The 261,829-nt window shown below is 50.5% G+C and overlaps 2 protein-coding genes across 7 annotated transcripts in view; one reads left to right on the forward strand and one right to left on the reverse strand.

Annotated features, from left to right (window-relative positions):
* LCMT2 (leucine carboxyl methyltransferase 2) overlaps positions 1-52,435 on the reverse strand; it is a 90,758-nt gene extending 38,323 nt beyond the window's left edge. Inside the window, exons 1-10 of one of the 4 annotated variants that reach the window (XM_039520346.1) lie at positions 52,261-52,435; positions 46,923-47,047; positions 44,745-44,826; positions 44,243-44,372; positions 43,227-43,383; positions 42,571-42,760; positions 41,893-42,000; positions 41,158-41,248; positions 2,429-2,674; positions 2,000-2,230 (exon numbers count right to left, since the gene is read on the reverse strand). In XM_039520346.1, coding sequence (XP_039376280.1) covers positions 2,000-2,230; positions 2,429-2,674; positions 41,158-41,248; positions 41,893-42,000; positions 42,571-42,760; positions 43,227-43,383; positions 44,243-44,372; positions 44,745-44,826; positions 46,923-47,047; positions 52,261-52,410 — 1,510 coding nt within the window. In that variant the 5' untranslated portion in view covers positions 52,411-52,435. Of the gene's footprint in view, positions 1-1,999; positions 2,231-2,428; positions 2,675-41,157; positions 41,249-41,892; positions 42,001-42,570; positions 42,761-43,226; positions 43,384-44,191; positions 44,373-44,744; positions 44,827-46,922; positions 47,048-52,260 lie in introns of all 4 variants that reach the window. The other 3 variants (XM_039520345.1, XM_039520347.1, XM_039520348.1) reach the window with 3 other exon arrangements.
* A 33,288-nt stretch (positions 52,436-85,723) lies between these two features.
* Positions 85,724-238,969, forward strand: DCHS1 (dachsous cadherin-related 1). 3 transcript variants are annotated; one of them, XM_039497313.1, is made up of 21 exons: positions 85,724-85,932; positions 99,812-101,635; positions 147,081-147,269; positions 147,641-147,872; positions 149,217-149,453; positions 149,825-150,844; positions 152,770-152,957; positions 155,063-155,159; positions 155,337-155,494; positions 184,046-184,880; positions 186,430-186,669; positions 192,518-192,643; positions 193,036-193,245; positions 194,031-194,894; positions 201,347-201,460; positions 208,488-208,699; positions 211,080-211,234; positions 223,422-223,552; positions 224,406-224,692; positions 233,844-233,982; positions 234,348-238,969. In XM_039497313.1, exons 2-21 carry the CDS (start codon positions 99,884-99,886, stop codon positions 236,960-236,962), a joined length of 9,801 nt encoding a protein of 3,266 aa, XP_039353247.1. In that variant the 5' UTR covers positions 85,724-85,932; positions 99,812-99,883; the 3' UTR covers positions 236,963-238,969. The 3 variants fall into 3 exon arrangements, with proteins under 3 accessions (XP_039353247.1, XP_039353238.1, XP_039353255.1); XM_039497304.1 differs by lacking the exon at positions 85,724-85,932 and adding an exon at positions 93,988-94,139; XM_039497321.1 differs by lacking the exon at positions 85,724-85,932 and adding an exon at positions 95,475-95,594.
* Positions 238,970-261,829: the final 22,860 nt, after the last annotated feature.

Consider the following 261,829-nt stretch of genomic DNA (forward strand, 5'->3'; position numbering starts at 1 on the left):
TAATTTGTAGGCCTTAACCCCTTGCCCTACTAGCATATATGAGCAATGGGTTTAATACTTCTGCAAAATGTGTTTGTCTGTATAAAGGGCACCAGGAAGCAAGGCAGAAAAGAGGAACCAAGCGGCCCTGAGATGCCCAGCTGTAATATGCAGAGTCTAGCAAGAACTGTTGCAGAAGTAACCGCAAGCAGGGGTCCAAAGGCAGGCAGACTACCAACGAAAACTGCCAAAGAACAACAACAGGAAAAACCAAATATGGAAAAGTACTGAGCTAGCTTGCTTAATTTGCCATTGTCATAGGTTTATTCCCCACTTTGAACTTTAGCGTTCACAAGATGGGGACCTGCATAGGCTCCTCTAAACTAAAATTCTAGTTTAGATCTGGTACGCTGCCACCAACTAGAAATTCCAGTGTCTAGTACACTCCCTGTTCCCCCAAACTTTCCCTGGGGAACACAGATCCAAACTCCTTGAATCTCAACACAAAGGGAAATAATTTATTCCCCTCACCTCCTTCCCCCCTCCCGTCTCCTTGTCCTTAGGAGAGATACCTTGATTCAAACTCATTGAATCAAACAAAGAGGGATTCACTTTTCCCCCCTCCCCTTCCCCTCAGAATAATCAAAAGTAACAGCAAACAGAAATAAAGATATTTCTTCAGCAAACACACAATTGCAAATGTAGAAAGTAATTTTAAGACTAAACCGCCTTTCTAATACTCACTATACTGAATAGAAGAAAATACTTCAGGAAAACTTGGAGAGCTTGAAGATATGTCTGGCCTCTCTTAGATCCAAAAAGAGAACAGCAATCCAAACAAAGGACACAGACAAAGCCTTCCCTCCACAGAGATTTGAAATTATCTTGTCCCTTGATTGGTCCTTTGGTCAGGTGTTCATCAGGTTACTGAGCTTGTTAACCCTTTACAGGTAAAAGAGACCTTAACCCTTACTATCTGTTTATGACAGCCATTGATAATCCCAAATAAGGGAATTTAAATAAGTGTTAATTTGCGGTTTTAGCCTTTATAAGCTTGGTGAAATCTGTTAAAGAGAGGGCCAGTTATCCCCTTGCATGGGGCCATGCTGTGACCCTCCCTGTGTGCACACTTGTATTCTAATAAAGGAGCCTCAAGGCTGTCTGACCAAAAAATCAACGGCGTGGTGAATTTTTCCACGACACTGGGAAGGCTTGAGAATAATATCCTCACCAATTAACAATGAAAAATCAATTAGGCTCTTAAAAGAAGAATTTTAATTAAAGAAAAGGTAAAGGAATTATCTCTGTAAAATCAGGATGGTAAGTACTTTACAGAATAACAAAAGACTCAAGAACACAGAAGATTTCCCCTCTAGGCAAAACCTTAAAGTTACAAAAACAGGGATAAACCTCCCTCTCAGCACAGGGAAAATTCACAACCTAAAACAAAAGGTAATCTAATGCATTTCTTTTCTGCTATTACTTACTATTTCTGCCAGACTCGATGCTTAGTTTAGATATGCTTAAGGAGATATAATTTTCCTGTCCTGGTTTCTTGGCTGGCTTCGAGAGACACAGACCAAAACCTTCCCCCACAGTTTTGAAAGTATCTTCTCCCCTTATTGGTCTTTTTGGTCAGGTGCCACCTGGATTATCTGAGCTTCTTAACCCTATACAGGTAAAAGAGGAATTAACCCTTAACAGGGTAAAGAGGGTTTTATGCTACCCTTAGCTGTATGTTTATGACATATGCTCTAGTTCAACTGATAGTTATTTTGGGAGATGGAGGAATCTGCATCTTGGTGACATTCACTAGATGAAATTATATTGCCTGCATTATACACATCAGATAAAATTACTATAATTATTCCTTCTGGCCTCAAAATCTATGAATAGGATAAGGCTGTCCCCTGTGTCTGGGGATTTCTATATCCTCAGGTACTTGTACAGCCCACCTCCCTGTCATAACTAAACATTCTTCTCCCAATGACTGAGGAAATTCTCTTTTGGGCCCTTTTACCTTGGCACATCACTTCAGTTGTAGTATGTCTCCAGCGCGATGAGGCTAGGTCCTCAGCAGGCTGTGGGCTCACAAGTTCCACCACAACACAATCTGGATCTGAGGCTGTCATGGATTCAGGAAACCTTAGCCAAAGGATCCCCAAATCTGCATTCATTGGGGACGTTCGCCCTCCCACTGCCAGGGCCTGGCTCCCAGAAACACACGTCACAGTATGGAACAACCGTCCACCTGAAGAGAGAGAACACCAGGATTCAGATTGGTACCTCTACAGGAAGACTGAGGGTTACCAGACCAAAGGCTTCAATCCCCTCTACCCTTCAGTGCCGAGCACTGATAGTACAGTATGAATCTCCCCCTTCCTCTCCAGGGTTACCCCATTAATATTAGAGATCTCTGTGTGTGCTCCACCCTAGGGGGAGAACGTACCCCAAGTGTTACCAGACTTTTCCATTCTCACACTTCTAACACGCCAGTTGTCTTCGTGTCTGATTAGGACATGGAAATCTCTTAGGCGGCAGTGTCGTCCATCCTGCTCTCCGAAGCCTCCAGTAGTGAGGACCACATGTGGTCTGATAAGTACAGAGTGGTGGCCATACCGCCTCAGGCCAGCAATTGTGCACACAGATGCAGAGATGCTACCAGCAACTCTGGGAGGGTCACCAGCTGAGAAAGCTGCAATCCAAAGAGAATCAGACTTAGGCATAGGGGGTTTGTTTGCAGTAGTGCCCCAGACATGACACATACAAGAAGAGAGATTACCCTCTAACCAGAAAAAAGTGAGAGAGCTCAAATTCTTTCACTTATCAAAGAGAATGAGAGGTGGACTTGATTACAGCGTGTAAGTACCTTCACGAGGGGAAAATAGCAGGTACTAAAGGGCTCCTCATTCTAGCAGAGAAAGACAGAACGCGAACCAATTACTGGAAGCTGATACGAGGCAAATTCAAATAGAAATAAGACACAATATTTTTAATGGTGAGGGTCATCAGCCATCGAAACAAACTGCCAAGGGGGCGGTGGATTCTGCATCTCTTTTCAGAGTAGCAGCCATGTTAGTCTGTATCCGCAAAATGAACAGGAGTACCTGTGGCACTTTAGGGTATGTCTACACTACAAAATTAGGTTGAATATATAGAAGTCGTTCTTTTAGAAATCATTTTTATACAGTTGATTGTGTGTGTCCCCACACAAAATGCTCTAAGTGCATTAAGTTGTCGGACTGCATCCACAGTCCCAAGGCTAGCGTCGACTTCCGGAGCGTTGCACTGTGGGTAGCTGTGAGTAGCTATCCCACAGTTCCCGCAGTCTCCGCTACCCTTTGGGATTCTGGGTTGAGATCCCAATGCCTGATGGGGCAAAAACAGTGTTGTGGGTGGTTCTGGGTACATGTCATCAGGCCCCCCCATCCTTCCCTCCCTCCCTCCGTGAAAGCAACAGCAGACAATCGTTTCACGCCTTTTTTCCTGGGTTACCTGAGCAGACACCATACCATGGCAAGCATGGAGCCCACTCAGCTCGCCATCACTGTACGTCTCCTGGGTGCTGACAGACGTGGGACTGCATTGCTACACAGCAGCAGCTCATTGCCTTTTGGCAGCAGACGGTGCATTACGATTGGTAGCCATCGTCGTCATATTCCTGGGTGCTCTTTTAGCTGACCTCGGTGAGATCGGTTGGGGCGCCTGGACAGATATGGGAGTAACTCAGCCAGGTCATTCCCATCTTCTGCCGAGCACCCAGGAGATGACGATGGCTTGCAGTCATACTGCACCATCTGCTGCCAGCCTAAGATGTAAAAGATAGGTCAATTTCTTGTTTTGATCCATCTGATTTGTTTTGTGAAATGAACAGCCTGCTAAACCCAGAGTTTTGAGTTCAATCCTTGAGGGGGCCATTCTGTGTGACAGTTATTTGTGTTTCTCCTTGATGCAAAGCCACCCCTTTTGTTGATTTTAATTCCCTGTAAGCCATGTCGCCAGTCGCCCCTCCCTCCGTCAGAGCAACGGCAGACAACTGTTTCGCGCAAAACCAGGCGAGGAGGCGCCGGCAGCGCGGTGACAATAGGGTCATGGTCATAGACTTCTCACAAAGTACGGGCCGGGCAATGTGCACATCATGCTGATGAGCTCTGAATGAGCTCTGCAAACACGCTGGCCAAACAGGAAATTAAATTCAAAAGTTTGCGGGCCTTTTCCTGTCTACTTGGCCAGTGCATCTGAGTTGAGAGCGCTGTCCAGAGCGGTCACAATGGAGCACTCTGGGATAGCTCCTGGAGGCCAATACCGTCAAATTGCATCCACATTATCCCAAGATCTGTGAGAGTGAGGGATCATCTTTCAGGATAGGCTGTAGATCTTTGATAATGCGCTGGAGAGGTTTTAGTTGGGGGCTGAAGGTGATGGCTAATGGCGTTCTGGTATTTTCTTTGTTGGGCCTGTCCTGTAGTAGGTGACTTCTGGGTACCCTTCTGGCTCTGCCAATCTGTTTTTTCACTTCAGCAGGTGGGTACTGTAGTTTTAAGAATGCTTGATAGAGATCCTGTAGGTGTTTGTCTCTGTCTGAAGGATTGGAGCAAATGCGATTGTAACCCTAACCCTACCCTCACTCTCACAGATCTTGGGAGACAGACCAGTCTTCGCTTACAGACAGCCCCCTAACCTGAAGCAAACACTCACCAGCAACCGCACACCATACAACATAAACACTAACCCAGGAACCTATCCTTGCAACAAAGCCTGATGCCAATTCTGTCCACATATTTATTCAAGTGACACCATCGTAGGACCTAATCACATCAGTCACACCATCAGGGGCTCGTTCAGCTGCACATCTACCAATGTGCCAGCAATGCCCCTCTGCCAATGCATTGGCCAAACTGGACAGTCACAACGCAAAAGAATAAATGGACACAAATCTGACATCAAGAATCATAACATTAAAAAACCAGTGGGAGAACACTTCAACCTCTCTAACCTCAAGTGACAGACTTGAAGGTGGCAATTTTACAACAAAAAAACTTCAAAAACAGACTCCAAAGAGAGACTGCTAAACTTGAATTAATATGCAAATTAGATACAATTAACTTAGGTTTGAACAGAGACTGGGAATGGTTGGGCCATTACACTAATTGAATCTATTTCCCCATGTTAAGTATCCTCACACCTTCTATGGGTCATCTCGATTATCACTTCAAAAGTTTTCTTTCCTCCTGCTGATGATAGCTCATCTCAATTCATTGGCCTCTTACAGTTAGTATGGCTACTTCCACCTTTTCATGTTCTCTGTATATATAAATATCTCCTTGCTGTATGTTCCAGTTTTAGCATCCGATGAAGTGGGCTGTAGCCCACAAAAACTTATGCTCAAATAAATCTGTTAGTCTCTAAGGTGCCACAAGTACTCCTGTTCTTTCTGCATCCCTTGTGATCTTCAAACTCAGATTAGTCCCTTTCTGGATGTTGCTTTAGCCAAACAAAAGATTTTTGTGCTTGATACAGGAGTAACTGGTTGAAATTTTCTGGCCTGTGTTATACAGGAGGTCAGATCAGATGATCTAATGCCCCCTTCTGCCCTCTAAATTTATGAATTAGCAAAAGTTTGGGAACAGAACTGATGCTGTACACACAGCAATGCCATACTGTATGTGTCAGGAGGACACCCCATTGTGACGCTGCAGTCTATATGGTTTTATAAAAATATGCTAACGAGTGAATATAATGTAACTGGAATATGCTTCATGCAGAAAGTCTCTTGTAAGGTATCATTACAAAGCTTATAATCTACTGAGCGTGATCATCCTATTTGTAAAAATGTACAAGATGCACTCTTGTATCTGAAGCTAGAAATATAACTCTGAGGGCCTATTGTAATTATGCAAAGTGTGGGCCATTAATGGTGGTTTGGAATCTTGATGACTCCCATGAACCAGGGCAATTGACTGCAGACGGCTGTTTTACCTGTAAGTCTTCCTGTAGATGTGTGTGCTGGCAAGTGGGCAATGAAGTCTTGCAGTGACATGTGATCATGTCACCTGAACTGGAATCCATCTTTAACCTGGTGTCTTTCCATTGAGAAGGAGGGGGTGGGAACCCAGACAGGGACATGGGTGGAACAGAACAAAAAAAAGAGAGGCGCCATAGCTACCACCTGAGCTGGAACAAGAGCTGTACCAGGGGAAAGAATTGTGCCCAAGCCTGGAAGGGGTCCAGTCTGAGGAAAAAACTTACTGAAGCAGCTCTGAGGGTGAGATTATCTATATTCACTTTAATTAGACATGGATTTGCGCATTTTATATTATTTTGCTTGGTGACTTACTTTGTTCTGTCTGTTACTACTTGGAGCCACTTAAATCCTACTTTGTGTATTTAATAAAATCACTTTTTACTTATTAATTAACTCAGAGTGTATATTAATACCCGGGGGAGCAAACAACTGTGCATATCTGTCTATCAGTGTTATAGAGGGTGAACAATTTATGAGTTTATCCTGTATAACAGGGGGTCTGCAACATCTGGCACGCGGCTCGCCAGGCTGGGCCAGTTTATCTGCCGCGTAAGCAGGTTCATAGACTCATAGACTTTAAGGTCAGAAGGGATCATTACGATCATTTAGTCTGACCTCCTGCACAATGCAGGCCACAGAATCTTACCCATCCACTTCTATAACAAACCTCTAACCTATGTCTGAGGCTTTGGCTACACTTGCATTTCAAAGCGCTGCCACGGTAGCGCTGCCGCGGCAGCGCTTTGAAGCGCTAAGTGTAGTCAAAGCGCCAGCGCTGGGAGAAAACTCTCCCAGCGCTGTCCGTACTCCACTTCCCTGTGGGGAATAACGGACAGCGCTGGGAGTGCGGCTCCCAGCGCTGGGGCTTTGACTACACTGGCGTTTTGTAGCGCCGCAATTTGCAGCGCTGCAGAGGGTGTGTTTTCACACCCTGCTGCAGCGCTGCAAATTTGTAAGTGTAGCCAAGCCCTGAGTTATTGAAGTCCTCAAATTGTGGTTTAAAGACGTCAAGCTGCAGAGAATCCTCCAGCAAGTGACCCGTGCCCCATGCTGCAGAGGAAGGCGAAAAACCTCCAGGGCCTCTGCCAATCTGCCCTGGAGGAAAATTCCTTCCCGACCCCAAATATGGCGATCAGTTAAACCCTGAGCATGTGGGCAAGACTCACCAGCCAGCACCCAGGAAAGAATTCTCTATAGTAACTCAGATCCCACCCCATCTAACATCCCATCACAGACCACTGGGCATACTTTCCTCCTGATAAACAAAGAGCAATTGTTATATTAATTGCCAAAATTAGGCTATCCCATCATACCATCCCCTCCATAAACATATCAAGCTTAGTCTTAAAGCCAGATATGTCTTTTTCCCCCACTACTCCCCTTGGAAGGCTGTTCCAGAACTTCACTCCTCTAATGGTTAGAAACCTTTGTCTAATGTCAAGTCTAAACTTCCTAGTGTCCAGTTTATATCCATTTGTTTTTGTGTCCACATTAGTACTAAGTTTAAATAATTCCTCTCCCTCCCAGATATTAATCCCTCTGATATATTTATAAAGAGCAAGCATATCCCCCCTCAACCTTCTTTTGGTTAGACTAAACAAGTCAAGCTCTTTGAGTCTCCTTTCATAAGACAGGTTTTCCATTCCTCGGATCATCCTAGTAGCCCGTCTCTGAACCTGTTCCAGTTTGAATTCATCCTTCTTAAACATGGGAGACCAGAACTGCACACAGTATTCCAGATGAGGTCTCACCAGTACAACGGCCTTGTACAACGGTAATAACACCTCCTTATCTTTGCTGGAAATACCTCGCCTGATGCATCCTAAAACCGCATTAGCATTTTTAACGGCCATATCACATTGGCGGCTCATAGTCATCCTGTGATCAACCAATACTCCGAGGTCCTTCTCCTCCTCTGTTACTTCCAACTGATATGTCCCCAATTTATAACTAAAATTCTTGTTATTAATCTCTAAATGCATGACCTTGCACTTTTCACTATTAAATTTCATCCTATTACTATTACTCCAGTTTACAAGGTCATCCAGATCTTCCTGTATGATATCGCGGTCCTTCTCTGTGTTAGCAATACCTCCCAGCTTTGTGTCATCCGCAAATTTTATTAGCACATTCCTGCTTTTTGTGCCAAGGTCAGTAATAAAAAGGTTAAATAAGATTGATCCCAAAACTGATCCCTGAGGAACTCCACTAGTAACCTCCTTCCAGCCTGACAGTTCACCTTTCAGTACAACCCACTGTAGTCTCCCCTTTAACCAGTTCCTTATCCACCTTTCAATTTTCATACTGATCCCCATCTTTTTCAATTTAACTAATAATTCCCCATGTGGAACCGTGTCAAATACCTTACTGAAATCTAGGTAAATTAGATCCACCGTGTTTCCTTTGTCTAAAAAATCTATTACCTTCTCAAAGAAGGAGATCAGGTTGGTTTGGCACGATCTACTTTTGTAAAACCATGCTGTATTTTGTCCCAATTACCATTGACCTCAATGTCCTTAACTACTTTTTCCTTCAAAATTTTTTCCAAGACCTTACATACTACAGATGTCAAACTAACAGGCCTATAGTTACTCGGATCACGTTTTTTCCCTTTCTTAAAAATAGGAACTATGTTAGCAATTCTCCAGTCGTACGGTACAACCCCTGAGTTTACTGATTCATTAAAAATTCTTGCTAATGGGCTTGCAATTTCATGTGCCAGTTCCTTTAATATTCTTGGATGAAGATTATCTGGGCCCTCTGATTTTGTCCCATTAAGCTGTTGGAGTTTGGCTTCTACCTCGGATGCGGTAATATCTACCTCCATATCCTCATTCCCATTTGTCATCCTACCATTATCCCTAAGCTCCTCATTAGCCTTATTAAAGACTGAGGCAAAGTATTTATTTAGATATTGGGCCATGCCTAGATTATCCTTAACCTCCATTCCATCCTCAGTGTTTAGCGGTCCCACTTCTTCTTTATTTATATGGCTATAGAACCTTTTACTATTGGTTTTAATTCCCTTTGCAAGGTCCAACTTGTGACAGTGCGGTTCTGGTGGGACCCAACTGAGAGTGCCAATTCAGGACCAATTGCTCAAACAGGGCAGTCACAGCCCAAGGCTGGGGTTTTTCCACCTCTAAGGCAAACCAAACCAGCCAGACAAGAAGGACTTTGGTCTCACCCCACTGGCTAACCACAAGTCACACAAGCAATTCCCTTAGACACTCCAGTCTCCCAGTATCACCACCAGTCCCACTCGTCCTGGGAATGAATGGTTATGAAAACCAACACCCCAATAAAAGAAAACGGTTCTCTCGATCCCAAAGGACCAAGCCCCAGACCCAGGTCAATATACACATCAGATCTTACCCACAAATCACGCTGTTGCCAATCCTTTAGAATCTAAAATCTAAAGGTTTATTTACAAAGGGAAAAAGATAGAGATGAGAGGTAGAATTGGTTAAATTGAATCAATTACATACAGTAATGGCAAAGTTCTTAGTTCAGGCTTGCAGCAATGATGGAGTAAACTGCAGGTTCAAATCAAGTCTCTGGAACATCCCCCGCTGGGATGGGTCATTCAGTCCTTTGTGCAGAGCTTCAGGTTGTAGCAAAGTCTTTCCAGAGGTAAGAAGCAGGATTGAAGACAAGATGGAGATGATGCATCAGCCTTATATAGGCTTTTCCAGGTGTAAGAATCTCTTTGTCCTTACTGTGGAAAATTACAGCAAAATGGAGTCTGGAGTCACATGGGCCAGTCCCTGCATACTTTGCTGAGTCACAAGGCGTGTCTGCCTTCTCTCCATGGATCAATTGTGTAGCTGATGGTCCTTAATGGGCCATCAAGCAGGCTAGGCAGGGCTAACACCAGCTTTTCTGTGGTGTCACCCAGAAGCAGAGCACAATATAAAATACAGACAGTACAGAGCCAATACTTATAATTTCAACTACAAAATGATACACAGACATACAGACAGCATAATCATAACCAGCAACCTATAACCTGGTCTTAGACACCTTATATGACCCCCTTTACCCAAGATTTGGTGCCACTACAGGACCTTGGTTGCAACCCATGTTCTATACGGTCCCAATTTATATCAATAACGTCACACCCCCAACGCAAAATTGATGCAGGAAGGGATGTCACAAACATCGCTGACTGCATCCCAAGAGCCCCCTTTCCTTGGGTCTGTCTCACTACAGCTAGTGTTGGGCTAGAGGCCGTACCAGTGTATAACCGAAATGGTTTATCAAAGTCATATTCAATAACATGAATGAATCTCTTTACAAACTCAAGGTATAACTTGGTTAGCTTTTGCAGCATGGTTCCTGTATGTTTCATGTGATCTTGCCAAGAGCTAAAGAAAACAGCTACTTTATCCATACCAGCTCTGGCCAATGTTTGGAACCCAATTAACATTTGGCATTTAGCCATGAAAGCAATATGGTAGTGTGCCTCAGCACATCAGGTCTGGAATGTATTTTCCCCTGTGAAAAGTTCCAATACTGTTTACAGGCATTAACTGTGAAACATCAGTATAGCAAGGCCCTTTAACATAAAGTACGTCTTCATGCATTACTCTCAACATGTTTAAGGGATTTTCCACAAGATTAGGCACATTGCACATTTTTACATTTCTTGGTAATAGCAACACATTAGTAACAAACATTACCATTAGCAGTAACAACAAATTTATTGCAAGTGTCCATCTACAATCATGTTTGTCACACCACACTATTGGCTCAATACCATTGGGGTTTGGGCATTTTAGGGTTAACCTGTGGCTTTCCTTTGCAAAATTCAGTTTTTTCTTTCCTTCTTGTCCTGCAGGATTAAACCCTGATTTCTCTTGCTTAACAGAATTCACTGGCTGATGGGGTGGGCTCTCTTTGCTAACAGCTATTAGCAAGTCTTTCTTCTCCCTGCCAGCCAAGTAATTCGCATCAACATAGACACTAGCTTTTAGATTTTTAGCTGCTACCCATTTCAATGCTGGACTTTGTTTTACAGAGATACCACACAAATCCAAATAGTCTGAGGGTGAGAGCTGGCTTGCTCTCCCCTGCATCCTTAAGCATTCAGCCATAAAACTGTTCTGCTCTGAAACACCAGTAACCCAATCTGTCCTCAGACCCTGAAGCACAGACTGCTCACTCACAGAATCAGCATGAAGACATTCCTGTTCCAACACCATTGTCTTCCCAACACGCTGGCCACACACAGCCACCTGGTTATATGGCTGCTCAACTCTCTCAACAGCTCCTACTTCATCTGAGACCTTATTAAAGCTGCCCACACTGGATCTCTCAAAAGGAAAGTCAATGGATCCGTTCACAACAGAAAATTTCTGGCTGTTAGGAACTAAAACTTTCTTGATTAAATCACTTTCACACCCTTAGTTGCAGTAAACTGCTTGCACAAATTACCCTGAGGATTCCCTTCCCTAGGAGCTTTTCTAAGCAGCAATTCACCCCTCTCAGAAATTCTGTCCTTCCCTGCTTCACTTAGGGCTTGCTCTAAAGGAACACTTTCCTGAGCAACCACAAACTTTTGCTGGGTCTCACTTACATTTAGAATCACCTCTGGCCCATCAGGCCGATCTCTACACAATCCCCTTTCAGGCAAACTTATAGACTTTCTCGATAACAGGTTAGAAGGATTCTCCTTTCCCTGGCCTGGAACAAGTTCAGGAATCTTTTCCTTCTTGCTACAAGTTGTCAAACTGTCAGTAGGTAACACAATTAAATCACCTTTATGCTCCCTTTGTGCCCTGGCTAGGGTATCACCCTGATCAGGCAGAGTTGCTACACCCTTTTCCAACCACACATTAGCAACTGGCAAACTACAAGCACCAAAATTGTCTGGTCTCTGGGATTTTGCTATGACACTAACTGGATGCAACCTAGTCACAGTGCCATTCTCCCCAGCAGACACAAACTTAGGATCATTCCCTTCCTGGGCTTTAGCTGTATTTACAACCAACTTCGAAACAACTGACTCACCCTCAACCATCACAGGCTGAAAGGCACCTTCTGTCTGCTCCACAGACACAGAAGAGCCAGAGACACATTCTCCTTCACCAGACACACAGCTTGGGATCTCATGTCCCTTGTCCCAGCACACAGGACTGTTCACAGACAACTGCTTGGAGACCAAGGTAGCTCCCTTCATAGGCAAGTCAATACCCCTGACAGACATAGGCACATTCCCTTCACTGTCACATTTCTCCACACAGGAAACAGGTAAGGGACAGGGACACTCATCTTCCACTATCCCTGTCTGCCCAAACTGCTGACTAGACAAAGCCATCAGCTCACAAGGCTGCCTAGGCTCCTCCAAACTTTCCCTACCAGGCACATTGCCACTCCCAACGGATAAGCTGCTGCTTTTTTCACTACACTGAGCTACTTTCAGCAAATCACAGTTACCCATTTCAGGTTCACTTCTACAAGCTGCACTAGCCACCAATCCATCACCTATCACAAATTTACCCTTTCCTTCCTCAGTTAGGGCTTTAACCTGACCATTTACTTTAATCTGCTCTTGATCTAACTCCAGATTTCCTCCTGAGACATCAGACATTCAGAAATTTCATTTACAGACACACTGCTTCCTGGCACAGACAAACCTTTGGAGCAACCCACCTCAGGCAAATCATTGCCCACAATAGACACAGATTTAAGATCATTCCTCTCCTGTGACTGGCTACCTGGACTGAACAAAGCTTTAACATTTTCCCCAATTAAAAGATCTTTAGGCAATAACTTCCTGACGCCAGCTATCACTTCATGCTGAGCCCCATTCCACTCAAGGTGGATTCTGGCTAAAGGCACACGGACCATAAACTCACAGAGGATCACAACATTCACACTCTGATCTGGTAAATAATCTTCCTCTTTGACCAGATCTGCTTTAACAAGAGTGATGTTAGAAGCCATAATTTGCCCTAAACAGCTTTTACCATTGACTTTTACACTCTCTATGAATTTTCCATTACCACTCCCATACATAGCACTGGCACAATTTATGGGGCCACCCTCCACTGAACACACAGTAACAGCATTGACATAAAAGGTGGCATTGTTGGGGTACATTTGGTTACCCCCAGACAACTGCTCAGAGTTATACAACATACCAACATTGTTACAAACTGGACTTTCAAGAGGATACAATTCTTGCTGTTCTTCCCTTGCTTTTTTGACTTGAAGCTGAAGTCTGACAGTTTCTTGTTGCATCTTGTGAGTCTCCCGTTGCATCTGTCGAGTTTTCTCCTCAGCAGCCAGCAGCTCCAGACGCCCCTTACGAGCTTTTTCTTCTCTCTTAGGAGCCTCTTTCTTTCTCTCAGCAGCCTCTTTCTCCAGCTGGGCCAAGGCTTGCTTCTCTTCCATTCGAATTTCTGCCAGTTTTTTCCATATTCAAACTGCAGGCTGTCTCTCAAGGCTTGCAGTTTCCTTGCTTTTCCTGATGCTTTCTGTCTCATGGTCACTGATCTTTAACCAACCAAACTCTCAATCCCAAATTCAAAATTTGGATAGCGTAGGGTTCTGACCCAAAGCTTAATTGACCTGGTTCTGTGGATCCAAGCACGACTACGCCACTGTGACGGAGCAGTTCTGGCGGAACCCAACTGAGAGTGCCAATTCAGGACCAATTGCTCAAACAGGGCAGTCACAGCCCAAGGCTGGGGTTTTTCCACCTCTAAGGTAAACCAAACCAGCCAGACAAGAAGGACTTTGGTCTCACCCCACTGGCTAACCACAAGTCACACAAGCAATTCCCTTAGACACTCCAGTCTCCCAGTATCACCACCAGTCCCACTCGTCCTGGGAATGAATGGTTATGAAAACCAACACCCCAATAAAAGAAAACGGTTCTCTCGATCCCAAAGGACCAAGCCCCAGACCCAGGTCAATATACACATCAGATCTTACCCACAAATCATGCTGCTGCCAATCCTTTAGAATCTAAAATTTAAAGGTTTATTTACAAAGGGAAAAAGATAGAGATGAGAGGTAGAATTGGTTAAATGGAATCAATTACATACAATAATGGCAAAGTTCTTAGTTCAGGCTTGCAGCAATGATGGAGTAAACTGCAGGTTCAAATCAAGTCTCTGGAACATCCCCCGCTGGGATGGGTCATTCAGTCCTTTGTGCAGAGCTTCAGGTTGTAGCAAAGTCCTTCCAGAGGTAAGAAGCAGGACTGAAGACAAGATGGAGATGATGCATCAGCCTTATATAGGCTTTTCCAGGTGTAAGAATCTCTTTGTCCTTACTGTGGAAAATTACAGCAAAATGGAGTCTGGAGTCACATGGGCCAGTCCCTGCATACTTTGCTGAGTCACAAGGCATGTCTGCCTTCTCTCCATGGGTCAATTGTGTAACTGATGGTCCTTAATGGGCCATCAAGCAGGCTAGGCAGGGCTAACACCAGCTTTTCTGTGGTGTCACCCAGAAGCAGAGCACAATATAAAATACAGACAGTACAGAGCCAATACTTATAATTTCAACTACAAAATGATACACAGACATACAGACAGCATAATCATAACCAGCAACCCATAACCTGGTCTTAGACACCTTATATGACCCCCTTTACCCAAGATTTGGTGCAACTACAGGACCTTGGTTGCAACCCATGTTCTATATGGTCCCAATTTATATCAATAACGTCACACAACTCTACATGACTTTTAGCCTCTCTCACTTCATCCCTACATGTTCTGACCTCAATAATGTAGCTTTCCTTGCTAATCCCGCCCATCTTCCATTCCTTGTAGGCTTTCTGCTTTTTCTTAATCACCTCTCTGAGATGCTTGCTCATCCAGCTTGGTCTACAACTCCTGCCAATGATTTTTTCCCCTTTCTTGGGATGCAGGCTTCTGATAGTTTCTGCAACTTTGACCTGAAGTAATTCCGGGATTCTTCTGCCTTTAGATCCACACGTTCTTCAGTCTATTCAATTTCCCTAACTAAATTCCTTAATTCTTTAAAGTTAGCCCTTTTGAAATCAAAAACCCTAGTCCTAAATCTATTTTTGTTTATCCTTCCATCTAGTTTAAACTGAATTAGCTCATGATCACTCGAACCAAGGTTGTCCCCTACAACCATTTCTTCTATGAGGTCCTCACTACTCACCAAAACCAAATCTAAAATGGCATCCCCTCTTGTTGGTTCTTCAACTACTTGGTGAAGATGACACTAAACTGTTTGCAGATGACACTAAACTACTCAAGATAGTTAAGACCAAAGCAGATTGTGAAGAACTTCAAAAAGATCTCACAAAACTAAGTGATTGGGCAATAAAATGGCAAATGAAATTTAATGTGGATAAATGTAAAGTAATGCACATTGGAAAAAATAACCCCAACTATACATACAACATGATGGGGGCTAATTTAGCTACAACGAGTCAGGAAAAAGATCTTGGAGTTATCGTGGATAGTTCTCTGAAGATGTCCACGCAGTGTGCAGAGGCGGTCAAAAAAGCAAACAGGATGTTAGGAATCATTAAAAAGGGGATAGAGAATAAGACTGAGAATATATTATTGCCCTTATATAAATCCATGGTACGCCCACATCTCGAATACTGTGTACAGATGTGGTCTTCTCACCTCAAAAAAGATATTCTAGCACTAGAAAAGGTTCAGAAAAGAGCAACTAAAATGATTAGGGGTTTAGAGAGGGTCCCATATGAGGAAAGATTAAAGAGGCTAGGACTCTTCAGTTTGGAAAAGAGGAGACTAAGGGGGGACATGATAGAGGTATATAAAATCATGAGTGATGTTGAGAAAGTGGATAAGGAAAAGTTATTTACTTATTCCCATAATACAAGAACTAGGGGTCACCAAATGAAATTAATAGGCAGCAGGTTTAAAACAAATAAAAGGAAGTTATTTTCACGCAGCGCACAGTCAACTTGTGGAACTCCTTACCTGAGGAGGTTGTGAAGGCTAGGACTATAACAATGTTTAAAAGGGGACTGGATAAATTCATGGTGGCTAAGTCCATAAATGGCTATTAGCCATGATGGGTAAGAATGGTGTCCCTAGCCTCTGTTCGTCAGAGGATGGAGATGGATGGCAGGAGAGAGATCACTTGATCATTGCCTGTCAGGTTCACTCCCTCAGGGGCACCTGGCATTGGCCACTGTCGGTAGACAGATACTGGGCTGGATGGACCTTTGGTCTGACCCGGTATGGCCTTTCTTATGTTCTTATGTTCTTATGTTCTTAAGAAATCCATCAGTTATCACATCCAGAAAAATCTGAGCCCTATTATTGTTACTAGCATTTGTCCTCCAGTCTATATCTGGGAAGTTAAAGTCTCCCATGATCACACAATTCCCATTAGTGTTTACTTCATTAAAAACATTAAAGAGGTCTCTATCCATATCCAAATCAGATCCCGGCGGTCTGTAGCACACCTCAAGCACTATCTCAGGGGAGGCTCAACAATGCTACTCCACCACCTTTGCCTTTATTTCTGTCTTTCCTAAACAGCACATAGCCTTCAATACCTGTACTCCAGTCATGACTACTATTCCAATATGTTTCTGTTATCCCTATAATATCCGGTTTCACTTCCTGCACCAGTAGCTCTAGTTCCTCCATTTTGTTACCTAGGCTCCTCGCATTAGTGTACAGACATCTTAATTTTTGCCGTTTGGCTTCACTGACATTCTTTACCCGGTTAGGCACAGACATTCTACCACCAGTATCACCTATTAGACTGGTATCTACACTAGCCTTCCTCCTTATATCCATTCTTCATCCCACAGCTGTATCCTCTCTTACTTAGTTTTCTGCCCTCTCAAGGTTAAATTCCGGCATGGAGATTACCCGGACATCTCCCCCATCTCCCCCAAATTCATAGTTTAAAGCTCTCTTAATCAGTTGGGCGAGCCTCCATCCTAGAAGTCTATTTCCCTCCTTACTCAGGTGAAGTCCATCCTGAGAGAACAGTACTCTGTCCATGAATGCTTCCCAGTGGCCATACATCCCAAAGCCCTCCTTATAGCACCACCGCCTGAGCCATCTGTTGATCGCCATAATCTTGTCACACCTTTGTTGCCCTTCTCTAGGAACAGGCAGAATCCCACTGAAAATCACCTGAGCCTCGATTTCCTTAAGCGTCTTCTCCAATCTGGCATTGTCTCCCTTGATACGTTCCGGCGAGAATCTAGCCGTATCATTTGTTCCCACATGACGGACAATCAACGGATTCTTTCCCGCTCCCATTAGGATCCTTTACAGCCTGAGGTCCACATCCCATATCTTAGCACCCGGCAGACAGCACACCCTTCTGTTCTCCGGATCAGCTCTAGTTACAGGCCTGTCTATTCTTCTCAGTAAGGAGTCCCCAATCACGTAGACCTGTCTTTTCCTGGTGACAGTGTGATTCTCTGGTCTATCCCTTGCTCCCACTGGCTGCAAGTCCTCTCGATTCCTATTCACCCTTGCAATCCTCCGCAACCCTTCCCGTATCCTCCTGGGGCTCATATTTGGTGTTGTCTCCATTGACTCTTCCCCTCTTCCTGTAGGACTAGCTGCTCTTCTCTTTTTCCTTGCCCTCTCACCTTCAGCAACCACCTGCTGTGCCCCTTCTTCATTTTCCAACTCTGCAAACCTGTTCCTGAGCTCTATTTCTCCTTCACTGGCCTGTCTTTTCTTCTTCCTGGTTCTCTTAGTCACATGCTTCCACCGTCCACTTTCCTCACCGAGCAGTCTCCCCTCAGAGTTCTTTAGTCCTGCTTCCATCTGCAAGTCTGGGCTTATCCCTTCAGCCTCCTCCTGTCTTTGCTCCATCACCTGCTCGGACCCCCTTCTAAACTCGACCAGAGTTTCCACCTGCATCTCCAGTCCTCGGATCTTTTCTTCCATCAGCTCTATCAGGCGGCACTTCATGCAGACAAAACTCTTTTCAGGTACCCCCTCCAGGATCATGCACATGCAGCAGCTTCCACATCCAGTCATCCTCATTGTGTCTTTCACTGATGCCTCTGTATCGGTCATAGCCTTCCCACCTAAAACCTGTTAGTCCAAGAAACACAAAACAAACCCCCAACAGGCACCAGAACACTGGCAGACCGTCACCTACTCCCTTCACTAGCCTGTCAGTTCCTCTGCTTAGGTCTCTAAGTCTCCCCTGCAACCTCCCCCTGTAAACTCCCACTGAAACTCCCCTGTTTACAGCTCTGTTTGCTGGCTGCTGTGCCGCTGCATCCGTCTATGCTGCTGCCTGACTGGTTGGCTGCCTTTATAGGACCCCTAAGCAGGGAAGCCCCGCCCCCTAATCAGGGCTCAGCTCCTTTCCCAGCACACTGCCCCTACCAGCCTCCGAACATACAAACTGCAAAATACAAGACACAGAATACAAAAGGTTCAGCTGATAGTGGCTCCCACTGGCTGCGGTTCGCCATCCCAGGCCAATAGGGATGGCGGAAAGCCATGGCCATCACATCCCTCACCCACGCTGCTTTCCGCCGCCTCCATTGGCCTGAGACAGCAAACCGTGGCCAGTGAGAGCTGCGATCAGCTGAACCTGCTGACGCAGCAGGTAAACAAACTGGCCCTGATAAAATGGATTTATTTGGGTTTAGACCCCATTGGGGGTTGGGCATCTGAGTGTTAAAGACAAGCACACTTCTGTGAGCTGCTTTCAGGTAAACCTGCAGCTTTGGGGCAAGTAATTCAGACCCTGGGTCTTTGTTGGAGCAGACGGGTGTGTCTGGCTCAGCAGCGAAGAGAAGTAGGAAGGAGTCCTAAGGAAATACCAGGGTCAGGAAGCCAACAGACTATAGTTATTGGATACAAGGTCTCTGGGCTGGAATTCAGAGTAATGGATGGGTCCAGGTTCCCCTCCCAGCCACTGGGAAAAGGCAAAGAACCTGTCATTGGATCAGAAGACTGTCTGGGACAGCATGCGGACAGCTGATCCAGTGGGATCTACAGAGCGGGAAGACTATAAGCGACCTGGCTGGACACTTGAGTCATGAAGAGGGAGCACAATGAGTCCTGAGGAGCAAGGGGGGATGCAGTGCGAGGAGGGCATCTGATCTAAAAGCCGCTAATCCCCAGGGGCAGCCAAAAGGAGATGCCCCAACAGTGAATGACCCATATGACACTGTGCCAGAACTGTGGTCCATCTAGTCCAGTATCCTGACTGACAATAGCCAGAGCTGCAGAGGAAGATGCAAGAAACCTTGCAACAGGTAATGTAGAATAATCTGCCCTCTGTCTTTGGTCTTTTCCTGAACCCTTTAGTTCAAGATGTGCTTAAACATTGCACAGGGCTTAAATTTTGGAAGAGAAATTATATTAGCCTCAACTAATATAACTAGATATTCTTGTTATCCATATAAATGTCCAGTCTCTTTCTGAATGCCGCTAAGTCCTTGGTCTCAATGGGATCCTACGGCCAGAGCCATCCCTAGGGTACAGCGAATTGGGGCGAACTCATCGGGCCCCGCAGGCCAATGTGATTAGCTGGCACGGTCAGTCCCGGAAGTGATGGATTCGTCACTTCCACCCTGGGCCCCGCACCCCTCTAGGGACAGCCCTGCCTATGGCAATGAGCTTGACTGTTCTAGAATCTGTATGGTTAATCAGATTGCCTTGAAATTTGATATACTTCATGAAAGTGGAGGACACAGTCAGTGATCCAAATTTGGGGCCATTTGATCAAGGGGTTTTCGAGATTCAGGCCCTGGAAAAAAAAACTCTGCCTTTCTTAAAGTTTACATGTTCTGGCAATACTTTTTGTTCACAGATCATCACACCAGAGATCTCAAATGCTCAAGGGTTCCCCAACAAAGTGCATAATATCCACCAGCTCCTTGGGGGAATCAAATTAAAATTTATTTGAAAGTTTACTTCTTCCATCACGCAAGATAAGGCTCACGCGCCTAATGGATGACACCGCGCATGCACGGACAGAGGAATTAACCAGATGTTTACCCTTTAAAGTTTCATACCAGATGGATAGCTCACGGGTATAAGCAATAGTCCTTTGAACCTGACCCAGCCAGTGTCACCATAATAGAGGCCCAACTTAAATGTATACCTGAAATTTAAAAAAAAAAATTAAAGAACTAAAAAAGAGCCACCGTGGCTTAACAACCATGTAAAAGAAGCAGTAAGAGATAAAAAGACATATTTTAAGAAGTGGAAGTCAAATCCTAGTGAGGTAAATAGAAAGGAGCATAAATACTGCCTAATTAAGTGTAAAAATGTAATAAGAAAAGCCAAAGAGGAGTTTGAAGAACAGCTAGCCAAAAACTCAAAAAGGTAATAACAAAATGTTTTTTATGTACATCAGAAGCAGGAAGCCTGCTAAACAACCAGTGGGGCCCCTGGATGATCGAGATACAAAAGGAGCACTTAAAGACGATGAAGTAATTGCGGAGAAACTAAATGGATTCTTTGCTTCAGTCCTCACGGCTGAGGATGTTAGGGAGATTCCCAAACCTGAGCTGGCTTTTGTAGGTGGCTAATCGGAGGAATTGTCACAGATTGAAGTGTCACTAGAGGAGGTTTTGGAATTAATGATAAATTTAACAGTAACAAGTCACCGGGACCAGATGGCATTCACCCAAGAGTTCTGAAAGAACTCAAATGTGAAGTTGCAGAACTCTTAACTATGGTTTGTAACCTGTCCTTTAAATTGGCTTCTGTACCCAATGACTAGAAGATAGCTAATGTAATGCCGATATTTAAAAAGGGCTCTAGAAGTGAACCCTAACCCTAAATCTAATGTCAGTACCGGGCAAATTAGTTGAAATAATAGTAAAGAATAAAATTGTCAGACACCTAGAAGACCATAAATTGTTGGGCAAAAGTCAACATGGTTTCTGTAAAGGGAAATCATGTCTTACTAATCTATTAGAGTTCTTTGAAGGGGTCAACAAACATGTGGACAAGGGGGATTCAGTGGACATAGTGTACTTAGATTTCCAGAAAGCCTTTCACAAGGTCCCTCACCAAAGGCTCTTATGTAAATTAAGTTGTCATGGGATAAGAGAGAAGATCCTTTCATGGATTGAGAACTGGTTAAAAGATAGGGAACAAAAGGTAGGAATAAATGGTAAATTCTCAGAATGGAGAGGGGTAACAAGTGTGTCCCCCAAGGGTCAGTCCTAGGACCAATCCTATTCAACTTATTCATAAATGATCTGGAGAAAGGGGTAAACAGTGAGATGGCAAAATTTGCAGACAATACTAAACTGCTCAAGATAGTTAAAACCAAAGCAGACTGTGAAGAACTTCAAAAAGATCTCACAAAACTAAGTGATTGGGCAACAAAATGGCAAATGAAATTTAATGCGGATAAATGTAAAGTAAGGCACATTGGAAGAAATAACTCCAACTATACATACAATATGATGGGGGCTAATTTAGCTACAACGAGTCAGGAAAAAGATCTTGGAGTCATCGTGGACAGTTCTCTGAAGACGTCCACACAGTGTGCAGTGGCAGTCAAAAATGCAAACAGGATGTTAGGAATCATTAAAAAAGGGATGTAGAATAAGACTGAGAATATATTATTGCCCTTGTATAAATCCATGGTACGCCCACATCACGAATACTGCATACACATGTGGTCTTCTCATCTCAAAAAATATATACTGGCATTAGAAAAGCTTCAGTGAAAGGCAACTAAAATGATTAGGGGTTTGGAATGGGTCCCATATGGGGAGAGATTAAAGAGGCTAGGACTTTTCAGTTTAGAAAAGAAGAGATTAAGAGGGGATATGATAGAGGTATATAAAATCACGAGTGATGTAGAGAAAGTAAATAAGGAAAAGTTATTTACTTGTTCCCATATTATAAGAACTAGGGGCCACCAAATGAAATTAATGGTCAGCAGGTTTAAAACAAAGAAAAGGAAGTTCTTCTTCACACAGCACACAGTCAACTTGTGGAACTCCTTACCTGAGGAGGTTGTGAAGGCTAGGACTATAACAGGGCTTAAAAGAGAATTGGATAAATTCATGGAGGTTAAGTCTGTTAATGGATATTAGCCAGGATGGGTAAGAAAGGGTGCCCCTAGCCTCTGTTTGTCAGTGGGTGGAGATGGATGGCAGGAGAGAGATCACTTGATCATTGCCTGTTGGTTCATTCCCTCTGGGGCACCTGGCATTGGCCACTGTCGGCAGACAGCATACTGGGCCAAATTGACCTTTGGTCTGACCCAGTATTGCCATTCTTATCATAGAATCATAGAATATCAGGGTTGGAAGGGACCTCAGGAGGTCATCTAGTCCAACCCCCTGCTCAAAGCAGGACCAATTCCCAACTAAATCATCCCAGCCAGGGCTTTGTCAAGCCTGACCTTAAAAACCTCTAAGGAAGGAGATTCCACCACCTCCCTAGGGAACCCATTCCAGTGCTTCACCACCCTCCTAGTGAAAAAGTTTTTCCTAATATCCAACCTAAACCTCCCCCACTGCAACTTGAGACCATTACTCCTTGTTCTGTCATCAGATACCACTGAGAACAGTCTAGATCCATCCTCTTTGGAACCCCCTTTCAGGTAGTTGAAAGCAGCTATCAAATCCCCCCTCATTCTTCTCTTCTGCAGACTAAACTTCCCTCAGCCTCTCCTGGTAGGTTTTTTTGTTGCCCTCTGCTGGACTCTTTCCAATTTTTTCACATCCTTCTTGTAGTGTGGGGCTCAAAACTGGACACAGTACTCCAGATGAGGCCTCACCAACGTCGAATAGAGGGGAATGATCACATCCCTTGATCTGCTGGGAATACCCCTACTTATACAGCCCAAAATGCCGTTAGCCTTCTTGGCAATAAGGGCACACTGTTGATTCATATCCAGCTTCTCGTCCACTGTAACCCCTAGGTCCTTTTCTGCAGAACTGCTTCCTAGCCATTCGGTCCCTAGTCTGTTATGTTCTGTTCTTATGAGTTCCACCTTGTGCAGAAATTTAGAAAAGGTTGGAAGGTATATTGCTAAAATCTTTTTCTGTCAGGGTTGGGGGGGTATGTTTTTTTTAATTTTGGGGCTAGTAATTAAAGTGTGTCTGAAAAAAATAGATATGCAAATACTTGCTAGCAGGAAAGGGCATTTTAGGGGGTGGAAGAGCAGGGAAAATAGAAGTGACAGGAGTTTGGGAGCAGCATCAAGGGGAAGGGGATAAATGGAGATGGGTGGTAGTGGGACTGGGTGAAAAGGGGGCAGAGAGAGAACTGTCAGCCCTACAGAGAGAGAGAGAGTGAGTGTGTGTCAGTCAAGATCAGGGAATCTGTGCCCTTTTCCCTATCCCTTGCCATTAGCTGAGATCTGGGGGTTCCTGCTCCCTGGGGGTGACTGAGGCCTGCCCCTGTGTATGTGCACACTGTGATCTGAGATATCTGGGGGGATCCTGCCAATCCAGGAGGATCTGACTCCCCTCTATGTCCCCCTCATGAGAGCCAGGTTCTGGGGTTCTGAGCCCCACTCCCTAACCGCACCTCATGGGAACTGGAATGCTTTGTCCTTTGTAGAGGATACAAAATTTTTGCAGATAGTTAAGTTCAAAGCAGACTGAAGAGTTACAAAAGGATCTCACAAAACTGAGTGACTGGGCAAGAAAGTGGCAGATGAAATTCAGTGTTGATATTTGCAAAGTAATGCACATTGGAAAACATAATCCCAACTACACATACAAAAGATGGGTCTAAATGAGCTGTTGCGACTGAAGAAAGATGTTGGCGTCATTGTGGACAGTTATCTGAAAACATCTGCTCAATGTGCAGCAGCAGGCAAAAAAGCTAACTGTGTTAGGAACCATTCAGAGAGAGATAGATAATAAGACAGAAAAATATAATGCCACTGTGATGGGTTGCATCACAGTAACCCCCTTGGGGCTGCCAACTGATGTGCTTTCCCTGCTAGCTTGGGACTACAGCACCCTTTATTGTTGAGCCAGTCTGCTCCAACACAGACCCAGGGTCTGAACCACATCCCCATATAGCTGTAGGCTTAAACTGAAAGCAGTTTAAGAAGTGTTCCTGTCTTTAACACTCAGATGCCCAACTCCCAATGGGGTCCAAACCCCAAATAAATCTGTTTTATCCTGTAGAAAGCTTATACAGGGTAAACTCATAAATTGTTCGCCCTCTATAATGCTGATAGAGAGAGATGCACAGCTGTTTGCCCCCCCCCAGGTATTAATACATACTCTGGGTTAATTAATAAGTAAAAAGTGATTTTATTAAATACAGAAAGTAGGATTTAAGTGGCTCCAAGTAGTAATAGACAGAACAAAGTGAATTACCAGCAAAATAAAATAAAACAAAACATGCCAGTCTATGCCTAACACAGTAAGAAAACTGAATACAGATAAAATTTCACGCTCAGAGATGTTTCAATAAGTTTATTTCACAGACTGGATGCCTTCCTAGTCTGGGCACAATCCCTCCCCCCTTTCCCCCCGGTACATCCCTTGTTCCAGCTCACGTGGTAGCTAGGGAATTTCTCATGATTGCAGCCCCCTTTCTTCTGTTGCACTCTCGGGGGGGGGTAGCTCAGTGGTTTGAGCACTGGCCTGCTAAACCCAGGGTTGTGAGCTCAATCCTTGAGAGGGCCATTTAGAGAACTGGGGTAAAAAACAAAAAAATCCACTGTCTGGGCATTTGCCTTTTATCCTATTTACTTCAGACCATTTCTCCAGTTTGTCCAGATCATTTTGAATTTTAATCCTATCCTCCAAAGCACTTGCAACCCCTCCCAGCTTGGTACATAAGAATGGCCCTACTGGGCCAGACCAAAGGTCCATCTACCCCAGTATCTCGAACCAATGTGAATGAAATTGTTTTTAGTTCTTCACTGTATCATTGTAACTCCTGTTCACCATTTCATTACACTTGCCATTTTGCCTACATTGTAACTTCTGTGCAATATTGTAATTCAAAACCCATTTTAAAATGCTTACTCCATTTTGTAGAAGGCATGTGCTACAGCCTCCATTTTTGCAAGCCATACTGTAATTTTATTAGTCTAGTTGAGATGTGTGAATGAGGTATGTATGGGTGACAGAATCAACCTCCAGGACCAGCCCGTCCTGATGAAATAAAGTTCAAATGCCAACGGCTGAAGAACTAGACAACAGCCCTAACTCAAGCAAGAAGCATCCACCCTAAAAAAAAGAAACAACAGAAGGAAGATCAAAGCCAGGTCCCAGGCTGCCAGTCACACCTGCAATTGACGGGTGATCAAGCACCAAACCCAGAGGCGGCGTGACACAGCGAGACCTAGAGACTTTGAATCCAAACTAAAAGCCTATAAAAAGGAAGGGTGAGATGAGAGACTTTGGGTAACGTTCTGCTATCAACATCAAGGAGCATCGGTGCGCACCCGACAGAGACCCGGCTCCTCCTCGTGCTCAGCTTTCCTGGCCAGTTAGCTGCCACGAGCAACAATCCCAAGCTGCAAACTCAATCAGGACTGGTAACTATCCAGCAGCTGCAGAACATTTGGGGCGGGGGGAGGGGTGTGTGTGTGTGTGGAAGTATTAAGGTATTTGCTAATAGTTACAGATCAATAATAAATGTGGCATCTTTGTCTTGACCCCTAAAACGATCCTGTGTGAGTTTGTTTGAACAACATTATTGGTGGAGAATGCAAAAGGGGGAGCAAGCATAGAAACCACAGTTATTATAAAACTGGTGTGCACACCGCCAGCTTTAGCAAGCCTGGCACTATAGGAAAAAGAGTGTAAACTTTCAGTCAATTAACCAAACTCTGAAGGAAATAGGAGTTTAGGTTTAAACAGGAGGAGGACTTAAAGATCCTCACTCCAAACTGAAAAATCTTAGGTGCATACACCCTCAGCCGAGCAAGACTGAGCTAAAGAGGAGAACTTAGTGTTTCTCACTCTGATCCTGGGAAAGGATTTGTATAATTGGTGTATGAACCCTCGGTGGTAGGAGGCCGAGTAATACAGAGGGAGGCTTAGCGTCTCTCCCTCTGGCCCAGAGAGGGTTAAGTTGTTCCTTCAGGAGTTAAAAGTCACTCCTTTGGGAATTGGAGGTTATAGTGTTCAGATATTTATCAGTTCAGTTTTCTGTGTTGTACTTGGTTATGGCACACTTGTTAGGGAAAATGTTTATGAAGACACAGTCTAAAGACATCTTTAGAGAAAAACAGGGAATGCTGTCTTTTGTCCAAGAACCCACACCCTTTAAACAAGTACTACAGAGGTTTGGACACAGCCCGTGGACTGAAGGGGGGCTGGGAGATGTGTGTACTATTTCAGATTTGGAGGATAGGCTGGCAGATATATAATCCTGTACAAGCCTACTCCAACTAAAAGGGATTCAGCAGCAATCTGGCTTTTGTGGGACGCATGCAGGGATTTATACTCCCGCTTGGCATCCTGCCAGGAGGAGAATGCCTCCTTGCATGAAAAACTCACTCATATGGAAAAAGAGGCAGACAGATGGAAAGTGATAGCGACGGGGGTGCAAAGCCAGTTAGACCCTCTCCGGGAGGCAACCAGGGAGGGCAAACAAAGAGAAAAGAAGTTAGAGGAACAGGTCGGGGAAAAGGAAAACATAGAAAAAGAAAATCAAGTATTGCAGGGCATGGTAAAGAGGTTAACCATAGAACAGAGTAAAGCTCTCCCCGCTAATCACAGCCGATGCGAGTCCTTTATCCAGCACCTTAAACAAAGGCTGGGATTCGCAAACCGCCAGATAGCAGCGGTGACGGTGACGGCAGGAGAGTGGGACTTTGATCCCCAGAGTGACGTCCCTGACTGGGAAGATGCCCCGAGGGAATCTAGCGAGGTGTGGGAAAGAGAGATACGGAGCAGCAATCCTGAGCCCCAGGGGCCGGTTGCAGCCATTAACAGAATTACCGTAACAAGAACAGACACAGATGCAGGGACTAGCACAGCTACTACAACCGTCCCCGTATCAGCAGCTGATCTCCAAGAGATGGCAAAAATGCTTGGATCCCTTAACCGAGAAAATTTCTCAAAATGGACTCTGCGTGTGCTGCAATTGGCAGGCAGAGAAGATTTAACAGCCCCTGAGCTTAAACGCCTCATGACTGCCTGTGCAGCCCCCGAATTACAGGGCGTCATTGATCGGGTGATAAGAGAAAACAGGGAGAACAATACTTTCCTACCCCTGTTTGCAAGCCTAGGGGAACAAATGGGTCGCCGACACCTAATGATACAGGCAGCCAGCATGATGCAGGAACCTAATGAAGACCCTGAAGGGTACCTATCCCGCTGGGGACTTATGCAGGTCATGGCAGGTATCACCCGCCCTCAAGGTGCCCAAGGAGCCCCTGCAAATAACCCTGACACTGTAGCCTACGGCACAGACGCCCTGAGGGACTGTGCTGCAACCCTTCTCCCTTACTATGCCAATAAGCTCAGTGTCTGGGCACCTAACCAGCCCGCGAGCATGACTGAGCTCCGAGATCTGATCAAACAGATCACCACTCATTCTGGCCCCGCACTCCAAGTAAAAAAAGAAAGGGCTCCCTTTGTGGCTGCGCTTAAGCAAATAACTTACTCCAATGAGAGTGGCAATATGGGAATAGGGGGCTCCCGAGGTCGCTACCGCGGACGGGGAAATCATAAGCCACGGGGACAGTATTCATGCTCAAACCTCCGCCCTTCTGTAAAAAACGATAATTCCCAAAGACCTGAAGGTGAGGGGGAGCGCAGCAATGGGGGCTCATCGGTAAAATGTCCTGGGACTCTGGAGGGAGACCGCACATTTATGTCCAGCAGGAGAATCACGCTCCTGCACTAGCTTTGATTGATACTGGGGCTGCTGTCTCTTTAATTAAAACCACTCCACAGGCAGGGGAGAGAGTAAAGCAAGTCACTTTAAAATCTTTTCAGGGAAAGCCAAGTACAGGCTGGGAATGGGCACAGGTTCCATTCTCAATACAAGGGTTTAAAACAAAAGGGAACTTAATTCAGACCCCTGACATGACTGACAAAATTATTTTAGGAGCAGATTGGCTGTATCAAAACAACATAATAATCGATTTACCTGGGGGCACATTATGGAAACTAGAAATCCCCTCCAACTGCTCTGACCAGGAAAAGCAGGATCTCATTGTAACGTTCTGCTATCAACATCAAGGAGCATCGGTGCGCGCCCGACAGAGACCCGGCTCCTCCTCGTGCTCAGCTTTCCTGGCCAGTTAGCTGCCACGAGCAACAATCCCAAGCTGCAAACTCAATCAGGACTGGTAACTATCCAGCAGCTGCAGAACATTTTGGTGTGTGTGTGTGTGAGTTTATGTGTAGAAGTATTAAGGTATTTGCTAATAGTTACAGATCAATAATAAATGTGGCATCTTTGTCTTGACCCCTAAAACGATCCTGTGTGGGTTTGTTTGAACACCACCAGCTTGGTACATAAGAATGGCACTACTGGGCCAGACCAAAGGTCTATCTACCCCAGTATCCTGTCTTCCGACAGTGGCCAGTGCCAGGTGCCCCAGAGGGAACGAACAGAACAGGTAATCGTCAAGTGATCCATCCCTGGTCACTCACTCATTCCCAGCTTTTGACAAACAGAGGCTAGGGACACCATTCCTTACCCATCCTGGCTAATAACCATTGACAGGTCTATCCTCCATGAATTTATCTAGTTCTTTTTTGAACCCTGTTTTGGTCTTCACAACACTCTCCGGCAAGGAGTTCCACAGGTTGACTGTGCACTGTGTTAAGAAATACTTCCTTTTGTTTTTTTTAAACCTGCTGCCTATTAATTTCATTTGGTCATCCCTAGTCCTTCTGTTATGAGAAGTAGTAAACAACACTTCCTTATATACTTTCTCTACACCAGTCATGATTTTATAGACCTCAATCGTATCTCCCCTCAGCCATCTCTTTTCCAAGCTGAAAAGTCCCAGTCTTATTAATTTCTCCTCATATGGAAGCTATTCCATACCTCTAATCATAGAATATCAGGGTTGGAAAGGAGCTCATCTAGTCCAACCCCCTGCTCAAAGCAGAACCAATCCCCAACTAAATCCCCAAATCCCCCCTCAAGGATTGAACTCACAACCCTGGGTTTAGGAGGCCAATGCTCAATCCACTGAGCTATCCCTCTCCCCCAAATAATTTTTGTTGCCCTTTTCTGAACCTTTTCTAAGTCCAATATATCTTTTTGAGATGGAGCAACCACATCTGCACACAGTATTTAAGATGTTGGAGTACCATGGATTTATATACAGGCAACATATTTTCTGTCCTATTATCTATCCCTTTTTAAATTATTCCCAGTATTCTGTTCACTTTTTGGACTGCCGCTACACATTCAGTGGATGTTTTCAGAGAACTATCCAGAATGACTCCAAGATCTCTTTCTTGAGTGGTAACAGTTAATTTAGACCCCATCATTTTATATGTATAGTTGGGACTATGCTTTCCAATGTGTATTACTTTGCATTTATCAACATAAAATTTCATCTGCCATTTTATTGCCCAGTCACCCAGTTTTGAGAGATCCTTTTGTAGTTCTTCTCAGTCTGCCTGGCTCTTACCTATCTTTAGTAATTTTGTACTGCACCTCTATCTTGCTATAACATGATCCGATATAATACAAATTCAGATATAATGCGGTAAAGCAGTGCTGCGGGGGGCGGGGCTGCGCACTCCGGTGGATCAAAGCAAGTTTGATATAACGCGGTTTCACCTATAACACGGTAAGCTTTTTGGCTCCCAAGGACAGCGTTACATCAAGATAGAAGTGTATCTGCAAATTTTGGCACCTCACTGTTTACCCCTTTTTCGAGTTCATTAAGGAATATATTGAATAGGACTGGGCCCTGTACAGACCCCTGGGGGACACTACTATTTACCTCTCTCCACTCTATTTATACCTATCCTTTTAACCAGTTACCAATCAATGAGAGGACCTTCCCTCTTATCCCGTGGCAGCGTACTTTGCTTCAGAGCCTTTGGTGAGGGACGTTGTCAAAGGCTTTCTGAAAATCTAAGTACACTATATCCACTTGATCCCTTTGGTCCACGTATTTGTTGACCACCTCAAAGAATTCTAGTAAATTGGTGAGGCATGATTTCCCTTTACTAAAAGCACGATGACTCTTCCTCAAAAAATTATGTTAATCTGTATGTCTGACAATATTGTTCTTTATTATAGTTTCAAAGAAACAGTTTGCCCGGTACTGAAGTCAGGCTTACAGGCCTATAATTGACGAGATCACCTCTGGAGTCTATTTTAAAAATTGGTATCCCATTAGCTATCATCCAATCATCTGTTACAGAAGCTGATTTAAATGATAGGTTACAGACTACAGTTAGTAGTCCTGCAATTTCACATTTGAGTTCCTTCAGAACTTTTGGGTGAATACCATCTGGTCCTGATGACTTACTGCTGTTTAATTTATCAAATTGTTCCAAAACCTCCTATAATGATACCTCAATCTGGGACAGTTCCTCAGATCTGTCACCTAAAAAGAATGGCTCAGGTTTGGGAATCTCCCTCACATCCTCAGCCGTGAAGACAGATGCAAAAAATTCATTTAGTTTCTCCGCAATGGCCTTATCATCCTTGAGTGCTCCTTTAGCACCTCAATCATCCAGTGGCCCCACTGGTTGTTTAGCAGGGTTCCTGCTTCTGATGTACTTAAAAAAAAAATTTTTACTATTACATTTTGTGTCTTCAGCTAACTGTTCCTCAAATTCTTTTGGGGCCTTTTTTGGCCTTCCTATCATCCGCAAACTTTATAAGTGTACTCTCTATGCCATTATCTAAATCACTGATGAAGAACCAGACCCAGAAGTGATCCCTGTGGGACCCCACTTGTTATGCCCTTTCAGCATGACTGCAAATCAATTGTAACTACAGGAACTCCTCACTTAAAGTCGACCTGGTTAACATCATTTCGATGTTAAGTTGCTGATGAATTAGGGAACATGCTCATTTAAAGTTGTGAAATGCTCCCTTCTAATGTCGTTTGGCAGCCACCTGTTTTGTCCACTGCTTGCAGGAAGAGCAGCCTGTTTCAGCTAGCTGGTGGGTGGTTGGAACCAGGGTGGACCAGCAGCTCCCCACTCCCCTAAGTTCTCTGTGCAGCAGCTGTCTCTCCCATCACTGCCATGTGCTGCTCCTGCCCTCTGCCTTGGAGCTGCTCCCAGAGACTCCTGCTTGCTTTACCGGGGGGGGGGGGGGAGGGGGAAGGGCGAATGTCAGGGTGTCTCCACCTCCCCCTGCACCCGCTTACTCTATCTTCCATAGAGCGGGGACACAACAGAGAGAGGGAGCTTTTAGGCAGTAGCTGCTGTCTCAGCTCTCAGCAAGCTGATTTAACTAACACGGCAGTATACTTAAGCCTGGGGTGAGCTACTTAAAGGGGAAATGTAGAGTGTTGTGAGAGTTAACCCTTCAGGGCTCAGTCAATTGCTAGTTCATTTAGCAGTAAGGCATTCCCTGGGAAACATCCGACCCTTTGACTCCTCCACCTCAACCAAGCTTCACAATCATCATCGCTATGTAGCAGTGTTAAATTGTTTGTTTAAAACTCTCGTCTGTGTCTGTGTCTGTGTCTGTGTCTGTGTCTGTGTCTGTGTCTGTGGAAAAAAAATTTCCTTGGAACCTAACCCACTCATTTACATTAATTCTTATGGGGAAGTTGGATTCGATTAACATTGTTTCGCTTAAAGTGGCATTTTTCAGGAACATAACTAGGTTAAGTGAGGAGTTCCTGTACTGGGAATGGTTTTCCAACAAGTTTTACACTCACCTTATAGTAGTTCCATCTAGGCTGCATTTCCCTAGTTTGTTTATGAGGTCATGTGAGACAGTATCAAAAGTTTTACTGAAGTCAAGATATACCACTTCTACCGCTTCCCCCCATCCACAAAGTTTGTTACCCTGTCAAAGAAAGGTATCATGTTGGTTTGACACATTTTGTTTTTGACAAATCCATGCTGACTGTTACTTATCACCTTATTATCATCTAGATGTTTGCAAACTGACTGCTTAATTATTTGCTCCCATCATCTTTCCAGGTACAGACGTTAAGCTGACTGGTCTGTAATTGCCTGGGTTGTCCTTATTTCCCTTTTTATAGCTGGGCAGTATATTTGCCATTTTCCAGTCTTCTGGAATCTCACACATCTTCCATGACTTCTCAAAGATAATTGCTAATGGCTCAGATATCTCCTCAGTCAGCTCCTTGAGTATTCAAGGATGCATTTCATCAGGCCCTGGTGACTTGAAGGCATCCCATTTGTTCAAGTAACTTTTGACTTGTTCTATCCCTATTTTAGCCTCTTCTGATCCTACCTCATTTTCATTGTCATTCACTACGTTAGACATTCAATCACCACCAACCTTCCTGGTGAAAACCAAAACAAAGAAGTCATTAAGCACCTCTGCCATTTCCACATTTTCTGTTATTATTTCCCCCACCCTCACTGAGTAACGGGTCTACTCTGTCCTTGGTCTTCCTCTTGCTTCTAATGTATTTGTAGAATGTTTTCTTGTTACCCTTTATGTCTCTAGCTAGTTTGATCTTGTTTTGTGCCTTGGTCTTTCTAATTTTGTCCCTACATACTTGTGTTGTTTGTTTATATTCCTCCTTTCTAATTTGACCTAGTTTCTACTTTTTGTAGGACTCTCTTTTGATTTTTAGATCATTGAAGATTTCCTGGCTAAGCCAGGCTGATCTCTTGGCATACTTCCTATCTAACCTACGCAGTGGGATAGTTTCCTCTTGTGCCCTTAATAATGTCTCTTTGAAAAACTGCCAACTGTCTTCTGTTGTTTTTCCCCTTAGACTTGCTTCCCATGGGATCTTATCTGCCAACTCCCTGAGTTTGCTGAAGTCTGCCTTTTTGAAATCCATTGTCTTTAGTTTGCTGTTCACCCTCCTACCATTCCTTAGAATCATGAACTCTATCATTTCATGATCACTTTCACCCAAGCTGCCTTCCACCTTCAGATTCTCAACCAATTCCTCCCTATTTGTCAAAATCAAATCTAGAACAGCCTCTCCCCTAGTAGCTGGCTCCACCTTCTGAAATAAAAATTTGTCTCCAATACATTCCAGGAACTTTATTGGATAATCTGTGCCCTGCTGTGTTATTTTCCCAGCACATGTCTGGGTAGTTGAAGTCCCCCATCACCACCAAGTCCTGTACTTTGGATGATTTTGTTCAGTTTAAAAAAAAAAAAAAAAAAAAGCTTCATCCACCTCTTATTCCTGTAGCAGACCCCTACCATAACATCACCCTTGTTTTTTACCCTTAGCCAGAGACTTTCAACAAGTCTGTCACCTATTTCCATTTCAACCTCAGTCCAAGTGTATACATATTTAATATATAAGGCAACACCTTCTCCCTTTTTTCCCTGCCTGTCCTTCCTGAGCTATATTATATACACACACACACACACACGGGGTTCTCAAACTGGGGGTTGAGACCCATCAGGAGGCTGGGAGGTGATTATGTGATGGGTCGCGAGCTGTCAGCCTTCTCCCCAAACCCCACTTTGCATCCAGCATTTATAATGGGGTTAAATATATAAAAAAGTTATTTTAATTTATAAGGGGGGGGGGTCGCACTCAGAGATTTGCTATATGAAAGCGGTCACCAGTACAAAAATTTGAGAACTAATGTTCTATACCAATATTCCAGTCATGCATATTATCCCACCAGGTCTCTGTGATGCCAACTATGTCATAGTTGTGTTTATTCACTAGCATTTTGAGTTGTTCCTGCTTATTCCCCATACTTCTCGCATTAGTATGCGGACATTTAAGATACTGATTTGATCCCACTCCCACACTAGTCCTGTCTTGTCTCTCCTTTTATCCCTGCTCTAACAGCCCATGCTCCCCGCAAATTCTAAACCTTCTTCCAGGTCTCCATGTTCTTGACTTACCTGTGGGATTTGGTCACCTGACCCTGTTGAACCTAGTTTAAAGCCCTCCTCACTAGGTTAGCCAGTCTGTATCCAAATAAGCTCTTCCCCTTCCTCAATAGGTGGATCCCATCTCTGCTTAGCAGTCCTTTTTCCTGGAACATCATCCCGTAGTCAAAGAAGCCGAAGCCCTCCTGGCGACAACATCCTTGCAGCCAGGCATATACCTCCAGGATTCATCTGTCTCTGCCTGGGCCCCTGCCCTTGATCAGAAGGATCGAAAAGACCACCACCTGTGCTCCGAACTCCTTCATCCTTACTCCCAGAGCCCTGTAGTCATTTCTGATCTGCTGAGGGTCATACTTCGCTGTATCATTAGTGCCCACATGGATGAGCAGCATGGGGTAGTAGTCAGAGGGCTAGATGATCCTCGACAATCCCTCCATAACATCTCTGATACAGGCCCCTGGCAGACAGCATACCTCCTGCGATGCCATGTCAGGGCGACAGATGGGTGCTTCCATCCCCCTCAGAAGAGTCACCAACCACCACTACCCTACGTTTCCTCCTGGGAGTGGTGGCTGTGATCCTCCCAGTCTTGGGCGTACATGGCTTCTCCTCCTCTGGGGGCGATTCCTCATCACTCATTGCCAAGGCAGCATATCCGTTTTCCATCACCATGGTGGGTGGGTTGGGAGTAGGGGTGAAGCACTGCCTGCTGCCAGAAGTAACCAGCAGCCATTGTCCTCCCTGTGACAGAGCCATATCCTCCTCCTCCTCCGGTGGTGCCACAGCAATCCTCAGTAACTGGATAGCTTCCTCAGCCTTGGATGTCTCCATGTGAATACTCTCAAGGAATTCCTCGTGTGCACAGATGCTCCTCAGCTTAGCAACCTCCTCCTGTAAGTCTCCCACCTGCTTCCTGAGAGATTCCACCAGCAGGCACCTTTCGCACTGGATGGTCCCCTCAGCCTGGCTTTCTGAGAGGGGGAATTGCAGGCCACAGTCTCTGCTAATCCACACCAGGATTTGGGTAGAGGCATCCATGGTTATGTTGTCTGTCTGGATATAGGCGCAGGTGGAGGAGACAGGAGCAGCATTGGCACTGGTGATGGGGGCCTTCCTAACCATAGTGGCTATATTACAACTCACTCTTAAACTCCCCTGTTTGCAGTCCCCTATTCAATAGCCCTGGTTAAGGCAGTTTAACACTCCCCTGGAGAAATGGATTTTACCCCTGCCTCTGCCACAGAGTTACTATGTGGTGCTAGGCAATTCTGATTTGCAGAAGTGCTGCATATTCACAGCTGCAAATGAAGTCAGAGGGTGATTTTAACATATGAAGTGTTATATAATGCTAAATACTCAGAAAAACTCAAACCCTAGGTACCTCAAATTGGGCACCCAAAATTAGTGGATACTTCTGATCTTAATCTCTCTGTGGCTCAGTTGCCTGTACAACTGGTAAGCTTATGAAGAAATAAATAATTCTGTATTTAGAGCAGGGTTTGAAAACTGCTATACTTAAGGCATGGGGCCATACACTGAACAATGGGACAAAACAAAATACTGAATAGGTGCTCATTCAACAAGCACTGTTCATCCTATGCACTGAATGAGGCAGGGGTCCTGTAGAAAAAAATTGTATGTTGGGATGGCCAAACTTACTGATCCTCTGAGCCACATATAATTTTCAGAAGTTTGAGAGCCGCAAGACATGCACAATCTTTACACATGCATTTTTTTAAATATTAACATCCTACTTACTGAATCATGGCTAATTACTGCTAGAGCTAGAGGCCTTGTGGGTCTCCATCCTGGTCGTGAGTCTTTGGAAATGTGGTTGATATGTTGTCAAGGTGGTGTGGAGGAGCTCGGTCACATGTTTTGATTTTACGAACTTCAGCACAGAGTACAGAGATTCACAGCAGTATGTTGTGCCAAAAACTGAAATGAGTCACACATTAGTCTTCTTGAGTTAGTATATTTCCTTTTGGGCACTTGCTTCTAGAACTTGATTGCAGACTGCGATTTATACATCACCTTGACAGCCTGTTCCTCCTGGAGTTCCAATAGTTCCATTTCTACAGTAGATCTTTCTGTAACCACGGTTTTGGGAATCAGACAGCCATTGTTGATCACATCAAGCATGAATGGATTTATAAGAAAGGCTAAGCAGGATCTCAATTTCTGCGAGTCTTCAAACTTGCCCTGAAAATCATCAAGCAGGCCTTGTAATTTACCTATGTATTCATCAAGTTTGTGATCATCTACTTCGATTTCAGGGAATGTGTTTACCCTACTCTTGAGATGGGGAAAGTGGTTGAAGTATCTTGACACCATGTCTCTCTGCAGAAGCTTTACCTTGTTCTAGAAGCTGAAGACTGTCTGAGTAAGGTCAGAAATAATCTTATCCTACCCTTGGAATGCCAAATTGAGTTTGCGCAGATACTGCATAGTATCAGTGAAAAAAACATCAGATCCTACATCCATTGCTCATCTTTCAGATGTGGATAGGACTTTTCCTTTTCTTCAAGGAAAGCATTAATGGGCTCCAACAGTTCCACAAGCCTAGTTAAGACATTGCTGGTTGATAACCACCTCACAATACAGTAGAAAGAGACGTTGTTCAAGACCCAGCTCTTCGATTAAATTTTTGAACTGTCAATGAGTCTTCCCATTCGAATGGATGAAATTGACAATTTCTAAGACGATTTTCATACTTGAAGTATCTTCCTGTGAGATGTTCATGATGGATAATGCAACAAATAGGGAGAAACTCCAGAAATTTGGGATTGCTTTTCAAGAATATGATAAGGCCTACTTTTCCGCCTCCCCCCTCCCCCCCACCATTGCAGGTGCTCCATCCATTGCAATACTGACGAGTTTAATCCAGCAGTACATCAGCATGTGAAAATGCATTGTCAAGTGAGTTCTTTATGTCAATACCACAGGTTGTTTCTTTTAGCGCCACTAAGTTCAACATTTCTTCTTTCACAATTACATCCACAGAAACATAGCGAACAAATATCGCTAGTTGTATATCTGTGGATTTACCAACAGCTAGACTGAATGCTAGAGAATTCTTTAGATTGTTTTGCAGCTTGTTTATAACATCAGTACTGATCTCGGAAATATGGCTCTCCATAGCGTGGTGCAAAATTTAAATTTGTGTTATTAGTTGTTGAAGTTGTGTTACTTGCATCTAAAATTGCAACCACTTCTGCAATATTCTTCTTAAATTCTCTATCGCAATACAGATGTTTAGCATGAGCGATATTCCATAACAAGAACAGGAGTACTTGTGGCACCTTAGAGACTAACAAATTTATTTGAGCATAAGCTTTCATGGGCTACAGCCCACTTCTTCGGATGCATAGAATGGAACATATCGTGAGGAGATATATATACACATACAGAGAGCATGAAAAGGTGGGAGTTGTCTTACCAACTCTGAGAGGCCAATTAAGTAAGAAAAAAACTTTTGAAGTGATAATCAAGATAGCCCAGTACAGACAGTTTGATAATAAGTGTGAGAATACTTACATGGGGAGATAGATTCAATGTTTGTAATGGCTCAGCCATTCCCAATCTCTATTCAAGCCTAAATTGATTGTATCTAATTTGCATATCAATTCGAGTTCAGCAGTTTCTCGTTGGGAGTCTGGTTTTGAAGCTTTTCTGTTGCAAAATTGCCACCCTCAGGTCTGTTACTGAGTGACCAGACAGGTTAAAGTGTTCTCCTACTGGTTTTTGAATGTTATGATTCCTGTTGTCAGATTTGTGTCCATTTATCCTTTTGCGTAGAGACTGTCCGGTTTGGCCAACGTACGTGGTAGAGGGGTTGGTAAGACAATTCCCACCTTTTCACGCTCTCTGTATGTGTATATATATCTCCTCACGATATGTTCCATTCTATGCATCCGAAGAAGTGGGCTGTAGCCCACGAAAGCTTATGCTCAAATAAATTTGTTAGTCTCTAAGGTGCCACAAGTACTCCTGTTCTTTTTGCGGATACAGACTAACATGGATGCTACTCTGAAACATTCCATAACAAAGTTACCTTCAGTCGTCCTGTTAGCTTCCTTACTGAATGCCAAAACTAGTGTTTGTTAACTGTTTAGGCATAACTTTAATGTGGTTAGCTTGTTTTTCCTTAATTCTGATTCAGCAAGGTATTTAGATGAAAAGCTATTGTGATTCATTTCATAGTGACATTTCAAGTTGCTTGCTTTGTAGTGAGCGAGCAAGGCATTGCAGATAAGGCACAGGAACTTGGCATCCTTAACAGTGAATGCAAAATCTTCCTCCAATTCTAGCTTAAAACTTCGGTTTTCTTCTTCATACTTGCATTTCTTACAAGTTTGATGATGTCATTGTTGTTAGAATATAGATACTCAGGCCTGCCTGTAAAGGCCTATACTTTAAGAACTTAGGTGTATTTTTTATCACTTAGCTAGTTATAGAGGTATAAAACAAAGAATCAAAAATCACAAGTTCGCCTGTGTAAGGGCCTTCTCGCACCAAGATAGCCTAAGAACAAGGCCTCAAACTAAGGCCTTTGGCAAAGCAACAGAGGCAGCCATAAGCTGGGAAGCATATGCACATCCTCACATTCCAAACCAGTCACATTGAAATAAGGTGGTATTGGGCTGTTAGGAAGATGATCCTGTCCTGATCATAAAATCATAGAATCTCAGGGTTGGAAGGAACCTCAGGAGGTCATCTAGTCCAACCCCCTGCTCAAAGCAGGACCAAACCCAACTAAATCATCCCAGCCAGGGCTTTGTCAAGCCTGACCTTAAAAACCTAAGGAAGGAGATTCCACCACCTCCCTAGGTAACCCATTCCAGTTCTTCACCACCCTACTAGTGAAAAAGTTTTTCCTAATGTCCAACCTAAACCTCCCCCTCTGCAACTTGATAGTGCCCATCACCACCAGGTAAAGAAACAAATCTTAAGATGGTTAAAGAAAACTTAGTTTGATAGCATCATGTCCGGCAAGAAATCACTTATCAATGGTTGTGAAACTCTCATTTCTGTATTGTTTTATCTTTATGGCCCCCACTTTTCTATTGTGAATCTGTCCGGTTCTCTAATTGTTTCTGTCTGCTGATAATTAATTTTGCTAGGTGTAAGCTAATTAGGGTAGTGAGATATAATTGGTTAGAGAATTATGTTACAATATGTTAGGATTGGTTAGTTAAATTTCAGTAAAATGATTGGTTAAGGTATAGCTGAGAATATTACTATATAAACTGGGGTCAAACAGGAAGTGAGTGGGAAATTGGAATCATGCTTGCTGGAAATTAATCCCAATAAACAGTGCATTGTCTTCACTTCGGACTTCTGGTCTTTTGCTGCTTGCTGTCTGCGTGACAAGAACCAGGGAAGTGGGAGGGTGAAGGGAAAGCCCTCTAACAATTGTCATCCACAAAATTAATATATGGTTAACACTTAAATCTAAAACTATTCAAATGCGACCTATGAACAGTAAACACAGTCTGTATTCTGCAGAATGCAGGGAGATCGTGAGCCTACAAGGTCCACACAGCACAAGGTTTGAACACAGAATGATGCAATTTCCTGGTATAATGCACATGTGCAAGCGTCTTTCTATTGGTCTCACTCTTACACTATTGGGTTCACCAGGGTTTAAAGTCTCTTGAACTATTTCCCGGAGGCCACAAAGCCATTTCTCCACCTACCAGATTGGGAAGGTGGGAAAAGCTCAGACCTTGAGCCCTGCGGGAGGCACCCCCAGTCTGGTAGGCAGAAAATGGGCTGGGGGCTCCATGAGCTGCACTTTAACAGTAAAAAAGCCACATGCAGCTCACGAGCCGCGGTTTGGCCAAACCTGCTATATATAATAGAAAGAACAGAATGGCCTACAGGGCTGTCATAAACATACAGCTAAGGGGGAATAGGACTCCAAGTGGTCCTTTCCATGATTCCTTGTCTAAATCACTTGGTGGTGGCAGCATAATGTTCAAGGACAAGGTGGAATTTGTGCCTTGGAAAAGTTTTTAACCTAAGCTGGTAAAATAAGCTATGCGGGTCCCCATATCTGTACCCCAGAGTTCAGAGTGGGGAAGGAACCCTGTCAAGGGCCTTGTGGGGAGGCAGGAGTGAGGAAATCAGAGAGACAGAGTCTAGAGAATGCCACAAATAAGCAGTGGGAGGGAGGAGTTGCAGCCACCATCCAGAATAACCCAGAGCTAGGAGAGTGCAACAACCTGAAGGAATGAAAAGCTCTCACCACTCAGTGCCACTGAGCCAGGACACCAACATCACAGGATGCAATGCTGACCTCAGTGCTACTGTTAGGTTTTCCACCACACTCTGAACTCTGGGGTACAGATGCGGGGACCCGCATGAAAGACCCCGAGCTTATATTCTACCAGCTTAGGTTAAAAACTTCCACAAGGCACAAATTCCTTTCCTTGTCCTTAGACAGTATTGCTGCCACCACCAAAGTGAATTGCACAAAACTTCAGGGACGGGTCACTTGGAATCCCTATCCCCCCAAACCCCTTCACCCCCTTTTCTGGGGAGGCTTGAGAATAATATACCAACTAATTGCCTTAGCAATTTGAGTATAGACCAGACCCTTTATCTTCAGGACACTAAAATCAATCAGGTTCTTAAAAGAAGAACTTTATTATAAAGAAAAAAATAAAAGAATCACACCTGCAAAATCAGAATGGAAGGTAACTTTACAGGGTAATAAAATGATTTAAAATACAGAGGACTCCCCTCTGGACTCAGCTTCACAGTTACAAAAACAAGAATAAAACTACCTTTGTAGCATAGGAAAATTCACAAGCTAAAACAAAAGATAACCTAATGCGTTTCCTTGCCTACTTCAATTTCTGTGATTTTAGATGATCATTCTAGGTATATTTTCAGGAGATGTTGTACCGGCTTGGTCTCTCCCTCCATCCGGAGAGGGAACAAACGAAGAGAGCCACAAACAAATCCTTCTCCCACCCCAGATTTGAAAGTATCTTCTTTCCTCATTGGTCCTTCTGGTCAGGTGCCAACTAGGTTATTGGAGCTTCTTAACCCATTACAGGTAAAGCGATTTAGTACAGCTGCCAAAGAGAGATTTTATGCTACCCTTTTCTCTATATTTATGACAGCTACAGATTGCAAAGTCATTGTTAGCAGGAAGTCTGGAGAGGTCTGCTCAGATGGCAGAATCTCACATGCTCTTTCTGGAGAAAGGCTATACCCCTGGATCTTTTCAGAGGCCTGTGCCAGTGAGAGTCAGTTCATATTTACCTGGCATCTTGGAGAATAGAGGACTCCAGGCAAGCTCTTCCCCCTTTGATGCAGCCAGGATAAAGTAATGTGAACATTTCAGGTGCCATTCCTGCAGCAAGCCAGAAAAGAGAAACTCAGATCTTTGTGCAGTGGTGGTGTGGGGGGTGAGGGATGTAGGGGAAGGGCTGCAGGCCCACAGCAGAAGGAGATAAGGTTAACCTGTTAGATTCCCAGACCCTATTAAAAATGATATCAAAGTAGCCAACAATGCACCAGGAAAGCTCTCCTTTTCCCTGTTTCTGGTACAGGGAGCACACTGCTGTAATCCAGGCACTTTACCTCAGGTCTGGTCTTGAGCCCATTTGGAGACTGAAGCTAGGGCAGAGGCCCACTCAGGAAGTAAGCTACAGCACTGGGGCCTGCACTGACTTCTGGGAAGTTTAGGGAATGGGGTCTGACTCTGCCCATGGGATGAGGCCTGTGCAGCCAGGTGTGGGAGCAGGAGGCAGGCAGTCACTGAAACATATATTAAAAGGCCAGAACATCTGCTGCCTGCCTCAGCTTCATGGGCAGCTTCCCTGTGGGCTCCACATTAACTGGGTCTCAGATTCCCAGGGCCTCTTCTGTCTACCCAGTAACACCTATATCCCCAGCAGCACCTGCGCAACCAGCCCCATGACCATAAGGGAAGCTACAGTGCACAGCCCCTTGGAGCCAGGCCCCTGGAATAAGAAAGAAAGGGGGTAAAGTTACCTCATATTCATCAAAGGGCTCCAGAGCCTGCACTCTCCGTCGCTCATCTTCGGGGATAAAGCCGGCGTAGAATTCATTCATATCAATGACACTGCACTTGGCCCATCCCTAAAACAGAGACCCACATTCCCTCAGGGCCATAATCCACTCCACTCCCTTAGAGCAGGGGCTTCACTTCCCCAGTGACTTCACTCCCCCAGTGACAGACTCACCACCTGCTCCCAACCCTAAAACATAGTCAAACTGGCAGTGCTGGCCAGATTCCCACACAATTGGCTGGCCCGAACATGGACAGCTCAGTCCCCATGGCGGGGGCATACCTCCTGGCTGCAGGATTCACATCCTGAGCATGTTGCTATGACTAGCTCAGAGTCGACACTGCACCCCAGCTAATAAGTCCTGAACTTGTGGGGCCCTCTGAGAGATGCAGCTTCACCACAGTGAGCAGTATACTAGCTCCTGCATGGAGAGAGCTGTCAGACAAGGGAAGGTGCTCTAAGAGACTGGGCATGGGGAGAGGAGGCCATGTGGCTGCTGGAGAGGGTAGTGCCTCTTATGTCTGGCCTGGTTCTGACCAACCCACACCAAAGCCCAGTGGGATCATCCCTGCCTTCTGAAGTTATGCTCTTTCCCAGATGGCTCAGACCCCATACCTGCTCCAGGACCATAACCACCTACCCGCTGGAGAAAGCGTCTCCTCTGCGCCTCACAATCGGGATACTGGGCCAGGGTGTGCAGCACAGAGTTCAGCCGGCTGAAGTGCTGCTGCATGATGCGACCAAAGGGGTCCTCGGGGTGCATCTGCTCATAGACCACAAACTGTGCACAGGGGAAGTGCTGAGCTGCCCACTGGATCAAAGCATCCGACCTGTCAGAGCAACAGGCAGAGGAGAGAAATTAAGAAGGCTGTGGCCCCAGCAGGGATGGGAGCAGGCACCAGGATCCTTCCTGCAGATCCACAGAGGGTGCCACTGGAGGTGGTTGTTCTGTTTGGAGGGAAGTGTGCTGAGCAGAGATGCCTCTGGTGCTGGGAAGCTGCAAGAGCCCTCCCCCAGCTGCCCAGAGAGCTCGAGGAGCTGCCAGGATCCAGAGCCATTCCCATTTGAGATGTAGTTCTGCACATTACCAACTTAATGAAGGGATTTACCCCATGGCAGCTCAATTAAGTAGCTACCAATGGCTTCCACAATTCACCCAGGGAACAACCAAAAGGCTCTAGATACAGGTCTCCAGGATCAGACTTCCCTCTCTCAGACCCTCTCCACATACTAATACTGTCCTCACTGCACCCACTTAGGCACCTAGCTAACAGGGAAAAGAGTGAGCCAGCCAACCTGCTGATCTCCATGTAAGTGAGCACCACTTCTGCTAAAAGCATGGTGGGAACCTCAGGGTCCAGGCCTGCCTCCTTTAGGGCTTGCTCCAGTTTAGACAGGTCAGATAAATCCACTCCCAGCAATTTATAATCCTCCACAGCGAAGCTCATGGCTCCTGGGGGAAAACAATCAAGACACCCTCATTACAACACTAACCTCTTGCTGATATGCTGGCAGCAGCAGGAGTGACAGGAACACCTACACGAGAGACAACCCACTCTCAACAGTGTCCCCACCTCCACTGACAGCACGTGGGGGCATAAGTTAAGTTCCCTCTCAGCTGCACAGCAGCCTATTAAGGGCAGCACAGGCGCTCAGGGATGTGTCGGGGAGAGGGGCCCCTCCCCCAGCCCCAGACCTGCCCTGGACCGGACCTGCTGCGGCCGGGGGAGAGATGCCTCTCCCCCCACAGCCCAGGTGCTGCTGCGGGGAGAGAGCACTGGGGGGAGTCCTCTCTCCCCACTGCAGCCCCAGGGCAGCCTGCACTCCAAACCCCTCATCTCTGGCCCCACCCCAGAGCCCGCACCATCCCACCCCAATCCTCTGCCCCAGCCCTGAGCCCCCTCTCACACTCCAAACCCCTTGGCTCCACCCCTGCCTCATGAATTTTGTTATGTGCACCAGTACGGAGGTGATGTGTCACACATCACCTCCATACTGGTGCACATAACAAAATTAATTCCACACATGCGTGGGAAAAATTAGAGGGAACACTGGGCAGGAGACTGGGAAAACCCGTGCCACAGACTCCCATCACTAATAGGCCACAGAGGGATAATGTCAAGAATGGTCTGCAAAAGGCCCAGGAAACTTACAATCAGTGTATTCTCAGTATCCCTTGTGCACACTCCACCTATATACTCTGCATCTGAGGACAGGTAAGTTGCATTCTGGCTAGCCTGCTGCAGCCAGAAATGTCATACCTGATTCTCTCCTTCCAACTCCTCCCACAACCATGGCCAGGTCCTTTGTACCCTTGATAAGAGCAGCTTTTCGGCTTGTTACAGTTGGGAAATCTACTTCATACACCACAATGCAACTCAGAAGACCCACAGCCTTGAGGCGGAAATACAGGGAGTCAAAGCCAGCACCAAAAGAAAGGATCTGCAGGGGGAAAAGGAAAAAGAGAGAGAAATGTTATTTAACTCCAGCAGCAGCCTGGGTATTTGCAGGGCACAAAGCACCAAAGTATGTAGGTGCCAACATCCATGGGGCATTAGCCTGGCATGGCAAAGCCCCAGTAGTAGGAACGTGTACACAGACAGTGCCCCCCTCCCAATGATTTTGTCTCCTCTGCCCAGGCTCAAAGAACTAAAGTGGGCAACTAATGGTGCCAGTCTCATATACCCATCTGTGCCTTCCCGGGAGGGGATCACAGGGGATATGCCACCCTAATGCAGATCACAGACACCAAGGAGGTCTTCCCAGACCCACAATGGGAGCTCAGCCCCTGCACTCCTCCCCCAGAGAATTCACCTGTCTCCTGGGGTGGCCTTGACTCTGTCGCAGAAACTCTTGCACACAATGATCCACAGCTCGGGCCCGGACATAGTAACCCCTAGGAAATAAAATCCAACTGTTGTATCCAGATTTCCCCTTTCACTCAAAAACACTACACTCCCCAGCTGGTGGGAACCTCACTCCTTACCTTCAGAACCCATTCCTTTCCCAAAAGGTGTCATTCCCGCCTCCTCTACTTCACACCTCTGTGATTCCCCTGTGCTGCAGAAGAGCATGCATAGCCCATTCCTGCTACTCTGGCCTCTGAAGTGGAGTAGGCAGTCTGGAGCTTGCTTCCTTTCCCCTTTGCTGCCTCCAGTTGGTAAATGTGCTTCTCACAGCCTGGCAGCTACCACTGTCCTTCCTTCATAAGGACACTCCAGGCCTGCTGAGGACAAGGGGAGGGCAGAGCTGGTAGCTGAGCAGTGGGGAAGTATGCCCAGTATGTCTTCTGAAGTGAAATAGCCCATTCATTACCACTGGTGTTCTCCTCCCCATCTCCTAGTCTCAGCATTACATGCCTGTGGCCTGCACCAAACATGTGTATTCCCAGCTCCCAGCACAGACCCAGTCAATTGTGCCTAATGCTGGAAAAAAAAAACTTCTCTTCTTCTTCTGACTGATCTCATCTTGACCAGGATTGCCATCCTCTCTCTCCTCTCTTTCATTTCATTTTGACAGGAGACTCCCCACCCACAGCCCTACTCTACACCAGGCAAAAGACAGACTGAGAGCACTAACATTCATATCACACAAATCTCCCTAGAGGAGGATTTGAACTCTTCGTCCTTTGATTTAAGGAGCAGTGTCTATTCCCCTAAGGATTCACATGAGTAAATCACAAAAGAGCTACTAACAAAACTACCTGTAAGCAGTGGCGCTAAAGTTTTATAGAGCAGTAAGTTTTGAAATATTTCTAAACTGGGACAATCCAGTGACATAGATTTTATGAAAGTTAATAGCCTTCTTCCCTAGACCTGTGGAAAAAAAGTTTAACTGTGATGGGGTGTCCACACCACATGAGCCCTGTGCATGGTAGTGTGTGCCAGAAAGGGCCAATTAACCTTATATGCTGCAGGGGAACCAGACACTGATAAGGTTTAATGGCAGATGAAGCCCAGCTGAGGGAAGGAGCAGGGATAGGAGTGTAATGCCAGGAAGTGAGAGAAGGAGGGGGTGGCAGGATGACTTCTGCAGTCACTCACTAGAGTGAAAGAGAGTTGGCCAAGGTCAAGGAGTAAATCCACAGACAGGATAAGCCCTGGATCCCACCCTGGACTAGGGAATTTGACAAGTGGTTAAGAAGGTGAAGTAGCCACAGAGAGGGGCAGAAGCTCCAGAGGTAAACCCATAGATATGCAAAGAGATAAACAGGTGGAGCAGGGAAGAGCCCAGCAAACAGCAACCGGGTCTGAGACTTAGCAGACCCAGGTTGCTAGGTCCCTGGGCTAGAACCACAGGAGCAGATGTGCCCAGGTTCCCCTACCAGCCACTGCAAAAGTGGCAAACAAACTGGAGTTGAAACAGAAGATTGCCTGAAACAGAACAAGGACAGCTTGTCGGGTGGGACTTTGTTACCTCAGAACTGGAGGACTATACAGTGACTTGGCCAAAGGGGATGAGTCATGAAGAAGGAGCACCCTGAGTCCCGGAGAGAGAGGCCACAGCACAAGCAACAGAAAGGGGTGTGAAATGGGCGCAAGGGCTAATTCCCAAAACCAGCCATAAGGAGGTGCACCTGCAGTGAGTGGAACCCTGTTACACCATCTGAAAATTTTAAAACCCATCTTTGGGGGGAGCCTATAAATCAAGAACTCCATTACCAAATGACACTAAACCTGTACCCTAAAATATACTTGTGCCCCTGTTATTGCACAGTAATATTTAGGACAATCTCACTGTGCACGTGGATCTTAGAACACTCAGAAAAATTACCTCAACATTGAGCATAGCTTTCTGCTCAATGACGACAGTGCCTTTCCATTAAGAAAAAGAATGACCAAGACTGAAGGCCAGGATGATTTACTGACCGTACAGAAATAGAAGCTCTACCCACAAAATAAAATCAATCACAGCAATCCCCCCTCCCACTAAGTAACAGTAGCCCCTCCCAAAGGATAGCAAGAACCAAACAAACCAAAGCCCGTTCCTCACCAATGAATCAGCGGTGCTCGTCTGCATCTCTTGGTAACGAAGTACTGTAGGAAGCCATCATGGATGTAGCCAAGAGCAGCGGTGGAGCTTTTACTGACAATACTGCTGTCGTTAGTGCCCTGAATCTGAACAAGGAACAAGGAGAAGGACTGCTTACTCACATTCTGTCTGCTGATGTCTACCTAGGAGTAGCCGTAAGGAAATAGCTGGATCTAAACAGGGCCGCGCAGCCCTTTCCTCCCTTAGAAACCAAGTTAATTCATCCCTTGGAGACTCACAAGCCCAGTGAGTTTCCTCAGTGTTCAAGTGAAACATGCTGCCCGGCAGCAGGACTAGGGCACTGACAGACTACACACTTCTGCTGAACCCATAGATGCACTCTCCCCTCCCACCATACCAGTCATGGGGACTCACCAACAGCTTGTGTGAGGTCAGGAGACTAGAGCATCAGTGGCCCAATATGCAGTCCAAGTCTGATGCATAAACTCTTTGTGCCGCAGTGTAACCCTATGCCACAGGCATCAGAGGCAGAGAGAGTTCCTCTCTTCTTCTGTAAAGACTGCAAAGCTGTACTAGAAAAGGAGTCAGGACCTTGTTCAGGATCCTGAACATACCACTCTTGCCCCACTCCATGATGGCAGAACACTCCCATCATCACTGAAGTTACACTAGGAAATATGTAATATTTATACTGTGATTTAGCAGCTAAGGAGAAGCCAGCCTCCTCTCTGCAGAGGCCTCTACCCCAGGACCCCAGACAGCACAAAGTGCCTCAACAGGCCCCACCTCATCCCCACTGCTTCCTCCTGACTGTTGCCACAGGCCAATGGTTCTCAACCAGGGGTACGCAGAGGTCTTCCATCTAGATAGTTGCCTAATTTTACAACAGGCTACATAAAAAGCCCTAGCAAACTCAGTACAAACTACAATTTCATACAATGACTTGTTTATACTGCTCTATATACCACACACTGAAACGTAACTACAATATTTATATTCCAATTGATTTATTTTATAATTATATGGTAAAAAATGAGAAATTAAGCAATTTTTAGGTAATAATGTGCTGTGACATTTTTGTATTGTTATGCCCGATCTTGTAAGCAAGCAGTTTTTAAGTGAGGTGAAACTTGGGGGGTATGAAAGACAAATCAGACCCCGGGAAGGGGTACAGTAAACTGGAAAAGTTGAGAGCCACTGGTCTAAAAACTGCCTAGGAACTGAATTCACGGAATGTGCGTATAGTTCATGACCACAGAATGTAACCTTGAGCCCACCCAATTACTGTGACAACAGACTTCTTGTAAACCCTCTAGCTTGCATCAGAGCCCCAGTCACTACTCCTCAGGGAATTCTGGGCCAAAAAATTAAAATTTCTGCAAATTTTGTCAAAACAACACAATATAATCATGCCATTTTCAATTATGTTGGTAATTTATTTCAAAATACCTGTCAGCAAGTATGTCTGTAACAATACAGACAACAAAGGATTCAGGAAATGTTTTTTTGACAAATAGATTCCTTACAAGCATATTAGCACATCTATATGGCTCCACAGAATAGATGGCAATACACCTCTACCCCGATAAAATGTGAACTGATATAACATGAATTCGGATACAATGCAGTAAAGCAGCACTCCAGGGGGGCAGGGCTGCGCGCTCTGGCGGATCAAAGCAACTTCACTATAACGCGGTTTCACCTATAAACGGTAAGATTTTTTGGCTCCCGACTGCAGTAAGATGAGGCCCTGAAATAAACTCGTGTCAGAGGCCTAGTCTGAGGCCTAAAGCCTGAACCAAAGTACTTCCAGGCACTGTTAAGCAAAAGCTGGGCTGTGAGCCAGAGGCAGGCCTCACTCACAGAAATTGGTGAGAACAGGGTTGTTAGAAGCAGGTGTGTTCACACATAAGGGCTAATAAGAGGAACTTGTGCCAAGATGGCACCTGGACAGCCTGATACAAGGACACTCCATAGACATAACAAGGAACAGGCAGGTGCATCTTCAAGACAGGACAGCATGATGGATAGATCTGTATGTCTGGAACAACGTGATCAAAGGGGAGACAGCACCCTAATGAGCCAAGAGGCTGTACGTCAATACGTCAGGAGGGATGAGTAATCTGTCCTGTAACTGTATAAAAGTAGGTCCTGAAGTGTGTATCTTTGTCCAGCCTAGGGGGCAGTGGAAAGTCCCACCACTGACTGAGCTGTGTCCATTGCCAGGGGGCACATATTCGTAGTATGTCCTGTAGAGTCTATAGGAAACTATTACTGTGCTTCGTTTGACAATAAACCTGGCTCGGGTTCCTTCGTACCTTACTAGAGTCTGTGGTCTTTGAGGGTTCTCTCGGGGTTTGCTGTGTCAGCTATCTGCGCAGAGCTGGGACAGCACACAGAGGGAACACGCACGCAGTCGACTGTTATCATCGAACAAGAGCAAAGCTACACATCGGTAGCTACTAACACCAAGGACAGCATTATATCAGGGTAGTGTACTAATATTTCCATGTATGTCAGGCACAGAAGACTTTAAAGGTATGGTGACAAAGCAAAGAAAAACTGCAGCTGGCCCATGCCAGCCAACTTGGGCTCACAGGGCTCAGGCTGCAGGGCTGTTTCAGGCTGCTCTGCAGAATTCTGGGCTTGGACTAAAGCTGGAACTCTGGTACCCTCCCACTCTGCAGAGTCCTAGAGCCCGGGCTCCATCAATGAAACAAAGACCTCAGGGCCCTGCCTCTCTGTGCCAGGGGCATCACAAGAGTGAGCAAGAGGGACAGAGTCTCACAAGCACACCCAGCCTGAGGGATAGCTCAGTGGTTTGAGCACTGGCCTGCTAAACCCAGGGTTGTGAGTTCAACCCTTGAGGAGGCCACATAGGGATCTGGGGCAAAATCAGTACTTGGCCCTGCTAGTGAAAGCAGGGGGCTGGACTTGACCTTTCAGAGTCCTGTCCAGCTCTATGAGATAGGTATATCTCCATATATGTATAGCCCTCCAATCCAGGTGTGGGGCAAGCAGGCTCAGCTCAGCAGTATCCAAGTGTGGAGGGGCTTAGTGTGAGGCCCATGTGGGGGAGGATCTGGATACACAGGGGCTTGTTGGGGGGTTATGGGTGCAGGGGGAATGAGACTCTGTGGGGGTATGCATACAGTGGCTGGGGAGCAATGAGGTCAGGAAGAAGGGGGTGTATGGAGCTTCCTGCAACCAGGGGAGACTTCTGCCGGCAGCTCTGACCTGGCCCCAGGAGCAGCCCATGCAAGGGAAGAAGTAGTCCTATCCTCCCACAGCCAGGACTAGCAGTTGGACCTGCCCAGGCATCCCCAGCTCCAACCCTCCTCAGCTCCAAGTGCACTGCAATAGCAAGTGACCCCACACTCAGCCCTGCTGTGATTTACATCTATGTCAGGTGCTTCAGGTACCAAAACCAAGGTGCCTGCACTGCCCAGGAGGAGAAGCAAAGAAATCTGCCAGGGAAATGAATTCTGCACGAGTAATGGTGCAAAGTTTCCCCAGAAGTAATTATAAGGGCAAATTGAGTAGGCCCAAGCTTTGACCAAGATAACTTTAATTAAAATAACGGTGTATAAGGAGCAGGAGAAGAGAAAGAATGAAAAATGCCAGTCTTGTGAAATGAAATGTAATCGCTAGAAGCCTTAACAGCAAAAGTATAACCTGATAATAAACAGGAAAGCTTGTTGCTTTTGTATTCCTAATAAGAAGCTGTTTTTTTGTTTAAAAGGATATTACAAATGAAAAGTGTGTTTGACTAAATGTGAAGTTCCCTTGTTAGACAGACCAGCTAGGCTGGCTGTGTCTCCCTGCATGCTTGTAATAAAGTGGGCCTCAGGCTGTTTTGATCCAAACACAATGTGTGGTTAATTTTTCCACCACATAAGTCATGCTGCACATGCACATTTCACTCTCTTTGGAGCAACAGTTTACTTCCAAGCTGAGACAGAGTTCTTAACCCTCAATATTATTTGAAATACTGCTTTCCCCAATTGGTGCTATACCCTAGCTCACCATTTCTCAAATATCAGAGGGGTAGCCGTGTTAGTCTGGATCTGTAAAAGCAACAAAGAATCCTGTGGCACCTTATAGACTAACAGACGTTTTACAGCATGAGCTTTCGTGGGTGAATACCCACTTCTTCAAATGCGGCCACCAGGAGATTTTCTTGCACCCACAGCCTCCTGGGCAATGACTGGGGAGGCAGGGCAAAGCAGTGGATCCTCTCTCAGGGCCACCTCCCCGCCTGAAGCCACAAATGCCAGAGAAGCAAGCAGCCAGTGAGTTCATTACCTTCCTTGGGCTTTGGGCTTCAGCCCTAGGGTGGCAGGCAGCAGGCTCCAGTTGTGGAGCTTCGGGTTCTGGCCCTGAGCTCACCACACACACTCATCGCCCCTGACCCCCGCTGTTTCTCCCAGCCCTGGGACTCTGGCCACCATCAGCGGGACTCTGGCCACACAGGCGCTGGCTCCAGCCCTGGCCTCACCCTCACACATCACCCCTGGCCTCCAATGCCATGACAGGCTCCCATCCGGCCTCCCATTACCCCTGGCCCCCGCTGTCTCCATGCTCACTTCCCCATCCAGGGTTTAATTTGTCCCCGGGGGTTGCAAGGCTGAGTAAGCCTGCTGTGAAAATTTAGATTTATATATTTTTGTTAATATCACTTTTCACAGCCTCCCAGCTAGTTAGTATGTCTGCTGTGAAACTTACTAGCTAGCCTTTTTAAAAATGCAACCAGAAAGCAAAAGAAACAACAAAAGACAATAATGTGCACAATATCTTATTTGTATATTTATTTTCTTTAGGTCCAGTATAGACACAATTGTACATTATTTTTATCATCGAGTCTGTAAAAAAACCCTTCATAAATAAAGCAGACTATTTGGACACATATATGCATACTTGTTTTTCCTAAAGTTAATTATGAATTTTAGGAAAAATTGTCAGAGCAGCCACCAGCAAGAGCCGGTGGCCTCACTCTGAGGCCTCCAAAAACGTGTTGTGAGAAGTGCTGCACTGACACCCCTGAAGGGTGGGACGGTCCGAGCCCCGAGTGCACAACAGCAGTTACGAGCCAGGCGGATCTGCCGCTGTGCGCCGCCGCCGCCCCCTAGCGAGGCGGAGACGCCCAGGCTCGAGCTCCCCGAGCTCCGGCGGCGAGGGGATGTGCCCGCTGCACGGACCCGCCCTGGGGCCCGGGCTGGCGAACGGGCTCGGCAGCGCCCCCAGCACGACGCGGCCGGGCCGGGCCAAGCCAGCGCTAACCCCGCTGCGCTCCCCGGGCGGGGCTCCCACAGGCCGCGCGATCCCGGCGCTCACTCACCGCCTCGTCCCGCGCCGCGCTCCGCCCCCTCCCGCGCCGGCCCATCCTACCGCTGCCGAGCAACCGGCGCCCTCCCTCGAGCGCCGGCCCGGACACGAGTCTGGGCAGTGAGAAACCTCCCGCTGTACGGAGTGGCCTTCCTGAGACCATAGAGAGCGTCTTCCGGCGGCGCCCAGGAGAGACCCGCCCAGGGTGATAGAGCTCAGCCTCCGGGGCGGATAGAGAGGCCAGGCCGGGGCCGTCCGTCACAAGATGAGGCTATTGGTCAGTCTCTATGGTCACAGATGGAGGAAAGGGCGGGGCTAAAGGCTGATTGATGAAAGGGGCTGAGGGGGCGGGGAAATCGGGGTTCTCCCCCGCCCATCGTGTTAGCTGTGTCCCGCGGTGGTCTGGTCCCGCGCCCAAACCGGGCTCCTGTGCCGCGCTCGCTGCTGCATCAGCGCCCTCGGCCAGCGCTGAGGGGAGAATGGGCAGGGGGGAGGCTCTTAACTTTTACTCCCCAGCGCTAAATGTGTCAAGAAAATAAATGTTCTGTGCACAATAATGTGAAACTTTGCAAAATTCTGCAAGTTTTATTTGTCAAATAAATGTAGAGGCTGCAGCATCGCATTGGGGCGCACAGGCCACTGGCAGCACAGAGCTGGGAGATCACAGTGCAGTTCCCCCCTAGTGTCCTGTCTACCGACAGTGGCCAATGCCAGGTGCCCCAGAGGGAGTGAACCTAACAGGCAATGATCAAGTGATCTCTCTCCTGCCATCCATCTCCATCCTCTGACAAACAGAGTCTGGGGACACCATTCCTTACCCATCCTGGCTAATAGCCATCAATGGACTTAACTGCCATGAATTTATCTAGTTCTCTTTTAAACACTGGTAGTTGGGACAGAGTGCCTGACCTTGTTCCCTTGATTGCCTTTGATTGGCCTCCCCCAGTGTGACTCACGAGGGGGTGGACCTGACCTAGGCAAGCAGGCTTTAAAAGCCAGAGGCAGAGCAATCAGGGGGCTGCAGACAGGGGAGTTTGAGAGGGAATTTGACAGAGGGAGGCCTACGATGGTTAGGAAGACCCGCAACACCTGTGCCAGCACTGCTTCTGTCTCCTCCACCTGTGCCTATAGCCAGACAGAGCACCTGAGCATGGATGCTTCTACCCAGATCCTGGTGTGGTTTTGCAGGGACTGTGACCTGCAATTCCCACTTACTGATACCCAGGCTGGGGGGACCATCCAATGTGAAAGTGCCTGCTGGTGGAATCTCCCAGGCAGCAGGTGGGAGAGCTACAGGAGGAGGTGGCTAGGTTGAGGAGCATCCAGATCCATGAGCAAGTCCCAGACAGTGTCCACTTGGAGACAGCTGAGGTAGCTGCAGGGGCGGCTCTACGAATTCCGCCACCCCAAGCAGGGCGGCGCGCTGCGCCACTTGCGCTGCCGGGCGCCGACCCCGCGACTCCGCCCGCCCGCCCGCCGCGGGGCGCGCCCGCTCCGCTGTCATGCCAGTCCGCGGTCCGGCCCGCGCCAGCGCACCGCGCCGCGCGGCCCGTCATGCCGTCCTCAGTCCGGTTGTCCCACAGCTCCACCCACTCTGGCGCATGGCATGACCATGAGGCTCGCCCCCGCCCGCCTCCCGCCCGCCCGCCCGCCGCCCCATGCGCGCGCGAGCCCAGTCTGAGAGCCCTAGCTGTGTCCCAGCACACAGGGACACACACACACACCTGCAGGAGAGGGAGGAGGAGGAGAGTGGTCACTGGCAGCACTGGCAGCTGGTTACTCTGGGCAGTGCTCACCCCTGCTTCAAACCCTCCATGGTACTGGTAAAACTCTATGCTTCTCTTTGGAGAAGAGGAGAAGGAATCACCTCACAGTGAGAGGAGAGGAGCCCATATCCCCTAAGGCTGGGAGGTCTGCTGCCACCATTGCGAATAGGAAACGTACAGTAGTGGTGGTCGGAGGCTCTTTTCTGAGGGGGATGGAGGCGCCCATCTGTCACCCTGACAATTCATCTCGAAAGGTATGCTGCCTGCCAGGGGCCCATATCCGAGACGTTACAGAGGCATTGTTGAGGATTATCCAGCCTTCTGACTACTACCCAATGCTACTCATCCATGTGGGCACAAATGATACTGCGAGGTGTGACACTGAGCGAATCAAGAGTGACTACAGGGCTCTGGGAGTACAGGTAAAGGAGTTTGGAGCACAGGTGATATTCTCTTCCATCCTTCCTGTCAAAGGTAGGGGCCCGGGCAGAGACAGATGCATCATGGAGGTGAATGCCTGGCTGCAAAGATGATGTCGCCAGGAGGGCTTTGGCTTCCTCGACCACGGGATGCTATTCAAGGAAGGACTGCTAGGCAGAGATGGCATTCACCTTTCGAGGAGGGGAAAGACCCTATTTGGACACAGACTGGCTAACCTAGTGAGGAGGGCTTTAAACTAGGTTCAACGGGGACAGGTGAGCAAAGCCCACAGGTAAGTGGAGAACATGGAGACGGGTCGGAAATAGGAGGGAGCGTGGGCTATAATGGCAGAGAGAAAGGAGGGTCAGGGCAAAAACTGGGAGGCAAGATCAAATCAGGATCTTAGATGCCTATATACAAATGCGAGAAGTATGGGTAATAAGCAGGAAGAACTAGAAGTGCTAATAAATAAATACAACTATGACATTGTTGGCATCACCAAAACTTGGTGGGATAATACACGTGATTGGAATGTTGGTGTGGATGGGTACAGCTTGTTCAGGAAGGATAGGGGAAAAAGGGAAGAGGTGTTGCCTTGTATATTAAAAATGCACACACTTGGACTGAGGTGGAGATGGACATAGGAGATGGAAGTGTTGAGAGTCTCTGGGTTAGGCTAAAAGGGGTAAAAAAACAAGGGTGATGTCATGCTAGGGGTCTACTACAGGCAACCTAACCAGGTGGAAGAGGCTTTTTTTAAACAACTAACAAAATCATCCAAAGCCCAAGATCTGGTGGTGATGGGGGACTTCAACTATCCAGATATATGCTGGGAAAATAACACAGCGGGGCACAGACTGTCCAATAAGTTATTGGACTGCATTGCAGACAACTTTTTATTTCAGAAGGTTGAAAAAGCTACTGGGGGGAAGCTGTTTTAACAAATAGGGAGGAACTTGTTGAGAATTTGAAAATGGAAGGCAGCTTGGGTGAAAGTGATCATGAAATCATAGAGTTTGCAATTCTAAGGAGGGGTAGAAGGGAGTACAGCAAAATAGAGACAATGGATTTCAGGAAGGTGGATTTTGGTAAGCTCAGAGAGCTGATAGGTAAGGTCCCATGGGAATCAAGACTGAGGGGAAAAACGACTGAGGAGAGTTGGCAGTTTTTCAGAAGGACACCATTAAGGGCCCAAAAGCAAGATATTCTGCTGGGTAGGAAAGACAGAAAATGTGGTTAAGCCAAGCTGGTCTTTTGCCACGAGATCTTGCATGATCTAAAAAATATAAAGGAGTCATAAAAAATGGAAACTAGGACAGATTATAAAGGATGAATATAGGCAAACAACACAGGAATGCAGGGGCAAGATTAGAAAGGCAAAGGCACAAAATGAGCTCAAACTAGCTATGGGAATAAAGGGAAACAAGAAGACTTTTTATCAATACATTAGAAGCAATAGGAAGACCAAAGACAGGGTAGGCCCACTGCTCAGTGAGGAGGGAGAAACAGTAACAGGAAACTTGGAAATGGCAGAGATGCTTAATGACTTCTTTGTTTCGGTCTTCACCGAGAAGTCTGTAGGAATGCCTAACATAGTGAATGCTAATGGGAAGGTGTGACGTTATTGATATAAATGGGGACCATATAGAACATGGGTTGCAACCAAGGTCCTGTAGTGGCACCAAATCCTAAGTAAAGGGGGTCATATAAGGTGTCTAAGACCAGGTTCCGGGTTGCTGGTTATAATTATGCTGTCTGTATGTCTGTATCATTTTTAGTTTGTTATTTATGAATGCTCTATGCTGTCAGTATTTCAAGTTTGTGCTGTGCTTCTGGGGAAGCCTCCCAGACAAACTGGTGTTAGCTAGCTCTAGCCTATTTGATTTGATGGCCATTAAGATTAAGGACACAATGGACATGGAGAGGAGAAGAGGCTTGTGACTCAGCACTCAGCATGCAGCAGACTGCCCATGTGACTCCAGACTCCATATTTTGCTGTAAATTTCCACAGTGAAGACAAAGAGATTCTTACACCTGGAAAAGTCTATATAAGCCTGATGCTTCATCTCCATCTGGTCTTCAATCCTGCTTCTGACCTCTGGAGGGACTTTGCCACAAACTGAAGCTTTACACAAGGGACTGAAGGACCCATCCCAGTGGGGGATGCTCTCCAGAGACTTAATCTAAACCTGCAGTTTACTCCAGCACTGCTGCAAGCCTGAACTAAGAACTGATTGCATTTAACCAATTCTACCTCTCATCTCTACCTTTTTTCCTTTGTAAATAAACCTTTAGATTTTAGATTCTAAAGGATTGGCAACAGCGTGATTTGTGGGTAAGATCTGATGTGTATATTGACCTGGGTCTGGGGCTTGGTCCTTTGGGATCGAGGGACCCTTTTTCTTTTATTGGGGTGTTGGTTTTCATAACCATTTATCCCCAGGACGAGTGCACTGGTGGTGATACTGGGAGACTGGAGTGTCTAAGGAAATTGCTTGTGTGACTTGTGGTTAGCCAGTGGGGTGAGACCAAAGTCCTTTTTGTCTGGCTGGTTTGGTTTGCCTTAGAGGTGGAAAAACCCCAGCCTAGGGCTGTAACTGCCCTGTTTAAGCAATTGGTCCTGATTTGGCACTCTCAGTTGGGTCCCAGCCAGACACAGCCCGTCACAGTGCGTAGTCGGCAGGATCCACAGAACCAGGTCAATTACGCTATCCAAATTTTAACTTTGGGATTGAGAGTTTGGTTGGTTAAAGATCAGTGACCATGAGACAAAGAGCATCAGGAAAAGCAAGGAAACTGCAAGCCTTGAGAGACAGCCTGCAGTTTGATTATGAGAACTGGGCAGAAATTGAATGGAGAAAGAGGCTGATGAGAGAAAGAAAGAAGTTGCTGAGAGAGAAAAAAGCTAAGAGGCGGCTGGAGCTGCTGGCTGCTGAGGAGAAAACTCGAGAAGCTCGTAAGAGGCGTGGAGCTGCTGGCTGCTGAGGAGAAAAACTCGACAGATGCAACAGGAGACAGCTAGACTCCAACTCCAAGTCAAAAAGCAATGGAAGAACAGCAGAGACTGTATCCTCTTGAAAGTCCAGTTTGTAACAATGTTGGTATGTTGTATCACTCTGAGCAGTTGTATGTCAATGCTGTTACTGTGGTCTAGTAGGGGTGGCCCCATAAAATGTGCAGTGCTATATATGAGAGTGTAAAGTCAATGGTAAAAGCTGTTTAGGGCAAACTATGGCTTCTAACATCACTCTCTTGTTAGAGCAGATCTGGTCAAAGAGGAAGATTATTTACCAAATCAGAGTGTGAATGTTGTGATCCTCTGTGAGTTTACTGTCCGTGTGTTTTTAGCCAGAATCCACCTTGTGTGAATGGGGCTCAGCATGAGTGATAGCTGGGCGTCAGGAAGTTATTGCCTAAAGATCTTTAATTGGGGAAAATGTTACAGCTTTGTTCAATCCAGGTAGCCAGTTACAGGGCAATGATTTGCCTGAGGAGGTTGCTCCAAAGGTTTGTCTGTGCAAAAAGCAGTATTTCTGGGAATGAAGTTTCTGAATGTCTGTCTGATGTCTCGGAAGAAAATCTGGAGTTAGATCAAGAGCAGAAAGATCTCATTGGGACCTGTTTCCTGTGTGGAGAAATGTGACAGTGAAGGGAATGTGCCTGTGTTCAGGGGTATTGACTTGCCTATATGAAGGAGCTACCTCGGTCTCCAAGCAGTTGTTCAGAACAGCCCTGTGTGCTGGGACAAAGGAAATGAGATCCCAAGCTGCTGTGTGTGAAGAGAGAATGTGTCTCCGGCTCTCTGTGTCAGTGGAGCAGACAGAAGGGGCCTGTCAGCCTGTGATGGTGGAGAGACCAGACAGTTCTGGTGCTGTAGTTTGCCAGTTGCTAATGTGTGGTTGGAAAAGGGTTGATACCTAGCCAGGGCAGACAACTTGTAGCAAGAAGGAAAAATTCCTGAACTTGTTCATGGCCAAGGAAAGGAGACTAAAAGAATCACCTGTGGGGCCTGGCCTGAGTGAGTCTAAGTGTAAGTGAGACCCAGAAAGCGGCTGTTGTTCAGGGAAGTGTTCCTGTAGAAGCCAGGTGGAGAGGGGAAGGGCAGCAGAATTTCTGTGAGGTGAATTGCTGCTAGAGAAGCTCCTAGGAAAGGAATCCTCATGGGAAAAGAAGTAGAGAAGTTAAGGCTGTGGAGGCAGCCTAGCAACCACCTGGCCACCTGGCTGTGTGTGGGACTTGCTGGTGGTGCAATGGGGAAGTGGTGGGTGATGCTGAATCTCTGTGAATCTCTGGATCTGTTCAGGATAGGACAGATCTAAGGACATCTATTCAGTTTCAAGGCAGAACAGTTTTGGCTGAATTATGGAGAGGAGGGAGGCAGGCCAGGAGCTCTCACCTCACCTCACCTCAGGTTATATGTCTGTAAGAGAAAGTCCAGCCGTGGAATCCATAGCAGCTAAGAAGTTAAAGCAAAAAAGCTAGTGTGTGTGTTGATAAATTACTTGGCTGGGGAGGAAAGACTTGCTTAAGAATATTACTTGCTAACAGAGGGTCCCACCCGGGCCATCTCTCAGCCAGTGATCTCTGTTAAGGTAAAGGAGGACAAGAAAGAAAGAAGAAGAAAGAAGAGAGAAGAAGGAATTGGAAAGGGAACCTTTAAAAATACCAAAAAAAAATGGTATTGAGCCAAGGGTAGGGCATGCATGACAAACACAATTGTAAATGGAAAATGAATTTGTTATTTTGTTTGTTGTTATTGCTAATGCTAATTTAATTAATTAATGTGTATGAAGAAGAACACAATGTATGTGTGTAAAATTTTTTTTTTTGGAAAATCCTTTAAACATGTTGAAATATATGAAAAAACACACTTTTTTATGTTAAAGGGCCTTGCTTACTGAGTTTTAGTTAATTGTGCAAAACAGTGAACTTTTTTCACAGGGGAAACATTATTCCAGACCTGATGTGCTGTATGAAAGGGGAAACTGAGGCACGCTACCATATTGCTTCTTTAGCTGCAAGAAGATCATGACATACAGGAACCATGCTGCAAAAAAAGCCACCAAGTTATACCTTGAGTTTGTAAAGAGATCGGCCCCCAACACCAGCTGTAGCTAGACAGAGACAGAAGGAGAGGGGCTCTTGGGATGCAGTCAGCGATGTTTTGTCATCCCTTCCTGCATGATATAAACCATACCATATAGAACATGGTTGCAACCAAGGTCCTGTAGTGGCACAAATCCTAAAAAAGGGGTCATATATAAGGTCTAAGACCAGGTTCCGGGTTGCTGGTTATAATTATGCTGTCTGTATGTCTGTATTTTTTTTATGAGTGATGAATGTAATTATGGCTGTCTTATGCTGTCATTATTGTTTGTGCTGGGAAGGGGGGAAGACAAAGCCACAAGCTGTTGTTAGCTCTGCCTTTGCCTTTTGATGGCCCCACAAGGGGACAAGGGACAACATGGGATGGATGAGGAGAGAGAGGACAGACAGCGCAGCATGCAAAGCACTGACTGCCCATGTGACTCCCACACCCTTTGCTTTTTTTTAAATTACCACACACAAAGAGAAGACAACACCTGAAAAAAAATATATAAGCCTGATGCTTCATCTCCTTCTCTCATCATCTCCTCTTTCTGACCTCTGGAGGACTTTGCCAACAAACTGCTTTTACACAAGGGACAAGGGAGGGACTGAAGGACCCCCAGTCTCTCTGAGACTTAATCCTAAACCTGCAGTTTACTCAGCACTCCTGCAAGCCCTGAACTAGAAGAACTAAATTACTACTGTATGTAATTGATAATATTTAACTAATTCTCTCTCTCATCTTTTTTTTTTTTTTTAAATAAACCTTTAATTTTTTAGATTTTAAGATTCTAACATTGGCATTTGTGGGTAAGATCTGATGTGTATATTGACTGGGGTCTGGGGCTTGGTCCTTTGGTCCTTTGGAACCTTTTCTTTTTTGGGGGGCGTTTTTTTCATAATTTTTTTCCCCCAGAACAGTGCACTGTGGGTGGGTGGGGAGACTGGGAGTGTCTAAGGAAATTGAAATTTGTGACTTGTGGTGTGCCAGTGGAGTGTGAGACCCTTTTTTTTGTGGCTGTGGTGTTTTTTTTTGCCTTGTGGAAAAACCCCAGCCTAGGGCTGTAACTGCCCTGTTTAAGCAATTGGTCCTGATTTGGCACTCTCAGTTGGGTCCCGCCAGAACAGCTCCGTCACAGAAGGGGATAGGTTTAGAAAATAAAATTTAAAAAAAAGAACAAGTTAAAAATCTTAGAAAAGTTAGATGCCTGCAAGTCACCAGGGCCTGATGAAATGCATCCTAGAATACTCAAGGAGCTAATAGAGGAGGAATCTGAGCATCTAGCTATTATCTTTGGAAAATCATGGGAGACGGGAGAGATTCCAGAAGACTGGAAAAGGGCAAACATAGTGCCCATCTACAAAAAGGGAAATAAAAACAACCCAGGAGACTACAGACCAGTTAGTTTAATTTCCGTGCCAGGGAAGATAATGGAGCAAGTAACTAAGGAAATCATCTGCAAACACTTGGAAGGTGGTAAGGTGATAAGGAATAGCCAGCATGGATTTGTAAAGAACAAATCATGTCAAACTAATCTGATAGCTTTCTTTGATAGGATAACGAGTCTTGTGGATAAGGGAGAAGCAGTGGATGTGGAATACCTAGACTTAGTAAGGCATTTGATATGGTCTTGCATGATATTCTTATCGATAAACTAGTCAAATACAACTTATATGGGGCTACTGTAAGGTGGGTGCATAACTGGCTGGATAACCGTACTCAAAGAGTAGTTATTAATGGTTCCCAATCCTGCTGGAAAGGTATAATGAGTGGGGTTCCGGAGGGGTCTGTTTTGGGACCGGCTCTGTTCAATATCTTCATCAATGACTTAGATATTGGCATAGAAAGTACGCTTCTTAAGTTTTGCAGATGATACTAAACTGGAAGGGATTGCAACTGCTTTGGAGGATAGGGTCAAAATTCAAAATGATCTGGACAAATTGGAGAAATGGTCTGAGGTAAACAGGATGAAGTTTAATAAAGACAATGCAAAGTGCTCCACTTAGGAAGGAACAATCAATTTCACACATACAGAATGGGAAGAGACTGTCTAGGAAGGAGTATGGCAGAAAGGGATCTAGGGGTTATAAGTGGACCACGAGCTAAATATGAGTCAACAGTGTGATGCTGTTGCAAAAAAAGCAAACGTGATTCTGGGATGCATTAACAGTTGTGTTGTGAGCAAGACACGAGAAATCATTCTTCCGCTCTACTCTGCGCTGGTCAGGCCTCAGCTGGAGTATTGTGTCCAGTTCTGGGCACCGCATTTCAAGAAAGATGTGGAGAAATTGGAGAGGGTCCAGAGAAGAGAAAAGGGAACTGGATAAATTCATGGTGGCTAAGTCCATAAATGGCTATTAGCCAGGATGGGTAAAGAATGGTGTCCCTGGTCTCTGTTCGTCAGAGGATGGAGATGGATGGCAGGAGAGAGATCACTTGATCATTGCCTGTTAGGTTCACTCCCCTTGGGGCACCTGGCATTGGCCACTGTCGGTAGACAGATACTGGGCTAGATGGACCTTTGGTCTGACCCGGTACGGACGTTCTTATGATCTTATGTAAGAGCAACAAGAATGATTAAAGGTCTAGAGCAGGGGTAGGCAACCTATGGCATGCATGCCGAAGGCGGCACACGAGCTGATTTTCAGTGGCACTCACACTGCCCGGGTCCTGGCCACCGGTCTGGAGGGCTCTGTGTTTTAACTTAATTTTAAATGAAGCTTCTTAAACATTTTAAAACCTTATTTACTTTACATACAACAATAGTTTAGTTTTATTATAGACGTATAGAAAGAGACCTCCTAAAAACGTTAAAATGTATTACTGGCACGCAAAACCTTAAATTAGAGTGAATAAATGAAGACTTGGCACAGCACTGCTGAAAGGTTGCCGACCCCTGGTCTAGAGAACATGACCTGTGAAGGAAGGCTGAAAGAATTGGGTTTGTTTAATCTGGAAAAGAGAAAGCTGAGAGGGGACATGATAGCAGTTTCCAGGTATTTAAAAGGGTGTCTTAAGGAGGTGGGAGAAAACTTGTTCATCTTAGCCTCTAAGGATAGAACAAGAAGCAATGGGCTTAAACTGCAGCTAGGGAGGTTTAGGTTGGACATTAGGAAAAAGTTCCTAACTGTCAGGGTGATTAAACATTGGAATAAACTGCCTAGGGAGGTTGTGGAATTTCCATCTCTGGAGATATTTAAGAGTAGGTTAGATAAATGTCTATCCAGGATGGTCTAGACAGTATTTGGTCCTGCCATGAGGGCAGAGGACTGGACTCGATGACCTCTCGAGGTCCTTCCCAGTCCTAGGGTCTGTGAATCTATGATAGTCCTAGCCTTCACAACCTCCTCAGGCAAGGAGTTCCACAGGTTGACTGTGCATTGTGTGAAGAAGAACTTCCTTTTATTTGTTTTAAACCTGCTGACCATTAATTTCATTTGGTGGCCCTTAGTTCTTATATTATGGGAACAAGTACATAATTTTTCCTTATTTACTTTCTCCACATCACTCATGGTTTTATATACCTCTGTCATATCCCCCCTTAGTCTCCTCTTTTCCAAGCTGAAAATTCCTAGCCTCTTTAATCTCCCCTCATATGGGACCCGTTCCAAACCCCTAATCATTTTAGTTGCCCTTCTCTGAGCCTTTTCTAATGCCAGTATATCTTTTTTGAAATGAGGAGACCACATCTGTACTCAGTATTCAAGCTGTGGGCATACCATGGATTTATATAAGGGCAATAAGATATTCTCCATCTTATTCTCGATCCCTTTTATAATGATTCCTAACATCCTGTTTGCTTTTATGACTGCTGCTGCACACTGCATGGATGTCTTCAGAGAACTATCCACGATGACTTCAAGATCTCTTTCCTGATTAGTTGTAGCTAAATTAGGACCCATCATATTGTATGTATAGTTGGGGTTATTTTTTCCAGTGTGCATTACTTTACATTTATCCATGTTAAATTTCATTGGGCAACAAAATGGCAAATCACTTAGTTTTTTGAGATCTTTTTGAAGTTCTTCACAGTTTGCTTTGGTCTTAACTATCTTGAGCAGTTTAGTATTGTCTGCAAATTTTGCCACCTCACTGTTTACCCCTTTCTCCAGATCATTTATGAATAAGTTGAATAGTATTGGTCCTAGGATTGACCCTTGGGGAACACCACTAGTTACCCCTCTCCATTCTGAGAATTTACCATTTATTTGTACCCTTTGTACCCTGTCTTTTAACCAGTTCTCAGTCCATGAAAGGACCTTCCCTTTTATCCCATGACAACTTAATTTACGTAAGAGCCTTTGGTGAGGGCGTGATGGAGCAGGGAGCAGGGCGGATTTGACCTGGGAATGTTTTTTTTCCTGGTTTTAAAGTTATATTATAAAGTGAACCCAAAAGCTGTTAAGTAGGTAGCAAAAAGACAGACACCACGATCACAGAAAGATTGGAAGTTTCTCTTAAAAAATATAGCTCTGGAGAGAGATTGCTGCATATCACTTCTAAGGGGGAAATGGCGCACAGGAGATGCTGGCTTCTTATTCCCTCTGCCTATGGGGCTGCTCCGATTGCCTCCTTTCTTTTGGTTACAGTGCAATGGCTGCGGGTTTCCGGGGGAGCAATATACACTTATGTTGCTGGGAGGTTACATTGGGGATGAGAGGAAGTCTACCTGAGCTGTAACCTGAGCCAGAAGGGGGGTTGGGAGAATTCACACCTTCCGCCTGGGAGACTGAACAAAGGACAGGAGAGAGAGGGGAGGGGGAAGAGAGCTGCTGCAGGGATTTTTGGTTTCAGTTTGGGCTGGGTGGTGCAACGCAGGGAACCCCAAGCTAGGGTCTAAGCTCCCTGAACCCCCAGAAGGACTTGATTGAGGGGTCCTGGTCGTGCCTACAAGCTCTGCTGTAGACTGCGTTCCTATTGTCCAATAAACCTTCTGTTTTACTGGCTGGCTGAGAGTCACTGTGAATCCCCAGGAAGAGGGGTGCAGGGCCCTGACTCCCCCACACTCCGTGACAGAGGGACCTTGTGAAATCCTTTCTGGAAATCTAAGTACACTATGTCCACTGTTCACATGTTTGTTGACCCCTTCAAAGAACTCTAATAGATTAGTAAGACATGATTTCCCTTTACAGAAACCATGTTAACTTGTTGGGCAAAAGTCATGTTCTTCTATGTTTCTGATAATTTTATTCTCTATTATTGTTTCAACTAATTTGCCCGGTACTGACGTTAGACTTACCGTCTGTAATTGCCAGGATCACCTCTAGAGCCCTTTTTAAATATTGGTGTTACATTAGCTAACTTCCAGTCATTGGGTACAGAAGCTGATTTAAGACAGGTTACAAACCATAGTTAAGAGTTCTGCAATTTCACATTTGAGTTCTTTCAGAACTCTTGGGTGAATGCCATCTGGTCCCAGTGACTTGTTACTGTTAAGTTTATCAGTTAATTCCAAAACCACCTCTAGTGACACTTCAATCTGTGACAGTTCTTCAGATTTATCACCTAAAAAGGACGGCTCAGGTTTGGGAATCTCCCTAACATCCTCAGCTGTGAAGACTGAAGCAAAGAATTCATTTAGTTCCTCTGCAATGACTTTATCGTTTTTAAGTGCTCCTTTTGTATCTCGATCATCCAGGGGCCCCACTGGTTGTTTTTCAGGCTTCCTGCTTCTGATGCACTTAAAACATTTTGTTATTAACTTTTGAGTTTTTGGCTAGCTGTTCTTCAAACTCCTTTTTGGCTTTCTTATTACATTTTTACACTTAATTTGGCAGTGTTTATGCTCCTTTCTATTTACCTCACTAGGATTTGACTTCCACTTTTAAAAAGATTCCTTTTTATCTCTCACTGCTTCTTTTACATGGTTGATGAGCCACAATGGCTCCTTTTTAGTTTTTACTGTATTTTTTAATTTGGGGTATACGTTTAAGTTGGGCCTCTATTAGGGTGTCTTTGAAAAGTGTCCATGCAGCTTGCAGGGATTTCACTCTCTAGTCACTGTACCTTTTAATTTCTGTTTAACTAACCTCCTCATTTTTGCATAGTTCCCATTTCTGAAATTAAATGCCACAGTGTTGGGCTGTTGAGGTGTTCTTCCCACCACAGGAATGTTAAATGTTGTTATATTATGGTCACTATTTCCAAGCTGTCCTGTTATAGTTACCTCTTGGACCAGATCCTGTGCTTCACTCAGTACTAAATCGAGAATTGCCTCTCCCCTTGTGGGTTCCTGTACCAGCTGCTCCAAGAAGCAGTCATTTAAACTATGGAGAAATGTTGTCTCTGCATTTCATCCTGAGGTGACATGTATCCAGTCAAAATGGGGATAATTGAAATCCCCCACTATTATTGAGTTCTTTATTTTGATAGCCTCTCTAATCTCCCTTAGCATTTCATCATCACTATCCCTGTCCTGGTCAGGTGGTCGATAATAGATTCCTACTGTTATATTCTTATTAGAGCCTGGAATTACTATCCATAAAGATTCTATGGAACATGTGGATTCATGTGAGATTTTTACTTCATTTGATTCTACATTTTCTTTCACATATAGTGCCGCTTCCCCTCTTCTCCCCCCCCCCACACCCCCCCAGAATGATTGTGTCCCATTGATTGTCCCCACTTCTGCAGGTTTCTGTGATGCCTGTTATATCAATAGCCTCCTTTAACACGAGGCACTCTAGTTCACCCATCTTATTATTTAGACTTCTAGCATTTGTGTACAAGCAGTTTAAAAACTTGTCACTGTTTATTTGTCTGCCCTTTTCTGATGTGTCAGATTCTTTTTTTATGTGAATGTTTCTCGTCTGATCTGGCCCATACTTTATCCTCTTCCATCCTCTCCTCCTGACTAAAACCTAGAGAATCTCTATCAATAGGCTCTCCTCTAAGAGAAGTCTCTCTCCAATCCACGTGCTTCTCTGCAGCAATTGGCTTTCCCCCGTCTCTTAGTTTAAAAACTGTTTTGCAAATTTTTTTAATGTTAAGTGCCAGCAGTCTGGTTCTACTTTGGTTTAGGTGGAGCCCATCTCTCCTATATAGACTCCCCCTATCCCAAAAGTTTCCCAAGTTTCTAATGAATCTAAACCCCTCCTGTCTACACCATCATCTCATCCATGCATTGAGACTCTGAAGCTCTGCTGCCTGCCTACCTGTCCCTTCGTGTGGAACTGGAAGCATTTCTGGGAATGCCACCATAGAGGTCCTGGATTTCAGTCTCTTTCCTAGCTGCCTAAATTTGGCCTCAAGGACGTCTCTCCTACTGCCTAAATTTGGCCTCCAGGACGTCTCTCCTACTCTTCCCTATGTCACTGGTACCTACATGTACCACGACCACCAGCTCCTTCCCAGTACTACACATAAGTCTATCTAGATGCCTCGAGAGATTCACAACCTTTGCACCAGGCAGGCAAGTCACTATACAGTTCTCCTGGTCATCACAAACCCGGCTATCTATGTTTTTAATGAGCAACTGGAGTTCCCTCCCTTGGAGAGGTAACCTCAGTGCGAGCGGCAACCCCAGCATCATCTGGAAGGAGGGTCCCAACTATGGGAAGGTTTCTCTCTGCTCCCGTTGACTGCTCTACTTCCCTGAGCCTTTCATCCTCCTTAACAGCGCAGGGGCTGTCTGACCGGTGGTGAGACAAATCTACTGTGTCCTGGAAAGCCTCATCAACATACCTCTCTGCCTCCCTTAGCTCCTCCAGTTCCGCCATCCTGGCCTCCAAAGCCCGTACGCGGTCTCTGAGGGCCAGGAGTACCGTATTTTTCCGTGTATAAGACTATACTTTTTCCTAAAATCCTTAGCCTAAAAATTGAGGGTAGTCTTATACACGGAAGTAAGCCTCCTGTTCCCTGCCCTCTGACCCCCCCAACCCCTATCCACCCCCCCCACCCCGGAACTCCCCTGCCCTCTCTCCAACACCCCCTCCCTGCCCCCTTACCGCGCTGCCTGCACGTGGCTGGTGGCGCTACAATCCATCCGCGGCTGGAGCTGGGAGCGCGGGGCCGGGCAGTGTCCGGAGCCGGGCATCCGGGTAGGTGGAGTCGCGGCCGCCGCAGTGCCCGGACCGCACTACCGGAGCCAGGCGGCCGGGGACGCAGGGAGCCGGGCGGCTGGGGAGCCAGGGAGCCGGGCGGCTCCCCAGCCGCCTGCTCCCCGGCTCCCCGCCTCCCTGGCTCCGGTAGTGCGGTCCGGGTACTGCAGCGGCTGGGGGCTGGGGGAGCCGGGCGGCTGGGGACCGGGAGAGCCGGGGAGCCGGGCGGCAGGAGTCGCGCGGCCGGGGAGGGACGCGGCAGGAGCCGGGCAGGGCTGCCGCCGGAGACCAGCCGGGCGCACGGCCCTCCTCCTTCCCTCTACCCCTACCTCCGCGTCCTCTTCCTGGGCCTGAGCAGCAAAGTCGGGGGGGGGACAGCTGCAGTGCGGCTGGAGGGAAAAGAAAACAAAACAAAAAAACCTGGGGCATGGCCGGAGCGGCAAAGCAGGGGAGAAAAAAAAACAAAAACCTGAATTTGGGGTTAGAAAAGTGGGGGCGTCTTATACATGGGGGTGTCTTATACATGGAAAAATACGGTAACTTGCACTGAATGCACACATATGCCACCTGCCCACAGGGCAAGTAATCATACATGCTACACTGAGTGCAATAAACAGGATAGCCCCCACTCTTCTGCTGGGCTTATACCTGGATTCTCTCCTATTGCTACCTAGGTTAATGATAGGGTTTTTGTTTAAATCAAGAAGTTTTGATTATAGTTTAGTTTAAAGGTTTTAAGGAATGGCAAGTGTACCTTGCTCCCTTCCCACTCCCCTACCAAACTCCCTCTCGAAACTCCCTGTTAACGGCCCCAGTTCACAAAGCTCCCTGGTCGCTTGCAGGAGTGTGTTCTGGGCTGAGATGGAGGGATTTGGAGGGTGGGAGGGGGATTAGGGCTGGCGCAGGGAGTTGGGACGCGGGAGGGGGTCAGGAGTTCAGGCTCCGGGTGGCACTTACTTCAGGCAGTTCCCGGAAGCAGCAGCATGTCCCCCCTCCGCCTCCTACACAGAGGCGCAGCTCTGCACGGTGTGTGCACCCCCGTCTGCAGGTGCTGCCCCTGTAGCTCCCCTTGGCCATATATCCTGGCCAATGGGAGCTGCAGAGCTGGTGCTTGGGCCGGGGGCAGCCTGTCGAGCCCCTGGCTGCCCCTACACCTAGAAGCCGGAGGGGGGTCGTGCCGCTGTTTCTGGGAGCTGCGTGGAGCCAGGGCAGGCAGGGAGCCTGCCTTACTGTTGCTGCACCACCGACTGGAATTTTAACAGCCTGGTCAACAGTGCTGACCGGAGCCTCCAGGGTCCCTTTTCGACTGGACATTCCTGTCGAAAACTAGACACCTGACAACCCTAAGGGGGTGGTCACTGGGGTGTGAGTGTGGGCAGGGACCAAGGTGGGGTGAGAAGGGGGTGATACCAGGGTGGTGTGTGTTGCTTTGGGAGGTGGAGAGTAGGTGGTGATCAGGGTGGGGGCTTGTGACTGAATGCACCCCTGTATTCACACCCTACATACTATTGTAATAATCATCATACAAAATATGCCTTGTTGAGGTATTTGAAAATTAATAACCTGATGTTCAATAATATCATGGAGAAATGTGTGTAGCAACTTTATATGTAAAGTTATAAACAAGCTGAAATTAGGTCTGAAACGTGTTTACTAGTTTCTCAAAGACAAGGGACAAGCTGTTGCCTCTAGCCAGGTGTCATCAAAGTTGATGGGCAGTCACCTATCAAGTGGCCATTCTTTGCCAAGGAAGGTTTGGGGGCAGGAACAGACCAATTTGCATCTTAGCAAACAACAGCATGCAACCTCTTTCACCACCAGATGCCTTGTCTCTGTCATCACAGCAGGAATTAACTGTAGCCACACCACCAGAGATGCCTTGTCTGTCTCTGTCAGCAATTAATTGTATGTATCTAGCTCACGAAAGCTCATGCTACAATAAATTTGTTAGTCTTTAAGGTGCCACAAGTACTCCTGTTTTTTTTGTATCTAGGAGTAACCCTCAGGAAAATGCATTTTCAAAGGGTAACTGACTTGTAAAAGTGAGGGTTAAAAATACTCCCCATTATCTCTCATCTCATTCTCTCTTTCACTTAAGAAGACAAAAGATACATACGCTGGACTTTGAGAGCCAGTCCTGGTCTGAGAGTTTGGTCAGCAATATTACTGGGAACACGTGGCAAAGGACTTCACCTTAAACCAAGTCTACTTTAAGTTTTAGTACTAGGAAGTGTTTTATCGTTATTTCTTTTGTAACCATTTCTGACTTTAATGCCTTATAGTTGTACTCACTTAAAATCTATCTGCCTGAAGTTAAATAATCTTGTTTTATTCTTTAATCAAACTAATCCAGTGTTGTGATCTGTGCGGGTAACTCCATTCAGAGTAGTATCTAGGACAGGAAGTGTGTTGGGCTCATCCTGCAAGTGGTAGCCAAGGCTGATATAAGCCAGAGTGTGACTGGAGTGTGCTGACAGGCTGCTGGACCCTGGCTGTGGATATACACAGACACTCAGATTGGGACCTGCATGCTAGCAGGATGACCCGGAGGTGTGGTGGTTTGTGGGAGGTAATTAAGAAAAACAAGTTTTCTCCCTCCTCCTTATAACAACCTTTTTATGTACTTGAAAACTGTTATCATGTCCCCTCTGTCTTCTCTTTTCCAGACTAAACAAACCTAGTTGTTGGTTTTTTGTTTTTTTTTAAATCTTCCCTCATAGGTCATGTTTTCTAGACCTTTCATCATTTTTGTTGCTTTTCTCTGGACTCTCTCCAATTTGTCCACATCTTCCCAGAAATGTGGTGCCCAGAACTGAACACAATACTCCTGTTGAGGCCTAATCAGCACGGAGTAGAGCGGAAGAATTACTTCTCGTGTCTTGCTTACAATACTCCCACTAATACATCCCAGAATTATGTTTGCTTTTTTTGCAACAGTGTTACACTGTTGATTCGTATTTAGCTTGTGATCCACTATGATCCCCAGATCCCTTTCCGCAGTACTCCTTCCTAGGAGTCATTTCCAGATCATTTTGAATTTTAATCCATTCCTTCAAAGCACTTGCAACCCCTCCCAGCTTGGTATCGTCCGCAAACTTTATAAGTGTATTCTCTGTGCCATTATCTAAATCATTGATGAAGATATTGAACAGAATATTGAGCATCATCTTCAAGGTCCCATTAAATCTCTCCACCAGCCCACTCAACTGGGGGCAGAGATAGCTCAGTGGTTTGAGCATTGGCCTGCTAAACCCAGGGTTGTGAGTTCAGCCCTTGAGGGGGCTACTTAGGGATCTGGGGCAAAAATTGGTCCTGCTAGTGAAGGCAGGGGGCTGGACTCAATGACCTTTCAAGGTCCCTTCAAGTTCGAGGAGATTGGTATATCTCCAATTATTACCTTTTTCTGCAGAAAAGGACCTAGGGGTTATGGTGGACAAAAAGCTGAATATGAATCAACAGTGTGCCCTTGTTGCCAAGAAGGCTAATGGCATTTTGGGTTGTATAAGTAGGGGCATTTCCAGCAGATCGAGGGATGTGATCATTCCCCTCTATTCAGCACTGGTGAGGCCTCATTTGGAGTACTGTGTCCAGTTATGGGCCCCACACTACAAGAAGGATGTGGATAAATTGGAGAGAGTCCAGCGGAGGGCAACAAAAATGATTAGGGGGCTGGAGCACATGACTTATGAGGAGAAGCTGAGGGAACTGAGATTGTTTAGCCTGCAGAAGAGAAGAATGAGGCGGGATTTGATAGCTGCTTTCAACTACCTGAAAGGGGGTTCCAAAGAGGATGGATCTAGACTGTTCTCAGTGGTAGAAGATGACAGAACAAGGAGTAATGGTCTCAAGTTGCAGAGGGGGAGGTTTAGGTTGGACATTAGGAAAAACTTTTTCACTAGTAGGGTGGTGAAGAACTGGAATGGGTTACCTAGGGAGGTGGTAGAATCTCCTTCCTTAGAGGTTTTTAAGGTCAGGCTTGACAAAGCCCTGGCTGGGATGATTTAGTTGGGTTTGGTCCTGCTTTGAGCAGGGGGTTGGACTAGATGACCTCCTGAGGTCCCTTCCAACCCTGAGATTCTATGAGGGTGATACATTGAGGCTCAGGGATGCTGGACCCCACACTTCTCCCACAAGCACCAGAGCGAGGCTGATATGAAATTGGACCCCTGGTCTGTAAGGACCTCCTGGGGGAACCCTGTCTGCTGAAGATGGTCAGCAGCACGTCCACCACAGTGTCTGCCTTGATAGAGGATAGGGGCACCGCCTCTGGGTAACAGATCTCAAAATCTACCACCACCAGAATGTATTTCTTCCCATCCCAGGTTGCCTTGCTGAGGGGCCCCACTATGTCTATGACCACCTTCTGAAAAGGCTCCTGTATGACAGGGAGGGGTCGCAAGGCTGCTTTATCCTTGTCCCGTGCCTTCCCTACTCTCTGGCAGGGGTTGTAGGACCTGCATTACTGCTGGATGGTGTCACAGACTCAGGACCAGTAAAAGTTCTGTAGCAGCCTCTGCCTGGTGCACTGGATCCCCTGGTGTCCCGGGAGAGGGACATTGTGGCCCAGGTACAACAGCCAGCGGTGGTACTTCTGGGGGACCACCAGCTGCCTCCTGATCCCCTGTAGTTCCACTCCCCCTGGGGCAGCTCATTCCCAGTACAGGAATCCCTTCTCCCATAGGAATCTTTCCCTGCAGCCTTCACAGCATGGCGAAACCCCTTGGGGGTCAGCAAGTTCCCTCACTTTTTCTAAGGAGGGATCCTTCACAGCTCAGCCTGGAATTCAGCGGCTGGAGAGGGGAGTGAAACCAGTTCCCTCTTGCTGCCTGCAGTCACAGCCCTCCAGACTGGAGCACTGGGTTTTGGGCTATCTTGGTTAAGTGCCCCTGTGATACTACACCCCATTTTTCATAGAGAAATTGTTATGATATTAATATGGCATAACTAAGATATGTTTTATGCAAGATGGGTCTTGTGAGATATCATTGGAAAGGTTTGGTTTCCTGAAGATGATTATGCTGTTTGTATGCATGTATCATTTCTGTGTCTGAAGTTAGGAATATTGACTATGTAACAATTACAAAGTGAGTTTACACCTGGGGAACTCCCACCAGACAGAATGCAGTCTATCTGGATGGGCCATTAGGGAGAAAAATAGGACTCTGAAAATGCTCATTTCCCAACTTCCTGAGAAGCTTCCTGGGACACTACAAACAACCTTTGAATCATGGCTGCTTTGACACTGTAGGGTCATGTGATTAAGTCACCTGGTACTGGATTCCATGATAAAATATCAGTATTTTTCCATTGGGCGAGAAGAGGAACCATACTGGAAAATAAAGGGTTCCCACCATATGTAAAACCTATTTAAGACAGGGGAGTGACTTATTCAGGGTCATTCGTCACTGAATCCCTGCCCAGGATGACTACTGGAAACATCGTAGGCTACGTTTACACTAGAAACTTCAAAGTGCTGCTACGGGAGCGCTCCTGCAGCAGCACTTTGAAGTGTGTGTGTGGTCAGGCACGAGTGCTGGGAAAGAGCTCTCCCAGCACTCCTGGTGATCTACCTCCGCAAAAGAATAAATGGACACATATCAGAGGTCAAGAATTATAACATTCAAAAACCCAGTCGGAGAACACTTCAGTCTCCCTGGACACTCAACAACAGACTTAAAAGTGGCAATTCTTCAATAAAAAAACTTCAAAAACAGACACCAACGTGAAACTGCAGCACTGGAATTAATTTGCAAACTGGACACCATCAAATTAGGCTTGAATAAAGACTGGGAGTGGATGGGTCATTACAAAAACTAATTTCCCCCTGCTGATACTCACACCTTCTTGTCAACTGTTTGAAATGGGCCACCCTGATTACATTGCCCTCATTACCATTACAAAGGTGATTTTTCCTCCCTTGGTATTCCACTGTTAAGAACAGCCCACTTCCATTTTAATTGAATTGTCTCCTTAGCACTGACCCCCCACTTGGTAAGGCAACTCCCATCTTTTCAAGTACTGTGTATATGCTACTGTATTTTCCACTCCATTCATTGATGAAGTGGGTTCTAGCCCATGAAAGCTTATGCCCAATAAATTTGTTAGTCTCTAAGGTGCCACAAGGACTCCTCGTTGTTTTTGCTGATAGAGACTAAGGGTATGTCTACACTACAAGAGTAGTTCGATTTAACTTAGGTCGAATTTGTGGATTCGACCTTATGAATTCGAATTTGTGTATCCACACTAAGGACACTAATTCGACTTTGTGAGTCCACACTAACGGGGCAAGCGTCGACATTGGAAGCGGTGCATTCTGGGCAGCTATCCCACAGTTCCCGCAGTCCCCGCTTCCCATTGGAATGCTGGGTAGAGCCCCCAATGCCTGCTGGGGGAAAAATGTGTCGAGGGTGGTTTTGGGTAACTGTTGTCATTCAACCGTCACTCCCGCCCTCTCTCCCTGAAAGCGCCAGCGGGAAATCTGTTACCGCACTTTTCTGGTCAGTGACAGCGCGGACACCACAGCACTGCGAGCATGGAGCCCGCTGCGATCATCGCTGCACTTATGGCCGTTGTCAACTCCTCGCACCTTATCGTCCACCTCTTCCACAGTCAGCTGCTGAGAAATCAGGCGAGGAGGCTCCGGCAGCGCGGTGAGGACATGAAGTGTCAGAGTGGCACAGACCTCTCACAAAGCACGGGATCCCGCGCCGCAGAGATCATGGTGGCAATGGGTCACGTTCATGCTGTGGGACGGCGATTCTGGGCCCGGGAAACAAGCACGGACTGGTGGGACCGCATAGTGCTGCAGGTCTGGGATGAATCACAGTGGCTGCGAAACTTCAGGATGCATAAGGGCACTTTCCTTGAACTGTGTGACTTGCTGGCCCCTGCCCTGAAGCGCCAGGACACCCGGATGCGAGCAGCCCTGAGTGTGCAGAAGCAAGTGGCCATAGCCCTCTGGAAACTTGCCACGCCAGACAGCTACCGGTCAGTAGCGAACCACTTTGGCGTGGGCAAATCTACCGTGGGGGTTGCTGTGATGCAAGTAGCCCACGCAATCGTTGACCTACTGCTCTCAAAGGTAGTGACCCTGGGAAACGTCCAGGTCATCATAGATGGCTTCGCCGTGATGGGATTCCCAAACTGCGGTGGGGCTATAGATGGCACTCACATCCCTATCCTGGGACCGGCCCACCAGGCCAGCCAGTATATTAACCGAAAGGGCTACTTTTCAATGGTGCTGCAAGCACTGATGGACCATAGGGGACGTTTTACCAACATCTACATCGGGTGGCCGGGCAAGGTTCATGACGCGCATGTTTTCAGGAACTCTGGTCTGTTTAGACGCCTGCAGGAAGGTAGTTTCTTCCCGGACCACAAAATAACTGTTGGGGATGTGGAGATGCCTAGAGTGATCCTCGGGGACCCAGCCTATCCGCTAATGCCCTGGCTCATGAAGCCCTATACAGGCGCCCTGGACAGTGACAAGGAGCTCTTCAACTACCGGCTGAGCAAGTGCAGAATGGTGGTGGAGTGTGCTTTCGGATGTCTCAAGGGGAGATGGAGGAGCTTACTGACTCGCTCGGATCTCAGCAAAACCAATATCCCCATTGTTATTGCAGCTTGCTGTGTGCTCCACAATCTCTGTGAGAGCAAGGGGGAGACCTTTATGGCGGGATGGGAGGTTGAGGCAAATCGCCTGGCTGCTGATTACGCTCAGCCAGACACCCGTGCGATTAGAAGAGCCCAGCGGGAAGCGCTGTGCATCCGGGAGGCTTTGAAAGCTAGGTTCCTCAGAGAGCAGGGTAACCTATGACTGTCCAGTCTCTTTACAGAGAAGCTGAACCTGCCCCTGTTTCAGTTACTATTGACTTTTTTCAGCGGTTATATACCCCATTCACCAGGTTTCCCCCCTTCCAACAGACGTTTAAAATCATAAATTAGGAATCATAAAAAGGGGATAGAGAATAAGACTGAGAATATATTATTGCCCTTATATAAATCCATGGTACGCCCACATCTCGAATACTGTGTACAGATGTGGTCTCCTCACCTCAAAAAAGATATTCTAGCACTAGAAAAGGTTCAGAAAAGAGCAACTAAAATGATTAGGGGTTTAGAGAGGGTCCCATATGAGGAAAGATTAAAGAGGCTAGGACTCTTCAGTTTGGAAAAGAGGAGACTAAGGGGGGACATGATAGAGGTATATAAAATCATGAGTGATGTTGAGAAAGTGGATAAGGAAAAGGCGGTTACTCACCGTAGTAACTGGTGTTCTTCGAGATGTGTTGCTCCTATCCATTCCATGTAGGTGTGCGCGCCGCGCGTGCACGGCTCTTCGGAACATTTTTACCCTAGCAACTCCGGCGGGCCGGCTGGGCGCCCCCTGGAGTGGCGCCGCTATGGCGCTGGATATATACCCCAGCCGGCCCGTCCGCTCCTCAGTTCCTTCTTGCCGGCTATTCCGACAGTGGGGAAGGAGGGCGGGTCTGGAATGGATAGGAGCAACACATCTCGAAGAACACCAGTTACTACGGTGAGTAACTGCCTTTTCTTCTTTGAGTGATTGCTCCTATGCATTCCATGTAGGTGATTCCCAAGCCTTACCTAGGCGGTGGGGTCGGAATGGGACGTGGCGGAGTGTAATACCGCAGAGCCGAAGGCTGCGTCGTCCCGAGACTGCTGCACCAACGCGTAGTGGGAAGCGAAGGTGTGGACTGAAGACCAGGTGGCCGCTCTGCAGATGTCCTGGATGGGAACATGGGCCAGGAAGGCGGCCGACGAGGCGTGCGCCCTCGTCGAGTGTGCAGTGAGGCGGCACGGGGGGACACGAGCAAGCTCGTAGCACGCTCGTATGCAGGACGTCACCCAGGATGAAATCCGTTGTGAGGAAATCAGCTCGCCTTTCATGCGATCGGCAATTGCCACAAAGAGCTGGGAGGAACGCCGGAAGGGCTTCGTCCGGTCGATGTAGAAAGCGAGGGCCCTGTGGACGTCCAGAGTGTGGAGCTGCCGCTCACGAGGTGAGGTGTGCGGCTTCGGAAAGAAGACCGGGAGGAAGATCTCCTGGTTGAGATGGAAGGCCGACACCACCTTGGGGAGGAAGGCCGGATGTGGTCGAAGCTGCACTTTGTCCCCGTGAAAGACGGTATATGGGGGGCCCGCCGTCAGGGCGCGGAGTTCCGAGACTCGTCTGGCGGATGTGATCGCCACGAGGAAGGCCGTCTTCCAGGTGAGATGGAGCAGAGAGCACGTGGCCAGGGGCTCGAAGGGTGGGCCCATCATCTGGGCGAGAACCAGGTTCAGGTCCCAAGTCGGAGCAGGCGGACGCACCTGAGGGTAGAGACGGTCTAACCCTTTAAGGAAGTGGGCTACCATTGGGTTGGAGAAGACAGAGCGACCTCCCATAGCGGGCCGAAAGGCTGACAGAGCCGCCAGGTGCACCTTCAGGGACGAGATCGCGAGACCTTGACCTTTCAGGTACCAGAGGTAATCGAGGACGGTCTGGATGGGGGCCGAGAATGGGTTAAGACTTCGCTGGTCGCACCAGAGTGCAAAGCGTTTCCACTTCGCGAGGTAGGTCGAGCGCGTCGAAGGCTTCCTGCTTTCCAGCAGAACTTGTTGCACCGCCGCCGAACAACCCCTCTCTGCGTCGGTCAACCACTCAGGAACCAAGCTGTAAGATGCAGCGAGTGCAGGTTCGGGTGACAAAGCCTGCTGAGGTCCTGAGTGATGAGGTCCGGCCACAGCGGAAGGGGAATGGGATCCCGAACTGACAGCTCGAGCAGCAGGGTGTACCAGTGCTGTCTCGGCCAGGCCGGAGCGACGAGTATTACGCGGGCCCTGTCCCTCCGAAGCTTGAGTAGCACTCGGTGGACGAGCGGAAACGGGGGGAACGCGTAGAGGAGGGACTCCGTCCATGGCAGGAGAAACGCATCCGAGAGGGAGCCTGGAACTTGACCTTGGAAGGAGCAGAACCTGTGGCACTTCCTGTTGGCCCGAGAGGCGAAGAGGTCTATCTGGGGAAACTCCCACCTCTGGAAGATTGTATAAGCCACATCTGGACGAAGGGACCACTCGTGGGAGGCGAAGGACCTGCTCAGACGGTCGGCCAACGTGTTCTGCACTCCTGGTAGAAAAAACGCTTCGAGGCGAATCGAGTGGGTCACGCAAAGATCCCAGAGGAGCATCGCCTCCTTGCAAAGCGGGGAGGAACGAGCTCCGCCCTGCTTGTTGACATAGAACATGGCTGTGGTGTTGTCCGTGTACACCAACAAAGAATCCTGTGGCACCTTATAGACTAACAGACGTTTTGCAGCATGAGCTTCCGTGTACACCGCTACACAGCGGTCCTGAAGGTGGGTCCGAAAGGCGAGACACGCCAGACGGATCGCTCTCAGCTCCCGGACGTTGATATGGAGGGAGAGCTCCTGGGCTGACCAAAGACCTTGGGTGTGCAGGTCCCCTATGTGAGCCCCCCATCCCAGCGCCGACGCGTCTGTGGTCAGGGTGATCGACGGGCGAGGAGGGCGGAACGGAACCCCTGCGCAGACTGTCTCCGGATCCAGCCACCAGGTGAGCGTCTGGAGAGTGGGTCTCGCAACCGCCACCACCATGTCCATGGGGTCGCGATGGGGGCGGTACACCGATGCCAGCCACATTTGGAACGGGCGAAGTCGCAGCCTTGCGTGCGCGGTCACAAACGTGCACGCTGCCATGTGACCCAGGAGACGTAGGCAGGATCGCACCGTTGTCGTAGGAAAGGCCTGCAGTGTCCGTATAAGGGAGGCCAACGTCTCGTGCCGAGCACGAGGGAGGCAGGCTCTGGCCAGATTGGAGTCGAGGACGGCTCCTATGAATTCCAGTCTTTGTGTCGGAACTAAGTGGGACTTGTCGGCATTGATAAGCAGGCCGAGAGACCGGAACAAATGCAGTATCTCGGACACCTGAGCCGCCACCAGCTCTTGGGTGCGGCCACGAATCAGCCAGTTGTCGAGATATGGATACACATGAATTTGACGACGACGGAGGGCTGCGGCCACGACCGCCATGCATTTGGTGAATACCCTCGGTGCGGTGGAAAGGCCGAAGGGTAACACTGCAAACTGGTAGTGGGCCTCGTTGACCATGAAGCGCAGGTAGCGTCTGTGGGGGTGGTAAATTGCCACATGAAAGTAAGCATCCTTCATGTCGAGGGCGGCAAACCAGTCTCCCAGATCCAAGGAAGGGATAATGGTCCCCAAGGTTACCATCCGAAACTTGAGCTTGCAGAGGTACTTGTTCAGCTCCCGGAGGTCCAAAATGGGACGGAGACCTCCTTTCGCCTTGGGGATGAGGAAATATCTGGAGTAGAATCCCCTGCCCCGCCTGCAGGGAGGCACCTCCTCGATGGCACCCACGCTCAACAGAGACTGGACCTCCTGTAAGAGGACTTGCTCGTGAGAGGGGTCCCTGAAGAGGGACGGGGAAGGTGGGTGGGAGGGAGGGGGCGAAATAAACTGTAGGCGGTAGCCGTGCTGGACGGTGTTGAGCACCCAGCTGTCCGATGTTACAGAACACCACGCCTGGAGGAAGCGGGAAAGGCGACTTGAAAACAAAAGGGATGGATCCTGGGGGGAGAGTGGTGTGCCGTCCTCGGGCGTCCCATCAAAAGGTCGGCTTGGGACCTTGAGGAGCCTTGGACGAGCCTTGGGTCTGGTTACGCCGCCCGCCCGACGGTCTGCGGCGGAAGGGGGCCCTTCGGTTATTGAATGGCCAAGACCTGGCCTGCGGCGCGGGCCGATAGGGCTGTTGTCGGAACGGACGCCTCTGTGTGGCCGGTGTATGCATTCCCAAAGTGCGGATTGCCACTCGTCCGTCCTTCGGGGTCTGAATTCTCGTGTCAGTTTTTTCAGAGAACAGACCCTGCATTTCAAAGGGGAGGTCCTGGAGGGTGTATTGTACCTCCGGCGGCAAAGTGGACGACTGCAGCCACGCAATGCGTCGCATGGTCACTCCGGATGCCACGGTTCTGGCCCCCGAGTCCGCTGAGTCCATCGCCGCTTTAATTAAGGTCCTGGAGGCCAGCTTGCCCTCTTCCAGGAGCGCCGAGAATTCCCGGCGGGAGTCCTGCGGGGTCAGCTCCGCGAATTTTCCCAGGCATCCCAAGATGTTTAAATGTATACCGGGATAGTAGGGCCATTTGGTTTGCAATGCGGAGTTGGAGACTGCCCGCCGAGTAAATCTTGCGCCCCAATAAGTCCATGCGCCTGGACTCCTTTGACTTCGGCGCAGCGGCCGGCTGTCCGTTACGCTCCCGGTCGTTCACGGACTGGACTACCAAAGAGTCCGGAGTCGGGTGCACGTAAAGGTATTCGTACCCTTTAGGCGGGACAGAATATTTCCTCTCCACTCCGCGTGCCGTGGGAGGGACGGAGGAAGGCGACTGCCAGATGGCGGCATTGTTCCGCTGGATTGTGCGGATGAATGGCAGCACTACTCTCACGGGGGCGTCTGCTCCCACGACATCTGTGATGGGGTCATCGACCTCTTGGACATCTTCGATGGGCAGGTTGATGGCTTTCGCTACCCGCCGGAGAAGGTCCTGGTGCGCTTTGAGGTCAATAGGCGGGGGTTCTGATGGTGACGCCCCTGCCTCCGCCTCGTCGGGAGAGGAGGACGAGGAATGACCTGGCAGCACCTCCTCAGGAGCCTGCTCTGCGTCTGGGCAATCAGGTGCCAGTGTCTCATGCCCCAACGGTGTACCGTGAGCGACGGTCTGTGGCGTTGGAGACGGGGGTGGCCTGCTGACAGTGGCCTCTGGCACCGAACGTGCCGAGCCTGGCTGCCTCGGTGGAAGGGGAGGCCCTTGCTCATGTTGGGCCCAGGGTACCCAATATCCCCAGTGCTGGGGTCCATGGTCCTGTGGAAGAGACCCCGCTCGGAAGTCTACCGCACTGCCCTCAGGGGAAGCAACTGAGGGTTCCCTCGAAGGCCAGGGAGGAGCCGCAGCGGTTCCTGGGCGGACGTCCGGTGCCGGAGTAAACTGCCTCTCCGGTGCCGAAGGACGGTGCCGGTCGTCATGCGGTCTGATAGGCGAGCGGGATCTGCGCGAGGTGCAGCGTTGGGAGCTCGACCGGCGGCGCCGGGAGCTCGACCGGCGGTGCCGGGAGTCGGACCTCGAGCGCGAGCGGTGGCGCCTTGAGCGGCTGCATGACTCTTGATATCGCCCGCGATGCCTGGAGCCGGACCTGGTGCAGTGCCGGTGACTCGGCGACCGGGACCTGGAGCGTCGCTGGGAGCGCGACCGGTACCGCGATTGCGAGCGGTACCGGGACTGCGACCGGCGACGAGACGGGGAGCGGCGTCTCAACGTTGACCGTCGTATGGATCAGGCCCGGTGCGTTGGCGACCGTCATCTTGAGCGAGATCGGGAGCGAGACCGGATCATGGTGCCCCGATCACCTCGCCAGGAGAGGGAGGGCGCATCATCAGCGGCTTCCCGATGGACTTGACTGTCCGCACCGGCGGTGCCGGTAGCTGATGGCCCGTATCAGCGGTGAGGTCAATCAGCTCCCTCGCCATCGCGAATGCCTCAGGCGTGGACGGGAGCCTCAGCTCCTCCTTGGTAGGCACCGGGGAGCTGGGCGGTGCCGGACTCGACGGCCCTTGCGGCGCTGGAGTCGACGGCCCGGTGCACTTCTTGTGCACTGCCTCAGCCTGTACCTTTTGAGTCGGAGGCGGCTGGGCTAACGGCTTCTGCTGCTGCTTCGCAGAGGCCGTCTTCGGCACCTTGTGCTTCTTCCCCAGAGAGAGGGAGTGGTGCCGGGTCTTCGGTGCCGGGGCCCGAGGCGCGTCGGCACCGGAGCGGCTCGGTGCTGCCGGTGCGCTGCTCACGGAGGCAGGCTTCGGTGCCAACGGAGCTGGCGCCGGAGGTTGGAGAGCCGACTCCATAAGGAGTTGTTTTAAACGAGAGTCCCGCTCTTTTCTCGTACGAGGCTTGAAAGCCACGCAAATCGGGCACTTATCCGACCTGTGCGACTCTCCGAGGCAGCGGAGGCAGGAGTCGTGCAGGTCACTCACCGGCATGGGCCGCTGGCAAGCCACGCAGAGCTTGAATCCCGCTGCTCCGGGCATAAGCCCGCACCGGGGTGGAAGAAGAGGGCTAACCCCTCTAATTCCCTAACTACTATACTATACAACTAACTATACAACTATAACAAAAAACTTGACAAACTATTAACAACTATATACACTAAAGCTATGGAGAACGCTAGGGCTGTGGACGTAAGGGAGCACTCCACTGTTCCTACTAGCCGTCACGGGCGGAAAGAAGGAACTGAGGAGCGGACGGGCCGGCTGGGGTATATATCCAGCGCCATAGCGGCGCCACTCCAGGGGGCGCCCAGCCGTCCCGCCGGAGTTGCTAGGGTAAAAATGTTCCAAAGAGCCGTGCATGCGCGGCGCGCACACCTACATGGAATGCATAGGAGCAATCACTCGAAGAAGAAAAGTTATTTACTTATTCCCATAATACAAGAACTAGGGGTCACCAAATGAAATTAATAGGCAGCAGGTTTAAAACAAATAAAAGGAAGTTCTTCTTCACGCAGCGCACAGTCAACTTGTGGAACTCCTTACCTGAGGAGGTTGTGAAGGCTAGGACTATAACAATGTTTAAAAGGGGACTGGATAAATTCATGGTGGCTAAGTCCATAAATGGCTATTAGCCAGGATGGGTAAGAATGGTGTCCCTAGCCTCTGTTCATCAGAGGATGGAGATGGATGGCAGGAGAGAGATCACTTGATCATTGCCTGTTAGGTTCACTCCCTCAGGGGCACCTGGCATTGGCCACTGTCGGTAGACAGATAATGGGCTAGATGGACCTTTGGTCTGACCCGGTACGGCCTTTCTTATGTTCTTATGTTCTTTAAAATAAAGTTATTGGAACATTTTTAATTAACAAAGTTTTCTTTACTAACGAATTCGCGTTCAAGGGTTCAAACAGGGACGCAGACTGTGGTGGGTACGGTGTGCAGTGATGTACAGACCGCTTCTACACTCGAGGACTGACAGGCTCCTGCTTCTACAGCGGTCTCTGGGGGGAGGACGGTTACAGGAGGGTGTGCAGGAAGGGGTGGGTTTGCAGGAAGGGGTGAGGGGTGTGTGGGAAGGGTGAGTAGGTGTGGGGGGATGATGGCTCTGGCTGGGGCTCAGGGCATCGGAGAGGTTCATGGCTAGGGTGGAAGAGCATGGTAAGGGCAGCCTGCCTTGCCATTTGTGGATGCCAGGCGCTCAGACCCTGGGGCAACATACACCTCCCAGACTGACCTGGGGCAGCAGACACCTCGCAGAGTGACCCGGGTGCCTAGTGACTGCACTCTGTGTGTGACCTGCTGTTGATCCTGCCCCCATGTCTGTACCCTGTTAATGGTGGCTGTCCTATGCAATTAACAAACCCCTCCCGCCCTTCACACAAAGTCTTCTGCAAAGAAACATGACGGAAACAGTAATGAACAGCAAACTATTTTTAATACTCAACTACACAGTTGGGGGATGAAACTGGGATTTGGGATCGGGTGAGCCAGGAAGGGAAGCAATTCTCATACTTTAGGGAATGAGAGCTGTTTGGTGCATGAGCGCTCTGCTGGGGTGGAGTGACAGTTTTCACGGCCCCTAGCGCCCCTCCTTCTTGTGATTTTGGGTGAGGGGGGGACAGGACTTTGTGGCGGGGGAGGGCGGTTGCAGATACAGTTCAGGGGGGGTCTCTGCTCCTGCCTGCGGTCCTGCAGAACATTCACAAGGCGACGGAACGTGTCTGTTTGCTCCCTCATTAGTCCAAGCAGCGTTTGAGTCGCCTGCTGGTCTTCCTGCCGCCACCTGTCCTCCCGTTCGCTATGTGAGCGCTGCTGTTGAGAGAGGGTCTCCCTCCACTGGCTCTGCTGGGCCACCTCGGCTCTGGAGCAGGCCATCAGTTCAGCGAACATCTCGTCCCGAGTCTTTTTCTTTCGCCGCCTAATCTGCACCAGCCTCTGTGAGGGGGATGCCGGGGCAGTTCGGGAAAGAGCCGCAGCTGTGTGATGGGAAAAAGGAAGTGATTTCCTTGCAAAGATACATGTTTGCGAACACTGAACACAGTCTACTCAGTTTCTGTGAACAAGACCATACAGGGCACCTAATCTCATGTACTCTCAGGACAAGTTCGAATTTTCGGCATTCGCTTTCATTGCCTGGGGTCTTGCACTGGAGATCGGACAAGCGGGGCAGGACAGCAGAATCCGTGTAGCAGCCAGGCCTGGTAAGCCGTAAACTTTAGGCTGCTTAACAGTTAATGGATAGCAGTGCCCTCCTGCTGCAGGCAATCTGGAAAGCATAAAGTCTGACCCTGTTCCAGCCCCTCGCGGCTGTCCCCGGGAAAGATCCCTGTATGCTTTTCCTCTGCAGCCTCCAACACGTGGCTGTTAAACGATGGTCATTGTTATGCAAAGGAAAAGTCAAGCATTCACAATAGTAACATTAAAGTAATTCCCCTAATTAGATGCAGCAGTCGCCGAGCGAGATCACCCTGAGGCGGGTCACCAGGAGAAACAGAGAGCGCATGCTGCGTGAATCCCTGCACAGACCAGGGCCCTATGCTGCCATGCTGGTCGAGGCAATGCTCCCACTATACCTCAGGATGGCCTGGCGCGGAAGAGTGTGCTTCCACGGAGCACCCAATAAGGCACCTCTCCCCAGGAACCTCCTGTGGAGGCTTTTCGAGTACCTCTACGAGAGCTTCGTGGAACTGTCCCAAGAGGATTTCTGTTCGATCCCTATATGCATTGACCTTCTTTTCATATAGTTTTTATTCCTGTTTTGTTTTAAATAAATGTTTACATGTTTATAGCACTTACCGACTGATCCTTCCCCTGATTCAGACTCTGGGTTAACGGCCGGGGGGGGTTGGTAGGGGATCTCTGTGAGGGTGATGAAGAGATCCTGGCTGTCGGGGAAAGCAGTATTGTAAGCGCTGTCACCTGCCTCGTCCTCCACAAACCCTTCCTCATCTTCCCCATCCGCGAACATCGCCGAGGAACTGCCCGTCGACACTATCCCATCCTCAGAGTCCACGGTCACTGGTGGGGCAGTGGTGGCAGACCCACCGAGAATGGCATGCAGTGCCTCGTAGAAGCGGCATGTCTGGGGCTGGGCTCCGGAGCGTCCGTTTGCCGCTTTGATTTTTTGGTAGCCTTGTCTCAGGTCCTTGATTTTCACGCGGCACTGCGTTGCATCCCGGCTGTATCCTCTGAGTGCCATGGCTTTGGAGACCTTCTCGTAGGTCTTTGCATTCCGTTTTTTGGAGCGCAGCTCCGAAAGCACAGACTCATCGCCCCACACAGCGATCAGATCCAAGACTTCCCGGTCAGTCCATGCTGGGGCCCTCTTTCTACTCTGAGATTGCATGGACTCCTCTGCTGGAGAGCTCTGCATCGCTGCCAGTGCTGCTGAGCTCGCCACGATGTCCAACCAGGAATTGAGATTCAAACTGGCCAGACAGGAAAAGGAATTCAAATTTTCCCGGGGCTTTTCCTGTATGGCTGATCAGAACATCTGAGCTCGGACTGCTGTCCAGAGCGTCAACACAGTGGTGCACTGTGGGATAGCTCCCGGAGCTACTAAGTTCAATTTGCATCCACACCTAGCCTAATTCGACATAGCCATGTCAAATTTAGCGCTACTCCCTTCGTCGGGGTGGAGTACCGAATTCGAACTAAAGAGCCCTCTAGGTCGAACTAATTAGCATCCTGGTGTGGACGGTTGCACGGTTAAATCGAATTAACACTGCTAAATTCGAATTAAAGTCCTAGTGTAGACCAGGCCTAACACGACTATCACTCTGAAACCTGTGTAAATAAAACGTATCACTAGATGGAGCTATTTCATACCAGGTTTTTTGTGTGTGTCTCTTGCTGCAGTATAGCTAGAGAGTACTGTTTTTATGGCAGTGTGTATGTGCACTGTTACTATGTTGACTCGTGCCATTTGTGTGGGGGAGGAGGGAGCGCTTGCTGGGGATATTTGGCAGGCTCTAGTACTCAGCATGCATGAAGTGTGGTAGATGGAACCAAGTTGTCTGTGATTTAAAACCAAGGAGAACCTTATGATCCAGGGTTTGGGTTGTTTTATTTTCTTTTTCCTTCTCTCCCAGGAGGACTCACCAGGCCCCACATGTCTCTGTTTCAGAAACCACCTGTCCCTAAGTGCTAGCCCAGAGCTGAGAGAAGGCTACTGCGTGAGGACAAATTCAGGCACTGATGGGTAATGCCTGGAGATTTTCCTGCTCCCTGCAGTCTCCACACCCCGGCTCCCTGCTCCCAAGCTGGAGAGGTCTGTTGGAGTCAACAGCATGTGGGTGAGTCTCAAGTCGGCTGATCTCAGAGTCTTTCCTTCCTGAACAAACATTTTCCATTCTGAAATAATCTCCTCTCTAAATTTAGAAAGCTCTGGATCCTCCAAAGCAACCGGTGTGTTCCTTGGGAAGGGACATTCCCCAAATTGTTTGCTTCCCTTTACAAAACGCCAACAAGCCCCTCACCACCAGGTTTGCATCTGTCCGTGAGCAGTGTTGATCAAAGGCATATGTTTGACTTGCACCAAAATAACTCGAGTCCCCCAGGCAGCCGCTCCTGCTCTCCCCACCCCCAATGGTGTTTGAGACGAAGTCTGTAATCACAATCCACAGCATTTCGGAAACCACCTCCCCATCTTGCTTCCTCCCAGCTGATTTCCAGGGGAACAGAAGGAGACTGTTCACTACGAGGGAGGAAGTCCAGGCCTAAGTGAGCAGCTTTCTAAGAGGCACCTACCAGAACAAGGCATGTACTGCTGGGTAGTCCCTGCCAAGTGAGGTCGCTGTGCTGCAGAGGCATGGATGAAGAGACTCCGAAGGAGGAGGTTAGAAGAGGCAGCCAAGACAAGAGCTAAGAAGAGTTAGGAGTTAAGGGCAGTTCTTACAGTGGGCTGAAAAAAGGGTGTTTCTGTGGGGCAGGGAGTGTCTACTATCACTCACACATCATCCCATCTCCCCTACCCAGCAATTAATTCACCCCACAACCCCCAAATCAGTTCTGCCCCCTGCCTCCATCATTCTGCCCTCACATCAGTTCTTGCCCCTCTCTCCAGCCTCTGTTCCTCCTGCAGCTAAGGAGACCTTCATCCTCCTTTCCCCTTCCCAGGCTTAGTGTTGCAAGGAGGAACGTGGTGGGGGGGGCAATGAGCAGAGGAGCAGCAGGGAAGTGGGGAGAGAGGGGAGCAGCTGGGGCCTTTCTGCTCCTCCCTCAACTCCTTTGAGAATGGTGAGGGCTCCTGAGGAGCGGGAGAAGAGGTCTGCCTGCTGACCTTGGCAGCAGCCCTGATCAGTGATTGGCTGCTCTTCCCCAGGAAGTGAGTAACATGGGGAAAACAGCCAATCAGGTTTTTTTCCCCAGGTGGTACTAAAAACGTGCACCTCCTAACTAATCTTCCTCATTATTTAAAAAAAATATTTCCTAGGTCTGTGACCCAGCGCACTTTGTGTGTGTGTGTGTGTGTGTGTGTGTGCGTGCACACGCGCGCAGACCCATTTGGGACCCATCAGTGACTATTAGCCAAGATGGTCAGGGACACAGCCCTATGTCCTGGGTGTCCCTAGGCCTCTGACTGCCAGATGCTGGGGCTGGATTATGGCATGGATCACTCACTAACTGGCCTGTTCTTTTCATTCCCTCTAAAGCACCTGGCATTGGCCACTGTCGGAAGACAGGACACTGGGCTAGATGGACCATTGGTCTGACCCAGTATGGCCATTCTTATGTTCTTAGGTTATGTTCTTATGGTCTGAAAATTGTGGTAGGAGGGCTATCATAATCTGGGAGCTGCAGCTTTGGTAAGATTAGCGCTTAAAGAGCACCTCTCAGCAACCCGCCTCAACTGAATTTTTTTCCTGCATCTGCCCCCTTGTCATTTTCTCTCTCTCTCTCTCTCTCTCTCTCTAATCGCTGCTAGAAATGTAGGTTTCAATCCTGTCTTGGTTCCCAGATTAGAAGGTGTTTGTTGGTTTCCCCCTTATTCACCTCACAGTTTGACACAGTTCTTCAGTCTAATTGGCAGAATCCCCAAATGACAGCAGGTCCTTCACACTGGGTTCCCAGATAAAGAGATTAGTTGATGTTTAGGCCAGAAGGGCCCATTATGAGCTAGTCTGACCATCTGAATAACAGAGGCCAGAACAGGTCACCCTGTGACTACTGCATCCAGCCCAACAGCTTCTGCCTGAGCTAGTGCAGATCTTTTACAATGAGATGCCTAGTCTCTATTTGTAGCTGCCCAGTGATGGCGAATACACCACATCCCTGGGTGAGTTGTTTTAATGGGTCATTCCCTTCCCTGCTATACAGTTGCCTCTTATTTCCTGTTAGGCAGAAAAATTCCAAGTCTGTGAAAGTAAAGAACTGTCTGCTATCAGAATTCTCCCCATGTAGGTATTTGCAGACCATGATCAATTCACTGCCTAATCTTTTCCTTGTTAAACTAAATAGATTGATCTCCTTTAGCTTCTAACTGTGAGGCAGGTTTGACCCTTTCCAATTTTTCAACATTCTTTGTAAAGCGTGGACACCAAACCTGGACACTGTCCAGTTCTGGTTTCACCAAGAGCAGTATACAGAGGTAATATCACCTCCCCACTTCTGCTCAGTATGCCCTGTGTAATGATTTTATATTTGCTTGCTAATCAGTGAAAGCAACTGAATAACAATTAACCAGTTTTAAATCCATTAAATATGGGCTACAAAATTATATCATATAAAACTAATTTTTAATCAGAATGTTGTGTGGGACTACATCTCATACCTTACAGAAGTCTGTTATGTCAAAACAATTACCTTTACCAAACAAACTGTGATCTCAGAAATTATATCAAGTGGATATATCCAGACAATCCAGGAAGTTTCTGGAAAGTGTAGGGGACAATTTCCTGGTGCAAGTGCTGGAGGAACCAACTAGGGGAAAAGCTCTTCTTGACCTGCTGCTCACAAACAGGGAAGAAATAGTAGAGGAAGCAATAGTGGATGGGAACCTGGGAGGCAGTGACCATGAGATGGTCGAGTTCAGGATCCTGACACAAGGAAGAAAGGAGAGCAGTAGAACAGAGACCCTGGACTTCAGAAAAGCAGTCTTTGACTCCCTCAGGGACCTGATGGGCAAGGTCCCCTGGGAGAATAACATGACGGGGAAAGGAGTCGAGGAAAGCTGGATGTATTTTAAAGAATCCTTATTGAGGTTGCAGGAAGAAACAATCCCGATGTGTAGGAAGAAAAGTAAATATGGCAGGCGACCAGCTTGGCTTAACAGTGAAATCCTTGCTCATCTTAAACACAAAAGAACAGCTTACAAGAAGTGGAAGATTGGACAAATAACCAGGGAGGAGTATAAAAGTATTGTTCAGGCATGCAGGTGTGAAATTAGGAAGGCCAAATCACACTTGGAGTTGCAGCTTGCCGGAGATGTTAGGAGTAACAAGAAGGGTTTCTTTAGGTATGTTAGCAACAGGAAGAAAGTCAAGGAAAGTGTGGGCCCCTTGCTGAATGAGGGAGGGAACCTAGTGACAGAGGATGTGGAGAAAGCTAGTGTACTCAATGCTTTTTTTGCTTCTGTCTTCACAGACAAGGTCAGCTCTCAGACAGCTGCACTCTGTAGCACGGTATGGGGAGGAGGTGACCAGCTCTCTGTGGAGAAAGAAGTAGTTCGGGACTATTTAGAAAAGCTGGACGAGCACAAGTCCATGGGGCCGGATGCACTGCATCCGAGGGTGCTAAAGGAGTTGGCCGATGAGATTGCAGAGCCATTGGCCATTATCTTTGAAAAATCATGGCAATCGGGGGAGGTCCCGGATGACTGGAAAAAAGCTAATGTAGTGCCCATCTTTAAAAAAGGGAAGAAGGAAGATCCAGGGAACTACAGGCCAGTCAGTCTCACCTCAGTCCCTGGAAAAATCATGGAACAGGTCCTCAAGGAATCAATCCTGAAGCACTTAGTGGAGAGGAAAGTGATGAGGAACAGTCAGCATGGATTCAGCAAGGGCAAGTCATGCCTGACTAACCTAATTGCCTTCTATGATGAGATAACCGGCTCTGTGGATGAGGGGAAAGCAGAGGATGTGCTATTTCTGGACTTTAGCAAAGCTTTTGATACAGTCTCCCACAGTATTCTTGCCAGCAAGTTAAAGAAGTATGGGCTGGATGAATGGACAGTAAGGTGGATAGAAAACTGGCTAGATGGTCGGGCTCAACGGGTAGTGGTCAATGGTTCCATGTCTAGTTGGCAGCCGGTATCAAGTGGAGTGCCCCAAGGATCGGTGCTGGGGCCGGTTTTGTTCAATATCTTCATTAACGATCTGGAGGATGGTGTGGACTGCACCCTTAGCAAGTTTGTAGATGACACTAAACTGGGAGGAGTGGTTGATACGCTGGAGGGTAGGGATAGGATACAGATGGACCTAGACAAATTAGAGGATTGGGCCAAAAGAAATATGATGAGGTTCAACAAGGACAAGTGCAGAGTCCTGCACTTAGGACGGAAGAATCCCATGCACTGCTACAGACTAGGGACCGAATGGCTGGGCAGCAGTTCTGCGGAAAAGGACCTAGGGGTTATGGTGGACGAAAAGCTAAATATGAGTCAACAGTGTGCCCTTGTTGCCAAGAAGGCTAATGGCATTTTGGGTTGTATAAGTAGGGGCATTTCCAGCAGATCGCGGGATGTGATCATTCCCCTCTATTCAGCACTGGTGAGGCCTCATTTGGAGTACTGTGTCCAGTTTTGGGCCCCACACTACAAGAAGGATGTGGATAAATTGGAGAGAGTCCAGCGGAGGGCAACAAAAATGATTAGGGGGCTGGAGCACATGACTTATGAGGAGAGGCTGAGGGAACTGGGATTGTTTAGTCTGCAGAAGAGAAGAATGAGGGGGGATTTGATAGCTGCTTTCAACTACCTGAAAGGGGGTTCCAAAGAGGATGGATCTAGACTGTTCTCAGTGGTAGAAGATGACAGAACAAGGAGTAATGGTCTCAAGTTGCAGAGGGGGAGGTTTAGGTTGGACATTAGGAAAAACTTTTTCACTAGGAGGGTGGTGAAGCACTGGAATGGGTTACCTAGGGAGGTGGTGGAATCTCCTTCCTTAGAGGTTTTTAAGGTCAGGCTTGACAAAGCCCTGGCTGGGATGATTTAGTTGGGTTTGGTCCTACTTTGAGCAGGGGGTTGGACTAGATGACCTCCTGAGGTCCCTTCCAACCCTGAGATTCTATGATTCTATGATTGAGGTAATTTGTCAATTTTTCCAACTAGCACCCTTGTGTATCTTCCACGCTACCTCTTATATGTGGAAGTAGTTCCCTGTAATAATTCACAAGACCACTACATTATTCTCCTTTTAAATCTCCCCTTAAAACCCACTTATGCTGTGGTGTTTTGTAAACACTTGGCACTGGTCAGGCAGCTGCTGTGTTGTGAACACATACCACTACTGATCACCACAACTGGCTCACAGTTGCCCGGTGCTTCCCATCTGTTTGTTATATCCACCTGCTGTCTCATGTCTTAACCTTAGATCATAAACTCTGGGGCAGGGCCTGTCTTATTGTTGTGTTTCTAAAGTGCCTGGCATACTTGCACCTTGGCTGGGATAGGTGAGTTAGAATGAACAGGGCCACCATAGACACCTCAGGCTGTGGAGATGCAGAGGCTGGTCAGATTATTTGTTGAGTGAGATATTAGGCAGGGAATTGTCTTCCAGAGGATGGGGTGGAAGCCCCCCTGCTCAGAATGGTTAGGACTGGACAGAGTCCTGGGAAATAGACTGTAGGGATGGATCCTGTTGTGGGCCCCAGGAGAAGGACTTACTGATAGTGGAAGGAAGGGGGTAGGTCTGGGAGGCAGGGGCTAAGGACCCTCTCTGCAGGGGATCTGCAGCATCAGTGAGATGCAGATGCTGTTGCTCAATCCAGCTGTCTCCAAAGGGCCTGTCAGAGCCACACAGAGTTTCCATGATTGTAAACATTCTTGTAAACAAATTAACAGAAACCATATCCTCCTCCATCTCTCCCCCGCCCCTGCAACAGCCAATCACACACAGCCCTAGGATGGGCCTCGCATTCAGGGCTTCAGTATGGGCCTGACCAAAAACTGAAGGATGGGAACAAGCAGGAAGCGCCCATCAGCAGGAACCCTGTGTGGTCATTCAGCAGGCCAACAGAGGAGAGGCAACCAGATGGTTGGTTCCATGCCTGCACTAACCTCTGGAGAGCCTTGTCCAAACCTGTCCTAGCAGCAATGTGCTAATATAGCTTCTCTGGGACGAGGCCACAGGAATGGTTCTACAAAGCCAAAGTATCAGTTCCCATCACCCAGGCACCATTGCAGGGACATGGTTAAATGGTGTGACCCTAGTGCAGAGGCACTCTCACCAGGAGAACAGTGCTGCTACCCAGATAGTTGAGGGTAATGCTGCTCCCTCTCCCTGGAGCTCTGGGACTCTCATAGGCCTAGCAGGTGCCTGATTTCTTCACTTATTTTTAATCTCCATCTGGATGCAGGAAGCTGCTGATGGCTGGGAACATCCGGGAATTAGGGCCCAAGCACATCCTGGCGGGATTTCCTGTTTGTGACTTCACCATCAGAGACTCCAGCATAAGAGATTAGGGTAGGCAGGAGCCTGACACCCAAGGGACCCGGCTGGGCCTCCTGACTGGTTACACCAAACCCCAATTCAAGTGCCAAATTCCATCTACCAGGAAATAGTAACAGGCCAGGCCTTTCCCCCTGGGTCATGAGGGGCAGCGTGGCACCTGGCCACAGTGCCCTGCCAGGGGGCAGAATGTGAGGGGCAGCGCAGCCCCCCCAGTGCCCTGCCAGGGGGCAGGACATGGGGGGCAGGGCTACCCGTCCCCCACCCTCCTTTCTAAAAGTCCAAATACAAAAGGCAGGTCCCTTCTATCCACTGTGGTGTGGAGCGGCTCAGAGATTACTGGAGAATGATGCTCAGGGGGAACCAGCTCAGTCCTGCTCTAGAGCTGGGAAAGTCAGGCAGGGTCCCTGGCTGTGACTCACTTTCTCTCAGGACTGTAGCCACAACCTATGAGAAGGGCACCTGGCCCAGCCAGGCCCACTCCAGGCAGCCGCTATCCCTACTACCCACCTCACCTTGGGGCCATCCTGCGGCCAGGGAGCAGTGGATCCAAGTTACTCCCATACTGGGCCCTATGCAGCAGGCCCCATCCAGGGCCACCAAGAGCGGGTTTGGGCCCTGGTGAAAAAACTTTTTTGGGCCCCCCATCAAGGGGCAGACCGACTAAACAGGGCCAATGAAGCTGGGGAAGCCAGGCCTCGGTAATTTGTACCGGCTTCCCCAACTTCTCGTCAGCCCTCCCCCTCCCCTCACAGTCCCTTCTCTGCTCCTCCCTCCCTGCCCCCTCACCCTCCCCATCCCTTCTCTGCTCCCCCCCAGGGGCGGCTCCAGGCCCCAGCACGCCAAGCGCATGCTTGGGGCGGCAAGCCGCGGGGGGCGCTCTGCTGGCGCCGTGAGGGCGGCAGGCAGGCTGCCTTTGGCGGCTTGCCTGCGGAGGGTCCTCTGGTCCCGTGGCTTCGGCGGACCCTCCGCAGGTAAGCCGCCGAAGGTAGACTGCCTGCCATGCTTGGGGCGGCAAAATGCCTAGAGCTGCCCCTGCTCCCCCCGCCCTGCCCAGCCTCCTCCCTTGACCATCCCATCTCTGCTCCCCCTCCCTCACTATCCTGTCTCTGTTCCCCCTCCCTACCCCCTCCCCTCACTGTCCCTTCTCTGCTCCCCCTCACTGCCCCCTCCCCTCACTGTCCCTTCTCTGCTCCCCAACCCCCTCCCCTCACTATCCTGTCTGCTCTCCCCTCCCTGCCCCCACCCTCACTATCCCTTCTGTTCCTCCCTCCCTACCTCCTCCCCTCACTGTCCCTTCTCTGCTCCCCACCTCCTCCCCTCACTATCCTGTCTGCTCTCCCCTCCCTGCCCTCACTATCCCATCTCTGTTTCCCCTCCCATCACTATCCCTTCTCTGCTCCCCCCTCCCTTCTCCCTCCCCCTACCTGTCCCTTCTCTGCTCCACCCTCCCTGCCCCCAACTCTCCCCTCACCATCCCATCTCTGTTCCCCGGCCCCTCCCTGCCCCCCCCCCGCCCCGCAGGCAGCCCCCAGCCCAGCTGTGCGCGGTTCCCTCTTTCCCCTGGCCTGGCTCCCGGTGGCGCGATGAATCGTGCAGCCTGGGGAGGGGGGATGGAAAGAAGGGAGGGAGCGAGGCGGTGAGGAGGGAGCGGGGGAGGGGAGGGGAGGGGGGCAGCCGGATCGGGTTGCAGCAGGAGCCTGCGCTCCCAGCCCAGTGTGGACCCTGCGGCCCCGGCTCCCGAGCAGCCAGCGGAGCTCGGGGACGGAGGCAGCGATCCCTGCAGCGGGCACCGGCGCTCGGGCAGCCGCGATGGGGAGTCGGTGCCCGGCTCCGCAGGGGCGCTGTGCCGGGCGCGTCGCGGGGCTGTGACTGAGCAGCGGAGCCGGACGGGTGTAAGTGCTGAGCGCTGGGGCCGGACCCCTTGGTTCTCCGACCCCGCACCCCCCCCCTCGCCGGCTCCCGACCCCGCTCTCCGACCCCCCCGCTCTCCGACCCGGCTCCCCGACCCTGCGCCTCCCCGCGGCTTCCCGCACCCCCTCGCCGGCTCCCGACCCCCGCTCTCCGACCCCGCCCCACCGGCTCCCCGACCCTGCGCCTCCCCGCGGCTTCCCGCACCCCCTCCCCGCTCTCCGACCCCGCGTCCCCGCTCCCCGCCCCTGCGCCTCCCCTGGCTCCCGCCCCCGACCCTGCGCCTCCCCGATCCGCACCCCCCGGCTCCCTCCCCGGCTCCCCGCACCCCTGCAGCTCCCAGTCCCGCGCCCCCTGCCTTCCCCCCAACGCGCCCCCCGGCTTGGCCGGCCGCTTTGTGCTCTCCTCCTGGGGGGACTGGAGCAGGCTCCCGCCCTGCTGCCGCGGACCCCAGCCGGAGGGAGTCTCCGCAGCCCCTCCCTCATTCCCGGCCTCCGCTCCGCATCCCTCCCATGGCCCAGGTACCCGCTCCGGAGGGGTAAGAACAAGATCCCCGCCCCCGTCTACACGGTCTCGGCCTCTCCGATAAATTCTTGCTGTGGAAACCGAGCGCTTTGTTCTGCTTGGCAGTGCGAGACAATGGGGTGCGGAGCCTGGAAGGGGGGTGCATGGATGAGGCGGGGGTTGCACAGGGGGTTGCCCTGTGTCTGGAGGGGCAGCGGCTCCAGAGGGTCCCCGTGTCTGGCTTCGGCCACGCTCCGGGAACGTGTCAGACCACTCGGGCGCTTTGGCTGCGCAGGCTGCGTGAGTAGAGAGGGTGTGGGAGAGACTGTGAGTGTGTGTCTGTGCACTAAACAGCTGTGAGGGTATAAACGCTGTGTGTGCGAGACACTGTGTGTGCCAGCTGAGTGCTGTGGGTGTGGGTGCACCAACTGAGTGTATTGTGTGAGAGAGACATTGTGTGTGTGTCTGTGTATTGTGTGTGTGAGAGAAAGACACTGTGTGTGTGAGACAGAGAAAAACACATACTGTATGTGTGCATGAGCCAGCTGGGAGTGTATTGCGTCTGTGAGAGCAACACTGTATGTGTGTGAGACACTGTGTGTGTGAGTGTGAGAGAGAGAGAGAGGATTGTGTGTGCGTGTGCCAGCTGGGAGTGTATTGCGTGTGTGTGTGAGAGAGAGTGAGAGGATTGTGTGTGCATGTGCCAGCTGGGAATGTATTGCGTGTGTGAGAGCAACTCTGTGTGTGTGTGTGTGTGTGTCAGAGAGACAGAGAGAGAGAGAGGATTGTGTGTGCGTGCGCCAGCTGGGAGTGTATTGCATGCATGACAAGGCTGTGGTACACTATCTGAGAGGGTCTGGAGTGCGGGTGGGTGTTTATCTATGGCTGCTCCAGAGCCAGCCTTTGCTCAAGGCATTTGCAGTCCCAGATTGCTGGTAAGGGAATTGGAGGGGGGGCAATATACACAGTAATGGTAGGGAGATGGGGTCATGCTGCAGGCAAGGAGGAGCCGGGGAGAGGCTAGAAGGTCGGGGTGCAGGCCATGGGGGAGCCACGTAGGGACTGGAAGGAAGGGTGTAAGAGAGGGTGTCAGGCCATGAGGGAGCTGGGTAGTAGTTGGAAAGGGGAGCAGTGGATATGGGGTCATGCTGCAGAGCAGGAGGAGATGGACAGGGGTTGGAAGGGGAATTGGAGTATATGGGGCCAGGGTGCCAACCGCGTGCCAGCTGGGTAGGGATTGGGAGGCAGAACCACTGCCAGTCATTGATGGGCTTTGTCTGGCTTTGAAAGCTAGGAGTTTAAAGTTGTGGGTACAGGGGAGCCCTGAAGACTAGGACTCAATAATATTTTTACACATGTAGGGACCTCCTAGACTTTAAGGCCAGGAGGGACCATCATGATCATCTAGTCGGTGGGCAAGACTCACCAGGAGATACCTGGAAAAGAATTCTCTGTAGTCACTCAGAGTCCTCCCTTTGCAGCCATCTTCATTGCATGGTCATACCCTCTGTGCCACTCCCTTCGCTGTCCTTCCAATAGGCGTAAGTGGTGCCCAATTCACCATTCCTGGTAGATGGCACTTTGAGTAAATCTACACTCGAGCTGGACACATAATTTCCAGCTTGGGTGGACACACCCACTCTAGCTCTAATCAAAATTCTAGCGTGCTAAGAATAGAAGTGGTGCAGTGACGGCACAAGCAGCAGGACGGGCTAGTCATCTGAAGCAGGATCCTGTCTGAAATCCTGTGTACATCTTCAGGGGGTTAGCCAGTCTTGCTGCAGCTACACTTCAGTTTTTAGCATGCTAGCTCAATCAGAGCTAGTGTGAATATGACTACCTGGGCTGGAAATTACACTGGAGGTCCAGTGTAGATATACCCCTAGACACACCAGGAGACAGGAAATTCTGTAGCTGGATGGACAGTTAAATGTGCTCTCTGTTTTCCTGCTGTTTCCTTCCCCTGTTCGTTAATAACTCCCTTCTCCTTCCCCTGGGCCTGTATCTCCCAGTACCTCTGATATGCCAGTCCTGTGCCAGGTATTGGAGGCCACAGGACATGAGTGAAGCTGGAGGTGCTGTTGCTTGGGGGAATCCAGTGCATTTTAGTCCAGAACACAAACCTTGCTAAAGACCCATCATCTCCCCTGCCTCTTTCCCTCTGCACCCCTCCCCAGCTCTGTGGTCTGGAATCCTGGTGTGGCGTGGTGGGGGGTGCTGCTGGCTAATGGCTTTCTGCAGGGTGGCTGAGTCTGCCATTGGTTTTATAGGGAGCTCAGTGCCTCGGGAAGGGAGGGGAGTGAGCAAGCGAGCGAGGCAGCCTGGCTCACATTACACAGGCAGGGCTTGGACCAGCCGCGCCAGCCCCTTGCACTGAGCTATCTGCTAATTGGAAGCAGCTGTTGGGATTTGGTGACTCTGCATCCACTGAGGTCACCGCAGCCTTCCCCACTGGCCTGAGCCTGTGAGGCTCCTCAGGATACAGGTCTGCCCGCGCCTTAAACAGCCTGCTCCCATCCTCTACCATGGACAAGCAGGAAGATCCAGCAGCCAGGCCTCCTGGTGGGGGGAGGCAGAGGCCTCCTGGTGGGGGGAGGCAGAAACCCCCAGTCCCCATCCCTACCAGGGCAAACATGAGACAGGAGATACGAGTCTGCACACGCTCCACGCACACCAGCTGCCCTCAATACCCTTCAGCTTCATTCCTTCCCCAGTCACCCTCCAAATTCACCCAGCCTCTTCCTCCTGGTGCTAATGGGATTTGCTCTCCTGTGCAAACCCAGCTGTTTCAGCAGGGTAGTTCATGGCACACATGGATAACGAGTTTATCCATGTCTCCTTTGGGCAATATGAAGTTTAGTTTACCTACTTCTGTTTATATCACAACAGCATTGAGCCTTGGTCCCTCTGTCACTCTCCAGCTCCCACTCTCTCCTTTGACTTCCATGGGACAGACCCCCTGCTCCCCACCTGCCTAGCCTCTGCCAAGGGCCTAAACCCAATATGCTCCACTCCCATTGTCCTTAGCCTGACTAAGCATGGCCCCAGCAAGCCAAGATTGGGTCACTTGAGACTTATTGCAGGCCAAGGGCCTAGCCTGTCTCAACTGCCAGAAACTGTTGCCCCATCCACACACACAGCCCACTGAACCACCCCCACTCTGGGTAAGTATCATTATCACCGCTTTAGCAGGGGGGAAGTGAAGTGATTTTTCAAGGCCATTCAGTGACTCAGTGGCATAAGTCCAACTTGAAGCCAGTGCCAGGATATGAGTAAGTCCCACTGACTTCTTGTATCCTGTTGGGAGACGATCGAGCCCCAGGAACCAGGCCCCTAGAGCAGTGGTTACTAAACCATGGTCCATAGAGAAGCATGGGGTCCTGGGGCACCTGTGTTTAAAGAAACTGCACGTATAGGAAATGTTCACCTAAGATCGCTTTCCATGTTAGCAATTGTTGCAGCTTACAGGGAAGATCTTTGTACTAGGACAGTTCCACTTCAGGAGCTGGGAATAGAACCCAGGAGTCCTGACTCTCTGTGCCCCTGGAAAGGCTTAATACTGCTATGGGGTGCTTCAGCCAGTCCAGTCACATCCATCTCCCCAATCACACACTGTAGTAGGGTGCTTTATCTCCAGCTGGAAGCCAGCAGCCCCCATCTCCATCCCTGAATTCAGGGAAATTCCTGCCGCCCCATGTCTGACATGAGCAGCTCCTGAATGTGGTTATGGGACCAACAGCAAATGCTTTCAAGAGAGTCCAAGTATGAGCTCATGCTGACGCCATTCCTGCAGACCACTAAGCCCTGCTTTACCGGGGGCTAAGAGCAGCATTGGGGCTTGTGCGCCTTGATGAGCTTCCTGACTGCTAAGTCGCTGTGCCTGCTCCTGGGGAGCGTGAGCAATGCCTAGGGGGCCAGGCAGCCTTCAAGCTGTAGGTGTTAGCGGCATCACATCCACTCCTCCCCTGCCCATCCCTCTCTCACTGCTGCAGTGAGCTGAAGCTACAGTAGGGGGAGCGAAGGGGCTAGAGAGCCAAGAAGCAGGGAGAAGGAGACAAAGGAGGAGTGCAAGCGGCAAAGGGTGTGTGGGACAGGGAGAAAATGCACGGAAAGCCAGGGCAGCTGTGGGGCTCACAGTCAGCTGCTACATTCCCACTGTGCTGTAACCATCCTGGCATGGTGTCCACTCAGGGGCATCCCAAATCTGTGTCAGGATAAAATGATGGGCCACTTCTGCTGCAGAGGGACCAGGTTTTAAGCTGGGCAATCTCTAAATGGTAGATGTCTGCTGGGTGGTAGAGCCCTGCTGATTTATTGGCCACTGGAGCATGAGCCTCCGTCCAGCTCTGCTGCACACTGGCACCTTCCAGTTGATACCAGATTTGGCTCCCCCATTTTTCACACTTAACCCCTTTTTTCCCCCAGGGGAGTGCCCTGAGAGGGCCTGTCAACATCTCTCCCAGGCTGCTACCATGTGCTCCCCAGGTCATTGGCATGTGAGAGCCAAGGGACCACACCTGGTAATGATGACATTGCTTAGTGCCCTGGCAAGCTGCAGTCCTGGGCACCAGCCCCTCTGGAACCCTTCCAGAGCCTAGGACAGACCCAGCCTCAGAGAGCTGACCCATCTATATTCATTTACAGAGGGGGAAATTGAGACACAGACAAGGGAAAAGCCTGCTCAAGGTCAGGGTCAGCGCTTGGAATAGAACCCAGCGTCTTTGTGACCCCGCTGCAGAGCCGCTTGCCCGTTGCAGTCAGGAATTGTGATTCCATGAGGGATGGCTCTCAGGAAGAGCACAAACTGCAATGGGAATGCTCACTTATAGTGTATAGTACAAGCCTGAACTTCTTGTTAGCACTATAGCCTGCCTGGAGCTGGACATGCAGTCCCAGAGAGAGCCCCAGGCCTTCTCCTCAGGCACCAGCAAATGCTTCTGCTCCTCTGTGTTGCCCTGGTTTTACTCTTTCTCCTCTGGGTCTAATTTTACCCAACGACCTCTTTGTCTCATAGGCTCCCTGCTAGAGGGAAAGGAATCAGAGCAAGAAGGCTGGGGTTACCTGGCAGGGCTCCCCTCCCCCTTATGCTTTTCCTGTCCTTTGCTTGCTGCTCCCCTCCTGACCAGCTTCCTCTGATCTGCATTCCTTGCAGGATTAAGGAGCACAAACTGAAAAGGAGACCGAGCCAACCTTCCGTCCCCAGGGCCTCGGGGAGTTGTTGACGATGGGGTGCCTGAAAAGGTCAACCCAGCTGCTGCTGCAGCTGCTGCTACTTGGGGGCCTGAAGCCAGGGCAGGGCTCTACTGTGCTGGGCACCCTGGATTTACAGATAGATGAGGAGCAGCCAGCTGGCACCATCATCGGGGACATCAGTGCTGGACTGCCCCCCAGCACCACTGCCTACATGTACTTCATCTCCGCGCAGGAGGGCAGTGGCGTCACCACAGACCTGGAGATAGATGAGAACACAGGCATCATCAAAACAGCCCGTGTGCTGGACCGAGAGAGACGGGACCGCTACAGCTTCATTGCTGTCACCCCTGAGGGCATTACAGTGGAGGTGAATGTCCAAGTGAATGACATCAATGACCATGCACCAGAATTTCCCAAGCACCACCACACCTTTCAAATCCCAGAGCACACCCACATTGGCAGCAGGTTCCCCCTGGACCCAGCCTTCGATGCTGACAGTGGCCTGCTGAACACCCAGGGTTATGTGCTCAAAGGGGAGAATGTGGGCCAAGCCTTCCGCCTGGAGACACGCAGGGGCCCCAATGGGGTCCTGTACTTGGACCTGGTGGTCAGCAACGTCCTGGACCGGGAGAACTGCTCATCATACTCCCTGCTGCTAGAGGCCTATGATGGCGGCTCCCCTCCCCGCAGCACTCAGATGACTTTGGATGTGGCCATACAGGACATCAATGACAATGCACCTGCCTTCAACCAGAGCCGCTACCACACCCTCATCTCCGAGAACCTGAAGCCAGGCAGCAGCATCCTGCAGGTCTTTGCCTCTGACGCAGATGAGGGTGACAACGGGGCTGTGGTGTATGAGATCAACCGTCGGCAGAGTGACCCTGACCAGTACTTCACCATTGACTCCAGGACGGGTGTCATCAAGCTCAACAAGGGGCTGGACTATGAGATGAGGAAGGTGCATGAGCTGGTGGTGCAGGCACGGGACAAGGCCATGCACCCAGAGGTCACCACAGCCTTTGTCACCATCCACGTGCGCGACTACAATGACAACCAGCCCACCATGACCATCATCTTCCTGAGCGAGGATGGCTCACCACAGATCTCCGAGGGTGCCCAGCCCGGCCAGTATGTGGCACGCATCTCTGTCTCGGACCCCGACTATGGTGAGTACTCCAACGTCAATGTCTCCCTGGAGGGGGGAGACGGCAAATTTGCCCTCACCACCAAGGACAATATCATCTACTTGATCTGTGTGGATCAGCTGCTGGATCGGGAGGAGAGAGACTCCTATGACCTGAGGGTGACGGCCACTGACTCAGGGACCCCTCCGCTGCGGGCAGAGTCGGCCTTTGTGCTGCAGGTGATGGATGTCAATGACAACCCACCACTCTTTGACCAGCAGGAATACAAGCAGAGCATCCCCGAGGTGGTGTACCCAGGCAGCTTTGTCCTGCAGGTGACAGCCCGTGACAAAGACCAAGGTCCCAATGGGGAGGTACGGTACAGCATACTACACAGCCAGGACACCCACTCCAACTGGTTCACCATCGACCCAGCCACAGGCATCATCACCACCGCTGCCTCCCTGGATTATGAGAAGGACCCCCAGCCCCAGCTGACAGTGCTGGCTATGGACAGAGGGACACCTGTCCTCTCCTCCACGGCAGTGGTGCATGTGGCCCTGCAGGACATCAATGATAATGAGCCTGTGTTCAGGAGCAACTTCTACAATGTATCCCTGAAGGAGAATACACCCGCTGGGACCTGCTTCCTACAGGTGAGGGGACAGCTGGACAGATGGAGGACACCCTGGGGTGCAGGGTGGGGATGGCCGGGCTGGGGGGTGGCCAGGCAGGGGGAGAGGCTTGGAGTGGAGGGTAGTCAGGCAAGCGGAGGGGTGAGGGTGGCCAGGCATGGGGAGAGGCGTGGCATGGAGGGCGGGAGGTGGCCAGGCAGGGAGAGAGGTCTGGGGTACAAGGCAGGGGGAGTGGCCTGGGGTACAAGGCAGGGGTGGCCAGGCAAAGGGAGGGGCCTGGGGTTCACAGAAGTCGGATGGTCAGGCAGGAAAAGTGATCAAGGCCAGTGGTGGGGGATATTATACGTGGGCAGAGGGAGGGACGTGGAGGGCAGAGAAGATGGGGGGCAATGGGAGAGGAATCAGGGCCTGGGGTGGATGAGTGGGAGAAGCTGACCTGGAAGGGGAAGGGGTCAGGGACTAGTAAGTGTATGGGTCAGAGTGGAGTCCCCCCACACACACCTTGTGTGGGGTTAGGCAGCAGGGCCTGGGATGGGTAATTTTATCAGTATTACAATGGCATTTAGAGCCTGTGACTGAGATCAGGGCCCCCCTGGTGCTGGACTGGGATTTGACTTCCGTGAGTGTGTGATTAGTGTCTTTGAGATACATGGAGCTTCTTCAATCTGTCAAAGTTGGTCTGTTCAGAGCTGGGAAAGGAACCCAGGAATACAGACTCTCAGTCCCCTGCCCTCATCACTGAACAGTGGATCCTCCCTAATAATAATCTAGGAGCCAGCGTCAGTGCTCAGTACTGTCCAAATCCCTCACAAACCCCTGAGACAGCGCATGCTGGGGACGGGATGCTGCTGCTTTGTGTGCCTGCAGCCAGCTGGGAGAGAAATGAGAGGTCTGGGGTGAAGGGTGGATGAAATCTGCAGGTGCAGTCTGGGATGAGAGATGCAGGGGGGCTGCTCCGGGGTCAGGAGCAGAGATGGGCAGAGGGAAGGGATTTTCTCCATAACATGGCAAGTCCATGGAGGGGGAAATACGTGAGAAGCCAGTGCGGGAGGTGTCTGTCTGACGTGAGCAAGGGGTAAGGGGTGGCGCTGCGGGGAAGTTGAGTTATTGGGGGCAGGAGGTGACTGAGACAGTGGGGGAAGCTGAGTGGAGGGTGGGGGTAGTCTGAGGGGAAGGTGAGCAGTAGTGGGTGAGGAGTTGGTCTGAGGCGGTGGGAGGGAAGGTGAGCGGAGGGGGGTGAGGCGGGACTGAGACAGTAGGGGGGAAGGTGAGCGGTGGGTTTTGAGGGGTAGGCCTGAGGCAGTGGGGAAGGTGAGTGGTGGGAAGTGAGGGGTGGCTCTGAGGCAGAGGGGAAGGTAAGCGGTGGGGTTTGAGGGGTGGCTCTGAGGCAGTGGGGGTGAAGGTGAGCGGAGGAAGATGAGCGGTGACTGAGGTGGTGGGGAAAGGTAGGGGTGAGGGGTAGGTCTGAGGCTGTGGGGAAGGTGAGCAGTGGGGGTGATGGTGGCTCTGAGGCAGTGGGGGAAGGTGAGCAGTGGGGGTGATGGTGGCTCTGAGGCAGTGGGAGGAAGGTGAGCGGTGGGGGTGATGGTGGCTCTGAGGCAGTGGGGGAAGGTGAGCAGTGGGGGTGATGGTGGCTCTGAGGCAGTGGGAGGGAAGGTGAGCGGTGGGGGTGATGGTGGCTCTGAGGCAGTGGGGAAGGTGAGTGGTGGGGGCTGAGGGGTGGCTCTGAGGCGATGGTGGGGAAGGTGAGTGGAGGGGGTGAGGGGTGACTAAGGCAGTGGGGAAGGTGAGTGGAGGGTGAGGGGTGACTAAGGCAGTGGGGAAGGTGAGCGGAGGGGGTGAGGGGTGACTAAGGCAGTGGGGGAAGGTGAGCGGAGGGTGAGGGGTGACTAAGGCAGTGGGGAAGGTGAGCGGAGGGGTGAGGGGTGACTAAGGCAGTGGGGAAGGTGAGTGGAGGGCTGAGGGGTGGCTCTGAGGCGATGGTGGGGAAGGTGAGTGGAGGGTGAGGGGTGACTAAGGCAGTGGGGAAGGTGAGTGGAGGGGGTGAGGGGTGACTAAGGCAGTGGGGGGGAAGGTGAGCGGAGGGGGGTGAGGGGTGGCTTTGAGGCGGCGAGGGGAAGGTGAGTGGAGGGGGCTGAGGGGTGGCTCTGAGGCGGTGGGGGGGAAGGTGAGCAGAAGTGGGTGAGGGGTGACTGAGACAGTGGGGGGGAAGGTGAGCGGAGGTGGGTGAGGGGTGACTAAGGCAGTGGGGAAGGTGAGTGGAGGGGGCTGAGGGGTGACTAAGGCAGTGGTGGGGAAGGTGAGCGGAGGTGGTGAGGGGTGACTAAGGCAGTGGGGAAGGTGAGTGGAGGGGCTGAGGGGTGGCTCTGAGGCGGTGGTGGGGAAGGTGAGTGGAGGTGGTGAGGGGTGACTAAGGCAGTGGGGGAAGGTGAGCGGAGGGTGAGGGGTGGCTTTGAGGCGGCGGGGAAGGTGAGTGGAGGGGCTGAGGGGTGGCTCTGAGGCGGTGGTGGGGAAGGTGAGTGGAGGTGGTGAGGGGTGACTAAGGCAGTGGGGAAGGTGAGTGGAGGTGGTGAGGGGTGACTAAGGCAGTGGAGGGGAAGGTGAGCGGAGGTGGGTGAGGGGTGACTAAGGCAGTGGGGGGGAAGGTGAGTGGAGGGGGCTGAGGGGTGGCTCTGAGGCGGTGGTGGGGAAGGTGAGTGGAGGTGGTGAGGGGTGACTAAGGCAGTGGGGGAAGGTGAGCGGAGGGGCTGAGGGGTGGCTCTGAGGCGATGGTGGGGAAGGTGAGTGGAGGGTGAGGGGTGACTAAGGCAGTGGGGAAGGTGAGCGGAGGGTGAGGGGTGGCTTTGAGGCGGCGAGGAAGGTGAGTGGAGGATGAGAGGTGGCTCTGAGGCAGTGGGGAAGGTGAATGGTGCGGGGTGGTTCTGAGGCGGTGGTGGGGAAGGTGAGCAGAGGTGGGTGAGGGGTGACTGAGACAGTGGGGGGGGAAGGTGAGCGGAAGTGGGTGATGGTGTTTCTGAGGCAGTGGGGGGAAGGTGAGCGGTGGGGGCTGAGGGGTGGCTCTGAGGTGGTGGGAAGGTGAGCGTAGGGGTGAGCGGTGACTGAGACAGTGGGGAAAGGTGGGGTGTGAGGGGTGGCTGTGAGGCAGTGCGGGGAAAGGTGAACAGTGGGGTGGCTCTGAGGCGGTGGGGAAGGTGAGTGGAGGGGTGAGGGGTGACTGAAGCAGTGGGAGGGAAGGTGAGCGGAGGGGGTGAGGGGTGGCTCTGAGGCAGTGGGGAAGGTGAGCGGAGGGTGAGGGGTGACTGAGGCAGTGGGAGGAAGGTGAGCGGAGGGGGTGAGGGGTGGGTCTGAGGCAGTGCGGGGAAGGTGAGCGGAGGGGTGAGTGGTGACTGACGCAGTGGGGGAAGGTGAGGGGTGGCTCTGAGGCGGTGGGGGGAAAGTGAGGGGAGGGGTTGAGCTGTGGCTCTGAGCTGGTGGAGGAAGGTGAGTGGAGTTGGGTGAGCGGTGACTGAGGCGGTGGGGAAAGGTGAAGGGGTGGCTCTGAGGCGGTGGGGAAGGTGAGCGGTGGGGTGAGGGGTGACTGAGGCAGTGGGAGGGAAGGTGAGCGGAGGGGGGTGAGGGGTGGGTCTGAGGCAGTGCGGGGGAAGGTGAGCGGAGGGGGTGAGGGGTGACTGAGGCAGTGGGGGGGAAGGTGAGGGGGTGGCTCTGAGGCGGTGGGGGGGAAAGTGAGGGGAGGGGGTTGAGCTGTGGCTCTGAGCTGGTGGAGGGAAGGTGAGTGGAGTTGGGTGAGCGGTGACTGAGGCGGTGGGGGGAAAGGTGAAGGGGTGGCTCTGAGGCGGTGGGGGGGGCGGTGGGGAGGAAGGTGAGCGGTGGCGGGCAGGGGTAGCTCTGATGTGGTGGGGGAAGGTGAACAGAAGTGGGTGGGCGTGTGTGGAGGGTGAGCAGTGGGTCAGACTCTGCGATGCTGAAGTAGGGTGAGCCATGGGGGCTGGTGTGGCCCACAGCAGTCACCGCTCCCCGGCCCATGCCCCTGTAAGGAGGCCTCTCTCAGCACTTTTCTGTTTGGTTCACGAGTTGTGAGGGGAAAGGCAGTCAGGTTCTGGAAATGCAATTGTGGGAGAAGGGACTGGAAGAGTTCTGTGCCTGTCGGGAGCAGCAGGGGGAAAAGGGGGAAGGGAGCAGGAGAGTCCCTGATTCAGAGTGAAGGAGGAGGGGGAGCCTGGGTCGCTGGTGCAGGGCCTGGGAAGGAGGAACGTTGCCTCTGAAGGCCTCTCTTGTCTCTGGCTGAACTTCCACAGACTCCGCACCTGCCCTGGAGGGAGGGCAGCTGTGGCTGTTAGCGGCTGGAGCAGGCCCTGGGCAGCGGGCCTCCACTCCTTGTGTAGTGGGGTTGCAGCTGGAGGCTCTTCTCGCTCTGAATCATGCAAGCGGAGGGAGCTGTCCAAGCAGGCCAAAGTGGCTGAGGGTTTGGCTGGATTTCGGGCCTTTGGCTCAGTCCTCATGTTTCGTTTGGAAACAGCACGTCTGGGCCGAGTGCAGGTAACTCCCACGTGGCCACAGCACAAAGCAAACAGCTCACACATCTGCTGCTGCTTCCTCTGAGCCGGGAAACGTGAGAGGATGGGAAAGGAGCCTGGCAGGCAACTAGGCTCGGCACTGAGCCCTAGCAAGGGGGAGCCAGGCCTGAGGAACCGAGCAGAGCCCAGGGGGCACAAATCCCTAGTTTTTAGTGCCTCATGATCCAGTTGGACCTCCTGCAGAGTCCAGGACAGAGAATCCCACTAAGTAACTCCTCTGTCCAGCCCCGAATGTCTGGCTGAGCTAGAATGGTTCTTTCAGAAGGACACCCTGTCTCCATTTACAGACTCTGAATGACAGAGAATCCGCCGCATCCCTGGGTAAGTTGTTGCAGTGGTTCATTCTCTGCACTCTTAAAAATCTGCATCTTATTTCCAGTCTGAATTTATCTAGCTACAGCTCCCAGCCATTGGATCTCATTGTGCCTTTGTCTGTGAGATAAAGAGCCACGTTCTCTCAGAAATCTCCTTGCCATGTAGATACTTCTAGACCGTGACTGAATCATCTTATTTTTATTTATTATTTGTATTGCTGTAGTGCCAGGGAGCCCCAGTGAAAACACAGAGCCAAAAGATAGCCCCTGCCCCAAAGAGCTCACAATCTAAGTAAAGGACAAAGGACAACTGGTGGATACAAACTGATGGGAGAACAAGGAAACAATTAAACAGTTTTGGCCAACATGACTGGTTTCAGCACACCAGGTTGGCCTTCACCTTCTGTTGGATAATCTAAATAGACTGAGTTTCCTAAGTCTCTTGCTATACGTCAGGGGTTCCAGGCCCCAAACCATTCCAATAACGGTCTCACCAATGCTGTATACAGAGGTAACACCACCTCCCTATTCCTGTTGGGTAGTCCCCTGCTCATATAACCAAGGATCCTGCTGGGAACTCAAGTTCAGCTGGTTTTCAGCATGATCACTGAGTCATTTTTAATATCGCTGCTTTCCAAAAATACAGTCTCCCTCCCTGAAACTGACCTATGTTCCACCTTGCATTTGGCTATGTTAAAACACGTTTTGTTCAAATGAGCTGAATTTGCCAAGTGATAAGCTATCCAGCAGTGATTTCATGTTTTCTACCAAATCATTGATAAAAGAAATTGAATAGCATTGGGCTGAGAACAGATCCGTACCATTATTTTTTGTGGTCTGTTTGCTAGTTTTTAATCTATTTGTCAGTGGACTGAATTAATATTTGGATCAGAAGATCACATGGCACTGAAATGCCTTGCAGAAGTCTAAGTCTGTTGTGTCAATACAGTTACCTTTATCAACCAAACTTGTGATTTCATCAAAAAATGATATTAAATATCTGAGCCCTGGAGAGACGAAACCAGACCAAGGGATTGTGGCAAATAGCTGAACTGCAGCAAGGGCATCTGAGCCCAGCAGAGCCTGGGGGAGTGTATCTGAAACCCATTGAGGAGGAACTGAGTCTGAGAAGCTCAGGGAGTTGTCCAGGCCCCAGAGGGGCACAACACAGACAGTTTGCACTGCCACTCTCAACCACTGCAGTTCGTTCCCTCTTGGCTGAAGTCATGTGAGCAGTGGCGAGTGGAGGCATTACCCACCCGCATTGCTGCACAATGGGATGGTGGTGTCTCGACAGCCATGCCTGCCTTAGCAGCTCACAGTCAGACCCAGAGCTCCTTAGATACTATAGTACAGAGACTGTTCATTGGAGAGTGATGGGGGGTGGTAAATAATGGTGCATGGACTGTTCCATTGAATATCAGAGGGGTAGCCGTGTTAGTCTGGATCTGTAAAAGCAACAAAGAATCCTGTGGCACCTTATAGACTAACAGACGTTTTTGCAGCATGAGCTTTCGTGGGTGAATAACCACTTCTTCGGATGCAAGTGGTGGAAATTTCCAGGGGCAGGTTTATATATGCAAGCAAGAAGCAAGCTAGGGATAACGAGGTTAGTTCAATCAGGGAGGATGAGGCCCTGTTCTAGCAGTTGAGGTGTGAAAACCAAGGGAGGAGAAACTGGTTCTGTAATTGGCAAGCCATTCACAGTCTTTGTTTAAATCCTGAGCTGATGGTGTCAAATTTGCAGATGAACTGGAGCTCAGCAGTTTCTCTTTGAAGTCTGGTCCTGAAGTTTTTTTGCTGCAGGATGGCCACCTTAAGATCTGCTATTGTGTGGCCAGGGAGGTTGAAGTGTTCTCCTACAGGTTTTTGTATATTGCCATTCCTAATATCTGATTTGTGTCCATTTATCCTTTTCCTTAGAGATAGTGATGGGGTGGATTCTATTCCATTCTATTCTATTCTGTGTAGGTTTTGGTACTGCACTCATGACGTAGTATTTGAGTGCCTTCCAGTAGTGCATTAAGCAACATGACTACACATCTGTCATGTGTTGTTTGTTCTCTCATCCTCTCACCAGCTGGAGAAGTGTGTGCAGTGAAGTGTCTTGTTTAGGTATGTTTTTTAAATTATTTTTTAAAATAAATATAGCTGTTGCTATGTGTTTGTATTACAGAAGGTAGGATCAAAGACATGCTCTGCACTTGGAGGGGAAAGTGGTGAGATCTGTGATGGTTCTTAGTTCCTGGGTGAGTTCATTTCTCAGTCTCACGCTGCCCCTGGAGAAGTTTCTGTCTCCTGCACAGGTTAGCTTCACTCTTATTGTTGAGAGTTCCATTGTGCTGGAGGAACAAACAGTCAACTACTGTCTTCATCCGATGAAGTGGGCTGTAGCCCACGAAAGCTTATGCTCAAATAAATTTGTTAGTCTCTAAGGTGCCACAAGTACTCCTGTTCTTTTTGCGGATACAGACTAACACGGCTGCTACTCTGAAACCTGTCTTCATCCCAGAACTTTAGATAGTCCTGGGCCCAGGCCATAGAGCACTTTGAAGATAAGAACCGAGACCTTGAACTTGATTCAAAATGCTTGAGAGAAGCCGATGTAGAAAGTGGGGACAGGTGTGATATTTCTTACCGTAGCCTGTGTTGTTGAAGAGACATTCTGCAGCTTTCAGTACTAGCTGGAGTTTCCTAAGTGCTGAAGGTTTCATGCTGAGGTATATCACATCGTTGTAGTCCAGCTCAGAGGTGATGAAGGCATGAATAACTGAGTCCAGGTCTTTGCCTGTCAGGATCGGATGGAGTCTCCTAGCCAACCAGAGATGGTAGAAAACATTACTCATGACCATTGCGATGTGAGAGCTCAGCGAGGAATCCAAGAGTACTTCTAGACTACAGACTGAATTAGCCAATTGTGGATATGAACTTTCAATCAAAGGAGACTGCATCATGGCTGAAAATGCCTCAAAATACTTTCCTTTTCCCACCAGTATCACCTTTGTCATGCTTGGGTTCAATTTCAGCCAGTTGTCTTTTATTCATGAGTTGATTTCATCAAAGCTCTGGGTCACGTTGGTGGTAGTGGTGTGGTACTATGTGGTGAAGGATAGGTAAAGCTGGGTGTCATCTGCATATTGCTGGTGCTTCAGTCCATGTTGTCTGACCATTTAGTGGTTGCATGTCGATGTTGAAAAGGATAAGAGAGAAAATATCAATTGATCCTTGTGGAGCCCTGCAGGTGAGAGGTCTAGTGGTGGAGGTGCAGTCTCCCATCACAACTCTTTGGGTGCATCCCTCCAGGGAGGACTCAAAGCATTTTAGTGCATTCCCTTGGATGTCTCTCACCTCAGGTGAGACAGCAATATCTCCTGGTTGATAGTGCTGAATTCTGCAGGGGGGCTGTTAGCTGGTGGGTGCAGCCAGGGCAGATCCGGGCATTTTGAGAAGGCTTCCCGAATGTGTGTGATAGTTCTTTGCGGCGCTTGGTGCTCAGCTCTGATGCAGACTCTAGGCACCAAAGATTGATGAAACAGTTTACCACCCTAGATTGCTCCTTGGGGCTGGATTTGGCAGTTTCTATGGAGACTGATAGACAGGTTCTCTTGGCCTGTAATACAGCCTCAGCATAGACTTTGAGGAATTTATGTTTGATCCTTTGTTGGCTGATGACCTTTGTTTTCTGCCTGTTGCTGCACCTCTCTCTTCATCCAGTGCAGGATGTCAGAAAACCAAGAAGATCTGTGCGAGAAATGGGAAGCAAGGTGCTGTTTGGGAACCAGCTTGTCAGCAGTCAAGGCCAATGTAGAATAGTAATGATTCACCATATGCTTGACTCCTTGTGTTGTGAGTGCGTGCTGTTGTCCTTTAGCAAGCTTTGGAAATGGTTGAAATCCATGACTCTTTGTGGTTGAATACGGATCATAGGTCTTTTTTGTTGCTGGAAGGTCTATGGCCACTACCTTAATGAGGTGATTGTCAGTCCAAGACAGCGGCCAGGTTCTAATGTCCTCTGTCTTGATATAGGTCCAAGATCAGGTACAAGCTATGACCAGATGTGTAGAGTGGACCAGATGTGACCTGTGAAAGTCCTAGGGAGGCATGTGAGGAGATGAGTTTTTTGGGTTTTGCATCTAATAATAATAATAATAGTGCACGGGCTATTGCCTGGAGAGTGAGTTTGGGGGGATAATAATGGCACACAAACTGTTCAGTTGGAGAGAGCAATGGGGGCAGGTGGGAGAAAATTATGGTGCACAAAGTTTTCCATGGGAGAAGGGGTTTGGAAGTGATCCTGTTTTCAGAGCTCTGTGCTGCAGATTCCCCCCGAGGGACCTAGTGGGGCAATTCCTGGGAATGGATGGGGAGATGTGGAAGAGGGAGAGAAGAGTGTGGTGATTAGAGGAGAGGCAGGTGGTGGGAGGGGGATGTGCTGGGAAAAAGGGAAGTAGGTGGAGGGATGTATGGGGGCCAGGAGGGTCCATGGGAGGAGGGGAAGGGGCTGTGGTGGTACATGGGGGAGGAGAGTTGTGAGGGAGGTGAGTGTTGCTGTTTCAGCCAGAAGAGCCACGTTTGTTCCAAATTCCTGTGAAAGTTATTTCCTCCCCTTGCCAGCAACCTCCTCCTGGGCTTGGCACGGCAGCCAGCGCCATGATTAATTCAAGTAGCATTTCCCCTGGAGCTGCAGCAGCTTTTCCACTGCAGCGGAGAGGCCCCAGCCCCCTCACACGCTCCTCTTCCCTACCCATACTATGCTCCCTCCCTTCCCACCCCAATCCCCAGCCCCCTCACATGCTCCCCACCCCATCCCTAGCCTCCTCACACACTCCTCTTCCCTCCCCACTCCACCTCCACCCCATCCCTCTCACACCTCCCCTCCTGTCCTGTTCATACATTCCCCTCCTCCTCAGACACTCCCCACCCCTCATATGTTCCCCATCCCAACCCCTTTGACAAGCTTCCCATCCCCTCAGACACTCCCCTCCCCATGTCCCTCACACTCTCCTCCCCTCATAAATTACCCTCCCCCACCTCCTTACATGTTCTCCTCCTGTCTCCCTCATACAGCGCCCCACATACATTGCCCCATCCCAACTCCCATTGCCCTCCCACATTTCCATATGGTTCCTTCCCACGTCCAACCCCCAGCCCTATCACACACTTCCCCCTTCAAATTCTCTCACCCCAGCCCCCTGACACACTCCCCTTCCCCTCAGCTCCCCAATCCCCACTGCCCTCCTGTCCTATCCTCCTCCTCATACACTTCCTTCCCCCAACCTAGCCCAGCCCCCTGCCCCATGTACTCCCACCGCTCCTCTCCCATGCTCCCCCTAACACTCTCCTCACACACTCCCCGCCCTCTCTCACCCCAGTCCTCAGCCCCCTCACATGCTCCTATACTTTCCTCCTCTACCCCCTGATATGCCCTCTCCTATGTTCCTCCTCATATACTCCCCTCTCCCACCCCAACCCCAGCAGCCCACCCAATCCCATTGTACACTCCCCTAACCCCATGGAGTGTGTGGCTGCTTCCCCCTTGCTGGACCCTCCCCCTTCATTTCACCAGAGCGCTCTCGCCAAGACCTCTCATGGCATTTTCCCCTCTAGGTCCTCTCATGCTTCCTGCACCACCCCCTCTTGGCTCCCCTGTTACCTCTCTGTCCCCCTTGTTGGTGGTTCCTCCCCCTCTTTTCTGCTGGGGGGTCCCATGGGACTCAACACTCATCCCCCCACAGTGACTCCCATCTCTGTTCTGATGTGTCAGATCCCGCTTTGTGGCCTGCTGCTAATGTCTCCTGGGCATCTCATCCTCACCTCTGCATGGCAAAAGCCCAGCCCCAATCCCCTGAACAATTCTCAGTCATTCTCAGCAACACCTACCCACTCCCACCCTCTCCATCATTCAGGCTCATAACCTAGACATCCTCTTTGAGTCCTCATCGCCTGGCCTCATGCATTCTTCACCACTTCCAGCCCAATCACTGTGCTCCTCCTCTCCAGCCCCATAACACAGCAGTGCCCCTGCCCCATACAGCATCCCCACTGCTGTCCCCTCCCAACTCCCTCTTCAACTCCCTGCTGCTCTGCCAGTGGTGCCAGCCTGAGCTACGCATGTCAGCTCCGCACTCGGTGGTCTCCACAGCTCCCCCACATTACCCATCTTCATGGGATTTCCATACCCGCCAGGCCCACTTTGCAGACACTCACCAGGCCTCAAACCCTGCCCATAAGAGAGCATAGCTTCTCAGGGCCCATCCTGAGTGGTGCCGCTCACCTCCACATTCGTTCCACATTTGTATCCCTCCTGAAGCCCCACCCTTTCTGCGGCATCCATAAAGAACTTGCTTCCACCCCTCCCCGTTGTCTGTCTGGAGATCCTGGGGCAGGGTCCATCTCCTCTTCTCTTCTGGGAAAGTGCTGAGCTTTCCAGTGCCTCATGGAGCTTGCAGTGCCAGACACTCTGCCCCTTAGCACTGCACATGCGATCAGTTTCTTGGCCCTTCAGGCACTTTGCAACTAACTTGGCACTGGCTCAGCTCAGTTGCCAGGGTACTGCACTCCTGTCTCTGTCCATCGCCTGAGCTGTGTCTTCCTGGATCCAGCCCCTAGATGTCCCAAGCTGCCCACAATTCCTGCTCCTCCCTATGAAAAGGGGTAATGCTCCATGGACCCATCTGCCTGCTGGCTCTGGATTAGCTGTGCCTGGGGGCTAGGATCTGACAGGGTTTCCAGTTGGAAGTCCCTGTGTGTGCCCTGCTGCTTCCTGGGGCTGTGGGGAGCTGTGAGTCTGTATAGTGGCAGTACTAGTAGCTGTGCAGATGGCCATGCTCTGTGCTGCCTTGGGACCTAACCTCTCACCCCAGCCACATGCGCAGGATGCTCCTGGGGCTGATCCCTGACCCTTCTCCCTCCTCCAAGGCTCAAGCACACTACAGCCCACTGTAGTAGCCGGGAGCTAGAAACAATCCGCTCCTGAAATAGAAGCAGTGGCCACTCCCAGGCTGCATTTAGCTGGTCAGCAGCTGTGCCAGGGCTGAGGCGGGCAGAGTGCCTGGCATGCAATCAGGCAGAAGGAGCTGTGCGTGGGATTGCTGACCACACTGGCGCCAGCCTCCCCGCCTCTCCCACCAAGAGCCGTCACTCGGAGGGGCGGGAGCCCAGAGCCAGATGTTTGCCAAGCCACAGCGTAACATGTGCACAGCAGAGACTCAGCTGGGGCAGGGTTCCAGCTGGGCTCCCTGCCTACAGGCTGGGCCTGCTGGTGACAGGGAGGACAGCCTAGAAAGGCGGAGCCCAGCCTGAGAGCGGCACAGGGTGACACGCCTCCTCCCTGACATGTCCAGTCCCTGCCCCAATTCACCCCTTGCACCAGGGGTTGTAGGGAGGAAAGTGCCAGTTCTAGCACTTGGTTTTTGGGGAGCTTGCTGTTGTGCTGATGTTTGGGGGCTCTTGTGCTCTCCAAATGGGTTTCTGGAAACAAGTAGGCTCCCCAACTGCATCTGACACATTGAGAAAGGGACCCCCGCATACAGTATGCATATCTTCCCAGTCCTGGGGGGGAAATGGGCACCATCCCATCCCCATGGATCCCCCTTCCTGTCCCTGCTCATGGCTTTTGGGGGGATAGGGACCCTATGGTGCCCTGCACCTTCTCCCTCCCTGTCTCTGCTCTGCACTGGGTGCTTTCCCTGGATTTAGTACAGGTTTTCTTTGTTTCTAATCCTGACAGGATGTAAAACCTGAGCCACATCTCCCCCTGCCTGGCCCCCGGCTGCACTTCCTGCTGCACAGCCAGAGATGGACAGGACTGCTCCCCCCATCCTGACACAGAGCTAGGGGTCTGCGAGAATCTCACCCTCTTCCTCTCCCCAGAAGGCAGCTCTCTCACCTGCCTTTGGTTTGCTAGTCAGCTCTGTGCCAGTGTCAGCCACAACAATTCATGCTGAAAGACTCTCAAACACCAGCTTCAGCAGGCATAGGCGGCAGGTTATATACATTTGCGGTGCTCGGGCTTCAGGAATATTCAGGGCCGGGTGCCCTGCTCCAGCAATATTTGGAGCTGGGTCTCTCCCCCGGCCCTGCCTGGATCGGGCCCCGGCCCCCGCAGACCTCCCCCCACCGCCGCGTCCCTGCCTGGAGCAGGTCCCAGTCCCCATGCGTGCCCCCCCTCCCCCCGCTGCGCCGCGTCCCTGCCTGACAAAAAGCAGCGCGCGCCTCTCCCCTGCCTGCTTGAGCTGCCAGAGTAGAGCGGCTCCCGGCAGAACGGCTGTCTGCTGCCCCAGGGTCCTAGTGCCTGCCCTCCACTAATGGCAAGGCAGGCTGCCCTTACCCTGCCCTAGCCCTGAGCCTCTCCAACGCCCCAAACCCTCAGCCCCAGTCAGAGCCCTCAGCCCCCTGCACCCTAATCCTCAGCCCCAGCCCTGAGCCCCCCCGCAGCATGAACCCCTCATCCTCAGCCCCAACCCTCATCCCCCTGCACCCTAATCCTCTGCCCCAGCCAGAACCCTCATCCTCCTGCACCCTGATCCTCAGCCCCACAGCCCTCACCCCACACCCCAACCCTCTGCCGTGAGCCCCCTCCTGCATCATGAACCCCTCAGCACCAGCCAGAGCCCTCATCCCCCCGCACCCTAATCCTCAGCCCCAGCCCTGAGCCTCCTCCTGCATCATGAATCCCTCATCCTCAGCCCCACAGCCCTCACCCCTGCACTCCCTCCTATCCCCAAACTCCCTCCCAGAGGGTGCACCCCTCACCCCTTCCTATGTCCCCACCCCCAGCCCAGAGCCTGCACCCAAACTCCATCCCAAAGCCTGCACCCCTCACCCCCTCCTGCACACCCAGCCCCTGCCCCAGCCCTCCTGCACCCAGCACCCAAACTCCATCCCAAAGCCTGCACCCTGCACCCCTCCTGCACCCTAATCCCCAGCCCAGGATCTGCACCCCAGAACTCCCCCTCCAAAGCCCCCTCCCAGAGCCTTAGGCACGTGGGGGCGGAGTTGGGGGGCGGGTTCTGGGCACCACCAAAATTTCTACAAACTTGCCACCCATGTCAGCAGGGTCAGGCTGGATAACAGCTTGGATGGGAAACTTCCAGAAATGACACACAAGCTGCATGGTGGGGGCTCTCTAGGGGGTGCTCTTCCCTGGCAGTCAGTGCTGGACCCAATGCCCCAGCACTGCATTAGGGGGGTTGTACTGCAGTGCGGGGGCTCAGTTGGGGGCACTCTCCCTTCAAAGTCACTGCTGACCCCAGTGCCTCAGAGCATGGTGTTCGAGGGCTGAAACGTCGGCGGTCCCCTGATGCGTGCCTCAGGCACAGATAAACCTATGCTGCCAGATCAGTGTCAGCACTTTGCTCTGAAATCTGAGTCCCAGGTGTGGGATGCTGGGCTCTGCAGAAGGGTCTATTCTGTGCCTCTCTTGGCTGCTCCATTATTCATGTGCTCAGCTCTCCATTGCAGAGGCTTGTCTGGCTGAAAGGGTGTCACAGTGACAGACTTGGCGCTGGCAACTTCAACTCTGCCCCCACCAGGGCAGGGAGCTCAGTCACTTCAGAGGTGGAAATAAGCCAAGGAGTCACTCCCCTGTCCCCCAGTGGGGGCAGTTTGCTCCGACCAGGTCACTTTCAGCTCCAAGGCCTCACCAGCTCTGCATACCTGCACAGAGCCACCCTTTCTAGGAGAGACATGGTTAACTGTACAGCCACACTGCTCTGCAGGTTGGGACTGGAAGGCAGGAATCATTTACATGATGGAACTTGAACTCTCTCTGTTTGGATTTGACCAGGAAACCTGGATTCACATCTTGTCTTGGGATGGTAGGACTGCACTGGGGCATAAGGACCTGCACTTACTGAGAGGGGAGAATGACCCCTGCTCAGCCCATCACCCCCACTCTCTGCAGCGCAGCACACCCTAGATAGGGTTGCTAATTTTGGTTGGATGTATTCCTGGAGATTTCATGATATGACATAATCTTTAATTCCTGGAGGCTCCAGAAGAATCCTGGAGAGTTGGCAACCTTACCTCTAGCTCTGCACACCAGCACTTTCTGCCAAGAGAGCGTGCTCCCCTGCTTAGCCCCCACCCTACTGTCTGGTACACATGTCATGAAGTCACCGGGCGATGCTCTGGAACTGCTCCATATGAAGCCAGCCAGGACTCTGGGGGAGCCTCCTCTCTGTGAGCAGACTGTCTCCAGGGCAAGAAGCTTCCACAGCTTTGACCTCCCTGGGTCTGACCTCGGAGCATTCAGCATCCCCTTCTCACGCCGTGCGCTTCCCACAGCAAGTCTGCACAGGCAGGGTCCTGGGGAAGCCACAGGGTCCTGCACCCCAACTCTGCAGTCAGACGTGATTCTCAGCCAGCCGGGAAAACTGAAGGTTTATTAGATGACATGAACACAGTCCAAAACAGAGCTTGTAGGTACAGAAACCGGACTCCTAAGTCAGGTCCATCTTGGGAGCAGGGAGGCCAGACCCTGGGTCTGGGCCTCCCTCTCTTTCCCCAGCCAGCTCCAAACTGAAACTCTCCAGCCCCACCTCTGGCCTTTGTCTCTTTCCCGGGCCAGGAGGTCACCTGATCCCTTTGTTCTCCCGCACATTCAGCTGGCACCTTGCAGGGGAGGGGCCCAGGCCATCTGTTGCCAGCAGACAGGGTGTCGTCCATTCTCTGTGCAGACACCATCACACTGGTCCCCTAGGGCTCTGCAACGATCACACCCCCTTATCCCACCACCTAGATACTTAAGAAATGCATTGGGGAAACTGAGGCACCCACACACTGTTCAGAGAAAACATTATAAACATTCCCACTTGATCACATCACATTAAATGGATTAAAAGCTGATTAACTGATTGTAAATGGAGAGTCAGCATTGGGCGGTGTGTTTCTAGTAGGGTCCTAAGGGATCGGTTCTTGGCCCTATGCAATTTAACATTTTTGTCAGTGACTCAGATTCATAGATTCCGAGGCCAGAAGAGACCATTGTGATCATCTAGTCTGTATAACACAGGCTGTAGTTGTCACAGAGTCCCCGGGCGATGCTCTAGAACTGCTCCCCACAAAGCCAGTCAGGACTTTGGGGAGCTGCCTCTCCCTTGGAGCAGACTGTCTTCAGGGCAAGAAGCTCACACGGCTTCACTTTTCTGGGTCTGACCTTGGAGCATTCAGCATATGCCCCTCCGTGCGCTTCTGTGACGAAGTGGGACTGGTCTTACTGGGGGCTGGGTACAGATCCTAAGTATCTAGCAGCAAAAGTCCATGCAGCCAAATGCCTGACACTCTGTCTCCTAGCAACTGATGGCCGGGCCCCTCCCTGCAAAGGTGCTGGCTAAAGGTGTTGGAGACAAAGGGGTCAGGTGACCTCCTGGCCCGGGAAAGAAGTGGAGGAGAGAGGAGGGGCCGGAGGGGGTTGGGCAGACTGGAGTTGGCTGGGGAAAAGAGGGGAAGCAGGGAGAGAGGGCTCTGATCCCCGAGGGGGGCTGTGGGGCCCCAAGATGGACCTAACAGGGGGGATCCGGTTATCTGTGCCTGCAAGACCTGTGGTGGACTGTATTCCTGTCGTCTAAATAAACCTTCTGTTTTACTGGCTGGCTGAGAGTCCTGGTGAATCGGCAGGGAGCCCGGGGGTGCAGGGCCTGACTCCCCCACACTCCGTGACAGCTTCCCACAGCAAGTCCGCCCAGGTAGGGTCCTGGGAAAGCTGGAGGGTCCTGCACGCACCTCCACTTCGCAGTCAGACGTGACTCTTAGCCAGTCAGTAAAACAGAGGTTTATTAGATGACAGGAACACCATCTAAAACAGAGCTTGTAGGTACAGAGAATGAGACCCCTCAGCTGGGTCCATTCTGGGGCCCAGCGAGCCAGACAACCCTGTCTGCCCTCACTTCCCGTCCCCAGCCAGCTCCAAACTGAAAACCCCCAGCCCCTCCTTTCTGGCCTTTGTCTCTTTCCCGGGCCAGGAGGTCACCTGATCTCTTTGTTCTCCTTTAGCGATCCCCTTGCAGGGGGAAAGGGCCCCAGCCATTTAATAGAATCATAGAATATCAGGGTTGGAAGGGACCTCAGGAGGTCATCTAGTCCAACCCCCTGCTCAAAGCAGGACCAATTCCCAACTAAATCATCCCAGCCAGGGCTTTGTCAAGCCTGACCTTAAAAACCTCTAAGGAAAGAGATTCCACCACCTCCCTAGGTAACCCATTCCAGTGCTTCACCACCCTCCTAGTGAAAAAGTTTTTCCTAATATCCAACCTAAACCTCCCCCACTGCAACTTGAGACCATTACTCTTTGTTCTGTCATCTGCTACCACTGAGAACAGTCTAGATCCATCCTCTTTGGAACCCCCTTTCAGGTAGTTGAAAGCAGCTATCAAATCCCCCCTCATTCGTCTCTTCTGCAGACTAAACAATCCCAGTTCCCTCAGCCTCTCCTCATAAGTCATGTACTCCAGCCCCCTAATGATTTTTGTTGCCCTCCGCTGGACTCTTTCCAATTTTTCAACATCCTTCTTGTAGTGTGGGGCCCAAAACTGGACACAGTACTCCAGATAAGGCCTCACCAATGTTGAATAGAGGGGAATGATCACGTCCCTCGATCTGCTGGCAATGCCCCTACTTATACAGCCCAAAATGCCGTTAGCCTTGCAGTCCACTTCATCCTCCAGATCATTGATGAAGATATTGAACAAAACCGGCCCCAGGACCGACCCTTGGGGCACTCCGCTTGAAACCGGCTGCCAACTAAACATGGAGCTGTTGATCACTACCCGTTGAGCCTGACAATCTAGCCAGCTTTCTATCCACCTTATAGTCCATTCATCCAGCCCATACTTCTCTAACTTGCTGGCAAGAATACTGTGGGAGACCGTATCAAAAGCTTTGCTAAAGTCAAGGAATAACACATCCACTGTTTTCCCCTCATCCACAGACCCAGTTATCTCCTCATAGAAAGCAATTAGGTTAGTCAGGTATGACTTGCCCTTGGGGAATCCATGCTGACTGTTCCTGATCACTTTCCTCTCCTCTAAGTGCTTCAGAATGGATTCAGAATGCTTGAGGACCTGCCCCATGATTTTTCCAGGGACTGAGGTGAGGCTGACTGGCCTGTAGTTCACTCCTGCATGCCTGAGCAATATTTTTATACTCCTCCCTGGTCATTTGTCCAATCTTCCACTTCTTGTAAGCTTCTTTTTTGTGTTTAAGATCAGCAAGGATTTCACTGTTAAGCCAAGCTGGTCGCCTGCCATATTTACTATTCTTTCTACACATCGGGATGTTTTTTTCCTGCAACCTCAATAAGGATTCTTTAAAATACAGCCAGCTCTCCTGGACTCCTTTCCCCCTCATGTTATTTTCCCAGGGGATCCTGTCCATCAGTTCCCTGAGGAAGTCAAAGTCTGCTTTTCTGAAGTCCAGGGTCCGTATTCTGCTGCTCTCCTTTCTTCCTTGTATCAGGATCCTGAACTCAACCATCTCATGGTCACTGCCTCCCAGGTTCCCATCCACTTTTGCTTCCCCTACTAACTCTTCTCTGTTTGTGAACAGCAGGTCAAGAAGAGCTCTGCCCCTAGTTGGTTCCTCCAGCACTTGGACCAGGAAATTGTCCCCTACACTTTCCAGAAACTTCCTGGATTGTCTGTGCACTGCTGTATTGCTCTCTCAGCAGATATCAGGGTGATTGAAGTCTCCCATGAGAAACAGGGCCTGTGATCTACTAACTTCTGCTGGTTGCCAGAAGAAAGCCTCGTCCACCTCATCTCCCTGGTCTGGTGGTCTATAGAAGACTCCCACCACGACATCACCCTTGTTGCTCACACTTGTAAACTTAATCCAGAGATGCTCAGGTTTGTCTGCAGTTTCATAGTGTAGCTCTGAGCAGTCATACTGCTCTCTTACATACAATGCAACTCCCCCACCTTTTCTGCCCTGCCTGTCCTTCCTGAACAGTTTATATCCATCCATGACAGTACTCCAGTCATGTGAGTTATCCCACCAAGTCTCTGTTATTCCAATCATATCATAATTCCTTGACTGTGCCAGGACTTCCAGTTCTCCCTGCTTGTTTCCCAGGCTTCTTGCATTTGTGTATAGGCACTTAAGATAACTCGCTGATTGTCCCGTTTTCTCAGTCTGAGACAGGAATCCTCCCCTCTTGCCCTCTCCTTCTCGTGCTTCCTCCCAGTATCCCATTTCCCCACTTACCTCAGAGCTTTGGTCTCCTTCCCCCAGTGAACCTAGTTTAAAGCCCTCCTCACTAGGTTAGCCAGCCTGCTTGCGAAGATGCTCTTCCCGCTGTTCGTTAGGTGGAGCCCGTCTCTGCCTAGCACTCCTCCTCCTTGGAACACCATCCCATGGTCGAAGAATCCAAAACCTTCTCTCCGACACCACCTCCGTAGCCATTTGTTGACTTCCACAATTCGGCAATCTCTACCCAGGCCTTTTCCCTGCACAGGGAGGATGGATGAGAACACCACTTGTGCCTCAAACTCCTTTATTCTTCTCCCCAGAGCCACGTAGTCTGCAGTGATCCGCTCAAGGTCATTCTTGGCAGTATCATTGGTGCCCACGTGGAGAAGCAGGAAGGGGTAGCGCTCCGAGGGCTTGATGAGTCTCGGCAGTCTCTGTTGCCAGGAAACAGAGTGTCAGCCATTTATGCACACTGGAGACTTAAGAAATGCATAGGGGAAACTGAGGCACCCACACAGTATTCAGAGGAAACATTCAGAACAGTCCCACTTTGTCACAGTAGGACTTCCCCAAAATAATTCCTAAAGCAGATCTTGGAAAAAAAATCCGATCTTGATTTAAAAATTGTGAGAGATGGAGAATCCGTGACAACCCTTGGCAAATTGTTCCATTGGTTAATTACTCTCACCATTAAAAATGTATGCCTTATTTCCAGTCTGAATTTGTCTAGTTTCAACTAGCCATTGGATCTTGTTAGACCTTTCTCTGCTAGACTGAAGAGCTCATTATTAAATATTTGTTTCTCATGTAGGTACTAATAGACTGTGATCTAATCCTTAAATCATTCTTGTGGCTCTTCTCTGAACCCTCTCCAACCTCCTTCTTGAATTGTGAGCGCCAGAACTGAACACCGTTTTCCAGCAGGGATAGCACCAAATATAGAGGTAAAATAACCTCTCTCCTCCTAGTCAAGATTCTCTGTTTATGTATCACAGGATTGCATTAGCTCTGTTGGCCATAGCATCACGCTGGGAGCTGAGGTTCAGCTGATTATCTCATCATCCCCCCACTTTTTTTCAGAGACACTGCTTCCCAGAATAGAATCCCCCATCTTGTAAGTACGATCTACATTCTTTGTTCCTAAATATTTACATTTACATTTAGCCTTATTAAAATGCATATTGTTTTCTTGCACCCAGATTACCAAGCAATACATCGCTTTCTATCAGTGACCTCTTCATTTTTCCATCTCCCCCAATTTTGGTGTCATCTGCAAACTTTATCAGTGATGACTTTATGATTTCTTCCAGGTCATTGATAAAAATGTTAACTAGTGTAGGGCCAAGAACCAATCCTTGTGGGACTTCACTGGAAATACAGCCGCTCGCTGATAAGTTTTATCATTTGATATGACTATATCATCTGTTTTTTTCCCCAAATAGAGAACAGAATTACTTATTGAACACTTCTGCCTTTTCTGCATTGTTATTGATAATTCTACCATTTTCATCTAATAATGAACCAATACCATTGCTAGGATTCTTTTTGTTCCTAATATATATTTTTTAAAACCTTCTTTTTATTGTCCTTAACTCTGCTGGCCATAGCTTTCTCCTTGTGTCCTTTTGCTACCCTTATCAATTTTCTGCAGTTTCTAGCTTCTGATTTATATTCAGTGTTGGCAACTTCCCCTTTCTCCATTCGTTGTGTGTGTGTGTAATATTTTATAGCAGCCTTCACTTCCTCTCTAAACCGGATTGGTTTTTTAACCAGTATGGCTTCTTCCTTAATTGGGCATATGGACAGCTTGAAATGACAATGACCCAGCAGAGTCCCTGATATGGAAGATTTTGGACAATATGTTGGTCCTGAAACATGTACAGTTGTCATTTAATACCCATTTAATAGTCCACCTTGCTGAGATATCTGTATGTCATGCCCTGATACGGTCATATTCAGTCTGCTCGTACCCTATGGCATCAGAATTCTTCAAGGGCTTCCATTATGCCCTCCAGTCAGAGACCCAACTCCCACTTGGGACCACAATGTTGTCCTTCTAAAACATACAGAACCCACTGTCTGAGCGCTTGGTATACCAACTTATGACATTACATCAGCACAGAGAGGCAGTAAGCTTCAAAGCCTTATTGCTTAGACTGCCTTACACAGCTTTACACAGGGACAGCCTCTGGCTCTGCACTATCCTATGTGAGATGGGGAGCTAGTCCAGATGGGGCTGCACCATTGATTGATACAGGGGGCATTAGAATAATCTCTGTATTATTCTCATCTATGTATGCATTCAGACACCTTGTTTTCTGTTTTGCCTGCAGCTGTACTTTGAGCAGAGATCCCCGTTGCACTGCCTACAGTGGTACCCAACTCCCTTCCCTGAGCTCATAGTTAATTTAGGCCCCTGTATGTATATGAAGGGTTTGATACTGTTCCTCCAGTGTGAATTGCTTTGCAATTCCCAACATTTAATTTCATTTGCCATGTGGGTGCGTGGCTGGCTGGCTGTGGCTTCCCCAAAGGCTAAAAAAGCCAGAAAGCAGATTGTTTTTAAATCACAATTTTTAAAAAAGACAGGCCAATCTCATACTATTTGAATGCTTCAGACTGGCAACACTACCTTCCTCTGAAGCATTTGAGTGTGACTCCATCAGAGACTGGAGACAGACTAGTGTGGCTTCTTCTTCTCATGTCCTTCCACCTCAATCAGTTTTTTTTACAGTGTCAGGCACATGCCATGTCTGGTCTGGAGCTCTGGTGAGATCTTCTGTGGTGCATGGTTCCTCCAGGAGCTGGCAGACCAACAGATGTTCCATGGTTTGTGTTTCACCACGGTCACATATGTCTACATCTTTGGAATAGCCCCTTTTCCGCATATGGACTTTTGGCCTGCCAGCTCTTGTTTGGAGGTGATTTTAAACATCTCCAGGTTGACCAGTCGTTCTCTGTGCCTGTGGGAAGGCATTCGGCAATGTCAGTGTGCCATTTGACATCTTTGTTTTCAGACTGTTTGCGCCACATTTCTAGTCATGTAGCCACTGATGATTCTGTAAGCAGTTCTGTTCCAGTTAGGACGCTTCTCTGTGATTTCAGGCAGCTAACTGCTGCTGTGTGGCCATATAGTGGATGTCTGGTATTGCCAACCTGTTGTAATCATTCTATTTTGCTTGTGACCACTCTCCTAATATCCAGTGGAGCAATTCTGACAGGCTTATCAAAGCTGTTCACAGTTGTTGGTTTTAGAGCTCCCATGATGTAGTGGCAGATGTCATTCAGGACAGGGGCCAGGGCTGCCGGGTGGGTTCTGCCTGACCCAAATGATGCACATTTGTGGCCTGTGTGGTGAATCCAGATGTTACAGAATCTGAACTTTTATTTTAAGAGCCATTCTCTCAATCTCCAGGCTGGAAGGAACAGTTCTTTACCCTGTTCTTCGAGGTGTTGTAGTCAGTGTGGTTCCCAATGTGGGTGCACATGGGCATGGGGCTGGAGTGTTTTTGACTAGCAGGGTCTGTCAAAGCCATATATGCAGCCTGTGCCTCATTCCACTCCTGTAGGAGGACATAAAGAGATTAGTGGCCCTGCCCTGCCCCTACCTCCCAATGATTCTGAGATCAAAAGAAGCTCAAAATAACCCCAAACTCACAGGGTTTGTGATAAAATAGGAGTTGGCTGTACTCTGAAATTGCAAGACACCTCCTACCATGGGCAATCAGGGCCAAATTCACCCTGTGGAAATGCAATGGGGGGGTCAATGCTTTCAGGGGTTACCCCAGGTAGATAACTTGCCCCAACTACTCAGCTAGGAGTGGGCTCTCTCCTGTGGCAGGAGGAGTTAGGGACAAACTCTGAGATGTAGTAGTAGGGAATGGGGTCAGTGGTTAGTGAGTGCCCAGAACTTGATAGGCAGGCACTGCCATCAACTGTAACTGATACTGTAGCTCCATAATGTAATGCCAAGATATGTTAGCCACTGAGATGCCAGGACCTTTCTGGCTCCTGCTCAGCTCCTGGCCCGGGGAACCTGGTGGCAGTGAGTTCCACAAGCCAGTTAAGCACCTTGGTTAGAAACATTTCATAGAATCATAGGAGATTAGGGTTGGAAGGGACCACAGAAGCTCATCTAGTCCAACCCCCTGCTCAAAGCAGGACCAATCCCCAGACAGATTTTTACCCCAATTCCCTAAATGGCCCCCTCGAGGATTGAACTCACAACTCTGGGTTTAGGAGGCCAATGCTCAAACCACCGAGCTATCCTTCTCCCCCCTTTGCCTGAGTATAAATTTGCTCCCTGTCAGTGTCAGTGACACCCCCCCCCCCCGCCATTCCTGGGTGGTGGCTGGGATGACATAGGATGTGCCCCAGTCAGACACTATTCTAGCCAGTATTTTCTCTCCCTCCGTCCCATCCCTTGTGGCACTAACAGGCCTGGCCTGGCCACTCGCTCCCTGGGCAGGAATCTCTCCAACCTCTGATCATTCTCATCTCTGATGTTACCTTTCCTAGATTAGGGGGCGGGGGAGAGGGTGCAATATCAGCACAGTGCCAGAGGAGGGAAGGGGAGAGTAGACCCATGGCAGTGTTAGGGGGAGGGGTAAGCAAACCCAGTGCTGTGCTGGAGGTGAGGAAGGTGGGGCAGAGCCAGCTAGGTGCTGGGGGGGAGAGGGGAGCAGACCCAGTGGGATGCCGGGGTGTGTGCGGGGAGCAGACTCAGCACGGTACCAGGGGAAGAGAGGGGAACAGACCCAGAGAGGTGCAGGGGAGGTTAGAGGGAGCTGACCCAGAGGGGTGCTGGGGGTGCACTGTTGAGCGTGCACTGGGGGCAGAGGAAAACTCTTTACATATTGCACCAGAGGGAATTCCAAGGGGTTTGGTACCTTGGCCTGCTGGGGCTCAGCTATGTCAGGGCACCTGCTGGATTGTAGGGGTGGGAGTGTGGGAGGGGGCTGTGCCATGTGAGCTGTCACCCTGATCCAGGGCCCTGCCTGCTGGAATGCGGGAATCTGAGGCTCGCCCAGCTAATCCCGGGTCACTCTCCCTGTGCAGGATTAATGGGGATTAGGGGGCTCTGCTGCTGGAGCCCCTCCCAAATGCTTCGCATTCCCCGAGCCTGGCCCCATGGCCACCAGGAAGGATCCTGCCTTGCGCTGACTTTTCAGGGAGAGCTGTGCCTGGAGCAGGTTTGGGGGAAGTACCCAAGGAAGAATTGGGCAGGGGCTTGGAGAGTGCAGAGGAGCCACTTGTGAGCACACAGCTAGTGTGAACCCTGTGCAAGGGACCTTTGGCAGGAGAGTGGAGGTGGCTGGATGTGTTTGTCCCGACAGTCCTGCCCTGGCCCCCATGCTTCTTCCCTCCTCCTGCTCCAGTCTGTCTCCTTCCCTCACTCTTGAGCCTGCTGGAGTTGCACCCCTGCCCTCGTCCTGCCATCCCTCCATTTAGGCTCTGCTGCATCAGGGTGGCCCCCCCCTGCACCCTTAGTTAGAGGCCCCAGTATGTGGGGAGGGCTGCATCTGCAGGAGGCTCTCGTCCTGCCTTAAGGGGCAGAGATGGGGCCACTAGCTGGTGGAGACCCCAGGTCCTGCCTTCCAAGATCCAACAGCACCTGTGCAGTGATTTTACTCTGCACCCTGCCACTCCCCTGGTTAATTACCCTCACCGTTAAAAGTTTGTGCCTTATTTCCGATCTGAATTTGTCTAACTTCAACTTCCAGCCATTGAATCGTGTTAGGCCTTAGATTAGATGCTTTTGTGCCTTGTGACACATGAAGCAACCCAGTGTTTCCACCTCTGTCTGGTTAATGCCACATTTCTTTCTCCATTATAGTCAGTTTCCAAGACAACGACATCTTTTTCAATAGTTTTTGTGACATTTTAGGGTCCTTGCAGACCAATAAGGGGTTCTGTCACTGCCTGGCCTGTAACTTAGGGCCTTTGTGCTGTGCTGCTATGTTTCAATTCCTTGACACCTGCAGCATGCCCACAAACACAAGGTCTCACCCTGGCTTTCACGAGCCTAGTTACTCTTTGCAGGGTGACACAAACAACTCTTCCAGTCCCGGGTCTCACCTAGTACATCCTCCCTGAGTTCTTAATTACTAGACATCTGGGCTGAAGGCACACCAGAAACCTGCTTGGGATAAAAATAAACAAAAGTTCATTTAATAGAAAAAACACAGATTGAAAGAAGAAATAGTAAAGGGAAAGCAAACATATATAAGTTACACAGAAAATAAACATAAAGCCACAACCCCAGGCTTTACATTTTCATATTAAATAAAAAAAATGTCTAATAAGAGTTACCTATTGCCTTAAAACAATTTCCCAGTTTACCCCTTAGCTGCAGGAGGGAGCTAGCACATGTCTTAGGTGCCTGGGAGAAACCCATCAGAAAGATCGTTGCAAGATCTGCTGTGAGTTCCGCCCAAGAACACTTAAAGAACCGGAACAGTGGCTGAAGGTGATCCTCATGGAGGCAGCTTTGCGCACCCATTCCGACCTGGGTTTGGGAGACCCAACCCCTGTGGCAGCATCCTCAATGTGGAGCGCCTTGGCGCTGAAGAAGGACTCCTCCAGGGATGCTCGGTACTAGCACAGCTCCTCATGGGGCCAATCTGATAGTAGGCACTGCTCCCACTCGCCGGTGCCTCCAAAAGAAGAAAAAGCCAGACGACCTTTCTCCTCCCGCTAAGCCTCAAGAAGTGTGATCCCAGGTGGGCCACTCTTCAGCGTCTCCTTCTGGGGTCATGTTGACTCCTGTCCAGGTGAGGCAGTTGAATCCGGCCCCACCTCAATCTCCGGCGCCCACACAGCAGCTTCAGCTCCCACCTACGCCGGAAGCATACCAGGCCGCCAGAGATCTCTCCACTTGACAGCACCATTCTCGCCTGCCAGGGAGGAACCCTCAGCGCCGATGGAGCACCATCCTCTGGTGCATTCTAAGGGAAAGCCTGCTATGATGTCAAGGCGCTCTCCTTCGCTTTGTCCATTGGCACCTACACGCTCCGACAGAGAGCCTTCCCACTCCCAGAGCTCTCAACGTTCAAGGCACCGAGGATTGGCTCCTCCGTGGTCTTCAGTGTCTGAGAACTTGGAGTTGGAGCCCAACTCCTATCACTCAAGTCCAGGGCCGGCTCTAGGCCCCAGCACGCCAAGCGCGTGCTTGGGGCGGCATGCCGCGGGGGGGCGCTCTGCCGGTCGCCGGGAGGGCGGCAGGCGGCTCCGGTGGACCTCCCGCAGGCGTGTCTGCGGACGGTCTGGTTGTCTGGCGGCTCGGGTGGACCTCGCGCAGGCATGCCCGCGGATGCTCCACCGGAGCCGCGGGACCAGCGGACCCTCCGCAGACACGTCTGCAGGAGGTCCACCGGAGCCGCGGGACCGGAGACTGCCAGAGCACCCCCCGCGGCGTGCCGCCCTGCTTGGGGCGGCAAAATTGCTAGAGCTGCCCCTGCTCAAGTCGGAACAGAAACTGTAGAGTGAGGTCGGGCAAAGACGGAAGGGAGCATCAGGCGTGGCCTCCGCAGTGGTAGAACCCGCCTCAGTGCCCTTCTGGACTCCCTGGGCTTACCACCACAGCCAGGGAGGAACCCAGGGCCCATGCTCAGCGACGTCTTCAGTTGCTTCCGCCACATTTGTGCCACCTTCCACTGTGCATACGCACCCGGCACCTACGATCCCAACACCTTTCCTTATGGCACCGTCATCGACTCTGGCACTATGCTTGGCTCTGACTTCGGCACGGCCTTCACAATGGTGACACACTCGTCTCCCACACCTACACCGTTGTTGACGTCGACCTCGATGCAGGCACCTACAGCCCAGGTGCCGATGTCAGCACCTGGCCCCCCGACCCCAGCAGGTCCTGTGTACATGTCTTTGTCGCAGTAGCGGACAGGATGAAGGGCCAGCCTGTTTCGACACAGCACATTTCATCATGGATTGTGGCCTGCATTACCAAGTGCTACAATCTAGCAGGGATCCCAACACCCCCGATGATGGTGCACTCTACAAGGGCGCAAGCTTCATCAACAGCTTTCCTGGCTCAAGTCCCCACCCAGGAAATTTGCAGGGCAGTGACATGGTTATCAATACACACTTTCGCCGCACACTATGCAGTTACTAGGCAGGCCAGAGATGATGTGGCCTTTGGTACAGCAGTACTCCAGTCAGTGGACAGCTCCGACCCCACCTCCTAAATTTGTTTTTGAGTCACCTGATTGGAATCGACATGAACAAGCACTCAAAAAATAAAAAACGGTTACTGACCTTCTCGTAACTGTTGTTCTTTGAGATGTGTTGTTCATGTCCATTCCAATATCCTACCCCTCCGTCGGAGTAGCCAGCAAGAAGGAACTGAAGGGGTGGCAGGTCGGCAGGGCTATACATTAGGCGCCATGAGGGCGCGACTCCAGGGAGCGCCCAGGCCGACCCGATGGATGCTGCTAAGGGAAAAATCTTCCAGCCATAGTGCACGTGCGTGCGCACGCACCTGATTGGAATGGACATTAACAACACATATCGAAGAACAACAGTTACAAGAAGGTGAACAACCATTTTTTGCCTACTGCTATGAAGGACTGTGAATGTGTTTAAACCTTTTGTTCTCCCTTTGGGGTGTCTGCACCCTGATTGTCACAGTTTATTATGTTATTTGTTAAGAACATAAGAACGGCCGTACCGGGTCAGACCAAAGGTCCATCTAGCCCAGTATCTGTCTACCGACAGTGGCCAATGCCAGGTGCCCCAGAGGGAGTGAACCTAACAGGCAATGATCAAGTGATCTCTCTCCTGCCATCCATCTCCATCCTCTGACAAACAGAGGCTAGGGACACCATTCTTACCCATCCTAGCTAATAGCCATTTATGGACTTAGCCACCATGAATTTATCCAGTCCCCTTTTAAACATTGTTATAGTCCTAGCCTTCACAACCTCCTCAGGTAAGGAGTTCCACAAGTTGACTGTGCACTGCGTGAAGAAGAACTTCCTTTTATTTGTTTTAAACCTGCTGCCTATTAATTTCATTTGTTGACCCCTAGTTCTTGTATTATGGGAATAAGTAAATAACTTTTCCTTATCCACTTTCTCCACATCACTCATGATTTTATATACCTCTATCATATCCCCCCTTAGTCTTCTCTTTTCCAAGCTGAAGAGTCCTAGCCTCTTTAATCTTTCCTCGTATGGGACCCTCTCCAAACCCTTAATCATTTTAGTTGCCCTTTTCTGAACCTTTTCTAGTGCTAGAATATCTTTTTTGAGGTGAGGAGACCACATCTGTACACAGTATTCGAGATGTGGGCATACCATGGATTTATATAAGGGCAATAATATATTCTCAGTCTTATTTTCTATCCCCTTTTTAATGATTCCTAACATCCTGTTTGCTTTTTTGACCGCCTCTGCACACTGCGTGGACATCTTCAGAGAACTATCCACGATGACTCCAAGATCTTTTTCCTGACTCGTTGTAGCTAAATTAGCCCCCATCATGTTGTATGTATAGTTGGGGTTATTTTTTCCAATGTGCCTTACTTTACATTTATCCACATTAAATTTCATTTGCCATGTTGTCCTCCTCTTTTCCGTTTTCCATCAAGTTGTATCCAGTCTAGAGCTTATCTAGGAATGTCTTTTTTTACACCTGTACAACATGCCCAAACCAGTTCAGCCTTCTCTCTTGAATCATTGCCTCTAAAGTATTTTGACCAGTCCTTAGCAACACTTATTTTTTCCACCAGTGGACATGAAATATTCTCTGCAAGCATCTCTGATGAAATGTGTTAAATTTCCTGTTGCAGGCTTCTAGCATTTGTCAAGTTTCAGAAACATGCTACAATGTGGGTATCACAATAACATTGTAGAACTTCCGTGGTTCATGTGTGAAACTCCTTATTTTTCCAAATATTTGCCAGTCAGGAAATAAATCAATGGGGACACAGCTGTCCGACTGATAGATGATTGATACTAGAGTGTGTTCACTTAACACTTTATTTAGTCTCAAGTACTTACATCTGCAACAGGTTAATTAAACACCCCAAATTACCCTCAGATTAATATTTACCCAGGGTTTTGAGGAGGTCTCGAGTGAATAACTGTAGATGTGCAGAGGCTAGCTTTCCATCTGCAGGGGAACTTGAGAAGTGTCAAAGCCTTCAAGTGTCCACCAATCTCAGATTTCTTCCTCTTTTTATATCCAATTTGTTAGTATTACACAGCTTGTTCATCAAAAAACAACAACTCCTGAGCAGAAGCTAAGTTAAGTGTGGAGTTTCCCAACCTGTAGTTTTCCAACCTGTCAGGCAGGGAATTTTCTGTCAGTTAACCAGCTGTATTTCACATAGCAATATTTAACTATTGCCAGACTTTCCATCTTTCAAAACCGCATGCTTCGGTAAAAGCTCAAGTCAGGAGGGCACAGGGTCATGTTTACTCCTCATGGGCACTCACTTCCTCTCCCCTCCTGGTCTCTTAGTTGTGCTAAGGCTTCAGAAATGGCCTTTCTAGCTCCTTTCAGTGGTGAGCATGTCACAGAGTGCACAGGCTGGGTGCTCTGGAACCGCTCTGAAAGAAGCAGTGAGAGATAAAAAGGCATCTTTTAAAAAGTGGAAGTCAAATCCTAGTGAGGTAAATAGAAAGGAGCATAAACACTGCCAAATTAAGTGTCAAAATGTAATAAGAAAAGCCAAAAAGGAGTTTGAAGAACAGCTAGCCAAAAACACCAAAGGTAATAACAAAATGTTTTTTAAGTACATCAGAAGCAGGAAGCCTGCTAAACAACCAGTTGGGCCCCTAGACGATCGAGATACAAAAGGAGCGCTTAAAGACGATAAAGTAATTGCAGAGAAACTAAATGAATTCTTTGTTTCAGTCTTCACGGCTGAGGATGTTAGGGAGATTCCCAAACCTGAGCTGGCTTTTGTAGGTGATAAATCTGAGGAATTGTCACAAATTGAGGTGTCGCTAGAGGTGGTTTTTTAATTAACTGATAAACTTAACAGTAACAAGTCACTAGGACCAGATGGCATTCACTCAAGTGTTCTGAAAGAACTCAAATGTGAAATTGAGGAACTACTAACTATGGTTTGTAACCTGTCCTTTAAATTAGCTTCTGTACTCAATGACTGGAAGAAAGCTAATGTAACACCAATATTTAAAAAGGGCTCTAGAGGTGATCCCGGCAATTACAGACCGGTAAGTCTAACGTCAGTACTGGGCAAATTAGTTGAAACAATAGTAAAGAATAAAATTGTCAGACACATAGAAGAACATAACTGGTTGGGCAAAAGTCAACATGGTTTCTGTAAAGGGAAATCGTGTCTTGCTAATCTATTAGAGCTCTTTGAAGAGGTTAACAAACATGCGGACAAGGGGATCCAGTAGACATAGTATCAGAGGGCTAGCCGTGTTAGTCTGGATCTGTAAAAGCAGCAAAGAGTCTTGTGGCACCTTATAGACTAACAGACGTTTTGGAGCATGAGCTTTCTTGGGTGAATACCCACTTCGTCGGATGCATGTGACGAAGACCCAGTAGACATAGTGTACTTAGATTTCCAGAAAGCCTTTGACAAGGTCCCTCACTGAAGGCTCTTACGTAAATTAAGTTGTCATGGGATAAGAGGGAAGATCCTTTCATGGATTGAGAACTGGTTAAAAGACAGGGAACAAAGGGTAGGAATAAATGGTAAATTTTCATAATGGAGAGGGGTAACTAGTGGTGTTCCCCAAGGGTCAGTCCTAGGACCAATCCTATTCAACTTATTCATAAATGATTTGGAGAAAGGGGTAAACAGTGAGGTGGCAGACAATACTAAACTGCTCAAGATAGTTAAGACCAAAGCAGACTATGAAGAACTTCAAAAAAGATCTCACAAAACTAAGTGATTGGGCAACAAAATGGCAAATGAAATTTAATGTGGATAAATGTAAAGTAATGCACATTGGAAAAAATAACCCCAACTATACATACAACATGATGGGGGCTAATTTGGCTACAACGAGTCAGGAAAAAGATCTTGGAGTTATCGTGGATAGTTCTCTGAAGATGTCCACGCAGTGTGCAGAGGCGGTCAAAAAAGCAAACAGGATGTTAGGAATCATTAAAAAGGGGATAGAGAATAAGACTGAGAATATATTATTGCCCTTATATAAATCCATGGTACGCCCGCATCTCGAATACTGTGTACAGATGTGGTCTCCTCACCTCAAAAAGATATTCTAGCACTAGAAAAGATTCAGAAAAGAGCAACTAAAATGATTAGGGGTTTAGAGAAGGTCCCATATGAGGAAAGATTAAAGAGGCTAGGACTCTTCAGTTTGGAAAAGAGAAGACTAAGGGGGGACATGATAGAGGTATATAAAATCATGAGTGATGTTGAGAAAGTGGATAAGGAAAAGTTATTTACTTATTCACATAATACAAGAACTAGGGGTCACCAAATGAAATTAATAGGCAGCAGGTTTAAAACAAATAAAAGGAAGTTCTTCTTCACGCAGCGCACAGTCAACTTGTGGAACTCCTTACCTGAGGAGGTTGTGAAGGCTAGGACTATAACAATGTTTAAAAGGGGACTGGATAAATTCATGGTGGCTAAGTCCATAAATGGCTATTAGCCAGGATGGGTAAGAATGGTGTCCCTAGCCTCTGTTCGTCAGAGGATGGAGATGGATGGCAGGAGAGAGATCATTTGATCATTGCCTGTTAGGTTCACTCCCTCAGGGGCACCTGGCATTGGCCACTGTCGGTAGACAGATACTGGGCTAGATGGACCTTTGGTCTGACCCGGTACGGCCTTTCTTATGTTCTTATGTTCTTATGTTCTTAAAGATCTCACAAAACTAAGTGATTGGGCAACAAAATGGCAAATGAAATTTAATGTGGATAAATGTAAAGTAATGCACATTGGGAAAAATAACCCCAACTATACATACAATATGATGGGGACTAATTTAGCTACAACTAATCAGGAAAAAGATCTTGGAGTCATTGTGGATAGTTCCAGGGGCGGCTCTACAAATTTGGCCGTCCCAAGCAGTCATGCCCGGGAGGCGCCCCCGAGCCGCGGGAGCAGCGGACCTCCCGCGGGCATGACTGCTCGTGCGGCTCGGCTGGACCTCCCGCAGCTGCGGGCGGTTCGCTAGTCCGGCGGCTCCGGTTGAGCTGCCGCAGTCACGCCTGCAGGAGGTCCACTGGAGCCGCTGGCCGAGCGTCCCCTCCGCAGTCATGCCTGCGGCAGGTCCGGTCGTCCCGGGGCTCCATTGGACCTCCCGCAGGCATGACTGCGGCAGGTCCGCCAGCCCAGCCTGCCGCCCCCCCGGGAAAGGGCCACCCCAGGCGGGTGCTTGCCCCGCTGGGCTCTGGAGCCGGCCCTGGATAGTTCTCCAAAGACGTCCACGCAGTGTGCAGCGGCAGTCAAAAAAGCAAGCAGGATGTTAGGAATTATTAAAAAGGGGATTGAGAATAAGATGGAGAATATCTTATTGCCCTTATATAAATCCATGGTACGCCCACATCATGAATACTGCATACAGATGTGGTCTCCTCATATCAAAAAAGATATACTGGTATTAGAAAAGGTTCAGAGAAGGGCAACTAAAATGATTAGGGGTTTGGAATGGGTCCCATATGAGGAGAGATTAAAGAGGCTAGGACTTTTCAGCTTGGAAAAGAGGACATTAAGGAGGGGTATGATAGAGGTATATAAAATCATGAGTGATGTGGAGAAAGTGAATAACGAAAAGTTATTTACTTGTTCCCATAATATAAGAACTAGGAGACACCAAATGAAATTAATGGTAAGCAGGTTAAAACAAATAAAAGGAAGTTCTTTTTCACACAGTGCACAGTCAACTTCTGGTGATGGACGGCAGGAGAGAGATCACTTGATCATTAGCTGTTAGGTTCACTCCCTCTGGGGCACCTGTCATTGGCCATTGTCGATAGACAGGATACTGGGCTGGATGGACCTTTGGTCTGACCCAGTATGGCCGTTCTTATGTTCTTATGTTAAGTCAGACAGGACTCTCTGTAGTGTGACTCCCCACCCAGGGCACACTCTCACTAGGGCAAAGCTCCTTGGCTTCAGTGCCTCCTTGGGTCTGACTTTGGACCGTTCAGCACCCCTGTTCCATGCCGTGAGCTCCCCATAGTGAGTCAACTGGAATAGGACATCTGGTGAAGCCTTACACCCCCCAAAAAGGGTCGTGTACCCCCAACTTCATAGCAGGGACACTCAGCCAGCAAGGTAAAACAGAATGGTTGATTAGTTGTCTAGAACACAGCATAGAACAGATCTTGTTAGCACAGAAATCAGGAAGTTACAGCAAAGTCCATCTTGGGGGGGGGGGGATCCAGAGCCCTGGTCTCTCCTCCTAAGTTTCAGCCAGGAAACTGACCAGCTTCTAGCAGCCCAGCTTCAGTCAGGCACAGCTGCTCTCCTCCTTCCTTTGTCTCTTTTCTGAGCAAACAGATTGCCTGACCTCCATCTCTCACTTTGTTCTCCAGCACCGCCAGCTGATTCTTGCAGAGAATGGCCCCCAGCCATCAGTTGCCAGGCTGCCAGGGGAGGCTCCAGGCCCCAGCACGCCAAGCGTGTGCTTGGGGCGGCAAGCCACTGGGGGTGCTCTGCCAGTCGCCGCGAGGGCGGCAGGCAGGTTGCCTTCGGCAGCTTGCCTGCGGAGGGTCCGCCGAAGCCACGGGACCAGCGGACCCTCTGCAGGCAAGCCACGAAAGGCAGCCTGCCTGCTGTGCTTGGGGCGGCAAAATGCCTAGAGCCGCACCTGCAGGCTACAGAGCGTCAGCCATTGTCTGTGATCACATGATGGCAGCCAGATGGCAGTCACACCTGCTCACTAGGGGTCTCTATGACGATCACTTACCCTTGTCCCACCATTTAAATACTTGAATAACACATAGGGGAAACCGAAGCACAAATGCAGTTTTCAGACAAAATGTGGTCTCCTCACCTCAAAAAAGATATTCTAGCACTAGAAAAGGTTCAGAAAAGAGCAACTAAAATGATTAGGGGTTTAGAGAGGGTCTCATATGAGGAAAGATTAAAGAGGCTAGGAGTCTTCAGTTTGGAAAAGAGGAGACTAAGGGGGGACATGATAGAGGTATATAAAATCATGAGTGATGTTGAGAAAGTGGATAAGGAAAAGTTATTTACTTATTCCCATAATACAAGAACTAGGGGTCACCAAATGAAATTAATAGGCAGCAGGTTTAAAACAAATAAAAGGAAGTTCTTCTTCACGCAGCGCACAGTCAACTTGTGGAACTCCTTACCTGAGGAGGTTGTGAAGGCTAGGACTATAACAATGTTTAAAAGGGGACTGGATAAATTCATGGTGGCTAAGTCCATAAATGGCTATTAGCCAGGATGGGTAAGAATGGTGTCCCTAGCCTCTGTTTGTCAGAGGATGGAGATGGATGGCAGGAGAGAGATCACTTGATCATTGCCTGTTAGGTTCACTCCCTCAGGGGCACCTGGCATTGGCCACTGTCGGTAGACAGATACTGGGCTAGATGTCAAGTATCAGAGGGGTAGCCGTGTTAGTCTGGTTCTGTAGAAGCAGCAAAGAATCATGTGGCACCTTATAGACTGACAGAAGTTTTGCAGCATGAGCTTTCGTGGGTGAATACCCACTTCTTCGGATGCAAGCAGTGGAAATTTCCAGGGACAGGTGTGTATATATAAGCAAGCAAGAAGCAAGCTAGAGATAACGAGGTTAGATCAATCAGGGAGGATGGGGCCCTGTTCCAGCAGCTGAGGTGTGAAAGCCAAGGGAGGAGAAACTGGTTCTGTAATTGGCAAGCCATTCACAGTCTTTGTTTAGTCCTAAGCTGATGGTGTTAAATTTGCAGATGAATTGGAGCTCAGCAGTTTCTCTTTGAAGTCTGGTTCTAAAGTTTTTTTGTTGTAAGATGGCCACCTTAACATCTGCTATTGTGTGGCCAGGGAGGTTGAAGTGTTCTCCTACAGGTTTTTGTATATTGCCATTCCTAATGTCTGATTTGTGTCCATTTATCCTTTTCTCTAAGGATCACATGATCACATGATGGCAGCCAGATGGCAGTCACACCTGCTCACTAGGGGTCTCTATGACGATCACTTACCCTTGTCCCACCATTTAAATACTTGAATAACACATAGGGGAAACCGAAGCACAAATGCAGTTTTCAGATGCAAGCATTCCTTATCTCTAAGGAAAAGGATAAATGGACACAAATCAGACATTAGGAATGGCAATATACAAAAACCTGTAGGAGAACACTTCAACCTCCCTGGCCACACAATAGCAGATGTTAAGGTGGCCATCTTACAACAAAAAAACTTTAGAACCAGACTTCAAAGAGAAACTGCTGAGCTCCAATTCATCTGCAAATTTAACACCATCAGCTTAGGACTAAACAAAGACTGTGAATGGCTTGCCAATTACAGAACCAGTTTCTCCTCCCTTGGCTTTCACACCTCAGCTGCTGGAACAGGGCCCCATCCTCCCTGATTGATCTAACCTCGTTATCTCTAGCTTGCTTCTTGCTTGCTTATATATACACACCTGTCCCTGGAAATTTCCACTGCTTGCATCCGAAGAAGTGGGTATTCACCCACGAAAGCTCATGCTGCAAAACTTCTGTTAGTCTATAAGGTGCCACATGATTCTTTTGGGCGGAGATGGACCTTTGGTCTGACCCGGTACGGCCTTTCTTATGTTCTTATGTTCTTATGAAGAACATTCCCACTTTGTCCCAGCATAACAATTGGTATCCCAGCTGTGGGCAGTGGTCCAGGAATGTTACTGGGCTCTGAGCTCCCAAAAATCTCCCCCTCCTACAATATGGCCTGGTTAATGAGTTTGTAGTCTTCACCAAGTCTTTCAATGATCATGACTTTCATTTTCTTTTGGCTGATTTTGAATCCTACTTTGGCATCTTCACATTTGACATTGATAGTAGAGTCTTTTTCATGGCATCACCATCTGCATCCAACAGAACAATGTCATCTGCAAAGTCAGATATTTCTCCTACTCCACATAACTCTTGTATCTGCCTTTGATGTTGCTCTTCACATCATGTGATCTACCACAGTGCAGAAAAGAAGAAGTGATAAGATGCAACCTGGCTTCACTCCAGTGATATCAAACTAATCCATATCTCCACTTACTGTTCTTACACAGCATTTTGAAACTTTCTATAACGTCTTGACCAATGACACTATCTTTCTAGGAAGCCCATATTGTTGCAAGAATGTCCATAGTGACTCTCTGTGAATGCCCTGGAAAGCTTTTGTGAAATCTATGAAGTTCAAAACTAATCTTATCTGGTAGGTGTGCCGTTTCTTAGGCCTGGTCTACACTGGGGAGTGGGGGGGGGGTTTCGAACTAAGGTACGCAAGTTCAGCTACGCGAATAACGTAGGTGAACTCGAACTACCTTAGTTCGAACTACTTACCCGTACTGACGGCGCGGGATCGAAGTCCGCGGCTCCCCCATCGACTCCGCCACCGCCGTTCGCGGTGGTGGAGTTCTGGAGTCAACGGGAGCGCGTTTGGAGTTCGATATATCGCGTCTAGATGAGACACGATATATCGAACTCCGAGAAGTCGATCGCTACCCGCCGACCCGGGGGGGTAGTATGGACGTACCCTTAGTCAATCATCTCCAGGTAAAGATGTGATTTACACACAATCTTTTCAGTCTAAATCCTGCTAGCTTATTATAGTTTTTTACCTATAACTAGTTTGATTTGGTTAAATAGTATACTAGAGAACACTTTCCCAGGTGCTAGAATCTTTTGTTCCCCATGTAGGTAATGTGATATTCCCTTGTTTATACAGCCAAAACTCATCTTAGCCCTTTCGGCCATAGCATTGCACTGGGAACTTGTGGTCACTGATTATCCACCAGCACCCCCAAATGTTTGTCAGAGTCAATGCTACCCAGCATAACATCCCCCACCCTGTAAGTATGGCCTGCATTCCTTGTTGCTGGATGTATGACCTTATATTTGTCTGTATTAAAAAACATTTGCCTGCTCTCAGGTTACCAAGTGATCCAGATTGCTCTTTATCAGTGAACAGTCCTCTTCATTATTTACCACTCCCCCAATCTTTGTGTCATCTGCTGCAAATGTAACAATAATGACTACGCTTTCTTCTATTTTTCTGAGAAAAATGTTAAATAGCATCGGGCCAAGAACCAATCCCTTCGGGACCCCACTAGAAAGCCATACACTCTATGAGGATGGGTATAAACTGGCATGAATACATTTAGGCTGGAAATTAGAAGAAGGTTTCTAACCATCAGAGGACTACGGTTCTGGAACAACCTCCCAATACAGGTAGCAGGGGCAAACAACCCAGCTAATTTTAAAATACAATTTGATAAATTTATGAACAGGATTATATGATGAAGTTACGTGTGATAGCAGGACTCTGGACACAGTGATCCAGTCCTATGTGCTATGATTGCTCATTTAGATAGCATTTAATCCCCTGGATGTATGCCAGGCTGTATTGTGCTGGAAGGGCACAAGGCGGTGGTGGTGGGGAAGGGGGCATGTTTGAGGGGCACCTCTGAGGTGTAGGAATGAGGGGACTTTGTGGGCATACTGCACCACGTCTTGGCTAGCAGCTTTGCCCTCCACCTGGTTATCCCTGGCCCCAGTAGGGCTGGAGTGGCTGCGCAGAGGGAAAGTGGTAACCAAGGGGCTGTATGAAGGGTACATTTATCAGCTGGAGGCCCAAGTGTGAGGGGAGGCACACTGCAGATGCTCTACTCCCCATTGGGGGCTAACAGGGGGAAGGGATTCTGCACAAACCTGAGACCATCCCATGGTAATGACACTGGAGGGCTGAGACGTGTGAACTGACCCATTCTCTTCCTCATCCCCTCACAGTCTACCCCAGTTTCTGTTGTGGAATACCAACAAGCTCTCTATGTATGTGCTCAAATGACTCCAAAATTGCACCACAAGCTCTACTCCAGCCCCTGATATGGCACCACAGTTTTAAGACAATTTACATATATATTTTGAAAATTGTAAGCAGCTCATTTTGAAGGAGGGGCTGTATATCTGAAACTGTTGATGAAATGACCAGTTTGCACCACAAAGTCTGCCTTCATGCTGCAGCGTACCAGTTGTCAAGACAACCTCCCTGTGCATGTGGGTTTTAAAGCATTTTGAATAACAACAATTAAAACCCTAACGTTGCTATCACATAATTTTCTAAGGGCAGCTCTACATGAGGAACCCCTTGGTAAACAGCCCCAAATTCAGCTCAGTGACCCACCCTGGAGCCCCACACTTTTCAAGCAGTCTGAGTCAGCATGTGTATTTTGCAGCACTTAGAAAAATTGGCTGTTAACAGTAAGCAACTCTCAACATTTGCTATTATGGTGCTACTCCCCCACTCTAACAAGCAGGTGAATATTGAGTAGGGGTATGTAGGAGATATGACCTCTGCAGGTGTCATGAGTGAGACAGTTACTGAATACTGTGTCCTGTTCTGGGCTTCAGAAAAGAGGTACAAGAATGAGCAGCTGAAGTCTGGAAAACCTGCCTTATAGTGAAAGACTAAAGGAGCTCAGTCTATTTAGAGGTGACTTGATCACAGTACAAATACATGCATGGGGAAGAGATTTCTGAGAGCAGGCAGCTCTTTAATCTCCCATACAAAAGGCAGAACAGGGTGCAGTGGCTGAGAGCTGAAGCCAGACAAATTCAGACAGGAAATAACATAAGAACATAAGAACGGCCGTACCGGGTCAGACCAAAGGTCCATCTAGCCCAGTATCTGTCTATCACAGTGGCCAATGCCAGGTGCTCCAAAGGGAGTAAACCTAACAGGCAATGATCAAGTGATCTCTCTCCTGCCATCCATCTCCATCCTCTGACAAACAGAGGCTAGGGACACCATTCTTTACGCATCCTGGCTAATAGCCATTTATGGACTTAACCACCATGAATTTATCCAGTTCTCTTTTAAACACTGTTATAGTCCTAGCCTTCACAACCTCCTCAGGTAAGGATTTCCACAAGTTGACTGTGCGCTGCGTGAAAAAGAACTTCCTTTTATTTGTTTTAAACCTGCTGCCTATTAATTTCATTTGGTGACCCCTAGTTCTTGTATTATGGGAATAAGTAAATAACTTTTCCTTATCCACTTTCTCCACATCACTCATGATTTTATATACCTCTATCATATCCCCCGTTAGTCTCCTCTTTTCCAAGCTGAAGAGTCCTAGCCTCTTTCATCTTTCCTCATATGGGACCCTCTCCAACCCCCTAATCATTTTAGTTGCCCTTTTCTGAACCTTTTCTAGTGCTAGAATATCTTTTTTGAGGTGAGGAGACCACATCTGTACACAGTATTCAAGGTGTGGGCATACCATGGATTTATATACGGGCAATAATATATTCTCAGTCTTATTCTCTATCCCCTTTTTAATGATTCCTAACATCCTGTTTGCTTTTTTGACCGCCTCTGCACACTGCGTGGACATCTTCAGAGAACTATCCATGATGACTCCAAGATCTTTTTCCTGACTCGTTGTAGCTAAATTAGCCCCCCTCATATTGTATGTACAGTTGGGGTTATTTTTTCCAATGTGCATTACTTTACATTTATCCACATTAAATATCATTTGCCATTTTGTTGCCCAATCACTTAGTTTTGTGAGATCTTTTTGAAGTTCTTCACAATCTGCTTTGGTCTTAACTATCTTGAGTAGTTTAGTATCATCTGCAAACTTTGCCACCTCACTGTTTACCCCTTTCTCCAGATCATTTACGAATAAATTGAATAGGATTGGTCCTAGGACTGACCCTTGGGGAACACCACTAGTTACCCCTCTCCATTCTGAGAATTTACCATTAATTCCTACCCTTTGTTCCCTGTCTTTTAACCAGTTCTCAATCCATGGAAGGACCTTCCCTTTTATCCCATGACAGCTTAATTTATGTAAGAGCCTTTGGTGAGGGACCTTGTCAAAGGCTTTCTGGAAATCTAAGTACACTATGTCCACTGGATCCCCCTTGTCCACATGTTTGTTGACCCCTTCAAAGAATTCTAATAGATTAGTAAGACACGATTTCCCTTTACAGAAACCATGTTGACTATTGCTCAAGAGTTTATGTTTTTCTATGTGTCTGACAATTTTATTCTTAACTATTGTTTCGACTAATTTGCCCAATACCGACGTTAGACTTACTGGTCTGTAATTGCCGCGATCACCTCTAGAGCTCTTTTTAAATATTGGCGTTACATTAGCTAACTTCCAGTCATTGGGTACCGAAGCCGATTTAAAGGACAGGTTACAAACCTTAGTTAATAGTTCCGCAACCTCACATTTGAGTTCTTTCAGAACTCTTGGGTGAATGCCATCTGGTCCCGCTGACTTGTTAATGTTGAGTTTATCAATTAATTTCAAAACCTCCTCTAGTGACACTTCAATCTGTGACAGTTCCTCAGATATGTCACCTACAAAAGCCAGCTCAGGTTTGGGAATCTCCCTAACATCCTCAGCTGTGAAGACTGAAGCAAAGAATCCATTTAGTTTCTCCGCAATGACTTTATCATCTTTAAGCGCTCCTTTTGTATTTTGATCGTCAAGGGGCCCCACTGGTTGTTTAGCAGGCTTCCTGCTTCTGATGTACTTAAAAAACATTTTGTTATTACCTTTGGAGTTTTTGGCTAGCCGTTCCTCAAACTCCTCTTTGGCTTTTCTTATTACACTCTTGCATTTAAGTTGGCAGTGTTTGTGCTCCTTTCTATTTGCCTCACTAGGATTTGACTTCCACTTTTTAAAGGAAGTCTTTTTATCTCTCACTGCTTCTTTTACATGGTTGTTAAGCCACGGTGGCTCTTTTTTAGTTCTTTTACTGTGTTTCTTAATTTGGGGTATACATTGAAGTTGGGCCTCTATTATGGTGTCTTTAAAAAGCACCTATGCAGCTTGCAGGGATTTCACTTTAGTCACTGTACCTTTTAACTTTTGTTTAACTAACCCCCTCATTTTTGCATAGGTCCCCCTTTTGAAATTAAATGCCACAGTGTTGGGCTGTTGAGATGTTCTTCCCACCACAGGGATGTTAAATGTTATTATATTATGGTCACTATTTTGGTCCTGCTATAGTTACCTCTTGTACCAGCTCCTGCACTCCACTCAGGATTAAATCTAGAGTTGCCTCTCCCCTTGTGGGTTCCCGTACCAGCTGCTCCATGAAGCAGTCATTTAAAGTATCGAGAAATTTTATCTCTGTATTTCGTCCTGAAGTGAAATGTTCCCAGTCAATATGGGGATAATTGAAACCCCCCATTATTATTGGGTTCTTAATTTTGATAGCCTCTCTAATTTCCCTTAGCATTTCATCATCACTATTACTGTCCTGGTCAGGTGGTCGATAATAGATCCCTACTATTATATTCTTATTAGAGCATGACATTTCTATCCATAGAGATTCTATGGAACATGTGGATTCGCTTAAGATTTTTACTTCATCTGAATCTACATTTTCTTTCACATATAGTGCCACTCCTCCCCCTGCACGACCTGTTCTGTCCTTCTGATATATTTTGTACCCCGGAATGATTGTGTCCCATTGATTGCTCTCAGTCCACCAGGTTTCTGTGATGCCTATTATATCAATATCCTCCTTTATCACAAGGCACTCTAGTTCACCCATCTTATTATTTAGACTTCTAGCATTTGTGTACAAGCACTTTAAAAACTTGTCCCTGTTTATTTGTCTGCCCTTTTCTGATGTGTCAGATTCTTTTTTATGTGACTGTTTATCATCTGATCTGGCCCTTACATTATCCTCTTCCGTCCTCTGCTCCTGACTATAACCTGGAGATTCTCTATCATCAGACTCTCCCCTAAGAGAAGTCTGTGTCCGATCCACATGCTCCTCTGCAGCAGTCGGCTTTCCCCCATCTCCTAATTTAAAAACTGCTCTACAACCTTTTTAATGTTTAGTGCCAGCAGTCTGGTTCCACTTTGGTTTAGGTGGAGCCCATCTCTCCTGTATAGGCTCCCCCCATCCCAAAAGTTTCCCGAGTTCCTAATGAATGTGAACCCCTCCTCTCTACACCATCGTCTCATCCACGCATTGAGACTCCGAAGCTCTGTCTGCCTGCCTGGCCCTGCGCATGGAACTGGGAAATTTCTGAGAATGCCACCATAGAGGTCCTAAAAGGTCAGCTAAAATTTTCATCAGAGAGGGTAATTAACCTTAGACAGCATGGTGGATTCTCCATCATTTAAAACCAGTAAATGGCTAGTGGATAGTTTTGCTAAAAGACTTCTTCTGGATCAGCCAGGCATTCTGGGCTGGATGCAGGAGTCACTGGGTGGGATTCTCCAGCTGGGTGATGCAGGCGCTCAGACTGGCTTATACTGTGCCTCACTTTTGCCCCTACTGAAGCAGCTGGACCCCACACCCTCTGCCCCACACATCAGCCTGCTGTGTGATCTCCCCAAATCCAACTGGCCGTGCCACCCCTTCTCACAGCCTGCTGTGCTCTACTTTGCCCACTCGTCTCCTGTGCCGCTCACCCAACCTGCCATTCTCTGTGCACGCCTGTTGCTGGGAGCCACTTTGCTCCAGGAGCAAATTGCTTTAGGTCCAATCCCTCTCTGAGGATGGACAAGACAAAAGAGCAAGGGAGTGGAGAAACAGAAAAAAAGGAGTGGAAAGGGGGAAGAACATGGATGGAGGGAGACAAGCCCATCAGGTGAGGTGTGTGCAGCTGGGTCTGGGTCCCAAGGCTGCTCCAGAGCTCATGATGCCTGCAGCTGCATGGATTCTGTAGCTGGTGGCAGGAGAAGGGGATCCTGTTACATGGGGGTACTTCCAGCAGCTGGAGGGGCAAGGGGAGTGAGATGGGAGGGAATGAGTTCCCTATGAAATGCACACAAGGCTCCAAGGAACAAAGCTCCCACTGTGGGGAAGTGCCTGACTACTCCAGTGCAAGCCTCTCCCAGTAGGGGGACCTGCAGGAGTGCTGGCCATTGGGGGAGCTCCTGAATACTTCAGTCCCCTTCTCTCTCACCAAGAGGTGTTCTAGGGAGCATGGCAGGAGAGGTGGTGGGGGCACTATGGGGAGTAGGGCAGGAACTCAGGTTTTGGAGGGAGGGTGCAGCAGGGGGCACTGTAGGGAGTGGGGTGGGAGCCATGGCTGTTGGGAGGGGGCAGCATGCAGTCCTGTAGGCCATGGGGCAAGAGTGCTGGGTGGGGGCTCCCCATTACTCTAGTCTTAGCCTCACTGCAGGAGAAGGCAGTGGTGAAATTGCTGCTAGGGCCTGGGCTGCCGGAGGGGCTGACGTGTGACCCAGGTTAGGAGGCTCCTAAGAGCTGTTTGCAGCCCCCAGCAGGGCCCTTTCCCTGGCACTCGTGGGGAGCTGAGGCCCCAGCCCCAGTGTGGGGAGGAGCTTCAGCTACAGAGTGTGAACTTCACTGGGCCTGTCCCAGCTGCCTCCCTTTTGCCTCCTTTTCCGGGGTCTGTTCTCCCCTTCGAGCTCTCAGCAGGGGATGAGCTCTGGGCAGCGTCTCCCGGAGGGGATGTTCTTGGGAAAGGAGCCATTAGTGGCTGACCTGGAGCTGCAGGGAACTGGAGGGATCTTGGGACAGCCTCCCCACACAAACGAGAGCCCAGGATATTGGGCCAGGAGCCCTGGGTTCAAGGAGCAGGTTCTGAACCCCCTAGTGTCCCTGATGCTCTGGCAATGCTGGCTTCCCCCGCCCCCACCCCTTCTTTTAGGGCCCAGCAGTTGGCTGGGTTGGGGCTCCTCTCCTGTCACTGCCACAGAGAAGCTCAGAACCAAGGAGTCTTTCTGAAAGTTGTGCTGTAGCCCAGCTGGGAGCAGGTGAGCAGGGTGTGCTGGCCTGCAGCTCAGCCTGTCCCTTAAGCCTGTGACAGCCCGCTCCTCACTGCAGCCCTGGCCAGAGGTCTGGGAGTGCTGGCACTTGGGGCCCTAACAGCAGGATGGGATCCTGAGGTGCAGGAGGGGTGTTTCTAGCCCTTATGTCCCAGAGAGCTTAGTGGGGCGCTAAGAATAAGGGTGACTCTCCTGCCCCCCTTGAAGTTGGGTCACTTGCAAAGACACCAAGAGGAGGACCTCTGGGCCCCACCTGCAGCACCAGGCCCCCCAGCAGTGCTGCAGGGGGGTGACCAGTGGGAGAGGGCAATGGGAGGTGCTGGCTGCTCAGTGGAAGGTGAAGAGCAAGTCCTGGCTAGCTGCTTTCCCTGCAGCTTCTCTGCGCTGGGGGGAGAGCAGCAGGTGAGTGCCAGCCTGTGCTGCACTGTGAGACAGGCTCACGTCCCCCAGGCTGGGCTTCGGCAAGGACACTGGGGTAAATCTGTGGAGTTCAGCCTCTCTGCCCAGTGGCCTTTCCTGGGGCAAGTCCCAAGACCACCAGGGGCCTGGACAGCACAACAATGGGCACCAGAAACAGGGAGGCCACTAAACTAAGAACATGAGTAGTAACGACCTGACCCATGGCACCTCCAGCAGCACAGCAGCCCCTATTGCTGCAGTGGGGCCAGCTCCAAATGAGGGCAGAAATGCGCGTTACTGAGTTTCCACCCCACTTCCTGCAGCACCCCCAAGTGCTGGGGCGAGCACTGACTGCAAGCGGAGAGCACCTCTGTTTGAGCCTCCTGCCTCCAGTTTGGAAGGAAGGAAGTGCTCCCACCATCCCTTGGAGAACGCTGCACTGATCACCCATGGGGGAGGGGCCATCCTGCCTCCTACATGTGGAAAGTCTTGAGCTGCCCTTGGGATGGCCGGGAGAGCTGGGCCTGGCTGCTGGGCTCCAGCCTCATTGCTGCTCCTGTGACGAACTGGGAATGTTCTTAATGTTTTATTTGAATACCGTGTGGGTGCCAGTGACGCAGCAGGAAGAGGGGAGTATTGACCTGGGAAGGTTGCAGGGGAGTTTTGCTGGGACTGTCTGCATTGGGGATGGGAGACTTTCCTTGAGGCCAGATACCTGATCATGTAACATGAAAACCAGGAGGGGGGTTGGAGCCAGGTGACACCTTTGCCTGGGAAACTGGACAAAGGCTGGGGGAGGAGCCAGGGGGAGGCTGGGGGAGACGGCTGGAGGGGGTTTCAGTTTGGAGCTGGCTGGGAAATGGAGGGGAGCCCAGGCTGTGCTGTGGCCTCCCTGGGCCCCCCCAAGATGGACCTAACTGATGGGGTCCTGTTTGTTGTCTGTACCTGCAAGACCTGTCTTGGACTGTTCCTGTTGTCTAAATAAACCTTCTGTTTTACTGGCTGGCTGAGAGTCATGGTGAATGCAGGAAACCAGGGGTGCAGGGCCTTGTCTTCCCCAAACTCTGTGACAGCTCCCACTGACATAGTGCCTTTCCACTAGATCACGGCCACGGATGCAGACAGTGGCCCCTTCGGCTCCCTCTCCTACTCCATCGGCTCCGGCATCGGCAGCGTTGTCCCCACGCAGTTCAGCATCAATGAGCACACTGGGCAGTTGTGCACAGTGCAGGGCCTGGACCGTGACGAGGGGGCCACTGCCTATGACTTCACTGTCACTGCTGTCGATGGGGTGAGTGCTGATGAAAGGAGGATGGGCCCTTGGGGGGAAGGGCTGAGCAATGGGTGAAGGAGGAAGGGCCCATGGGGAAGGAGGCTGAGTAATGAAGGAAGGGGGTCATGGGATGATGGGGAAAGGTGGGATGGCCCTGGGATGGAATTGAGCAATGGGGTAGGGGCAGCTGGGCCCTCGGGGGTGCTGAGTAATGGGGAAAGCGGGGATGGGCCAATGGGGAGTGAGCAATTGGGCAGGGGAGGGAGTTAAGCCCCCAGCTTAGTAATGTTCAGAAGGTTATCCCTGTCATCCCATCCCCACCAGGGCAGTGAGGGCCTCCCAGCAGCCCAGCCTTGGGCAGAGTTATGCCTGGTCCTGTCCTCCTCCAGGGTGGTCTGAACTCCATGGTGTACGTGAAGGTTTTCCTGGAGGATGTAAACGATAACCGTCCGGCGTTCTACCCCCTGGAGTACGCAGCCAGCATCAGCACGCAGAGCATGCCAGGCACAGCCGTGCTGCGCGTCATGGCCCACGACAAGGATGAGGGTCCCCACGGGAAGGTGACATACCACATTGTCTCTGGGAACTCGCCCCCTCTCTTCTCTCTGCACAAGGACACAGGTAAGAGCCCTTGGTGCCCTGGATGGGCTGCAGACAGGGTATGGGGGATGTGACACCTGTCAGTGTTACTGTACAGCACGCTCATCAGCTCCAGAGAAGGGCAGCCCCACCAGCCAGCAGCCCCCTCTGTCCTCAGCATTCCCTGTTTCCACTATCCCTCCCCTCCCTGCTCAGCCAGGAGTGCGGGGCAGGGGTGAGGGCTCCGGCTGGGGGTGTGGGCTCTGAGGTGGGGCCAGGGATGAGGGGTTTGGGGTGCAGGAGGGGGCTCAGGGCTGGAGCAGGGTGTTGGTATGTTGGGAGGGTGCAGGCTCTGGGAGAGAGTTTGGGTGTGGGAGGGAGTTTGGGGTGCAGGGTCCCGGCAATGCTTACCACAGCTCCCAGGAAGCAGCCACCAGGTCCCTGTGGCCCCTAGGCGCATGGACGGCCAGAGGGGCGCCGCATGCTCCCCTCGTGCCCACAGGCACTGCCCCTGCAGCTCCTATTGGTCACAGGTCCTGACCAATGAGAGCTGCAGAGCCGGCACAGGGGCGAGGGTAGCACACAGAGCCTCCTTGGCCGCCCATGCACCATGGGGTCTCAAGGACCTGGCGGCCACTTCTGGGAGCCACACGGAGCTAGAGCAGGCAGGGAGCCTGCCTTAGCCACAGGCCTCTGCTGTACCACCAACAGGACTTTTAACGGCCCAGTCAGCGGTGCTGACCTGAGCCGCCAGGGTCCATTTTCGACCGAGCATTCTGGGTGAAAACTGGATCCCTGGCAACCCTATTCCCTGAATTCCTGACCATGTTCCCTGGACCCAGAGAGGCTCCATACCCATGGCCCATTCCCCAAGGCCCTGCTTTTCCTGACACACTCCCTCCCCAGGGCCAGGGCCAAGTCCCAGGCCCTTTCTAGCCTGAACTCCACCCCTCTCCCCTCCATCCCCCCAGAATCGGCAGACTGATCTCCCCACAGTCAATGCTGAGATAAATGTGGCCAGGTTCACTCTCCCCCTCCAGCCTGTTTTGGCCTTTCTAGGACTGATGGGTCCAGGGCTTAATACAGTTGGGAGGGGAGGGAAGGGGAAGGGTGTAAGGTCTCTTCAGACCCCTATAGAGAAGGGCTGCCCTTCCTTGCCCCCAGATGTAGCCCCCATCTCCCTTTGCAAATGCCAGCCACTTTTGTTCCCTCTCTGACCCCTGGAGTCAATCTCTGGGGTTGGCATCTCTCTCACTTGGTTATTCCCAGGCCGTGGTTTGTTTCTGCATCCCTAGAACAGGGAGGGGAAGTGCATTTCCTGCTGCGGGAGGGGGGGACAGTGTTCAATCCTACAGCACTTCTCCTATGAGTTTCTTTCTCTCCTAGGTGTTGTCTCCCTCTCGTGGTCCCTGAGTGGCAAAGCCAACACGCTGGTGCAGCTGGTGATCTCAGCACGGGATGGAGGGGGCCTGTCAGCCCAACCCAATGCCCAAGTGAACATCAGCATTGTGGCTGGCACGGTCTCACCTCCTGTCTTTGAGCAGGCACAGTACTTCTTCACAGTGCCTGAGGACACACAGCAGGGGGCGAGTGTTGGGGCCGTCCGGGCCCATAACCCCCCAGGTATGGACCCATCGCAGCCCCCAAAACACGTTGGGCCCATGTTTCCATTTCAGATGTCCTGTGCTCCTGCCCCACCCCCCACAGTGACCCTGCTGGGATCTCCCCCTACAGCTAGCAGCCTGCCCTCCCCCACGGCGCTTCCTGCTGGGAGCTCCTCCCAAAGCCAGTGCCCTGCTTTTCCCCATGGCGCCTCCTGCTGGGAGCTCCCTCCACAGCTAGTGGCCTGTCCACCCCCACAGCGCCCCCTGCTGGGAGCTCACCCCCACAGTCAGCTCCCTGCCTTCCCCCACAGCACCCCTTGCTGGGGCAGGCTGGGTGGGTGAGCGTAGCACTGCTCTCACTGTCCTTGCTCTATATTCCCTTGTCTCCAGGTCACTCTGATGACATCTTTTATTCCATCTCCTCGGGAGATCCCCATGGCTATTTCTTCATTGACTCCAGCTTGGGACAGCTCCGCACCAACCTCCCTCTCGACCATGAGGTCCAGGCGGTTCTGGTTCTGGATGTGCAGGCCCGAAGTGGCTCACCGCCTGCCTACAGCAACACACAGGTGAAGATTTCCGTGTCAGACGTGAATGACAATGCACCAGCCTTCCTGGCCCCTTCTGACTCCATCCTGCTGCCAGAGGCCACAGAGGTGGGGGCCACTGTCTACACGCTGCAGGCGGAGGATCGGGACAGTGGTGCCAACGGGCAGGTGCACTTTGAGCTGGTGTCAGGTGGGGACGGCATCTTCAGTGTGGAGCGCTCCTCTGGGACAGTGCGTGTGGTGGGGGCGCTGCAGTACGAGGCCAGTGCTGCCTATGGCCTAACCATAGTGGCACGGGACAGCGGTGTGCCCCAGCTCAGTGCCACCTTCACCCTGCTGGTGCACGTGCAGGCAGAGCACGACCACGGGCCCATCTTTGACACACTCACCTACCGTGTGGAGGTGCGGGAGGGCACTCCTGTCTCCACTCGCTTCCTGCAGGTGCGGGCCCTGGGCCGGGACAGTGGTGCCACACTCCTCACTTACCACCTGCGTGCTGATGGCGACGCCGCTAGCTTTGGCATCATGCCCGAGAGCGGCTGGCTCTATGTCAAGAGTGCGTTGGACCGGGAGACACGGGACCTGTACATGCTGACAGTGCTGGCGTCTGCAGGGGCAGGCGGCACCAGCAGCGAGGCCAGGAAGACTGGCACCAGCACGGTGCGGGTCAGCATCACTGACGAAAATGACAACAGCCCCCGGCTCAGCGAGGAGCGCTACTTCTTCACCATTCCTGAGAACCAGCCACCTGGCAGCAGGGTGGGCAGGGTGACAGCCAGTGACCGTGACACAGGGCAGAACAGCCGCCTCACCTACCGCCTCCTCCAGCATGACCCCAACTTCCTCATCCACATGCAGTCTGGTGAGAGACCCCACAGGCGGTACAGGTGGAAGCGGAGGGAGAGCCCACCGAGATCCGAGTGGGCGTGGAGGGGCCTGTGAAGCTCAGCAGGGGGTGACTGTGAGGGTAGAGCAGTGCTGGCCCCAGTGTGGCATTTGGGGGTGCTGTGCTTCAGGGAGGGAGGTGGGGGTAGCATCATGCTCCCTAGTCAGTGATCCCCGGGTCTGAGAACTACCAGAGCCGTCCCAAGGCAGAGTGCTTTGTTGGGTTGCCCTCCTTCCCACAGGGCTCTCATGGCACGGGTGGTGCCAGCAGCCCTTTAGGCAAAGCCAGGCCCATCACTGAGCTACTGCAGCCACAGATGTCCCTCCTTCCACCCGCCCAGCCCAGAGCCCAGCACTCAGGTCAGCAGGGCCCAGCAGCCTAGAGAAGCCAGAACACAGGTACTGAGACTTAAGGAAGCTTGTCAAGAGGGATATACAATGGACCCAGGGGTCAGGAAAGGGCATATGCACAAGGATGGGTTGGGGGTCACACCCCAGAGGTGGGTCGGTGTCAGCCCGTCTCACAGGAGGCTGGGGTTACACCCTAGGAGGTGGGTCAGTGTCAGCCCATCTCACAGGAGGTTAGGGGTTACACCCCAGGAGGTGGGTCGGTGTCACTCTGTCTCACAGGAGGTTAGAGGTCACACCCCAGAGGTGGGTCAATGCACCCCATTTCACAGGAGGTGGGTCAGTGTCATCCTGTCTCATGGGAGGTAAGGGGTCACACCCCAGAGGTAGATTGGTGTCACCCTGTCTTACAGGGCATTAGGAGCCACACTGCAAAGGTGGGCCAGTGTCAGCCTGTCTCACAGGAGGTGGGTCAGTGTCAGCCTGTCTCACAGGAGGTTAGGGGTCACACACCCCAGAGGAGGGTCAGTGTCACCCCATCTCACGGGAGGTGCATCAGTGTCACCCTGTCTCCCGGGAGGTTAGGGGTCACACCCCAGAGGAGGGTCTGATGCAGCTGGCATGGCTCTCTTGTCATCAGTGTGGCAAAGTACCTTCTCCTCAGCAGGCTCAGTCCTTTTTAGCCTTGGAGACACAGGCTTGGGCAAAGCAAATCCTTCTAGGTAGCACAGGGTCTGGCTAATCCTTCCCTCAGTCAGTCCCTTGTGCTTGTTTTCTTCCCTTCTGGAGACAGAGCACAGCCTTCCTTGCTGGAAGGGTTCAGAGCCTTGCTGCACCTAACTTGCTAGCAGCTTCTCTCACTCTTCCCCCCTTCCACGTGGAGGAGGGTTTAAAAAGGTCTCAAGCAGTTGGAGCCGGCTGAACCTAATTAGTTCCCTGGTAACTCCTTTTCCAGCTGACCTTATTTCCCCATGGTTATCTCTCCTCAGTGGATTGGGAGAGGCCTTTTAACCCCCTGGGACTAATTACTACCTTTGTAGCCATTTGTCCTGGGTTTGCCACATCAGTGTTAGCTCAGCTGTCCTGTCCCCACTCCTCTGCCCTTACTTGGCATCTGCCTTGCACTGGGGTCCTTGGTGGCTGGCACAAGGGGTCATGGCTAAGTGGGATGTGGTAGGGGACTCTTATGCAATTTCAGAGAGCAGCTCTAACAGTGTTCCACCAAACCCAGCTGGCTCCCTTCCCACTGCCCTTTCCCCAGGGCCCTTGTCCTCTGACCATCATCCCAGGGCCACCTCCCTCTCCATGGTCTGCTCCTTTGGACTGGCTCCCCCACCCACAGCCCATTCCCAAGGGTTGTGATTCCATTCCCCCAGTCCAGGACCATCTCTCTGCCCACAGTCCATTCCCCTGGGCTCTGTCCTGCCTTGCAAGCTGGGGCTCCCCTCTTCCCATGGGAGACAGTTCCCCATCTGGAGCTGTCTCCCTGTTGGGAGTCTCCGTTGGGAGCTGGCATTCTGGGAGCTGAGCTGCGTCCTTGCTTCTCCCTTGCAGGAGAGCTCACTGCCAAGCGCAGCCTGGACCGGGAGCAGCAGTCAAGCTATCAGCTGCTGGTGATTGTGCAGGATGGGGGGACGCCACCCCGCAGCGTCACAGGCACCGTCTATGTCACCGTCTTGGATGAGAATGACAATTTGCCGGCTTTCCTTCATGTGCTGGGCGGGCGGGAGCTCCTGGTGCAGGTGAGGGGGGCAAGCAGGCACTTCCACTGCATATTGTGAGGCTGGGAGCTTCAGGTGCAAGTTCTGGGGTCCAGAGCCCTCAGTACAGATTGGGGGGCAGGGCTCCCACTGCAGGTTGTTGGGGGCCAAGAGTGCTTGGTGGGGGAGGAGAGAGCCCCTGTGCAGTTTGGGTGATGGGGGAAGGAGAGGGCCCCTGTGCAGGTTGGGCAGGGGTGAGGGGGGAGCGGGGAGCCCCTGTGCAGGTTCGGCAGGGGGGATGAATTTGATCAGGTCTTCATTACTTGAATAATTCTAACTTATCTACATATACTCTCACCTGTTCTTTCCATATTTTGACTTGCTTTCCTTCCCCCTTGTTAATATTAATTGTTTTGAGTATCTGGTCACAATTAATGTCTTTAGTGAAGACTGATGCGAAACAGGCATTAAACACCTCAGCTTTCTTGATGTCATCAGTTATTAGCTCTCCTTCCCCACTGAACAGAGGATCTACATTTACCTTTGTCTTTCTCTTGCTCCTGATGCATTTAAAGACACTCTTCTTGCTGCCTTTTGATGTCCTTTGTTAGGTGTCACTCGTTTTGTGCCTAAGGGCAGGTCTACACTAAGGGCGGGGGTCGAACTAGGGTACGCAAGTTCAGCTACGTGAATAGCGTAGCTGAATTCGAAGTACCCTAGTTCGAACTACTCACCCGTCCAGACGCTGCGGAATCGAAGTCCGCGGCTCCAAGGTCGACTCCGCCACCGCCGTTTGCAGTGGTGGAGTACCGGAGTCGACCGTGGCGCTTCCGGAGTTCGAACTATCGCGTCCAGATTAGACGCGATAGTTCGAACTCCGAGAAGTCGAACTCACCGCGTCGACCCGGCTGGTAAGTGTAGACTAGCCCTTAGATTTTCTGATTTTGTCCTTACATGCTTATGCTACTCTTTTGTACTCCTCCATAGCAATTAGTCCATGTTTCCACTTTTTGTAGGATTTCCTTTTGATTTTCAGGTAATTAAAGAGTTCCTGATGGAGCCATATTGGCCTCTTACTATTCTTCCTATATTTCTTTTGCATCAGGATAGTTTGCAGTTGTGTCTTTTAATATTGTCTCCTTTAGAAACTGCCAGCTGTCCTCAATTTCTTTATCCCTTAAGTTTTCTTCCCATGGGACCTCACCTACCAGTTATCTGAGTTTGTTAAAATCTGCTTTTTCTGAATTCCATTTTCCTTATCTTGCTGCTCTCACTCCTTCCTTTCTTTAGAGTCATGAAATCTATCATGATGATAAAGCTCATTGCAACAGTTGTTGGCAGACAGTGGCTTCTTCTGCTATCTTTTCCCAGAAGTCTTTTACTTTTAAGACCCCCAAAAAGGAGTGTTGGGTGGAATAGTCCATCCTCTCATCATTTTGTCCACCAATAGGCCTAATTTCTGACACAACAACTTTGATTCATTGATTTCAGATCCTCAACTCCTCTTGTACATCAGTCATAATCTTGACACAATGCTTGAGTGGTATCAGTGACACCCTTTCTGTGTGGACATATTCAGTCTTTCTGTCTCTTTTCCCATCAGCATTTGTTATTATAGGGTATTGTGGCATTTAATAAAGTTTCACTCAGTTTTTACTAAGTTGAACTGACAATTAAGGTACATTTGTAGGCCCAGTTATAACTACTGGCCCTTGCTTAGGAAGACAGTTGGTTCTGAGGTTTGTGCTGTAGGGTGGAGGTTATGGGGGTCTGTGCTGGGAGGAGTGTGGAGTGTTGGGAGGTCTGTGCTAGAGGGATGTGGGCTCTGTGCCGGGAGGATTATGGGATCTGTGTCTTGGGGATCTGTGGGGCTGTGTGGTGGAATGGGGGGAATAGACTCTGTGTCTTGGGGTATCTGTGGGGCTATGTGGTGGAATGGGGGGAATGGGGTCTGAGTCTTGGGGGATCTGTGGGGCTGTGTGGTGGAATGGGGGGAATGTGGTCTGTGTCTTGGGGGATCTCTGGGGCTGTATGGTTGTATGGGGTCTGCTGGGGAGGTGGCTGTGCTGGGAGGATTATGGGTTCTGTGATGCAGGGCCTGGGTGCTGGCTGTTGTGCTGTTTCCAGCTCCCCTCTCTGTGTGATAGGTGCTGGAGGAGAAGCCATCAGGGCTGCTGGTCGCCTCCCTGCAGGCCAAGGACCCAGACGAGGGTGAGAACGGGACCATCGTCTACTCACTAGCAGGTAATGGGGGAAAGGGGCCCAGCGGTATGGCACCAGCACCTCCAGTCCCTTGCCTAGGGCTATGGTCCTGACCTCCCCACAAACACACATGCACACTCCCAGCATTCCCCAAGCTTGCCCCACACCATGTCTAACTTGCTCTGACCCATGCAACAGCATCTCCCCTTCTCTCCACAGGGGCTTGGGCCGAGCGCTTCACACTGCACACAGCCACGGGGGAGCTGCGTACAGCCACTGTGCTGCGCCGAACTGACCGGGCCGAGTACATCTTCACTGTGACGGCCAGTGACCGGGCCATGGAGCCCCGCAGTACAGCAGCCACTGTCCGCATCCAGGTACATGGCCCCCCCAAACCCGCCCCCCCAGGGCTGTCATCCGCATCCAGGTACATGGGCCCCCCAAATCTGCCTCCTTCCCCATGCCCGCCATCTGCATCCAAGTTCATGAGCCCTCCAAGTCCCACCCCGACCCCACAGCCATCATCTGCATATAGGTACAGGGACCTGTCACACTCTGGGGTACAAATCCAGACCAATGAGGGACTGTGTCACCACCTGCCCTGTAACCCTGGGCACCTCACAAAGCTTTGGTATTGTAGCTCCCACACAAGCAGCCTAGCAGCATGCAGGTCACATCCCGATGAGTGTCTGTGTGCTAGATAGCCCTGGTTCAGCAGCTCTGACCCCAGCAGACTGTCTACAGTCCTGCTGCTTCACGCTAACTTCCACCAGCCTTGGTTACAATCAACAAGGTGACCCCAACACACTCCCAGCCCCAAATTTCCCCAAAGGTGTGTGCTCTGCAATGTCCAGCCCTCTCCTGGACAGTTGAGAGACATATGTGTTTATGGAGGGGATGGTATGATGGGATAGCCTAATTTTGGCAATTGATCTTTGATTATCAGCAGGTAAGTATGCCCAGTGGTCTGTGATGGGATGTTAGATGGGGTGGGATCTGAGTTACTACAGATAATTCTTTCCTGGGTGCTGGCTGGTGAGTCTTGCCCACATGCTCAGGGTTTAATTGATCGCTATATTTGGGGTTGGGAAGGAATTTTCCTCCAGGGAAGATTGGCAGAGACCCTGGAGGTTTTTTGCCTTCCTCTGCAGCATGGGGCACGGGTCACTTGCTGGAGGATTCTCTGCAGCTTGAGGCCTTCAGACCACAATTTGAGGACTTCAGTAACTCAGACATAGGTTAGGGGTTTGTTACAGGAGTGGGTGGGTGAGATTCTGTGGCCTGCATTGTGCAGGAGGTCAGACTAGATGGTCATAATGGTCCCTTCTGACCTTAAAGTCTATGAGTCTATATGGTTTGTTTGTTCCTCTACAGACACAGCACACATCACAACTTATTAAATTGACTGAGTGTAAATACACCCAGCCCTTTAAACACGGCTCTGAGTTGGATTATGATAAAAATGAAATAAATGTATTAACAAAATATACATAGGATTAAGTCAGTTCAAGTATAAGGAATGAAGATAGAAAGAGTTACAAATAAAACCAAAACAAAATACACTTCTAAAAATCCTAAATTTAATCTAGAAAGGTACAATCTTTCTCTAAGCAGGTTTGTCCCCTGTATTCATTTCCCAGAGATTTCAGGCCCACCTTGGTTGAAGGACCCATCTTTCTTAGCTCATGAGAGCTCTGCTCCCTTGTGTCTGTCTTGTGATGGGTCCCTAAAATGGCTTTCTGTCCTTGTTTATATCTTCCAAAGTTTAATCACCTTTCTTCAGGAGGCAGGAAGCCCTCCTGTGTGTCCACCAGCAAGATGACCTCATGCTGTCCCTCCCTTCTTGTGGGCTTCCTCTCCCCGTCTGTGAATATGGCTTCCCTTATTTTGATTCTACCATGGTTAGGCCATGTCTACACTACAACCTGCACAGGGGCACTCAAGTTACATTGGCATACCGCTGCGATTAGTACATCGCTTTACGTGTGCACGCTTAGCTTTTTGTGTTGTCAGTGCGCGTATTATTGCAGAGCGTGATGCACCATTGGTAGGTATCCCACTGTGCAACTTGCCACCATCCAATACATTGTCTTTTGGGAAGTTTTGGCAATGCATGGGGCCAAAATGAGTTGTGCTGGGTGACCAGGAACATGACGTCAACTTTCCATTTTGCAACTGACTCCATCCTGTAACATTATTTGTATACCATAATTTTTGCACCTTTTTTCAAAATTCCACAAACTCATGTGGCCCTCCTCACTTACTGTCTGTCATCTCTGACAGAAGCATGGAGCTTGCACAGCTCTGCGCTGTTGTCATGAGCATTGCAAGCACAGCGCGCATGATTCTGGAGTATTTGCAGAGCTGGAAGAAGAACTGAATGAGTGGGGAGGGAACATGATGATGTCTTGGAGGACAGATTACCATGAGACATAGCGAGAACAAATTCCAGGTTGTTGTTGGTGCTCACGGTGCAGCTGCAGATGGTGGAGCACCGCTTCTGGGCCTGAGAAAGAAGCATGATGGATGGGATCGCATCATAATGCAGGTTCTTCAAGTGCTTGCAAATATCAATTCCAATTAGGTGTGCGCGCGCTGCGTGCACGATTATCGGAGAATTTTTATCCTAGCAACACCCGGTGGGTCGGCTGTGGAGCCCCCTGGAGTGGCACCTTAATGGTGCTGGATATATACCCCAGCTGACCCAGCGCCCCCTCAGTTCCTTCTTCATGCCCATGACGGTCGTTGGAACTGTGGAGCACAGCATAGCTGTCCTCCACTCTCCCTAGCTTTTGCTTCCAGGTTTTAGATAGTTGTTATAGTTGTAGAGTTAGTATAGTGCAGCAGTTGTTATAGTTATAGTGTTAAGTTTGTAATTAGATTTAGCGGGTTGGAAGGGGTCCTCCCCCTTCCACCCTGCCTGCCGCCCGGGCTCATGCCCAAGGCTCCAGGTTTTAAACCATGTTCAGCCTGCTCAAAGCCTATGCCAACGGGAGACCCCCACGACTTTTGTTTGAAGTGTCTCGGGGAGTCTCACCAGGCCGACAACTGTAAGGCGTTCAGCCCTCGAACCAAAAAGGAGCGGGACTTCAGGCTCAAGCAGCTCCTTATGGAGGCGGCCCTTAGCCCGGATCTCCCATCGGCACGCCAAGTTCCGGCATCAAGCACATCGGTGCGCAGTGCCCTGGCAGCGGCTTCAGGTACTGCACCGTGGGTGGACTCAGATAGAGGCCTGTAGCACCGGACCTCTCCAGCACCGTGTCCAGTGCAAGTGACTCGGTGCTGTTCCCTGTCTCCAGGCCAGAAGAGACAGTGCAAGTCGGAGGTGACTGTCTCTCAGCAATAGGCGCCGGCACCTCCTTTACCAACCTCGGAGTCACGTCTGGCACTGGAGCGACCGAGGATATAAGTGCCGATATCGGCACCGTTGATTCCGGCACCGAGGGAGGGGCTGTTGAGTCTGGCACACACTGGCTCCCTGACCCGGATCGTGGTTCAGCATCAGTGGAAGCTGGGGCTCGAGACATTTGCAACAGCAAGAGATGTCATCGCCCTCACAGAGCCGGCACCAGCACAGACTACAGCACCGCCTCCGACTCGTGCGTAACAGTCTAGGGGCAAGCCAACCCTAATACGTCCACCATCTCCTAGCGTGGAAATACAGTACCGCTCCCGATCCCAGAGCAGGTCCCGATCCTGACGCCATTCGCAGTTCCCTCTCACGGTGCTGGTCATACTCGTGGCTCCGGTCATACTCGTGGCACCAATCCGCCTCACGGCATGGCTCCGGGCCGCGATACAATCCGGACTCCCGAAGTCACTCCTGGCACCAATATGAGTGCTGATTTCCTTCCCGGAGCTGATCCCAGCACCACTGCCACAGGCGGTCATCATCGCAATCCAGATCTGGATCCCGATACCAGCTCGGTCATCGACGTTGATCTCAATCCTGGTACCGCTCCCCAGCGCCTTGCCGGCACCACTCTCCAGTGATCCGGTACTGGTCCGCAACGTGCCCCGGAGAGTCAACACAGACACACTCTGCACCGCCTTGGCCCTTGCGCTCTGCCTCACGGTCATCGCAGTCCAAGGGGGCCTCGCTCTCAGCCTACCCTGCTCCAAGCCAAAGCGAGGGTAATGTGGGTCAACGGCAAGACAAAGACCAAGACCATAATCAGGAGCCTGCACAATGGTCCTTCTGGACCCCGTGGGCATACCACCGAGCCCAAGAGGTTCCGTCAGGGGCCTCCTGCTCAGCCCATTCAGAACTCCGGGTGCCAGAAGCCACCATATAAGTTGTCCTCCTCCTTTGTCCCCTCCAAGGAGTAGCAGTACCTTTATACTCGCCCTCAGCCGTGTTCACTAGTGGTGTCCTCAGTGAACGACAGGGAACGGCATGGTCAGCAAGTGCCAACACCCAAATCAAAAGATGCCAAGGCCAAGGGTGGGCTTCGGCCCATCCTAGCTCTGCGTGGACTCAACAAATTCATGGTAAAATTGAAGTTCCACATGGTTTCACTAGGGACCATTATTCCTTCCCTGGATCCTGGAGACTGGTACTCCGCCCTCGACATGAAGGATGCGTACTTCCACATAGCGATTTACCCAGCACATAGACGCTTCCTTCGGTTTGTGGTCAATCACAAACACACTACCAATTTGCTGTCCTTCCCTTCGGCCTGTCCACGGCTCCCAGGGTTTTCACCAAATGTATGGCCGTCGTGGCAGCCTACCTTGGTCGACAACGGATCCAAGTGTTTCCGTATCTTGACGACTGGCTCATTTGGGGCCACACCAGGGACCAAGTACAATCCCACGTTGGACGCACCCTAAGCATGTTCTGCCAGCTGGGCCTCCTGCTCAACAATGAAAAGTTGACTCTGGAACCAACCCAGAGAATAGAGTTTATCGGGGCAGTCTTAGACTCCAGACTCGCCTGAGCCCTCCTACCGGATGAACGCTTTCAGTCAATGGCGAACATCATCAACAGCCTTCAGAACTTCCCAACTTCCACAGTAAAGACGTGCCTCAGCCTTCTGGGACACATGGCTTCGTGCACTTACATAACCAGGCACGCCAGACTTTGGCTTCGCCAGCTTCAGGCCTGGTTATCAACAGTATATCGACCAGGTCGAGACAGCCTGAGCATGGTGGTCACTGTCCCAGAATCTGTTCTGACCTCCCTCCATTGGTGGTTGGACCCGACATTGGTGTGCGAAGAGGTACCATTTCACACCCCGCAACCCTCCTTGTACCTAGTCACAGACGCATTGTAGCCTGATTTGGGGTGTGTTAGTAATGTTGATTTAGTTTATCCACTTAATTTATTTTTTAATTAATTTTAATTAATCTTATTAATAATGGTTTTATGGATATTAATTAGTATGGGTTTCGGCTCACCAATTTGTTTGATCAGAAGATAAAGTTCTTTCTGAATCAGGCTTCACAGAGTTTATAAAAGGACCTTCGGGGGTATCACAGGAAGCTTGCACTGAAACAGATATAGTCATATTGACTTTTTATTAAAATCAATGAAATAGTGAGCAAATGGTAAAACAGAATTACAGAGTTACAATTGTATTACTGTTATTTGAGATGCATATGATAATACAATATTATGTGCTACAAACTTTGGTTAATACTCACACTCTGTTTTAATAACCTGATGTTGGGAGATACGGGACCACGCCTGTGGCAGTTCCGTTTTCACACCTCTAGCAGAGGAAGCTAAATGCAGAGCTGTTAAAGCTGTTTACTCTTTAACTTAACTTAATAAGCCTTAAACTGAAATAAGGTGTAGGGAAACCAAGCTTGGCCTAGTCCCTTAAAACTTAAAGTTTGAAAAGAAATAAAGTATGGTCTATTAATAGTTAATAGCCGTCATAAATGGGTAGCATTGATATGTTGTTGAAGGTGGAGGCAAAATGAAGAGCAGACAGGAGTAGCTCGGTGGGTAGATTGCCTCCCTAATGACGAGATGCATTGCCTTTTTATAGGGCATTGGTTGGAAATCCTTCCTCTTATGCCGAAATTTCATCCTTCCCCCACAGGTACACTTACCCCATAGGCTAGTATGTATGTGCGTATGGATGACAGGTATGTACGCACTTGTGGTGTACTTGTTAATTCTGTGGGTACAAGTTTGTAAAAATCCCCTATGCCATTCTCCATTGTCTATTGGTTTAGGCGAAAGGTCTCTAGACATCTGTGTGGGTGTTTTGTCTATTTTTACTTTTTTGGGTAAGGGTCCCAAAATGTGCTAACTTTGCCTTAGCTTAACATACAGGGTTTTGGCCTGTAGGTCTCTTGCATTACAGCCAAACTTATTTTTAATATAAATCTATAAGCCTATTACATCAAATACTCAAATTTATAAGAAAAGATATATCTATGCAAACAAGCAGATTAAACCTTAGGGCTACATATGTCATCTCTGGGATGGGGTGCCCACCTTGGGGAACTCCAAACGCAGGGCCTTTGGACCACTTTGGAACTAACTCTGCACATCAATGTACGAGAGCTGATGGCAGTACGCCTAGTGTGTCAGGCATTTCACGGGCACCTACATGGCTGTTGTGTGGCAGTCCTCACAGACAACACCCCGGCCATGTTCTACATCAACAAGCAAGGGAGAGCCCGGTCATCTCCCATATGCCAGGAGGCCATTCACCCGTGGGAGTTCTGCATAGTCCACTCGATACATCTGGTGGCGTCGTTTCTCCCAGGGGTCCAGAACATGCTGGCAGACAGCCTCAGCAGGTTCTTCCAGCCTCACGAGTGGTCGATTCACCCAGACGTCATCCACTCCATCTTCCTGAGGTGGGGGTTTCCCCAGGTCGACCTATTTGCCCCACGCAACAATCGGAAGTGCCAAGTGTTCTGTTCTCTACAGGGATGTTCTCCAGGATCTCTATCGGACGCTTTCCTACTCCCGTGGAAAGACCAGCTGTTCTACACCTTCCCTCCATTCCCGCTAGTCCACAAGGTCCTGCTCAAGTTACGCAGGTACAAGGCACGTATGATTCTGGTTGCCCCAGCATGGCCTAGGCAGCACTGGTATACCACACTCCTGGAGTTACCGGTAGAGCCTCTGATCACACTCCCACTGTGGCCAAACCTGATCTCGCAAGACCACGGGAGCCTCTGTCATCCCGACCTGCAATCGCTCAACCTTACAGTGTGGATGCTGCATGGCTAACTCGTTTGGAGTTACTCTGCTTACAATCGGTGCAGCAAGTTCTGTTAGACAGCAGGAAACCCTCCACTCAGGCCACATACCTAGCTAAATGGAGGCGATTCTCCTGTTGGTGCAAGCAGTGCGCTACGCCCCCTTTGCAGGCATCGATACCTCTCATCCTAGACTATCTCCTATCCCTAAAGCAGCAGGGCCTGGCGATATCATCTGTCAGGGTGCATCTGGCAGCCATCTCAGCTTTCCATCGAGGAGAACGTACTTCCTCTGTCTTCTCCAACCCGATGGTTGTTAGATTTCTGAAGGGTTTAGATCACCTCTACCCATAAGTGCGACAACTGGTTCCGGTGTGGGGCCTTAACCTGGTCCTTTCCAGGCTCACGGGGCCCTGTTCGAGCCGATGGCCACCTGCTCACTTCTCTACCTATCTTGGAAGACAGCCTTCCTTGTAGCCATCACTTCAGCGAGACGCGTATATGAGATCAGAGCCCTGACGTCGGAGCCACCATATACAGTTTTCCACAAAGACAAGGTGCAGCTTTGCCCTCATCCTGCCTTTCTCCCCAAGGTGGTATCAGCTTTTCATGTGAACCAGGACATTTTCCTCCCAGTCTTTTATCCGAAGCTGCACGCTACACGGCAGGATCAACGTATGCACTCCCTTGACGTTCGTAGGGCTCTCGCCCTCTATATCAAGTGTACAAAGCCGTTCAGGAAAATGACCCAACTTTTCATTGCAGTGGCCGACCGGATGAAAGGCCTACCGGTCTCCTCACAGCGCATCTCCTCGTGGATCACGGCCTATATCTGTGCTTGCTACAACTTGGCTGGTGTCCCAACCCAGCACCTCACCGCTCACTCCAGGAGGGCTCAAGCCTCATCGGCCCCTTTCCTGGCCCAGGTTCCAATACAGGAGATCTGTAGAGCTGCCACTTGGTCATCAGTACATACCTTTGCTGCTCACTATGCATTAGTTCAGCAATCTAGAGAGAATGCCACATTTGGTTCAGTGGTTCTGCACTCAGCGATGTCTCACTCTGACCCCACCGCCTAGGTAAGGCTTGGGAGTCACCTAATTGGAATTGATATAAGCAAGCACTTGAAGAAGAAAAGACAATTACTCACCTATGTAACTTGTTCTTCAAGATGTGTTGCTCATATCCATTCCAAACCCGCCCTCCTTCCCCTCTGTCAGAGTAGCCAGCAAGAAGGAACTGAGGGGGCGCTGGGTCAGCTGGGGTATATATCCAGTGCCATTAAGGCGCCACTCCAGGGGGCTCCACAGCTGACCCACTGGGTGTTGCTAGGGTAAAAATTCTCCGATCATGCACAGAGCGCGCGCACACCTAATTGGAATGGATATGAGCAACACATCTCAAAGAAGAACAGCAGTTACAAAGGTGAGTAACCGTCTTTTTGGGACGATAAGCAGTGGCTGCAGAACTTCTGGATGCTCAAGGCCACATTCCTGGATTTGTGTGCTGAGCTTGCCCCAGCCCTCCAATCCTCGACCTCCACCTCAACTTCTTCATTCGCAAACTCAAATTTTGCAATGTCATGTTGGCAGCAATGATTCCATCTTTAGAAAAGGGCATGAGATGTTAAGAGTAACAAGAAAGGTTTCTTCAGGTATGTTAGCAACAAGAAGAAAGTCAAGGAGAGTGTGGGCCCCTCACTGAATGAGGGAGGCAACCTAGTGACAGAGGATGTGGAAAAAGCTAATGTACTCAATGCTTTTTTTGCCTCTGTCTTCACAAACAAGGTCAGCTCCCAGACTGCTGCACTGGGCAGCACAGTATGGGGAGAAGGTGACCAGCGCTCTGTGGAGAAAGAAGTGGTTCAGGACTATTTAGAAAAACTGGACGAGCACAAGTCCATGGGGCCAGATGCACTGCATCCAAGGGTGCTAAAGGAGTTGGTGGAGGTAATTGCAGAGCCATTGGCCATTATCTTTGAAAACTCCTAGCAATCGGGGGAGGTCCCGGATGACTGGAGAAAGGCTACTGTAGTGCCCATCTTTTAAAAAAGGGAAGAAGGAGGATCCAGGGAACTACAGGCCAGTCAGCCTCACCTCAGTCCCTGGAAAAATCATGAAGCAGGTCCTCAAGGAATCAATTCTGAAGCATTTAGAGGAGAGGAAAGTGATCAGGAACAGTCAGCATGGATTCACCAAGGGCAAGTCATGCCTGACAAACCTAATTGCCTTCTATGAGGAGATAACTGGGTCTGTGGATGAGGGGAAAGCAGTGGATGTGTTATTCCTTGACTTTAGCAAAGCTTTTGATACGGTCTCCCACAGTATTCTTGCCAACAAGTTAAAGAAGTCTGGGCTGGATGATTGGACTATAAGGTGGATAGAAAGCTGGCTAGATCATCGGGCTCAACGGGTAGTGATCAATGGCTCCATGTCTAGTTGGCAGCCAGTTTCAAGTGGAGTCCCCCAAGGGTTGGTCCTGGGGCCGGTTTTGTTCAATGTCTTCATTAACGATCTGGAGGATGGCGTGGACTGCACTCTCAGCAAGTTTGCAGATGACACTAAACTGGGAGGAGTGGTAGATACGCTGGCAGGTAGGGATAGGATACAGAGGGACCTAGACAAATTAGAGGACTGGGCTAAAAGAAACCTGATGAGGTTCAACAAGGACAAGTGCAGAGTCCTGCACTTAGGGTGGAAGAATCCCATTCACTGTTACAGACTAGGGACCGAATGGCTAGGCAGCAGTTCTGCAGAAAAGGACATAGGGGTTACAGTGGATGAGAAGCTGGATATGAGTTAACAGTGTGCCCTTGTTGCCAAGAAGGCTAATGGCATTTTGGGCTGTATAAGTAGGGGCATTGCAAGCAGATCGAGGGATGTGATCATTCCCCTCTATTCGACATTGGTAAGGCCTCATCTGGAATACTGTGTCCAGTTTTGGGCCCCACACTACAAGAAGGATGTGGAAAAATTGGAACGAGTACAGCAGAGGGCAACAAAAATCATTAGGGGGCTGGATCACATGACGTTTGAGGAGAGGCTGAGGGAACTGGGATTGTTTCTTCTGCAGAAGAGAAGAATGAGGGGGGATTTGATATCTGCTTTCAACTGCCTGAAAGGGAGTTCCAAAGAGGATGGATCTAGACTGTTCTCAGTGGTTGCAGATGACAGAACAAGGAGTAATGGTCTCAGGTTGCAGTGTGGAAGGTTTAGGTTGGATATTAGGAAAAACTTTTTCACTCAGAGAGTGGTGAAGTATGGTGGGGTCTGACTGTTTTCAATACAGAGTGCTACCCTTCAGGATAACACTGCCCCCAGAGTCTTTACCAAGGTATTTTTAGTGGTAGTAACACATGTCAGACATCATGGCTTCCTTGTCTTTCCATACCTCAATGACTGTCTTCTTGCCACCAAATCCCACCAGGAGCCTACGCGTCAACTTCTATGGTGCTTCACCTCCTCTCTCAACTGGGAGTCAACATCAACATTGAAAAATCTGTTCTTACTCCCATGCAATCTTTGGACTTCATCAGAGCAACCTTGAATTCTATCTCCACTAGAGTGTACCTGCCCATAGACAGGTTCCACAGCATGAACGAAATCAAAGCTCACTTCGGGTAATGGTCAAAACATGTCTGTCCTTGGTCAGCCACACAGCCTTGCACACTTACATCACTGCATTTGCAAGATTCTACCTTTCTTGCCTTCAAGCATGGCTACAGTCAGTATACGCCTCAAGCCATCACTCCATGAACTTTACACTGACAATTCCAACCAAGATACTGCCCTCCCTCCTTTGGTGGACCAATTATCATCACATATCTGTGGGGTCCCTTTGTCCCTTCTTCTCCAGACAAAACCATAATTACGGATGCATCCCTACTAGGTTGGGGATCCCACATGGACAACCACACAGCACAGGGAGTATGGACTCCTCTAGAGTCCAGAATGTACATCAGTAACCTGGAAGTACAGGCAGTAAGGCAGTAAGGCAAATTATTTCTTCCACTCAGTTGCTCTCACCATGTCCTGATACCGTCAGACAACACTAGGACTATTTTCTACATCAACAAGTAGGGGGGAGCAAGATCCATCTGCCTGTATGCAGAAACAGTCAGTCTCTGGAACTGGGCTATCAGCAGTCAGATCACCCTATCCACAGCCTCAGCAGACACTTCACAATTGATCACGAGTGGGAAATTTTTCACTCTATGGGGAACCCCAACCAGAGATCTATTTGTCTCCCACCACATATTGCTCCAGAGGAACCCTAGACTACTGCTCCCAGAGCAATGCATTCCACCTTACTTAGTCAGACCAGTTCAACTATGTCTTGGCTCCACTACCACTCCTACCACGAGTGCTACGTAAACTCTGACAGGACAGGATGAAGGTCATCCTGATTGCCCTTTTCTGGCCCAGACAGTTCTGGTTTCCCAACCTCCTATGCATGTCATCTTGCCCACCGATTTCCCTCCTGACATTCCCTGATCTCCTGGCACAGTGCAACGGCAAGATCAAACCCCCCAATCCGTGACTGCTCCACCTCAGGGCGTGGTATTTGGATGGGCATGATCCCTAGAATGTGCCTGCTCCTCAGCACTCCGAGACATCTCTCCAATAGCAGAAAGGATTCTATTAGAAACTGTTACCTAGCTAAATGGAAACGCTTCTCATCCTGGACACAGCAAAGAGATGTTCTACCACAAGCTGCGGCTCTTCCCCTCATCTTGGACTATGTCCTATCTTTGAAGACATCGGGTCTATCCCTCAGTTCCCTACAACTGGTGCATACCATCTACCTACTCAAGGCTACTCCATTTTCACACACCTGCTAACCATAGATTCTTGAAAGACTTGATAAGAACTTTCCTGCCACCTCAGAGGATTGTGCCCCAATGGGACCTGAATCTCATTCTTTCGGTATGAATGAGAGCCCCCCTTTGAGCCATTAGCTACTAGCTCCACGTCCCTCTGTCCAGTGAAGATCGCCTTTCTCCTAGCTATCATGTCAGCGAGAACGGTTGTTAAACTAGAAGCAGACCCACCATACACTGTATTCTATAAAGATTCATAGACTCTAGGACTGGAAGGGACCTCGAGAGGTCATCGAGTCCAGTCCCCTGCCCTCATGGCAGGACCAAATACTGTCTAGACCATTCCTGAGAGACATTTATCTAACCTACTCTTAAATATCTCCAGACATGGAGATTCCACAACCTCCCTAGGCAATTTATTCCAGTGTTTAACCACCCTGATAGTTAGGAACTTTTTCCTAATGTCCAACTGTAATAGTCCGAGGTAGGGGCCATGCCGTCTCAGGGGCCGTCGGGAGCCAGGCCGCCTCACTACACGGCCCTATCAGTCTCCGGGTTCTGAAGGGTTTTGGGGTTCTGCCCCTCAAGCAGGGGCAGAACAGAAGGCACACAGTTCCTGCTATGAGCCCCAGCCCTCAGTCAGGGCGGGACAGCAGACACTAGGTCTAGGCTCCGGTCCTGGCAGCCGGAGCTGAGCAGTTACCCAGTCAGTAAGCCCCAAGCCCTAGGTCGGGGCGGGGCAGCACACCAGAATCCAGGGAGCTCAGATCCCACTACAGGGCTGAGCAGCAGTCTACGTCTGTAAAGCCCAAGCCCTAGCTCAGGGCGGGGCAACAACACAGCAGTTCTAGCTCAGACCCTCAGGCAGGGGCTGAGCACACAAAGTCACTAGTTTAAGCCCAAGCCCTCAGTCAGGGCGGGGCAGCAACACAGCAGTTCTAGCTCAGCTCCTCACAGCAGGGCTGAGCAACAATGGTCAGTAAGCCCCAGCCCTAGGTCAGGGTGGAGCACCAACCAATAGTCCCAGGGGCTCAGGTCCTTGTCTCAGGAGCTGAGCAACAATAATAGTCTTAGGAAGCCCAGGCCCTTAATCAGGGCGGGGCAATACAAAATAGTTCAAGGCTCAGGTCCTGGTAGCAGGAGCTGAGTATCAATAACAGTTCAGGGCTCAGGTCCTTGCATCAGGAGCTGAGTAATAACAATAGTTCAGTAGTCCCCAGCCCTAGGTCAGGGTGGGGCAACAAACAATAGTCCCAGGGGCTCAGGTCCTTGTCTCAGGGGCTGAGCCACAAGAGTCAGTAAGCCCCAGGGTGGGGCAACACACAATAGTCCAAGGCTCAGGTCCTTGTAGCAGGAGCAGAGCAGCAAGAGTCAGTAAGCCCCAGGGTGGGGCAATAAACTATAGTTCAAGGCTCAGGTCCTTGTAGCAGGAGCTAAGCAGCGGCATCAGTCTCAGGAGGCCCAGGCCCTCAGTCAGGGCAGGGCAACAAACAATAGCTCAAGGCTCAGGGCCTTGTAACAGGAACTGAGCTGTGGCAGCAGTTCAAGAAGCCCAGGTAAGTGCAGGCTTCTCTGCCTGCACGCTGGTAGGAGGGGGAGGCTGCCACCCGTGAGTGGGGTGGCAGGGGGGACACAGGCCCACCCACTCCTCTGTGTCCCAGCCCAGGGCCCTAACAGCGGCGTGGATCCGCTGCAGTCAGTGGGGATCCTGGCCGCAACACACTGACATGGGCACGTCAGTGCCCTCAGCCGGACAGGGTTCGGCTACCCCCGGGCTGCATTCCATCTCCCCCTCCTCGGGTACCTGCTCGTTGCTGGGCTCGCAGCGGGTCCCATACCATGGGCTCCTCGGTGCGCTGAAAGCGGTCTACGTCGGGCTGCTCCTCTGGACTTGGGTCACAGGAACGCTCGGGCAGCTCCTCGGGGTATCGGGCTCGGGGCAGGCTCGGCCAGTCCACCTCGGGGTACCTGGCTCGAGGGAGGCTCGGTCTGTCCGCGTCCGGGTACCTTGCTTGAGGGAGGCTTGGTCCGTCCGCGTCCGGGTACCTTGCCCTGGGCAGGCTCGGCCAGTCAGGAGCCTGAACAGGAGCGTCCGTCCTCTCCGGCCGCTGGGCTCTAACTGAGGGTTGAGGCCGGGCTTTTATACTTCCTGTCCCGCCCCTTGACTTCCGGGGGGCGGGAACAGGCGGCGGTGGCTCCGCCCACTGAGGTGGCTCCGCCCACTGAGGTGGCTGTTCTGGTTCCTCTCTCTCAGGGGCCGTCGGGAGCCAGGCCGCCTCACTACACCAACCTAAACCTCCCTTGCTGCAGTTTAAGCCCATTGCTTCTTGCTCTATCCTTAGAGGCTAAGGTGAACAAGTTTTCTCCCACCTCCTTATGACAGCCTTTTAGATACCTGAAAACTGCTATCATGTCCCCTCTCAGTCTTCTCTTTTCCAAACTAAACAAACCCAGTTCTTTCAGCCTTCTTTCATAGGTCATGTTCTCTAGGCCTTTAATCATTCTTGTTGCTCTTCTCTGGATCCTCTCCAATTTCTTCACATCTTTCTTGAAATGCGGTGCGCAGAACTGGACACAATACTCCAGATGAGGCCTGACCAGCGCAGAGTAGAGCGGAAGAATGACTTCTCGTGTCTTGCTCACAACACACTTGTTAATGCATCCCAGAATCACGTTTGCTTTTTTTGCAACAGCATCACACTGTTGACTCTTATTTAGCTTGTGGTCCACTATAACCCCTAGATCCCTTTTTGCCATACTCCTTCCTAGACAGTCTCTTCCTATTCTGTATGTGTGAAACTGATTGTTGCACCTACGCCCCAAAGTTAAGATGAAATTCCAAAACTACTTTAGGGATAATCAGTCCATTCACTTACCTGTGTTCTTCTCAAAACTGCACATGTCTGCAGAGAACATAGACTCTGCTCCCCCGGTTTTCGATGAGCCTTGGCCTTTTACCTGCAGAGAACAAAAACAATCAGGAAGTCCCCAAGACTGTTTGTTACTATAGCAGAAACAGTCAGAGGACGTGCCATCTCCACCCAGAGAATTTCCAAATGGATATCAGGCTGCATTCTCCTCTACTATCAGCTCTCAAACCTCCCACCTCACACAAGGTAAGAGCTCATTCCACCAGTGCTCAAGCAGCGACCATAGCATCTCCTCAGGACATATCCCTCCTGGTCATCTGTAAAGCAGCCATATGGAGTTCCACTGACACGTTTCCAAGGCATTATGCTCTGGTGCAAGACTCTACTGTTGATGCATCCTTTGGTATAGTGGTTCTCCGCTCAACCCTATCATCTTCATCCTCGCACCCTCCCCCTACTTAGGTACTGCTTGTGAGTCACCCACAGTGGAGTACACTAGGGAAAGAGTACAAAGAAGAAAAGGAGTCCCTTCGAGATGTGTGGTCCCTAGCTGTATTCCAATCCTGCCCTCCTTCCCCTCTGCTTTGGATCTTCTTGATGCACGGTGGAGAAGGAAATGAAAAGGCAGTTGGTCCACCCCTCGCTTTATCCCCTTGGTCAGAGGCAAGAGGAGAGCTAAGGCACATGTGTAGACGAACGGACACTACTTTCAAATTCTCCAACTCTGGGCTCATCGTGTGCATGCGTAACCCACAGTGGAATACAGCTAGGGACCATACATTGCGACGAACCTCCAGTTACAGGTAAGAAACCTGCTCTTAGTATGGAGAAATGAAGGTTAAAACACAATCTAAGGACTTGTCTATGCTGCAGTAGCACAGTTAACAGGTTCCCAACCCACAGCTATGTGGGCTGGTGTGTCTATATATATATAGAGAGAGAGAGAGAGAGAGAGAGAGTGTTACCGCAATGTCACTTTCAAAACACAGTACACTTTTCAATGAAATATAGTGTAAGAAGACTTCAAAAGTGCAGTTCTCGGTGGAGTTTGTAGCCCACTCAGAACAAGGAATTTAGGGGGGAATATTGCACAGCCCCCCCCCAACTCTGCCACCCACAGCCACCATCCAAGTTCTGGTGCGCGCGCGCGCACACACACACACACACACACACACACACACACATACCCGCTGCCATCATCTTTGTTCCAGTACACAGCCCCCAGTCCCGTGGCCATCATCTGTGTTCTGGTTCACAGTCCCCCAACCCCCTTTGCCCTGTAACCATCGTCCACGTTCCAGTTTACAGCCCCATAATCCCCCCACCCACCTCCATGCCACATATCCATCATCCATTTTCCGGTTCACAGTCCCCCAGCTCCCTGCCACATGGCTATCATCCATGTTCTGGTTCACAAGGCCTCTTGCTCCATCCCCCATGGCCATCATCTGCATTCCAGTTCAGAGCCACCCAACCCCCGACCTCTCTGCCATGGGGCCATCATCCATAGTCTGTTTTGAAGCCCCTCTATCACATTCCAGGGTACAGTCCAGACCAGTGAGGGGTTTTGTCACTACCAGCCCTGCTACCTTGGGTGCCTCGCAATGCTTTGCTGTGGGAGCTCCCAAGCCAGGCCCCTCACAAAGAGCCAAACAGCCTGCATGACCCCCTAAGCATTTGTGTGTAGTTGCAGCCTGTTAGCACACTCCAGTCACACTCTGGCTTCCACCAGTCTTGGTTACCATTTGCAGGGTGACCCCAACACACTCCCAGTCATGGATTTTTCCCAAAAACATGTGTTCTGCCCTGTCCAGCCCTCTCCTGGTTCATTGACCTTGTAAGAGGTCAATATGCAACAGTTTATTTTTTAACTGGAATTCCCAAATGGTTTGATTTAAAGAATAAAACAAGCATTTTTAACTACAAAGAGAGAGATTTTAAATGAGTACTAGTATAAGGCATCAGAGGGGTAGCCGTGTTAGTCTGGATCTGTAAAAGCCTGTGGCACCTTATAGACTAACAGAGGTATTGGAGCATGAGCTTTTGTGGGAGAATATCCATTTCGTCGGATGCGTATCAGGCATTAAAGTCAGAAATGGTTGCAAGAGAATTAAAGATAAAATGCTTTCTAGTAACTAAAACGTAACAAACTAGACTTGGTTCAAGGTAAAATCCTTACCACATGTTCCTAGCAACAGGGCCAATCACATTCTGAGGTCAGAACCCCTCGCAAAGTCCAAAGGCTGGTTCCTTTGTCTTCATGGGTGAGAGAGAGGGGGGGTGAGAAAGAAAGAATGAACCTCAGGGTGGTTTCCCCGTCATTTTTATAGTCCTGTACCCTTTGAAATGCATTTTCCTGAGGGTTACCCTTAGATAAAGTTCCTTCCAGCTGTGAGGATGGAGACATGACTCCATGGTGAAAGAGGTTACATGTTGTTTTTGCTAAGATGCAGATTGGTCTGTTCATGCCCTGTTTCACTACCAAAGAACACCTACTTGCCAACTTCAATGACACCTGGCTAGAGACATTGGCTTGTCCTTTGTCTTTGAGGAACAGGCTTACCTCCTCCCCAGACTTGTCTAATAAACATAACTCAGTTATATAAAGTTATGAACATAAGCTTAAATTATATGATGTTGCTACACACATTTCACCATGATATTATTGACCAGCAAGTTATTAGTTTTCAAATGATACCTCACCAGGCATATTTTTACAAAGATTATTGTACACTATGGTGTATAGGGTGTGAACTATGGGGTGCATTCAGTTTATAGCCCCCCACCCCAGGCCATCATCCCATTCTGGACTGTAGTCTCCCTGCCCTACAGTCATCATCTGTGGTCCAGTTTGCAGTCCCTCAACTTCCCATCCCCTTGCCCCATCGCCACCATCTGTGTTCTGGTGTGCAGCACCCCAACTCCCTGCTCCACTGCCGTGTGTCCATCATCTGCATTCACAGTCCCTCTGCTCCCCTGCCACGTAGCTGTCATCCACATTCTGGTTTGCAGCTCTATCCCACTCTGCCCCATGGCCATCATCCACATTGCAGTTTGCAGCCCCCAAACCCTCTGTGCCCCTGCTCTGTGGCCATCATCCGTGTTCCAGTTCACCTCCCCCCACCCCAGTTCCCTGGCTTGCTGTCCTGTGGCCATCGTCCACATTCTAGTATACAGCCTGTCACATGTGGCTTCCTGCAGTGAATCCAGCCAAGCCAGGCCCCTGTGGGAGGCTGGTACTGCACCCTCTCAGGGTGCAATGCTTTCAGTGAGTATTTACAGCGACACAGACTCTGCAAACATGGCCTCTGTAAACAAGAAAACAAGTTATAAGTCACCTGGCCTATAGAATGCGCACATCCTTGGATTAGCACAGAGAGGCAAAAGTTAAGTCATAGTCTATCTTGGCCAAGCCAGAGCCATGAATCAGCCAAGCTGTAATGGATTCCATCCCAGCACAGTGCCAACTTTCAGCTTTCCCTGGGGGTGCTCCACCCCAAGGCCCTGCCCCTACTCCACCTCTTCTACCCCTACTTTGCCCCCTCCCCTGAGGCTCCACCCCCACCCCATCTCCAGCCCCAGAGCATCCACACGGAGTTAGCGCCTATACATCCCATGCTCTCCTTTCTGTCCACCCAGGGGAGAGCGTCTTAGTGCCGCCAAAGAGTAGCTCTTATCCCAGCCCCCTTTTCCTCTTTGTTCTCCTGTTTAGCTTACATGTCCTTCGCCTGCCAGGCTTCAGTCAGTGGGACGTCCTGTTGTCTCTCTGGAGCTGCTGCTATTCTGGGTCGGTTTCTACCAGTTAATTAATGACTCTGTTTATTCCAACCAGACCACAAGGTGTCACCCAGACTTGTCTCCTACACTGTCCCAGGAGCAGTGTTAACACTTCCGCACCCCACCCCAAGTGGTAACACAAAGTCCAGAGAGAAACTGAGGCATACATAGGTATCATAAAAATATTACAAAAAAATCCCATTTTATCACATCTCTTTCCCCTTAAAAACCAAACTGAGCAGGGTCACTTTAACCAGCCACCTGGGGAAGTTATTCACAGATGTTATGGCCTATTTCCTATCTCCTTGGTAGCTGTCCTACCAGGCACTTTAAGATTCTGATATCAGTTTCCAATCAATCAAACTTACAGTTTTCATAGCACAATACAGAGCAGTTTCACATCCTCCATTGGGTCTGGTCTGTTTGATGACACTAGCAGGGAACACATGAGAAATTTTCATGCCACTCTGTGCTCTCCTGCCACCCAAAATCTTTAGGTTTGAAACTGGGATGGAATCATAAGTGATAGGTTATGTACGACAGTTAGTAATTCTTCAATTTAATATTTGAGTTTCTTCAGAACTCTTGGGTGAATACCATCTTGTCTTGATGATTTATTTCTGTTTAGTATCAGAGGGGTAGCCGTGTTAGTCTGGATCTGTAAAAGCAGCAAAGAATCCTGTGGCACCTTATAGACTAACAGACGTTTTGCAGCATGAGCTTTCGTGGGTGAATACCCACTTCTTCGGATGCAAGAAGCTCATGCTGCAAAATGTCTGTTAGTCTATAAGGTGCCACAGGATTCTTTGCTGCTATTTCTGTTTAATGTATCAGTTTGTTCTAAAACCTCTCCTAAAAACAAACAAAGGAAGCATTTCTTCACACACCGCAAAGTCAACCTGTGGAACTCTTTGCCAGAGGATGTTCTTCTTTGAGTGATTGCTCATATTGATTCCAATTAGGTATGCGTGCATCGCGTGCACAGTCATCAGAAAGTTTTTCCCCTAGCAGCATCTGAATGCCAAAGTCGGTAAAGACAACACAAACAATGACAGAGCAATGAGAAGACATGGGTGTGCACCATGAACGAAAACGGAGAAAGGCTTGTTGATTTTTGCAATATGAATGACTTAGTCATCAGCAGAACTCTATTCCAACATCATGAAATTCACAAGCTGACATGATGTTCTCCAAATGGCAGAGATAAGAACCAGATTGGCCATATGATGATCAATGGCAAATGGCAATGCTCACTGACTGATGTGAAAATGAGAAGGGGTGCAGATGTTGGCAGCGACCACCCCCTTGTGACAGCCTCCATCAAGCTAAAACTGAGAAGTGTGGGCCCACCAAACAAGAAACATAGACCAGTAGTTCTCAAACTTTTGGACTGGTGACCCCTTTCACATAGCAAGCCTCGGAGTGTGACCCCCTTATATATTAAAAACACTTTTTTACATATTTAACACCATTATAAATGCTGGATGCAAAGCGGGGTTTGGGGTGGAGGCTGACAGCTCATGTTCCCCCATGTAATAACCGTGCAACCCCTTGAGGGGTCCCGACCCCTAGTTTGAGAACCCCTGACACAGATGTTATGACGTTGACAAGCTAAAGTCCCCGGAAATACCGAAAGCCTTCATTCTGCAGTTAAAGAACAGGTTTCAGGCACTTGCAGACCTTGATGAAGAGAGGAGAACGCAGATGAGGAGATCAACAAGAAGTGAGACAAGGTAATAACAATCTATAAACAGAGCAGTGAAACCTGTCTAGGCTACAGGCAGAAGAATAGAAAGGAGTGGATTACACCCAGCACATGGAATGCCATAGAAACCAGACAATGCTTACTGGGTAATATGGTGTACAACAAAAGACTCGCAAAGAGGCATTAGATCGACAAGGGTACAGCTTGCTCGGGAAGGACAGGCAGGGAAAAAAGGGAGGAGGTGTTGCCTTATACATTAAAAACGTATACACTTGGCCTGAGGTTGAGATAGAAATAAGAGACAGGCTTGTGCTTGTGACGGAGTGGGGAGTATTGACCTGGGAATGTTGCGTGGGAGTTTTACTGATACTGTCTGCATTGGTGCTGGATGGTGGTAGAATATCAGGGAGTGACTTCACTTGAGGGATGACACGTGAGCACGTAACCTGAGTCCAGGAGGGGGTTGGGGCCAGGTGACACCTTCTGCCTGGGAATCTGGACAAAGACTGGAGGAGTCAACAGGGTTTGGCAGGGTGAGACGGCTGGAGGGGGTTTCAGTTTGGAGCTGCCTGGGGAAATGGAGGGAGACCCAGCTGGGAGGGGTTGCAAGTGCTTTGGAGGATAGGATTAAAATTTAAACTGAAATTTGGACAAACTGGAGAAATGATCTGAAGTAAGTAGGATGAAATTCAATAAGGACAAATGCAAAGGACTTCACTTAGGAAGGAACAATCAGTTGCACACATCCAAATGGGAAATGACTGCCTAGGAAGGAGTACTGCAGAAAGGGATCTGGGGATCATAGTGGATCACAAGCTAAACAGTGTAACACTGTTGCAAAAAAAGTGAACATCATTCTGGGATGTATTAGCAGGAGTATTGTAAGCAAGAGACGAGAAGTAATTCTTCCGTTCTACTCCGCACTGATTAGGCCTCAACTGGAGTGTTGTGTTCAGTTCTAGGCGCCACGTTTCAGGAAAGATGTGGACAAATTGGAGAAAGTCCAGAGAAGAGCAACAAAAATTATTAAAGGTCTAGAAAACATTACCTATGAGGGAAGACTGAAAACATTTGGTTTGTTTAGTCTGGAGAAGAGAAGACTGAGAAGGGACATAACAGTTTTCAAGTACATAAAAGGTTGTTACAAGAGGGAGGGGGAAAAAATGTTCTTGTTAACCTCTGAGGGTAGGACAAGAAGCAATGGGCTTAAATTGCAGCAAGGGCGGTTTAGGTTGGACACTAGGAAAAACTTCCTAACTGTCAGGGTGGTTAAGCGCTGGAATAATTTGCCTAGGGAAGTTGTGGAATCTCTATCATTGGGGATTTTTAAGAGCAGGTTGGACAAACACCTGCCAGGGATGGTCTAGTCCTGCCTTGAGTGCAGGGGACTGGATTAGATGACCTCTCAAGGTCCCTTCCAGTTCTGTGATTCTATGACACCCTTCTTATCTGTGGAAGACCTGGACTTTGCAGATGATGTCACTCTCCTATCACATACCCAACACCATATACAAGAAAAAACAACTTGACTTAAGCTATTCAGCCAGCAAATTGGACTGAAAATCAATTGCAATAAGACAGATATTATGACCTTTAATATTGCCTCACCATCACCAGTACGGATAGAGGACCATGTTTCACCAATGTAGAAACATTCATATGCTCAGGGCCGGCTCCAGGCACCAGCGCAGCAAGCAGGTGCTTGGGGCGGCCAAAAAGGGGCGGCACATCTGGCTCTTTGGGGGCAATTCAGCGGCGGGTCCTTCAGTCCCTCTCAGAGGGAAGGACCTGCTGCCTAATTGCTGTTGAGAAGCGGCGGTGGTAGAGCTGCTGCCAAAGTGCCACCAGTTGCAGCTTCCTCCCCGCCACCACCCCGCCACCGCTTGAGGCGGCAAAAACGCTGGAGCCGGCCCTGCATATACTTGGGCAGCACCATCAGCCAGGATGGTAGAACAAGCCAGGACATCCAGAACAGAATCAGTAAAGCCAGGAACACCCTCAGGAGCTTAAATACGGTCTGGAAATCATCAAAATACAACACCAAAACCAAACTCAGGATTTATCAGAGCTGCATACTTTCAATACTACTTTATAGTGCAGAATGCTGGGGAATGACAAAGTATGACATGTCCAAACTGTCTTCATTCCATACAACCTTCCTCAGAAAAATCCTCCATATCTTTTGGCCCATAACAATCTCAAACCAAGACCTATTCACACAGTGCAGCCAATAAGATATGAGCATCATCATTACCAGGAGGTGTTGAAGATGGATTGGCCAAGTGCTTCAGATGGAAACTGATTCTCTCACCAGAATAGCAATAAGACGGATACCTGAAAGCAAGCAAAAACAAGACTGCCCAAAAATAGCATGGCAAAGAGTTCTGAAAGCTGGGCACAGCTGGGGAACCATTGAAAGACTTGCCAGAAACAGACAAGAGTGGAGGAGCCTCATCGCTGCCTTAAATGCCAGAGGTGTAATAGGTACTGTGACATTCTATATCTTGGGGGAGTGTCCTGTAACCCCCATATTCCTCATTTATATATAATTATGATCTTGCTTATAAAGCAGGCCGTGTGAGGTATCAGCGGAAATGTTATGATCTGCTAAAAGTCACACCATCCTAGCCACTATGGATGTAGAAGCCCTGTACACCAACATTCCACACAAAGATGGACTACAAGCCGTCAGGAATAGTATCCCCGATAATGTCACGGCAAACCTGGTGGCTGAACTTTGTGACTTTGTTCTCACCCACAACTATTTCAGATTTGGGGACAATTTATACCTTCAAGTCAGCAGGACTGCTATGGGTACCCGCATGGCCCCACAGTATGCCAACATTTTTATGGCTGACTTAGAACAATGCTGCCTCAGCTCTCGTCCCCAACACCCCTACTCTACTTGTGCTACATTGATGACATCTTCATCATCTGGACTCATGGGAAGGAGGCCATTGAGGAATTCTACCAGGATTTCAACAATTTCCATCCCACCATCAATCTTAGCCTGGACCAGTCCACACAAGAGATCTACTTTCTGGACACTACAATGCAAATAAGCAATGGTCACATAAACATCACCCTATACTGGAAACCTACTGACCACTATACTTACCTACATGCCTCCAGCTTCCATCCAGGCCACCATCACATTGTCTACAGCCAAGCTCTAAGATACAGACGCATTTGCTCCAGTCCCTCAGATAAATACAAACACCTACAGGATCTCTATCAATCATTCTTAAAACTACAGTACGCACCTGGTGAAGTGAAGAAACAGATTGACAGAGCCAGAAGGGCACCCAGAAGTCATCTACTACACGACAGGCCTAACAAAGAAAGTAACAGAATGCCACTAGCCATCACCTACAACCCCCAACTAAAACCTAAGAACATAAGAAAGGCCGTACCGGGTCAGACCAAAGGTCCATCTAGCCCAGTATCTGTCTTCCAACAGTGGCCAATGCCAGGTGCCCCAGAGGGAGTGAACCTAACAGGCAATGATCAAGTGATCTCTCTCCTGCCATCCATCTCCATCCTCTGACGAACAGAGGCTAGGGACACCATTCTTACCCATCCTGGCTAATAGCCGTTTATGGACTTAGCCACCATGAATTTATCCAGTCCCCTTTTAAACATTGTTATAGTCCTAGCCTTCACAACCTCCTCAGGTAAGGTGTTCCACAAGTTGACTGTGCACTGCGTGAAGAAGAACTTCCTTTTATTTGTTTTAAACCTGCTGCCTATTAATTTCATTTGTTGACCCCTAGTTCTTGTATTATGGGAATAAGTAAATAACTTTTCCTTATCCACTTTCTCAACATCACTCATGATTTTATATACCTCTATCATGTCCCCCCTTAGTCTTCTCTTTTCCAAGCTGAAGAGTCCTAGCCTCTTTAATCTTTCCTCGTATGGGACCCTCTCTAAACCCCTAATCATTGTAGTTGCCCTTTTCTGAACCTTTTCTAGTGCTAGAATATCTTTTTTGAGGTGAGGAGACCACATCTGTACACAGTATTCAAGATGTGGGCGTACCATGGATTTATATAAGGGCAATAATATATTCTCAGTCTTATTCTCTATCCCCTTTTTAATGATTCCTAACATCCTGTTTGCTTTTTTGACCGCCTCTGCACACTGCGTGGACATCTTCAGAGAACTATCCACGATGACGCCAAGATCTTTTTCCTGACTCGTTGTAGCTAAATTAGCCCCCATCATGTTGTATGTATAGTTGGGGTTATTTTCTCCAATGTGCATTATTTTACATTTATCCACATTAAATTTCATTTGCCATTTTGTTGCCCAATCACTTAGTTTTGTGAGATCTTTTTGAAGTTCTTCACAATCTGCTTTGGTCTTAACTATCTTGAGTAGTTTAGTATCATCTGCAAACTTTGCCACCTCACTGTTTACCCCTTTCTCCAGATCATTTATGAATAAATTGAATAGGATTGGTCCGAGGACTGACCCTTGGGGAACACCACTAGTTACCCCTCTCCATTCTGAGAATTTACCATTAATTCCTACCCTTTGTTCCCTGTCCTTTAACCAGTTCTCAATCCATGAAAGGACCTTCCCTTTTATCCCATGACAGCTTAATTTACGTAAGAGCCTTTGGTGAGGGACCTTGTCAAAGGCTTTCTGGAAATCTAAGTACACTATGTCCACTGGATCCCCCTTGTCCACATGTTTGTTGACCCCTTCAAAGAACTCTAATAGATTAGTAAGACACGATTTCCCTTTACAGAAACCATGTTGACTATTGCTCAAGAGTTTATGTTTTTCTATGTGTCTGACAATTTTATTCTTTACTATTGTTTCAACTAATTTGCCCGATAGCGACGTTAGACTTACTGGTCTGTAATTGCCGGGATCACCCCTAGAGCCCTTTTTAAATATTGGCGTTACATTAGCTAACTTCCAGTCATTGGGTACCGAAGCCGATTTAAAGGACAGGTTACAAACCTTAGTTAATAGTTCATAACTTCACATTTGAGTTCTTTCAGAACTCTTGGGTGAATGCCATCTGGTCCCGCTGACTTGTTAATGTTGAGTTTATCAATTAATTCCAAAACCTCCTCTAGTGACACTTCAATCTGTGACAGTTCCTCAGATTTGTCACCTACAAAAGCCAGCTCAGGTTTGGGAATCTCCCTAACATCCTCAGCTGTGAAGACTGAAGCAAAGAATCCATTTAGTTTCTCCGCAATGACTTTATCGTCTTTAAGCGCTCCTTTTGTATTTTGATCATCAAGGGGCCCCACTGGTTGTTTAGCAGGCTTCCTGCTTCTGATGTACTTAAAAAACATTTTGTTATTACCTTTGGAGTTTTTGGCTAGCCGTTCCTCAAACTCCTCTTTGGCTTTTCTTATTACACTCTTGCATTTAAGTTGGCAGTGTTTGTGCTCCTTTCTATTTGCCTCACTAGGATTTGACTTCCACTTTTTAAAGGAAGTCTTTTTTATCTCTCACTGCTTCTTTTACATGGTTGTTAAGCCACGGTGGCTCTTTTTTAGTTCTTTTACTGTGTTTCTTAATTTGGGGTATACATTGAAGTTGGGCCTCTATTATGGTGTCTTTAAAAAGGGCCCATGCAACTTGCAGGATTTCACTTTAGTCACTGTACCTTTTAACTTTTGTCTAACTAACCCCCTCATTTTTGTATGGTTCCCCCTTTTGAAATTAAATTCCACAGTGTTGGGCAGTTGAGGTGTTCTTCCCACCACAGGGATGTTGAATGCTATTGTATTATGGTCACTATTTCCAAGTGGTCCTGCTATAGTTACCTCTTGGACCAGCTCCTGCGCTCCACTCAGGATTAAATCTAGAGTTGCCTCTCCCCTTGTGTGTTCCGGACCAGCTGCTCCATGAAGCAGTCATTTAAAGTATCGAGAAATTTTATCTCTGCATTTCATCCTGAAGTGAAATGTTCCCAGTCAATATGGGGATAATTGAAATCCCCCACTATTATTGGGTTCTTAATTTTGATAGCCTCTCTAATTTCCCTTTGCATTTCATCATCACTATTACTGTCCTGGTCAGGTGGTCGATAATAGATCCCTAATGTTATATTTTTACTAGAGCATGAAATTTCTATCCATAGAGACTCTATGGAACATGTGGATTCGCTTAAGATTTTTACTTCATTTGAATCTACACTTTCTTTCACATATAGTGCCACTCCTCCCCCTGCATGACCTGTTCTGTCCTTCCGATATATTTTGTACCCTGGAATGATTGTGTCCCATTGATTGCTCTCAGACCACCAGGTTTCTGTGATGCCTATTATATCTATATCCTCCTTTATCACAAGGCACTCTAGTTCACCCATCTTATTATTTAGACTTCTGGCATTTGTGTACAAGCACTTTAAAAACTTGTCCCTGTTTATTAGCCTGCCTTTTTCTGATGTGCCAGATTCTTTTTTATGTGACTGTTTATCATCTGATCCGGCCCTTACATTATCCTCTTCCGTCCTCTGCTCCTGACTATAACCTGGAGATTCTCTATGATCAGACTCTCCCCTAAGAGAAGTCTGTGTCCGATCCACATGCTCCTCTGCAGCAGTCGGCTTTCCCCCATCTCCTAATTTAAAAACTGCTCTACAACCTTTTTAATGTTTAGTGCCAGCAGTCTGGTTCCACTTTGGTTTAGGTGGAGCCCATCTCTCCTGTATAGGCTCCTCCCATCCCAGAAGTTTCCCCAGTTCCTAATGAACATGAACCCCTCCTCTCTACACCATCGTCTCATCCACGCATTGAGACTCTGAAGCTCTGCCTGCCTACCTGGCCCTGCGCGTGGAACTGGGAGCATTTCTGAAAATGCCACCATAGAGGTCCTGGATTTCTGTCTCTTCCCTAGCAGCCTAAATTTGGCTTCCAGGACATCTCTCCTACCCTTCCCTATGTCATTGGTACCTACATGTACCACGACCACCGGCTCCTCCCCAGCACTACACATAAGTCTATCTAGATGCCTCGAGAGATCCGCAACCTTCGCACCAGGCAGGCAAGTCACCATACGGTTCTCCCGGTCATCACAGACCCAGCTATCTACATTTCTAATAATCGAATCTCCCATTACTAACACCTGCCTTTTCCTAGAAACTGGAGTTCCCTCCCCCGGAGAGGCAACCTCAGTGCAAGAGGCAACCCCAGCACCATCTGGAAGGAGGGTCCCAACTACGGGAAGGTTTCCCTCTGCTCCCATTGACTGCTCTACTTCCCTGGGCCGTTCTTCCTCCTCAACAGCACAGGAGCTCTCTGAGCAGAGGTGGGACAATTCTACAGTGTCCCGGAAAGCCTCATCAACATACCTCTCTGCCTCTCTTAGCTCCTCCAGTTCTGCCACCCTGGCCTCCAAAGTCCGTACATGGTCTCTGAGGGCCAGGAGTTCCTTGCACCGATTGCACACATACACCACCCACCCACAGGGCAGGTAATCATACATGCTACACTCAGTGCAATAAACTGGATAGCCCCCACTCTGCTGCTGGGCTTCTGCCTGCATTATCTCCTAGTTAGTGGAAGGGTGGTTTACAGAAAGGAGTTTTGGAATGTGATTCGGTTAACCTCTCCAATGCATCATCAAGGATCTACAACCTATCCTGAAGGACGATCCCTCACTCTCACAGACCTTGGGAGAAAGGCCAGTCCTCGCTTACAGACAGCCGCCAACCTGAAGCAAATACTCACCAACAACTACACACCACACAACAAAAACACTAACCCAGGAACCAAACCCTGGTGCCAACTCTGTCCGCATATCTATTCAAGGGAAGTGACCCCAGCTCCTTTACCCCACCTGTGCCAGCCTTTTGTTCTATTGCACATGCCAAAACCTTTTCCTATATGCCTTAGGCCTTAGGCCACGGTAGGCAATAGGCAGACCGTGGGCCAAATCCGGCCTGCCAGGCACTTTTGAACAGACCGTGAAATCTTTGACCTGGACAAAAATAATTGATTACTTCTGCCTTCAGGGTTAGCTCAAACCTAAGCAATAAGATTCTTTTGAACTGTTCATAGTTCCCAGTCTCAGTTCTGTTCAGTTGAATATAGGTGTCAATGGCTCTGGGACCCAGTAAAGGAGTGAGGCAACGCATCCCCACTACTGCCCCACAGCTCCCCCCTCCCGCCTCACATCCCCACTACTGCCCCCACAGCTCCCCCTTCTGCCTCACATCCCCACAGCTACTCCTCCTGCCTCACATCCCCACTACTGCCCCCACAGCTCCCCCTTCCACCTCACATCCCCACAGCTACTCCTCCTGCCTCACATCCCCACTACTGCCTCACAGGTCCCCACTCCCATCTCACATCCCCGCTACTGCCCCCACAGGTCCCCACTACTGCCCCACAACGCCCCCCTTCCACCTCACATCTCCACTACTGCCCCACAGCTCCCCCTCCTGCCTCACAGGTCCCCCCTCCCGCCTCACATCCCCATTACTTCCTCACAACCTCCCCTCCCGCCTCACATCCTCACTGCTGCCCCACAGCTCCCCCCCTCCCACCTCACCTCTTCCAATCCCGCAGGTCCCACTTCAGACTCTCACTCTCCTTTCCCTTCTCTCCACCTGCAGGTGCTGCCATCCTCCCGGGTGCTGCCACAGCCAGACGCCACAGTGGTTACACTGCACCTGGTAGAAGGAGTCAGACCCGGCTCAGTGATTGGCTCGGTGGCACCGCCTGAGGCCTCTGCACAGGGGCATCTGACTTACACCCTCCTGGGAGGGGGTGGGGATGGCACTTTTGTGGTGGACAGCGTGACGGGGGAGATATACGTAGCGCGGGAGCTGGACTATGAGGTTGGGGCACAGCACACACTGCATGTCAGTGCCGAGGACACGCAGCACGGCTACCTTGCCAGCCGGCTGGTGCTGGTGCAGATCCAAGTGCAGGACTGTAACGACCAGGCACCTGCCTTTCCCGAGGACCCCATCACTATTGTGGTGCCCGAGAACACCCAGGCCGGCACATCCATCTTCACCTTCCAGGCCGTAGATGGAGACGGTGCTGGCCCCAACAGCCAGGTGTGCTACAGGCTGCTGCGCCAGGAGCCTCCTGGCTCCCACTTCCAGCTGGATGCCCACTCTGGGCTGCTGAGCCTCCAGCAGGGGCTGGACCGCGAGGCTGCCCCCTCCTTTTTGCTGGTGGTGGAGGCCACAGACCAGGCCCGCAACGTCAGCCAGCGCCGCTCCGCTGCCGTCACTGCCCGTGTCTTTGTGACAGATGAGAACGACAACGCACCCATCTTCCTCTCGCCAGCCACCGTTAGCATCATGGAGGACCAGCCCACTGGCTTTATGGTGCTGCATATAGTGGCACGGGATGGGGATCTGGGCGAGAATGGGCGGGTGAGCTACACGCTGCAGGCAGGCAACGCTGAGGGGCGGTTCCACCTGAACCCCAGCACAGGTAAGAGGGGCCTATGGAGATGCTGGGGCTGTGGGGGAGGGGAGGGGAAGGGACACGGGAGACACAAGAGGGGAAGAGGTGATGGAGGGGGGGGGTGGGTGGGGACACAGGAGACAGAAGGGGAAGGGGAAGATGTGACCGATGTGGGGAGGAAGGGACACAGGAGACACAAGGGGGAAGGGAAGAGGTGACGGATGTGGGGAGGAAGGGACACAGGAGACAGAAGGGGGAAGGGAAGAGGTGAGGGATGTGGGGGAGGGGAAGGGACACGGGAGACACAAGGGGCAAAGGGGAAGAGGTGATGGATGTGGGGAGGAAGGGACACAGGAGACACAAGGGGCGGAGGGGAAGAGGTGATGGATGTGGGGGTGGGAGGGGACACAGGAGACAGAAGGGGAAGGGGAAGAGGTGATGGATGTGGGGAGGAGGGACACGGGAGACACAAGGGGCAAAGGGGAAGAGGTGACGGATGTGGGGAGGAAGGGACACAGGAGACACAAGGGCGAAGGGAAGAGGTGACAGATGTGGGGAGGAAGGGACACAGGAGACACAAGGGGGAAGGGGAAGCGGTGACGGATGTGGGGGAGGGGAAGGGACACAGGAGACACAAGGGGCGAAGGGGAAGAGGTGACGGATGTGGGGGAGGGGAAGGGACACAGGAGACACAAGGGGAAGGGAAGAGGTGACAGATGGGGGTGGGAGGGGACACAGGAGACAGAAGGGGGAAGGGGAAGAGGTGACGGATGTGGGGGAGGGGAAGGGACACGGGAGACACAAGGGGGGAAGGGGAAGAGGTGACGGATGTGGGGGGTGGGAGGGGACACAGGAGACACAAGGGGGGAAGGGGAAGAGGTGACGGATGTGGGGAGGAAGGGACACAGGAGACACAAGGGGGGAAGGGGAAGAGGTGACGGATGTGGGGGGTGGGAGGGGACACGGGAGACACAAGGGGCGAAGGGGAAGAGGTGATGGATGTGGGGGGTGGGAGGGGACACGGGAGACACAAGGGAAGGGAAGAGGTGACGGATGTGGGGGTGGGAGGACACGGGAGACACACGGGGCGAAGGGGAAGAGGTGATGGATGTGGGGGGTGGGAGGGGACACAGGAGACACAAGGGGGGAAGGGGAAGAGGTGACGGATGTGGGGGAGGGGAAGGGACACGGGAGACACAAGGGGGGAAGGGAAAGAGGTGAGGGAGGTGGGGGAGGGGAAGACAGGTAGACACAAGGGATAAGGAGAATCTGGGAGGCCTGGGTACTGAGTGGGAGGATGGTGGCAGTGGTGACAGTAGATTCTTGACCCAGCCTGCAGTGAGTAAGAGATTTCCCATGGGGCCCAAGAGGGAGGAGGTGCCCGACCACAGCATGAGGGACAGAAACAGGTAGATGCCAGCATGTGCAGGGAATGCTGGGTGTGGCTCCGCAGCCCAAGGTGTGGCGTTTGTAGTGCCGTGGGCCACCAAGCGTGGAGCCTGACCTCAGTGACCCTGACTCAGCCCAGCCGCCTGTGACTCTATCCCAGGCTTAGCCTGTTCTGGTGTCTCCCCAGGTGCCCTCTCCATTGTGCGTGCTCTGAACCGTGAGGAGGTGTCTCAGCACAACCTGACAGTGGTGGCCATGGACCACGGCTTCCCGCGCCGCTCGTCCATGCAGCTGCTGACAGTGCTGGTGCTGGACGTTAATGATGAGGCACCTGCCTTCGAGAGGGCTGAGTATGAGGCCAGTGTCATGGAGAATCTGCCAGCGGGCAGCCCTGTGCTGCAGCTGCTGGCCACAGACTGCGACCTGGGTGAGAGCCTTGGGGCTGGAACAGGTGGCCCTGGGGGGAAAGGGGGTTGGCTGGGTCAATGCTGCGCCAAAGGAATTGGCCTAGGGGCTGAAGAGAACGTGATCACCACAGGCCTTCCAGTATCCAGGGAGTCCCAGGGTCAGGCGCCTTTCCTGGGGGAGATGAGGGAGCCAATCCCTAAGCATTGAGGGGCATCTGAGAATGGAGCCCTGTCACACTAGACCCACACCAATCCATGTCACAATCACCTTTGCCCCCACAGTGTGGCCTTGGCCTGAGGGATGATTGGAATGTTGGTGTGGATGGGTACAGCTTGCTCAGGAAGGATAGACAGGGGAAAAAGGGAGTAGGTGCTGCCTTATATATTGTACACACTTGGACTGAGGTGGAGTTGGACATAGGAGACAGAAGTGTGGAGAGTCTCTGGGTTAGGCTAAAAGGGGTAAAAAACAAGGGTGCTGTCATGCTAGGAGTCTAACATAGTGAATGCTAATGGGAAGGGGATAGGTTTGGAAGATAAAATAATTGGGTTTGTTTAGTTTGGAAAAGAGAAGGCTGAATGGGGACATGATAGCAGTTTTCAGGTATTTAAAAGGGTGTCATAAGGAGGAGGGAGAAAACTTGTTCATCTTAGCCTCTAAGGATAGAACAAGAAGCAATGGGCTTAAACTGCAGCAAGGGAGGTTTAGGTTGGACATTAGGAAAAAGTTCCTAACTGTCAGGGTGATTAAACACTGGAATAAACTGCCTAGGGAGGTTGGGTTAGGGTTAGGATAAATCTCTATCAGGGATGTTCCAGATAGTATTTGGTCCTGCCATGAGGGCAGCGGACTGGACTCGACCTCTCGAGGTCCCTTCCTGCCCTACAATCTATGAATGACTATCACCAGGCAGCAATCCCTCCCCACTCTCTCCTCACCCCAAGCCTGGCCAGGTCCCCCTTAGCCTGGCCACAGCTGTCTCCTTTCCTCAGCCTTCCTGACATAGAATCATAGAATATCAGGGTTGGAAGGGACCTCAGGAGGTCATCTAGTTCAACCCCCTGCTCAAAGCAGGACCAATCCCCAACTAAATCATCCCAGCCAGGGTTTTGTCAAGCCTGACCTTAAAAACCTCTAAGGAAGGAGATTCCACCACCTCCCTAGGGAACCCATTCCAGTGCTTCACCACCCTCCTAGTGAAAAAGTTTTTCCTAATATCCAACCTAAACCTCCCTCCCCACTGCAACTTGAGACCATTACTCCTTGTTCTGTCATCAGGTACCACTGAGAACAGTCTAGATCCATCCTCATTGGAACCCCCTTTCAGGTAGTTGAAAGCAGCTATCAAATCCCACCTCATTCTTCACTTCTGCAGACTAAACAATCCCAATTCCCTCAGCCTCCCCTCATAAGTCATGTGCTCCAGCCTCCTAATCATTTTTGTTGCCCTCTGCTGGACTCTTTCCAATTTTTCCACATCCTTCTTGTAGTGTGGGTCCCAAAACTGGACACAGTACTCCAGATAAGGCCTCACCAATGTTGAATAGAGGGGAATTATCTTTTGGCCCAATCCTCTAATTTGTCTGGGTCCCTCTGTATCCTATCCCTACCCACCAGCGTATCTATCCCTCCTCCCAGTTTAGTGTCATGTGGAAACTTGCTGAGGGAGCAGTCCACGCCATCCTCCAGATCATTAATGAAGATATGGAACAAAAACGGCCCCAGGACCAACCCTTGGGGCACTCCACTTGATACCGGCTGCCAACTAGACATGGAGCCATTGATCACTACCCGCTGAGCCCAACAATCTAGCCAGCTTTCTATCCACCTTATAGTCCATTCATCCAGCCCATACTTCTCTAACTTGCTGGCAAGAATACTGTGGGAGACCGTATCAAAAGCTTTGCTAAAGTCAAGGAATAACACATCCACTGTTTTCCCCTCATCCACAGACCCAGTTATCTCCTCATAGAAAGCAATTAGGTTAGTCAGGTATGACTTGCCCTTGGGGAGTCCATGCTGACTGTTCCTGATCACTTTCCTCTCCTCTAAGTGCTTCAGAATTGATTCCTTGAGGACCTGTTTCATGATTTTTCCAGGGACTGAGGTGAGGCTGACTGTCCTGTAGTTCCCTGGATCCTCCTCCTTACCTTTTTTTAAAGATGGGCACTACATTAGCCTTTTTCCAGTCATCTGGGACCTCCACGGATTGCTAGGAGTTTTCAAAGATAATGGCCAATGGCTCTGCAATTACATCCACCAACTCCTTTAGCACCCTCGGATGCAGCGCATCCAGCCCCATGGACTTGTGCTTGTCCAGCTTTTCTAAATAGAATCATAGAATCATAGAATCTCAGGGTTGGAAGGGACCTCAGGAGGTCATCTAGTCCAACCCCATGCTCAAAGCAGGACCAATCCCAACTAAATCATCCCAGCCAGGGCTTTGTCAAGCCTGACCTTAAAAACCTCTAAGGAAGGAGATTCCACTACCTCCCTAGGTAACCCATTCCAGTTCTTCACCACCCTACTAGTGAAAAAGTTTTTCCTAATGTCCAACTTAAACCTCCCCCTCTGCAACTTGAGACCATTACTCCTTGTTCTGTCATCTTCTACCACTGAGAACAGTCTAGATCCATCCTCATTGGAACCCCCTTTCAGGTAGTTGAAAGCAGCTATCAAATCCCCCCTCATTCTTCTCTTCTGCAGACTAAACAATCCCAGTTCCCTCAGCCTCCCCTCATAAGTCATGTGCTCCAGCCCCCTAATCATTTTTGTTGCCCTCCGCTGGACTCTCTCCAATTTATCCACATCCTTCTTGTAGTGTGGGGCCCAAAACTGGACACAGTACTCCAAATGAGGCCTCACCACTGCTGAGTAGAGGGGAATGATCACATCCCTCGATCTACTGGAAATGCCCCTACTTATACAACCCAAAATGCCATTAGCCTTCTTGGCAACAAGGGCACACTGTTGACTCATATTCAGCTTTTCGTCCACCATAACCCCTAGGTCCTTTTCTGCAGAACTGCTGCCCATCCATTCGGTCCCTAGTCTGTAGCAGTGCATGAGATTCTTCCGTCCTAAGTGCAGGACTCTGCACTTGTCCTTGTTGAACCTCATCATATTTCTTTTGGCCCAATCCTCTAATTTGTCTAGGTCCGTCTGTATCCTATCCCTACCCTCCAGCGTATCAACCACTCCTTCCAGTTTAGTGTCATCTGCAATCTTGCTAAGGGTGCAGTCCACACCATCCTCCTGATCGTTAATGAAGATATTGAACAAAACCGGCCCCAGCACCGACCCTTGGGGCACTCCACTTGATACCGGCTGCCAACTAGACATGGAACCATTGATCACTACCCGTTGAGCCCGACCATCTAGCCAGTTTTCTATCCACCTTACCGTCCATTCATCCAGCCCATACTTCTTTAACTTGCTGGCAAGAATACTGTGGGAGACTGTATCAAAAGCTTTGCTAAAGTCCAGAAATAGCACATCCTCTGCTTTCCCCTCATCCACAGAGCCGGTTATCTCATCATAGAAGGCAATTAGGTTAGTCAGGCATGACTTGCCCTTGCTGAATCCATGCTGACTGTTCCTGATCACTTTCCCCTCCTTTAAGTGGTTCAGGATTGATTCCTTGAGGACCTGTTCCATGATTTTTCCAGGGACTGAGGTGAGACTGACTGACCTGTAGTTCCCTGGATCTTCCTTCTTCCCTTTTCTAAAGATGGGCACTACATTAGCTTTTTTCCAGTCGTCCGGGACCTCCCCCGATTGCCATGATTTTTCAAAGATAATGGCCAATGGCTCTGCAATCTCATTGGCCAACTTCTTTAGCACCCTCGGATGCAGCGCATCCGGCCCCATGGACTTGTGCTCGGCCAGCTTTCCTAAATAGTCCCGAACTACTTCTTTCTCCACAGAGAGCTGGTGACCTCCTCCCCATACCGTGCTGCAGAGTGCAGCTGTCTGGGAGCTGACCTTGTCTGTGAAGACAGAGGCAAAAAAAGCATTGAGTACACTAGCTTTCTCCACATCCTCTGTCACTAGGTTCCCTCCCTTATTCAGCAAGGGGCCCACACTTTCCTTGACTTTCTTCCTGTTGCTAACATACCTAAAGAAACCCTTCTTGTTACTCCTAACATCTCCGGCTAGCTGCAACTCCAAGTGTGATTTGGCCTTCCTAATTTCACTCCTGCCTGCCTGAGCAATACTTTTATACTCCTCCCTGGTTATTTGTCCAATCTTCCACTTCTTGTAGGCTGTTTTTTTGTGTTTAAGACGAGCAAGGATTTCACTGTTAAGCCAAGCTGGTCGCCTGCCATATTTACTTTTCTTCCTACACATTGGGATGGTTTGTTCCTGCAACCTCAATAAGGTTTCTTTAAAATACAGCCAGCTCTCCTGGACTCCTTTCCCCGTCATGTTATTCTCCCAGGGGACCTTGCCCATCAGTTCCCTGAGGGAGTCAAAGACTGCTTTTCTGAAGTCCAGGGTCTCTGTTCTACTGCTCTCCTTTCTTCCTTGTGTCAGGATCCTGAACTCGACCATCTCATGGTCACTGCCTCCCAGGTTCCCATCCACTATTGCTTCCTCTACTATTTCTTCCCTGTTTGTGAGCAGCAGGTCAAGAAGAGCTTTTCCCCTAGTTGGTTCCTCCAGCACTTGCACCAGGAAATTGTCCCCTACACTTTCCAGAAACTTCCTGGATTGTCTGTGCACTGCTGTATTGCTCTCCCAGCAGATATCGGGGTGATTAAAGTCACCCATGAGAACCAGGGCCTGTGATCTAGCAACTTCTGTTAGTTGCTGGAAGAAAGCCTCGTCCACCTCATCCCCCTGGTCTGGTGGTCTGTAGCAGACTCCCACCACGACATTACCCTTGTTGTTCATACTTCTAAATTTAATCCAGAGACACTCAGGTTTTTCTGCAGTTTCATACTGGAGCTCTGAGCAGTCATACTGCTCTCTTACATACAACGCAACTCCCCCACCTTTTCCGCCCTGCCTGTCCTTCCTGAACAGTTTATATCCATCCATGACAGTACTCCAGTCATGTGAGTTATCCCACCAAGTCTCTGTTATTCCAATTACATCATAATTCCTTGACTGTGCCAGGACTTGTAGTTCTCCCTGCTTGTTCCCCAGGCTTCTTGCATTTGTGTATAGGCACTTAAGATAACTCGCTGATTGTCCCGCTTTCTTGGTCTGAGACAGGAGTCCTCCCCTCTTGCAGTCTCCTGCTTGTGCTTTCTCCCGGTATCCCACTTCCCCACTTACCTCGGGGCTTTGGTCTCCTTCCCCTGGTGAACCTAGTTTAAAGCCCTCCTCACTAGGTTAGCCAGCCTGCTTGCAAAGATGCTCTTCCCTCTCTTCATGAGGTGAAGCCCGTCTCTACCAAGCAATCCTTCTTCTTGGAAGACCATCCCATTGTCAAAGAATCCAAACCCTTCCCTCCGACACCATCTGCGTAGCCATTCGTTGATTTCCACGATTCGACGGTCTCTACCCTGGCCTTTTCCTGCCACAGGGAAGATAGACGAGAACACCACTTGCGCCTCAAACTCCTTTATCCTTCTTCCCAGAGCCACGTAGGATTTCACTGTTAAGCCAAGCTGTTCGCCTGCGATATTTTCATCTCCACTTCTGCCTCTTCCCTCGTGCCTTTAGGGGTCTTTCCCCACCCAACCCCCACACTGTTTCTTTGTGAGGAAAGGGAAGGGAGCATGGCCTGGGGCGGGTGGGAGGAGGTGCAGTGGGTGCAGAGGCCTGGGGTGGGGGGGAGTGGAAAGAGGGCCTGATCCTGGGACCATTGCAGGAGCTGTCTGCACCTACCCCTTCAGACCAGAGGTTTCTCCTTGCAGGGGCCAATGGGCATGTATCATATGGGGGCCTCTCTGGGGGTCCCTTCTCCATCCACCCACAGACTGGGCTTGTCACCACCATGCACTCCCTGGACCGGGAGAGGCGGGAGCAGCACGTGCTAACAGGTATGGCCAGACCTGGGGGTTGGGCACGGGGGGGGAAGGTGCTCTATGGGAAGCAGAGAGTGGCAGTAAGGGAAACAGGGACTAAGGGGTGGAGGTGGGAGGGGGCCCAGCTGGGCTCCCAGCTGGCATGGAAATCAGTATGTTTGCTGGAGAAAGGAGGCGTATTGTGTGGGGCAGAGAAAGGGAGTGAGGAATGTTCAGGTTTTGGTGTTAGAGTGTTGGGTGGGTGTGGCAGGAAGGGAGAGGGACAGGAGAGTGGAGGGCACCCAGATTGGGCACAGGGTGCGGGCTGGGGGAGACAGGGCATGGTGGAGCTGCTACTTGCAGGCGTTGGTTGTGGTCCCCCTGGGTGGCACCTAGGGTCTCCAGGACCCCCCTCTCTCTTCCCACAGTCTATGCCCGGGATGGTGGCCTGCCCTCCAACCTGGCCAAAGTGACAGTGCGGATCTTAGTGGGAGATGAAAATGACCATGCTCCACGCTTCGAGAGCAAGTCCTGCTCCTTGGAGGTGCCCGAGAACCAGAGCCGCGTGGCGCTCTACACCCTGCGGGCCACAGACTTGGATGCGGGCGAGAACGGGCGCCTGGAGTACCATGTTATGGGTGAGGGCCATGGGGCACATGGCTCACGCTGTGCTGGTGCTCCCCCTTCCGACCCCAGCAGGGGTCCTTCTCTGAGATCATTGGCATGAGCATTAATGCCCCGTCTGCCATGTATGCTGCAGCCCCTGGGGCACAGGGTACAATCCACACCAGGCTTTTGACTGCTGCCCCTCCAAGGGTGCCTCCAGGGTAGAGTGTGCCTCCAGGGCTGTGAACATTGGTTGCAGTTGCTCCTCCTGGAGTCTCCCCAGTCCCCTCCTATCTGTGCCTGCTGAGTCTGTATCAGGGGGTCGGGCTGAGGTTTGCACACAGCTCTGTGGTGAGGTGTCTGCAGCACCAGCCATCTGGTCCAGGTCAGAGCCCTGCAGCTGGTTCCGGTGCCTCGTTCTTGGGGCTCCTGGGGGCCAGCTGAGAAGAGTGGTCATGGGGTGTGCTGGGATGGGGCTAGACTGTGCACCCTGTTGGGGTTTGCCACTTCTGCTCTGCACTGGGGGAGTGTTTGCCACTGAGGTGGTGCCAGTTGTGGGCCATTTGCTGTGTAATTCAGAGGGGAGAGACCCCGTCCCTGTTTGCCCCATGGGTCCTTGCCTACAGGGGTCTGTCTGCAGAGCTACAGGGCACCATATCAGGGAAGGTCCATCATTCCCATCCCCCTCCCATTGGGCAGTATCAGGAAGTGTCCCTTGCTTCCACACCCCCTCTGAGCCATATCGGGAGGGTCCCTTGCTCCCCCACCCCCAGCCCATATCAGGGAGGTTCTCTCATTCCAATCTCTTCTCTCCCAGATGGAGACCCTGCCCAGGATTTCATCCTGGACCCTGCTTCTGGTGTGTTCTCCACGTCGCGCAGCCTGGACCGAGAGCTGGTGGCCTCTTACCGGCTGACTGTGGTGGCACGAGACCACGGCACACCCCAGCGCAGTGCCACCATGTCTCTGAGTGTGCGGGTGCTGGACCTCAATGACAATGCACCACGCTTTGCACAGGCAGCCTACACTGTGGAGGTGCCTGAGGACCTGCCCGTTGGGGCACTGGTCCTGCAGCTGGTGGCACTGGACCCAGATGAGGGCACCAACGGGCAGGTCTCCTACTACCTGGGCAATGAGTCGCTGGGCATGTTCCAGGTGGAACCGCAGAGCGGGCGCATCACCAGTGCCCAGGCCCTGGACCGTGAGCGCCGCCCCACTTACAGCTTCCTGGCCAAAGCCGTGGACTCGGCACCCTGGGAGCCCAAGAGTGCAGCCGTGCGTGTCACGGTCACCGTGCGAGACGTCAACGACCATGCGCCTGCCTTCCTGCACAGCCCACTCTCCGTCAATCTCTCCCGCCACACGCCACCTAAGCAGGTGGTGGCCACTATGCGGGCTGAGGACAAAGATGCAGGTGCCAACGCCTCCATCCTGTACCGGTTTGCCACACCCAATCCCAGCTTCGCCATCAATTCCTACACTGGCGCCATCCAGTTGCTGCAGCCCCTAGGCTCTCTCAGCCAGCGCCAGCGCACCCTCTTCATCCTGGCCACTGACTTGGGCCAACCAGCCCTCTCCTCCACTGGTGTGGTGGTGATCTACCTGCAGGAAGAGAGCTACCGGGGCGTGCGCTTCCCCCGCAGCACCAGAGACGTGGCCATACCTGAGAATGCCGTCACAGGTACTGCCACCAGCCAGACAGGGCACAGGGTGAACAGTGTGGGGCTGGGCAGGGAATGGCCAGAATCAAGGGTTAGGAACTGGGTGCTAGGGATAATAGGAAACGGCCGGGTGCTGGGGATAGGAACTGGGTACCCAGGGGTAACAGGGACTGGCCAGGCATTGGACATTGGAGCTGGGTGCCTGGGGAGCTGTTTGGCGGCATGCTGAGATGGAGGGGGAGAAGCGGGAACATGGCGCGCTCAGGGAGGAGGTGGGGCTGGGGCGGGGATTTGGGGAAGGAATTGGAATAGGGGCAGGGAGGGGGCGAAGTTATGACAGGGACTTTGGGGAAGGGGTTGGAATGAGGGCAGGGCAGGGGTGGAGTCGGGGCGGGGCCAGGGGCAGAGGAGGGGTCAAGCACCCACCAATGGGAGCAGAAGTCAGCACCTATGGTCAAGGCCCAGACTGGCAGGTGACGCCCACACCTACGTCTCTTAGCCTGCCCTGGAAGCAAACAGTCCATTTCCACCCCACTGGGTAACAATGCAGCATATAGAAGAAACTGAGGCACACATAGAATTCATAAAAATATTACCAAAAATTGCCACTGTCACATCCCTTCTCCATTTGAGCCTGCACTGAGCAGAGTCATTTTAACAAGTGACCTAGGGAAGTTCAGGTACCCTGCTTTGTGACAAGATTTCAGCTATACCATTTTCACTCCTATTAACATGAATCACTTCCATGTCATAATCTTGGAGGGTCAAACTCCAGCTTAGAAATTTGGCATTAAACTCATTTCATGCAGCCACTTCAGAGAGGAGTGGTCAGTATACACAGTAAAGCACCACCTGAAAAGGTGGCTTCTTAAGAGCCTACACAATGGCCAGGCCTTCTTTCTCTATTGTAGCATAGTTCTTCAAGATGTGTTGCTCATATCCATTCCAGTTAGGTGTGCGCGCGTCGCGTGCACGTTCGTCGGAAGACTTTTACCCTAGCAACACTCGGTGGGTCAGCTGGGCACCCCCTGGAGTGGCACCACTATGGCACCGGATATATACCCCAGCCGACCCATCCACCCGTGTCGGTCGTTGGAACAGTGGAGCGCGGCTTAGCTGACCTCCACTTCCCTAGCTTACTCGTAGTTTCTCGTTCGTTATTGTGTACATAGTTGTAATTCTTTAGATATAGGTATAGATATAGATAGATAGATAGATAGATAGTCATATTTACTCGTTTAATAGTATTGTTAGTGTAGTAATAGTTAGAGGGGTTCGAGGATTAGCCCCTTCCCCACAACTTTAAAAGGCCCATACCAGGCAGCTTAGAGTTTATTCTTCTGCATTAGGATGAGAACCATCAACTTGTCTCCTGTGCTCTACAAGTGGGCATGTGCTAACTGGTCATACCAGACTTTCTGTTTTCCTTGGGCCTGGCTAGGTTCTCTGTGGCAAAACCCATAAGATCAGTGAGCCTTTCTCAAAAGGACAGCACATAGTCCACCACCGGTTCCCCTTTGAGGGAGGCCTTCCCCTCCCACTCGTCCCTCATCATGTCCAGTGGTCCCCTCACTCTCCGCCCACACAGCAATTCAAAAAGGGAGACCCCTGTAGATTTGTGGGGCGCTTCCCTATAAGCAAACAGCAAGCACTTATCCCAGTCCTGCAGATGCTGGTCCATAAAAGTCCTCAGCACTATCTTCAGGATCCTATTAAACATCGCCACCAGCCTGTTGGACTGAGGGTGATGTGCAGAGGCCCAGGTGTGCTGGACCCCCAGTTTCTCCCACAAGCACTGGAGCCTAGCTGACATGAAATTGGACCCCTGGTCTGTAATGACCTCCCAGGTGAACCCCACTCTGCTAAAGATGGTCAGCAGCACGTCTGCCTCAATGGAGGACGGAGCCACCGCCTCTGGGTAGCAGGTAGCACAATCTACCACCATCAGAATGTATTTCTTCCCTGCCCAGGTTGCCTTGCTGAGGGGCCCTACTGTGTCCATGGCCACCTTCTGAAAAGGTTCCCTTATGATGGGCAATGGTCTCAGCACTGTTGATGCTTAGCCCCATCCTCTGGCAGGGGTCGCAGGACCTGCAGTACTATTTGACTGTGTCAAAGACTCCGGGCCAGTAAAAGTTCTGCAGTAGCCTTTGCCAGGTGTGCTGTGTCCCCTGATGTCCTGAGAAGATATCGTGGGCCAGGTACGATAGTTTGCAGTGGTACCTCTGGGGAATCACCAACTGCCTCCTGATCACCCCCAAGGTTCAATTTTCCCAGTGGGAACTGATTCCTGGCACAGGAATCCTTTCTCCCACAGGAATCTGTCCCTGCCATTCTCCTTAAGAGGTTTTACACTGCTGTGGTCAGCCGTGGCCCTCAGCTTCTCCAAGGAGGGATCCTTCTGCAGTTCAGTCTGAAATTCAGCTCCTGGGGTAGTGAGTGTGACCTGTCCCTCTTTGCTGGTAGGGGCTGGAGTCGCAGCAACCTTTGGCTGTGCCTCGGTTTCTAGTCTAACCTCCTTAATAGTGATGACCCTAGATGACCCTTGTGGTCCCTTCTAATCCCATGGTTCTATGTTCCTCACTTCAGGACAAAGTCTCGGGCTCAGCCCCATCCCAGGGATCGTATTTCCCCCAAGGTGGAGGCTCATTAGCCACATGCTTGGTAGTCCAGGACCCTGGGTCGGGGTGGTGCGCTCTGGCTCTAGAAAGAACCAGGGAGCAATCTGCATCATCCGACCAATCATCCAAATCATTTCCCATCAGCACCTCCACTGGTAGATGATCCTGGGCCCCAGCCTCTTTGTGCTAGCACCCCCATTTCAGGGATATCTTTATTACAGCACCTCACTGTGTCTGAACACCCCTCCTCATCACCAGCTATTCATTGAGCACAAACTGATCCAGGACCACCACATTGGGCTATGCCAGAGTCACCTCAGCACCTGTGTCCTGGTAGCCCTGGGCCCTCCTCCCATCCACCTCTCTAGGGATGATATGGTGATGGCTGCCTGCCCTGTGAGTTAGATACACTAGGACGTGTGTGTTGACAGCAGAGGCCGGAACATCGCACTCCGTAGATGGGCTGACCTGGAGACCTCCTCCCCCTGGGCTACAAGTACACTGTCAGCCCCACCAGTCTGAGTATCTGGCTTTCCTTCCAGCTGGGCTTGCCCCAGGTTAGCACTTCGAAGGCTCCGTTGGGCTACTATTTCATTAACCCTTGGCAGTTTTGCCCACGTATGCTCTGTTTTCCAACAAACATTACATTTCAGGGCCTGAGCTCACATGGAGAGGACTACCACATCAGCCATCACCACACTTTAGATTTACTCATGTCCCACTTCTGGAGCACCCCTGTGTGACCCCCTCTTTGAGTCCCAGACCTGGGCCAATCCCTTTGGGTCTCTTTTCATACCCAGGCCTTCTGTCAACAAATTCATCTGCCAACCAGCCTGCCCTGCACAGATCCTTAGGCTTCCTGTCCACTACCCATATTTTCAGCTCGTGGGTACAGATCTCTCAGAGTTGTTCCACCCCAACAAGTTTGTACAAATCATCCAGTATAGCAACACCTGCACCTTATCCCATTACTGGAGAGATTCTCCCAGCAGGGTGGTGGCAACCATATATGTCACACCCTGAGTCTTTTACACCCAAAACCTTTTCCTGTGAGCCTCAGGTGTCAATTGAACTTAAGCGTCTCTCACCTGGAGTCTGACGAAGGAGGTCAGATGGAGAGACACACAGCTTGAACAAATATCAGAGGGGTAGCTGTGTTAGTCTGGATCTGTAAAAAGCGACAAAGAATCCTGTGGTACCTTGTAGACTAACAGAAGTATTGGAGCCTAAGCTTTGTGGGTGAATACGTGAATACGCATGCATCTGACGAAGTGGGTATTCACCCACGAAAGCTTATGCTCTAATACTTCTGTTAGTCTATAAGGTGCCACGGGACTCTTTGTAGCTTGAACAAAGGGATTCACTACAGCTTGGCTGGGTGCTGGGCTGACCAGGATGGTCTGTGCTTTAATCTTCATTTCTCTGGATTTAGAAGGGCTTCCTGTGCTGTGTGACACTGACTAATAAATCCAACTGCTGTGACAACGCTGTCTGAGTGTCCATGCGAGTGCTTGGTGGGGTGCATTAATCCCTGCAGAGTGGACAAGTCTCTAGCAGGAGTCTGTCTCAGTGAGACGTGCTGAACAGAGCTCATGCTGTGAAACAGGAGCGCTGCAGCCCCAGAAGGCCAGTCTAAGGAGGTAGTGAGGCTGCATGGCTAACCCTGGAGGAAGAGTGAGACTCCTGAGGAGAGGGGTCTGGCACACTAAAGGGCATCAGTATTGAGGAACTGTGGGATGCTAGGGGCACATGGGGCAACCAAGAACAGCAGGGTTCTAGAAGTGGGGCACAGGGTCCTTCTGGGGATGGGAACATGGGGCACTGGGGTAACTAGGAACAAGGGGGGCTGGGTACAGGGTCACAGGGTACTGGGGTAGCAGGAAACAATGAGATGCTGGAGACAGGGACGGGGCACTGGGGTAGTTGGGGAGGGGACACAGGACACCAGAGTAACTGGGAAAAGTGGGGGGCTAGGGCAGGGACACAGGTTATCACACTAGCCCTGGACTTGGGAGACCTGGTTTCAGTTCCTTGCCCAAGATCACATGGGAATCCTATGATCAAGCAAGTCCCATGAACCAGGCCAGGCCTCCATTCCTATCTGTGCAGGGATGCTAGGGGCAGATTTGGATTGTTGGAGCACAAATGTCCCAGGCAGCTCAGTGGAGCTCTAGGGACATAACTGGGGCAACAGTAGGGTCAGAGGGGATTTGTGATGGGTTACCCCCACACACACTCCGGGATGCCACCTGATGTACTGGGGTCCCACTGAGCCCACCCGTACCACCAGCCTGGGCTCCCTCACCCTGTCCTGCAGTGCCAGGCCCTCAAGCCTTCTCCAGCACACACACTGGTAGGGACACCCCCAACTGCAGAGAGACACAGACACTGAGATTAGCTCTGCGTGGGAAAACTCAGCTCAGGGATTGCTCAGCACTCAAGTGCACACCCCCTCTGGAGTGTAAACCCAAAGTTGTATTGTCTTGTGCCGCACAGAGAATTGTACAGTGCAAGCTCATGAAATCCGCCCCCTCCCTCAATGTGGAGGAAGATGTGCACAGCTTCCCCCAAAGTTATGAATCTCACAAACTGGGTTTTAGAAAACAAAACAAGTTTATTAACTAGAAAGGATAGATTTTAAGTGATTATAAGAGATAGCAAACAGATCAAAATAGATTACGGAGCAAATAAAGCAAACACACAAACTAAGCTCAACATGCTAAAGAAACTGGCTACAAGTAGTAATTTCTCACCCTAAATGTTGTTTTAAGCAGGTTGCAGAGGTTCTTGAAGATAAAATTCTTTTGCTTGCAGCTTAGAATTCCAGATATTCCTTTTACAGGCCAAACACCTTCTAGCCCAGGTGCAATTCTTCCCCAGTTCAGTCTTAGGTGTTTTAGCAGGGATTCAGTGAAGAACCGACTCCTGATTAACTCACTCCCCAGCATTAAATAGGATTTATATATAGTGGGAATCCTTTGTTTCCCAGTTTGATCCCCACCCCCTAGTAATGGAAAAATACCAGCAGTCCAAGATGGTGTCAAGTACCAGGTGACATGATCACATGATCCTGCAGTGTCAAAGCAGTATCCCAACAGCTTCTCAGGAAGGTGGGAGATTAGCATCTTCAAAGACCTATTGCTCTCCCTAATGGTTTATTGACTAACCAGTGAGACTGATTGCATTTGTCTGGTGGGTGTTCCCCAGGTGCAAACACTTTTGATACATAGTCAATATTCCTAACTTCAGATACAGACATGATACAGGCATACAAATAGGATAATCACATTCAGTAAATCATAACGTTTCCAATGATATCTCACATGACCAATCTTGCATGAAACACATCTTAGTTATGCCATATTCATATCATAACAATATCTCTATGAAGACTATGGGATGTAGTGTCACAGGGTTAGTGGGGTTAAAGTAGGTTCCAAGGAGGCAGTGTCGAGGGCATCAGTTGGAAGCAAAGTTGGGGGTCATTGGGGCTCCAGGAGAGAGACAGACATATGGACTTATCACAGTGAGCCAAGGATGTAACCCAGGCTTCCAGCCCCTCACCCCCCCCCCCCGCCTTACCCACTATCCTCTGCTCCCCTGCCACCAGAGGCAGAGATAGAACCTAGGTGTCCTGGCTCCCCCACACATACACTCTAACCCACTCGATCTCTCTCCAAATGACAGTGGCAGTCCCTAGGGTTGTCTCGAGGATTTGCCAGTGTCCCCCAGGAGCTGTGCAGTTTCATTCATGTGCACACACACCCATGTTCTCTCCCGACCCTCTTCATCCCTTCCCTTCTTTCTGGGGTGTCACTGCAACACTCATGCTGTCTTCACTCTCCTCCAAGGCACCACGGTGGTGAGCATCCAGGCCACGCACGCAGGGGGCTCCTCGGGGCGCATCACCTACAGCATCGTGAGTGGCAATGAGAAGAATGCTTTCCTCATCCAGCCCAGCTCAGGTACGTGGAGCAGGAGGGAACACAGGCGTGATACTACAGCCTTACGGGAAAGCATAAATGAAGTGATCTGCAGGGCTCCCCAATGCCCTGTCTTTGTGTAGGCCTGCCTGCTTGCCTGGTCATCTGCCTGGCTCACTCCAGCTGGAAACCCCCAGGCCAGGAGATGAGGCCTTCTCTACAGCAGCTCACTTCATCCCACACAGCATTAGTGCTAATGATTTATCAGATACAATCCCAACCTAGCTCATATGAAATAGATTCAAATGGGCTAATGGAGAGATCTTAAAAGTACCGTATTTTCCGCACTATAAGGCGCACCTAAGAGCCTTAAATTTTCTCAAAAATTGGCCGTGCGTCTTATAATCCGGTGCGCCTTATGTGTGCACTGAGTTCCAAAATCTGTAAAAAAGTTGTTGTGCGACTTTGGTAAGCGCTTTGCTTGATTGACTGTCGGACCATTTTTCGCTGACACAGGGGCGTGTCGTAAACTACGTACGCTGGCAGCGATAAACCAATCAGAGAACATTACGTAATACGTACAGTACGTACGTTTACCTTCTCCACTCCTCCGGTAGGTATACTACCGGTATGCTGCAAAACAACATTTGTTTGTCTAAGGACCCCCGAAAATGGCACCAGTGAAGAGACATGCTTACGAGGCACAATTCAAACTACAGGCTATCAGTTACGCGGTTGTAAATGGGAATAGAGCAGCTGCGAAAGAATTCAACATCAATGAATCTATGGTTCGGAAGTGGACTGTATGTTTTAGCATGCGCCTTATAATACGGTGCGCCTTATGTATGGGTTAAGTACAGAAATAGATCCCGTAATTGAGACTGCGCCTTATAATCCGGTGCGCCTTATAGTGCGGAAAATATGGTAATTGTAAACAGGGACATCTCATCCAGAGGTGTTTCTAGTGGGGTTCTGCAGGTATCTGTTCTCAGCCCAGTACTATTCAATATCTTCATCATTCTTCCAATACAAAGTAACTGCTGAGAGAATAGGCAGGCGACACAGAAATTGGTGGAGTGGTAAATAATGGTGGGGACAGGTCAATGCTTCAGAGCGACCTGGATCACTAGTAAGGTGAGCTCATTTGCACAACATGTTATTTAAAGCAGCCAATACCCGGTCATCCTTCTAGGCATAAAGGATGCAAAGCAGTGATGGTGAGCATATCTATGTGAATCGTGGCAAGCTGGGGTGTACACCTATCCTGCACTAGCCTGCTGCGCACTAAGTGTCCATGTGGACTCTGCTGCTGCACACTAAACGTTCCCTTGTGCCCTTTGATTTATCCTGCTGTGAAATGGGAGTAGAGCAAAGTGCACTAAGGAACAGGTAGTGTGGAGCAAGCTAGTGCGGGGTAGATTTAGTGTTAGTTTAGACAAGCCCACTGAAAAGGACTTGGAGTCCTGGTGGAATCCAGCCAAACATGAGCTCCCAGAGTGATGCTCTAGCTGAGAGGGCAAGCACAACCCTGGGGGTCTGGATATGCAGGATAGTATCCAGTAGGAGTAAGGAGGTGATATTACCCCTATACAGGATCAGTGAGACCATCACTGGACACTTAAGGACCGCACTACCTCCAGGACTGCGATAGTACCATTGGTCCAGACAGCAGGAACCCCACAGACACTGGGACACACTGAGACCTACACAACACCTTCCTCACTCGCAGTCTCCCCTCCTCTCCAGCCCAGCCCTCCTGAGGGACTTTACTAGAGTGCAGGAGGATACTACTTCAGTGCCCCAGGAGTCGTGTCCTCTCCAACCATCAGGCAGGAGTGCTCCTGTACCAATGGCCTCGCCGTTACCAGAGGAGCAGATTTTGGACTTGGATGAGTCAGATGTGCTGGCTGCTCTGGTATTTTCATGGAGAGATGCTCGCTATCCCTCCAGATACGACTTCTCTAGGCACTGCTAGCACCTGATCTCATGGAGTCCTCTACAAATGACTGACCCCTCTTTCTGGCCTTACTGGGGACCATGGGATTCTAAGGCAGATGCCCAGGTCCTCTTCTCTCCTTTTTGCCACCAACCAGATATGTCAGTGTCTGAAGAGGAAAATACTCACCTGACTCCACAGGTATGGACAGTTCCAATTGAAGTCTCATCCTCATCCACAGACAAAGGGCCACTCCTTCCTCTCCATTTCCACTGGACGACCATCGGCCCTACTAGGAGTTACTGCAAAGAGTTGCCAATGACTCCAGATACCACTGGAGGAAGCCCAGGACCCACAACATTGGTTCCTAGATATCTTGCAACTTCAAGAACCAAATACAGTGGCCCTTCCAGTTAATGAGGCCACTGGAACTGGCTAATTGGGCTGGCACACACCAGCATCCTACGCCCCACACCTAAGACAGCCAGGAGGTGCCATTTTGTCCCCACCAAGGGAGACAAATGTTTGTTCTCCAATCCCATCCCCAACTCGCTGGTGGTACAGGCAGCTACAGAAAGGGCTAGGTCGCAATATCTAAGGACAACCCCAACAGACAAGGGCTCAAAGAGGTTGGGACTCTTGAGGAGGAAGGTCTCCTGCTCCGTGAGACTACAATTTTGCATTGCTAACTGTTAGGGAAATATGACTTTAACAACTATTCCAGGCTAGTGAACTTTAAGGACTAATTTCCCCTAAGGATGGAACGCAATTTCAGTCCTTCATAGAGGAGGGCAAGTGCGTGGTGAAAACAGTCCTTCAGGGTGCATTGGATGCAGCAAATACAGCCTTCAGAAATCTGGTCACTGGTATAGTCTTGAGAAGGGATTCTTGGTTACAATTGTCAGGATTTCCCAGGGAGATCCAGAGCGCCATTCAGGAAGTTCCCTCTGATGAGTAAAATCTCTTTAATGAGAAGTCAGATGAGTCCCTACGCTCATTAAAGGACTTGAAATCGACTCTGTGTGCCCTGGGGATCTACACACCAGTCCCCAGAAGGAAACACCAGAGACAAACCTATAAATCAAGGCAATCCCCTCCTCATGTGTTCTACTACCAGTGTCCAGCCAAGCCTCCATGGAAATGCCAGAGGGTTCAGAGGCCTCACTCCTCAGCCCCTCCACCAACACACCCTCTACACATTCCCAGCCACCTGCTACTGGCCATTGGTCGAGACTCACCTACCACCCCTGATGGCATGACCTCTTCCCCCATTATTTTGGTGGCCTTCTCATGCTCTTCATCCACAACTGGCAGCTGATCACCACAGACAGTTGAGTCTTGAAGATTATCCAACAGGAATAATCCATAGAGTTCCTCTCCTTCTCCCTCACAAACCCTTTCCTAGTTATCCTCCTTCAAGGACCGCTCTCACAGGGTGCTTCTTCAACAGGATGTGAAATGCCTCCTACACTGAGGGCCAATAGCAGGTGCCCCACCTCAGCATCAAGGGGAAGGGTTCTACTCTCCATATTTCTTAGTCCCCAAAAAAGAAGGAGGGTGGATACCTGTTCTGGACCTTCGGCAACTCGTCATCTTTGAAATTTGAAATTCAGGAGATTTATATTGGCATCAATAATCCCCTCACCTTTGGAAGGAGATGTGGTGCATGGCTCTTGAATTCCTTATAGACATTCACCCATCCCACAGGAGGTTCCTTCAGTTTATGGTGGGCCAGGAACATTTCCAGTTCTGAGTCTTTCCCTTTGAGCTAGTGACAGTGTTCACAGACGTTTTTGCTGGGGTGGCAGCCCAGATGAGACATCAGGGCTACACAGTTTTCCCATACATGAACTACTGGCTCCTGGTAGGCTCCTCCTGCCAGGAGATCAGGTCAGCGACAGAGTTTTTCTAGAGTTCACCAAACTCCTGACAATGTCAGCCCCCCCCCCATTCAAGATCCCCCCTTCTCTGACCCCCTAACTCAGGAGGGAGGCAGAATCAGACACCCCAATCCAGGCTCACTCCACCTCACAGACAGGTGTTTGGATGGGATTGGAAATAGAAAATTCCTGCTTGGCTCCCGGCCAAGCTATCCTTAGCCAAAGTAGGAAAGATTCGACTAGGACCTGCTACCTGGCCAGATGGAAGTGCTTCTGTGCCCGGAGCACAAACAATCAACATTCTCCAGTCACTGCAAGTATTCTGATCATCTTTAATTATCTCCTGTCCCTAAGGCTCTCAGTTCTCTTAGTTCATTGTGCATCCATCTCACAGTGATTAGTGCCTCCCTCCCTCCGGCAGATGGGCACCCACCCAGTTACAATTCGGTTTATGAAGGGCCTGATCAGGATCTTCCACCAGCCTACACCTCAAAGGGACCTTAATCTCGTCCTGTCGACATTCACTAAACCCCCAACGAATCCTTGGTCTGCATGGGCCCAACCTGTTGATAAAAATTGTATTTTTGTGGCTATCACTTCAGCCAGGAGCGGCAGCAAGCTAGAAGCCATCATGGCAGACCCACTGTATACAGTTTTTCACAAAGAGAAGGTTTCCCTTCACCTGCATCCTAAATTTCTCTCCATAGTTGTTTCTGAATTCCACATCAACCAGAGTATCCACTTACCCGTCCTTTTTCTGAAACCCCATGCTCCTACTGAAGAGAAGAGACTCCATTTCCTCAATGTCCAGCATGCCCTGGCATTCTACCTGCAAAGAACCAAACCCATCAGAAAGTCATCAGGAGTTTTTATCGCCATAGCAGAAAGATCGTGTGGTCATGCTATATCCTTTCGAAGGATTTCTAAGTGGATTTTGGATGCCTCCTAGGGTGCTACAGGTTAGCACACATTCTTCCTCTAGAGATGTCACAGCTCACTCCATGAAAGCACAGGCCACTTCTATGGCACCTCTGAAGGAGGTCCCAATGCAAGATATTTGCATGGAGGCCACCTGAAGCTCCATCCACTTATTTGCTACACTACGCGTTAGTTCACAGCTCTGCAGAGGATACAGCAGTGGCATCTGCAGTACTCCAAGCATCTTTGTCGCTGGCTTCCTCACACCCACCTCCAGTCTGAGTACTGCTTGTCAATCACCCACATGTGGAATACACGTAGGGACCAGCCCTCGAAGAAGTGGAGGTTACTTACTGTAACTGGCATCTCTTTGAGATATGTGGCCCCTATCTGTATTCCACTGCCCACCCTCTATTCCCTCTGCTTTGGACCCTGTTGAATTCAAAGAAGAGGAACTGGAGAGGCATCGGCCTGCACTGTCTCTTATACCCTCAGTCGAGAGCGTGAGGAGACCTACTGCAGACGTGTAAGTCAAGGGACACTGCTTGTAAGAATTTCCAGACTCGGGCACATGGCGCGCATACATACCGACATGTGGAACACGGAGAGGGACTGTACATCTCAAGAACTTCCAGTGAGAGTAAAGAACTTCCATGTCTTATATGGTGAAGGACAGGCAAAGCTGTGTGTCTCTGCATATTGCTGACCCTTGAGTCCACGTCGTCTGACTAGTTCACCTAGTGGCTGCATGTAGATGTTGAAAAGGACCGGAGAGAGAACTGATCCTTGTGGGACTCCACAGGTGAGGGGTCTGGTGGTGGAGGTGCAGTTTCCCATCCATACTCATTGGGTGCATCCTTCCAGGGAGGATTCAAACCATTTTATTGCATTCCTCTGGACTCCTGCCACCTCTCAGGTGAAACAGCAGTATCTCATGGTTGACAGTGTCAAATGTTGCCGAGATTCCCAAGAGGATGAGAGTGCATGTGTGGCCTCTAACCATTGACAGCAGGAGATCATCCATCAGTGCCACTAGAGCATTCTTCAGTTCCATATGCCTGACTCCAGATTGTGCTGGATCTAATACATCAGCTTCAATTAGATGAGCTTCTAGTTGTCCTTTGGCTAACTTCTCTCTATGGGTTTGCTAAGGAATAGTGATAGTTGGTTATAACTGACATATCCAGGTTATGTCAGTGTTGGTCACGCTGTTGCATGTTCAATGGAGGAAGGAAAAGTCCTCTGAATGAGTCATTGGCCATTACAGTCATGAGTGGCATCAGTTGTTCGTTACTGTCTTTCACCAGCCACAAAGGGCAGGGGTCTGGTGCACAAGTCCTGAGTCAAGACTCCTTTGGAGTGTCCAGAACTTCTTGAGGAGTAAATATACTGGACTCCAGGATTTCAGGTGGGCTGTTGGATGGTGAGTGCAGGCAGGGTGGATCCAGGCAGTCTGAGAAGTCTTCTTGACTATGCATGATCTTTCAGTGCAGTAGAATATAGTCCTTTGCAGCACTTGGTGCTGGGTTCAGATGCAGGTTGTAGGCACCCAGAATTGCTGAAGCAGTTTACCACCCTGGATAGCTCCTTGAGGTGGGATTTGTCAGCTTTAATGGTGCTCATAGGAAGGGTCTCTTGGCCATAGGCTTGGAGACATTTGTTATGTTTCATCCTGTCTGCATCAGTCTTTGTTTTCTGCTTTGGCACTTAAATTTGTGCCTCACTCTCTTCATCTGGCTCAGGGTGTCAGCAAACCAAGGAAAGCTGTATGGGCGATGGGGAAGAAGAGGCTCTTTGGGGTCAATGCATTGCTGGTTGAGGCTAGTGTGGAATGGTAACAATTCACCAGGTCTTCATCCTGTGAGTGGAGTGCTGCTGTCCTTTAGTTGTCTTTGAAATTTAGTGGAGTCCCTGAGTCTTTGCAACTGAATCAGGATCATAGGTCTCTGACAGTCTGTGCAGGATATTGGCTGGGTTGTGATGTCTTTGATCTTGACATCTAGGCTGAAGATGGCAGCAATTCCTGGACTTGCCCTAAACTTCCTGTGTGACCTTTGGCCAGTTCTCTGGTCCCTGGGTATCCATTCCTGCCTGTATAAGGGGTTAGCAGCTATGCCCTGCTGCACAGGAGTGTGAGGAGAAATGCAGTAACAATTGTGAAGCTACCAGTACTGCAGTGCTGGGGTCAAAGATGTGCCACAGATATCTGGATAGATATGTGGGTGCATGGAGATGTTTATGTATGGATGTGTGCACATGCATGGGCCTGTGCATCATCTCAGTCAGCTTGGTGACCCTGGGACTCATGCACGGGCTCACCCCCATCCTCTCCCAGGTGCCATCTCGGTGCAGGACTCCAGCAGCCTGGACTTCGAGTCAAGCCCTCGGCTGCGCCTCGTGGTTCAAGCAGAGACTGCCACCTCCTTTGGCTTCATGGCCGTGAACCTCAACCTGCAGGATGTGAATGACAACTTGCCACGCTTCCAGCTGCAGAACTACGTGGCCTTTATCTGGGAGTCACAGAGCTACGACTCCCCCGTCATACAGGTACCACCGGGGGGGAGCCCCAGGATGGGGCGATGGGAGCCTCACACATAAGCTCTGGACACCAGAGTGCAGAGGGTCTGTGGGTGGGAAGCACTGGGCTGGATAGGCCCATTGGTCTGATGGCGGGGGGGGGCGAACTCGGGGCTGGATGGGCCCATTAATCTGATTGGGAGGGGAGTCTAGATGGGCCCATTGGTCTGATCAGGGTTGGATGGGCCGATTGGTCTAATTGGGGGGAAGAGTCAGGGTTGGATGGGCCCATTGCTCTGATTGGGGGGGAGGATTAGGGCTGGATGAGCCAATTGGTCTGATCCAGGGGGTGGAACAGGGCCAGATGGGCTCAGTGGACTGATTGGGGTGGGGGAGAATGGGGGTGGATGGGACCATTGGTGTAATCGCAAAGGGGTGGGGGAATTGAGGCTGGATGGAACTATTAGTCTGATCCGGGGCCGGGGGAGGGGGAATCAGGGTTGCCTGGGCCCATTGGCCTGGCCTGGGGGGTATAAATTGGGGCTGGATGGGCCCATTGATCTGATCTGAGGAAAGGTCAGGATTGGATGGGCCCATTAGTCTGACCTGGGGGGAGGCAATCGGGGCTGGATGGGCACATTGCTCTGATCGGAGGGGTGCAAACAGAGGTTGGATGGGCTCATTGGTCTGAGGTGGGGAGTGTAAATTGGGTCTGATCCAGGGAGTGTAAATTGGGGCTGGAACGATTCGTGGGTCTGAGCCAGAAGCGTGAGATCAGAGCTGAAATGGCCCGTGGGTCTGAGCCGGAAGCGTGAGATCAGGGCCTGAGTGGCCCATGGGTCTGAGCCGGAAGCCTGAGATTGGAACTGAAATGGCCCATGGGTCTGAGCTAGAAGCGTGAGATTGGCACTAGAGTGGCTTATTGCAACTTGAGACCATTGCTCCTTGTTCTGTCATCTGCTACCACTGAGAACAGCCGAGCTCCATCCTCTTTGGAACCCCACTTCAGGTAGTTGAAGACTGCTATCAAATCCCCCCTCACTCTTCTTTTCTGCAGACTAAATAACCCCAGTTCCCTCAGCCTCTCCTCGTAAGTCATGTGCCCCAGCCCCCTTAATCATTTTCATTGCCCTCCGCTGGATTCCCTCCAATTTGTTCACATCCCTTCTGTAGTGGGGGGACCAAAACTGGACACGATACTCCAGGTGTAGCCTCACCAGTGCCAAATAGAGGGGAATAATCACTTCCCTTGATCTGCTGGCAATGCTCCTACTAATGCAGCCCAATATGCCATTGGCCTTCTTGGCAACAAGGGCACCCTGCTGTCTCATATGCAACTTCTCGTCCATTGTAATCCCCAGAACTGCTGCTTAGCCAGTCAGTCCCCAGCCTGTAGCACTGCATGGGATTCTTCCTTCCTAAGTGCAGGACTCTGCACTTGTCCTTGTTGAACCTCATCAGATTTTCTTTCTTTCCAATCCTGCAGTTTGTCTAGGTCACTCTGGACCCTATCCCTACCCTCCAGTGTATCTACCTCTCCCCCCAGCGTAGTGTCATCTGCAAACTTGCTGAGGGTGCAATTCATCCCATCATCCAGATCATTAATAAAGATGTTGAACAAAACTGGCCCCAGGACCGACTCCTGGGGCACTCCGCTTGATACCAGCTGCCAACTAGACATCGAGACATTGATCTCTACCCATTGAGCCCAACAATCTAGCCAGCTTTGTATCCACTTTATAGTCCATTCATCCAATCCATACTTCTTTAACTTGCTGTCAAGAATACTGTGGGAGACCATATCAAAAACTTTGCTAAAGTCAAGATATATCACATCCACCGCTTTCCCCATATCCACAGAGGCAATTATCTCATCATAGAAGGCATAGATTGGGGCTGGAACAGCCTGTGGGTCTGAGCTAGAAGCATGAGATCGGGGCTGGAACAGCCCATGGGTCTGAGCTGGAAGCATGAGATCGGGGCTGGAAAGCTGGAAGCGTGAGATCGGAGCTGGAACAGCCCATGGGTCTGAGCCGGAAGTGTGAGATCGGGGCCGGAGTGGCCCGTGGGTCTGAGCTGGAAGCGTGAGATTGGGGCTGGAATTGCCCGTGGATCTGAGCCGGAAGTGCGAGATCGGGGTCGGAGTGGCCCGTGGGTCTGAGCCGGAAGTGTGAGATCGGGGCTGGAGTGGCCTATGGGTCTGAGTTGGAAGCGTAAGATTGGGGCTGGAGTGGCCCATGGGTTTGAGCTGGAAGCGTGAGATCGGGGCCGGAGTGGCCCATAGGTCTGAGCTGGAAGCGTGAGATATGGGCTGGAATGCCTTGTGGGTCTGAGCCAGAAGTGTGACATCGGGGCCAGGGTGGCCCCTGGGTCTGAGCCGGCACGCTGAATCCCATTTGTTGTATTGCAGGTTTTGGCTGACGACCCGGATCAGGGTGCAAATGGTCAGGTGACCTACGCCATCAACCAATCGCTGCCCATGAGCGGGCTGTACCACATTGATGCCCAGATAGGGACCATCACCACTGCAGCCATTCTGGACAGGGAGATCTGGTCGCAGACCCGGTGAGTGAAAGCTGGCCAAATGGATAAGGCGCCGTGTGTCCCAGGGAGGCGATTAGCCACTGGAACGAGGCCCATGGGAAGTGGGGAATTCTCCATCTCTTGGTGTCTTCACATCCATTCTGTCTGTGTTAGCAAAATTTAGCCGACCTCAAGTCACTGGGCTCCATACACAGAGAAACTGGGTGGGCATCGCTGGCATGTGCGATGCAGCAATTCAGACAAGATCTGATGGACCCGTCTGGCCATAAACTCTGCGACTCTCACTTGTACTTGGGGCTGGCACCACAAAGAATTTCCAGGCACCACATATCTGCTTTGCCTGAATACTCTGGGCATCCCCCACTCCTCTTGCCAAGCTACACACTCTGAGCACCATTCCCACTGGGCACCATGCCCCCCCATCCCAAGCTCTCTGGGCACCACATGCCCAATCACCCATATATCTACTTCTCCCACACCCTCTGGACACTATATAACCACCCCTCACACAGACCACACACTGGTCATCATGCCTGCCCTACAGCCCACAAACTCCAGGCACCGTGGCCCCCCCACAGCTCATATACTCTGGGCACCATACACACAGCCTCCCCACAGCCTACACCCTATGAGCACAATGCAAAGACCCTCCACGGCCCACACAAACCGGACACAATGCATGGTCCCCATGGGCCCCATGCAACGACCCCCTATAGCCCACTCCCTCTGGGCACCACGCACCTCCCCACAGCCCACATCCTGTAAGCACCATGCACCTCCCCACAGCCCACACCCTCTGGACACCATGCACCTTCCCCATAGCCCACACAAACTGAGCACTGAGACCACCACCCCACGCATAGCCCACAAACTGGGCACCATGCACCTCCCCACAGCCCACACTCTCTGGGCACCGTGCACCTCCCCACAGCCCACACCCTGTAAGTACCATGCAGCTCCCTAAAGCCCATGCCCTCTGGGCATCATGCCCCCATTTCCCCCACAGCCCACACACTCAGGGCATGATGCATCCCTCCAGCCTATTCACTCTGGACACTATGCACCCTCCTGTCCCACAGCCCATGTGTACTGGTACCCCACACACACCACAGCTCACACACCCGGGACTCCATGAAACCCCTAACACCCCGCACACTCTGAGCACCCAGCCCACACACCCGAGGCTCTGTGCATCCCCTAACATTCCCACACACACTCCGAGAACCCAGCCCATACATCTGGGGCTCCGTGAATTTTCTAACGCCCTGCACACAACCAGGGCTCTGTGCATGCCCTAATACCGCCCCCCCACACACACACTCTGAGCACCCAGCCCACACATCTGGGGCTCCGTGAATTCTCTAATGCCCCACACACTCTGAGCACCCAGCCCACACAACCAGGGCTCTGTGAATCCCCTAACATCCCCCACATTCTGAGCACCCAGTGTGACAGATTTTTTGGAAAAGGGCCCTTTGTTTTTTTGAGAATGGCTGCAAAGAAACCAAGATTTTTTTATAATATTTTATTTTAATATTTTTATAAAGTTTAACTGCTTAATTTTTTTTAGCTTTTGCAGAGTTAACTTTTTATTTTATTTTTTAATTATTTGTTTATTTTTTTAAATGACACCTTAATTAACTTAGATTTTACCATTTTAAATACTATTTTAGATATTTGAATTTTTTATGTTTGCACTTAATTTTTTTTTTTTACTTTTTCTATTATGCCCTTAGGGCTTTTAACCTGTTTTTAATTTTTTTTATTTGTAGCCTCCCTGCTTGTTTGGGCCTGGGGTTTTTTTTTGTTTTTTTGTTGGTTTTTTGCTTGCCTGCTTGTTTGGGCCTGATTTTGGGTTTTTTGCTGCACTGTTTTTTTTAATGGACATAGGCTTTGTTTTACTACCAATTTAGCAAGGAGGGTGGGCTTTTTAACTAGCCCCCACCCCTTTTGTTTGTTTTTTTTTTAATATTTTTTGCATAGGTGCTACTACTATTTGCTTATATTTTTATATTTTTTAGGGTTGGGTTTTATATAGAAAATATTGCTTGAACATATTTTTTATGATTTTTTAATATAATTTTGTTGTGCCCACAATTGTACAAAGCATAAAAATTTATACTAATTTTACAGCTGCCCCCAAGTTTTTACTTTTTTGCCTTTTATACTTGGCATACAGGTTTAATAAATTTTGCCAAGTATGCAGCTTTTTTGAAGCTTTGTCACAGACCCCAGGGATTGTATTTCACCTTGGTGAGAGCCCTCTCCAACCAGGAGGGGTTTTTACCCCCCTTTGAAAGAGGCAACAGGGTTTGGTTTTGTTTTTTGCTGCCTTTTTTGTGGCACAGGCATTAAGTTTACCAGCTTTTTGTGACCCCAGCGGGCCGGGCAGCCGGACTTTTGTGTTTGCGCTTTTTAATGCCTGTGCGTTTATCTTTGACCGCCTTGTTGATGCCATTGCCCATGACTGCGGAACTCCCGAGTCCGCAGATACCCTTTTGTTTTTTAAACATGTTACACTTTGTTGGTACTGCTTTTAAAAATTTTTAGTTACTTAAGATTTTACGCTGCCCAAGCCAGCACCGGGGCTTACAATGTGACCCCACTGGGCCAGAGGGAGGAATGCTAAGCTTTTTTTTGTATTATTTGGCCTTTAGCACTGAGGGTTTATACACCCCACGCAAAACCCCCCCTGGGGCAGAGCGAGAAATTTGAAGGGTTTTTTTATGTGTAGTTATGCTACAGCAGAGGGTGTATGCACCGAGGATTTTACCAGCATGGAGAGAGGATTGCTAAGCTTTTTTCTATTGCCCTGCTGTCATAGGTTTGTTCCCCACTTTGAACTTTAGCGTCCACAAGATGGGGACCTGCATGGACTCCTCTAAACTAAAATCCTAGTTTAGATCTGGTACGCTGCCACCAGCCAGTTTGTTAGTGTCTGGCACACTCCGTGTTCCCCCAAACTTTCCCTGGGGACACAGATCCAAACTACTTGAATCTCAACACAAAGGGAAATAACCTATTTCCCCCACCTCCTTCCCCCCTCCCCTCTCCTAGTCCTTAGGAGAGATACCTTGATTCAAACTTATTGAATCAGACAAAGAGGGATTCACTTTTCCCCCCTCCCCTTCCCCTGAAAATCCAAACAAGGGAAGAAATCAATCAAGCTCTAAAAAGAAAAGGATTTTATTAAAAGAAAGAAAGAAAGTACACTATCTCTATAACACCAAGATGGAAAATATACAGGGTCTAGCTATAAACCTGGAGAGGCTTCCCCCCCCCCTCCTTTCTCAAAATAATCAAAGTAACAGCAAACAGAAATAAAGATATTTCTTCAGCAAACACACAATTGCAAATGTAGAAATTAATTATAAGACTAAACCGTCTTTCTAATACTCACTATACTGAATAGAACAAAATACTTCAGGAAAACTTGGAGAGCTTGAAGATATGTCTGGCCTCTCTTAGATCCAAAAAGAGAACGGCAACCCAAACAAAGGACACAGACAAAAGCTTCCCTCCACAGAGATTTGAAATTATCTTGTCCCCTGATTGGTCCTTTGGTCAGGTGTCCATCAGGTTACTGAGCTTGTTAACCCTTTACTATCTGTTTATGACACGCCCCCCAAATCGCAGACAGTAGGGTAACCACACTGGCTGTGATTTCTTCCTAGAACTTTAAAAGAAACAGATTAATAAAAACACCTGCACCATTACATATACTACTAAGTATGTAAACAACAAGATTTTTCACATTTCAAGAACACTTTTTAACCATTTGATTCTGGGAAACTTTCACGAGAGAGTGCATCAGCTACTTTGTTGGAAGCTCCTGAAATGTGTTGAATTTCAAAATCAAAGCCTTGGAGAACTAAACTCCATCGGAGAAGTTTTTTGTTGTTTCCCTTGGCAGTATGAAGCCACTTTAGCGCAGCATTGTCGGTTTGTAGCTGGAACCGCCATCCCCAAACGTATGGGCATAGCTTTTCCAGGGCATACACAATGGCGTAACATTCTTTTTCACTGATGGACCAGTGGCTTTCCCTCTCAGACAGTTTCTTGCTGAGAAACACGACAGGATGGAAGTTGTGATCCGGTCCTTCCACTCCTACCCCACGCTCAGATGCATCAGTGGTTACTAGGAAGGGTTTGTCAAAGTCCGGGGCCCTTAACACAGGGTCAGACATGAGCGTCGCCTTAAGCTGGGTAAAGGCTTTCTGACACTCCTCAGTCCACTTAACTGCATTTGGCTGTGTTTTTCTGGTTAGATCAGTTAGTGGGGCAGCGATTTGGCTGTAGTGTGGTACAAATCGCCTGTAATATACGGCCAAGCCTAAGAAGGATTGGACCTGTTTTTTTGACCTTGGGACAGGCCACTTTTGGATAGCCTCCACCTTGGCCTGTAGGGGGTTTATGGTTCCTCGACCCACCTGGTGCCCTAGGTAAGTCACTCTGTTTTGGCCTATTTGACACTTTTTGGCCTTAACAGTTAGTCCTGCCTGCCTGATGCGCTCAAAGACCGTTTCCAGGTGTTCTAGGTGTTCTGGCCAGGAATCAGAAAAAATGGCCACATCATCGAGGTCTGCAACTGCACATTCTCCCAATCCTGCTAGTAGACCATTTACCAGCCTTTGGAAGGTGGCGGGTGCATTTCGTAGTCCGAACGGAAGCACATTAAATTCATACACCCCTGCATGGGTGATGAATGCTGACTTTTCTTTGGCGGGTTCATCTAGTGGTACTTGCCAGTACCCCTTGGTTAAATCTAATGTAGAGATGAACTGGGCACGTCCCAGTTTCTCCAATAGCTTATCGGTGCGTGACATTGGATAGTTGTCGGGGTGAGTTACAGTATTTAGCTTATGGTAGTCCATGCAAAAGCGTATTTCCCCATCTGGTTTGGGAACTAGAACCACTGGAGATGCCCATGCACTGTTAGAAGAGCGGATGATACCCATCTCTAGCATGTTTTGGATCTCCCGTTCAATAGCAACTTGGGCATGTGGTGACACCCGGTAGGGTGGGGTTCTAATTGGGTGAGCATTACCTGTGTTAATGGTGTGGTATGTTCGGTCAGTCCATCCTGGGGTGGCTGAGAACCTGGGGTGGCCTTGATCTGTTGCCGCTGTAGACGTTCCAGGGTTGTGGAGAGGGTCACCTCTTCCACACCACCATTACTTTTCCCTTCGTAGTAGACACCTTCAGGCCACTCAGCGTCATCTGCTCCCTGGGCTGTAAACTGATAAACCTGTAAGTCTCTGGAATAAAAGGGCTTTAGAGAGTTAACATGGTACACTTTAGGCTTTAAGGAAGAATTAGGAAATGCTATGAGGTAGTTAACAGCTCCCAGGCGCTCCTGGACCATGAATGGTCCTTCCCATGACTCTTCCATCTTATGGGCCTGTTGCGCTTTCAAGACCATAACCTGGTCTCCTACTTTGAAGGAACGCTCTCTGGTATGTCTATCATACCATGCCTTTTGCTCTGCTTGAGCATCCTTTAGGTTTTCTTTAGCAAGGCCCAAAGAATGGCGGAGGGTGTTTTGTAGGTTGCTTACAAAGTCCAGAATGTTAGTTCCTGGAGAAGGTGTAAACCCCTCCCATTGCTGCTTCACCAACTGTAATGGCCCCTTAACCTCGTGGCCATACACAAGCTCAAATGGTGAGAACCCTAAACTGGGATGTGGTACAGCCCTGTAGGCAAACAGCAACTGCTGCAACACTAGATCCCAATCACTGGAGTGTTCATTTACAAATTTACGTATCATGGCCCCCAAAGTTCCATTAAACCTTTCCACCAGGCCATTGGTTTGGTGGTGGTACGGGGTGGCAACCAAGTGATTCACCCCATGAGCTTCCCACAGGTCTTTCATGGCCCCTGACAGGAAATTTGTTCCCGAATCTGTAAGAATGTCGGAGGGCCAACCTACCCTGGCAAAAATGTCCGTTAAGGCCTGGCACACAGTTTTAGCCCTGGTGTTGCTTAGAGCTACTGCTTCCGGCCATCTGGTAGCAAAGTCCACAAAAGTCAGTATGTATTGTTTTCCTCTGGGGGTCTTCTTTGGGAAAGGACCCATAATATCCACAGCTACTCGCTGAAATGGGACCTCAATTATGGGGAGTGGCTGGAGAGGGGCCTTGACCTGGTCTTGGGGCTTTCCTACCTTTTGGTATACCTCACAAGACCGGACATACTTGGCAACGTCCTTACCCATCCCCTCCCAGTGGAAGGACTTCCCCAACCTGTCCTTGGTTCTGTTCACCCCAGAATGACCACTGGGATGATCATGGGCCAAGCTTAAGAGCTGCTCCCGGTACTTAGTTGGAACTACCAACTGTTTTTGAGGATGCCAGCCTTCCTGGTGTCCACCAGAAAGAATCTCCTTATATAAAAGTCCTTGTCTTACAACAAACCGGGATCGGTTAGAAGAGCTGAGAGGCGGTGGGTTGCTCCGTGCCGCCGCCCAAGCTTTCTTAAGGCTGTCATCGGCTTCTTGCTCAGTCTGGAACTGTTCCCTTGAGGCTGGAGACACCAGTCCCTCCGTAGACTGTGGACTTGGGCTTGGTCCCTCTGGAAGCAATGTAGGTGATGAGGTTGTTTCCGTTGACTGTGGACCGCTCTCCGCTGGTGTACTAGGTGATATTTCAGGCTCTGGCTGAGCCTCTTGGGTAGGGTTGTCTGCTGCTTCTGCCAGTTCACGCCCGCTGGCGTCGGGTTTGGAGACGGGTTTGCAAGCGCTGGCGTCAGTGCTGGCAATGGTTCTGCCGCTGGTTGTCCTTCCAGTTCCGGGTCTGGGACTGGATGTACTATGGCTGTTGTAGTTGTTGGCATGGGATCTGGTTCCACCACCTCTGTCTGGGTCTCTGGTAACACAGACGGGGCCCTGGTGGACAGCTCAGGAACAGGGATGAGAGTGGAAGCCTGTTTGGCCTGGCTGCGGGTGACCACTCCCCCCCTCTTGGCCAGCTCCACATGGTTGGCCAAGTCTTCCCCCAGTAGCATGGGGATGGAAGAATTGTCACAGACAGCAAAAGTCCACTTTCCTGACCAGCCCTTGTACTGGACAGGCAATTCAGCTGTAGGTAAGGTTACAGATTTTGATATGAATGGAGAAATTGTGATTTTGACCTCGGGGTTGATGAATTTTGGGTCCACTAAGGACTGGTGGATAACTGAGACGTGTGCCCCGGTGTCTCTCCACACGGTAACCTTCTTCCCGCCCACTCTCAAGGTTTCCCTGCGCTCCGGGGCTATTTGAGAGATATCTGGGCCTGGGGATCCTTGGTGTGATGATGGTGTAATGGACTGTACTCGACTGGGGTTCTTGGGGCAGTTGGCCTTTATATGTCCCAGTTCATTACATTTAAAACATCGTCCAGCTGACGGGTCACTGGGCCGAGGTGGGTTGCTGGAGGCTGGTGAGGTGGGACTGAAGGTGGTTTGAGGCTTTCCTTGAGTTGTAGCTGGGATCTTGGGTGGCCCCTGGTGGTAGGATTTATTGTCAGCTTGTCCCTTGTTATATTCACTCCCTTTGATAGTAGCTTTTTTCTTTTCTGCTAGGTCCATCCATTCGCCTCCAATTCCCACTGTCTCTGTTACATCCTTGGGCTTTTTATTTAGGATGTACCATTCTATTTCCTCAGGAATACCATCTAAGAACTGTTCCATTTGCATCAGGTGGGCCAGATCTTCTAGAGATTGAATCTTTAGTCCTGACATCCATGCATCCCAATTCTTTCTAATGTAGTAGGCATGTCTGGGGAATGACACATCTGGTTTCCACTTTAGGGCTCTGAACCGCCAATGGGCATGTTCAGGTGTTAGCCCCATCCTGATTCTGGCCTTTGTTTGAAACAGTTTATAATTGTTCATGTTTTCCTTAGGCATTTCAGCTGCCACTTCTGCTAAGGGTCCACTGAGCCGTGGCCTCAGCTCTATCATAGAATCATAGAATCTCAGGGTTGGAAGGGACCTCAGGAGGTCATCTAGTCCAACCCCCTGCTCAAAGCAGGACCAAACCCAACTAAATCATCCCAGCCAGGGCTTTGTCAAGCCTGACCTTAAAAACCTCTAAGGAAGGAGATTCCACTACCTCCCTAGGTAACCCATTCCAGTTCTTCACCACCCTACTAGTGAAAAAGTTTTTCCTAATGTCCAACCTAAACCTCCCCCTCTGCAACTTGAGACCATTACTCCTTGTTCTGTCATCTTCTACCACTGAGAACAGTCTAGATCCATCCTCTTTGGAACCCCCTTTCAGGTAGTTGAAAGCAGCTATCAAATCCCCCCTCATTCTTCTCTTCTGCAGACTAAACAATCCCAGTTCCCTCAGCCTCTCCTCATAAATCATGTGCTCCAGCCCCCTAATCATTTTTGTTGCCCTCCGCTGGACTCTCTCCAATTTATCCTCATCCTTCTTGTAGTGTGGGGCCCAAAACTGGACACAGTACTCCAAATGAGGCCTCACCACTGCTGAGTAGACAGGAATGATCACATCCCTCGATCTGCTGGAAATGCCCCTACTTATACAACCCAAAATGCCATTAGCCTTCTTGGCAACAAGGGCACACTGTTGACTCATATTCAGCTTTTCATCCACCGTAACCCCTATCATGTACTGGTCTTCAGGGATGCTGTACCCATGGCAGGTTCTTTCAAAATTTTCCGAGAAGGCCTCAGTGTCATCACCTGCCCTGTAGGTGGGAAATGTCCTGGGGTGGGGAACAGTGCCTGGAGAAGGGTTGTTGGGGTTGGCAGGAACATTCTGCTTAGCCTTTTCTAATTCCAGAGCCTGCTTCTGGATTTCTAGTTCTTTTTCTTTTAACTCCATTTGTCTCCTGTGGTCAGCCTGTCTGGCTTGTTGTTTCTCCATTTCTCTCTTGTGAGCAGCTTCTTCCCTGGCCATTTCTGCATTGAATAGTTCCATTCGTCTCTGATGTTCTTTGTCTTTTTCTGCAGCCTCCAGCCTGGCCAGGTTGAGTTTGTCAACTGTTTCACTGTTACTCATGTTTGTGTGCCTTCTGGTGCTGGCCACACCCCTCTGCAGTCAGTGAACTACCTGTGTTGCTTGGTTCAGTTGCTTGGATTACAAGTTCCTACCCCTTTCTACTCCCGACTGAATAAAAAGAAAACAAAACTTTTCATTTGCAAATGGTGTTAGCTGTTTGCTGTCTGAGCAAAGACCAAAAAAACTGGTTTGTCCTGTTTCTAGCAATTTGCTAAGTACCTTCCAACGTAGCCCAGCTGGAAATCTCCTAACAATACCTTGTTAGAAACTGAATACCTCTACCCGCCCCCTCCTTTCTCAGGCTGCTTCCCTGCTCTAGAGGGAGAAAATATCTCTCAATGGCTCCTGGTTCTTAATACATCCCAGCCGCTGCCTACCATGTCATAGGTTTGTTCCCCACTTTGAACGTTAGCGTCCACAGGATGGGGACCTGCATGGACTCCTCTAAACTAAAATCCTAGTTTAGATCTGGTACGCTGCCACCAGCCAGTTTGTTAGTGTCTGGCACACTCCGTGTTCCCCCAAACTTTCCCTGGGGAACACAGATCCAAACTCCTTGAATCTCAACACAAAGGGAAATAACCTATTTCCCCCACCTCCTTCCCCCCTCCCCTCTCCTAGTCCTTAGGAGAGATACCTTGATTCAAACTTATTGAATCAGACAAAGAGGGATTCACTTTTCCCCCTCCCCTTCCCCTGAAAATCCAAACAAGGGAAGAAATCAATCAAGCTCTAAAAAGAAAAGGATTTTATTAAAAGAAAGAAAGAAAGTACACTATCTCTATAACACCAAGATGGAAAATATACAGGGTCTAGCTATAAACCTGGAGAGGCTTCCCCCCTCCCCTTTCTCAGAATAATCAAAGTAACAGCAAACAGAAATAAAGATATTTCTTCAGCAAACACACAATTGCAAATGTAGAAATTAATTATAAGACTAAACCGCCTTTCTAATACTCACTATACTGAATAGAAGAAAATACTTCAGGAGAACTTGGAGAGCTTGAAGATATGTCTGGCCTCTCTTAGATCCAAAAAGAGAACGGCAACCCAAACAAAGGACACAGACAAAAGCTTCCCTCCACAGAGATTTGAAATTATCTTGTCCCTTGATTGGTCCTTTGGTCAGGTGTTCGTCAGGTTACTGAGCTTGTTAACCCTTTACTATCTGTTTATGACACCTGCCATACTACGACTGGGGGTATACCCATTTGCAACTTTTTTTTTTTTTGCCACCCAGATTGGACTGTGGTGGAGAAAGGAATGCAAAACCTTTATTTCTTTTTTAGCCCTGCTACGACTGAGGATGAACATACCTTTATTACAATTTTTTTAACATGAAAGGCCCAGTGCTGGGCAGGCCAACATGAAATATTAAGGACAGAACAGTTGGTGCGCTTTGCAGTGCCCCTCACCCCCGGCAATTCTCCACCAAAAATGTGACAGATTTTTTTGTTACCAGTTTGTCTGAGGCGTCAGGTGATTAGGCTGAGGCCGCAGGATTGTTAGGGGAGGAGATGAAAGAGCACACCAAGTGACTAAGTTTTAAAGCTTTATTAATAAAATAACAGCGGTGAGTGCTTGGTGCTTCCCATGTCGCTCAAAGGAAGGAAGAAAGCGTTAGTGCCTGTGCCATAACCCACTTTCATACTCACACACGCACAACCCAAGGCTGGCCAAGCCTGGGTGTAACATAAGAAGAAGGGGGGGAAGGGTGGATGAGAGTTCTGTCCTGTGTACAGGCCATTTAGGGTCTGCTGTTGATCTCCGACCTGCTTTAGCTTTTGAGAGGATTTTTAAGTCCTGGGTTTTTCTGGGGGAATTTTGTTTAGGGACCTTTGTCCCCCGTGCTTTGTGTACCAGTTTAAACCAGCTGTCTGCGGCTTTCTCAGCTTTCCCAAAACACACCAGCTTCAGGGACGCAAGACTGTTGTTTTCCCCCTCACTGGCCTTTGCTGTCTTACTAGTTTTCACAGCCCCTGCAGTTCTGTTCAGCTAAATCCTCCTTTCTCATGGCTGGTCGGAGTTGGAATTCAGGCCCCCATCTTTCTTGGCAGGCAGCCAAGAGTCGGTTGTGTGCCGTGGCCTTGGGCTGAAGTCAGTGTCTTATCTTCGAACCTAGCTGAAGCGTCGAGTTAACCCATTTCCTTCTCCCTTCCTCTCTCTACGGCCTCTTGTAACCTGCAAAGAAACCTTTTACATCACACTCACACGTTCAAGCCATCCCACAATGCACTCTACTACATATACAAGTGCTAGCAATGTACAGTGCTAAACTGCTTACCCAGGGGTCCCTCGCGGGGGGAGGGGGCGGGGGGCAGTTATATTGTGACACCAGCCCACACATGCAGGGCTCTGTGTATCCCCTAACACCCCCCACACTGAGCACCCAGCCCACACACCCAGGGCCCCATGCATCCCCTAACACCCACCCACTCCGAACACCCAGCCCATGCACCTGGGGCACCGTGCATCCCCCACACAGCCCACACTCTGAGCACCTAGCCCACACAGCCGAGGCTCTGTGAATTCCTTAACGCCCCCACACTCTGAGCACCCAGCCCACACACCCAGGGCCCCATGCATCCACTAACACCCTCCCCCTCTGAGCACCCAGCCCACACACCCGGGGCACCATGCATCCCCCGCACAGCCCACACTCTGAGCACCCAGCCCACACACCCAGGGCCCCATGCATCCCCTAACACCCACCCACTCCGAACACCCAGCCCATGCACCTGGGGCACCGTGCATCCCCCACACAGCCCACACTCTGAGCACCTAGCCCACACAGCCGAGGCTCTGTGAATTCCTTAAGGCCCCCACACTCTGAGCATCCAGCCCACACACCCAGGGCCCCATGCATCCACTAACACCCTCCCCCTCTGAGCACCCAGCCCACACACCCGGGGCACTGTGCATCCCCCGCACAGCCCACACTCTGAGCACCCAGCCCACACACCCGGGGCACCGTGAATCCCCTAACGCCCTGCACACTCTGAGCACCCAGCTCACGCACCTGGGGCACCGTGAATCCCCCACTCAGCCCACACTCTGAGCACCCAGCCCACACACCCGGGGCTCCATGCATCCCCCACACAACCCACACTCTCTGGGCATTATGCATCTCCTTCCAGTGTGCATGCGGGTGCACAGGGTCCTGCGCGATGCTGATCCTGCGGCTTTGTCTCTGCCATGCAGGCTGGTGGTGACTGCGATGGACAGAGGGAACCCGCCCCTCATTGGCTCGGCCACGCTGACCGTGGTGGTGATGGACGTTAATGATAACAGCCCCACCATCCCCCCGCCCTGGGAGGTGCGGGTGCCCGAGAGTAAGTGGGGCACAGGGTGGGGGTAGGGTAGCATGGAGGCGAGCACGGTGAGGGCTCAAACCCTGCTACCTGTGCAATCCTGGGATTTGCATATCAATTAATACGTAAAGACTAATTTACATGAATCCTCAACTCCTTGTCCCATTGCCTCAGGGTGCTGCTCTAGTTAAGGTCTCTAGAGAGACTCCTGGAGGACTCTAACTATAGACTTGGAGCTTAACCACAGAGCTGCAGCCCAGAGTGCCCCTCTTGCCGGGTACTGGCTGGGTGCTGTCGGACAAGACAGGGTAGCCCCTCGCACAGCCCTGGGGGGCACCAGGGCACCTTCCTGCAGAGCCTCTGGCCTGGGCCCTGGGCTCTGGCTGTAGCCCTGTCACTGGAGAGGGGCTGGTCATGGGTGGCTGAAGCCCACATCCCAGAGTGGTGCCCTCCTGTCAGTCAGCCCCAAGCTTCCCTCGCCTGCTCCCCCTGCCAATCCTGGCACCCCACAACTAGAGCCCCACACCTCTTTTCCCGCCCACACCAAGTCACTCCTGCTCATCAGCCCTAGCTACCCTTCCATCACTGCCTACCCCCGTCACCAGCCCCAGCTCCCCTCACAGGAGCCCCCTGCCCTCCCGCCCCATGTCAGCCCGGGCTTCTCCCTGCTGGAGCTCCCTCTGTCCCCACACGTCACTGCCTTTCCCTATAGGCGCCAGGTAACATGGCATCCCCTTCTGGGTCAGTGCTGAGCTGGGTTCCTGTCCCCCATACAAAGAGCCCTGCCGCAGTGGTTCCCTCTCAGCTCTTCTGGAGGGGGGCAGGACTCCCAGCACTGAGGCTGTGGGCTGCTGACATGGCACCCCTCCTGCAGACACCCTGCTGGGCACTGAGATCACCCAGGTGACGGGGAACGACGTGGACTCAGGCCCAGCGCTCTCCTACACGCTGGTGCCGGATGGGGGCGCAGCAGGAACCTTCAGCATCCTGCGCTACGGGGGCCGCATTGCCCTAACAGCACCACTGGACTACGAGCAGTGCAGCCATTATGTCCTAACCATCCGCTCCTCCGACTCCCGGCACGAGACTGAGGCCAACCTCACTGTCATCGTGGAAGATATCAACGACAACGCGCCCACCTTCAGCCAGGGCCTCTACCAGGTACTGTGCCAAGCACTGAACTATTGCGCCTACCACAGGGACATGCACCCCAGAGCCTGCACCAGGTACCGCCCCGAGCACTGCCCGAGAGCCCCTGTCACAGTGACATGCACCCCAGAGCCCCACCAGGTACCGCCCTGAGCACTGCCCGAGTGCCCCGCCACAGTGACATGCGCCCCAGAGCCCCACCAGGTATCGCCCTGAGCACTGCCCGAGCGCCCCGCCACAGGGACACGCGCCTCAGAGCCCCACCAGGTACCGCCCTGAGCACTACCCAAGCACACCTGCCACAGTGACATGCGCCCCAGAGCCCCACCAGGTACCGCCCCGAGCACTGCCCGAGTGCCCCGCCACAGTGACATGCACCCCAGAGCCCCACCGGGTACCGCCCTGAGCACTGCCAGAGAGCCCCTGCCACAGGGACATGCGCCCCAGAGCCCCACCAGGTACCGCCCCGAGCACTGCCCAAGCGCCCCGCCACAGGGACACACGTCCCAGTGCCCCACCAGGTACCGGCCCGAGCACTGCCTGAGCGCCCCGCCACAGGGATACGTGCCCCAGAGCCCCACCAGGTACCGCCCCGAGCACTGCCCGAGCGCCCCTGCCACAGTGACATGCGCCCCAGAGCCCCACCAGGTACCGCCCCGAGCACTGCCCGAGTGCCCCGCCACAGGGACACGCGCCCCAGAGCCCCACCGGGTACCGCCCCGAGCACTGCCCGAGCGCCCTGCCACAGGGACATGCGCCCCAGAGCCCCACCAGGTACCGCCCCGAGCACTGCCCGAGTGCCCCGCCACAGGGACAAGCGCCTCAGAGCCCCACCAGGTACCGCCCCGAGCACTGCCCGAGCGCCCCTGCCACAGTGACATGCGCCCCAGAGCCCCACCAGGTACCGCCCCGAGCACTGCCCGAGCGCCCCTGCCACAGTGACATGCACCCCAGAGCCCCACCGGGTACCGCCCCGAGCACTGCCCGAGCGCCCCTGCCACAGTGACATGTGCCCCAGAGTTCCACCAGGTACCACCCCAGCACTGCCTGAGCGCCCTGCCACAGGGACACGTGCCCCAGAGCCCCACCAGGTACCGCCCCGAGCACTGCCCGAGCGCCCCTGCCACAGTGACATGCACCCCAGAGCCCCACCAGGTACCACCCCAGCACTGCCTGAGCGCCCTGCCACAGGGGCACGTGCCCCAGAGCCCCACCAGGCACCGCCCTGAGCACTGCCCGAGCGCCCCGCCACAGGGATACGCGCCCCAGTGCCCCACCAGGTACCGCCCCGAGCACTGCCCGAGAGCCCTGCCACAGGGACACGCGCCCCAGAGCCCCACCAGGTATCGCCCTGAGCACTGCCCGAGCGCCCCGCCACAGGGACACGCGCCCCAGAGCCCCACCAGGCACCGCCCCGAGCACTGCCCGAGAGTCCTGCCACAGGGACACGCGCCCCAGAGCCCCACCAGGCACCGCCATGAGCACTGCCCGAGCGCCCCGCCACAGTGACACGTGCCCCAGAGCCCCACCAGGTACCACCCCAGCACTGCCTGAGCGCCCTCCCACCGGGACACGTGCCTCAGAGCCCCACCAGGTACCACCCCAGCACTGCCTGAGCGCCCTGCCACAGGGTCACGTGCCCCAGTGCCCCACCAGGTACCACCCCTTCACTGGCCGTTGGGCCCTGCCACAGGCACACGCGCCTCAGAGTCCCACCAGGCACCGCCCTGAGCACTGCCCGAGCGCCCGCCAGGATACGTGCCCCAGCCCCCCACCCACCACCACCACAGCACACTGCCTGCGCCCGCGCCAGGGCACACGGGCCTCAGAGTCCCACCAGGTACCACCCCAGCACTGCCCGAGCGCCCCGCCACAGTGACACGTGCCCCAGAGCCCCACCGGGTACCGCCACGAGCACTGCCCGAGCGCCCCTGCCACAGGGACACGTGCCCCAGTGCCCCACCAGGTACCACCCCGAGCACTGCCCGAGTGCCCCTGCCACAGTGACATGCGCCCCAGAGCCTGCACCAGGTACCGACACGAGCACTGCCTGAGCGCCCTGCCACAGGGACACGCGCCCCAGAGCCTGCACCAGGTACCGCCACGAGCACTGCCCGAGCACCCCTGCCACAGGGACACGCGCCCCAGTGCCCCACCAGGTACCGCCCTGAGCATTGCCCGAGCACCCCTGCCACAGGCACACGCGCCCCAGAGCCTGCACCAGGTACCGCCCCGAGCACTGCCTGAGCGCCCTACCACAGGGACACACGTCCCAGTGCCCCACCAGGTACCGGCCTGAGCACTGCCCGAGCACCCCTGCCACAGGGACACACGTCCCAGTGCCCCACCAGGTACCGCCCCGAGCACTGCCTGAGCACCCCTGCCACAGGGACACGCGCCCCAGAGCCCCACCAGGTATCGCCCCGAGCACTGCCTCAGCGACCTGCCACAGTGACATGCGCCCCAGAGCCCCACCAGGTACCGCCCCGAGCACTGCCCGAGCGCCCCTGCCACAGTGACATGCACCCCAGAGCCCCACCAGGTACCGCCCCGAGCACTGCCCGAGTGCCCCGCCACAGGGACAAGCGCCTCAGAGCCCCACCAGGTACCGCCCTGAGCACTACCCAAGCACCGCTGCCAAAGGCACACGCGCCCCAGAGCCCCACCAGGTACCGCCCCGAGCACTGCCCGAGCACCCCTGCTACAGTGACATGCACCCCAGAGCCCCACCAGGTACCGCCCCGAGCACTGCCCGAGCGCCCCTGCCACAGTGACATGCACCCCTGCCAAAGGCACACGCGCCCCAGAGCCCCACCAGGTACCGCCCCGAGCACTGCCCGAGCGCCCCTGCCACAGTGACATGCGCCCCAGAGCCCCACCAGGTACCACCCCAGCACTGCCTGAGCGCCCTGCCACAGGGACACGTGCCCCAGAGCCCCACCAGGCACCGCCCTGAGCACTGCCCGAGCGCGCCGCCACAGGGATACGCGCCCCAGTGCCCCACCAGGTACCACCCCGAGCACTGCCCGAGAGCCCTGCCACAGGGACACGCGCCCCAGAGCCCCACCAGGTATCGCCCTGAGCACTGCCCGAGCGCCCCGCCACAGGGACACGCGCCCCAGAGCCCCACCAGGCACCGCCCCGAGCACTGCCCGAGAGTCCTGCCACAGGGACACGCGCCCCAGAGCCCCACCAGGCACCGCCACGAGCACTGCCCGAGCGCCCCGCCACAGGGACACGCGCCCCAGAGCCCCACCAGGTACCACCCCAGCACTGCCTGAGCGCCCTGACACAGGGACACGTGCCTCAGAGCCCCACCAGGTACCACCCCAGCACTGCCTGAGCGCCCTGCCACAGGGGCACGTGCCCCAGAGCCCCACCAGGTACCACCCCAGCACTGCCCGAGTGCCCCTGCCACAGGCACACGCGCCTCAGAGTCCCACCAGGCACCGCCCTGAGCACTGCCCGAGCGCCCCGCCACAGGGATACGTGCCCCAGAGCCCCACCAGGTACCACCCCAGCACTGCCTGAGCGCCCCGCCACAGGCACACGCGCCTCAGAGTCCCACCAGGTACCACCCCAGCACTGCCCGAGCGCCCCGCCACAGTGACACGTGCCCCAGAGCCCCACCGGGTACCGCCACGAGCACTGCCCGAGCGCCCCTGCCACAGGGACACGTGCCCCAGTGCCCCACCAGGTACCGCCCTGAGCATTGCCCGAGCACCCCTGCCACAGGGACACGCGCCCCAGTGCCCCACCAGGTACCGCCCTGAGCATTGCCCGAGCACCCCTGCCACAGGCACACGCGCCCCAGAGCCTGCACCAGGTACCGCCCCGAGCACTGCCTGAGCGCCCTACCACAGGGACACACGTCCCAGTGCCCCACCAGGTACCGGCCTGAGCACTGCCCGAGCACCCCTGCCACAGGGACACACGTCCCAGTGCCCCACCAGGTACCGCCCCGAGCACTGCCTGAGCACCCCTGCCACAGGGACACGCGCCCCAGAGCCCCACCAGGTATCGCCCCGAGCACTGCCTCAGCGACCTGCCACAGGGACACGTGCCCCAGAGCCTGCACCAAGTACTGCCCCGAGCACTGCCTGAGCGCCCTGCCACAGGGACACACGTCCCAGTGCCCCACCAGGTACCGCCCCGAGCACTGCCTGAGCGCCCTGCCACAGGGATACGCGCCCCAGAGCCCCACCAGGTACCGCCCCGAGCACTGCCTGAGCGCCCTGCCACAGGGATACGCGCCCCAGAGCCCCACCAGGTACCGCCCCAGCACTGCCCGAGTGCCCCTGCCACAGGGACACACGTCCCAGTGCCCCACCAGGTACCGCCCCAAGCACTGCCTGAGCACCCCGCCACAGGGATACACGCCCCAGAGCCCCACCAGGTATCGCCCCGAGCACTGCCTCAGCGACCTGCCACAGGGACACACGCCCCAGAGCCTGCACCAGGTACCGGCCCGAGCACTGCCCGAGCGCCCCGCCACAGGGATACGCGCCCCAGAGCCCCACCAGGTATCGCTCCAAGCACTGCCCAAGCGCCCCTGCCACAGACACATGCGCCCCAGAGCCTGCACCAGGTACCGCCCAGCATCACTCACCAGCACCCCCCACGGACAGACAGACACAAAGAGACATTGTAGAACCCTCTACTAGGTACTACCCAGTGCTACTACACTGGCACCAGCCCTCTGGAAAATTGGGACCTGCCCCTGCGTGTGCCTGGGCCACTCCTGGGTGCCACTTGGGTCAGGGTAGAGAGATTTGCCTGGGTCAATGGCATGTACCTCTGTCTACGGCCCATCTCTCCTGTTAAACCCACTGGTATTCTCTGTCTCCTTGGATCTGGCCAATGGGCCCATCTGTGAAAGACTGGTGCACTGCACCTAGGGCCCAGGACTGCCAGCCCTATTGACAGTATGGGACATGTACCCTGAAAACCAGCATCTCGGTGTCACAGTGGACAAGCAGCTCAGCATGATCTCCCAGTGTAACACTGGGGCACAAAGGGCTAATGCAATCCTTGAATGCGTACACTGGAGACTCTGGAGCAAAGAGATTATATTACCTCCATTGGCACTGGTGTGGCCACTGTTGGAATCCCGAGTTCAATTCTGGTGCCCACAATTCAACAAGGATAACTCAGGGAGGAGGGATAGCTCAGTGGTTTGAGCACTGGCCTGCTAAACACAGGCTTGTGAGTTCAATCCTTGAGGGAGCTGTTTAGGGAGCTGTGGCAAAAATCTGGGGATTGGTCCTGCTTTGAGCAGGGGGTTGGACTAGATACCTCCCTTCCAACCCTGATATTCTAGGATTCTAAGGATGTTGAACAATGGGGGAGGATTCACAAAAGAGCCACGAGAATGACTAAAGGACTGGAAAACCTGCCTTATGAGGACTGGACAGAACCTACTGAGTCCAGTCCTTGGCTAGCCCAGGCAGGCTCATTCTATATTCCTGTTCACAAACATATCCCGTTCCATTTTAAAGCAAGTTGGGTTGTTTGCAGCCACTACTCTGATTGGGAGGCTGCTCCAAGCCATCCCTCCTCTGGTGGTTAGAAACCTTATGATTCCCAGCCTGAGTTTACTTCTGGCCAGTTTGTCCCCATTGGTTCTTGTGTCAGCATTGTCCTTTAGCACCCACAGCTCTTCTCTCCCCGGGATTTACCCCTACAGTGTATTTAGAGACAGCAGTCAGAGTCTCCGCTCAGCCTTGGTGTTGCCAGGCTAACAAGCCAAGTTCTTCCAGTCTCTCTCACAAGGCCCTCCCTTCCCCTCTTCATCCTAACAACCTTCCATGATGGGTTGGACCCCCCCTTTCAGGGTGCCACCTGATATATGGGGTCCCACTGAGCCCACCCATTCCACCAGCCTGGGCTCCCTTACCCTGTCCTGCTGTGCACACACACAGAGGTAGGGACACATCTAGCCACAGAATCTGCAATCAGCTCTGCATGGGAAGACTCAGCTCGGGGATTGCCTGGCACTCAGGTGCACACCCTCTCTGGAGTGTAACCCAAAATTGTATTGTCTTGCGCTGTATAGAGAGCATGAAATTCCCTCCCTCCCTCAATGAAGAGGAAGATATGCACAGCTTTTTGCCCCATGCCCCCAGTTATGAATTGCACAAACTGGGTTTTAGAATAAACAAAAAAGTTGAACTACAAAAGGTAGATTTTAAGTGATTATAAGGGATAACAAACAGATTAAAGCAGATTACTGAGCAAATAAAATACACATGCAAACTAGGCTTAATGCATTAAAGAAATGGGCTACAAATAGTAATTTCTCACCCTAAATGTTGTTTTATGCAGGTTGCAGAATTTATTGAAGGTAAACTGCACTGCTTGCAGCTTAAATCTACAGGTATACCCTTCACAGGCTGACCTTTCTCGCCTAGGCTCAGCCCTGTTCCCCCTCCCCCAGCTTAGTTCCTTTGTTTCTTCAGGTGTTTTCAGCAGTTTTCCTTTTTGGGCAGGGAGGCAGTGGAGAAGAGCCAAGATTAACTCACTTCCCAGCCTTAAATAGGATTTGCATATGGTGGGAATCCTTTGTTTCCTAGTTTGACCTCCACCCACTCTTAATGGAAAAACACTAGATGTCCCAGATGGGGTCTAGTACCAGGTGACACGATCACCTGACCCTGCAGTGTCAAATCAGCATCCCAGGAAACTTCTCAGGCAGGAGGGAGATTAGTATCTTCAAAGTCCTATTGTCCTTCCTAATGGCCCATCCAGGCTGTTTGCATAATGTCTGGTGGGGTGTTCCTCAGGTGAAAACACAGTTGTAATTATTACATAGTCAATATTTCTAACTTCAGATACAGACATGATACATGCATACAAATTGGATAATCTTATTCAATAAATCATAACCTTGCCAATGATATCTCACATGACCTATGTTGCATAAAACATATCTTAGTTATGCCACTTTCATATCATAACATTTCTATGAATAATATGGGGTGTAATATCACACCTCCCTCCTTAGATTATTGCCAGAGGTTTAGTTACTGACTAATGCGAAGGCAGTGTGCCTGAAATTCTCTTTAGGGCTTAGGCCTGGTCTACACTGGGGGGGGGTGGGTTCGAACTAAGGTACGCAACTTCAGCTACGCGAATAGCATAGCTGAAGTCGAACTACCTTAGTTCGAACTACTTACCCGTCCTCACGGCGCGGGATCGACGTCCGCGGCTCCCCCGTCGACTCCGCCACCGCCGTTCGTGGTGGTGGAGTTCCGGAGTCGACAGGAGCGCGTTCGGAGTTTGATATATCGCGTCTAGATGAGACGCGATATATCGAACTCCAAGAAGTCGATTGCTACCCGCCGATCCGGGCGGGTAGTATGGACGTACCCTTAGTTATTTAATTTCTTAGTGTTACCAAAAATTGTATTGTTACCCACAGATGTTTTTACAAAGTTCTGGGTTCCTTTTTCCAAGTTTCCTGAAAGCCTTTTATTGTACAGCATGGTTAACACAGTGTAGATATTAATACCTTCTAGACTGTAGGTGTTTTGGCATTTAGCCACCAGTGCCATGAGGTGGTGTGCCTCAGTTTCCCCTTCCACACAGCCGTCTAGATTGGTTATGCTTTCTCTGCTTTGCCAAGCTCTAAGCCTGTTTACAGGTACTAGCTGAGAAGCAGTATTCTTACAGGACTTCCTTGTTACTACTCCTAGCCTGTACCAAAGTTTCTTCCAAAAATCATGCATGTTACACATTTTTAAAGGATTTACCATCAGTAGCAAATTCTTGGTCTCAACCCATAGATTGTGTATTAAGAGACATAACTGCAGAAGCAAATTCATTACAGGGAGGTGCTTCCAAGTATGATTATCATACCACGCCTTCTGTTTAGACAATCCAGTTCAGCATTTATTGTATTTTTCAAACCCTTTCTGTACCAGAGTATGTGTTAGTAAGGTGCATATTGTTAACAGTGAGGGGCATTAGGCATTAACCATGGGAATCAAGTACCAGGAGAAGTGATGGATTCTCCATCCCTTGATGCCCAAGGCTGGAACAACCCATCAGTGGGCTATAGGCACTATACTCTTACAGGCCCTTACCTTCTTATGAAAAACAACACCCAGCCGTACAGTGCTCTTGCCATGGCTGGGCTGGCCATACTGTGGATCCACCGGGACCAGTTGCTCATCCTGCTGCTGCTCGGGGCCTGCTGACTAGGGCAGTGTTGCAATGCCAGTCACTCAAACTGGGCCTGGCCTCCCCCGTCATGACAGCGGGACACACAGACCAAATGTAGGAATTGGCATTGCAATCCTTGTCATGATGAGCAGCAGCAGGATGGGCAGCTGGTCTGGTAGAGCCATCACATCGCCAGCCCAGCTGCAGTGAACATACTGTACGGCTGTGGGTTGGGCCCCAGGAATGGTGCCTAGTTGGCCTGTACGTTGATCAGCCTCATTAATGGCTGTGGCTCCAGCCTGCGTACCTTTGCGGGGTTCAGCCACTCACAGGTTACTGGGCTCATGACAGCAGTAACTGGTCTGGTCAGACATGATGATCTGTGGGACCCTTCTGGCCTTACACACTAGCATCCTGCACTCTAGCCAGATCAAGCCAATGTGCCCGTCTATTCTGCTGTTCCCCCATCCTGGGTCAGACAAGTGGGGCTGCCCAACCCGGTGCGCCTGCCTCTGTCCAGAGCCTGATGCTTCCAGGGCAGGCACGCCCTGCCTGTGATTCCCCTGCCAAACCGGGCACCATTGCCAGAGCTCCAGGGTGAGCCCCAGGAGAAGCCTGAGAGGGGACATGAGAACAGTTTTCAAGTACGTAAAAGGTTATTACAAGGAGGAGGGAGAAAAAATGTTCTTCTTAACCTCTGAGGATAGGACAAAAAGCAATGGGCTTAAATTGCAGCAAGGGCGGTTTAGGCTGGACATTAGGAAAAACTTCCTAACTGTCAGGGTGGTTAAACATTGGAATAAACTGCCTAGGGAGGTTGTGGAATCTCCCTCATTGGAGATGTTTAAGAGCAGGTTAGACAAACACCTGTCAGGGATGGTCTAGATACTACTTAGTCCTGCCATGAGTGCAGGGGACTGGACTAGACGACCTCTCGAGGTCCCTTCCAGTTCTATGATTCCCAGGTGTCTGATGATTCTGGGCTTTGCTTCCCTTTCAGGTGACATTGCTGGAGCACACGCCAGCAGGCAGCACCATCCTCACCGTCAGTGCCACAGACAGGGACTCTGGCAGCAATGGGGAGCTCACCTACCGCCTGGCTGTGCCCAGCTCCGACGTCTCCATCAACCCCAGCAATGGTAGGTGGGAACGTGCTGCTGTGCCTAGGCCCTGGGAGAAGCAACTCCATCCCATGCCAGCAACAGGGAGCTGCTAACTGGCTTCCTGGGGACAGAGCCATCCTCTTCAGGGCCCCACAGCCTGGAGCTGCCTGACTTCCCCTCAGCTGCGACCCCCATCACCAGTGGGAGTGGGTCTGGCCTCCCTATTTTGCCTTGAGGTTAATAAGTCCCCTGACTCTCCTCACCCCAGGGAGCGGGGGTGGCTTCTCGCCCCACCTTCCCCCACTCCCAACACTCTCCCCACCCCTATGCTCGCCCATTGGTGCCTGGCAGGCTCCGTGCCCCAGCGCAGGGCTGTGCTGACTAACTTTGTCCTCATGCAGGAACGCTGTTCACCTCTCGCCGCGTGGAGCTGGATGCAAACCAGCCCACGCTGGATCTGGTGGTAGAGGTGCGTGACCACGGCTCTCCCAGCCTCTCGGCCTGGACCACAGTGCAGATCCAGGTGCTGGATGTGAATGACCACAGCCCCACCTTCCAGCAGGCGCACTACAATACCTGTGTCCCTGAGGACCTGCGCCCGGGCACCACCGTGCTGACGCTAGAGGCGGGTGACGCTGACCTGTCCCGAGAGAACGCCGGCTTCGACTACACCATCGTCAGCGGCAACAGTGGCAATGCCTTCCAGGTGGAAAGCCACATGGGCTGGTCTCGGGGGCACCTGCGCACGCAGGGAGCCCTGGTGCTGGTGGAGGCGCTGGACTTCGAAGCCGTCCCCATCTACAACTTGACAGTGGCAGCCTCAGACCGGGGTGTGCCACAGCGCAGCACCACCGTGCCAGTGCTTGTCACCGTGCTGGATGTCAACGACAACCTGCCGGTCTTTGCCCGGGCCGAGTACCACACAGCCGTGAGCGAGAGCACCCCCCCGGGCACCGAGCTGCTGCGGCTGGCAGCCCACGATGCCGACTCGGGCCCCTATGGCCAGGTGCACTACAGCATCAGTTCTGGCGACCAGCGCAGGCTCTTTCAGCTGCATGAGGCCACAGGAGCCCTGCGCCTGGCACAGTCCCTGGACCGAGAGACCCAGGCCCTGCACAGCCTGGTGGTGCAGGCATCTGATGGCCCCGGTGGGCACTTTGCCTTGGTGCCCATCACCATTGAAGTGAAGGACATCAACGACAACATACCCTACTTCCCGGTGGAGACACTGAGTGCCAGCGTGCGGGAGAACCTGCCGCCAGGCACCCTGGTCACCACTCTGCACGCCATCGACGCCGACACCGGGGCCTTCGGGGAGGTGCGCTACACTGTGCTGGAGCAGGCAGTGGGGGAGGTGGGAGCCCCTGAAGGCAGGGATGTGTTCTTCATCAACCGGACCTCCGGGGAGCTGCGTTCCCGCCTTGCCTTTGACTATGAGCGTGCCAAGGCTTTCCAGCTACTGGTGCAGGCCACAGATGCCGGCAACGCCTCAGCCACCGTTACTGTGCGGGTGCTGGTGACCGGCGAGGATGAGTACAGTCCTGTCTTCCTGAGCCCGGACTTCAGCTTCCAGGTGCCTGAGGGCGCCCACAAGGGCCAGAGCATTGGCCGGGTGCTGGCCACCGATGAGGATGAGGGTGTGGACGGCGTGGTGCTCTACTCTTTAACTAAGCCCTCACCATACTTCGGGGTCAACCAGACCACCGGCACCATCTACCTGCGCATGGACAGCCAGCCGCAGCCAGCAGGGCGGGCCAAGCGGGAGCCGCGGGAGATGAACCTAGAGGTGCAGGCCCGCAGCCCCCTTCCTTCCTCCCGCTCAGCCTCTGCTCAGGTCTCCATCGACGTCACCCACACCTCCTTCGGCCTGGTGCCAGACCTCAACTTGCTGCTGGTGGTAGCTGTGGCTGCCTCCCTGGGTGTGGTGGTGGTGCTGGCCGCCGTGGCCATCATCTTGGTGCTGGTCCGCTCCCGGCACCAGCAGGGACACAAAAAGCCAGAGCAGGACTCGCAGCTCAATCGCATGCAGAGTGGCTCCTTGCAGAAGCTAGGCCATGAGGAGCCGGTACTGCCCGGCAGTGACCGCATCTATCACCAGGCCCTGCCAGGCTATGGCAGCGAGTCGGCCGGACCCTACCCACGGGGTGGATCCCTGGACCCCTCTCACTCCAGTGGGCGTGGCTCAGCCGAGGCAGCCGAGGACGACGAGATCCGGATGATTAACGAATACCCACGTGTGGCCAGCATCACCTCCTCCATGCAGGAGCACATCTCAGCCCGCGGCCCCGACTCGGGCATCCAGCAGGACGCCGACCAGCTCTCTGACATCTCCTGTGAGCCTACCACCCTGGAGAGCGCCCAGTGGTTCAAAAGCAAGAAGGGCTCCAGCCTGCTGCTGCCTGGGCAGCCGCCCCATCTGTATCGTGAGGATGGGGGCAGCAGCACCTTCCTGGGCGTGGGCTGCGGCCTGAGCGTCTCCTCCCACCCCAAGGACTACACCTTCCCTGAGGACGGCAAGCCTTCTGTGGAGGGCTCCCTCACCGCCGTCGTGGCCAGCGAGGAAGAGCTCCGCGGTAGCTACAACTGGGATTACCTGCTGAACTGGTGCCCCCAGTTCCAGCCCCTGGCCAGCGTCTTCACCGAGATCGCCCGTCTCAAGGATGAGAGCTCCCTGCGCAAGCCCTTCCAAGCCAAGCCCAAGGCGGAGCCCAAGCCCCGCATTGATCCTCCGCCCCTCATCACCTCGGTGGCCCATCCCGGGGCCAAGTCAGTGCCCCCCAAGCCAGCAGTGGGCAGGACCTTCCCGCACCTGTCCTCCTTGCGCCGCTCACCCATCAGCCACGAGGGGTCCATCTCCTCCTCAGCCATGTCACCCAGCTTCTCGCCCTCGCTGTCCCCACTGGCCGCCCGCTCCCCTGTGGTGTCACCTTTCGGTGTCTCCCAGGGGCCCTCGGCCTCTGCCATCAGCGCCGAGCACTCGCTGGAGCTGCCTGAGGAAGCTGAGCTCAGGATTTAGCCCCAGGCTCCCATGGACTCTCAACCCCTCCTGCTATTCTCTGCAGCCTCCAGGCAAAGCAGGGGCGGGGGCGGAAGGGCTGGATCTGCCACCCCCACAGGCTGCTTCATTCTCAGACCCCAGCAGGTTGCTGGTTCTGGTTCCAGTCCCTCCACATGGGCTGCCAGTTCCACTGCTGATGTCAGCGCCCTGATAGGCTACTTGTGGTGGTGCCGGTCCCACTGCTTCAAATGGCTGCCGGTGCCAGTGCCTCCATTAGTGCCAGACCTGCTCTCTCATGGTACTGTTTGCTCTGAGTGGTGGTTGGGCGAGTAGTGTCCTTGCCACCCCTGCGGTGGCTGAGGCCACTCGGGACCTCACTCCTCCAGTCCTGTGGGCCAAACTGCCCAGCTGGGGGGGGCAGCAGCTGCACCTGCCTGGAACTTGGGGGGGGGGCGCAGACTGTGAGCCAGAGGCCAGGAAAACAAGGCCAGACCACCTACGCACTGGGTGAGGGTTTCTGAGGGGGGGACACATTCCAAAGCGGGGGAGCATGGGCCAGCGCACCAGACATCATGCCATGCACATACACAGAGCTCACTCTGTCCCTCACTCCCCATCACCTCACCGTGAGGGCAGATCCTGTTCCCTGCAGACCTGCCCAGACCCAGGAGAAATCCCATTCCCCGCAGGCCTCTCCAGCCCCAGAATGGGGGGGAAATCTGTTTCCCACAGGCCTGTCCAGCTCCAGGATACAGGGGACCTGGGGGATGGGGGTACAGTACCCTGCAGGGCTGGCCAAACACAGGATGGAGGGTCCTATTCCCACAGACCCAGTGGGGAACAGATCCAGTTCCCTGCAGGTTTGCCAGGGGGAAGGAGTAGGAAATCTCATTCCCTGCCGCCCCATCCAGAGCCAGGGAAGGAATCCCATTCCCTGCAGGCTCGTCTGGCTCCAGGGGGCAGATCCGGTTCCCCACAGATCATCCACACCAGGAGCTTACCAGCTCATTGATTCTGTTTTTTGCTGCTGAGACAAGCTGCATGGAGGAGCAGCTTTAGGAGGGCCAGAGACCCTAAGGGCTGCCACAGAACCTCACCTGCACCAGGGCCAGGGCCACGCTTGGGCCCCTCCCATGGCTGAGCCAGTCCTGAGACCCCTGGGAGGGACAGGGCAGATGGAGACAGCATGGACCGCACCTGGGGCTTTCAGCAGCTGTCAGCCCCACCTTCTCTTTCGGCAGCAAGACAGCATCCAAAAGAGCCCCCCCCCCCCCCCCAGTCTGTGCAGCCGCAGTGCCCCCTTCCCCAGGCAGGGTGGGTCTGTGCTGTGTAGCAGCACAGATCCGGGGCAGGATCTGTGCTGCTGCAATGCCCTGCTGGTGGGAGTGCAGCCATGATGCCCCCTCCCCCACCAGAGGGGGGGTCTGAAAAAGACACCCCCTGCCCATCTGCCCCTGGGCTGGGGTCCCTACATCCAGCGCCTCCACTGGAGGGGCCCCATATTCCCCTGTGGGAGGGGTGGACAACTGGTTGTGGCTGCTCATCTCCTCCCCTCAGTATAGTGCTGTGAGCATGGCACAGGGACATGCTCCCGTGGAGGCTGGTCCCCACCCTCGTGCTGCCACCCGTGTCTTGCTGCAGCCCATCTTTGTGCCCCATTGTCACTCTCACATGCTCAGCCCTGGCACCAGAATCAGGCCATCCTTGCCCTGTGTCTTGCACACGCCTGGAGCGCGGAGCTCACAGACTGGAATTGGACAAAGGTTGCCTGCGGCCGAGAGATGAGCAGCGTGCTCCCCTGCCATCCAGCACCATGCACAGCACCAAGGCTGGGTGCAGGAGCACTGAGGGGATGGCAGAGCCCCCCCCATCCTGCCTCAGCTAAGTTTGGGGGGGGGCTACATCTGTCTGTTTGCCTCCATCCACCAGGCCTGCAGCAATGCACTGACAGGGCGAGGTGGGCGCAGAGCGGCGCAGGGTGCAGCAGATCTGAACAGGCTGGGGGGGTGGGGGTGCAGCCACCTACGGTGTGACTTGGTGGGTGTGGTTGGGGGAGGGTGCAGGTGGGTGTGGCCAGAGGAGTGGGCATGGCTGGGCATAGGTGGGCATGGCCCAGGCATGTATAACAGCAGGGGATATAGTGCCCTTTCCTGTCCCAGCTGTTGGAGAACTTTGTGGTTTAATTGTGAAAGTTTCATGCTGGAATTTTGTGGCCCCAGCCCCGCCCCACCCCCTCCATCAGACCCATCCCCCCACACCTCTCTGCACTCAGCCCCCTCATCCCTCCTTCAGCCCCCACCCCTCTGTGCCCAGCCTCCTCCATCAGCTCAGCTCAGCCATCTTGATCCACTTTCCCCAGTGCCCATTGGGCTTCTTTGCTGGAGTCAGCTCTGCTGCTCAAGAGGCATTTCAGCCCAAGTGTGGGTCTCTGGCACCCTCACTTATCCTGGGACAGGGATATGCAGGAGAACCTGTGGGGGGGGGGGGAGCCTGAGGTTGGTGGTGATATGGGGGAGCCCTGGGGGGGTGGCACTGACATGGGGAGAGCCCAGGGGGGGCGATGACATGGGGAGGAACTGAGGGGGGGTGGCAGTGACATGGGGAGAGGCCTGGGGGTTGTCGTGACATGAGGGGGTGTGAACCGAGGGGGGGTGGCGGTGACATGGGGAGAGCCTGGGTGATTGTGATGACATGGGGAACCAAGAGGGGTAGTGGTGACATGGGGAGAGCCCAGGGGTTGTGGTGACATGGGGCCGGACCTGAGGCGGGTGGCGGTGACATGGGGAGAGCCGGGGTGGTTGTGGTGACATGAGGGGGCAGGAACCGAGGGGGATGGCAGTGACCTGGGAGGGTCTGGGGGGTTGTGGTGACATGGGGGGTGGGAACCAAGGGGGGTGGCGGTGACATGGGGAGAGCCGGGGTGGTTGTGGTGACATGAGGGGGCAGGAACCGTGGGGGATGGCAGTGACCTGGGAGGGTCTGGGGGGTTGTGGTGACATGGGGGGTGGGAACCAAGGGAGGTGGCGGTGTCATGGGGAGAGCCCAGGGGGTTGTGGTGACATGGGGGGCGGGAACTGAGGGGGGTGGCGGTGACATAGGGAGAGCCCAGGGGGTTGTGGTGACATGGGGGGCGGGAACTGAGGGGGGTGGCGGTGACATAGGGAGAGCCCAGGGGGTTGTGGTGACATGGGGGGCAGGAACTGAGGCGGGTGGCGGTGACATGGGCAGAGCCCGGGTGGTTGTGGTGACATGAGGGGGCAGGAACCGAGGGGGGTGGCGGTGACATAGGGAGAGCCCGGGTGGTTGTGGTGACATGGGGGGCAGGAACCGAGGGGATGGCAGGAACTGAGGGGGTGGCGGTGACATAGGGAGAGCCCAGGGGGTTGTGGGGACAGGGGGGGCCGGAACTGAGGCGGGTGGCGGTGACATGGGCAGAGCCCGGGTGGTTGGGGTTACATGAGGGGGCAGGAACCGAGGGGATGGCAGTGACCTGGGAGGGTGTGATGGGGGGGTGGGAACCAAGGGGGTGGCGGTGACATGGGGAGAGCCCAGGGGGTTGTGGTGACATGGGGGGCAGGAACTGAGGCGGGTGGCGGTGACATGGGGAGAGCCCGGGTGGTTGTGGTGACATGGAGGGAGCGAGAACTGAGGGGGGTGGCGGTGACATGGGCAGAGCCTGGGCAGGGATTGAGGTCCCCTGGGAAGACGGAACAGAAGCTGCAGTGCAGGGCACTTGCTAAGGTGCAATGCTCCCCAGGCCTCTGGCTGCAGCAGAACCAAGGGGCTACGGCCCCAGAGCTGGGGCCCTGCGAGGCAATCCCCTGTCCCAGGCAGGGTTGGGCTGTGCACCGAGGGCAGCAGGAGTGGACAGGGGCAGTGGCACAGAGAATTCTCAGCCCAGGACTAGGGTATCCCTTGCCCCTCCCCTGCCCCCATGGGATCTGAGGGGCTTGTCCTTGCTCTGCCCCTAATGCAGCCCTCAAGCAGGTAGCAGGCTCCGGGGGGGGGGGGGGGCTCCTGCCCAAGAGATCTGTCTCCCCACTGACGGCTGGGGTCCCTCACACTAGCCCCAATGTGTTTTGGGTGGGAGGGCACAGATAGATGTGGCACAGCTCCCAGTCTGGGGGGGGACACACATGCATTGCTGATCCCAGTATGGGGTGGGAGGGAATGGACACGTGCATTGCTCATGGCAATATAGGGTGGGGAACAGGCACATGTACATGCACCGCTGAGCGCAGTATGGGGAGGGATGGACACGTTTGTGCACCGCTGAGCACAATATGGGGAGAGATGGACACGTCGTGCACCGCTGAGCGCAGTATGGGGCGGGTGGACACAAACATGCACCGCTGAGCGCAGTATGGGGTGGACACAAACATGCACCACTGAGCGCAGTATGGGGAAGTGGACACGTGCACCGCTGAGCGCAGTATGGGGTGGACACGCACGTGCACCGCTGAGCGCAGTATGGGGGGGTGGACACGTACGTGCACCGCTGAGCGCAGTATGGGGGGGGGTGGACACAAACATGCACCGCTGAGCGCAGTATGGGGAAGTGGACACGTACGTGCACCGCTGAGCGCAGTATGGGGTGGACACATACGTGCACCGCTGAGCGCAGTATGGGGCGGGTGGACACAAACATGCACCGCTGAGCGCAGTATGGGGAAGTGGACACATACGCACCGCTGAGCGCAGTATGGGGTGGACACAAACATGCACCGCTGAGCGCAGTATGGGGAAGTGGACACGTACGTGCACCGCTGAGCGCAGTATGGGGGGGGGGTGGACACAAACATGCACCACTGAACGCAGTATGGGGGGGGTGGACACGTACGTGCACCGCTGAGCGCAGTATGGGGGGGGGGTGGACACAAAAATCCACCACTCAGCGCAGTATGGGGAAGTGGACACATACGAGCACCACTTAGCGCAGTAAGGGGGGGTGGAAACAAACATGCAACGCAGAGAGCAGTATGGGGTGGGTGGACACATACGTGCACCGCTGAGCGCAGTATGGGGGGGTGGACACGTACGTGCACCGCTGAGCGCAGTATGGGGGGGGGGTGGACACAAACATGCACCACTGAGCGCAGTATGGGGAAGTGGACACATACGTGCACCACTGAGCGCAGTATGGGGGGGTGGACACAAACATGCACCGCTGAGCGCAGTATGGGGGGGTGGACACAAACATGCACCGCTGAGCGCAGTGGGGGCTGTGCAGGTGACTGCATCAGGAGCTGTGTCTCCAGTTATTTATTTTTACACTTTGTACTAAGCGGTTCTGTTTTCTACTTTGTTTGTAGCCTTTTGTATCATGTCCATGCTGAACTGCATGTATCGGGCCCTGCTCGCCTGCCCACGACCCCGGGCTGCTCCAGCATGGCCCGGACCCAAGTGCCAATTTCTCAAAGAAATGCCTTAATAAACCACACTTGTTTGTACAGCGACGCGCCACCCTCAATGCTGTAGGCAGAACCGATGGGGCGAGCCCGGCTTCCAGCCACAGCACCACGGGAAGCCAGTCTCAGGGGCCAAACCAGTGGCACAGCAGCGAGCCAAAGGCCCAGTGAGAAACAGGGATCACAACTCACCACAGGAGCAGACCCCTGGCACCTGATGCCCATGGGGAGGGCTAGAGGGCCTTGCCTGCCTAGCAGCTGAGACAGACCCTGGGCTGAAAGGCAGCAAATGTGGCTGGCCGCTGGGGTGGGGAGGACAGGCCCAGGCCCCCACACTTTTGCCATCCACAGGCAGGTGGGGCAGGGGCAGCTCTGGTTTCAATTGTGGAGCGGGCTGGGCACTGCCAGAGTCACTCAGAGCAAGGCACCCGGCTGGCTGCTCACTAGGCCCAGAACGTGCAGCCTCATTCTGGCCTTTTTCCCTTACTAGGGAGGGGGCTGGGCAGGGTCCCGTCACACTGAGACAGGACAGGCCCCCCCCGTCCCCTGGACCCCGTGTTACCGCCTCCTGACTCCTGCAGCACAATGCCCTAGCATGGCACTAGGGAGCACTGTGCTGCAGGGGCCAGTAGGGGGCATTCTCCCTTCCCAGTCAGTTCCAACCCCCAGTGCCCAAGCAGGGAGCTAGGGGACCATGTGCTGCTGGAGTCTATGCCTCAGACCCTCTCCTGATTAAAGATACTGGAGGCTAAATTTCTGGGGTAAACCAGAAATTACACTTTACCTCCTTTACTCCTGGGGGGATTCTGCACTAAAAAAAAAAAAATCAAAATGCTGCATATTTCATTTATCAAAATAATGCAATATAATCACACCAGTTTCAATTGTTTTGGTAATTTATTTAAACTACAATACAGAAAAAAGTCACAATAAGTATTCAGCATTTCCTAAACACATGAAAGTGAAGTTACAAATGCTTGGTAACTAATACCCTGCATTCATAAGAACATAAGAACAGCTGTACTGGATCAGACCAAAGGTCCATCTAGCCCAGTATCTGTCTACCGACAGTGGCCAATGCCAGGTGCCACAGAGGGAATGACCCTAACAGGCAATGATCAAGTGATCTCTCTCCTGCCATCCATCTCCACCTTCTGACAAATAGAGTCTAGGGACACCATTCCTTACCTTATAATCCTGGATTTTCATTTTAAATTACATTACAGAACACCAAAGAGCACACACACAAAAAAAAATAATTGCTCAGACTTTCACACATGAAAGTCATACAGTTTTGCTAATCATTATCCTGGACCTGGCTGGGTACTTTGAGAAGTGCTTGGTTCTGATTGTCCTGACATTTTATTGACTGCTTGGTAAATGTTTTATTTGCCCTCAAAGTCTTTTTTTTTTAAATGGGTAAGTAAAATAAATCCTGAGCTGTAATCTAACCCCATTGTGCCAATTTGGCCCAGGACAAAAGTGAGAAAGTAGATCTTCCCAGCTGAGGATTCCGTTCCTGTCATTTATAATAAGGCGCCTTTACATCACCCTGGCAAGGTAGGGGCCTTAAAACTGTCACAGGTTTTATGCTCCTGGGGGAACTGACTGAGAATGGGAACAGTTAACTAACAATAGGAATGTTGCTACATTTCTGCCTCATAGAATAAAATCAATTCACCATCAAAAGCAACTTTAACAACTTTAAAAGCAGCAAAGAGTCATGTGGCACCTTATAGACTAAGACGTACTGGAGCATGAGCTTTCGTGGGTGAAAGTGGGTATTCTGACGCATGTATCTGACGCAGTGGGTATTCACCCACGAAAGCTCATGCGCCAATACGTCTGTCAGTCTATAACGTGCCACAGGACTCTTTGCTGCTTTTACAGATCCAGACTAACACAGCTACCCCTCTGATATTTAACAACTTTATTACACAGTCAGGGTGCTACATTTATGCCTCAGAGAATGCGATCAATTAACTCAGGCAGGCTGCTTCATTTGTGCTTCTAGCCTGCCTCCTGCATAAATAAAAATCCCTGACAGGCCTCAGAGCTGCAGTTGCAGGAGGACAGAGTTTCTCTCTCACTTGTTGGCAAGCACTTAGGCCCCGCCCCGCCCCGTGCCAGGCAATGAGCACGCAGGCATGCACGACCAACAGCCCTCTCCCCTGTCTCTGAGGCTTAGGCTGATCAGCTGTCCCCATTTTATAGGGACAGTCCTGATATTTGGGGCTATTTTTATATGGGCTCCTATTACCCCTCACCCCCGTCCCGATTTTTCACACTTGCTGTCTGGTCACACTACTCAGGCTGCCCAACGCCCCCTGGCACAGAACCTCTGCCTGGGCTGCTGGGGAAGTGGTGCATGTCCACCAGCAGATTTCTTTTGCATTTTTTTGTGCAGGGGGCAGAGAAAACTCCACATGGGCGCAGAATACCCCCAGGAGTGCTCCTTGCACCGGACAACTCCCTGCTGGGCATGGCTGGGGCTAGAGTAACCAGGAGATCATCCCACAGATAGCGCCCTGCCCTGCTCCCTGCAGCGCTCCCTGCTGGGCATGGCTGGGACTGAAGTAGCCAGGAGTTCCCTCCACAGCCAGCGCCCTGCCCTGCTGCCTGCAGTGCCCCCTGCTGGGCATGGCTGGTACTGAAGTCAGGAGTTCCTTCCACAGCCAGCGCCCTGCCCTGCTCCCTGCAGTGCCCCCTGCTGGGCATGGCTGGGGCTAGAGTAACCAGGAGATCATCCCACAGCCAGCGCCCTGCCCTGCTTGCTGCAGTGCCCCCTGCTGGGCATGGCTGGGGCTAGAGTAACCAGGAGATCATCCCACAGATAGCGCCCTGCCCTGCTCCCTGCAGCGCACCCTGCTGGGCATGGCTGGGACTGAAGTAGCCAGGAATTCCCTCCACAGCCAGCGCCCTGCCCTGCTGCCTGCAGTGCCCCCTGCTGGGCATGGCTGGTACTGAAGTCAGGAGTTCCTTCCACAGCCAGTGCCCTGCCCCGCTGCCTGCAGTGCACCCTGCTGGGCATGGCTGGGACTAAAGTAGCCAGATCATCCCACAGATAGCGCCCTGCCCTGCTGCCTGCAGTGCCCCCTGCTGGGCATGGCTGGGGCTAGAGTAACCAGGAGATCATCCCACAGATAGCGCCCTGCCCTGCTGCCTGCAGTGCCCCCTGCTGGGCATGGCTGGGACTGAAGTCAGGAGTTCCTTCCACAGCCAGTGCCCTGCCCTGCTCCCTGCAGTGCACCCTGCTGGGCATGGCTGGGACTGAAGTATCCAGGAGATCATCCCACAGCCAGCGCCCTGCCCTGCTTGCTGCAGTGCCCCCTGCTGGGCATGGCTGGGGCTAGAGTAACCAGGAGATCATCCCACAGCCAGCGCCCTGCCCTGCTCCCTGCAGTGCTCCCTACTGGGCATGGCTGGGACTGAAGTAGCCAGGAATTCCCTCCACAGCCAGTGCTCTGCCCCGCTGCCTGCAGTGCCCCCTGCTGAGCATGGCTGGGGCTAGAGTAACCAGGAGCTCCCTGCACAGCCAGCTGAGCATGGCAGGGGCTAGAGTAACCAGGAGCTCATCCCACAGCCAGTGCCCTGCCCTGCTCCCTGCAGCACCCTCTGCTGAGCATGGCTGGGGCTAGAGTAACCAGGAGATCATCCCACAGCCAGCGCCCTGCTCTGCTGCCTGCAGTGCTCCCTACTGGGCATGGCTGGGGCTAGAGGAACCAGGAGCTCATCCCACAGCCAGCGCCCTGCCCTGCTCCCTGCAGCGCCCCCTGCTGGGCATGGCATGGGCTAGAGTAGCCAGGAGCTCATCCCACAGCCAGTGCCCTGCCCGGCTGCCTGCAGCGCCCCTTGCTGGGCATAGAATCATAGAACTGGAAGGGACCTCGAGAGGTCATCTAGTCCAGTCCCCTGCACTCAAGGCAGAAGTAAGTATTACCTAGACCATCCCTGACAGGTGTTTGTCCAACCTGCTCTTAAAAATCCCCAATGATGGAGATGCCACAACCTTCCTGGGCAATTTATTCCAGTGCTTAACTACCCTGACAGGAAGTTTTTCCTAATGTCCAACCTAAACCGCCCTTGCTTCAATTTAAGCCCATTGCTTCTTGTCCTGTCCTCAGAGATTAAGTAGAACAATTTTTCTCCCTCTTCCTAATAACAATCTTTTATGTACTTGAAAACTGCTATCATGTCCCCTCTCAGTCTTCTCTTCTCCAGACTAAACAAATCCAATTTTTTTCAGTCTTCCCTCATTGGTCATGTTTTCTAGACTTTTAATCATTTCTGTTGAACTTCTCTGGACTTTCTCAAATCTTTCCTGAAATGTGGCACCCAGAACTGGACACAATACTACAGTTGAGGCCTAATCAGCGTGGAGTAGAGCAGAAGAATTACTTCTCGTGTCTTGCTTACAATACTCCTCCTGCTAATTCATCCCAGAATGATGTTTGGCTTTTTTTTGCAACAGTGTTACTCTGTTAACTCATATTTAGCTTGTGATCCACTATGAACCCCAGATCGCTTTCCGCAGTAATCCTTCCTAGGCAGTCATTTCCCACTTTGTATGTGTGCAACTGATTGTTCCTTCCTAAAAGGAGCACTTCCCCCATCTACAAGGCTTGTTACCCTGTCAAAGCATTCAACATCCCTGTGGTGGGAAGAACACCTCAACAGCCCAACACTGTGGTATTTAATTTCAAAAGGGGGAACTATACAAAAATGAGGGGGTTAGTTAAACAAAAGTTAAAAGGTACAGTGACTAAAGTGAAATCCCTGCAAACTGCATGGGCCCTTTTTAAAGACACCATAATAGAGGCCCAACTTCAATGTATACCCCAAATTAAGAAACACAGTAAAAGGACTAAAAAAGAGCCATCGTGGCTCAACAACCATGTAAAAGAAGCAGTGAGAGATAAAAAGACTTCCTTTAAAAAGTGGAAGTCAAATCCTAGTGAAGCAAATAGAAAGGAGCACAAACACTGCCAACTTAAGTGCAAGAGTGTAATAAGCAAAGCCAAAGAGGAGTTTGAAGAATGGCTAGCCAAAAACTCCAAAGGTAATAACAAAATGTTTTTTAAGTACATCAGAAGCAGGAAGCCTGCTAAACAACCAGTAGGGCCCCTTGACAATCAAAATACAAAAGGAGTGCTTAAAGACCATAAAGTCATTGCGGAGAAACTAAATGGATTCTTTGCTTCAGTCTTCACGGCTGAGGATGTTAGGGAGATTCCCAAACCTGAGCTGGCTTTTGTAGGTGACAAATCTGAGGAACTGTCACAGATTGAAGTGTCACTAGAGGAGGTTTTGGAATTAATTGATAAACTCAACATTAACAAGTCACCGGGACCACATGGCATTCACCCAAGAGTTCTGAAAGAACTCAAATGTGAAATTGCGGAACTATTAACTAAGGTTTGTAACCTGTCCTTTAAATTGGCTTCGGTACCCAGTGACTGGAAGTTAGCTAATGTAACACCAATATTTAAAAAGGGCTCTAGAGGTGATCCCGGCAATTACAGACCGGTAAGTTTAACGTCGGTACTGGGCAAATTAGTTGAAACAATAGTTAAGAATAAAGTTGTCAGACACATAGAAAAACATAAACTGTTGAGCAATAGTCAACATGGTTTCTGTAAAGGGAACTCGTGTCTTAGAGTTCTTTGAAGGGGTCAACAAACTTGTGGACAAGGGGGATCCAGTAAATCCATGACATAAATTAAGCTGTCATGGGATAAAAGGGAAGGTCCTTTCATGGATTGAGAACTGGTTAAATGACAGGGAACAAAGGGTAGGAATTAATGGTAAATTCTCAGAATGGAGAGGGGTAACTAGTGGTGTTCCCCAAGGGTCAGTCCTAGGACCAATCCTATTCAATTTATTCATAAATGATCTGGAGAAAGGGGTAAACAGTGAGGTGGCAAAGTTTGCAGATGATACTAAACTCAAGATAGTTAAGACCAAAGCAGATTGTGAAGACCTTCAAAAAGATCTCACAAAACTAAGTCATTGGGCAACAAAATGGCAAATGAAATTTAATGTGGATAAATGTAAAGTAATGCACATTGGAAAAAATAACCCCAACTGTACATATAATATGATGGGGGCTAATTTAGCTACAACGAGTCAAGAAAAAGATATTGGAGTCATCGTGGATAGTTCTCTGAAGATGTCCACGCAGTGTGCAGAGGCGGTCAAAAAAGCAAACAGGATGTTAGGAATCATTAAAAAGGGGATAGAGAATAAGACTGAGAATATATTATTGCCCTTATATAAATCCATGGTACGCCCACATCTCGAATACTGTGTACAGATGTGGTCTCCTCACTTCAAAAAAGATATTCTAGCACTAGAAAAGGTTCAGAAAAGAGCAACTAAAATGATTAGGGGTTTGGAGAGGGTCCCATATGAGGAAAGATTAAAGAGGCTAGGACGCTTCAGCTTGGATAAGAGAAGACTAAGGGGGGATATGATAGAGATATATAAAATCATGAGTGATGTTGAGAAAGTGGATAAGGAAACGTTATTTACTTATTCCCATAATACAAGAACTAGGGGTCACCAAATGAAATTAATAGGCAGCAGGTTTAAAACAAATAAAAAGAAGTTCTTCTTCACGCAGCGCACAGTCAACTTGTGGAACTCCTTACCTGAGGATGTTGTGAAGGCTTGGACTATAACAATGTTTAAAAGGGAACTGGATAAATTCATGGTGGCTAAGTCCATAAATGGCTATTAGTCAGGATGGGTAAAGAATGGTGTCCCTGGCCTCTGTTCGTCAGAGGATGGAGATGGATGGCAGGCGAGAGATCACTTGATCATTGCCTGTTAGGTTCACTCCCTCTGGGGCACCTGGCATTGGCCACTGTCGGTAGACAGATACTGGGCTAGATGGACCTTTGGTCTGACCCAGTACGGCCGTTCTTATGTTCTTATGTAAAGACAGCTATCAGGTTGGTTTTACATGATTTGTTCTTGACAAATCCATGCTAATAATTTATCACCTTATTATCTTCTCAGTGTTTGCAAATTGATTGCTCGATTATCTTTCCAGGTACAGAAGTTAAGCTGACTGGTCTGTAATTTTCCGGGTTGTCCTTATTTCCCTTTTTAGAGATGGGCACTAGATTTGCCCTTTTCCAGTTTTCCAGAATGTCTCCCGTCTTCCATGACTTTTCAAAGATAATTGCTAATGGCTCAGATATCTCCTCAGTCAGCTCCTTGGGTATTCTAAGACACATTTCATCAGGCCCTGGTGATTTGAAGACACCTAACTTGTCTAAGTAATTTTGGACTTGTTCTTTTCCTATTTTAGACTCTGATCCTACCTCATTTTCACTGGCATTCACTATGGTAGACGTTCAATTGCCACCAACCTTCTTGGTGAAAACCAAAACAAAGAAGTCATTTAGCACCTCTGCCATTTCCACATTTTCTGTTATTATCTTTCCACCCTCATTGAGTAACGGGCCTACTCTGTCCTTGGTCTTCCTCTTGCTTCTAATGTATTTGTAGAATGTTTTCTTGTTACCTTATGTCTCTACCTCGTTTGATCTCATTTTGTGCCTTGGCCTTTCTAATTTTATCCCGATGTACTTATGTTATTTGTTTATATTCATCCTTTGTAATTTGACCAAGTTTCCACTTTTTGTAGGACTCTTTTTTGCGTTTTAGATCATTGAAGATCTTCTGGTTAAGCCAGGGTGGTCTCTTGCCATACTTCCTATCTTTCCTACACAGGGGGATAGTTTGCTCTTGTGCCCTTGTCATAAATAAACAGATCAGGGTTAAGGTCTCTTTTACCTGTAAAGGGTTAACATGCAGTACCTGATGACCACCTGACCAGAGAACCAATCAGAGACAACCTAATTTCAAATCTCTGTGGAGGGAAGCCTTTGTCTGTGTTCTTTGTTGAGCTCTCTTTGGATCTAAGAGAGGTCAGTCATGTCTCCAAGTTCTCCTGGAGTAGTTTCTACTATTTAATAGTGAGTAGTAATTAGAAATCAAATTATAAGACTAATTCGCCTTTCTAATTACTACTCACTATTAAATAGTAGAAACTACTCCAGACACACAGAATTGCAAACATAGGATTATTAGATGAGAACACAAAGTATCTTTCTAATACTCACTATCTTGACTAGAAGAAATTAGTTCAGAAAGGTGGAAACTGGTAGAGACTTGATTAAAACATCATCATTCATTCATGCAACAACAGATCTCCATAGTCTTCTATCCTGGGCCATTCGCCTAGCTGGGTTCCAGGTATAGCCCCATTTTTGCTATCAACCTGAAGCCTTGGGGTTCCACTGCAGTGCCTGTCTGGTGATGTGTTTTGCTTGGCTGCGTGTGGTATGTCCTATCCAGCCCCACCTTCTCCTTCTAATTTCTTCCTCTGCTGGAGTGATGGGTCCTCTCCAAGAGGTGGATGTTACTGATGGTGTCTGGCCAGCGGATCTGGAGAATCCTTCTGAGGCAGCTATATATGAAGGTCTGGATCTTCCTGGTGGTTGTTTTGGTTGTCCTCCAGGTTTCAGCTCCATACAGTAAGACTGATTTCACATTGATTGAAGTTGAAGAATCTTTCTTTATTGAACAAGCTCCTCTCTGGAGCTCAGTTGATTCTTGGCTGTGTAAAGCTCTGCTCTTGCCTACCAATCCTACTTTTGATGTCTGCGTCTGTGCTGCCCTGCTGGTCGATGATGCTACCTAGAGGTAGGAAGGACGCACTTCTTTCCAGGAGCTTTCCATTCAGTGTGACTGTCGTTTTTGATGAATTGATCCTAGGAGATCTTGGTCTTTGTCTTGTGGATGTTGAGGCCAACCTGTGATGACGTGGCTGCCACTCGTTGGTCTTCTCTTGCATCTGCTGTTTACTGCAAATCCAGGTCATCAAGCTGGGTCCACATGACCATTGGATTCTGGAAGCTGTTGTGAGCTGCCCTCCGTGGATCACTCTACAGTGTATGCCGTCGTATGAATTCTTGATCAGGTTGACCACCTTTGCTGGGATGCCAAAACCTGCTCTCGTATCTCGTGTGGATGTAGCGCATCCTTCATTCTCTCTCTCGGGACCTCTACCTTCCCTGACCTTCGAGACCTGTGCAGAGGTAGATTCCTCTATAGTTGCACAGAGGTCTCCTTCTTGGGGATTTTGATGAGATATCCCTCTTCCCCTCTTCAGAATCATTCTTCTTTCTTTCTTTTTCTTTTAAAGAGGGTACAGCACATTTCCCACTGAGGCCAGGTCTCCTTTCTTCAGGGCCCTCTGCTGGATATCCAGGTCCAGCGCGCTTTCTTCTTTCTTCTCATGGTGATGGCTTTTTCTCGTCTTCTCTGGTTGGTTTTCGCAATTGATTGGGGGGGTCCTCGTTGGCTGTCAATGTCTGGGTGGATTGGTTGGTGGTGCTGGTTCAGGAGTTCCTCAAAAGTGCTCCGCCCATCTGTTCATCTGTAGTTCTATTCGCTGTTTCATTACCGTTACATGCTGCTGCCTGCTCTGCTTCTGCTGCAGTCATCCACATAATCTCTCTTGTCCTTCCTAATATTCCTCTTCACTGCTCTGTGGGCTTCAGCACTCTTTTTTGAGCTTGGCCTTTGCTGCTCTAGTCCTGCTGTTGTTGACTGCTGCCTTCTTCTTCTTTCTGTCTTCTATCTTTGTCAAGGACTCTGCTGTGATCCACTCTTTCTGCTGGTGTTTCTTAATTCCAAGCACTTCCTGGCATGCTGACCTAAGTGTGTCTCTCACTTTCTGCCATCTGTTTGTAGTACACTTCTCTTCTCTCTCAGACCGATCCTGTAGTACTGAAAACTTATTCTTCAGCGTCAATCCAAAATCTTCCTTGGTCTTATGGTCCTTCAGACTTCTGTCTGACGTGTCTATCAGTTCTTCTTCAGCTTCAGCTTCAATCTGGCCACCACTAAAGTGATGGGGACGCCACGTCTGCTCCCTCTCTAACTCTAACGTCCTGCAAGGATCTTCTGAACTTCTTGCTAATGCAGACATGGTCGATCTGGTTTTCTGTCATGCCTGTACTCTTGTGGATCCGTGAGGAAGATGAAAGATGCTGCCTCCTATGACCAGATTTTGCACAGACCACACCATCCTCTCTCTCTCTCTTCTCCTCATCTCTCCCAGAGCATGGGTCCCCATGACTTGTTGTTGATCCTGTGTTATCAGTCCAATTTTGGCATTAAAGTCTCCCATAAGGATGGTAATGTCTTTGTCTGGGAGAGTCTCTAATATTTTCTGGAGTCTGTTGTAAAAGTAGTCTTTGTCCTCCTCTTCACTGTCATTGGTTGGAGCGTAGCACTGAACAACATTCATCTTAATCCTCTTCATTTTAGTTCTGAAGGATGCTGTGATGATCCTGGGACCATGTGCCTCCCAACCAATCAGTGCTCTCTGTGCCTGCTTGGACAACATGAAGCTACCTCTGTGTGTGTGGTGCGTCACTCTCTTCATGTCCTGAATACAGCAACAGCTCTCCTGTCACAGTCGTCTCTGTCCAGCTTGCGTTTGCGCCCATCTTGTCTCGCTAATGCCTAGTAGGGTCAGGTTGTTGCTCCTCATCTCTGCTGCAACCTGCGCCGTCTTTCTGACTTCGTACATGGTCCTCACGTTCCATGTGCCGATGGTAATCCTCCTGGCTGCAAGAAGGGTGATCGGCTTACTTTCACCACCCAGCGTCATGCATCTTCGAGTTGAAGACCCTTCTTTTTCCAGGCTAAAAGTCTCTGTTAACTCTATTGTTGGCGTTTCTGTAGCAAGCTGATTTTTACAGGGTGGAGTTGCTAGCCCCACGCCCAACCCTCCTCCTTTACCCTGACTTGGGACAGGCAGATGGCCCCAAAGGACCTCTCTGGTGGAGTTATTAAAACATCTGGACCCTTGTAATTCCAAACGGCTAAGAACAACACACACAGAAACAGAGAGAAAAGTTCCCTCCTAGGAATTTTAAATTCTCTTCCCTGATTGGTCCTCAGGTCAGGTGTTCACCAGGTACTATGTGTTAACCCTTTACAGGTAAAAGAGACCTTAACCCTGATCTGTTTATTTATGACAGCCCTTAATAGTGTCGCTTTGAAAAACTGCCAACTGTCTTCTGTTGTTTTCTCCCTTAGACTTGCTTCCCATGGGATCTTACCTACTGTGGCAGAGCTCTGACCTTGCCCCTGTGGGTCCTGCGCTTCTAGGCGGTTTATGCTGCCTCAGTGGCTCACTGCAACCCTCCACATAGCCCTTCTCTCTCTAGGGCCAGGGTTACAGTCTACTGAGCCCTTTTCATCATAGGCCAGCAAGTAGGTTGGTGAGAGAACTCCCACGGTCTCTGTTGTCCCTGGGGGCTTATTTCAGAACAGTTTAGCCTCCTGTCCTGACAGGAGCCTGACTTCCCCTCCCAGGAGATGTTCCTGTAGTGGTGGGTTGGGGGGAACCCGGGCCCGCCCTCTACTCCAGGTTCCGGCCCAGGGACCCTAATGGTAGCAGCTGTTGGCAGCCGACCTTTCACTGCCAGAGTTGCTACATTTCCCTGGGCCACTTCCCCACAGCTCTCCTGCTTCTCTCTTCTTCACCCTCACCTTAGGGTTCCCTTAACGATGGTTTGAGGGTGTCTTCATTAATCAGCCCTTCAGCCACACTTCCTCTCCTCTGGCTCCCTGTCTCTCACCTGCCTGATTGGAGTGAGCCCTTTTTATAGTATCAGCAGGGCCTTAATTAGAGTCAGGTGGTGACATTAGCTTAATGGCCTCACCTGACTCTTTGCAGGTTAATCTGAGTCAGGTGTTCTCATTAGCCTGGAGCAGCCCCTGCTCTGGTCAGTCAGGGAACAGAAAGCTGTTAAGCCAGTGGCCAGTATATCTGCCTTCTGCTATTCTGCTGTACTCAACTGGCCTGGGTCTATCACACTACCAACTCCCTGAGTTTGCTAAAGTCGCCTTCTTGAAATCCATTGTCTTTATTGTGCTGTTCTCCCTCTTACCATTCCTTAGAATCATGAACTCTACCATTTTGTGATCACCTTCACCCAAGCTGCCTTCCACCTTCAGATTCTCAACCAATTCCTCCCTATTTGTCAAAATCAAATCTAGAACAGCCTCCCCCCACTAGCTGGCTCCACCTTCTGAAATAAAAAATTGTCTCCACTACATTCCAAGAACTTGCTGGATAATCTGTGCCCTGCTGTGTTATTTTCCCAACAGATGCCTGGGTAGTTGAAGTCCCCCATCACCACCAAGTCCTGCGCTTTGGAATGATTTTGTTAGTTTAAAAAAAGCCTCATCCACCTCTTCTTCCGGTAGTAGACCCCCACCATGACATCACCCTTGTTTGTTTACACCTTTCATCCTTACCCAGAGACTTTCAACAAGCCTGTCTCTTATTTCTATCTCAACCTCAGTCCAAGTGTGTACATTTTTAATATATAAAGCAACACCTCCTCCCCTTTTCCCCTGCCTGTCCTTTCTGAGCAAGCTGTACCCTTCTCTACCAATATTCCAGTCATGCATATTATCCCAACAAGTCTCCGTGATGCCAACTATGTCATCGTTGTGTTTATTCACTAGCATTTTGAGTGCTTCCTGCTTATTCCCCATACTTCTCGCATTAGTATACAGGCATCTCAAATACTGATTTGATCCCCCCGCCCCCGTTCTGTCTTGTCTCTCCTTTATCCCTGCTCTAACAGCCCATGCTCCCCCCAAATTCCAAACCTTCTCCCAGGTCTCCATGTTTTTTACTTACCTGTGGACTTTGGTAACCTGATCCCATCGAGCCTAGTTTAAAGCCCTCCTCACTAGATTAGCCAGGCTGTTGCCAGATACGCTCTTCCCCTTCCTCGACAGGTGGACCCCATCTCTGTTTAGCAGTTCTTCTTCCTGGAACAGCATCCTGTGGTCAAGGAAGCCGAAGCCCTCCTGGAGACACCATCCTCGCAGCCAGGCATTCACCTCCAGGATGCATCTGTCTCTGCCGAGGCCCCTACCCTTGACTGGAAGGACTGAAGAGAACACCACTTGTGCTCCTTCACCCTTACTCCCAGAGCCTTGTAGTCACTTCTGATCAAATTAGTGCCCACATGGATGAGCAGCATGAGGTAGTAGTCAGAGGGCTGGATGATCCTCGACAATCCCTCCGTAACATCCCGGATACAGGCCCCTGGTGGGCAGCATACCTCCTGCGATGCCATGTCAGGGTGACAGATGGGTGCCTCCATCCCCCTCAGAAGAGAGTCTCCAACCACCACTACCCTACGTTTCCTCCTGGGAGTGGTGGCTGTAATCCTCCCAGCCTTGGGGGTACATGGCTTCTCCTCCTCCATCAGGGCATCACCATGGTAGGGGGTTGGGATTAGCGGTGGAGCACTGCCTGCTGCTGGCAGTAACCAGCAGCCAGCAGCCAGTGTCCTCCCTGTGACAGAGTCATGTCCTCCTCCCCCAGGGGTGTGACAGCAGTCCTCTGTAGCTGGGTAGCTTCCTCGGCCTTTGAAGTCTCCATATGAAAACTGTCAATGAATTCCTCGTGGGCACAGATGCTCCTCGGCCTGGCCGTCTCCTCCTGTACCTCTGCCACCTGCTTCCTGAGATCTTCTGTCATAGGTCTCACCCCCACTTGGAGCTGTTGGGTTCCCAAGATGGGGACCTGCATGGATCCTTCTAAACTTAAATCCTAGTTTAGATCTGGTAAAAGCTGCCACCACCCAATAATGTACGTGTATTGGGACACAGTCCTTCCCCAAAATCCTTGGGGATCCCAAGAGCCCCAAATCCATGGAGTTCTTACACCCAGGAGAAATAAACCATTTCCCCCTTCTTCTCTCCCCCCTCCCTTTTTCTAGGAGAGATACCGGGATCCAACTACAGAGGGATGCCTCCCTCCTCTCCTTTCCCTGAGAATACCCAAGGAAAGATCAACCAAGTCCTTAATAGAAAAGATTTATTAAAGAATAAAAAGAAAGTAACTTGTCTCTGTAGTACTAAGATGGAACAATACACAGGGTCTAAACTTATCAATCTCTGGAGAGAATCCCCCCTCCTTTCTTTCTCAGTAAAAGCAATAACAGTACAGAATTAAAGAAATTCTATAGCAAACACACAATTGCAAATGTAGAAATCAAATTATAAGACTAATCCGCCTTTCTAATTAATACTCGCTATTGGATAGTAGGAACTACTCCAGGAGAACTTGGAGACATGACTGGCCTCTCTTAGATCCAAAGAGAGCACGAACACTTACACAAAGAACACAGACAAAGGCTTCCCTCCACAGAGATTTGAAATTATCTTGTCCCTGATTGGTCCTCTGGTCAGGTGGTCATCAGGTACTGCATGTTAACCCTTTACAGGTAAAAGAGACCTTAACCCTTAACTATCTGTTTATGACATCTTCCATCAGCGGGCACCTTTCACACTGGACAGTCCCCCCAGCCTGGCTTTCTGTGAGTGGGAATTGCAGGCCAGAGTCTCTGCTAATCCACACCAGGACCAGATCCATGGTCGGGCTCTCTGTCTCGATACAGGTGCAGGTGGAGGAGATAGGAGCAGTGTTGGCACTGGCGATGCAGCCATGCCTAACCATAACAATGTTATCTTGTCTCCCTCCTTCGCAGTCCTGTCTGCAGTCCCCTGTTCGCTAGCTCCCCTTGGTCACTTAGCCTCTGGCTTTTAAGGATTTTTCTCCTAGGGCAGCCCTGCCCCCTGTTAATCACACGGGGGGAGGGTGATCACAAGGCTGACTGAGGCTGATCAAGAGAACAACGGCTCAAACTGTCCCCAAACACACAATCCCCATTGACCCTGTAACTGAAATAACCTGAAAGAAAAAGAAAAACACAAACAGTCAAACAAACTCACTCACCCCAAGGTTACTACTCGCACCTTGTTCGTTCTGCAGGGGGATCTCCGTCGTCCTCTCCCAAACTCCCCTGTTTACGATCCCCAGCATGGCTGGGACTGGAGTAACTAGGAGCTCCACCCACAACCAGCGCCCTGCCCCACTCTCTGCAGTTCCTCCTTTCAGAGTAGCAGCCGTGTTAGTCTGTATAGGCAAAAAGAACAGGAGTACTTGTGGCACCTTAGAGACTAACAAATTTATTTGAGCATAAGCTTTCGTGGGCTACAGCCCACTTCATCGGACGTATACAGTGGAACATATAGTGAGGAGATATATACACATACAGAGAACATGAAAAGGTGGGAGTTGCCCAACCAACTCTAAGAGGCTAATTAAGTATCAGAGGGGTAGCTGTGTTAGTCTGGATCTGTAAAAGCAGCAAAGAGTCCTGTGGCATCTTACAGACTAACAGACATATAGGATCATGAGCTTTCGTGGGTGAATACCCACTTTGTCGGCTGCATGTAGTGGAAATTTCCAGAGGTAGGTCATGTCCTCCTCCCCCAGGGGCGTGACAGCAGTCCTCTGTAGCTGGGTAGCTTCCTCAGCCTCAGAGGATGAGACCCTCTTCTAGCAGTTGAAGTGTGAACCCCAAGGGAGGAGAAAATTCACAAAAACAGTTTCTCCTCCCTTGGTGTCCACACCTCAGCTGCTAGAAGAGGGCCTCATCCTCCTTGATTGAACTAACCTCATTATCTCTAGCCTGATTCTTGCCTGCATATTTATACCTGCCTCTGGAAATTTCCACTACATGCAGCCGATGAAGTGGGTATTCACCCACGAAAGCTCATGATCCTATATGGCTGTTAGTCCATAAGGTGCCACAGGACTCTTTGCTGCTTTTAATTCATTAAGATGAACTGTTGTCAGCAGGAGAAAAAAAACTTTTGTAGTGATAATCAAGATGGCCCATTTAAGACAGTTTGACAAGATACTTAACATGGGGGAAATAGATTCAATGTGTGTAATGGCTCAGCCATTCCCAGTCTCTATTTAAGCCTAAATTGATAGTATCTAGTGTGCATATCAATTCAAGTTCAGCAGTTTCTTGTTGGAGTCTGGTTTTGAAGCTTTTCTGTTGCAAAATTGCCACCTTTAAGTCTGTTACTGAATGGCCAGAGAGGCGAAGTGTTCTCCTACTAGTTTTTGAATGTTATGATTCCTGATGTCAGATTTGTGTCCATTTATTCTTCTGCGTAGAGACTGTCTGGTTTGGCCAATGTACATGGCAGAGGGGCATTGCTGGCACATGATGGCATATATCACATTGGTAGATGTGCAGGTGAACGAGCCCCTGATGGCGTGGCTGATGTGATTAGGTCCTATGATGGTGTCACTTGAATAGATAGATATGTGGACAGAGTTGGCATCGGGCTTTGTTGCAAGGATAGGTTCCTGGGTTAGTGTTTTTGTTCAGCGGTGTGTGGCTGCTGATGAGTATTTGCTTTAGGTTGAGGGGTTGTCTGTAAGCGAGGACAGGTCTGTCTCCCAAGATCTGGGAGAGTGAGGGATCATCTTTCAGGATAGGTTGTAGATATTTGATGATGCGCTGGAGAGGTTTTAGTTGGGGGCTGAAGGTGACGGCTAGTGGCGTTCTGTTACTTTCTTTGTTGGGCCTGTCCTGTAGTAGGTGACTTCTGGGTACTCTGCTGGCTCTGTCAATCTGTTTTTTTCACTTCAGCAGGTGGGTATTGTAGTTTTAAGAATGCTTGATAGCGATCCTGTAGGTGTTTGTTTCTGTCTGAGGGGTTGGAGCAAATGCAGTTGTATCTTAGAGCTTGGCTGTATCGACAGAGATCTTGTAGGTGTTTGTCTCTGTTTGTTGGGCAACTCCCACTTTTTCATGTTCTCTGTATGTGTATATATCTCCTCACTGTATGTTCCATTCTATGCATCCAGTGAAGTGGGCGGTAGCCCATGAAAGCTTATGCTCAAATAAATTTACAAGAACTTGGGTGTTGGACTCAAGAACCTGAAGCAAAGGACACTGCCCAGTGTACTCTGAGGAGGGTGTCTTGCTAATGCTTTTATGTTTATGAATACCGCTTGTGCTGATTTCTCAGACTGATGCTAGGTTACTTTTATTAAAGAATCTCTGTGCTTGCAAGAGGGGAAGAATTGCCTCTTAGAGGCACCCAGCGGGTAGAGTGACATTTTCCCAGTTTACTAGGTGGGGGCTCGAGACGGTTTGGTTATATTGTTGGAAAGGAACCCCTAGATATTGAACCTGGCTCTGCTTGCTGCCCACTCCAGCTGGCAGAAGGGTTACACAGGTTGCCAAAGGTGGCAATGTAGGCACAAGCAAAGATCTGTAACCCGACTCACACATGATTAACAAGCCTCTGAAGTGTGGCTCCTGCATTAATTAACCCAAATGGCAATGTGCTAAACCCAAAAAGTCCAGAACTGGAAATGAAGGTGGATTTTCACATGCATCCGACGAAGTGGGTATTCACCCATGAAAGCTCATGCGCCAATGCATCTGTTAGTCTATAAGGTGCCACAGGACTCTTTGCTGCTTTTACAGATCCAGACTAACACGGCTACCCCTCTGATACGTGGATTTTCTTGTGCTTCATTGTCTAGGGGAATCTGCCAAAACCCGTTTGTTAAATCTAGGGTGCTCCCGAACTCTGCTCATCTGAATGTGTCCAGCATGTCAGCATTAAACTTCCTGTAGTCATCACAAAACCTTATTGTCCCAGCTTTTTTTGAAACCATGACAATGGGGGAAGCCCAAGGACTATTATTCTCTTTTATTATTTCTCTATGATTCCCATTCTCAGCAGGCTCATTATCACTCTCTGCACTTGCTCCTGCATTCCACCCATTGTCTGGGAGTCTCTGCTGGATGCAGGCTGTGATCGCTCAGGGCTGATCTCATGGACCACTCTGTTAGTCAGACCAGCTTCTTAGACAATTCCTGCCAGGTGACTTCACACCCATGATTGGGGTTACCCCTTCCTATAGATCAGGGGCGGCTCTACCGTTTTGGCCGCCCCAAGCAGTCATGCGCGGGAGGTGCCCCGGAGCCGCGGGAGCAGCGGACCTCCCGCGGGCATGACTGCAGAGGGACCGCTGGTCCCGCGTGGCTCGGCTGGACCCCCCGCGGCTGCGGACGGTTCGCGGATCCAGCGGCTCCGCTTGAGCTGCCGCAGTCATGGCTGCGGGAGGTCCAGCCGAGCCGCGGGACGAGCGCCCCCTCCGCAGTCATGCCTGCAGCAGGTCCGGTCATCCCGGGGCTCCAGTGGACCTCCCGCAGGCATGACTGCGGCAGGTCCGCCGGCCCAGCCTGCCGCCCCCCCCGGCGGCAGGGGACGGGCCGGCAGCGGCAGGATGGGCTGCCGCCCCCTAGATTTGGCCGCCCTAGGCACCAGCTTGTTTTGCTGGTGCCTAGAGCCGCCCCTGCTATAGATTACTGCTCTCTAGTGTGGTAGACCTGTGTTAGTCAGTCATCAAATGGCCAAGAAAGGCTGTCTTACAGGCCTTCTCCACATAGTATGCCATATTACAAAGGCCTCCTGAGTGTGGAATTCCTTTAACCTGTCTGTGTGCACAGTTTGTAGCGCCACCTTGCTAGAGGCATTTTGTGTAGTGTAGGTAACTTAGTTAACCCTTTCTACAATCTCCAAAGCTCCTTCCCTGCATGCTGTGCTTCCCCCCAGGCAGTAGAACCAGCCCCAGAACCCCCACACTGACTGGGTGATCACGAGTATTTCAACCAGCCTATGCTTTCTGTGCTTGGTGCTTTATGAGGTTTAGCTGCACTAATCCCCATCATGGACTTTAAATCTTCCCTAAACCTCTGCACTTTGCCACTAGTTTGCCTTCTGCATCAGTGCTGCCCATCTACGAACGTCTGATGAGCTCCAGGGAACCTCTGACCTCTCTCCCATACTGCAGGTCAACTAGGGGCAACCTTCATGGACTCTGGGGGCACCGTCTGCTAAGCGAATAACAAATAGGGCAATATTACATCCCAGTCACGCGCCCTCCTGGCCACCTACATTTTTAACATAGACTTTAGGGTCCCACTGAACCACACAATTAAACCATTTTTCCATGGTGGTACGGGGCAAATTTAAATTGTATAAACCCACATCCTCTAACTCACCAAATATCTGCACTATGAAAGCTGACCTATGATCTGATTTCTTTTGGAAAGGCCCACCCTGCTGGGCATCTGCACCTGTTCCAGCCTCCATGTTTGTGACAGCAACGGCTTCCAGATATCTGGTGGCAAAATCTACCTCCATTAATATAAATCTTTCCCCCTTTCAGCATGGCCCTATGATATTATGGCAACCCTGTAAACTGCTTCTTTAATCACTGATAAAAGACCCTGCAGAGACCTGTCATCTTTTCCCACTTTTGCCATGTTGTGCGTTTTGCAGTACTCCTTTACAACATTCTGGACAGCAAGTCAGTAAAAGCTTTTCTGTAGCCTCCCAGAAGTTACCTCCCTTCCCAGGTGGCAGAAGCAGGCACTCATGGGCAAGTAGCAGTAAGTCCCCACAGTGTTTAATGGGCAAAATTTACTATCTGTAGGGTTCCCTGGGGCACCTATTTTTCCCAACTGGGGCTTCC

The sequence above is a fragment of the Mauremys reevesii genome, linkage group 1 (assembly GCF_016161935.1).
Source record: "Mauremys reevesii isolate NIE-2019 linkage group 1, ASM1616193v1, whole genome shotgun sequence".
NCBI lineage: Eukaryota > Metazoa > Chordata > Testudines > Geoemydidae > Mauremys > Mauremys reevesii.

What these genes read in the sequence shown, in the direction of transcription:
- DCHS1 (XM_039497313.1), top strand. Translation starts at nt 99,884, where the DNA reads ATGGGGTGCCTGAAAAGGTCAACCCAGCTGCTGCTGCAGCTGCTGCTA. An exon ending in CATCGTCTACTCACTAGCAG is followed by an intron (nt 155,160 to 155,336) that starts GTAATGGGGGAA and finishes TTCTCTCCACAG; the next exon opens with GGGCTTGGGCCGAGCGCTTC. An exon ending in GGAGGTGCGGGTGCCCGAGA is followed by an intron (nt 223,553 to 224,405) that starts GTAAGTGGGGCA and finishes CCCCTCCTGCAG; the next exon opens with ACACCCTGCTGGGCACTGAG.